Here is a 288,358-nt window from a genome sequence, read left to right as displayed (position 1 = left end):
GCAGCAGCTGGCTGCGCTGGGCATCAAAGAGCACTTGCAGAATGGCTCTGCCCTTCTCGCCCACAGGCAGGACACCTCAGACTAGCACGGCACTCCTAGAGGAAGGATTTAAAAGGCCACTTCATGACTGTGTCTGTGCTAGACTATACTGAAGTATGAATGCCTAAGCTGTACTCACAAAATATACACGGGTGATGGCATATCCAAAACAGGTCTGATCACCTTATTGGGCATAGTTGGCCCCAAATGATCTTTTCTCTTGAAATATTTGCCAGCATTTTGTCAGGCAAAACTGATCCTGTCTTGGAGCAGGAGGGTGGACCAGAAAGCATTGCAAGATCCCTTCAAGCTCTATTTTCTTGTGGTCCTTGTTCTGAATAAAATCAAATCCATAGCATCATGTTTGATCCCTGCTTTGAACTATTAGAGCTTATGAAGCAGAACAAACTGCTCTGATACTTCTTCAAAGCAGGGAATTGCCAGAGATCCAGCTGTGTGAGGTATTCCCCAAAAGCTGTGGAAGAACACCAAAACTGCTTTCCTGCAACAAACCAATGAGCCACACAATCTAGAAGATGGTGTCCGACAGCAGTCAGTTATGCCAAAGTCCAAGGGAGATGCGGAGTAGCACCTGGCATAAATTCATTCCCAGCATATCACACAGTGTTGACCATGAGTTAATATAATTTACTTTCAGAAAAAAAAAGGCAGCTGTAGGATAATTCACACCCACTTGCCCTATAGCTTTACACTGAACATAGCTTCCTCAGAACTGCCTGGTATGAGTAGCTGCCGAGCAAATTTTTCATGCACAAAGATCTTCTTGCTGTTTAAAATAAAAAACAGCTTGTCATAAAGAAATGAAAATCTGGGACCTTTTAGATATTCCCAAGGCAGTTTCCAAGACAGGATATGAAAAGCTAAGGCTTCACTAAAGAACCTGCATTAACTGAATGCTTGTGTTAGTGAAGGTTAGAGAGGGAATAGCCACCTTGCCCTCAGAAAAGGCAGAGAAAGTTTTGAGGTGGGAATTCTTTTCATCTGCTTGGACCAGCTCATGAGAAAACGGCCCCATGCTGGGGAGGGCTTAGCCCTGGCGCTTTCCCCGAGGCTGCTCCTTGGCACGATATCTGCGTTATTCTCTCTGTAGGGAAAAACAGTTCACCCACTGACTGATACAAACCTTCATGGTTACCAGGTGCACCAAGAAGTGAAGGTCAGTGCAATAAATCCTACATGTTTGCCACCATTTGGAAACAAAACATCTCTCAGTCTGCAGAGCACATTTTTCCACAGTCTTCGTTCTGCAGCTTGAAAACATTATGTATGCTTCTCATCTTGCTACCTCAATATCGTAACAGTGTCATCAGATGAAGCTACCTCCCTTGAATAACGTACTGAATACCAAGGAACACAAGCCATCCTACATGAGGAAATTTAGTTTGCTTTAAACAAGCTCAGCTACCAAATCCAAGTTCTTTTTGCTATAGATATGTTCAATAAAAAATATTTATATAATGTTATCCTTTGCAGGGATTGAACTGCAGGTTCGGCTTTCTCGCTGACTGTGCTTCAACACACAAATGAAAGCTTTTTGTTTTTCTACGTTCCTGCCTTTTAGCTTGGTCAAAGGTCACTGCACTTGCCTGACAGCAGAGCACATCTCCTGAAGCCCAAGTCAGAGCCCATGTGTGCTGGCTCTCTGTCAGAGCTTGCACTGAAGCCCCTGGTTTCAGAGATGTAAATACTGACTTGATATCAGCATAGCACCATTTCTAAAGCAGTTTCCAAACCCTCCGTGCCAAGGAGCTACTACTGTTTCATTAAAAGCTTTACCAAGCGGAGACAGGTCGGCTCATGGGTCAGTTCTCTCTTCTTGTTTTATTGCAGATATTTACCTGAAAATAAGATGCTTTGTTCATGAAAGATCACCTGTTCCTTGATGCATTCCCCTACTAAAATCCAGGTTGTCTCAGTATCAGATGCAGAATTAGTAGGCTACATTAAGGGGATCAGAAAAAATACCTCATTTTTTGGAAGTCTTCGGAACAACAAGCCAAGAGTGGGGAGAAGCATAAGTTTATACTGTCTCAGCAGGGCTATTTTCTACTGGAAAGCTTTTAGACTTGTCAGTAGTAGATTAAAAAATTCATTTCATTTCTTAGCATCCCTCTTCAAGGTTATACATCCACTGGGACTCTTAAAAATTACATTTTTTCCCTACCCCTGGCAGAAGGACTACCCGTGACCGAAACAAACTCCTGACCAGGCCCAGCCCTCTCCCAGATAGCAACCAGGCAGCATCAGAGAGAGAAACTAGGACAAAATCTGTGCAACATATGGTCCATGAGGCGACTTGCTTGACCCCGCAGCTGCTGAGGGGGAGTGGGAGCCGTACGGCCCCTCCAGAGGCCACAAGGAGCAGCCAAGTGGCCCATCAGGCTGCGGGGACCCAAAGTCAGGCTCTTGGCCAGTGACAACGTGCGTACCATTTGGCTGGCCAAGTGGTGCATATGTACTGCTGGCCAGCAGCCAAGCTGTCTCTGTTTCATTTTGCCCAGCCCAAGGGACAAGCAAGTGGGAAGCTGGATGTTTTCTTGGCTGGAGAGTGATGGAAGGTGGCTATTGCAGTCATGGGAGCCCCCCATGGAGGGCTCCAAGGATGCAAATTCGGGGTCAGGTAGGAGATGTGGGAGGTGTTGCATTGTAGAAGTCTTAAGGCATTACAGATGGCAGAGTTAAGGAATGAGGAGGGATCTGGGATCTCGTGGAGAAGGGGGAAGAGAAATTGAGGGGTAAATATCCTGGGTGCAGGGAGTTGTGGCCCAGTACTGATGTTTGGTGGTCTCTAAAAGCCAACATGCCCATGTGAGCTGGGTTGCTCTGGGCTGCCTCTCCAGGCTTCTGGAAACCAGCTTCACCTCAGGGAGCACCTTCGTTGTTTGCATTTGTAAACACCAGACCCACTAAACAGCAGGGTGTGGATCAGTGCAGCCTGCACAGTGTACTTGTATCCTGTTCATGTTGGGCAGCATTTATGCTTTCCATCTTTTTCTTTTTTAATGAGTGAGTTTTCTATTCCTTGTGGTTGCAGGCAGAATTTTCCAAATTGGGATTGGGTATCACAAGGCCCATCCGACCATGTAGCCTCAAGTTCTGATTTCACCACGGAATATAATTAAAAGTGAAACCCTTCTCTTTCTTATGTGCATGCACCTCTTCTGGGCCACACCGCTCAGAAGTTTATATTGTCAAACACATTTGAACAGGCCTATAGCAGGAACGTGATGGTGGTACTGATTTCTGTAGCACCTCCCTTAGCTTTGGCTGTGCTTGGGCTCCAGTTCTGCATTGGCAGATCAGCTCTGGAGCAGAAAGCTCCTGACTCCATCAAGACTTGGCACAGCCATACGTGTCCGCCAGATCAGGCTGCCGGAGCAGAGGCTTACCTGTTTGTTAGATTACAGCATCAGTGCAGCTAAGCAGTAACCCAATACTCACCACAGGAAGAGAAGTCCTACAGATTATCACCAAATGAAACAGTTGATATTCATTGCATTATTATATTCTTTAAAATATTATTATTACAGGAAAAATATCATGATCACTTTCTCTTAGCAATGATTGCTTTTTTTCTGTATTGGTGCTCATTAGCAAATTTCTTATATCAGAATGTGATGCTGGCTGGGACATAAAGTGTTGTATAGGCAAATAGCATTTCATAAGCAAGTATGATTCATTACCACCACCAGATAATGGAATTACCTATTCAAAGACCTCTGAACTGTTCACTATTCACTGAAGGTGAACTATTATGTTTATTAACAAGAGGTATTTGTATGAGACAGCTTCTCCACATTCTCAAGAGGGCATAAAGGCACATAAAGTGTGCGTCAGCCTGTATAAAGAAAATTAGACACATCAAGAGAAAATTGAAGGACTTTTAACCTCTCCAGTTTTGGCTCTGAAGAGCAACACAGTGAAAACTTGCTCTTCTCTGTACTGCAACTAGAAAGTCCAGAGGGGAACTTGCACCAACACACAGGCTCCTGGGATGGGAGTGGGCCTGGGCGGATGCATGCTCTTCACTCAGCCCCAAGCAGCCACGGAGAAAAAAGAAAAACAGGAGCCTTGGTGATAAGTGCTTCTGCAACTGTGCGTTAATGTTGCCTCACATCATGGCTGGCACATGCCAGCAAGGGCATGGGCACAGGTGGCACGGCCTGTTTCCTTGGCTCTTCTGGAAGCACCTTCAAGCTCCCCACAGCAGACCCATAACCCAGCACCATCTTCAGCCTCTCCTGATGAAATTTTCCCCTTCTCATTGCAAAAGCAGTGTGGTGTGCAGCACTGCCAGCACTGGGAACATCAGTGTCCAGGGATTTCCCAGGCATCTGGCCCACTATTGGTCAAATGCATACTCAGGAACCAGCCTGCAAGAGTTTAATGTACACTCACATCATCTTCTGCCAGGTGCCCTTAGATTAGGATAGGTCTTGAAGAACAGGGCCAGAAGATCTCCAACAAGCAGCCACAAACATCCCAGGGTTATCCCTTTCTTTTCAAACAGTTAAATGCCAAATCTCATGAGGTCTCTGGCTTCCTACACTTTGCCATTTCATCCCATGGTGACGTTCTGTTACAGGAAGCATGGCCTGTGTAATGCATGAGTAATATCCCATGTAACTGACCTATTTGTGCTCTCCTGTGGAGAGCAGACAAGGTGCATTTTGTCTCATGCTCACTAACAATCCTCACTCTCCCTGGGTAAGTCTGCAAGCGAGTCTCCTCATAGACTTCCTGAGAAGGAAGGGCCTTGCATGAGCAAATCACCATTAAAAGACAGAAAAAACAAGGTAAGAATAGGCAGGCAGTATTCTCAGACATAGATGATTACCAGTGAAGTCCCACAGGGATCTATTCCAGAGCTTAGATCATATGAATCATATGGATTGTATGACAACATCTTCATAAATGGTCTGGAAAAGTGAGGAACAGAGATTGTTAGTGATATTAACTGATTCAGAGTGATAATATCAAAAGCTGACTGCACAGAGTTACAGGACAATGTTGCAATAGTAAGTGGCTGGATGATAAACAGCCAGGTGAAATGTGATATTGATAAATGTGGAATAATGCATACTGGAAAGACAATTGTAACTCCATGTATGCAGTGATGGGCTCTGTCCTGGTTGTTACCACTCAGGAAAGAGATCTTAGCTAGGTCTGTTAAACTGTCTACTCCGAGTTCTGGAGCAGCTTTAAAAGGGTAATTTTAATATTAGCAAATGATAGAAAAGAAATCATAATGGTGGTGTGCCTTATCATAAGTGTCTACAGCGCAGAGCATTGGCATCTCCTCTTTCCAAAATTATATAGTAGTAGTAGAAAAAGCACAAAGACAGGAGGCAAGGGTGATCTTCCTACGTAGGGAACAACCTGACACATAAGGAAACTTCAGCGTAAGGAAGAGATGACCATGAGGAATATATATTAGGGTTTATAAAATCATGAGACACGTAGGGAAGCTTAACAGGAAATAATTATTCAATTTCTCATAATAAAAAAAGGTAAGGGACCTCACCTAAAACTTTCTAGTGGCGGGTTTGAAAACAAGAGGTGCACACAGCGCGTTGTTAAACTGGGGAGCTCACTGACACATGGTACTGGCGGATGTCACAACTCTATGCGTTCAGATAATGAATAGAAAAATTGATGGAAGAGAGACTGCGTCAAGGATTATTAATCACAAAGATATCATACGTGGCTCAGGAGTTCCTTGGCAAAGCCTCCTGGGGAAGTTCTCCTACACCTGTCGTACTTCTGTGCCCTTCCCTAAGCATTCGCTATCAGTCACCTTATTTTTTATGTGCTTTAACTGCTTCATATTTCTAAATATCATTCTGCAGTCCTGTCAGAGGTGTGAGGATGTGGCAATGAAACCTAGTAGAAATGTAGGTCAAGCTCACAGGGGACTAAATGACACCAGGGTGTGCTAACCCAGGTCACAGAAGGAACAGGTGCTTCTTAAAACAGAGGATTTCTATGGCAACAGTGAAAAATTATGATCTTCTTGCTTGTCTTGACATCTTTTGATGCGCAGCAGCCTATGACCTGCACAAGGTTTATCTCTGCTTCTGGACATGGGCAGAGACAACCTGCTGACCAGCCAGCCATCCAGTCTCAGGGGTGCAGAGTTGGTCCTAATGCTTTCTGGCTGGCAGGGATCTTAATAAAGAAGTTGGTAGTGTGTAGTGTCTGTAGTGTGCTTAATGCAGTGGAGGATTAAGTTAACAAAGTCATACAAAAAAGGACAGTATAGCTTATTAATTGTGAAGATAGTAAGACAAGATTTGTTTGTTTTATCTTGGAAAACAAATAAAATGGCCTTTTTTTTGGTACTTGAACTTGTACATGAACTTGTAAAGAACTTCGCAGCTTTCTCTTCTACATTCCTTCCCGCTCTCAGCCAAATTGCCACATGCCAGCCTCTATGCACTTGGGGATAACCAGCAAAATCCCTGCTGAGGACTGCTATGCAAGACTTTTTCATAGGCTTTCTTTATGTTGTGATGCCCAGATTGGTGCAAAAGTGAGCTACGATCCGAAGTTCCTGGGATGGGTCTCGGCCACCCCTTCCACTTGCCAGAGTTCGTCTGCGAGGTGAACAACACACATCTCTACAGAGGAAGGGCAGTTGCTCCCAGGGTCTGGCAAAAAAGACAGGTAGCCTTTACTTTCTGCAAGCACAAACACTTCATCCTCACCACGGGTGTGCTGAGCACCTGCTAGCAGTTGAAGGTAGTTGGCAGTATAGACACTTCATATAGAAATGAGAGACATTTCTTATTCTGAACTACTGCTGCTGCTGCCTCATTTGAGAATGGGTGAGCAGGTTTTAGGCATGATTTTGGAGAGTCTGCAGTGTGTGAATGCAAGCTATGCGTTAAGATTACTAACTTTAAATGGAAGTCATCAGCTAAGTATGGCTCTGAACAGAAACATGTTGCGTTTGGCTGTTCATCTGCGGGGGCTGTGCTCAGGGGAATCACGCCTAGATGAATGAGACAAAATAAGGCTGTACTTTCAACAAGTTTGAGAAATATTGGCTTGGATGGACCCCACTGATGGTAAAACCAGTGTGAGCAGGGTCTGGTCTGCTGTGCTGGTGTGGGACTGTGCAGTGTCCCCAAGGACACTCTCCTGTCCCATGGGTGCTAGTGCCAACGCTGTGTCACTACATAAGCACAGCTGAAATGCCCTTTAAATGTCAGTAAACAATGTAAGGAAGACATCAATTAGATGTTTACCCTGCCCTATTTTATGCCTTCTGTGGCATCAAAATCCAATAATATAAAATGTAGGAAATTTATAAAGAAAACTAAGTACCTAGAAGAAAAGGTCATAGCTGGCAGGACAGTTGACAATAAAAAGATGGGATGTCCACTTTGCTGGTGCTAACTGGTGGATAAGCCTCGGCTTCCTGAGCAGGTTGTGAAGTCTAGGAGAGGGCTGTTGTAGTAGCAAATTCAAAAATAGCAGGTTATCATCCCTCAACAACTGAAGGACAATGAGTTGTCGTATTAGACAAAAAAGTAAAAAAACTGATGAAGGACAAGAGTAGAAATATAATTATGGAAGATAAGACCTGCCAAAGAGAAAATTTAATTCTTTGAAGAGATTATGTGTTTGGTTCATAACTGCAAAGACATAATAGATTTTTGCAAGGTTTTTTTCTGAGCACCATATTGGCAGTCGTATTAGAAATTATCAATATACAATATTAATAAAGCACTAAGTGGATTAAGAAGTGACTAATAAACAGCTCAAAAAGTATTTTCTTCATCAAACAGATTTGTTATCTGTGGGATCTTAGGAAGATCAGCAGGAGCTTGGTACCTCTCCAAAATTTTTATCCATTATCCGTAAGACACAAAATCACTGTTGGTAAAATTTCAAATGCAGCAACTGTTGGGGAGGACAGAAAGATCTGGATCATGTAGCAAACTGAGACTTCAAAACCAAGGCATTTAAAGGCAGTCAAATTCAAAGTTGGTCTGATCCAAGCAAGGTAGACCAGCCCTAAGAAGAACTGCATCTTAGAAGTGACTCTGGAGCAACAGTGCAATGCACCATGAGCACTCAATGTGGTTAAAAAAGGCAAAAGAGTTGTCTAGTGGGCAGAGAGGCAGTAGAGGTAACGCACTATGTTAAGGAAAGCATAGAGAAGCTGAATATGTTTGTCTCAGCCCCTTCCAATGCCTCCAGACCCATAGAAACCATCAGCAGCCCTTGCACTGTGCTGGGAACTGAGGCTCTTCCTCATGCTCCCCCCGCCAAAGCCTGCATCCCTCTTACTCGGTGCTGCTGCTTTCCTTGGGTTTTAATCTCCTGTTATTTAAAACCAGAGTTTGCCCAATCACTTGAGAAGCAGCCACCTTGACAGGGATACAAGCAACTCTAGAGAATGTGGGTCTGAAAACAGAGATTTTCCTGGCAGCTGATAAGAACAGAGAGAGGATGGGACCAGCAATGGTCATGCCGCCACTAGGGAAGCGTCAGTGGTCAAGGGTTCTTCTGCTGGGGCATGCATAAGAGATTTCGCTGCTTTGTCAAAGGGCTTCCTTTCTCAATGGTTTTGAATTACTTATGCTGTACACATGTCACTTTCTAATTTATTTTTGGCTAATGAAATTTCTGAGAAGCAAATCAGATTGCTATTGACACTGAATCTAATACAGCCCCTTCTTTGTCACAGTCACTTTCTGAATTGAAGTTATAACAGTGCTGTAAAAAATACTTGATGTGACAGGCCTAGAAGATGAAATGGTTTGTTGATGTCAGTCTGTGGTAATAGAAGCTGAGCCGAATTACTCAAGAGCAACAAATTATATAGATTTAGGGCACAGAACAATTTCAGCTACATCACCTTAATGTCCTTTTTAATGGAAACAAATTGCTTTGTGCTATGTAAAGTGGTACCAGTGGGAGCTGGAAAGTTCAAAACAACACAAGGGCGTTGGTAGGATCCTCATCCAGTTCAGTGGAAGCATGACAGAGTGAAAAACGAGGAAGGAACCAAGAATTTGGTTCTCACACATACTCTGGAGCCTTTGTTTAGATCCTGTACTAAGCCAAATATGAACAAGTATTCTTGTTTTATTCATAATAGTAACCGTTTATCATTTGACTTCATGAAAGTATCCATCAAACTTCACTTAAATTTGCAACACCTCTGAAGCTTGGCCTAAGTTTCAAAAAGTGTTTAGTCATTTCAACTACGGTGATATAATTACAACAGATAAAAAACAACCCCTAAAATAAGTGACTGTACCAAGGAGCTGTTGTCTCAATACAGTGTATTTAAACCGTGTAAAGCAACATAAGCAGTACTCTTATGAGTGATCTTTATTTGTATTGTGTGGCACCTCGTGCTCCCAGCGACAGTCCCTCATCAGTCTGTACTAGGTGCTGGATGAATGTACAAATCCTAAGCCAGTATTTTTGTACCAGGCTTTTAATATCCCAATACATTTGCAAAAGATCAAGTCTTTAATTGATATAGTGCAACCATATCTTTGTTTTAAAGAAGAGAAAAACTGAAGTCAGTTGAGTTCTTCTTTTATCACAAAGGTGGAAATGGAGAGATTTACAGATTTCCACAGAGGAGACTTGACAGGACTCCTTTGCCCACAAAGATATTGGATTGCTTATTCCAGGTCATATAATGAAATGGGACTGAGTCCTTTCCTCCTTCCTTACCCTGACCATGGAGGAGCACTATCCTTTTTCCTTTGGAGATGACGACATTTTAGTGCCACTATTCTGTATTGTAACAGTGATATTTTTCAGGAATAAATGTTCTCCTTTGTACACATAAGTTCACAAATGCCTTGAGGCTAGTCTTTAAATCCAAATAGTCTTACTAGGTACAGATATTATTTACCTTCTGTACTGGAAAAAAATGTTGGAATAAATATTAAAGTAATTTTATCTGTGTTCTTATAAGGGGCCACCAAAAAGACTGACTTTGATCAGGTCAGCGAGCCTGATGAAAGAGCTGCGGTGTTGTTCAACAGACAAAACAGCTGTGCTGTGGCTCCGCTGTGCGAGAGCCCTGGTAGGGCTGAGCTTGGAGTAACCACAGAGTCACTGATGCTTTGTTTTGCAATAAAAGAGAGCTCATACAGCTTTGACAGGTATATAATGCTTAGATCATATCCCATTTCCACCTTTTGATGCTTAGATGACACACAAAACACTTTGTTCCCTTTCGATTAATGTTTCTACAAACTTTTTGCTAACGCATCCGTAGGAAAAGCATCATAAATACTTCTGGAGATAGACATTGATCATATGGCTTGCAGGAAATTGCTGCTTTGCCAAACTGAAGTGCATGAATGAATTGGCAGTCGGATGCTCAGAAAGCAAAAATCACATTAAATGGGCTGGGTGACTTTTCCTGCAGCGTGAACAGTGGATTATCTTGGGGAACATGAGCAAATTCTAGGAGGAATTGTATTTACTCAATCACTGGCCAAATAATTTGAATATCAAGTACATTTGTAAAAGATCAAAATCTATTCAAGGATAATTAAAATGGGCTAGCGTGATGAAGCACATGGCCAGAGAAAAAATATCCTCTGCTGTATGCTCCATCAAAATTATACAGGTTTCCAAATGGCCTCCATTCCCTTGCCCACTTTATTAGTGCTTTGGTTATTTGTGTACAGGTGTGCAGTCAACAAACCCATGAAGTCTCTGCGTGAACCTGCATATCCCAGTGCTGCCATTACCCAGACACCTTTCCACTCCCATGCAGAAGTTAAATTTAAGCTTAAAATGGCCTTGCCTGTGAAAGAATTTCTTTCAAAAACTACTGCCTTGAGCAATGGCTATTCTATAATTTGATAGCATGTAGAGGATTTGTGAGGCAAAAACCAGGCTGCTGTTACAGAACCTGGAAGCTGAGCGTCTCTCCAGTACAAGGGAGACATGGATCTACTGGAGCAAGTCCAGTGAGGACCACAAAGGTGATGAAGAGACTGGAGCACCTGCCATACGAGGAGAGGCTGAGAGAGGTCGGACTGTTCAGCCTGGAGAAGAGAAGGCTCAGTGGGATCTTATCAAATATCTTTACATACCTGACGGGGAGGGAGTAAAGAAGATGGAGCCAGATGCTTCTCTGTAGTGCCCAGTGACAGAGGCAATGGGCACAAACTGAAACACAGGAAATTCTGTTTAAACATAAGAAAAAGACTTTTTTTACTGTAAGGATGGTTAAACACTGGAACAGGTTGCCCAGAGGGCTTGTGGAGTCTCCCTTCTTGGACATACTCGGAACCCAACTGGACACAGTCCTGGGTGACCCTGCCCAAGCAGGGCTTGAACTTGTTGCTCTGCAGAGATCCCTCTCACTGGTACCACAGCATCCTTGCCCCACTTGAAGGCCTGGTAGACAGTAGAAATCATTCTTGCAGTTTGCATTTCATGACTTAGTTTCCTTCTCCAACCTCTTTCTTCTCATACCCTTAATTTATTTCTGATGAGTCTTTCTGACCTCTGAACTGCAGTTTTATGAGCCAGCTGGTTGAGCTTTGCTATAGCTGGACTGGATTATGGCTGGACTGTGTCTTCAGTGCCTAATGTTTTTAATTGGGTTAAAAGAATTGGAAACATTATAGTGGGACTGAGCTGGACAACGCTGACGTTGGAGTCACTCTGTCAGGCTGCTGCAGGGAATGCCACTGCCCTTGCGTCGAACACTTCATCAAGAACTAATATTTCAACTTTAAACTAGACTACAGTGACATGGCTTTATTTAGTCTTACTTTAGGGTAGCTGTTATAACTGCAATAACAGGAAAGACTCTGAGTAGAATTCTTTAGATGATTGATGCAATATCTTGTGGAATGGGAGAGGTAAGACCAGGGTTCATCTAGACAGTCAAGTTGGTATGCTCCTGACTTTGCTGTCCCTTCCATGTGCCCCACGATGCTTGAGGGCTACTGCCACAGACAGAGCAGGGGCAGTCTGCAGGGCTGTAAACACCCGTGGCATTGGTGAGCCTCGGTGTAAGGACTTGGGTCACTGTCCCATCTCCCAGCAGGGCCACCTTCCTGACCAGTCTCCTACTACCATGTGCCTGCAAACAGAGCATGTATGGGCCTCGAGTATTGCTAACCATTCATCTTCACAAATAATGACATTAAAAATAAACAAAACCCTCACACCCTCCTTTTTTAATCATTATTGTCTTGTCAACAGAGTTGTTCTAGCTCTCTTCCTGCCCCAGAGCACGTACAATGAGGAAGGTAATTCCTCCCTTTCCAGCAGGGACCACCTTGTTGTGGTTAGGGCTATCCCAGTGCCAAGGACATCTCCTTTATTAGAGCAACTCCTGGTCTTCTATCGTAAAAACTGAAGGAAGATTAATAATGTGCAAACCCGGCATGCTAAAATCAATCAATCATCAACTCAATAGAATGAATTTTGAGCCTCACCTCTTAAATTTCTGAGGAAGAAACCCTTTCTCTACCGGACTGGGGCAGTTCTGGAGAAGAAAAAAATCAGAAAACTAAAAAAAAAAAGAAATTTGAGGGTTGTGGTGTTTCTAGTTGTAAACATATATATACATAGGAGCAGTTTACAATTCAGTTGTGGTACTAATAGCTTGCCTCATTTTGTGTCACAAGAAGGATAGTATATTGAGGTAGGAAATAGAAATGAAGGGGGCGTTCATAAAGACGAGAGCAAGCACAGTAAATCCTCAGGATCCAGGCAGGACGGGACACTCACGAACGCACCACTGTCCCTGGCAGCCCTTCGCCAGGGGTCTGTCGCTGATGAGACAGCTCTTGGCCTGGGACACTATCGCGCCATGCCTGCACACACACGGGATGACAACTGGTTTGCTCGGATGGGAAAAGAGAGAATTTTCATTAACTCTGCTACCTGGGCAGGCAGCCCACTGCCTGCTGAAACCTGACATATGCGACTGGCTCAGCCTCACATGAGGCAGAGATGGAGGAAATCCAGGGTAAGGAATAGCTCATACTACAAGCAGACAAAAAAAAAAAAAAAAAAAAAAGGGAAAAGATTACTTAGGTGCAAACTCCTGCTAGGTATAAGACAGATGGTTTCCTAGGGCCAAGAGCCAAGATTTTTTTGAATATTGGCCAGCAATTACATGAAATCTTATTTATTTATTTATTTACTTAGTCTTCAATTAAAAATACCATAGAAATAAATCTGACAACGTTCAAATTCAGTTTGTTCCAGCCTTTTCATTTCATCTGCTGGTAGGTTCAAGTCCTTTTTGATCTTTGCTTTCAGGATGGTGAAGTTTAAAAAATGCTATATCAAATTTTTACGAAGGCTGCTGACATTTTCACTCTGCATCAGTGCTCCCAAGACTTGCCGGCAGCAAACCCACTTGGGTGGGCATGGCACAAGCAAGCCTCGCTCCTCTTTCCCCTCTGCGTCAGCGACTCTCCTGGAAGATGAGGTCATGGTGATTACAGTGACATCATCCGTACACAGGGAGGGAAAAAACAGTCCTGAATATCTCAAAGGGAAGAGAAAACTGCAGCCTCTGTGCAAGGCAGGGTAGGTGCCAGCTTCCCGTACAGCGCTGTCACAGACTGGGAGCCTACCTGCTGCTGTGCCCCCTCCTCAGCACAGCCACTTTACCCTGATGGAGGATGAAGCCCCCTGCGAGCACAAGCTACGTGGAGGTTGTGATTGCATTTCTGCAGCTGCATGGCACCAGGCTCTCAGAACGGTTGAGGTTGGAAGGGGCCTCTGGGGGCCGTCTGGTCCAAAAGTGGTTGTCTGCACTTGCGCAAATATTATTTGTGTTATTACATCCACTCCAAACTGTGCAAGGTATGCTGAGCCCTTCAAGTCTAGGTTTGCTTACTAGATACTTAGGATTTAAAAAATTCGGGTATGAAATCTATTCACCTCTTTCTGTCAAAATTTTTCAAAGTGCTGCCATATGCATTTTGAAGGGATGGTCTGGCACAGCATCATACCCCAGCCAAGTTTTGCTGAAGGTGAGGGGCGTCTGGGGGTAAGGTGATGAGGCAAGCATGCTGCCAGCAGAACTGTGCTTGGAGCAATAACACAGAGTATGAGAGAGACTGGCCTGCTCCACGTGATGGGGTCTCCTATGTACGAGGAGGACTGTCACAGCCAGTCTAACCTCACCTGAGATACTGAGGAAAAACCACGGAATATCAAGCAAACACAACACAGAGGGGAGAAACCTACAGGAATGACAAATTCCATGATGACAAGAAAAAGGGAGAAGACGTCGTGGCTGTTGGGCAAGGGGCCAGCAGCGAGCAAGGCACAACGCTGCCAGGCTTGGAGAGCTTCCACCTCTGCCCCCATCAGCTGACAACTACAACCAAACCAGGCAGGGAAGGGGATGGGAAGCACCTCACGGCACTGATGGGATGTGACAGATGTGGTCTGGGAAAAAACCCAATGCATTAGGTAAGCTTTTATCTCAGGGCTGCCATATCAGCAAACGAGAAGCGTTTGTATCACATAATTACTTTCAAAAACAAAAGTGTTGGGGGTTTTTGTGGTTTTTTTTTAAGTAAGAAAGGTCTGGTTATGTGATCCAGCTGGTTTTTATTTACAATGCTCTCCCCCAGTTTCATGTCATATCATTTTCTCAAAGTAAACTGCCCGAAGACTGAATTAGGGTAAGTCAGAGAGTTAAATCTGTTAGTTCACAATGCTTTCATTTTCTGTTTGTTTAATCTAGTGAAAGTTCCTTTATAACACCCCAGAAGTGTTGTTTAAGAGAAAAAGTTATTTTAGCAGTTAGAAACAGGAGACAAGGTGTCGGGGCTTATGAATCAGATTGTAAAGGGTAAAGCAATGAAACTCCACTGATTTCCATGAAGCTAAAGCCATTTTACACCACCTGAGCATCTGGTCTTTGAGCTTCAACTCACCTCCACTGCCAAATCACTGTTGTAATAACGTCCTTCAATGGAGGACATCTGTTAAAGAAAAAAACCCACAACAACATGATTTTTTTCCCTTTCTGCTGTTCCAAAGATAATTGCAACTGGAGAGTCTCAAGAAAGGTTGTCTTTGCTTTCAGTTTTGTACACGGACATTATTTTGCAGTGTCAGACACAAGATTTAATCACAGTTTGCGTCTCCTTAGATACCACTGCCAGCCACCTCGAAACACAAACGTGGAGGGAATTCAGCTGCTTGAGCATCACCGTGCAGACTCGCACGTGTCCTGCCTTCCTCGGCCATGCCGGGACGAGAGCCTGTCTCCTCCAGGGTAGGTATTGGAGGGCTCCCTGCTTACAGATGGGCTGTCTGGCGCTCTGAGTCCAGCTCTCCATACTTATGCACATTTCCTGATCTCTGATAAGGAGATAGAGGCAGACATCACTTGCTCATCAAGCAGATAAAATAACTGAAATGCTAGAAAAGCGAGTCACGAGACGGCCAGCCTGCAGCCGTAGCTGGAGCACAGGAACCGACGGGGGAAGCTGCAGAGAGAAGGGCTTTGCACCACAGTGGAGGAAACCATGGCCCTTCAGAAGAGCTGCACAGAGGATTTGTTAATGCTTTATGAGTCCTGTCCAGAGGTCAGATCACATATAAGAGTCTCTCACTCCATCATTTACTCACAAGAAACTCCCAGATTTGCAGCCTACAGATGACCCAAACAAGACCATCTTTGCCCTCAGACACATTTCACCAGAAGTCCCAGTGTCTGAGTAGAGGCAGGACCCAGCCATGCCCACACCTGGCATTCCTGTGCTGGTTCACAACTACCCATAAGCCTTTTTTAGGGTCTGCTCTTCGGAGTAGGGTGAAAGCTGTGGATCTAAGGCTTGCTTGTAAGTGAGCAGTCTGCAGGAGACAACCCATTCTGGACTGAATGTGCCATATGAGAGATCGTCACAATCTGGGCAGCGAAAGCCATTCTTCAGCCTAAACCATGATCAGCTTTAGATTAAATAAATTTATTTTCCTAGGTAACAAACTTCACTTTAGAAAGGGTAACACAGCGCATACCAAGGACCTGAACATCCCAGCGTGGTGCAAACAAGCCTCAGAGCCTGCAGATCAGCCGCACCGATCCCAGCACATTCAGTCGGCATTAACAATCTTTCCAGTCCACTGCCTGTGCAATAAACCTGGAGTGAGATGAGACTCTGAGGAGTCCCACACTCTTTCCAAGTAACTCAGTCTCATACTTCAAAGTCCGTTCTCCTGCTGGCCAGAGATGAGGCAGGCTGCCAGCAATGCGCGGGGAAGGTTTTCGCTGATCATTCCCTGAAGCAGGAGCAATAACTTCAGTCACCAGGGCTCCCTTTCAGCAGCACAAAATTCATATTTTTTTTTAAAGACTGTTTATGGTTGTTAGCAAGTCCGTTGCAAGTAAGCAAATTAGATTATTAAAAAATTTGCATAAAAGAGCATGCCTTGAAACCACATGAAACTGCACAACTGTCCATTTGTTTAGTTCTCAGACCTGCTGTGTGATGCCTGCCGAGGATGCCCGTGTCCGTGGGGTGGCATCCCTGGAGCGCCAGTGGGGCTCCGCTGCCTGCCCCAGCCCTCCGCACCACCGCACTGCGGGTACCGGTCCCTCCAGACAAAGAAGACCAATGTTATCACAGATCTCCCAACTCCACCCAGCAGTTCCCAACTACAGCCTGGAAATGCAAATGGCAACAGGATCATGACCCCCATCCACGGAGAGAGATTGTCAGCAGAACAGTTTGGGGTATCGATCCAGCAGGCAGCTCCAGCGCTGAACCAAGCTGTGAGGTCGGGACTGCCTTCACAAAATACTGCATTTTGTAGCGAATAGCCTGTCACTTGGTCCAAAGCTCACCTAACGTAGAGGAAAAAGCTCTGCATTTCATGGGGTTTGGATTAGATCCTCCACCTTTAATACAAAATAATGTTCTCTTGACTTACTTTTCTTTCCATTAATTAAAAAACAAAACAAAACAAAACACAAACACCCAGTAAAGGAACTGTTATTTGAACCTACAAGATAAGTCCCCCCGAATCCTTATCCTCTTGCATTCCAGGACGTCTGTGCATATTAAGCAAAAGGAACTATTATCTGCTACAAGGCAGGTGTTTTAGCTGTACTGGGAGTTAAAAATTAGAGTCTTGCTAAAAACTAATTCAATTCAATGGGAAGTTCTTCAATTTAACACACAAATTGATTTGTTTTGGTTGATCAGTAGTGATAAAAATAGAAAGACACACTTTGAAATAATTAAAGAAACATTTGACTGGAATAAAATGTGACTGCAAATGCGTTGTGAATGAGAATAATTTTGACTTCAGTTTTCTGAGAAGAGATTTGGAGCTGACAATGACCCGGACCAGCTTTTTAATGGTGGGGTCCTGGGCTGGTTGGTTGGTTGCTCTCCTGTTACAAACTACAGAATCCAGGTGCTACATTTGAGAGTAACCACCTGACTTCAGGATTTGGGCACTTAAACTGGTGCCATAATTTGTCAACTGTACCTACTTGCACATCTTGTTCAACTCCTTTTTCAGCAGGCAATTCAATGCTCTAAAAATTGAAAAATACACAGCAGGGAAAATGATGGCTCTTAGTTTCTGCAGTTCCTTCTCATTTATTCCCTCCCTGAACTGCTCAGAAGCTGTAAAGATCCAGATACATGCAGAAACAGCCTCCTCTAATTTTTGGAGTTGCATTGTGTTTTGCACTATAGTAAAGAAAATGTCACATTATGGAGTGGTCATTCATCTCTGCGAAAAGTAAAGCGTGGCTTCTTTGCTTAGTACTTCTTGCTCTAAACTGAGGACTAACTTGAGGCAATTAGTATGAGATGGAAAATAATTAATTTCATAAGAAAAAGTGGTTTAGGCAACATCCAGAAAGCTAGTATCTGGCCTATGAGGGTGAAAAGCTTGTAGTGGGAATCAAAGCAAAGATGCTGGATGCTTTTGTTTTTTAGAAAAGTTCATGAGCTCAGCAGACCTGGAGCACTCCTTGACAGGCGTTTGCATCATTTCCACTGGAGAAGTTATCAGAAAATATTAATTAAAATAATTCAATAATATTTGCCAAGAAAAGGCGCTAGTAAGTTGGGGTTTTTTTATTTTTGCACCCACAAAGACAAACCTGTAACAGATCCTTATGTTCAAATAATAGGGCGCAGTGGGCTTTGCTGATGGATATGGACGTCATTCATATAGGGTCACTCTTGTATCACAGTAGTTTGTGTGATTTTATATACATTCGGAATTACATCATGGACTTGTTTTTTAAATAGCTTGAAAAAGCTGTACAGAAGAAATAACTTGGACAACCCCCCTGTATTTTTCATGTGTTACAATTCTCAAGGGACATTGTTGTATGGAGTAAATGTCTAAGCAATCATTATTGCAGTGGGAGACCAAACGACGGAGTTGGTGCATGGGCTGAGCCTGGGACTGGGAAGCAGGACTGACCTCCAGGGCTGTCCTCCTGCTTGTGCCACTGACCTGCAGGGTCATAGTCTGCCAGGTATTCTGTTGTACTTGGCATCCTCGAGGTACTTAACATTTAAGATGCTTGACCATGTCTGAAATTTAGCTCCTCAGAGCCTGATGAGTTCAGAAGTAATGGGCACTCTCAGGTTTGGCTAAAGTCAATGAGTGTCAGGGTATCTTGCAGCATGTATGTCCAAAGAGCTATGTTAGAATGGAAAATCCCTTGCAGGCAAGATACAGGTCACATTTACTCCTGTGTAGTTGGAGAAGGCCATTCCCATCACCAGCTTCCAGCAGGGATTTCCTTCTGTTAACCATCTCAGGGTGGGTACAACCCTGCCTTATCGCCATTAGCATTTTACATGCGGGTAGACAGCTTGAGTTCGCTATGCAAGGTAAGAACATTTTCTATTTTTATTATCCAGTAAAGACAGTCTAAAATTCAGGGCATTACATTTCTACTTAACGTTTACAAGGTGCCCTACAACCCTGGGATTACAACCGTATGCCATGCAAGAGGAAAATATCGTCATAACCACAGAGATCGAAGGGTGATCGCTCTTTTTCACACCGCCTATATTTTTCTAATTGTGCTGTGTAATAAATTGTTCATAAATAGAACCATTGTGCAGTTAATGTAGTCTCTGAAAGAAATGTAAGCTCATGCTAGGCACCTATACTAAGAAGGGAATAGAAACAACATTGTTGAATCTTCTAATCAAAGAAGAAAAGCTGCAGAAAGATTGCAGACCGTGCCAAGAAAGTCTCTGCCTGTATGAATGCAAGAGCTTCAATCTGCATGACAAAGACTCCCCTCCCCTTCCAAACTGCTACTTCTTTCTGCTTTGTGAAACCAGGAGAAATAACATGGCATCCGCCATTCATTCCATGCAGTCTCCGTGCTGCAATGTGGAAAAAGAGGCTGAACCCGTGCAGGCAGAGCCATGAGTACGTTGTTTTGCAAGACACAGAACATTAAATTCTCATCAAAACATGTGCATTCACTACTTTGCCCCTATGCAGGGCAGGACTGCACTCTGTGTTTCCTTTGTACAGCAGTCAGTCCCTCCACTACACCAGAGATTTTGCAAGCCTGACTCTAAAATACATTGCAGAGGTTCGATTACTCATTCAGCATAAAATTCTGCATAGTAATAAGATGTCCCTTAGATGCAACTGCTGTGCTGCCGTTGACACAGCAGAAATAGCGCAGAAACAAAGGAAGGAGTGTGAATCACCAAAATCCACAGTAAAGTGAGTCTCCAGTCTGAAACACAGATTGCCTGTTGATACAGACTTTTTGGGGGAGAACTAGCGAGACCCCACTGAGACCCACAGGGTAGGCAATCCCACCGAGCGATCTGCTGCCTGGTGCCAGCCTCCAGGCACGAGACCCTGCCCGGGGATGGGGACGGGGATGGGGACGGGGCAGGGCAGCTCCCCGGCTGCCCGCTGGGTAAGCACACGAGCCCATCAGACCCGCTGCCTCCCCAAACGGTGCCGGCGCTGTGGCAGGGGCTTTCTTAACCAGGTGGCTTTCTTTAATCGAGTGGTATGTGTCAGTTTTGACTCATGCATGCTTCTGCTCCCCAGATGCACCAATTCAGCTACCTCATCTATTTATTGTAAACTCGAACCGGACTGGAAAACCTCAGGCACTTGAGCGCCAAGCTCTGCTCTGAGCTGCATGGTGAAAGCTAAAATAACTCCAGCGAAGACAAAGTTTTACACAGAGTAAGTAAGCAGACGTTGGCCTTTTTTCCTTTTACCACTGACTTCTTGCATTTCATTCTAGCCAAATCTCTCCCATATTTTTGGCAGGATCCTCACTCTCTGATCAGAGTGAGCTCCTGATAAAGACAAGATGGATTTTGCTCTCAGCAGGATCCTGCTAAAGACAAGGAGGGATTTGTTCAGAACAGGATGGGGGTTTTTTTGATCGAGTGGCAATTGGTAGGAGAAGAAAACAACAGGTCTAAGGACCAATTTTTTAAAAAGCTTCTACTTGCCCTGCAGATGTGTGGCCAAAAAATATTTGAGATGTTGAACTACAACAATTACCCATCTACTTGCTTGCTGATACTGATAATTCAGCAGGTTGGGACTGCAGAAACTTCTTATCACGGGGCACGGAGACACTGTGCCAGATTCTTATCTCAACTGCACGTGGTGTAATTTACCTTATGTTCATATTTCACTAGAATAACTGAGATGGACATGTGCTTCACCCTTCCCATCTTTTTGCCTTTGGAGATGAAGCAAAGGGAAGCTTTCCTTCAAAATGTAGGAACGGTGAAATGATTAACAAAAGCTAAATAGGGCAGTTTCAGGCTGAAAAATGTATGATTCATAGCAACTTGTTCAGACATATTCCTAAGTCATATACGTTATGGCAATTTAATTATGTAATAGAAGGGATCATGTACTGTTGTGTGCCCACAGTTCCCACTCATCCGACTAAATGCAGATGGAGCCCACAGCGCTATGCAGAAAGTAACACACAAAAGAGGGAGAGAGAGAGAAAAGTGGTGCTGGAATTTAAGAAAAAACCACATAGCAAAAATAATACCCAAATGGCAAGTTTTGCATACCACAAAGTGTTCATTTGTTCAACTGTAGCAAAAGGCTGGGCAGAAGAGCGTCCCAGCAACAAGCCAAGGCAATCCCAGCGTAGGATTAATACCATTAAATGGAAGGGAAATGTCACAGCATGCATAAGAAATCTGAAGACTTCAGAGAAGCAAGTACCACTGCTCTCAAGTGAAAGTGGGTGTTTCCATTATAAAGCTAGATGTGGAATTTCACAGCCTTTCCAGTACGTTTCTCCACTTAAATCAGAGGTTTAAAGGCTAGCAAAGTGTTGCTTCAGTTTCTTTAGTGTTCTGATAAAATCTAGCAGGTGATTTCTGAACAGGTTGGTGAGGGTGCAGGTATTTTGTAGACCACTGGCACCCCATGACTGCATCTTCTCTGAGCCCACGACACTACCTACTTCACTCAAAGAGGCGCCGTCTTCAAAAAACTCCTGCCCTGTTTATGTGCTGGAAGACTTATGTCTATGGGAACGTGCAGCCTCACAAATTTGTATCAAATCAAGCTCTTTTGAAAGTAGCAGTGGCAAACAGCAGCTGAACATGAGGGACGCAATGGTGGCGGTGCTCACAGAGATAAATTACTGTTCGCAGTGATGGGAAACTTCTGAAAAACTCATTCAGTCCCCTGAGGTGCCAAAAGTGACATCCTTCTTTTGATTGACCTTCACATCACAGAACAGCACCACCACCATCTCCTATAGCCATCAATCCCGGTGAAGACCATTTCTTCATGAGAACTTGTGGCTGCAGTTCTGCAATCATCAGCGTCAGATTTGTGCAATAAGAGATAAACCGCTGGTATGTATACAAGCGAGATCAGACATCAACGCATAATTACATTTATATAGAATTAGTAGGATCAGATAATGCTGAGTTTATGCTCACTTTATAGCTTTATGCCTGCTTTTGTCAGCTTTGGGAAAGCAGATAGGAACTGATCGGCCACAAGGTCCCAGGCATGCTCTCCGGTCCCTGGGACAGTGGCGTCCCTCCGCAGATCCTGCTGCTGGGGCTGCACCCTGCCAGAGAGGATTGATCCCAGCCAGGGGGGAGGAGGGCTGGGAGCAATATAAAACATAAATATATGTTATAAAATACATAGTATAATATAAAAAGTACATTTAAAAAATAAATAAAACAATGCTTTGGTGGTTTGTCTGAGCACCTGGGCATGCCCCCCAGATGCATGCTCTCTGTGCCAGCTCTAGCAGGGCTATAAGCACACTACTACACTGGAGGAAAACCTGCCTGTTCCAGGTGAACGGCACTTGAGCCAGAGGCAACATAACTAAAAAAAATATATAGGGCACACAGTGCAGATGGCCTCTGAGCAAACAGAGTGGGCACAGCCTCCAGCCAGCCTTGCTTCATCAGATTTGGCTGCTTCCCAACGGGGGAAGCAGGAGGAGCGGGAGGCTGCTCGCTGGCCCAACACCTGGCTCTGGCCACCCAGATGTGCAGGGGGACAGAGAGGGATGCAGAGAGATGCAGACATAGGCAGGAGGAGGCAGGTGCTTACAGCAAGCAGGGGCAGCATGGGCACACCCAAGGGAAAAGGGACACCCCGCTGGCACGGAGCAATGTGGCATGTGGAGCTGCCACTGCCCAAATCTTGCTCCTAGTACGTGGTGGGAGCTGACACCCTGCAGAGAGGGCAGGGAGGACCTACTGCACAGGTTGATGCTCACACGCAGTGTAAGGAGGAAACCTTGATTTACTAATCTGTGCCCCCGTTAACCAGCAGAGCCAGGCTGTGGCATTTGCCCACAGGATGTACAGGGAAGAAAGCATAAAGAAAGCCTGAAGAAATGGGGTTAATCAATTTAATGAGGAATAGGAAAGTGTAGTAGCCTCCTGCAGGAATGAGGTCTGGAACAGCCCCCCATGACCAGCTGCACTGCCTCTGGATCTGCACTCCTAGGGGGAGAGCAGCCGCTGCTGCCCCAGCGCGTAGGGAAGCCATCAGCAGCATTACCTCATCCCACAGGAGTGACTCAGATCAGCAGTATCACCTCTGCATGCCAAATGTATCAGGTCAATAAAATTATTTCAAAGTATTAGGGAAGCAGGTCTAGTATGTAAGAATCCCTCAAGAGAAAAGGAACAGCACAAACTGTAGGGAAAGGCCCATCATTGTACATTCCTGTACATCATCCATCCCTGCAGTAACAGGCAGAGGTGGTCAACACCCATCAGCTGTGATGCTCTTCCTTCTCTCCAGGAAGAGTGAGGCATATTCATGCTTCAGGTGTGTATCTTCCCCATCCCTGCTGTACACTGTTATCAGTGAAGACAGGGTCAAAGAAGTTCAGCTGAGTTCGGAGCAGAGAGGGACATACTTCTAAGGACTTGTAGAGCTGGTTGCACAATGTTGAGCTAGTCCCTGAAAAATCACAGCTAAAGAAAGAGCCCGTATTGCACCGTAAATGTTCATCATTGTGTTTACAGATCAGCTCTCGCGCAGCAAGACCTTTGGGGTCTATTTGCAGAGTTGTGGGGCTTTAAGCTTGCTGGAGGCTGAGAAAGAGGAGCAAGTCTGATCACAGAAACCGTTCTGGTCTAGATGCAAGCTGGGATGGTATCTTCTTGTACGGGAAACTGCTCTGCAGCTATCGCACTAAAATGTGGAACTGTGCTTTGGGAGTGATGCAAGGAATATGCTTCAGCTTGCCTCACCTTCTATGGCTTCAGGTGAGAAAAAGCTGTGTCAGGAAAGAGACAAAACCCAAGCCTGATCCCACCCTGACTTTATATGTCATCACCCCACTGAGCTGTGATCCACCTGTATGGCACCGTTTCTAAGCTGGGATCATCCCTGCGCAGGTACCATGTGTTGTCCTCCACCAAAGAAACCAGAAGGGAATTTTGGTGCACTTTCTTATGGAGAAAGCGGGATTCGGGTTTTAACATTTTTTATGTATAGTAAGGCACTGGTCAAAACTGGCTCAGTGACAGTAAAATTTAACACACTTTTCCTTAAAAAAAAAAAAAATACAGCTCTCCGGTTCAATGATGGGCATCAGCTTATCTCCCATTTAAACCTACCAGAACTCTAGGATGCAGGAGGCAGATTTCTGACGTCAGATTTCAGCTGTTGAACCTTCATATAACCAAGTTAGGAGGCAGAAGCTATTTCTTGGTTCATCTTTACTCACAGTGTTTTCAGCGGCTTTAAAAGACATTTTGCACTTCTTTCTAACCTAGGTTTTCAAAGGTTTGCATGCACTAAATCAAAACCACAGGATTTAATTTTCTTGATGGAATAAAACCAGGAACGTGTATATTTAAAAATCACATGAAGAGTACCCATTTTATTTCAGTTTTCCTTTAAACAGAATAAAACGGCATCAACTCACCCAAAATGCAAGCACTACCAACAGCCAACGGTGGGCTCTCCTCACTGCTCTGTCCCCGGGGCAGGTCACCGCCGATGGCACGGTGCGCGGCCTCCTGCCAGCCAAGGGGGATTTGCTGAAGAACAGCCCTTCTGGCACCCAGACTGCTGACTATAATATTTGACAATATGGCATCTTTTTTGCCAGTCAGATTGAGAAATGGAAGGAGGATCATTCTGGTTTCTAAGGTGTAGCAGGTCATGACAAACAACCAGGAGAAATGGCCCCGGGGCTAAAAATCAGTCCTTATTACCAGCCCGAGCTCAGCCTTCGTGCAGAGACTTGAGCAAGTTTCTGTGCACATGGTTACATCCTATTGGAGCTGATAAAACAAACCTGTCTTATGGGGGAAGATTTACTAAATTCACTAATTCTTTTAGAAGAAAACCATTGCTTGATGGAGTGAGCCCAGGGCTGGGAACCAAGACAAAGGTAACCCCTGCAGAACTGCTCTGCAATCTCTGGCGAAAAACCTGTCCCGCTCTGACCCTCTCCAATTTCTGCCATTGGCATCAGTGAGGCCAAGATTTCATTTTTTATACCAAACACAAATAAACAAGGATGTAAAACTGGGAACAGTAATGTTTACTGGACGCTGTCCACTGCTCTGAGGTCTCAGGGACGTGATTACACCGTCGACTTCTGGCTTTGCCCAGCCCCAGTGCAGCAGCAGAAAGAACCTTCCTGTTAAAATGTCAGAAATAATCATAGAATCATAGAATCATAGAATATCTCAGGCTGGAAGGGACCCATAAGGATCCTCGAGTCCGGCTCCCTGCTCCTCACAGGACTAGCCAAATAAGGTTCTCTGTTTGGACAGCTCGTCTGCAGCAGACTCTCAACAGAAGTTTAAAAAGACTGCGAGAAGGATTAACACTGCCTTGAACCTGACACTAACCACGGATAAGGGGAATTACACCAGTATAAATGAAGGTGTGAATTTAATTAATCATGCTGGCAACCTAATTCCCCATGTGAGCATTTCTCTTCCAATATGAACTGTGCCCATTTTCAACACAGCTGAGGTTTCTTAAGAGGTAGTTTAAACTAAGCTGAAAAAAAGTCACTCTTTATCCTGTAATAAGAGGATCCACATGGGAGATTATACGGCATAACTGCAGCAATATATCTGTAATTACAATGGTCTGACTTCCCATGCAGATGAGTCCTGACTCTACCAGAGTTACTGATTTGTGTCGCTGCATGTGAGAGGGGAACAAGCCCACTGTGTCTGAATTATCCTCTCTGTATGGCGAGGAAGGAGGACAACAATTTTTGGTAAAGAAGAAAGAACAGAAATTTCCTTTCTCCCCTTTTCATTTCACAACTTCCAACAAAATTGTTTGATGTCAAGCCACTTACTCTGTAGGACTGTAATTCTCCCCAAATACCATTTGATTTATGGAGGAAAAGGAATATAGAAACGGATTGCTTTTTATTTCTCATTTTTTCAGGCACTAATGCAGTCATTTTAGATACTAAACCCCGGGAGAAGAGCGAGCGTGTCCCCGCCTTTTCCCCCTGCAGCCAAAGGTTAGATGAGCTGGCACTGTAGGCTGAGCCTGGTTTCATGACATCTTCTCTGACAGCTCATTTTCAATCCCTGATTCAGCTGTCCCCGATCACAGGTACATTGCATCAGACCTACAAGCTCACTGGTAATTTATCACACTACAAAGAGCATACTGTATTGCTATATACTGTGCTCTGTATGTAAATAGCATAATGTTAAATCATATGTAAATGTCTAAACACAGCCCGAACCACCATGAACTTCCATATAGACGTATCAAATACAGGCACAATGAAGTCAATGTATCAAACGCAATTTACCCCAAATGAGGATCTAACCCCAAATGTTTGCCAAGTTCAGCACTGCCTTTGGTAGGACCAGGTTTCATTCCACTTGCAGGGAACAGTCCATATGGCAACTTTTAATTATTTAGTTTCACTGCTCTTCTGATCAGGGTCACGGCCAAGTAAATGTAATGACTTGGGCTGACAGACATTTTGTCGTGGCATAAGAATATCACGTTTACTCTCAAGCAACACTTTCCACCTAAGCTATCGTAAGTAAATAGCACATGAAACCAAAAGTGCCTGTTAAAACACTTTCCTTGATGAAATATTTAATACATCTGTTAATTAACAACATACATGCTCCTTATCTTCTTAAAATAAAAAAAATGTTCTTCTCTGCACAATGAATGAAAATGAGAAAAGGCAAATGGTGAAGAATTGCAGAAAATTTTATGAATGGAAAACACCTCCCTCTTAAGATATTTAAGAATACAGCTTCCACTTTCTGTGTGAGGTGGAAATGCCTGGCCAAGGACTGCACCATGGCAATGCAGGACGTTGTCTCTGGAGAAGACCTTTTCTCCCTGCCCAGCCTTACACAGCACATGGGTCACACAGAGCGTCCATGGTGGGCAAGGGGCAACGGGCAAAACCTGGGCCAGCTGAGAAGCCAATGAATCCCGTTTCCACAGGCAATGTACAGGTGCCCCACAACATGGACCGAGACCTGAACACTAGATGACCATGACGACGCCTTGCCCTGGAGCAGAAAACACTATTAAGGGGAGGCAAGATCCTAGGGCAAAAGCAAAGGAGGACTGAAACTAAACGGCAAAACACACAGAAGAAGAAGAGCCAGGACAACTGGCATGTTGTATGGATCACCTGGGCCGTGTTAGTACATGAGGACACTGGCAAACCCAGACAGAACCATGGGAGATGAATGTTGGCGTTGTGACTTACGGGGGGGCAAATTCCACTCCTGCCATGGCAGGGAGCACCCATGAAAAACTCCCACAAGGAGAATCTTGGGAGGTTTCTTTCTCCTTGTTCGATCCTCTCAGGTGTCTCCTGGAAAGGATATTCCTCCCTTTCTTGTTTGAGCAGGGTACATTTCTGAAAGGAAAGGGCTAGATGCAGCTGCAATGGCAGTGGGAAGGAGCATCAGCCCTGCAGGCTCTCCCTGTTGCATAGGCGAGCACACACTGGGCACAGAGATGCTTTGGGGTCAGGCCAGGGCACAGACCTTCGCTGTACTTGCTTTGCATGCGCAGTTGTGTCAGTGACATGAAGCAGGTCTGCAACTTGAGCCAGTCCACTGCCCTCCAAGGACCTCCCTCCAGGGCCTCCTCTGAACGGAGGATCCACAGCAGAGGCAGGGATGACTCTGATGTGTTTGTATGATTTTTGAACTGAAGACTAACAGCAGTATGCAATAAATGAGAATTTGGTCCTCTCATGACTGCTGGGCCACATACACTGTCCTCCCTTCTGGAGCCTCAGCAGGGATGCTCAGTGAGCAGAGGGGCTCGTGTCCCTCCTTTCCTGGGGGGAGCTGCCAAGGCTAACACTAAGCTGTGACCAACTACAGCTCCCAGAAAAAGGTTTGCTTTCTGCCAGTCGATTGCTATGAATCCGCAACTTCTCCCCAAGAAATCTTTTTAATTCATCCCCACCAAAAATCAAAGGGACACATGGCCAAGGTACAGCCTCCCAGGCATGCACATACTTCTCCCAGAATACTCCCTTACCTACGTGTATCCTCTCTGTTCCCAGCCCAGGCAAGTCCCGTTTGCTCATCCTCAAGAGTCGCAGGAGCAGCCAGCATCACTCGCGGCCAGCTCCCTCCATCTCCAGCTCCCCGCCGACACACCCCGGCAGCCCCCAGCTCCCTCCTGTGCTGCAGGGCTCCTACACCGTCACTTCAGCTTGCCCCTCTCTCCCCAGCCTTCCCAAAGCAGCCTCCCAGCCAGGGGCTGGAGCTCAGGGATCCCCCTTCGTCCCTCTCTGCCTGGTTATCCGTTTCTGTCCGGGGGAACGGTTTTTATCCAAGCCATTGTTTTCTCTTTCCTGCCTGGCTTCTTTAGTAACTCCAGTACTGCCTCCTTTAACTCTGCATTTCCAGTTAGCAATGCAGAACTGAGCTGGGAAAGCAAGTTGTAAGGATAATCATAAAAAAAAAACCAAACCAAAACCAGAAACATTTTGGGTGCTTTTCCCCGTTTGAAAAACTATGCAGAAATTGGTGTGCATAAAACCGCAGGGATCTCCTGCCAGGGTGCTGGAGCCCCGCGGGCAGAGCGGCAGAGGCTCCAGCACTGAGTCAGGCGGGCAGGCAGGGCGCTGGGGAAGGCAGCCTCCCCTGAGGTTTAGGCTTTCCTATGTTTTCTGAATAATCAGATATATTGAATCCCACAAAGGGGTTAAGTTCAAACCCAGTCAGTAGGCTCCGGTGGGGTGTCTCCCCATCCCTCTGCTCCTCCCTCACAGCAACTGGCAGACCGTTCAGGTTTTTCCCTGGAAACTGCCAAACCACTATTAAGCCTTAAACTCATGCCTCTGGAGAGAGGAAACTATTTATAGAATAAAAAATTGAATGAGTTTGCTGGACCTAGTTCATATTTGGTGACTTCAACAAGTTATATAAGGGCAGATTTCAAATCACCACCTTTGGAGAATCCTTCTCGGGCTTTTCCCAGTTTTTCCTGTTGTTTGCTCGCCTCTGCTGATTAGAACTGGGCACCATTCTGCAAGAGTATTTTAACTGGTATGTTTTTTATGTTTTCTTTAGGTGAGGGTTCTGCTGCTGTGGCCTGGCCTGAGCATCTCGCTCAGAGCCTCACTGCAGGCGGTGGGATCCAGCAGCCTCCAGAAGTCAAAGTGTAGGATTCCCCTGTAGTCTGCTCATAAGCCTGACAGCATAGCGATGATCTTGGAAGGGATGGAGAACGTCTCCTTCCTTCAAATTGTCTAGCATTTATCAAAAGCAAGTTCTGAATAAAATATTTGGTGTAAAAAGCCCTGCAACTTAACTGGACCTATTGTTAACAAAAGAGCTTTCTTAAAAAATATTTCATGGCTTGCATGAAAAATGCAGGATGAATATCATAGTTAAATACATAAATTGAAATGCAGAACTGAGCTGCCAGAAGCCCAGGAATCATGCATGCTCCACACTTCTGAAGTATTAGTTGTCCTCAAAATTGAGATGCAGATGACTACATTGATAAAATATTGACCTTTTCAGTAACACAACTCTGAATATGGAGACCAACCTAAGGACACAATTTGTAATCGAGAGGAGCAGAGAGTCCCATTGAAAACTGCTGCGGCAAACTTCTGAGGATGCCTCACAAGATGATATCAGCCCCAGCTGCCACCAAAGCCGAAGTGCTTTAAGGGCTCATGCAGCATCTCCACGAAGCAGAACTCCAGTTTGCAACTGGTGGGAAACGATCCACATTATAAATAGGGCAGCGTATCCGTATCAGTGTGCAGTGCCACTTTCAACTCGTCAGGAAGAAGGATTGCTTTTCTTATTTCAAGACACGTCATAGCAATATGTGACCTTTGGATCGGACAAAGGGCCTGGTGGGATCTTCAAAAGCATTGCATTGCTTTTTTACATCTCTGTGTCCAGGAGCTCACATGTGTTCAGAAATGCTGCAGGTTTTTACAAGACAGAGCAGCAGCCTAGGGATGGTTTTGGCACCTCTGCCTACCTCAGGTCTGTGTGGCCGTGGAAGGTGTGTCCTATTTCCCCCGGTTAGCAGAGACAGGGAAGTGCCCCCTGGGGACTGTGTTTTAGCTGTAATATTTCCTTTGTTGTAAACAACAAGTTGTGCCCTAGGAAAGGACCTGCTAAAAGGATCTGGAGGGTGAAATGTGCTTTTCTTGTGGCGTGGCTTAGCTTGGCTTTCCCTCCTGGCATCAAGAGCCCATCAGACAGTGTACCCGAGTAAGTGCCCAGCTCCCACAGCCTTTAATGATGCTTTTGAGGTATTTAACAAGGAATTAAGAGTCTAAACTGCATGACATCTGTTAACACAATCTCAATTTTTTTCATAAATCGAGGCAGTTGTAACATTTAGGAACTGTGGGTGAAAGCTGAACTTCTGAAACTTGAAAAGGAGCTGAGTCGTGTTTCAGGCCTAAGGCTCAACCAGTGCTTCAGGGTTCCTAATGATTTCAGCTAAAACGATGAGTTATAAACCAGTCCTTGGCTTGCGATTTAAATATTTTAAATATCTGTCACACAGCAATCGTCTCAATCGTTTAAATATTGTGTGGGCATACACCAAAAAATCAGGCGAGGAAGTGGACTTTAAACAAAAGCAAGATGCTGCATTAAGTGCGTGCAAAAGGAAAGAAATTAAATGAAGCGCTGGAATATAACTTAGATGTTTAACGTTCAGTTTTAACAAGCTCTCAAGCAGTGCTTGAAGCAGGGGTTAAACCTAATTCATGAATCAGACAAAGCTTGAAAAACTCCGTGAGAGAAACGTGATACTTCTTTGGGCTGGAGGTTATTAGCAGCACATAAGTGACATCTGGGCAGTGGGAGATGATGAGAGCGGGGGCTGTGTCCAACAGCCTCCTGTGTCTGCAGCTACTCAGGGTGAGCAAAGCTTTCCTGTGTGCACAAATGAAACGCTGTATTACGCTCCAAATGCTTCTTCATTAGAAAGGAAGGTCCTAATGTCCTCCCCAGCTTCTGTAACTCTGGAAAGGGCTGAGATGGAGGCATGGAAGGGACTAAAACAAATACAGCAGTAATCGCATACTACAGGGATACTCCCTCTGATGTGCCAAGTACAGTCAAGGTGACAAAGTGATAGGAGCTTCCCAAAGATACTATGGGCAGGGCACCACTGCCTGTTGCACAGCAATGCTTGAAAACACACATGACTCCACCTCCATTATTGCCTTTAAATTGTTCATAGTCTCCTAACAGCTAACTGACACCTCTGGGCGAGGCAGGCACACTTTCACTACCCGTCTGTGCGTTTTAACGTGGGCTCAGCCTCCCTCACGATGCAGAATGAGGACAGAAGGAAAATTGCCCGGGTACTTTGTCGCAAGGGCAGCGCAAATTAGCGTGCAAGTTCTGTTACCAGGATTATAATGCCTTTAACAGGCATGATGCACATCCTTGAAATGCTTTGACAGAGATTAGATTTCAGCTATAAAGTCCAGATTACTTGATGTCCTTCATTTTTCTATTCAATTAGGTTGATACAAAAGGCTGCGAGGCTTCTGTTTCACTTCGCTTTGTTTGAGGAGGAAAAAAGCAACATTCCCAGCTTTATTTCCCCTAACAGTGGGATGCAGTGTTTTGGCCATATTCCTCCTTTCAGCTCAGAAGCTGGCTTGGAGCAGGTTGCTGTGGTTTCTCAAGCTGTCCTTTGCCGGCCATTACAAAGGAAGTGTCTCCTTTGGACAAATGTTTCAAAGGACAAATGCTTGGAGAAAGCAAGCATCATTCAGAGCAGATCCATCCTGGCAGATGTATACCTGCATTACCATAGGAACTAAGCTACTCCCAAATATTTGGCAGTGAAAGCTTGCAACCAAAATGGGAGTGAGCCCATTACTGTACATACAAGGCATGCTGCCTGTAGTGTACCTTAAAATGTGTCACATCCTCCTGGAAGTGTGCTAGGATGTTTCTGCCCAGATTTGGGGGAAGATCACTGGTAAAATTCACATGGGAAGGTAGATAATATGATGTACTGAGTTCAGGGACCAAATCTACTGCTGATCCTGCCTTTTTTACCAGGGAGAAGGAACCTTTCCTCTCCCCATCATTGAAAGGGAATAGATTTGAACAGAAGATATTTGTTCCCAGTGCTCCCTCTCCTTTGCAGACACAGATCCCTAATTCCTCAGTGGAAAGAGCGAGATGATGCAGGTGAACATTTGCTAAGGTTCATCCCTGTGCCTCAGGCCCATGGCTTTGCAAGAGGCTCACGGTCTGGCTGGTTCTTGCTCCAGACCCGGCCCCGACTGCAAAAGAATGCAAAGAATGTGGGGAAATGGAACAAAAGTGATCTTCTACAGTAAGGGATGAGCCAGGAGAGGGCTTTTTGTCTTCCCCTTTCCATGCCTAACCCCAGCTGGATGGATGTAAGAGGGATAAGCGTTATGTATAGTGCTTTTCACAAACTTGCTCTGAGTTTAATAGCATTGAGATGAACACTCAATACACAATAAACAATAATAACCGTGTCCAGCTGGGAATGGCACTTCCTTCTCCAGTGCACTCAGAGAGCTGCTTAAGCCCGAGGACTAGTACAACAGTGGAACTACAGTTTAAACACTAATACAGGAATGAAAAAGGGCAATACTGCACATTCAGATGTGGCTCAAGCCAAGGAGGCACAAGTTTTTCCACCTCCTTCCTTTTGGCCTTCTGAACCAAGAGAGAGCTCATTGCCATTGAAGGAGGATGTCATCCTTACCTTCACCTAGGATCCTTGTAGGAGAGCTTGTAAACTAGTGTTAACTAGGCTTGCTCCTAGAACTAACGTTACTTATTGCAAACTGGCAAAGATTTAAACCCAGTTTGGAGGCAGATTCATTAAGCTGTTGGAGGAGTATAACACTTTCAGAATAACAGTAGGTACATCCTTCTTCTGAAAATATCCCACATTCTTCTGCTGACATCCCAAATTATTTTGCCTTCTTGTGCTCTGGCAAACAGCTCAGTGCTGGTCTTCAGTATTCTAGCTGGTGGCAAGCTGATTTACCACCACAATCCTGTACTGAAGTCTGGAGCTGATGACCTTTTGAGAAGACTGCCTCTTGGCACATCACTAGCAAGTGCTTAGTGCAGGAAAAAAGCAGATGAGGGATACAATACAAGTTAGGACCCCCACTGTGATAAAAATAAAGGAAATAGAGCTAGGCTGCAAGAATGGTACCAGGGCATCAAGAAAAGGTAACATGGCCTACTACTGCACATATGACTGCTCGCATTCTCTCTGAATCCCAGTTGGAGCATTGTTTTACCTTGTAGACTGGGGAAGGGACCATTCCAAAGGATATCAGATGATACCTTACACTGCACGTATTCAGAGACGATAAACATACCTCTCTTCAAAACAAGTAAGATTGCAGACAATAAGAAATCTGCTGCATCCCCCCAGAATGCCCTTCCACATCCATCATAGAATCATCAAATCATAGAATCATTTAGGTTGGAAAGGACCTTTAAAACCATCAAGTTCAACCATTAACCTAGCACTGCCAAGTCCACCACTAAATCAAGCACCACATCTACACGTCTTGTAAATACCTCCAGGGATGGGGACTCAACCCCTTCCCTGGGCAGCCTGTTCCAATGCTTGACAACCCTTTCAGTGAAGAAATTTTTCGTAATATCCAATCTAAACATCCCCCGGTGCAACTTGGCGCCGTTTCCTCTCATCCCATCACTTGCTACTTGGGAGAAGAGACCAACCCCCACCTCACTACAACCTCCTTTTAAGTAGCTGTAGAGAGCAATAAGGTCTGCCCTCAGCCTCCTCTTCTCCAGGCTAAACAACCCCAGTTCCCTCAGCCGCTCCTCATAAGCCTTGTGCTCCAGACCCTTCACCAACTTCATTGCCCTTCTTTGGACACACTCCAGCACCTCTATGTCCTTCTTGTAGTGAGGGGCCCAACGCTGAACGCAGTACTCGAGGTGCAGCCTCACCAGTGCCGAGTACAGGGGCACTATCACCTCCCTGGTCCTGCTGGCCACACTATTCCTGATACAGGCCAGGATGCCATTGGCCTTCTTGGCCACCTGGGCACACTGCTGGCTCATGTTCAGGCAGCTGTCAGCCAACACCCCCACGTCCTTTTCCGCCAGGCAGCTCTCCAGCCACTCCTCCCCAAGCCTGTAGCATTGCATGGGGTTGTTGTGACCCAAGTGCAGGACTCGGCACTGAGCCTTGTTGAATCTCATACAGTTGACCCCGGCCCAACGATCCAGCCTGTCCAGATCCCTCTGCAGGGCCTTCCTACCCTCCAGCAGATCAACACTTCCACCAAACTCGGTGCCATCTGCAAACTGACTGAGGGTGCACTCGATCCCCTCATCCAGATCGTTGATAAAGCTTGTTGCTTCCTCCTCCACTGAGCTGATTGCCCAGATGATAGGGCATGACATCAGTCAAAGAAATCCACAGCTAAAGGAAAACCACATCAGTTGGAAGGAAAAGTTCTTTTATTCTAACAGTGCTTACTGAACAAGGGGGAAAAAACTTCTAGAGACATGTTGCTGGCTTACAGTTTAATTGATGCCCTCAGCTTTGAGCCAGCATAAATTATTATTATGAGGGAAATTGCTGAGCTCAGGCTATGCAGACACTTGCCAAAGGAAAGCAATTCTGACAGTTGCTATAGGGAATTCTCTGCAGCTTTCCTGTCATTTTGCAGTGTACTTCATGCTGATCTGCTGGAATTAAATGAACTTATGCCAAAAGTAGTGCTCTCCCTTAGCACAGAGACTGAACATTGACATAGCTCTCTGGTGGTGCTCATACTGGGAGGGAGTGTGCTTGTGTCTAATCTGGGGCCAGTATTCTGGAGGAATAGGATGTATTTTTCCTCCTCTGTCCTTACCCTCATTAAAAAAAAAATCTGATTTTTTTCCTGCTGGCAACAAGCTTGACAGTGACATCCTTCAAAGTGAGGACAGCCCTAAAGGTGCCCATTTACTAATTTGCCTCTCATGCACTTTGTTACCCCATACTGAAAGCAGCCATTGACCCTCCCAACAGAGACATACAGATGCCCTGAAGCCTCTCTCCAGTTAATAGCCTTCTACCATCCTGCTCCTTCCCTGAGTATCTAAAAATCCATACCGTGTTTAATAAATTTCTCCTTGAGTTACCAGAAAAGCACTGTCTTTATACAACAGGCCCAGGGGACCAGCAAAAATTTGGGAAGATGAAATCCTTGTAACTTCAGATTTGTTTAGGTCTGGAGAGAGTCTGTGAGTATGAAGACCCAAACCTGAGGAAAAGGCAAAAGGACATCTGCACTGGGTTAATGCCTGTAAGCTGGAAAGTAACTTTTTGTTCTTCTCCTTTGTGTTTCCCCAGAGCTTCAGTATAATAAAGAGACAGAAGAGGGCAGGAAAAGGGCTGATAAGCTACAGCACAACAGCTCTTGGGGATCACAGAGGGGCAGATAACCCTCCCGGAGCCCATGGGTTTTAATACTCCTAACTGCTTTTCAAATGTTTAATAATGGTTTTTTGCTCAATGTTTAGCTCTATGTACTCCTTGCTATTTATTTAAAAAAAAATCACTGAAAATATCTTCCCATTCCACAGGAAGTGCAATTAATTCTGTGCATAAAATAAGGTAAAAGGTACACATGAATCATGGTAATAGTATTCCATACACAAGAAGACATGCAATAAGCTTGACTAATGCTTTATACAAAGACATATCTGTTTTTCACAAGTGGCTGTTTGAGTCACACCAGGAGCACAATGCATTTCTGACTCTATGCCCCCGAGAACGTACAGCATTTCTGTGAGGCTCCTTATCTGGCTATTCAGGGCATTCGGCTCGTGTATCCACTGCCTCTTCCCACATCTGCACAAGACCCTCCTGCTTTTTTTCCTTACCGAGTTGCTGCAAAATACACTCAGCAGTAAGACACTAGTATTTCTGTCCTGCCTCCACCTCAACATCAGTGCTATCCATCCAGCCATGCTTATTCCAAATCATATTTCCTTGTCCTTATAAAACTACTCAGGCCATAGGACAAGGGATTGTTTTGCTGTTGCTGTGCAGGACAAAAGACTGAAATGAAGCAGCATCCTCTGAATAACCAGAATAACTCTACAGAAGTCACTAGGATTAGGCTGATTTGCTCCCATGAGGACCTGTGCTGTGTCCTTTGTTTATCTACAACATGTACCCTGCAGAACCTATTAAGGCTTCTTCAAGCTTGGGGCCTTGGAACTGATCTTATTTAATACTTTCATTAACGACCTTGGCACAAGAAAATGAAAACATGCTAATGAAACTAGAGCATATCACAAGACTCAGTGGCTGTGTCAGTGCAGAGGAAGATCAGAGTATTGTACAGGTGGGCTAAGAGTAAAACAGGCAGGATAAAACTGAAGATCATGGAGTATAAAGTCATGTATTTAGGGATTAACACCAGAATTTCTGCTATAAACTTAGAAGCCTATAATTTAGCAGCCAAATAGGAGCACCCAATATTTCTAGCTAAGCACAATCTGACAACCCCTTGCTGATGTGATGCAGAGTCAAGAAAACAAAGTGTGATGCCGAGCAGTATAAGAAGAGTCATTTGCACCAGTAATAAAGTGAATGTGCTAGCACTGAAAGTCCTACTGGGATCTCACTCAGATGCTCTAAGACACTGGGCTTTTTGGTTCGAACAACAACAAATTCAGGCTCAAGAGATGCTGAGGCTGCTTTGGTGGATGGAGGGAAGGAGGGAGCTGCAAAGGGGCCAGCATACAGAAGGTTTAGGCCACACTTGTGCAGGCAGTATGAGTGAATCGTAAGGTAGGATTGCAGCATTTGAGGCAGACGCAGCCAACCAGGCATGCTCCTGCCTTGAAACGTGCACAGAATTTGCTCTCGTGCTTCAGTGAACAAGCACAGAGCCTTCCAGCATCCCTCGTACCGCCTTCCCAAAGGCACCCCCAGCATACTTCTACTGTTCATAATTAAAGACAAACCTGAGAGGGGAGACAGGCCTGCAGGAATGACTCCCGCAGAAGCCGCCTTAGCGAAATTGTTGAAAAGTAAGTGGATCTTCCTTGCCAAATTGGACTAGACACAACCATCTCCTTCCAACTAATGAAACACTTCTTTTTGTTCAGATTTCTCAGCTGGGACTCCTATCCTGGTGTTTTGATATCTGATCCCATTTTTCCCCATCTGCTCACACATTCTCTCCCCCCACACCCCAAGCCAGTCCCTCCGCAAGCCGCCTACGTGCATCTGAGGGCTGAGATGAACTACAGAAGGGAATGTCTCACATCAGGCTCTTGTTCTTAAACATGGGCATTAAGTAGTTCTTTTGCAATGAAGCGGCATCAATATTTCAGCAGCATGAGAAGAGTGGAAAGCCCATAGCTGACTAGGAGCCAGGGAATCATTTGGGAATGTAAAAGATGCCAGGACTTAGTCATCCCGTGTTGAAGCTCTGGGAATGTAACATAGCAAAGAGAACAGAGTTTCCAGGGATTGTGGACTTCCATACTTCCCCATGCTTGTTGAATGAGCCACAGTGATGACAAGCTATGTGCAGAAACACCCCTTTCTGGTAACGACTAGAAAGACTGATGGAAGAAAGAGAAAAAAAATGCAGAGAGCCTTACACTGATCCCAGTGCAATCGAGTCTGCTGTGTACAATCTCTAGGGCACCAGCCAGGCTTATGCATATTGTAGAGAGCAGCAAATGCACCCGTTACCTTAGCCCACACTTCACTTCCCATCCAAGCGGTCAGCTGCCAACCGGTGGCAGTCTGGGCCGGTTCTGTATGCTGTAGGGAACGCTCATCCATGAATGCTCATCCACGGGCTCCACTCCTGCAACTTCTACAGGTTCTTGGAACCACCCTGAGATTCTGATGCCACCACAGCTGCTCATGGCATAATTTTTTATACAAACTGGTTCAAACTTCAACCAATGCTAAAGTCCACAGGGACAAGAATTTTTTAGCTGCCTTCTCAGCTGCATCAAGTTCTGTCATTGTCACTGATAGAGGCGAAAAAGTGGGAACGCAGGTTTTACTTTTCACTCAGGCCATAGATTAACTGCAATGCCTAAAGATGCAGGCTACTGCTCAATGTCTTGACTAATGATCTGGAAAAGAGAGTGAGCAGGGAAAGTTTACAAGTGACACAATGTTATTTGACAGTCAAAACAGAAGCCTGAGATAAGGTTGTGAAAAAACTGCATACAGACCTAACAAATGCTGGCTCAATGGACAACACAAAACAGAGGAAACTCCATGTTATTGAGTACAGTCTTGGAAGAAATCATTTAAGTATTGATGTGGTCAGCAAAATAAGAACATTTGCACAATGTTCAGCATCACTCTAAAAAGCTGACAGAATATGGGGAAGCACTGGACTGAGGAAAGTCCTGAAAGCATTAAACCACTGTCTAAATCAATATAGTCTCACCTTGCAAGCAGTGTTCAGCTCCAAGTCTCCCATCACAAAGACATATGAGAAACAGAAAGTGTCCACAGAGGTATAATAGAAGAATTTCAGAAGCAAGGATGGACTAAATGAGATTGTACAAATCCCACAATGGGCTTACAAGAAAAATCTTCAAGCAATTAATTAGATACAAAAGACACACTTTCACAACAGGCAGCATTTTTCTCTGATTTACACCAGACAAAAATCTGGCCTTATCCTTTTAATGTGAATCAAAGGGAGTTTGTGCTCTGTGAAAGCAAAGCCCTAAATGACTCTTGATGACAATCATCCTACTTATCAGGCCCTGCAACTACTGTTCGTTCAAACCAATTAAACAGCTGTGTGCCAAGAATAACAATAAAACCGATTGCATCAGCAATACAGAATATTCCTCTCCACCTGAAAAAATGTATGACTTTGAATGAAAGTATATAAGTGTGATAAAAAAGGGCAAAATCTAGATAATTCATTCCCCTAACAAATAACACTTTAAACAGTATGAAATTTAGCCCTGCGTACAGACCTGATGACTGCTTATGTGCCTCCTGAGTGAACATAACCTGCACACAATTAGTATATAGTCTTTGTATTGCTCCATTAGGACTAAACTTCAGCCATTATGAATATTCATCAAATTGCTCTCATATTTGTAGACTTTGGCTTATGTTCAACGTATTTCATTTTATTTAGTTGCTTAAGGATCTGGAAAGAGACACCTCCAGAGGCTCAGTGGGATGGGCAGAATTGTCCCCTGTAAATGTTTTCCACAGGCTACAAAGAGATGCTAGGGCTACCATGCTCAAAAATTCAGCAACTTGGAATTATGCCTACAAGAGAGAAATCCATGTCTGTCTTTCTGTGGAGTGTCCTAACAAAGTCTTGCGAAACAGGCTTGACCCTTCTATAGAAGGATACACCCTTTCTATTAATCTATAAGGGAGACCTTGTTGCAGCCTTTCAATATATAAAGGGGGCTTATAAGAAGGATGGAGAAGGACTTTTTTACCAGGGCCTGTAGTGACAGGACAAGGGGCAATGGTTTTAAACTGAAAGAGGGTAGATTTGCATTGGACATATGGAAGAAATTTTTTATGATGAGGGTGGTGAGACACTGGACCAGGTTGCCCAGAGAAGCTGTGGATGCCCCATCATTGGAAGTGCTCAAGGTCAGGTTGGATGAAGCTCTGAGCAACCTGATCTAGTGGAATGTGTCCCTGTTCATGGCAGGGGGGGTTGGACTGGATGACCTTTAAAGGTCCCTTCCAATCCAAACCATTCTATGACTGTATGATTCTATAAGAATAAATACATATTCACTAAATACCCAATGAAGTAGTTTTAGTTATGCAATTAAATTGTTCCATAAGACTCTAAAAGGGTTTCTTGATTCCCCTGTAAACTTATCATAAAGTTGGAGAACTAATTATTTCTCAAATGATTGCTCGTTGTATAAAGTCTTTGTTATTTCACATCACTACTATATAGACTATGTTTGTCCCCACCATGCCTAAATCTTATCTGGGCAGCTACCTAGTCAAGAACGCATCAGTTACAATACTCTCCTATGGACACAACCTTGCTCATTTAAGGTTCTTCTGCCCTCAGTAATGACTGCCTGCCAATTCTGAAGAATCTCAAATCCAATCACCTTTACCAAAGGACAATTCTCTTACAAACATATTTGGAATCAAGACGAGCTATTTGAAATGATAGAAATGGTAGTTTGAAAACCTCAACACAACAGGGTGCTGGTCTAAAGAGAAAGTTGGCACATTATGGTACCAACTCTGAAGCACAGCGCTTTTTGTGATGTCCCACTGTCCCACTAACACCATTTCAAGCAGAAATTTCAGGCTTGAGAGGTATAGCTGATGGCCACTTTCTATATAAAAGAATCTAAAAAAAAAGAGAGAGAATATATGGAGAAGGGTGGCAGAAATTGACTTTCATGAAGAAAGATCTGATGCGTTTGGCACACTGGACAAGCCACAGATTTTGATGGTTCTTAAGAAGGAGGCATTGCCTGTTGCCTTGAGAAGGACGAATTTTATTAGTTTGTTCAAAGAAAGTTTGTTTCTAGGAAACAGTGTGTTCTAGGAAAATGTCTTTCCAGGTTCTCTTCTCATGTAGCATTTTTTACGATTCTGATACAAATTCTAGTATGGGATAGTACAACAGCCACAATAACAGCCACAATGTATTTTTTATACTACACATGCTAAGAAGGAAGACCTACTTACAATTAATATCAAAAGCTTAGCTTTCTGCATTAGGTTGTATATCCAGACGTTTCTCCAATATTATGCACATTGATTCCATAGTAAGGGAAGGATGGAGATTTTATGTACTTATTTTCAGGGAAAATTTTGGACTGAAGCCAGGAAGCAACAGCTGGTCCTGATCCAGAGTTATCTGCTGAAACATGAGGAGGGGCTGCTGGAAAATTAATGATCAATAAAACTTCTACTTTGAAAAGTTTCTTGTGTTGGAGATAAGGAAAAGACAGGAGAGAGCACTCTACATTTAAAATAACCCAATGAATTAAAAAATGGCAAAAAGGGAACTTGAAAAGAGATCTCACATACCAGGTGAGTGCTTTCATTCATGTTGTAGAAATATGGTTTCTCTTTTCAGGAGAAAAGTTTTGCAGTCTTCTTCTGCAGAGTAAGAAGTCCAAAATCCTGAAGAGTTTGACAGAGCAGGACATGCATTTCCTACCCCGCTCTGATGGCAGTGGTATGGGAACAATAAAGCCAACTGGCCAACCAGTACTCCTCCAGTATTGCACCCAGGAAAGTAAAGGCACCATCTCTCCAGGAAAACATTTGAATAAAATAGCTAAGAAAGGTGGTAATCTGTGACACCAGAAAAACAGAGATTTATTAAATATTTGATACGTTTAACATAACATTTTATACTAAAGCTTTTCCCTTAATCATCTTATGATTTTAATGATCCATGCATAGCTTTTAAGCACAGGCAAAAATGTATAGAAACATTGTATTTAAGCTTACATAAATTAGATCAATTCATAGAATTGCTTGTTCTTAAGAAGGGGAGCAATGCTAACTACATAACAATAACATCTAACCTTCCAAAAACACTTCACTGAAGGTTACACAAACAAGAATAGTTTGAGAAGAACAGGAACCATTTAGCTGCCCTGGGAGGAATCCCATAAAGAAGCGGAATGAAATAAATACTGGGATTTAATTATGGCTTTTCTGTGTGTTCTATTTGAAAGCCTCCAGTGTTCAAATACATGGAAATTAGATCTGAAAACTCCTCCCAGCATCACTATTTAACATTGTGAACATCTAACACCCTCAGACTAAACTCCTCATGTACCCATCCATGGATCAGGTCCACATTTGAATCTCTCTATTCAGAAGTATCTCCCACTGCAGAAATGGCATTACCTACCAGCACAGCAAACGGCAGTGTGTTATCTTGCTCTTTTTTGGGCTATATGTTGTAAGCATAGCTCTTTACCTCAACAGAAAGCTCTACTCTCTCATTAGCAGCAGAACATGTAAAGAGGGAAAGGGGAGATATCTCTCTCATTTAGGTTTCTCCAGAAGGCAAAAGCTCCCATTGGTAAACTCATCCCACTAACGTAGGAGGCAACCCATTGCCTAGATACCTCTGTCACTAGTCTGAAGCTTTTTTTTCTTGCTTGTAGCTCCATGGATGCTCATCCTGTGTATCTGAGGCTACCTACAACATTAATGCAAGTAATTAAGTGATACAATTTGCATTAGCACAGGCTGTCATTAAGCAGCTCGCTTATAATGATGGCAGATAAGTACAACAGTGATAAAATATTTCAGTAAAGCAAAGATGCAGTATGCTAACCACCAAAATGAATTCAGTTGCTAAAGATGCATGTATAGTGTCCTGTTCTTCACTTGTGAAAGAGCATTTCAGGCTACAATATGTATGTATGTATGTATGTATATATGTATATATGTGCATATGCCATCCCTTTCTTCCACTAGAAGGATTATTTCATTCTATATATAAATCATTATTAATGATGTACCAGGTACATAATCATAACTAGCTAGAGATCTAACATGCACTTTTGATAGTCCTCAGATTTCTGATCTTTGTACAAGGAAGACAGTATGGAGTCCTAGTTAAACTCATAACCAAGAACCTTGTCATTACAAATTGTAAGGAAAAATTCAATACATGTACATCCTACTGCCACATTGAGCAAAAACTCTTCAAAACTGAGTTTGAAAAAATATCTTACCTTTACACAAACTTCTGAGGCTTACTACAAGGTTTATTTTAGCCTATAAAGTTCACATAAGAAAGGATAGTTATATCACATCTTCCCACAGGTTTTTCTGGTTAACCTCTTGACTACCTTCTTTCCATCTCTGTCTTTTCTGTCCTCTCCCCTTACTTCCTTTATTCTTATGGTTTGCCTACACTGGGAATAATCTGATAATTATAGTTTGTTGTTATTGCCCCCTTAGCAGGTGTTGTATTTCAGAATAAAAGTGGCTTTCTTTCTAGAACAGAGTTTCCACGTGGGGAATTACCGCATCTTACCTACAGCGTACAGGTATAATTATTCAGGATTCCTTTACCAGTCATTTTCCCCATACAGACAAACACTTGACCTTCAAATATCCATCACCCTTTAATATGATATGGCATAGAACAAAAAAGTATGTTTAGCTTATATAGAGAAACTACATTGCGTGCTTTCAGATCAAATGCCTGTCTATTTTTCCAACTGTTAATTCATCTCGTAAAAGACATAGCCTCTCTGCACCAACTTTGCCTGCTCACATCCCTAGCCCATCACAGCTACACCAGTTTAGATAACCAAACTAATCAGAGTGGCCTGCAGCGACCTGCCTGCAGGACCTGAGGCTTTCTCACAACCTCACCATGCTCCTAACTACAACTCCAACGTCCCCTCTCCAGCCCCCGTTGTGTGATCTGGTTGACTGATCTCCCTTCTCCCGTTTGGATAACATGCTCATACGGCAGCTGCAGGGCAAGGAGAAGACAGAGACAAAAAGCAAAAGGTGCAGAGATCAAAGGCATAACAGACAGAGCTCTCCCTGAATTTACTAAACAACCAACTGATGAAGCCTTCCCAAGTGCCAGTGCACCTTTACTTTATTCCTGTCTTGTTCCCCAGTGCCCCCTTCCCCTCCAATACTTCTCACTCCCTTAAAGACATGCTAAATGTGTGCAGGGTTTATGCTCTCTGCCCTCTGCATTTCATTTTTGCCTTGCACATCCATTCTCGCTACCTGCGTTCTCATTTGTCATGACCATTGGCAAAACAGCAGAGGAGCCAAAAATCTATACATATCTGTTGCAATATAGACATTTTCTGAAACCAGCAATCTCATAGCACCACAATAAACTATTCATGGATGAGGGACTTTAATGGTCCACTCCCATAAATTGGGTAATTTTTCTTAGATAAAAGCAAGCCATATAATTAGAAAAGGGAACTAGTTACTTGTAATGAAAGAATAATCAAATCACCATTAAAGGGAAATTAGCTGCATTTATCTTAATTCTAGGGGCCCCACTGTTGCCTCCTGATAGGAGACACTTCAGGAGGATAAAATTTACGTGACAATCTGGTGAGTTTTGCCACTCCTCTTTGTTCATGCAAAAGGGGGGCCTTTATCATGTTTTGGCAGAGCAAGTTGCATTTACCTGAACAAAACCCATTAAAAGGCTATTTGTTTCATTTCCATAAAAAAGACACACCTCAACGTTCAGGGATGCCATTTAGCTCCAGCTGGCTCCTCTGTCCTCCCACTTGCAAGACAAAATTGCTGGGACAGAGCCAGGGAAAACAAGAGAGAGGCCCAAGGCAGATCTGCAAAAGCTTTGGGTCCAACAAGACCAGTGCATGGTACTCCTGGAGAGGAATCTCCCATGGGACTCCTCCACGAGCCTCCCTTGGCCGCTGCAGCACAGTGAGGCCCCAGGGTTTTGGAGCCACTTCACAAGAGGTTCACTGGACCTGCCTAGGACCAGTACTGACAAACTTGTATTTTTTATGCTACCAGCACGAAGAAGGGAAGGGTTCTGTTTAGCCAGCATCCTCCCTCCCTCACAGGCCAACAGGAGGAAAGGAAAGCCATCTGAGGTGGGGAGATAGCTCAATCCAGGTAACACAGGTTTGGCTCTGCTCCCCAGAGCCTCTTCCACTCTTCAGTACCACATGCCACAGAAGGAAAGGATCCAGAGAAACACTGTTCCCTGCAATCTGATGATGCATATTGCACCCCCCAGAAAGAGGAGTGGAATTTAACATTAACTACTGTAGCGGTAGGAGGGAAGAAAAAGTGTCAGGCAAAGGCTGAGATTTTACTACCAACCATGATCAATAGCTGCTTCAGTGTATCAGACTACAGCAGCATTTACCCCGCAGCAGATATCAATATTCATCAATATCATCCTTCACCAGCAAAGACCGAACTACTCCCAGCACGGAGATACACTTATCCTGCAGCAAGTTAAACCAGACAAATGGCACTCAGCAGCAAAACCGAGGTTTGGTACCACCCTCCCACGCTGACGGTCGCCTTCCTAACCCAAGTATTCCTCGATGCCTCTTCTCCCACCAGAAGAAAACAGTTTGCGTGAAACAGCACTCACCATTAGCTACACACTCCACGACTTCCTTCAGAGGCTTGTCCTTCCTGAAGCAATTAGTTTATCCCAGTAAGGAATGAGCCATGCAAGTATTTTCAAAAATTTAGGAAGTCCTGTGGCCGCCTTCACAGCACAACACAGATATAATACAGAACCAGGCTAAATAATGTTTAAAGAGCTTGATCCCACTAGTTCGCATTTATTTGTTACTTACTGGACTCTGATGATGCTTTAGCCTCTTACATGGGTGACTTTTTATTTTTAATATAAGTAGAAGAGCACTCATGCCAACCTCTAGCACCTTTACAATAGGAACGTAGAATACAATGGTGTAAAAAAAGATCGTCTCCTTATCCCTTCATTCCTAAGTCCCCAAACCGAGCGTGACATAAACAAATCTAAGCAATATCTAGAAAAGTTGTGACCATCACTTTAGTTCCTCTGCAAAGGCTTAAATACAGACCAGTCTGTATGAACACAATTAGAATATTTTTCATGTTTCAGCTAGAATGGTTTAGCTGTTTCTCACAGAGAAAATCAGAGGCAATTCCAGTTTTGCCCAGGCTAACAAACTTTTTCACCATTTTATTGAGATTTTCAACACCTACAACCACCAGAGTGGCACCTTTAAACTCATCAAGAAGTTGGCCAGTTGGAAGCTAGGTCTTTTGCTGGTTTCATGGAAAACTACCCAAATATGGAAAACCTAAGGAGAAAACTCAATTTTAATATGCTCAGTTGACATCTTAAAATTTGCTAGCAGAATTTCCTTAAGACTCCAGCTCTCACATAAGACTGCTAAATGTCCAGTGCTCCTAAACAAGTTCTCTTCTCTGCCCAGAAGCTTTACTAGAAGTTGGGAAAACAAAAGAAAGGCAGAGGGTACAACTACAGAAAGAATGAAAGCATGGAGAACAAGATGGGGAGCGTACGGGCGGCAGCTGAGCAGAGGGCAGGATGCAGAAAGGGATGAGATGGGACAGCAATGTAAATTAGGGGGGCAGGTAATGAGGCAAAGAGGAGGGCGGGAAGTAGCTTGGGAGCAAAAAAGTCCTGTAACCGCCAGAACACAGGGTCTTTAGAAACATGAAATACATTCCCTCACCATTAAGCAAACAGGCATGAGACTAGTTGTAAAGAATCTCCATCCCACTCAAGGCAGGACACAAAATGAGTAAGTTTTTCTACCGCTACCCACGACAGGGCTATTTCAGATAGTACAGGAGTATGCTGTGCATCCAATGAGCTCAGCCATACTGATGTTCAGTGGCAGCCTGTGTAAATCCCTGCTTTTGGGGGTTTTTGGCTTGTGTGTTTACCTTAACTCACTGTGCTATGTGTCTGCTTTGTGAGATGCTACCTTCACCTGCCACGTACCCGTTGTACAGGCTGTAGGGAAGGAAGCTGCTGGCTGTACCATCTCTACCTCATTTGCTACAGGGATGAAAAGCATGTGATGGAGGGGGCAGGTTCCCCCGGGAAAAAGAAAGGAGAGTCTTACAGTTACGGCAAATAACTGAGCCTCTAGAAAACTGGATTCTAACTCTGTCCTAAAGTTCACGTGCAAGTCTAAGGAATTTGCATTATTCCTCATTTTTTTCCCACACCCCAATTGAGTAATTTGTGGTGTGAGCTGCTAAGATGTTGAATGTGAGTAGGTGCATCTGAAGTCAGTGGGAGGTGGACTTTGAGTACATGCCGAGTAGCATGAAGCATTTACCTCCCTGGAAATGAAGGTCTTTCTTTGATTTAGTATTTACCACTCTGGAAATGAAGGTCTTATATTTCTGCACATAGGTATCCAGAAGTGTTGACATTTTTCACTTCCTGGACATAAGACAAGATAATGCCAACCATTTCATAATGGTGTGACAAGGGTGAAGTCATTAATGGTTAGTAAGATGATAGCAATCCTGAAATGCTCTAAACGAAATTAATTTTTTTATTCAATGAAGGATAATGCTATGCAGTAATCTGTACATTAAATTATACATGGAATAAGCAATAAAAGAAACATTAAATAGAAACACAGAATTGGAAAGCTTCTGGAGTTTAGTCTCCTGCTATCTCAGGCAACTACATCACATAAGCACTTTTATAAATTGATCAGGCTCCACTTTCAAAGCGGATGGGTTTCCTGCCGTCGGCACAGTGAAGTTGTTCCACAGCCTCATTGCTCTGAAAATTCCAAATCTTCTAATTCACAGTCTAAATTAATTAATGTCCATTTTACACACATTTGTCTTCCATTTAAATGACAATTCTACATCCATGTCGTTAACTCTCCTTTCAAGACAACATCAAATCTCCTCTGAACCTTTATTTTGCTAAACTAAACACAACAAATTCTTTGAGCCTCCTCTCATAAAAGCTCCCCCAAGAACATCATTCCTACTTAGCGACAAGGTTCCTCTGGGGAAACGAGCTTATGGTTGTGTGATTAAAAACCGTATCACAGTGCAGTCTTAAGTCGCATAAGCCCACAGGACCCAAACCTGAAAAGCAAGCAGCTGCAGCACACTGTAGGTCTGAAGCCAGACACACAGGCCACGCAGCTGCCTTGCACGTGTGTATCAGACTCTACATCACGCGTGCAGTGAAGTCTGGATCCATCTCACAGCTCTACGCACGCAGACTGGTTATGCCCAGCACTTCCCAACTTTTAAGATGGTTCTGCATTTCTTAATGCAACCTCTCAATAGGTGGGAGAGAGATGTGATCTAAATTGTATGAGGCTAATTCTAATACCCTCCCCATTTTTGAGGGGAATCAGTGAAGGAGGCGGCCTTGATGAGGTCAGCTGTCCTTCCTCAAATAAAACCCACTCATCCACGCTGTATAAGTGGAATGGTTAGTTTTATCTCTGGTGGAGACATGATGTTAATCAAAAAAGGTTTTATTGCACAATTGGTCAATTTTGGTCTTTACCTCATGTGTAAATGAAGATAATCATTAGGGACTTTGATGAAAATGAGAGAGTAACCTACTGACAAGGAAGATTAAAAAGGCAACCTAAAACTGTAGCAAGTTGCCAAGACAGTAGTTTCTGGGGTAGAGTAATACATTTCCATAATGCTTTCTGAAAGAGTTTCATTAACTTAGAAAAGGGTATTGTCCATAGGTCCTTTTTTGTAACGGAATAGATGTTTCCCAAACTCAAATCACAAAGAGAGTGGCTTGTTCACAGCATAGATCTAATTTCCACATACATAATCCCAGTCCCAGTCCAAACACAGATCAAGAGCTTTACGAGTTGAGACAATAACATCCTGGGGTTGATTCAGAGAATTCATCATCCCATCTGGATGCTGAAGTTCCTCAGCATGACTATATTTGGTGATGCTGAAACCAAAGGTGAGAAATCCCATCACTTCACGCAGAGACTGGGTACTGCACAAAGACCGGTGAACTCGACCTGGCCGGAGCCCTGACAGGCCAGATGCATTTGATCCGCATCTGAATTTTGTATGGTGAATGCTGGGACAAACAGCACAAAGCCACTGTGTCCTTACCACATCCTCCGAGACCCAGGCAGCGTGACTGCAGACAAACCCTGCGTCCGCTCGGCCAGCGTTCTGGACAGACATACGGCCATAGGGGCCTCACAGGTACCCACTCATGGGTGGATAACATTTTATTATTCCTATGTCATAGCATGGACCTAAAATTCCAGTCTCTGTCCATCACATCTCTGACCTCTTGAAAATCAAGGTGAAATCAAGAGGGGGAAAAAAAGTAAATACATTGATTGTGGCTTATGTGACATGCTTGCCTCCCCCCGTGCGGACGTGACCCCTCAGGCAGGCGTTCCTGTCACCCCCGCCCCAGGGGCAGAGCGCAGCCCCCTCACTGGAAAACGGCTTTTGAGGACCTGACATCAGGGAAAAAAACACGTGCCAGGAGTGAAATCCCTGCGCCTCCGTCCCGGGCCGGGGCCGGGGCCGGGGCCGGGGCCGGGCGGAGCAGCAGGCCGCGCCGACCCCTCTCCTCCCCGGCCGCGGGAAGGCGGACTTCGGCCCAGCACAGCCGCTCCGGAAGAGCCCGACGGCCGTTGCGGGCCATACCCGCCCCTCCCACCTCAGGGGCAGCCCGGCCGGGCCGGGCCGGCCTCGCCGCCCCGCTCCCGCAGGATCTCCCTCCCGCCGGCGGCCGAGGGGAGAGGCGGGCCGCGGCCGGGGCCGGGGCCGGGGCCGGGGGAGCGGGGGGCGGCGGGGGCGGGGAGGGGGGGGGGGGTGTAGCAGCATCACCATGGCGACAGTGACGTCATCTCACCCTGGATCTAATTGGAGGAAACCCCGTGGCCCCAGCCGCAGCCCACGGGCCAACCGAGCTTGTGCCCTGCCTGCGCTCGCCCCCGCGGCGGCGCGCTCCGCCCGGATTGGCTGCCGGGGCGCGGAGGGGCGGAGCCGGGCTCGCAGGCCAGGCTGCGATTGGCCGCGTGGGCGCGGGCCGAGCAGCGGGTAGGCTTGCCTGTGCCAACGCCCTTTAGCGCTGGCTCTCGCCGGAGACGGGAGCGGCTCTTTCTCTCCGCCACAGCCCCGAGCGAGGCAGCCGATCGGGTGGCGCCCGCGGCCCGGCCTAGCGCAGCGGACTCAGGTGAGCGCGGTGCCGCGTCCCGGCGGCGGGCGCGGGCCCCGCTCCGCCGATGCCTGCCTGCCGCCGCCGCCGCGTCCTCCATTTTGTGATCGCGGCGTGGAGCGCTCGGCGGCCCCGGGGAGCGGGAGGCGCAGCCAGCCAGCGCCGCCATTTCGCACCCGGCGGGGCCGCCGGCTTCCTCTTTCCGCCCTGCCGCCGCGGGGGCAGCGCCGGCCGCCCTCTGGCCCGCCCTCCCTCCCCGCCGCCCCCGCGCCCCCCGCCGTCCCTGGGGACGCGGCCGCCCCTGGCCCCCTCCCTCGCCGGGGCCGAGACCCCACCCACCGCCGTGCCACCGCGCTCCCCCGCCGGCGGTGCGGGCCCGCCGCCGCCCCCCCCCCCCCCACCCCGCGCCGCGCCGCGCCGAGGACCGACCGCGGTCCCGGGGCCGGAGCTGCGGCCACTCCCGCCGCGGCCGTCGGGGGGAGGCGGGGAGGCCCGGGCCCCGCCGCGCCCCGCCGCCAGGAGGCGAAGCGGCCTGGGCCGCCGGCATGGCCCCCGGGCCGCCCCGCCCCGCCCCGGCCCGGCCGCTCCGAGCTCCCCTGGCCGGGCTCGCCCCGCGGAGCGCGGGTGCCCGAGGGAGGCGGATCCCGGCCCGCTCTGCCAGCCCGTTGGGTTTTAACCCCTTCCTTGCCTCCCCAGGGACCAGCTCGCCTCGCTCCCTTTTATCATTTATTTTTTTCCGCCTTTCTTCGGCTCTCACCTGCGGGGCTGGTGGCACACGGGGGAAGGGCTTTGGGCAAGGCCCCCCAGGCTTGGTGGTAGCTAGGTATCCTTCTCCAGGTCCCTGTTAGACAGCACATTAATATGTTCACCTAAGGCAAGGAATAAAAGCAGGGTGAGTACAGAAAGTCCACTCTGATGGAAAAATAGCTATTTCCAGCACTTGGTCCTCAGGCTGCTGTCCCTTGGCTAGCGCTGAGCCTGCCTTCCCCAGTTGGGTTTCTAGGTCGTGGTTTCCCTAGGGGTGGACCCTTGAGACGAGAGCCTCTCCCCTTAGCCCTGTGTGGAAGGGCAGGATGCTGCAGTCCGTCTCCACGAGAAGCACCTGGAGATGGGGAAGGGGAGGTGAGGCTCACTGTGATCCTTGTTTTTTGGTGGGTTGCAAGGGGTGGCGTAAGACTGTGTTCTGTGGTTTATCCTAGCATCATGGTTGCTGTCTTCTTTCTGGCAGGTTTTGAGGTGCATTCTCGTGTTGATAGTGTGACGTCCCCGGCTTCTCCTGCTTTTGCTACTATACTGCTCTTGCCCCACTGCCAGCCACCATGGATAAGACCGAGTTGATCCAGAAAGCCAAGCTGGCTGAGCAAGCTGAGCGCTACGATGATATGGCCACCTGCATGAAGGCAGTAACTGAGCAAGGTGCCGAGCTGTCCAACGAGGAGCGCAACCTGCTCTCAGTGGCCTACAAGAACGTAGTGGGGGGGCGGCGCTCTGCCTGGAGGGTCATCTCTAGCATTGAGCAGAAGACAGACACCAGTGACAAGAAGATGCAGCTTATCAAGGACTATCGGGAGAAGGTGGAGTCTGAGCTCAGGTCCATCTGCACCACCGTGCTGGTGAGTGGGGACTTTCTTTTTTCTTCTGTTTTTTGTGTACTGCTGTACTGGGGAATAAGACTGGGAACTTGCCTGGGGAATATCATGCGCAGTATTATGCTGGGGTGGCGGAAGTCGGTGCAGTAACTTCTGCAACCGTTACGTGGGTTACTGTGAGGAGGAAGATCATCTGCACTGTGCTGTGGGCCCCATATGTATAGAAGTGTTTTAGATACCCTCAATTTGGAGTGTGTATTTGGAGCACGTTTTTGGATGGAGTGATCCATATGCGGTGTTGTGCTAGGTAATTGCAGAGATGTAGAGAATTTAGCCTTGTGCCTGTTTGTGCTGTGGTTAGTAAGCTTATCTATTTATAAGGTGAAAAGAAAATGAGAAAACGCCTTTATTTTTTCAGATCAGAGCTACTTGTTAGAAGCACTTAAAGTAACTGGGTGTGCATTTCATTTACTTCTTTTGAGGAAAAATACTCTTGAGGGGTCTTTAAGAGACATTTTGAGGATATTTTTAATATAAAATATGATTTTATAAAGTAAGACATCTGTATTGAAGATAGGAAATAAAGACATGTAGAAATTGGCTTTGTCAGATTCAAGCTGACTTCTCAGGGGAATCTTTAACATGAATTTGCAGTAATTTATGGAATAATGTAAAACTAAGGTGTGAAGACTGGCATGATACCCCAAGCATGCCTCAAAGCCCAGGAATACATTTCTGTACAAGCAGCAGAATTCCAGATGCTATCGATAGCAAAACTGTACTGCACTGTAGTGGGAGCTGAAGAGACGCGTGTCAGCAGCGTGGAGGCTGCTGGACCCTATTCTACATGACCAGGGAGTTGTGGCTGCAGGAAGCTGCATGTGTGTAATGCAACAGTAATTGTGTGGCAGATAATCTTCCGTGGTTTATTTGCTGCTCTTAGTTACATTTTTTGGTTTTTGGGTGTCTAGTATTGCTAATGTGAGAACAGGAAGAAGCAAGTCTATACGGAAATAAACAATTTTGAGGTAAATGTATCCTAGATTGGTTTAGGAGACCTGAATTTAAAGCTGGCTGTTTTGGAAGTAACTGAACTTGCTTCTTAGGTGTTCTGGCTCACGTACAAAGGTATGTTCTTTGGATTGTGCTGAAAATACCTATATGCTTCCTTGCATGTTGCCACCTAGGTGTTTGGTTTTTTTTTTTTTTTTCCCTGAATCAGTCAAAATGAGTTACCTTTGCTTGAAGATTATTTGGAAATTCATTAGCTTAATGAATCAGTTGAGTTAATTCCTTAACACATTTAAGAGTCCATGTCTTCCAGAGAAGCTGTTTCTACAGTTACAAGCGTAATTAAGTTGTAAAACTTTCACCTTTGTGAAAATGATGTGACAAGAGTTTCACTAGAACCTGTGTGACGGGATGCCAGCATTTGTGCTGTTGTCACTCCTCTCGATCTCCTCTACTCAGTGCCCCGCTTCAGAACTAACTTTGTGGGACCTCAACATAAAGCTCACTCTTCAGACTTCTTAATATCCCTCTGTCTTTCTACCAAATCTAGTTCCTAAGAGAAGGTTATGCATAAAATCTCGTACTGGTTGCTGTGCCATCTTGACAAGGAGCTCGTGATTCCGCAGGGAGACTGAACGTCTCTGATAAAGGTAGCGAGCCATTTCACGCAGCGTCTATACTGAAATTATTCCAGTCGCATCAAATGGTGGACAGCAGGTAGTCTGGTAGCCATGCTAACACAAACCTCTGATGTAGGGAAAGCAAGCTCTTCCTGTGCTAGCCGAATTTTTCCCTGCATTCTAGTCTTTCTCTGTTCTCAGCGATGGCCTGGCTGGCAACTCTCCACTTCTCGCCTGGAAGGCAGGAGGAAGTAGTGAAGACCGAAACCTACAGCTGTGCGTGCTTTTCCTGTTCTGCCCTGCCGGCAAAGACCTGCTTTCCTTTGGTAGGAGGAGATGTCAGCTATCTACTGCAAGCCTTCCGATCTTTACTCTTCCTTAGAGGGCCATGTGCGGTTACGTTCTGTTCTGCTTCTCTCCCTTTCCTCCTCCATCCACCTCTCCTATGATCCATGAGTCAGCATCCGAGAGGTTGGAACTCACAATGTGCAGGCGCTACAAAGGACGAGTTTCCTAAAGCTGAGCCACAAAGTGGTTTTGACTCCTCCTCCTTTGAAGGATAATTTCTTCTTTACTGATACTATAGTAACTGCTTGTAGCTTTTTTAGATCTCTTAAGCTGAATCTCAGAGATGCTTTTTTTTAATTCTAAGACGGCAGCTAAACTGAAACAACTGCTGGCAAGTAGTATGGAAAAGTTGCTTGTCATCTGGAGTATTTGGATTTAGCAAGGGTGGATGTGTTGGGTGGAGTGTGACTGCTGTTAGTCATACTACTAACAGTTTTTTCAAAAGGCTTTTTTTTTTTTTATTACTGGTATGGCACAGCTTTTCAAAATGAAGTATATCTGCTGTTATAGAAACCTTCCTTTAGAAATACTTGTGCTAGCATTACAAAATACTGCTAATTTTTGATTAAAAAGGCAGCAACACTGAATCTGCAATTACTTTTTTTTCCATTAAAGAATGCCTTGAGCCATTTAGGTAAAGCATTGTTTTAGGGCATGATCTGATAAGGAACTTAAATTTAATCACCACTAGAATACAAACATCCAGAATTATGTTATGATATCAGTATATAGAGAGAGATACATAAATAAAAATAAAACTTTTAATAATTATTTAATTAATGTACAATCACCATCAGTGGTCACAGCAAGATATTCCATCTCATGCCAAGCAGTGAAGACATTTCTTTTAACTGCCTATCTTTCCAGTAGGAGCAGATGTGATCTGAACCCTTTTTAACTGTTAATTTTATGACTGGTCATTCAGGTGAGAGTGGCTCTTTAGTGAAGAAATGGTATGACTTTGTCAAACAACTTGCACGAATGTTTATTTGAAAGGTACACTAGGAGGTTTTATTGAAGTCCCTGTATTGATTGACAAATTCTTTGGTAATGTGGAGAATTAATGTTGAATCATCCTTTATGAATCATAGGCGAAACTGTTCTTGAAACTTTTTTGTCTTTGAATAAAGAAGCAGGTTGGCAACTTAACTTTTTTTTCAAGGTGAAGTTGAACTATGTTGTTTCATATACTCTTTGAGCACAAAGTTCACGTTTCTTTATATTTTGAGTGATTTCAAGACAGGGATACCAGACAACGTAGAAGGGATGAGTGCAGCAGCAACTTTCATGTAATTAGCGAAATAACGTGTGAAACTTTGGAGATGGAATGTACAATGTAAGACTAATGCTTTGTTGTGTATACACCCTGCTGTTTAGTGACATCAGATTTTCAAAAATGGTAACTTTTGACTTGGAACTTCTCTGGAGGAGCAGATCAAACTGCTGGGTTTTCTGAGAGCCTCAGTTCCTTTGCGTAGTGATAACTCGTGTTGCATTCAAGCTCCTTCGTTCTTCAGAAAGAACTAGTGTAAAAGGAAAGGAGGACACCAGCCCTTGCCTGGAAGCAGTTCACTCTCCACCTGCAACTTGAGGGTTTTTCCGTGTGTGTGTGTGTGTGTGTGTTAGCGCTCTGCATATGTGCAGTTTCTAGGTCCTGATGTTGTTGGAGCTCTTGGTAGAGCAATAGAGATGAGATTTGGCAACTACTTGCCTACAGTTTAAAACTTGATGAAGATGCAATGGCGAAAATCATTGGGGCTTGGAAACAACTGTATCTTGATGGTGACTTACTGCTCATGTCTCTGGCTGAAACTCAAAAGTTTATTTTAATATGCTTTTAAGTTTTTGCATAGAAAGTCACATATATGAGGCTTTTCAGTTGTTTCCAAACATCTATTTTTATGTTGTCCTCCGCAAACAAGTTTACATTGCACGGTGTCAGGCCCATGTCAGCCAGTTTTTCTAGAAATGAGCAAGGGCATCATAACTTTTAAAAATGGACTAAGAGTAACATTACTTCTGCTGTTGATTCTTTTTTGTACCCTGTGGCGGTGCCTGCAATGAAACAGTCTTGAGCTGTAAGGTGTATCTTATTTCAATTTTTACTGTCATAAGGTTGAGAGGATGCTTGTAAATGTTTGATCTTCTGTGAGATTGCAGTGTTAATTGTTGAAAGCATGTATTACTGTGTTGCTCTTGCCAGCTCCCCTTTCCTTCCTTCCTTCCCCCCCCCAAGGTTGCAATGTTGTAGCTACTTCTGCTTTGCGTAATTAAGAAACAATAAATGCTAATAAAAACAAGGGTAAAAAAATTTATGTCCACTTCTGACTTTTATGCATTTTGTAGATCTAGTTCTAAAGTTAATCACTTAAAAATAAACAAAACAAAAATCCCCATACTAGAAGGTAATGTTCAAAGCAGCTTTTTTCAACAGCACAAGTTCATAGCTTCATTGAAAACGAAGGTGGTATTTTCTTGCAGCAGCAAATAGATTCCTCGTGTCAGCTAAAACATCTGATGTCAGATGATGAATAAGCTTTGACTGTAGCCCTGTTTTTTCCCTACTGTTACATTTGGCCTACAGAAAAGTGAAATCTTGATTTTTATTATACATGCAGAAGTTTTGCAGATTCAGTAAGTATCAGCTTGATGCTGCTATATGAACAATTTGCTAGAGTTTCATGTCTTGTGAATCCTTTTTCTCTGCTTTCCTATTTTCAGTGAAAGGTCAGAGCTTATACAGAAATACATAGTGTTGTAGAGGTGAAACTAGCGTCTGGGTATTACAGTCTTTTGACACAGGGAACTATGTACGATGCAGTTTTATTCTGAAGGTCAGGTATACTAATCACTTAAGTTAATACTACTTTTGGACTTGAATTAGTTGTCCTGATAGTGGTTGGGACGGTGTTTCAAGTATTACTTTTTTTACCTTTTGTAAATTAAAGCAAATACTATTGACTCATCCTTTTTAAGTAACTGACTAAGAGGATGAGCTACTTCATGACTCAAAGCCAGACCTTAAGTTGGGAACATTACTTCTTGCCAAATCCAAAATTGTGGAGTAAATGTTAAAGGAATGTTTTAATTTGGAGTAACAATCATCTTTGTGATGAAAGGTAATATTTGGGGAGAGAGTTGATTCTCCTTTGTGTTCTTAGCACAACTTCTAGCAAACATCAACACATTTGTGATAAGAATTGTGGAACTTAATGCATTAATCTTTTCTAGTTTAATATGCTTGGAACTTTAAATTTGAATTCATGATCTGAACTTGACTTATTCATAGTTGTACCTTCTCTTACATCAGTTTTTGCCCTTCATTAGAATCTGCTGCTGGAATACTACACTTTTGTGCAAGGAAAACTGAATCCGTTTCTAAGAAAGGACTGACACTGGCAGAAACAAAGCCTAGAATGCTGTTTAAGGTTCTTGAAGCGGCTGAAAGCTGTTAAAGACCAACTAAAAATAGTTCAAGGAATTCTGATGGTAGCTGAGGCCTCCATCCCATGCAGTCATTGCTTGCTGCCCCCTCCCCCTGCAACTGGACACTGAATTTCTAGAACAGACAAGCAAGCTAGTGAAGGATGCAAGATAAACGTCAGCAAGATATTCTGTCTGAGGTTCTGTAAACTTGCGCCGTTATGTTATTTGTGTGTGCAGTGTCGTTTCCTTTTTCAGAAGCTACTGGGGTGAGTTTAGATCACTGATTTGATTTGCATGGATATCTTCATTGTGAGGGAAAGCTGAGAAGAAGGTTAACTGTATATCTGTTGAAAGTAGAAAAACCTGAAGATCAAGGGCTTGTGTGTTCTTAAGAAATGACCACCAGAGAATTGCACTTCTGCAAAGTTATAGCTCCTTACAGCTCTGAAAGGTCTGTCCTGAATGTTAACATCCTGTGAGAAATTGGATGGGGAGTAATTTAAAATAGGAAATTGTAATACCGTGCAGGTGACCAGCTGTTAAGAATGGGGCAGCAAAAGCCTCATCTGCCTCCAGTGTCAAGTCCATTTTTTTTAATGAGGTTAAGCTATAGATTAACTAGCCTGGTTGTAGTCAAGGCTATTAAAGCTTTGCCTATACTATGCCTCAGTCCACTTGTACATCTAGAACAATTAAATTTCCTGGAGGACATTTACTGGTTTGGTGGCCTTGAGAAAGTAGGCTGTGCTCACTAGGTAGAACTGGACAACAAAGACACAAATTCTATTTTTCTGTAATGCAGTGAAGCTTTTAACAGATTTTGTAAATCACTGTCACGTTTACCTGCTAGACAGTTGTCTCGCAGGCATTTCTACTACCTTAGATACTAATATGATGGATGCCTTTTTGAAGTAAAATGTAGAAGGCTATATATCAGAGAGACAGAACTTGATGAGGAAAGAACACACTCGAGCTTGAAGATTATTAGTGGTTGATTTCTTTATGATGGCACAAATTGGGGTTGTTTAGCACATTATTAAAAGCAGTAGATTGTACCAGTTTTTGTATGGGCGCAGAAGCTTGGTATTCTGTTTTCAGTAATGGAGGATACCTGATTTTCAGAGGAAGGTAGTGAGGAAAATGGCAGGGGAGGTGCTGGTGAGAGCACGTGGATATACTTTCTTTGTAAGTTTGGTAGGTGAAGGTGTGTGCTTGATTAATAAATATTTTCTTATTTGTGTAGATCTTTTTACCCCTTTTTTAATTTTATGCTCTTGGTCTTTGAGAATGATGGGCCTAATGCCCCTAGATGTTACTTGCTGTTTGTATTTAAGTGCCTTTGTACTTGACCATAAACTTGAAGCTAATTTTATCACAAACTAACTAGGTAAGGTAAGTAAGACTGTTCTTGAGCACTGCGTTTGTGGCATTTACTCCATATCACTCTATAGAGTTCATTGGCCTGATGTTTACAGGTTCCTCCTCATCCTTCTGCTTCCCAGGATGCTGGAACCAACATTAGGATACTCTAGCTGAGAATACATCTGACTCATAAGCTTGTAATTTGCTAATTCACTCTGTACATCTGAATAACAGTTCATGTGAACTGGGCACTTAAACATAGGAGGCAGTTATTTAAGTGCCGAGTTTCACATCCTGTGGTTCTGTGCACCCACCAAAACATCAGATGTAAAGACCTATGAACTAGAAAGTCCTGAATTAGCTGTGATTTTGCTTGTGCCGTTCTCTTAATTTGTTAAAGGAATCAAGGGTTTGATTTACCGGTTTCTAACATTGATAAAGGTTTACTCCTTGCTCTCGCAAGCTTTATTCTGTCCTTTAATTTATACGATCCATCCACTGAAGTAGTTGGATATAGGAGTCATGTTAGGCTCTAGAAACGGAAAACTTTCCATTGGCTCTGATAATAAATTTTCTAAATACACTACATACACTCTTATCAGACTGACAGCCTCATATTTCCTCTTCTTCAGGAAGTTCTGTTCTGAAATTGAATACATTTTGCAAAATTCTTGTAGGCAGAAATTGTTTTAAATGGAAGTAGGTAGCAGGGCCTTAGCAAGAAAGTCAAGGTTCACTTGCGATGAGAAATTGTTACAACAAGGTTATCTGAAACGTTGGCTTCTAGTTTTTGTGACTTAAGGGTTAGACTTCATTGTTGTAGGTTGTCTCATTTGGGGAATAACAAATTACTGTCACACTCCTAGTAACACACCAAATGAAATAATACATTGCTGGGTTTCCTTCAAGGTGAAGTTGAACAATGTAGAAGGCTCTTTCCAGCTGCACTAAGTGATGGGAAGAAAGTGCATCTTTTTGTTATCTTTCTGGATTTCGGCGATCACAAGCCTCTGATCTGGGGCTCCCATACAGAGAGCAGAACGGAAGCAAGTAAAACTTCTAGGCCCTCCAGGGTTCATTTATTATCGTGAAAGGCTGGCTTTAAAAATCAGTTATTTGCACAAGGGCAATGTACCTTAAACCCACGTAACTCCTGCATGCTGTTGTTCATTTTGAGTATTGCTCGTCTAGAAATATCTCAGTCAATCATTTAATTGTACCTTCAGGGCTTCTGTAGCTGCAGAGCATAGAAATATTTTAAAATGCAAATTTAGACTTTTTTGTTTGATTCTGTCATGTTATGGAAGATCACAAATGGAGGATGCTGGAAGAAACTTTTAGGTAGTCAGGATTCTGAAGGGAAGAATTTGATGTCAGTAATGCATGTTTACTAAGAGGAAAATAACACTTGAAGTATTTTGAGGAATTAGAAATATGGAAAATGCAATCATGGAAGAATGTTAGAATCAAGTTGAGATAAATCTGTCTGATACTAAGAAATTTTTCCTGAAAGCTTTTGGCTGTGTTGTATGGCCATTACTTCAGCAAACATTGAAAATTATTGAAAAGGGGAATGACATTTTTTTAAAGACTCATTTCTACATTTGGCAGGGGGAAACTGGAAAACTTCAGGCTCTTCCATAAAAACTTGAATAATTCTTTGACCTTCACTGGATTGTTGGTTTTGTCTAATGAAAATCTATAGAAAGGAGAACTTGCATTTCCACACACTTCTAGTTCCTGGCTTACGTAGTTCTTTGGGGACCACAGGAGTTTCTAACTTCTTGTTTTAGGAGAAATGTAAGCAGTGAATGTAAATTCTAGATGAAATTAATCTCAACCCCAGGTGGGAATAGTGTGGGCAGACGTGCTGCAGCTCAGGCTTCCAATGCATCTGTTAAGTGGGATTCCAGATACTTCATTCAGGGCCAGTCCTAAATATTGACTGCCAGTTTTTAAAACTATGTAGACAAGGACTCAGAACCAAATGGAAAAGATGAATTAGGTCACCCTCTCCGTTTCCATGCCAGGTACGTTTGTCTCTGCTTTTGACAGTGCTTTGTCAGGTCATCTTAAGGCCATGTCATTACTGGAAAGGCATGCATGTATTTTCCTCAATATATAAACTGAAATACTAGTGGTCTTAAGAGGTCTGTATGAAAACTAATGTTCTCCCAAAAGGAGTTGATGCATAGAGCTTGAATCCAGAAGGTTGAAGAGCTTACTTCTGCTGAATTACACTTTTGAAAGTAAAGTGATCTTACTGTTGCAGCAGGGGACTCTCCCTTTCCTGTCAAGAAAACAACCGCTGAATGTTAAAACACACTTAGGTTGCAATGAGTCATACTGTGGACTTTGGAATGACTGATTATACTTGAAAGAGTCGAGAAGCCTTAATACCAGTTTACTAGACGATTAAAACAGGCAGTCATTTGTGAGTAGAAGCCTTATTGAAAGGTCTGAGCCTACACCGATCATCTGTGCTGTCAAACACTTTGGAACATTTAATGTGTTTAAATTCACATTTAACAGTTATATTAAGGGAATATATTGGTCTGAGCTGCCTCACCAACTTCTTAGCTGTACTTTTTGACTGCAGTTAGGGTGGAAACCATTTCCCTGTATGCTGCTTGTAGGTGGTTTTTCTCATATTGGAGCTGGGTGGACCTTCAGAAATACTTGAGACTGAAGAATTCTTCCAAGTATTTTGCATGCTGGAGCCCTGGCTGAATTTATTTAGTGTCACACACTTTGCATAGTGTGCTTGTTGGATGCAAGCTGCTCCATCTTCTAGATGGGACTGTGACGTTGAATTCATGTTCAGGGTGGTGAGTTAGCTTGCTAAAAACAGTGGTGTTGACATGCACTCTGTGCATGTGCATTGTTTTTAAGGAACCTTGTCTCAAAATAGGTTTACTTTGAAACAGTTTCTTCACTTGCATGTGACCGTTTGGTTCTGTGGAGTTTGGCCAGTAAGTGTATGCTGTTATGGGAAAGTACAGTGTTAGGTAATGAGAGTTACTTGCTGTCACCCATGTAACATCTGTTCTGGTGGCTAGCTTCAATACTCCTTAAAAAAACAACCAACCAACCAAACAAAAAACACCAAACCTAAAAGCACTTAAAAGCTCAGAACAGGGAACATTCAGTGTTGGCTCAGGAAGGGAAGGAATACCTAGGAAACAGCAATAAAACTCAATTTAGTCTCTTAAGACCTGTGAAAATCAGTATCCTGTGGAATGGTAGCACCTCCTCTGCTGGCAGGTCTGATGAGCACTTGGACAGCAGAGTGCTTCTGAAGTTCAAGCTGGTCTTCCCCCCCACCCCCCCCCCCCCCACCCCCAATATCATTGAACTTTTTCCATCAATGGGGTGAGGAGGAATATAACTTTTTTTTTTTAATATTATATGCATTGGTATTGATTAGTCTGCTCTCGTATCAAAAAAGAGTAATACTATTGAATTTTCCTTTCTCTAGATGCTTTTTGTGTCATATGAGTTACAGCCTAGCAGAGGACTTTGTCTTAAATTACTAAAACCTGCAAATACAGGTTACTTCCCACAAACGGTTATGATGTTTGCTTTTAAAGAATAGCATTTAAAATTATATGCCCAGAAGATGAAGATGGTGTTGGAATAAGGTGTTTTAAACAACTTGCAGTAAGATATGGGCCTTACGCGCAAGAATATTGCTGAAACAGTCTAACTTGAAAATCAAACTTTATACAGACTTTATTCACAACACTCTATGCCAGCAGTTTTGAACATTGTCACACTCCTTGCTAAAGATCATGCAGCAACTTAATCAGTTTATATTTATGGGGGCAAACTTTTGGAGAGCATTGCTGCTTTTGATGGTTGCTTTTACATTGACTTTTTTCCTTCTGATGGAGCAGAAGTAACGATATACTGTACTAAGTTGGTGAGAAATGAAAATGGCAATGTAGATCAGTCTTTTAATAGCATAACATTAAATAACTTGGGGCTGGTGATGTGACCCAAACATGTCGTAGGTGTTGACGTCTGAGTGATGGTGGCACTGTAAATATTTTGAGTTACTTCAGTTTACCACATTGAGAACTTCTGTTGGTACCTAGGCACACGATAACTTTAGCTTGCTTTGAAAATTGACGTTAAACTACTTGTGATCAGTAGATAATCTCTGGAGCTGACCTGGTTCGTGTTCGTCCTCTGGTATTGAATGGATAAGTGTGAAGAATATATCTGTTAGCTAATGGTATTGGCATATATGCAGAGACTTACACTCATGTATTTGTTTTTCCTATTGCAAGTCCATTTCTAAATGATGCAAATGCTGAAGGCAGCTCAAAGGTCAATTTGGTATTCAAGATTTTTATTTTAATTCATCTTTGCTGTCAAGATTCTTTATAGCTGAATGTGTGGGAAGAGAGAACAGCACAGATCAGATGGTGGTGGTATTTTTCTGCCACTTGAACCTACCACATAGTTAAGTTGTACAGAAAGTATTTAGTGCACACTGTGGTTGAACTTGGTGTCTCAATCAGGCTTTGCTTTTAAAATAGGCTTAGATGGGGCGAGGTTGGTGAGATTTTCTGTTTTGATGTCAGCTTTTAAAAGAAAGGGTTGTCCTGAAAACGGGTAACAGAAAGCACATGTGGAGGGGGACTGGTACGTGAATTGCAGGGGATGTGTGCGTGGTGTATGTAAGGAGAGGCTGGCTGGACGCACACACAACAAATAATTATGAAGGAGCTGTGTCTTCAGGGAGCTCCTTTGTCTGTATCAGGCACTTCAAGTAAAGATACGGCTGGCGTATTCCTTCAGGGCTTGCTTTTCATAAAGGTGAAATAACGGGGAAGTGATGAGAGTAGATGAATTAAACTTAGTGTTTCTGGCTCAGGTTAATTGCAATGGTCTGATACTACAACTGCGTGTTCAACCCTTGTTCCTGCTTAAGCAGAGGGGAAAAGAGACTAAGAAAGGACGGTTACTCAGCTGGGAAAGAACAAAAGTAGAACTGGAGAAGGATCCAAAAAGGCAATTGAAATGTAACTTTCTCTTGGCCTGTAAAGGAATGTCTGCCAATGGAGAGAAAAATTTTAAAAAAAAAAAAAAAAAAAAAAATCAGCTTTAAAGGGGGGAGATGTGGATTGCTGCCAGGCTCCTAGCCTGCTCCCCGTGGCTCCTTCACGCAGCTGCGGATCTGTTTGAGGGACCGGTAGCTCTTTGTTGCTGGCATCTCTTTAATAGATCAATAAATAAGCCTGCCTTCTGTAGGAGGGGAAAAGAATATCATATGTGAGAATATGATGCTATTAGGACAGCAAGAGTGTTAGCACACTGAAGGTAGAAATAAATTGAGATGGATGAACAACACTAATGAGAAGTGGGGTGGGAAATCCTGTCACGCTACCGGAGGAGCAGCACGCCACTTGAGAATAATGTATCTGTGTGGGGGAAGGAGTAGACACCAACCACAAACTGTCACAGTGCAAACCTATTCTAATGCAACCGCACCAGGAGACGAAGGGTCTGCCTTGAGGACAGGGTTTTGATTCCTGTGTCTTCCTACTGCTCGTGGTTCTGAGAGTCACCCACCAACAGGGCAGGCCAGCGGCCAGCAGCTTGAACATCATCTGGCTTTTCGTGGCAGCGTCTGAGGCATGTTTGACCGTGTCAAGCATGTAATTGCTGGTTGTTCAGGTCTTGGTTTAGAAGGTGGTAAGAACAGTCACAGTTCTTAATAATGGTGGCAACTGTATTTTGATGCGTAACTTTCTCTGACCAAAAAAAAAGTGAATGGGCGTGTTTGCTGTATGTGAACATGGATGGCAGTCTAGTGTATTGGCTGACTTCACAGAATCGTACCTGTGGCAGCGCCTGTCTCTCTTTAGGTAAAATTGATTGTAATAAATGTTTAGGTTGGCTGAGGTCTGCTTCATTGCTCAGGCTGCCTGTATTCATTTTACTTAGTATCAACTCGTGTTTCAAATGAGGAATCCTGGCTGATTGCTGTCTGATGGAAAGGTAGAAAAGCCCAAGTGGGGAAAGATAGAGAACAGATGTAGGAATTCTTGAGTTTTCCTGGCTATTACTGACTCACAACAGTGTAAAGTAAATCATTTAGCTTATTGTGCTGTCTGCTCTCACTGCCCCACCAATATTTTGTCTGTTAGCGGGAGGGTAAGATGCCTTCCAAGAAGTGATGGTGTCCTGAGAGGAATAGCTCGCTAAGTGTACCAAATACATTATTGATTCGAAAGATAATGTCTGGATAGATAAATAATGAGCTTTACTCAAAGTCTGTTTGTATTGTGTTCTATCCTACATGATTCATAAATGAGATTTTGTTCCATTTAAGGCTATTAAAAAACCAAAACTGGATACGTAAAGTCCAGAACGAGGATGTTCCACCCTAGCTGATAGAGGCACAGATCTCTTCCTTACCATGTGCGGTGGTGAGGATTAGGAGGCCCTCGAGATGAACTGGGAGTGAGAGCTGCTGACTGGGGAGCTCAGCTCCTCCAGCTGAGGAGTGCCTAGGAAATACAGCAGTGTACGTAACCCACTCTTTGCTGTCTGGAAAAACTACAGTTCCCTCTCAGCATCCACTTTTTTTCTCTAAGTTTCTCAGAAATCTGCACAGAACCACTGGTTTTCAAACCTGCATAATGGAGGCAGCACTTTCAGGATGCACTGACGCGCAGGCTGCAGCACTACACACTTGGAGCAAGGCTGGGGCTGTGGCAAAATCCTTTTGTGCTCCTGGAAGACGTGTGTGGCCTACACCATCTGAAAGGAAAAAAAAAAAAAAGGAAAAAAAAAAAAAAGGAAAAAAAAAAAAGGAAAAAAAAAAAGTGGGCATTAATGCTCTAGGAAATGTAGGTTTGAGGCTCAGCTTAAATTAGACATGCTAAAGCTCTCCTATAAACATTATTTAGCATACACTGGATTCCAGGGTGTTAGTATTTTTAAGTCATAACCAAGGCATGTCAGTTACGCACGGCACTCTGCTGCTAGAGCTGCCTCCAAAGAGAATTTTGTAGTAAAATCAGTATTTTTTATGTCCTAAGTTTACAATAAATCCTTAGGTTTTGGAAGGCATACAAGAAAAATGCCTGTTTGTTCCCTTGTTGATGTAGTTGTAACGTCTTGAAAAGTTTTATTTCAGCATTTAAAAGAAAAATCAAAGATACAGTTTTGTCAAATATCTGGTTTAAAATCCGATACAACATATCTTTCTTGGTTGTCTGGTCAGTGCTCCTTAGACTGTGGCATAGTTTTTTTCACATCTAATCTGAGCGCATGGATAAATCAAATCTCTGCTGCTTAATGCATTCCCAACCTTGGGATGGCCTTTAGAGGCTGGTAGTTACTCTTTGATCGTGGCTGATTTAAGGAACCTTTCTAAACGTAGGTGCATTACATGTCAGCTTTCATCATTCTGGGCAGTTCCTTGTGAAATCAAACTTCTGTGTTAAACTTGAGGTTACTGCATTGTCATGTCTGAGACTTTGAAACTGGTTTGTGTAGTTTTGTGCTTTTATGGCTGGCGTTGACATCCGTCATAGGAGAAAAGCATCAGGAAAACATCGAGCCAGAATGTGAAGTTTTTCTCATTGCAGGAACCTGTAGCGTGGGAATAACTCATCCTGATATGGGAATGACTCATGCAAGATAATGGTGTTAATATGGGGTTGTATTACCCATCTGCCTACTGTGTCTTAACTCTTTGTTTTGAAACACAGCTAAGGTTTTGCTGCTTTTTCCATAACACAAGTGAGGTGTCCCATTCGATGTGCGTGCTCAAGCCCTCGCATACGTCACTGTGTTAAACTGTTATACAAATTCCCCGCTTAGCCCTGTGCCATGCTAGCCAGTGCCTAGTCTTTGGCAGTGGTTCTCTAGCCTTACAAAAAGTCCTAAAAATGTCTGTTTCTGATTTGGTAAGTGGAAGGGTATGTCAGGCTCGGTATCATCTTACCCTCCTGCTGTTTTCTCTAGGGTGGTAATAAGAGTGCTTGTAACTCCTTACTGTTTCTTAATGCCCTGGTAGGGGGATCTCTGAAGGGAGCTTCCCTGTGGAGCTATATGCAATATTACATCCCTGGTAAGCATGCTGTGTAGACGCAAAAATGCTTTTTTCACCCACTTGGAAGTACCCTACTACAAGTGTCGGTTTAAAATAATTGCCAACACCTCAAATGGACTTGGAATGAGTAAAGGCTTTCAGCTGGATTGCTCTGCTACTGTTGATTATTAAAGGAAGTAATAATGGTATGGTGGTATGCAGAGGGAGTAGGTTTGTGTCTAAAATTAGCTTATTTTGATTATAGTGTAACAGTTGCTAATTAAAATGCTAAGGGTTTTTGCCCTGAAAGCTTACAGTTCCTTAAACGTTTTCTTTGTAGCTGCTTCATGAATTTGGATACATGTTCCTGTAACAAAAATCTGACTTAACTAGCCACAGTTTGCAAGCTTTGTGGAAACTTTCTGCTGCTTTTATGACCTGTTTATTTTCCAGGTAACTGAATGCAGATCTCTATCGCTTTAATTCTCAGTGTAAAGTTGCTCTGAGTATTGCGGGGTTTCCTTGAGTCTATTGGAACTTATTCGCATCTTTTGTCAACTCCAGAGAACGTGGGTCGATTGTGGTAATGAGTTGTGTAAAATCGCTGGGGCTCGGAGGCAAGGAGGGCAGCCAGAAACTGCTCTCCTCCTTGTCAGTTCTCTGAGGTACCCCCTTCACTGGGGGAAAATCCCGTACCTCCTCTCTCCTTCGCCTTCACCCCTATCCTGGAAGGGCTAGGAGGCCTTGCAGCCTTGGAGAGAGACTTATCTCCTCTTGCTGGAGGCTTGTAAACCTTTCCCTGTCCCTCTGGTTATCAGGTAGGAGAGCTGTGAGCAAGGGGAGCAACATTAGCAGCAGCTCAGGCTGTGCTGGAGAGCACGGCATAGCTCTCCCCGTCCCCCGGGGCGGACGTGAGGGATGCCTCCCCGCTGGGCTGGAGCGGCTGTTACCTTACAGCCTTGCAAAGAGCTGGTAGGGTTTGGTGAGGCTGGCTGCCGACTACGTGGGTTTGAGTCCTTGGCTCTCTCTAGTAGATGGGCTGGAGATGCCTTATCACAAGTCTAACAAACACAATTTATACAAAAAATAGCAGAGTTGTTTTTCTTACTTTTTTCCTGTGAAGTGGGAATAAGTTAATATTTATAAATAGCTTTGAAACTTTCTGCATAGTGTTTCATTTTTCCAGTAAAAGCTTACTCGTTTGCAGCATTTTTTGAAATGAGAAGTGCATATCCTGAAACTATAGGCCAGTAAACCTTTTCTTGTTGCTTTTTCTGCAGTCTGATCAGATGGCTGACTGATCACCTTAACGTAGTCTCTAGCTTTGTGCCTTTACACAGTTTGCTTAAATAAGTGTGCATCTATCTAAAATGCCCTTAAAACTCCTTTTTTCCTTGTAGCAAACGTTTGAGTCTGTCCAAACTTTGTGGAGAGAAGAAAAATAGATTGAACTTAGTTGCAATGGTGTATGCAATATGTCAATGTCTTTTTTTTTGTTGTTGTTTCAGGAGCTGTTGGACAAATATTTAATAGCTAATGCAACTAATCCAGAGAGCAAGGTATTCTACCTGAAGATGAAGGGAGACTACTTCCGATACCTTGCTGAAGTTGCCTGTGGTGATGACAGAAAACGTAAGTACCTTGTGGTCTTCGGGTCTTTAATAGCTAATGAACGTCAGTTTTGGGCCACGGCAAGGGAACAGTAAAATGAAGTGCACGTGCCAGTATCTTACTCTGAATTCATGTGAGTTAGCTGAGTGGGAACAACTGCGTTTCAGTTGGAAGTCTCCAGTGGCCATACAGATGGAGAGTAAAATTCTGAGTAGACCTTAAGCATAATATGCCAGGGAATTTTAGCTGGTGTTCCTGTCATCTACCCTAAACTTCTGGATAGTTGTTCCATAATGCTTATTCAGAGCTTCTGGAAAACAATTTAGGTGAAGGTCTGCCAACATATTTGATGTTGTTTGGTTGTATTTCTTTACTAAAATAAAGTTGGTGAGGAAGAGTAAACAGATCTCTGCAACACGTTTTACTCTGTGATGGAGTCCTGTTGATCTATAAGTTTTAACCATTTCAGTGTGAAGCAGACTTCGTTGTAGTCACCTAAGTTTATAAAGAAGCAACAAAACTACTAGGACAGTATGCTATCCAAAGTGTGAGCTGCACTCTGAAATGGTTGATGTTCACAGGGATAATACTGTCCCTGTAATTTTAGTTTGCCCTTTTGGATCCAGCAGAAAAGGCCTGGAAAACTTCACAGCTGGTACTGTCACTTGATTCTGGGTATCCTGAGAATGTAGAACTTTCCTAAAAGTTAGAACATGTGCATAGGTGGTTGTAAGTACCTCAGGAAGCTCTTCTGGGGAGGATTTTAACTCTAGTCAGAGGACGTATTGAATTAAGTATTAGAACTGTCTTGCAAGGTGCCCAGATACTGTTGTGATGCTAAAAACTCTTAGTATGGCATAAGCTAGTGATACATTTCTACATAACAAACTAAAATTAGTCCTGGAGTGATGCCGTGACACAGAAGGGAGATGGACTGTTGGAGCGGGCAGAGCGCTGAAGTGACTGTCCCGTTGGGTTGGGCATGGCAGGCATCCGACAGTGTTGGCCAGTTTGAACCGATTGAATTGCAAAGTGGGAGGACAGAGCCGATTGTCACTTAAATAAAGGCTTTGTTAGTCTCCTTGTATTGTAAGAGCATTTAAGTTGAAAGATGAAAATATACAAAATGGAGTAAAAGTCTTTGCATTGATGATTTGCATTCAGAAACTCTTAACCCTTCGCCTGATTCGAATGACAACAGCAGGCCCAAGTGTAGCAGAGACAACTTGCCTTTGGCTTTCACAAAGATTACCTGATCTATATTTTTTGTCGAGGAACAGTTACAAACCTGTAGCTTTGTCTGAGCAGAGAAATACCAGCTTATCTTGGCTAAAAAGGCTGCATTTAAAGTGATACGCATGCTGATATGGGTGCTTACTGTAGAAGAGGGACTGATTGCCAACCTTACTAGCAGGTCTTGGTGTTTTGCTGGGAAGTTACAGCTTATGTGTATCACCGTGCATACGTTTTGTGCTTGATTTCTCACAAACTTCTAGGAGTTTTACTTGAAGATTTTCTGATGTTCCACCTCTAAGCATCTGTTTATTTTCTCAGCTTCAAATATATTTTATGTACCTATAAGCTAACTTACTTCCTGCATTTGCTAGGTTTTTTGCCTTTTTTCACCTGTTCTCAACAAATTAATAGTCTGTTAGCACTCATTACAGTGTGAATACTGAAAAACTCAAGTCTGTATTGTTGACTCTTTTGAATACTTAACAGATTCTACTTACCAAACTTTTTTCCCAGCACTTTCTAGAGCAATTATGGTATTGGCTCCCTCAGAGAGCTGTATTCTGAGCTCTGACAATGGCCTTTCTTTTCCTGCGGTCTCCTTCCCTTCTGCAGGCATGTTTAGGGTGGCCTGGTAACCCCTTTTCTCTGTGGTATTTCTCCCAGTTATTTTGGGCACGACCTTGGTTTTTTATCTTGACCTGTCTACACCCAGTTTTTGGAGGCAGACTTTCAGTTTTTCGGGAACATGCAGTGCATGTCTTCCAAGTTTCCTCAAGAAGAAGTAGGGCCGTACAGACAGCAGACACCTTTAGTCTGCACACCCAGCTCACACGAGCATGTCCTTCCTGTGCAAGGAATGAAGCAGAAGTTCTGTAGAAAAAGTAATGCACAAATTTTTTTTTGTACCTAAAGTATCAAAGGCCATGGAGGTAATATAGTAATCTTGGATGTTTGTATTTACTAACTTCTGTGTGTTTATCTGTCCCTTGAATACCTTTGCTCTGTAATAAGTGCAGTGTTTTGCTAAGAGGGGGCTTAGAGGACTGTTCAGTCTCCTACTAATGGAGTACATGAAATAGTCATATCTTAACAAAACAAAGCAAAAAAAACCAAAACAAAACCTTAATGTTTCTCATTCTTTTAACAGAAACAATAGAAAACTCACAGGGAGCTTATCAGGAGGCATTTGATATCAGCAAGAAGGAGATGCAGCCAACACATCCAATTCGCTTGGGTCTAGCTCTTAACTTCTCTGTATTTTATTATGAGATTCTCAACAATCCTGAGCTTGCCTGCACGCTGGCAAAGACAGTAAGTAACTTTTTTCTTCTGTATGCCTGCAGGGAGAGTAGAAGAGGGTTTATGCTTAAAATAGTATGAATGATTGTTTCCTAGAGTTTATGCAGGAAATGATCCTATTTAATATATCTGGTTTCCAAACTCATATTGTTAGTGGGATTAAAGGGATACAAGCAGGCTGTATTTACAATGTGACTTAAATTTTCAGCAACACAGCAAGCTTTTATTATGCCTTTATTATGCTTATTATGCTTCTGTTTCAAATAGAGCAATTCAGGTCATTAACCTAATGTTGCTTTTTTTTTTTTTTTAAAGCTACCTTTACTGATAGGTTTAGCTTCTGGTTGCTTAATGATCAGTTAATAGAAAGACTAAAGATGGTTTAATTATTTTAGGCGTTTGATGAGGCTATTGCAGAACTTGATACACTGAACGAAGACTCATACAAAGACAGTACTCTCATCATGCAGTTGCTTAGAGACAACCTAACAGTAAGTTGCCTTTTTCTGTGCTATCTGGTTCTGTAACCATGTATTTGCTTAGTTAGACTGAATTTCTGATGAAACAAATCCCTTATTTCGCTCTAGCACAAAACATAGCACTGATTCAGGCTATTTACACTGCTATACCTTTTCATAGCTTAGTTTGAATGTAGCGTAAGTTGATGTCAGCAACTTCATGCTGTGTAATCTAGAATAACAGCTTGGGTAGCTCACATTCTTCATTGTTTGCTGGCCTTTTCAGTGGAGGCGGAGAAGGTGCATTCAGCTAACAATGTAAAAGATAGGACAAGGAGTCAAAAAATAGTACTCCGTGATCTGCCAGGGATTCTTACTGGAACTTTTTGAGGACTACCTCAGAAACAAAACATCTCTCCTGTTGTACATCCAGTGCAGCTTGCTTTATTCATTTTCCTGGTTGTCATTTAAAAGAAAAGATCCGGAAATTCAATCTATTAAGAATGAAATCAGTTGATGTTTGAGTATGCATTATAATGATTAACCATTTAAGAAAAGTGCCTAATGGAACCACTAGGTGCTATTAAAATACGTAACTAAGGCAATTTTTTAGGGAATATCCTCTCTGGATATTCACTGCACTTAAAATTACAGCAACATTTATTATTTTGCAATAGTCCTTCAGTAGAAATGTCTTTTATTAGCACTATAAGATGCTTAGTTTCAATAACCAAAACGGTAATCTTCACTTTCAGGATTCAGACCGCTGCTTTTGAAATTGATGTTACTCATGAAGCTACCATTCAGAAGCCAGGGTTGTACAGCTCCAGTGCACTGGTGCTTTGTAGACATCCTTAAGTCTAATTCATCATCATTTCTATGCAGTCAATAGTTGTCCCTTTTTGGAAGTAAAGCTGCGCTTCTGAAAGCTGACGCTGTTTTTCTTTTCTTTCTAGTTATGGACATCAGACAGTGCAGGAGAAGAATGTGATGCTGCAGAAGGTGCAGAAAACTAAACTGCACGTGGGGCATCATTCTCCCTTTCCTTCTCAAGAAACCTTTTTACACGTCTCCATTCCTTATAGCTCCACTTGGATTTCCTATAGCAAAGAAAACCCATCCATGTGTATGGAAATCAATTTATAGTCTTTTCACACTGCAGCTTTGGGAAAACTCCATTCCTTGATTTGTGTTTGTCCTGGCCTTCCTGGTGTGCGGTTACTGCTGTAGAAAAGTATTAATAGCTTCATTTCATATAAACATAAGTAACTTCCAAACACTTATGTAGCGGACTAAAGTGTACCTGGTATTTAAAAACAAATCTGAACCAGTTCCTGCCAGTTGACTGTGTTTTGTATGCAGTAAGATATGAAAATGTAGTTAATTGCAACTAAAGAGTGTTCCACAAAGCTTTTAATTCTCCACATTCCCTTCTTATTCTGCAGGGTTTCCTTTCCATAATTGACTTTCACATGCTACTGTGTATTCTTTCCAGTAGGAATATGGAAGTATTGGGCCAGATCAAGTTTTGAGCATTTCTAGTTTGGAAAATGACAAATTGAGTTGCTTCCTGTATCATGTAATACAGAAGCTTGTGTGTTCAAAAAGAGGGGCTTCTCTCAATCTTCAGTTGCTGCTGTTTAAGTTGACATCCCTTCCCAATAAAAGTTCACTTACACTCCTGCCTTTGTAGTTCTGGTATTCACTTTACTATGTATTAGAAGCAGCATGTTACTGCCGGAGTACAGGCAGTGCTTTTTGGCAGACTAAAGTGCATGTCATTTCTTAATACACTGGAATGGGAAAACCAATTGAAGTTCACATGTCCAAGTATAAAATTTAGTACTTTTCCATGCAGGTTTGTGCACATGTGAGAAGGTGTCAAGTTTGTCCAGTGATTGTTATTTAGAGAGTTTGGACCACTATTGTGTGTTGCTAATCATTGATTGTAGTCCCAAAAAAGCCTTGTGAAAATGTTATGCCCTCTGTAACAGCAAAGTAACATTAAATAAAATTACATTTTATAAACCACTTACTGTTGACTTGTAACAATTCCATGTAATCGCTTAAGGGCTAAACTTAAATCTAAGTGTCTTGTGCTAGAAGTGTCTTTCTCAAATCTAGTGCATACTTTTAAAAAGTCTGCTCTTAAATGAACTCACTTCATATTTGAACGATGTGCATTTTAAGAAAAGATCCTGGATAACTTTTCGTAGTTAACCTGACATGTGGACTTCTTAATAACTAAATCTACTTGAGCTAATGGCTTCACCTTAATAGTGACCTAAGAAAAAATAGCCAATTTCATAATATTCTTCCATGGCTTGCAAATCTCCTCATCTAAATTATACTTTTTTTTAATCTCTTGAAATTCTCCAGTCTGTCCTCCCGTTGTGTTTTTTCACTGATGGTCATCATTATTATTACAGTATTCCAGCTACACTTTTAGAGATTTAGAGGAATTTGTCCTGCTCTAGAACATTAGTTTGTATGCTGCCACATGATAATCTGCTTTCTGTTGTTCATAGACTGCTTTTAGTATTACTGTGTCCCCCAGTTTTTGGACCCTTTTGTAGTAATACATTGCTCTGCTTTCTCTCTCTTTTTTTTTTTTTTTTTTTTGCTTCCCCACCCCACCCTGATCACGTAAGAGTTTTTTCCTAAACCTCTACCTCTTAGTTTCCCATGTTGGTGGGTTTTTGAAAATATTTAACTCCTGTTAGTGTCCTGGCTAGACAGGATATGACATCATGAAAAAGGACGTATGGCGAGTCCTTGCAGGCTTCCGATGGTACATCTTCCACCTCCCATGTTTTTGTTCGTTCTTTGAGTGTGCACGATGAGTGTTCCTACAATAAAACTGTTCAGATTATGTGCTTCAACTGACATGCGTTGCTTTTTAAAAAAAAAAATAATTGTATCGATTCCTTTTTCTTCATGCAGTCACTTTGAATTGCTGTCAAAGTATTGTGTGGCAGGATTCTACATAAACTCATGTGCTTCTTAATCGGTGTTTTGGTTTCATAATTTCTTCCCCTCCCCCATGCATTTCCTACTGGTCCTTTGTTTCATAAAGGTTTTTAACTCCTAAGTGCTCTCATTCTCCAGGAAGAACGCTTCAGTGCTGCCGCGTTAGCCGTCAGCTCTATCCGCTCATTTAGGAGTCTGCTTGCTTTGCTGTCTTCTGGAGCACTGTCTTGGCTTGCACTGCGTTGTCAGCTAACGCCGTTCTCTCGTTTCCTTCCTTCGGCGACTTCCCGAGGGAGTTGTCGGTTTTCCTTACGGTATCTGGGCCTTGTATCTAGATGATCGCTTAATTTATTAAAGGCTCTTTCTAATGTCTACCAAGCTGGGCCAGTTCTAGCTGTCTGTTGTTCATTGCATCTACATTTTGTGCAAAAAATGAGTCTTGAAACTGCAACGTGAGCTCTTGAATTTCAGTAATACTGAACGCAGCAGCATCTTTTCTCATACTGCTACTTCCAGAATTTGGCCACTTATCTGTATTGTTTTGGAGGGGGGAGGGAACGAAAGGCGTATGGGAATAGGATGATGGTACACAAAAGGAACAGACCATAATCCCCAAAATGACTTTGCCTAGTCCCCCCCTCCCAGGTAAATTCCATTAGTAGTGCAACACCCAGAGTAATTAGGTGCGTTCATGTGGTATTATGGTTTCCAGCTCCAGGAGATAATTTGCACTTACTCACGTAAGAGGACATGCCCCACAGCTTAGGAAACGCTGGACAGACCAACATCTCAAATCCCAAGCCACGCTTACTCTGCAAGCCAGGCATACAACTGAGGCTACAATCCGAGACACCTTAGTAAAACAATAGTGTCTTGTTAATAGATAATGGGATTTTCGTATGCTGAATGTGGTTGTATACAGTAAATCCTGTGGGGCAGAGTTATTGTCTTAACCTCTACAACAAATTTCACAGTAATGCATTAATCATTTCAACTTCCCTCTTGGTATTCTCATAATATTAATTAAAAAAAGAGTTCTCACTTTTCTGTGCCAGATGGGTGATGATAGTAGAGATGGTACTTCACGCTAAGCCACTTTCTTCTGAGTTCTAGCACGAATGCCTCAATTCAGCAAAACAAGGAGTTTTGTACTTAATTTCTCAGGATCTTTGTTGAAATGAGTAATGTCAACAAACACTGTTTTCTTTTCCTCCTCACTAAGTCTAGTTGCAGTATTCTTGGTGTGATAGGCTATGTTTCATACCAGGAGACAAATTATTTTATGATTCTCTAAAACAAATAGAGCGCTTGCTACTTTCCACCTGACTTTTTGTGCAGTACAAAGTAGTGTAGGGAGACCAGAGTGAGGTGGGGGGGGGGGGTTGCTTTTGGGTTTTGGGGTCTACACACACACACACACACACACGCCGGCAGAATATTTATTTGGGTAACCAGATTTTACATGAGCATACAAAATATACTAATGTTTTAAATGTTAGTGGGCTTTTCAAAGTAATAGTAACATCCTAAATATGTCTGAGAAATGGTCTGATGCCACCTAAAATCATCTTCCATATCAAACCAAGAGGGTAAATTGGGCAATAAACCACCATAGAAAGGAAAAGGACGAACTTTGAAATTTATTCCCAACATTGCTGGAAGACTACAAACTTGAAATCCCAATGCTACAGCTGAAATCCCAGAGCTCTGTAACGAGAACTAACTGCCCTCTTTCGTGTGAGTGTAGCTAGATGACACGACTGCTGAAAGCTCCAGCAATTACAGCTTGGCCAGCTTTCAGATGAATAAAATGCCAGTGTGGGAAGGGTGAAACGTTAGTACCAGTTTTGGATTACTGCCATGATATTTTCCACTATGCCGTGAAGACTCTAACTTGATAGAGGAATGCCTTTGTCGTCTTCCGCCAGGATCCTTACGTCAATAAACAGACACGAGTACATCTCCGATAATAAAGTGTAGCCTCAAACTACGCGATCAAGTATTTTAAAACTTAAATTTCTCTATGTGCAAACTTGCTTAAGGCAAATTTGCCTGTAGTGTAGGCTCTGTGAGTTGACAGCAGTGTGAGAATCCCTGAGGTGAGATTCTGTAAATGCCATTAGAAGTGGCTCATAAGCTCTTTTATTGCAAATGATACTCTCAGTTGTCCAATCTCTTCGCTTAGTTAAAGATCCCCATTCCTGCTGTTGTGGTCATCATCACTGTAAAATCCCTCTACTTCTGGAAACAAAAGGATGGTTTGTAGAACCTGTTGGCGGGGGGAAGGGTAGGGGTTTTTTTAGGCCTTGGCTTCAAATCAAGGTATGGCTGCTGATCTTGTTATTGCTGAGCAGATGCTGGGTATTTCAGATTTGTTGTAAATCTGTTGGAAACAATAAAAGGGGCTCGTTACGGCCCTGTCAGAGGGAGGAAAAGGAGAGGCAGAAGAGATGTTTGTGTCTATGCTCTGAATTTCTTAAATTGCACTCTCCAAGGAAACCTGATGTGTTACAGCCAGGGAGTGATAAAGTTTGGTCTTAGCAGTGACAGCAATAACAAAGCTGTACATTATAACATTCTTCACATAACTCAGTCTTCCAGAGAGATTTTGTGTCTGTTTTAGAGATACTATAGCCTCTGTAGTGCAGGATGCATGAATCCGCCCAGTTAAGTTTAGATTAGAAAATACTTGAGTTTCTACTCACAGAACAAATTATGCCAATGTGAACTGGGAGGCAACTGAATGCTTCGGGGTTATTTTATAAACTGGCAGAATCAAGGTTTTGCTTCTCTCTCATCCCTTTGAAAAATCCAGACTGCCATAAAAAGCTGCTTTTGCTCTGTTACCATAATTTCCATTGTTTTCAATGTATAGGTCATTTAAATTCCATTTATATGGCTAATTTAATAAGTCATATTTGGAATAAATGGCCTGAACAAGATCTTGCTATCTGATTTAAAAGGTTTCAGTAGCTGGTGAAATTTATTCATCGCTTAATTCACCTTTAATGTTAGAATTAATCAGTTTAAATACAGGACCTTGAGAATATAACTCAAGTTTTATAGATCACATCTTCAGCAGCATTTTATGAAAACGCTATTAGCATTAGTTTTAGAGATACCCATGCCAAATATATTTTTATTCTGAGGCTTCAATGTATACATATTTGTTAATATGTAGCCATGCCAAAATGCATTAAATAAATGTTAGTGCCCAGTAAATATTGCGTCAAGTGGAACCTCTGTTACTCTTGTGCCAGTTTGTTGCTGTTAAGCTTTGTGCTTGAGAGATGGTTGACATTTTTATCAGTGGGCAGAACAGGAGGAACGTCTCAAGCAGTACCTAAGCATCGCTAGGGAAGTTTGTGTGCAGTAGTACTACAGCTAGAGGCAGTTTAATTAACTCCATGTTTTTGTTCTTCCGTCTTGTCCCTTCCCTCAATTTTCATCCCATCTGTGACAGTTTCAATAATACTCAGTGGGAGACAAAATGACGGCTTTTGCTAGGCCCACTCTTTAATTACTTACCAACTGAGTTCAAAACTACTCTGCTGTAAAACCTCTGTTCCCACAGATGTGTTTGTCATGTTCTGGTTGCTCTCCTGCTCTGCTCCGCTCCAGCTGTCCTTGGCCTTGCCCTTCCCTTCTACCCTGTCCTTCCAAGGGCCTGGAGCGAGGGCTGGGCACGCTGTACGGTCGGTGAAGAGGTGCTGTTCTTGAAGCCACGAGTGGTTCTAATCTCTTCCACCTTGACAATACTTACAGGAGGGGATGGTCTCTGCACCCAGGTGCAAGGTGTGTAGGACTCTGGAGGAGAGAAGACAGCTAGATGATTGCTACTGAAAGTACACTGGAAGGCAAGAGAAGCAAAAGGAAGAGAGCAGTACTGAATGCAAACACTACTGTCTCTTATTATTACCTCAAAAGTGGAAAGGACTTAAAATATCGTGTTCACTTAAAACAGTGATGCATGGACATGCAGACGCATGAAGGTCTCTTCCGCGGTCAAGGCTGAAAAGATGTTTATAGCTCTATCTATGTGGCGCTCCATTCTTCTACGAGCAGCGAGACAATACATTTATGTGCTGTTCTGTATCAAGAGTGCACAGCCACTCTGGTGGAGCTGCGGAATGTGGTTCAAAACCAGCAGCTTTGATAATTAACAAAAAAATATTAATTTCTAGAAATAATAATATAAATGGTTCCTATGGAGAAGAAAGCCTTAAGTGTGCCAACCTAACCAATTAGAGACTTTTGCTTCAAAGTGGGACAGCGTATGCCGTGGTTTATGTACTTAAAATCAGACTGGAGGAGACCCCCTAGATCATCACATCCCACTCGGTCCCATCACAGGCACTATACACCATGTTTATCAAGCCTTATATTTAGATTCTTTTCCTCCTTCGCTACTGGAAGCCTGTTCCAGGTCCTCACCCTGCTGATAGCTAGAAATCCAAATAAAAAGCTTACTCTTAGCCAGTTTATACCCACTTGTTTTTGTGTCAGTGCTGCTTGTTGGCTAAAACCCAGCAAGCATTGTGCTGTCAGGAGTGCTGCACAGAGAGAAGCCTTGGGTTAATAGATTGGAGTGCTCCAGGAACCTTTTGCGGTGCACAGGGATGATGATAGGAATTGCAGGGCTTCGATATATCTCTAACAGTAATTGGTTTTCAGAGGCAAGTCCTAATGCTGCACATCCTTTTGATCAAGGTTTTGCTGATTTTAGTGGGGATTCTGTTTGTAGATCATCTGCAATAGCTGGATTTGTATTTTATCAATGATTACTTGGTAGAAAGGAGAGCATTTTGTTTTGGTGTGCGTGTGCACAGAATCTGTATCGCAAAGGGAAAAAACAGCTGAGGAAGGAGGAATCTCTAAATTCTTATTTTGGTTGCCTAATAGAATGATCTTTAACAGCATGGGCATTGACATTTGAAAGAAATAAACATTTTATCTTTCCAAATCGCTGCTCTTTATAAAGGCAGCTTACTTGTTACTTCACTGTCTTAAAAGATAAAAGTTGTTAGTCATTGGCAGGAAATGTTACTTATCTGTCTGTCTTGACTGATGGTTCAACTGCAAATACTATTTTTGTCCAATCAGAACCAGAAGAGAAAGGGTGGATCATTCTTGTCAAAGGCACTTCAATTTTTAAAAGACGCTCAAGCCTTCCAAATATAACATAGCATTTTTTTTTCCAGGCAGATACAAATATGAGATTGATATCAGCATTCTGGAACTTCATACTTTATTCCTTGACTTTCTAAATTTCACTTGTTGAGACAACTAGGCAGGCCTCATTACTGATTAATAGATCACTAGAATTAAACAGTGCAGCAGGAAAAATAATGGGAAAGAAAACAAGTTGACTGTTCACTGGATTTGTAATACTGGAATGTTTTTTGGTTTTCTCTAACAGTATGAAATTGCTACACCCACAAAAGCACTATAGTTTAGTGTGTTCTTCTGTTAGTAGTTGCATCTTTCCTCATCAAGTGGAATCTAGAAACCTGTTACTTCAAGAAAACCAATGAAAATTGTCATGTCAGAGTGGATCTAATCATTATTCTTATTACAATAAAGCTTCACAACCATGCTGTGGAGAGCATTACATACACAAGCATCCAGAAAAGTCATGTCCCTAGGAACCCACACCTGACATGCTAGCCCTGCTTTCACGACTGATGACTTTGTGACAACCTTTGGTAACTAGCTGAGTGCTTCAATGACTACCTAAAGCCATGGCGTAAAGCCCTGAAGCCCATTTAAATTAACACAAGGTCAAGCATTATTTATGTAAAAGAATGAAACGCAGAGTGCTCTCATGGACTTTAAAAGATAAGTAGCATGATAAGAGCTTGACAACGACTTCTGGGTTTATAGTAGAGATGGAATAATCCTGTCATATGTTTGTAGTCTTGAGTCTAATTTGCTGGAGACAAAAGAAAAAGCTATGTGGATTAATTTGCAGATTTAATAAGGCAACTGTAGAGAGTAACCTGTTTAATTCCTGAACTCAGAAGCACCTGAGAGCACTCTTCTTCCTGTGTTGGAGAAGGGAAAAAGGCACCTTTCACCAAGAAAAATTTATGGTTCCTCTGGTGGGACAGGAAAAGCAGCCACATGCACTTGTACTTGAGGTTGCAGTGGTTGTGATCTTTACAGAGAAGTTCTAGAGAAGAAATTACTCATTTTGTCATGATGAGCTTGTTTTTGAACTGCTGGGTTTCTGCTGAAGTTCCTTAAATGCTCTTGGGTCCTTTCCAGTGAAAATGTTGCTGCAAGGTGCAGTGCAAACAAAATTCTCCAGTGAAGGATGATGGTCTGAAGACTACAAGAACTGACGTGGATAAGCATGTGAAGGCAGAGAAGGCTGAGAATCTGGTGGCAAAAGGGAATGCTATAGCAAAGCTGAGCGGAGTTTGGAGAATCCCTGCCTAACTTACTTGAGAAAGTGAATCCTTAAACCAAACTACGTGGTGGCACCTCCTGATTAAAACCAAGCAAACAGGTCCTTTGGGAAAGGAGATCAACCCATAGGGAAATATTTGGACTGCCACTTACTAATTCAAACCGTTGGACTTAATCGATGAGTGTGGTGAGGTGGTTAAGAGACTAAAAGATGGGGGTTATTCTCATTTGCAGGCAGCATGGAAGTTAGTAATGCTAAAGCTGCTGAAAGGGTAGTAGTTTGCCATTTCCTTACCTCTAAGTTCTATCACTGTTTTTCCATTTGTGTTCATTCATTTTTTCCCTTAATAAACCAGTCCTGCCCTGTACAGTCTGAGTGCTTGCACACTGCGATGTTCTGCTGAAGGATGGGGCTCCAAGCACTTGGAGTAATTTATCAAGGCAACCTGGAATACCTACCGTCAGCTAGCACTAGTGCCGAGTCTCCTGAGGAGAGTCTGCTCAGAGCATCACGAGTACTGGCTGCTTCCTAAACTACTTACTGAACTAGTTGTTTGATTTTTTTAGCAGGAAACCTATTGTTTAATTTGTAGAATTGAGTCATAGAAACTATTTCCTGTCTGAATGAAAACAGTGTCCCCGATTACCCCAAATATTGCACAATTTTTCTATTAAAAAGTTTCTACTGAGAATCAAATTCTGAGATTTGCTTTTTTTTCTTTGAAATGTATTTAAAATCATTAGCTCTGAGTCTCTTATTAAGCATTTTTGTCCAAATAAAAAGTCCTCAAAAGCTCTGGTAGTCATAGCCAAATGGGCCTCTGAATTGCATTTCCATCTTACAAAAGACAGTTGGAAAGATAACTGTGTGTGGGAAGTGATACACTGCAGGGAACAGTCATGCCCTGGCAGCGAGGATGGACCAGATGACCTAATTTCTCTTTTCCATTAGAGCTGTCTCTGATTCCCCAGCTAGTCATGCAAGCACATGACTGACAATAAGGATAAAGAAATATGGAAAACATATCTCCCAGCGTAACAAATAAATCCTGCTATTCTTGATTCCATCACCTTGCAAGCGCTGATTAATTGAATGCCATATAGTCTTCTATCTTTACGCTGATCTTTTAGATGAAACCTTCAGAACTGACTTGCCATCTGCTCTGCCTGGAATTCAGAACTGCTTTCTTAGCTGTATGAGACATCTGCTTGATGCAGCTGATGGGTGAATACAAGCAAGATTTGAGAAGAACAGCTCAAAGAAGTTGCAGGGGTAATATACTCTATGCCCTGTTTTAATAGTATCCCACACAACTCATCCACAACAAGATTTTGGAAGTGCAGCACTCCACTGACTGCTTCTACATTATCATGCCTTGTACACAAATGACATGGGCTTGCTGTGCCAACTCACACCAAGGTGCGAAATCCCTGCCTGCGTAGTTGGTTAAACTGGTGTTAAGATGGCTTTTTGCTGCTGTTCACAAATTGGCCATGAGCTGGCTGTTGTGATCCAAAGGATTTTTTTTTTTTTTTTTGCAAGTAAAATCTTCCCTGACCATTTGCCAAATTTTCCTTTCCCATCACTTCTTCAGTCAGCTTCTTGCTGGTCGTGCAGTGGTCTTGCATTGTCAGATCTTATCTAGGATATTAAGAATTTTGTAATCAGCATTTAGATAATGCCTCACATTATCATTGGACATGTCTTTGAAAGATATGTTATTAAAATATCCTCATGCTGCAGAGTTTGTACATGAAATTTTATTCCCACCTCATGTATCCCATCTGTATCATTCTCCATTAACGTGATTCATGTCATACCTACAAACAGAATCACCTATCAAAGGCCAGAGAATCCTGAATGTAGCATTAAGATGAGAATGGATTACAAGAATGCACTTAGAAAGACTTGCATCCAGGTGAAGAGAGGTGAGGGTGTAGAAGATAAAGAACTTTAAAAAGCAGAATACACTGACCAATGAAACACCGTTGTTGTTTTGATGGAAAACTATACTGAACCACCCTATCATCTGAAAGTGGATGTTTACCCTTGAGATTCCTCACAATCTGCAAATACGAGATGGATGCTGATTGGGCCAACCGAGACCCAGGAGGAATCTGCCTCTCAGATCCATTTTGGAAGAACTGTTGTAAGTTTTATTTTCTTCTCTGTAAGAGAGAGTGGAGCACAGTGCTTTTTATCTCTCCTGACCTCTTCTTGTGGCTTTTTTTTTCAATAGTTGTGGCTTTCAGTCTTTTTCTGTAGATATTTTGTGTTACAGGATGTGGAAAACCTGTTTTGTAGCCCAGATTTAGGGACTAAATGTTTTGTGGAGCCTTCTGAAGTAGAAGTCTAGTACACGCTTACTTGGATGTAAAAGGTTGGACCAGTCCTGTGTTCCTTTGGCACTGGTAATCACCTCTTTTCTCCTCGCGTGGGCCAAAGGAAGAGCTCTCTCCACCCTGCCACCTGTGGAGCCAGAGACAAGGACAAGATACAGGGATGTCGATTGTTTTCCATGCCATGCACTCCTCTTCCTGAAGTATTTTCCTGTGCAGAACGATCCCAATTTCTAAAACAGACAATGAGAAAAAAAATCTTCAAGCTCTTAAGAGATATAAATAAATACATGTGGATTATAAAAATCTTACTGGTTAATAAGAAAAGTACGCTGATAATGAACAAAGTTTAACATTTAGAAATGAGGAATGTCTGACTACGGAGGGCCCTTTGTGGAAGAAATGACCAAAAATTTAAAATCCTACATTTAACAGAGTATTTCCTGTCTGTTGCTACTTGTTTTTTCCCTTGACTTGTGAAGTTTTTCCATGTTTTCCTTTTCCAAATGGAATAGAGAGATTGTTGCTGTTCAGGGAAACTGCCTCAGAGACCTACCTCATTGAGACGAAAGTAACTGCTAGATGTAGTTTGATGTGTTTTTCTTTGTTTTTCTTTCTTGTCACTCAGTCTTCATATTCACTTTCATCCACCCACTCCCAAAACTCTTATTTGCTATTAGTAATTTGTTTACTGGTTTTCTTATTTCAAAGATCCTTGGCTTAAAAACACTACATGTTGCTTTTAAACAATGTTGCGGGATGAAATGTATCAGTCGGAGCCTTATAAATTAGGCCAAAACACAAAGGCTATGCTGATTTAGACTTGCTGCCAGTGGTGTCTGAGGGCTGTTTCATTAAATGGGAATTGCTGGGGTACAAAGCCCCAGCAGCAGCCTGTGCTCCTGGGCTACGCCTCCTATGCTGACAACCAGTTCCTGCACTGGATACACGCTCTGGAGGATCCCTCTGAGGCCATAGTTACGTGGTCAATTTAGTCCGACAAATCCATACCGCCTCCAAACCCTGCTGTCTCATCTGCGCTTGTCCCTAGTGCCTCCCTTAGGCTGGCATCAGGCAGCCTGAATGCAAAACCAAATGCGAAGATGGACACATCACTTCCCCAACCACGTGCTGACCCACGCACAGCCTGGTTCTGCAACAACAGAAATGGGTGGGAAGAGAGACCAGGAGGACTACCCCTCCCTATGGCAACGCAGATTATGTTGGACTAATGCGGCTACAGAACAAAAACCTGAGTACAAGGACTTTTTGGACACCCCTATTTGTCAGACTCAAGGCAGGTTTATTTGTCGGGTTTCCGCCGGATTCTGGGTCTGGTCTTGTAATATTTATGTTGGCTTAAAGTAAGCGATACTAGATTCACACTCATAAAGGCTGCACGATAAAAGTCTCTTTAGGAGTAATACTTTCCAGTAGTGAAAGCTCCCAAGACTCATAAGTAAATTGCACAAAAAGAAGAGTTGTATCAAAAGGCAAAAATTATGATCTTCACCAAGGAAAGAACCTTGGTATCCTTGGCAGAACCGTCAGTCCAAATGGCACCCTAGAAGAACACCAGCACGGTAAGCAAATGTGTCTTACGACAATTTTCATGTATTCTGTATGATCCAAATGTCTTCCTACCTTTGCAAGTGGGTTTAGGGGTAAAAACAATTTTAAGTATCAAAAGACAAACCTTGTTTCCAGGCTTCCCATGCTTTACTGTGTGGGAGGCTGCTTCTGTAGTGTCCAGAATGAAATGTCCTGGTACCGGTGCCTGTAATGGAGGAAATGGGAGGCTATGGGATTAATACAACAAACAAGCTGATCTGCTAATTATCCCCTGAAAATCAGCTCACTAAAAAACTTTTAACTGACTAAAATGAAATAATCCAGGGCAAGACTCCTATGAATTTCAGTTGGGAAGCCAAGAGTATTTGGAATCCCCACCTTAAATTTATGACCTAAAAGATGTACCATGGTTGTGGGAAGTAAAAGGGTGGGAAAATAATAAATAGTGTGCCAACTAGTTTCAGTTGTGCTAGTGTGCATATACCGAAATATATATTTTATTTATAAATATTACATGATATTATTATTATGTTATATTATATTGTGTATATTTTCATATGTATTTGTATATATGTATTTATTTATTTATGACATGTCACCATGTCTGCTTGCAGAAGACTGACTCATTTCATTTTGGAAATTACTTATAATCAGATGGTAACAACTTTTGGTTACTAAGGACTTAGGCTGAACCCACGCCAGTAACTACACATCATCAGCTGTAAGTTTGCAGTCCTCTGAGCAACTCATGCCTTTGCATAACTCAGACTTCTGGTCTCAAATGGGGAGAAAAGAGTGTTGTTAAAGTTAAAATTTTGCACCAAATACATTGCTTCGATTATGGCGTCTTAGGTCAAGACTATTTAAAACACATTTGATACAGTTATTACTGGTCATGTTGTCTGGAAAAACAGAAATAAAAGTCAAAATCCTTAAAGACAGAGATAAACTATTTTCTGTATGTTCTTGTAGACTTAGATAAGAATAGCAAGTCAAATACCTGTTTTTTAATTAAATTTATCTGTTTAAGTTGTTACAGGAAATACTAAAGGCTTACACAGTAAAAACAACAATGTAAAAGTCTAATAAAGCCATACAATATAAAAACCTGCTAAGGTTTACTTACTATCATACATGCAATATCTTTGCATTAATAGGAGCAAGACAAGAACCACACAATTAGAGATCTTACAAAACCGTCTCGTATTTAAACTGTTTCTCTACATTGCACAAATTGCACACGCGTTTCTAAACTACAGCTACTGGTTTAAGTTTTTATGCATTACTGATTATAACTTTTTATAGATTAACATCACACCTGCATTGTTCTTATCATCAGATAGACAACATTGTCAGCCACTAACGCGGCAAATAGTTTAACAAAAGCAGCCTAGCTTCACTAATGCTTTAGAATCATAAGACCGTTAAGGCTGGAAGGGACCTCTGGAAATCACCCGGTTCAACTCTCCTCTTAGAGCAGGTCCAACTTCAAAGTTACAGGTTGCTCAGGGCCTTGTCTTTGAAACACACTTAATGCTAAATAGTCCTAATACTCTACATAGCATTAAAAACATTAACATGGTTGTTCTCACTAATCCACTAACAAACAGATACATTAGACTTTTCCTGTGTTAAAACTCAGCCACTATACTTATTTCATCTTACCTAAACAGCACTTTTGCTGTCTCTCTCTCAAGATCTTAACTGCTTTTATTTTTAGACTATCTTATTTTTATTTTATTTTAGACCACTTATTGCAAAAAGCCAATAAGTACAAATATGTTTCTACAGTCAGTGGTGGTGTTCTTATTCTTGCTGAACTATCACTGCATTCTGAAGAGTGGGGCTTGGTGAATTACACTCCAAACTGCTATTACTCAGATACTAATAAAACCCAGTAATCTGTATTCTTAAGGGAAAAAGACCTGGATTTGTATCAGCTGTGATAAATGAGAAAACATGTTCCACAGCAACACACTAGAATTCAACTGGTTTAATTTTGTTCTAATCACTTTAGTGTTCGTAAAAGGTCCTGAAAAGTGATGTTTTCTTTAATCTCAGTATAATTGCATCAAAAAAAGTAGCAAGGCATCCTTGCTAACACTGGCTCCAGCAATATTTCTCATCAAAAGACATAGAAGAACTGGCTTTTGGACCAAAAGGATGGTTTAATTTGCAGGGGACAGTCTGCTGATCTTACTAATTCCTACTGGGAAATGAATACTACAGCAAGGCCTCTGTAAGTACAGCTGGAAGATGCTGGTACGTACATCCGATCAGTCTGTAATCCTGCTGAAGATACCCAACCAGGATGACTAGCATTATAAGAGCCCAGGGGCCTCGTGACGCAGGCACCGCTGCCCAAGAAGTATGGAGAACACCAACTCCTATGTAAAAAGTAAGTGGAGCCCATGGTATTCCAACACAAGTGTTACCACCTGTGTCTGATTTTTCTCAATCAGCTGTCTTTGGGGAGTCTTCCAGACAACCCAGGAATCTTGATTCTGCATAACGACTTAACACCTTTCACTCCTTTTTGTTACCCATATTTGTGAAGAACACAAATAAGTGAAAAAAACAACCAGCCAATGAAATAAACTATGGATTTACCTAAGAGTTCAGTGCAGTTTAATTACAAATACATACAATGACAAACCATATTCAGCACCGTTTAACTGGTGAAACTGGAACAGTTTTTTGTGAAGCTCAAAGGGAAAAGGAAAGGCAGAGGAGAATGAGGTATCAAGGGGACAAGCGCAAGAGCAAAAGCTCTGATGGCGCTACAGAGTTTGATTTTTCATTTCTTAAACTTTTTCTTGGTCACCTTGTTGACTCCTCATCTTTCATGGCCCTCTTTATGGCCTGTTTCAGAGTCCTTCTTTGTCCTGGTCCCACGGGGTCAGCTTTTCTCAACGTCCCAGAGAAAGCAGGAACAGTTACCCACTGCTGGTTTCTGACAGCAGAGTAAGTTTGATTCACTGAAGCCAGGTATACAAGATCAGATAAGATTCTGATAAGATCAGAATCAGACCTTCTCTGTGTGTCTTAGAGATAGGAACTGTACCCTTCGAACTGCATTCTTGATGATATTTGTCACACATTTCCTCAGCAACTTCAAAAGAGTTTGAGTCCTTTGATTACAGTGCTGTTTACCTACTATCTTAACTAACAGGCATTTGCTCAGAACAGACATTCACTCAAACACTCCCTTTATTATCTTTTCCCTCAAGTGCAAAAATACTTTCATTTACAAACAGCCATATTAACATCCCTGGTTAAATATAAAGCAGTATTCTTTTGAGATCAAAAACATTAAAAGAGTGATAACCGAGTACGAGTTTCTGTCCTAGATTTGCAGTAAACTCTGTGCCCGTGCTTTCTGCTTTAGGGACCTTAGAAACTTCCTGCCTACCAGTTCTTCACCATTAACAGTGTGCAGTCACACGTGAGAAACAGGAGCTCTAAATATCAATCGCACCTTTCTTAAAGAAAATTGTCTCTTGTCTCTAAGATATTCACTTAAAAATGGGTCTAGCACTGTACTTATTTTCAGGTTATTTCCCAGTTCTTTTAAATTGGTGCTTTAGGTCAGCAGGTGTATAATAACTATGAGTACTTGGCACTTACATTGCATACTTAATGTATATCAATATCCACGCTCTGCCATTGGAAAACTAATTCACACACAGAAAGGTGAAGAGACTTAGCCAAAGGTCTCCCCACTTCCATAGAGGTACCTTGAGTTACCTACAGCTGAAGAAGCATTTTGGCCAGTGGTTTCCTTATTGTGCCCCACGAGCCACTGGTATGGGCTCTGCAGAACCATATGAAAACACGTTTTGAAGTAGAATTTTAATAACAGGGTCCAATAAGTTTTGTGAGTTGACTACACTCCAGTGGTCCAAACCGTTTGGAGACTACTGACCTACTTTGACATTCGTGATTACAGAATCACCAAAGTGCTCCCAGGTGCCTTATGATGGCACAGCTGTGTTATCAGTGCAATCCAAGTCACAGCTCACTGAATAAGCTAGCTCAGTGGCATATTTGCTGACCCAAAGGGCAGATCTCGCAAGGATTTTTACTACCATTATGTAAAGTATACTTCAACCAAACCTCTTCAGGTAGGCCAGAAGGATAAGAGCCTGCACAGGTGTAGCAAGGGAACATGCCTTCTAGCAGCACTCTCCCGAGGCAGAAGTGTCCCTTGGAAGTACACTTCTCTTTGCCTTCCTGTTGTGTGTCCCATATCAGTTCTAGCTGGCGAGCAAATCACGGAGAAGTGTAATGAGGTAGGCCTGGGGAGTGACAACTGTATGAGTCACATTTTGAGCATACGGAACTGAAGGCCTGCTGTGGGGGTAGAAATGAGGCACCATGAAAATGAGAGATCAAAGGCATATAAATACAAAGACATATAAAAATAATGGTTGAAATCTCAGCTGATGGGCAGGTGACTCTTGAATCACATGTAGGCCTCATGCAGTTCAAGTGCGGCTCCTGCACTAAAGCTCCGTCATGAGGATGGCCAGTGTGGGTAATCTGAACCCCAGCTGTCAGATGAAGTGAGCCAGCTGGTGCTCCCCAACCTGACATCGGTAGGTTGTCTGCAAGTCAAAGACACGTGCAGACCCATTTTGCAGTGGTGAACTGGTGTCCCTGATGCAGCCTGCTCACAGAGGTTTCCGTTTCTCTTTGGCAATAGAAGGCATGTGCGGATCCTCGTCACGTGAAGATTTTGGTATAGTGTTCATAGACCCAAGGCATTTGGTGAACTTCTTTTCTTTGCAAAGAAGTGCCTCAAAAATAAATCCTCTTTGTCTTGCTCACATAGTCAGCAGGACTGTTTGTCTGAGAAAGAACTGTGAGGAGTTGGATCCAGATTTCCTGCTCAGTGCAGTCACTTACACCTACCTATTCAGAGTGTGAAGTACTTGCTAGCCTGGAGCAGTAATCCTTCACACTTTGGTTGCTCAGATACCAATGAGTTGACAGGGTCAAAAATAAAGGAGAATGAAACCTCTGAACAGGTTGATAGCTTGCTGACACTGAGGGCTGCACCAGCTCAGTAAAAGGCTGCCTGCATTCCTCCAGTTCTGGGGCAAATGGGTTCATTCAGCCAGTGGTGCGCCCTGTCCTTCTGCTGCAAAGTCACCAGGTCATTACAGGAGATCAGAATTTCTTCTTCCTCTTGTCCTGGTCTTGTTCTTCCATCGAGGCTTTAGGATGGTACCCAGAGGAGCATTAAGACAGACACACAACTTCTCATCGTAAAGGAGGAGAATCACTGCAACATCCAAACACAACAGATTTTTGTCGAGAGCACCTGATTCTGTGAGAGGCTCTGGGCTCCTGTTTTCATCATGGAACCCAAGGAAGATGCATGGTCTTATTTGCTTGGCTGAGGCATTTGTCTCTTTTCAATCAACTCTCAGCGATGCCACATTCACAAGTGTGGTCTACTACAGCTCTAATGAGAAATACCAAGCAAAGTCTAATGCTGCGTTCCATGTATTCCATGAATTGCTCCCTATTTGAGATCTTGCCAAAAAAACTAGATGGCATTAATCCATTCCAGCACAGCCTCTTTCTAGCCCACTCTTTTTCTGTTTCTTTGTAATGCAGATTGCACAGCATTCAATACATTAATTTTTCATAGCATGTTTAAGTCTCCATTTACACTTAAATCCCATATTGCCAACATAGCTTGTAAGAAAAAAAAACAAAACAGGAGTTCCACCTTGCAACTCTCACTCCCGAGAATAAACCTCACTTGTGAAGCCACTGAATACTGATTTCAGAGTTTGCCCAAAAGAATTTCATTTGTCTCTTATAAAGCTTCCTGTACAGTTCTAAGCCTATACAGGGACTGTTCATATATATATATATATATATAGACATAGATATATACACACAAATATATGCCCAAAGCAGTCAGCATAAGGTAGACTCCTAGCAGATCTTTCCAAATCCAAATGTGTGCAAATTTAATCAGTTAAAATTTCTACTAATTTTTTTTTTTGCAGTTCAGTAGATGTTCAGTTGTCCAGCTGCCAGGTTTTGCTTGGGTTGCTGGAGTATACTGGCAATCAGTTCCCTCTGTGTCTCATACATCAAAACAGTACAGCTGGAGACCAGCCCACATTTCATTACTTTCCAAAAGCTCCCCATTAGCTGCCTTTACATTAACAATACTCCCTGGAGATATATTAGCTTGATCAAAAATATTGCCCAGAAGTACATTTTATCTTATCTAATACTTAGATTCTCTTTTCTCCTGTTATATTTCAAATCACAGAAGCTTTTTCTTAGGAGAGAAGAGAGAACCAATAAAAATATCTGACATCCTCTGAAAAGCAGATTTGTGCCACAAATGTTAACTTTTACCAGTATCTGTGACATCTGTTCTGTGGTTAAGAGAAATCACTAGGATATATTTCAAACTACCAGGATGTATTTTAGAACCAGAATATAACAAAACCTAGCAATTTGAAATTCGGTCCAGTTCTTGTTTTTTGTTTTTTTTTTTTTTTTTTTTTTTTACTGTAGCCATGAGTGTTGCCAAACAATTGCACTGGTGAGATGAAAATCTGGTTAACAAAGCTAAAAAATGGATCCTTTGAACTTAAGTTGCTCTGCAACATTTATACATTATTTATAAATGTAACCCCAGTGTTGACATTAGATTAAAAATTACAAATAAGCTATCACAGTGACAAAACTGAATGGAATGTGTCCCTCCATTACACATTGCTGGGTCTTTTTAGGCCAGCCTTTGTGAGGTGTGCACAGTGGAACCCGGGACCACAGGACTTGTTCACATCAGCATTGATGCTAACAGAATTTTCTAAATTGCCTAAAGTGATTTAGGATGAGATTTAAAACCCCATCCTGCTTCCATTTAAAGCAGTGTCAAAGTTCTCATTCTCTGAACAGGACTGGGATGCCTGTGAAAGCATGAACCACCGTGCCAGGGTGCATCCAGAGATGTCTGTAAAGGTGAGAAAGGCAGGTGTGAAACTATCCAGCAAATCATAAAGATGAGTGTTTTATATTCATCATCCTGTCACAGAGCACTAGAAAACTCTGGAAAACTCCTGAATGGCTTTGTCATTGATATATGATGGATCTTAAATATGTATGTCCAGTTCTAAGACAGTAGCAAGCTCTAAATATGGAAAGGTGTTTTCTTTTTCCCTTAAGATCCCTATTAGGACAAAAGTGCACCAGTCAGATGGCAGAAGTATTTTTGTTATTTATATATGTAATTCTACATAAATATGTGCCACCTTTCCTAAGAACTGGAAAGGAATAGACGGAAGACTGGCAGCACCATCTCCTGGCAGATACAAGAAATAGGGACCACTTTGTGTCAGAAAGTAGGGACAAGTAATTTCTTTGTGGATTTCAAAAAGACTGTAACAGGAAGCAACTTCACAAGAGCATATTCCCTCCCTCAGAAGATTAAATTTTACATGCTTCAGGGAAGAAAAGCATTATGTGTTATTATAATTATGGAGAACACATACTCACAATTATGAAGAACAAATTCAAGTTGCTTCTGCCTTCAAAAAGCTCTCTCATGTTGGCCTCTCTGTTTTCCTTTATATTGTAGTAATAGCAGATTTCAAAATCAGCACAGCACGTGAGTTAGTCCAGTTGCAGTGTATTAGTGTAGTCTTGGAAGACCACAGAAGACCATAGAAGTTCCCTGTAGTCAGAAAATAATGGAATATGTAGATTTCAAGAGTTGTAGCCAACTTTCTGCCTTGCTGAGTAGGTAGGGGAAATAGCGGGAAAAGACTATTAATATTGTAAACTGTTGGATCACTAATGTAAAATGCTATTATATATACTTAGAAAGTGACAATGGGCCAAAGAGCACTAAGTGAGGGTGAGGTCTTCGGAATAATGCAAGGCTGTATGGGAAGAAGAACATCTATGAAGATAAGAGAGGAGACTAAGTCAGACGACTTGGTGAAAGACAGCCATAGAAGAGAACAGAGGAGAAAACAAAAAGAAAAAGGTGAGGAAGAGAGGAATTCTAGAAACTTCTACAGTTTTTTCTTGAACAGTACAGAACTGGTATGCCATAGGATTCCAGATCTCATTTTTCAGAACAGCCTCGATCAGCAAGAGGAAGAAGATGTAACCTCAGCAATCAAGATCTGAGTACACCAGTCGTCTTGGTGTTAACTCTTGCAGATATGTTCTTGCTATTAGGTCCTATGTTCCCTGGTATTAAACAAACACAAAGCCCTCCTTGTGTTACACAAACATGAATGACGGTTTGCTGTGGGGTTTTTCCCATGTTTTAGAGGTTATTTTACTTTGAGAAACTCCCAAGTGCTTTTACGGAAATTTTTTTGCAGGTGATCATGAAAGTGGAAGACTTATGAACTCATTCATTCCATCCTCCTCCCAAAGGAAGAACACTCCTTGTAAGGCACCGCACTTCCCAGGGCTTCGCCCAACCTAGGTTCAAAAGCCACAAGTAAGAGGGGTTCCAATAATTCCCATGGGAAAATATGCAGCTTTATGCAGCCTACTGTCTCCCACATGGGTGGGGCTCTGCTTATCTCTAGCTCAGAACCAAGATCAGGCCTTTTTCCTCAGGGCATCATTTACTATTCAAACATTCACAAAACAAAGGTAATCCTCAATCCTCCTCCAGGGCCTGCCACAAAATCTAGCTTCCTTTCTAAGTGAATTATTACACTGTATATTTTAAGAATCACTCTGGTTAGTGGGATAACCTCTTTTATCAAAAACTTGTTCTTAAAGGAACTCTTTTTCTGAACAGAGTTAGCTGTCCAGTTAGCTGTCTCTGCACTTCTCTAGCTTTTATTATTAACACAGGAAAACCCAATTTACTGGCTATATATATTCAATTCATTTGTTTCTTTTTTATTTAATGTGCTGTACTTGTGGTATTCCTCGCCAAAACACACTACATGCTGTTTCCCATTACTTTCTAATCATATCCTATGTATTTATCATATCCTTGTTTAGGCCCTAATCACATTAATAAAATGGCTCACATTCCTTAATGGGGGAAGAGAAGAATGCATTCCTGTCAATACTGGGTATCAACACACTCCCGAAGTGCTCTTGTACTGGACAGAAGACAATAAGTTTGTATAAATAAATTAAAAAAAAAAAAATCACACCCAGACATGCCATCAAACTAACCTACTGATACAAAATAAATTATTGTTATTTATGTGGAATAAACAATACTGCTAAATCAATTACACTTTTCCTAATTACTATTTTACTGTTTTTCTATTATATTGTCTAAACACCTTAATCTAACAACTCCAATGTGATGGGCTCTGTCAAAACACAAATCACCAACAGTCAATAACCCTAAAAATATTTACAAGCAATCAACTTTTATTGTTAAGGTGTCCTTGTGAGATAAGATGTCAATAGAAGAAACAAACATATTCAGTGGGAAAATTCAAGTGATAACACAAAAAGAAACCTTTTACCTGGCTTTCTGTATCTTGTTTTGACAAGTTACAAAACAGCAAGAAAGAAGAAAGTCCACCCATCGATAAAAAAGTGGATCTGTACTGGGACCTCTGCTGTTTGGTATACGATCTGAAAATAGTGATAAATAGTTTGCAGATAAAACAAGACTATTCAAAAAAGTTCCATCTAAAGTTGATTCTAGAGTTGCAGAAAGATCCTGCCAGATTAAATGACATCTGATAAAATGGCAAATGAAAATTGATGTTTATAAATGCCAAGTATAACCTTCACCACATACCCACAATGATGAGCACTTGTTTAGTTGTTACGACTTTGGAAAGAGATCTTGGAAAGCTGGTGGAGCATCAGCTACCTGAAATCTCAACTCTGTACTCAGCGGAGGTAAAAAAATAGGAAAGTCACTAGAACTAAGACATGAGCAGAGGAAAAGGATATATTATATACTTCAGAATGGGTATACTATATCTAAAAAAAATACAGAAAGAGGTAACTAGAACAAGCACAAATATGAAATAATTACACACAAGAGAAGACTAAACAAAATCAGCCTTTTCATTTGGGGGAAAAAAAGCCTCAGAGGCTTACAACAGAACTCATGAATGACATCAAAGGAAAGAGTTATAAAAGGTATAAAACTCAACAATAAATCCTTTTCAAGAGGATTTGAGAGGATTTCAGTAATCTTACTGTACCAAGTACCAGAAGCTTGCTAGGTTCTGAAACCCACCAACTGAACTGGGTATAAAAGCAGCACTCAGAGATGATAAGACCGTAGTGGAAACCCTAAGAGAACTTCCTGTGTCTGCGTTCCTCTGCTGGGACGCTTCAGCGGCCTTCTCTTTGATCTGTTTCAAACTGAAATGTTGACTTAAAAAAAGGTTATGAATTAAGAGTAGACAAAATGAACAGTAACAGATTCTCAAGACTAGCTGGTGTTCATCCAAGAAACTCGAGGATGCAATAACTGAAATTCTGACTGTGGTATAAATTCTTTCTTAAAACTTTCTTAGCATCTAAGGAGTGGATTGTATCAGATGTTAAATTATCCTTAAAAACTCTTTCTAGGGGAAAGTTGGAGAACTACTGCCCATTAAAAGTGACACCTGTTCTGCACAGATTGGTAGCAACTAGAAGTTGTGCATACATGGACAGATATGATTTACTCACGAAAGGTCAACATGGGTTTTGTCAACATTGTTTTTGCAAAGAGAAGCCTTGCCTTATAAACTTGGTATAAAATTTTCTGAAGGTGTCAGCAAGCACTTGGATAAGGGGGATTGGAGAGATGCAGTTTGCTGAAACTTCTGAAAGACTTTCAACACTTTTTTGCCAAAGGCTCTTAAGGAGACCAAGCAACTGTGGGATAAGAGCGAAGATCCCTGCATGGATTAAAATGTCATTAAAAGACTAAGAGTAAATGGTCAGTTTTCACAGTGAAAGGAAGTCACTAATGCACCTTCACATTTCTGTGCTTATTCATAAATAATTTGAATAAGGAGGTGAGGAGTAATGAGACAAGCTTGCTGATGATATCACATTATTCATGGAAGGAGAGAAAAGGTGTGGCTGAGAAGAACTGCAGAAAGACCTTTCAATACCCGGGGCTCAATTATCCACACTCATGCTCTACGATATGGGAGACATCTTAATGGTTCTGGCACAGGACCTAACGGAGACCCATGCTCTTCTGAAGCCTCGGTAAGGCACCCTATGTCACCTGAAACAGCACTAGACACCTACATATGGGCAACTGAATCGAGCCTTCAGTGACTGGCAGTAAAATGATAGATGATGGTGAATACAGACAGATGCAAAGTGATGCACATGGGGAAAACACAGTTCTACATTACGTGTAGAATAACGGTGTCTGAACCGACCACTACACTTCAGGAGTGAGATCTTGGAAATGTAATGTTATTTGTAGGACAATGGCAGCTCAGTGGAGATCAACAGCACATCGAATGTTAGAAATATTTAGGAACAATATTGAGAACAAGATAGGGAATATTGTTGTGCCACTTTATAATCCCACTGTATGCCCCCCTATCTTGAACACCGTACGCGGTCCCAGTCCCACCACCACAAACAGGAATAGTAGAACTGGAAAAGTTCACAGAGTAGCAACAAACACCTTCCATCGAAAGAACAATTTCACTCGGACTTGTCAGTCTAGAAGAGAAGCCTTGTCACACTGAAAGGAGATCTTGTGGAGGCTATAAAGTGATGACCAGCATAGACAACGCAAAATTGTTCACTGTCTTTTCCAAAGGAAGAAGCAGGGGTCATCAAACAGTGTCAGGAAATGTCATGTTGAAAGCAGAGAAAGTGATTCTTCATATATGTGATTACCCTGTGGAACTCCCTGCTGCAAGATGTTATGGATGCTACAAGTTTACAAGCAGTAGAGGGTCAACTGACAAACACCTGGAGGAGACAGATACACTGAGAGCTGCTAAGGAAGAAGACACTACCTCTGATTTAGGGAGTCAGTAGACACAAATTGTTGGAAATTCGAAAGAGACCCACTGGAAGCTTCACCAGCGGTTTGGCCTCTTATAATCTTCCCATCTTTGGCGAGAAGAAACTGGGAGACATAGACTCTTGGTTTAAGCAATGTATCTTATGAAAAATTTAATAAGGAATAATTACTCATGCTACGGCTATTTAAGTGTTTCAGGTTAGCTAATGAACAGTGTGGCAAAAAGCAGGACGGGTGATGGTGGGGGTTCTCCTCCATTTTCGCTGAGTACATCATTTGCAACCATCTTTGCTAGAGGCATCTGCAAATAGATACGAGATCGAGCTGATTTCAGAAAACATTAACCGGCACACAGCACAGCTGTAACCCAAGTAACACTTCATATGTTTTTATCGCAATAAGGTTTGCTGTTTGGAAACAGCTGACTCATGGACTCATCACTCATTATTTGTACCGGGTGCCACAAACAATCCTCAGTCGTGCTAAGAAAACTACACAAAACCTAGTAAAGTTGCTGGAGTGTCCAGAGAAGGTCAACGAAGCTGGTGAAGTGTCTAGAGCACAAGTCTTATGAGGAGAGGCTGAGGGAGCTGGGGTTGTTTAGCCTGGAGGAGGCTGAGGGGAGACCTTATTGCTCTCTACAACTACCTGAAAGGAGGCTGTAGCGAGGTGGGGGTCAGTCTCTTCTCCCTAGTGACAGGAGGAGAGGAAACAGCCTCAAGCTGCGCCAGGGGAGGTTTAGGTTGGATATTAGGAAAAACTTCTTCACCGAAAGGGTGGTCAGGCACTGGAACAGGCTGCCCAGGGAAGTGGTTGAGTCTCCATCCCTGGAGGTATTTAAAAGACGGGGAGACGTGGTGCTTGAGGACATGGTTTAGTGGTGGACTTGGCAGTGATAGGTTAACGGTTGGACTCGATGATCTTAAGGGTCTTTTCCAACCTTTATGATTCTATGAAAGTTATATACTAAAGCCACTTCCGTGTACCAAGAGTAAACTACCTTCTGCGAGTTGCAATCCCCACCGTCTAAGACATCGCTGTGCGTGAGAAGACGCGAGAGCGCTGGAGCCCCCCCAGGGCGGGCCTGCATCCCGAGCTCACCCCAAGAGGGGCTGCAGAACGACGGAGCCCCCTCCCTTTGCCAGGGGCAGGCGGGAGGCCCGTTCCCCCTCCGGGAGACCGGTACGGGCGCCGTGCTGAGGATGTCCCGAGAGAGCGGGCGCCCGTGAGGGGCGGAATGCTGCACCCAGCGCCTCACGCCCTCACACCGCAGCCCTCGCTGGAGAAAGGAGCCGCGGCAACACGGCCCGCCTCGCACCGAGGGCGGGCTGCCCCCACGGCCGCCCTGGAGGCGCCGGGCCCCCGGCCGGGCCTCGCCTCCCCTCAGCGCCCGCCCCCGCCGCCCAAGATGGCGGCCCCGCCCGTTCCCACAATGCTCCGCGGGCAGCGGCCGCGCTTCCGGGTGCGGGCCCAGGAGGGCGGCGGGCCCGGTACAGGGAGAGGGGCCGCGGGGCGGGCGAAGTGTCCCCGACCGGATGCGAACGAGCGGGCGGACGGTGCAGGAGGGAGCCGCGCCCGGACCATGAGGCTCCGACTGTGGCTGGTCCCCGCCCTGGTGTTGCTGTGGGGGCCGGGCGGGCTGGAGGCGCTGGGGCGCCCGCCGCGCCGGCAGCGCTACGGTGAGGGGCAGGGCGGGACCACGGCCGCCGGGAGGGGGCGAGGGAGAGGCCACCGCTGCGGGGCGGGGGGAGAGCGGCGCGCTGGCCTCTGCCGGGGGGCAGCGGTGGGGGGCGCGGGGAGAGCGGTGCGGCGCCGGCCGGTGCTGCGGGGCGCGGGAGGGAGCCGGCGGCCCTGTGGCCTGGCTGGGCGCCCGCCCGAAGCGCGGCCGTGGCGGTGGGCAAGGCCGCGGCCTGCTCCCCTGCCTGCTCCGGCGGGGCGGGGGTGCGCCGGGGAGCCCCGGGTCCCTGGAGGCCGCGTAGGCCCCGTCCCCCCCGCGGCGTGGCGGTGGTCCCCCTTTCGCTGAAGGCAGCACTGACGGGCAGTGTTCGGGGGTCGTTGCTGTCTGCAGGGGGGTGATGGGACTGCTTTCCCTTCACGCTCGAGGTCTGCTAAAGAGTTTTCCTCACAAGAGTTTGCGTTATATTGAGGCAGGATAATCATATAAATGGCTTCCCTTCATAGTTCTGGTTGGAGAGTCACCGTTGCAGAGAGAGCCTGAAGCTATTGGAGCTGAATGTGACTTCTAGAAAGCTTAACACAGAGGAGAACCGTTGCTTTATTTAACTTCTGTAAACTTAGTTCTGCATCGAAACTTTTACTTTGGAGTGAAGAAGTTGCAAACTTCTATTTGGTAGGCAAAATCTTATCCCTGAAATGGCAGATGAGCTCTTGTGAGAGGCAGTGGTCATGTCTTACCCAGTCAGATGTCCTGTCTCCAGTTGGTGTGGCCAATGGTGGCCGCTTCAAGTCCCCTTTCTTTGCTTAGATCTCTCGGCAGGTTTCCCAGCAGGCGTCCAGGCCGTGCCTCAGTCCTCCTCTCCCACACCTGAGGTGGACTTGTGGTTCTGGGCAGACCTCAGCAGCTGGTGACCGCAGGAAGCTGGGAAGGTTAGGGTTCGGTGGTGGATGCTGCAGGAAGTGTAACAGCAACAGAGCAAACACAGCGTCTCCTCTCAGTGTCAGAGAGCTCCTCGAACAGAGGTTGCGTCTTGGGCTGTCAGATTTTTGTGCCTTCTAAAGGACCTATCTGCTGTGAATTTGTGTAATCTTTATCTGATAGCTTTTTGTATTCTTGGCCTCCGTACCACCATGCCTGGACTATGAGCGCTTCAATTTTATAAAATACTGCATGGAGGAAAAACTCCTTTCTTCTGTTTCTAAGCTTTGACTATTTCTGTTGTCAGAAATGGTGAATATGGAAGAATTATTCTTTTCTTCACCTCTTCAGTGACTTACAGACCTATGTAATATGTCTCCTTTGTAATCTCTCTTTTTTTTTTTTTTTTTTGAGTGGGAAAATCTTTGTCTACATAATAATTCTTAGTATGGGAAAAAATCATTACTCTATTGGTCTTTGTTACTTTTGTCTATATACTTTCTGTTTGTATTGGATTTTTTTTAGTTTGTTTGAGATGTATGACCAGGACTGCAAGGCAGTATTTGTGATACAAAGGTACCATGGATTTATAGTGATAAATGCTTTTGGTTTTGTTTTCTTTCTGAGTAGTTTTTTGCTCTTTTTTGTTGCTTAATAGTCACTCCAAGACCTCTTCTCTTTTTCTTTTTTAGTTTGTTTGTTTGTTTGTTTTTGAGTGGTGATAACTATGCTGAAATACTTTGCTGTACAGATATGTGAGGATTTATCTTCCTCATGTTATTTCACACATACACACACTGAATTTCAGCAAACATTTTGTTCTGTCATTCAGTAAACTAAATATATAAAAGCATTTTGTGAGGGAGCTTGAAAAATCCAGGTATGTTCCATTAACTGTGTTACATTTATGCACACACTTCATTCTTTCAGAATGCTACTGTATATGAGGCACTGCTTCCCTAGTATCTTATTTAGCCACAGGTCGAGTAATTCACACTTTGTTGTTATTATTATCTGTTTGTCAGGGAGGGACATTGAGCATATTTGTTGATTAGGCCCCTAGATGATACCTGGAGTGCAAATTGGTCCTGCACTTACCACCTTTCAGGCCACTTGCAGCAAGACCAGTGGCACCGTACTTGCATACCACAATTAGTAGTTGACCAGTTTAATTTTTTCAGTGCTCTGTATCTCTTGGGTTAATACATTCATGTCCTGTTGATTTATTGCTTATTTTCTTGGCTTGTTCTAAAGCCCCTTTTCTTGAGTCTTGGACGCAGGTCTTTAAGTTCATCCTATTAAGACAAGCTTTTAGGGAACTTTTTAGTCTCCTCTGCAGTAAATGCTAAGGTCAGTTATTCTCTTACTGTTTGGTACTGGCCTTTAGCATCCATTCTTGGGGTCGTCTTTGCAGCTTACTTGTTTCACAAGCCCCTTTGGTTATTTAGATGGATGGTTTCTTTTGATACAGTAAAAGCTATTTCAAGTATGAGTTTTATGCCTTTTACAAGCTGCTCTTCAAAATATCTTTGCCTACTTTACTGTGGTTTTATGTTCATCTTTTGCTGGAGTTCTGTTGTCCTCACCTTATACACAGCTTCGTTTTCTGAAATACCATCTTTTCCTTCTAATAACTTCAAGCTATTTTGAGAGCTCTGTTTAACCACAGAGCTTGAGTTTTGTGAACCGAAATCAGATTTCTCTCGAGCAGCATCTTTAGGGAAGTTCAAGGATTACCATTTTGTGATTTCTATTAAGAACTTTCTTGCTTGTTTCCCTAAAAGTTCAGCTTTTCAGGAAGGAAAAAAATGATTGTACAGTAAAAAATAGAATTTGACAAAGAACGGAATAAATAGATAAAAAGATGTGGGTCATTTCCCAGCATTTCTCAGCTGAAGTAATCTTAGGGTGTGGTGCTCCAGCAGTCTAAACTGATCTAAATTGGGACTGCCACAGTCCTGGCCTCAGCTTTCTGATCGCTTCCCCATTCCTGTGAGCACATTCATGGAGCTAAGCTGCCTGGAAGCTAATTGTGTTTCGTTTTTTTTATTTTTATTTTTTGTAGGGGTAGGGTGTCTGTGTTCAGGGTGTTTTCTCTTTGTGAGTCCGCTCCCCGGACTAGGTCACAGCGTGACTGTCCAAGTACCTGCCCTGCCTGTTGATGGGTGTTAGTGGTTGTGCTCAAGGTGAGGGATGAAATCAGCCTCAGTTTGCCTTTAAATGATCTGGAACCGGTGCCCTTTTTAATAATGTTGACAGCAGGGATTAATTACTGGGAGAAGTGTGACTCTACTAGTCAATACAACGACTGTTAGTATAGTTTTTCCTCTGAAAAATTAATTTCAACTTTAAATTTTTTTTTCTCTGTTGTTTATCTCTGAAGATAACCTTTTATAACTGTTAAATACTAATGCTGTTTGTCTTTGAGCTCAGACATATCTGAATGGTAACGGGGCTTAATGTACTTGAAAAGAACAGCGGTGCAAATACCCAGCTTCAGTGTTGTTGAATATATCTTAAAGAACTGCTTGAATCTGTTTTACAACACAGTGGTAGTGCTGCCACTAAGCAGCATGTATCCAGGATTGCCTAGAATAGAGTCTATATGTAAAATGTGTCTTACTCTACTGTTACCTGTTTTGGATGAGATCTTTTTATCACAAGCCAGGCAGGGAACTAAAAGAAATAAGATAGCTGTTCCTGTCCTGGGCAGATGATATTCTTTGAGTCACTCACTGGTGGTCTTTTTCTACCTGCTACATTGCACTAATAAAATCTGAGGCAGGTAACCTGGGCTTGAATTGTTTTTTCTTCACACTGCTCAAATACCACGCAGAACTCAAAACAAACTGCATGAGCTGAAGAAATGACCCATTATAAATGGTTTGGTACAAACCTATGTAATGCAGATCAAAAGACTAGAATTTACAAGTTGTTGAGTGAAAAAAAACAAATGATAGTGGTGTTGATGAATAAACCAGGGGAGCTGAGTGATACAGAGGGCAGCATAAAATCATTCGCAGTCGGTTTTGGATTCTACTTCACACTTGGTGTGACAAAGCGCAGGAAGTCCGTAAGGCCAGGAGTGTAACTGGCTGCTGAAGAGTTAAGGGGTTGGAAGTTTAGCTCAGTGTCAAGAGCGTGCAGTGAGATAATTAGTGACAAAATCCTTATGCAAGATTAAACTTCGTCCTTCTGGACTGAAGCATCTGTTGGAGACTAAGGCAAGACCTAGGTAGGGGCCAAATGACGAATTTTCCTACCGTAGTCTGCCATTTTTCTTACTGTTTCTTATCCAATTTTAATATCCTTTGAAGCAAGATGACTATTTTGGATTGGGCTTGTTTTTGCAGTTTGACTCGGCAAGCTGAAGGTTGAGTGTGTATCTCAACATGCACCGCGTGGAGGAGAAGCCAAGAATACACAGCCTAATAGCAGTATGTGATACCTGCCTGGGATGCTGCGGGATTATTTCAAAGTTATAGCAGGAATTTGTAGATGCAGTGTTTCCATAGGTGGTATTACAGGCTAAGTAATAAACGTATGGTCTTCTGTATGCTTTGTCTCCATATAAGCAGCAAATGCTTCATGTAAACATGGCCTTATTGAGTGCAAATTATCAGTGTGATTTTTTTTGTGTGTTGTGGATTGGCAGTCTGTTCTATGGAGGTACTTAATATCAAGATTTTTAAGTACTTTTCTCAGGTTTGTTTTCTTTTGTTCATGTGAATCGATCAACGTTTCTGTTTCCAACCAAAAAAAAGAAAAAGATGTGATAAAAGTGTAATTTGTGAGAGAAGTACTCAAAGTCAACAAAATGAAGAATGTCAACACTAGATTAAATTCTAATTATTAAGGTATTACCCTTAACTATTGCAAGATTTTTGTAATGAGAACGTAATCAAGTGCTCAGTGTCAGTTTGGTTTTCAGTGGTGCCAATTTGGTCTGACCTCTAAGCAGCCAAAAAGTAAAACTCTTATTTGCACTCAAGATTTGGTGTGGTTTTATTTTCCTTTCCCCCAGCCAAAAAACCTGACCACTTTACCGCTGCTGTTCATTGCCGATAGCAGCAGCGACTCATCTCAGTGTCATATTTCTGCTACTCGGGAATTTTTCTGTGTGTGTGCAAAAGCCCTGGTGTGGCTTTTCGCTCTGCGGCTGGAAGGGCCAAGCGAGGAAGCGCAGCCAGCCAGCTCTTCAGCGCAGGGTTCTCCTGATTGCACTCTAACACTACACCAGGATTTAATTATGCGTTTAGTAGTCAGTAGAGATTTATCTTTGATATAGAAGTTTATATTTAACTTCTGTTATAAACGGATAGCGTGTTCCCTCCCCCAGCTTTTTTTATAAACTGCAGGTGTCCGAGTTCGCCTGTTTCCCAGACTGATCAGGGGAATTCCTTTGCTGTGTGTAATAAAAGGTTAACCAAGAGCCAGATTTCTTTAGCAAAGAGCAGTACATCCTGCTGTCCTGTTCTACAGATTTCATATGCCACACTCCAGTGTGCTTGTTTTGGGGATACCCTGCAACCCCATGGTTCTGATGGTCTTCCTAATGTCTTTTATTCTTGCAGATGTATGCAACTGTACTGCTTGCCAGCCAGCCTGCAGCTTGGATGCTTTTTAGCCCATATTTCTCACTTGTGCCCTGCATTTCTTCACAATATCCATCCTTGTCTTCCTGTGCTGTTCTTAATATGCATTATTTGTACTTCTTTTTTTTTCTCCTTGATACTTGCATTTTTAACCTATGTAGGTACATGGACTAGGGGGTGGGGAGGGAAGGGGCCTCTGTTACGCAGGGAGGCACCTATAGCTGCCACTCACTCGATGCTGATCTGTAATTACTGAGGTGTTGAACGAGAACAGGGTACCCCTTGCATTCCCTGGTTTCCTTTCTCACCTTCTCAGATTGTTACTGAAATTGTAAAGTTCTGCCCCTCAGTACCTGTGATGTGCCTTGAATTTTGGGAGGTCATGTCTGAGTGAGTCCAAAGTCGTATCCACAAGGAGAAGAGATGCAGTCAGATGAGGAGAAGGGGTTGGTCTCAGAAGTGTAGCCCAGACAGTAATTAGTCTCTACCTAGAATCAGCTCCACTCAAACTTATTTTGTGACACAGCAGGATTTTGTGGTGTGTTATCTAAGCACAATAGTGAGGCTGACAGTTTTTAGAGAGCCAGACAAATGATCTGTTTCCAGAGAAGACTACATCCTGAGACTTGGCTGTTCTTGTCTGCAGGATGTACGACAGCATGTGATTTTGGGTGGGTTTTTTTTTTGAGCATCAAGTCATATGATGCTCTCCTGGTTTAAGATGAGGCAACTGTATTGCCCTTGTTTCACTTTGACTATGAGGATGTTAGTTTAGGGAGCTTCCTTATTTTTTATAATGTCAATATTCGAGCAGGATATTGCATTCTTTTTTTCAAAAAGTGCTTTCTGCTTTTGCTGATAGAACAGACTGAGTTATTAAATAACGTAGGTCCAACAGAGTAAATGTTTTTCCTCACTGGTCCCTATTTAAGTTGTGTTTAGTGAAGGAGAAAATCTGCAAGGTTGAAAGTGTGTGAAGTAACATGTAGGAGCCATCAGGGGTATTCAGCTATATTAAAAACCACCAGAAATAGCAGTTTAATTATCTCTATGGCTTCTACTAAACAGAATTTGCACCCTTAAGGAAATATTTGCACTGTCCAGGAACAGATGTCTATTTTACTGTAGGGAAAAAACTTTGAAGTAGTATAAGGGTGCAGCTATATGAACAAGTTTTTCCTGAGATGAGCTAAAGGGTGTTTTGTAGGTTGTAAACTTTTCACAGTATCTATCACTGGGCACACTTCTCAACGTGTGGTAAGTACAGAGTAGTTTACCCTGTGTAACTGCAGAAAAAGTATACCATGGAGTAGCTGGCAGACAGTAAATCGGCAGCCTACCTTACCTCCCAGCGTGAGGTCTATGTAACCGTACCCCGAGGCTTTGTCTGTGCTGCGCTGGTGACTAACTGAATTTGGGCACCTTGTTTTCTCACGTGGTTTAGCAAGCTTGGTGCAGTTGGGATCGAGTCAAAAACATGCCCTTTAAAACATTTAGCAATGCTGATGTGGCTGGCCATTCTTACTAACAGGTTTGTCTAGAAATGTGTTAAACAGAGTGTAAACCTTTATCCTGTTACAGTTTATAAGCAGGCTGACACGCATTTGGTTCTTGCTTTGAACCCGTTTCTCGCACAAGTTCTTCTGTTCACGTATACTCGATGAGCAAAACAGCAGCCACTCTTTGGTGGAAACAAGTAAGCATGATTTATCTAAACTGTTAAAAGCATGGGCTGTTTCGCCTGGGATAAGTGTTTCAGTTCACTTTGTTTTCTGTCTTTGGCAATGGCTCTGTACCAGCTGTACTGGAGTAAGGTGTAACAGCACGTGTAATGAGCTGTCATGGAACAGCTTTCTCGCTGATGGATCTTCTCAGTGCGTCCTCTTCATCAACAGTCTCCTAAAAGTAGTGTAAACTGTTAAGAGAAGGTACCCATAAACATTTAGGCGTTACTGTATCACCTCCTGTGTGGTGAAGACCATTTGCGTGCCCAGTTGAGGTATGAATATATTGGCCTTATCCATTAGCACTCCCTGGAATGGTGCTCCAGTCAAACGATCCCGCTATATTGCAGCCGGTAACCGGCTGCTACCACAAACATGAGGGCAGCTGTTTTATGTAGGGTGATGGAGACTTGCTCATATGGTTAAGGCTGGAAAGACTCCAGTCTGTGTTTCCTGGTCCAAATTCTCACTTGGGCTGTGAATTATATTTGAAGTGACTATATTTGGTTACTTTAATTAAAATATTTTTATGTGTGAAGAGGAGCATCATTTGAAGAATAAAAAAAAAAAAAATAACAATAAAGAATATGGAGCCCTTCAACCCTTCAGTCACTCCCCAGCTGCATCAGAAAAATTGTTATTAGCTACTCCTCACAAGCTTTTGTTAAGCATTTGATATCCATTGGAAATCAACCCAGGTACTGATCTTGAGCGGTAACCAATGAGTGCCACACAAAATACAGGCTGGAGCTCTTTTTTCAGACTTGGAGATGCTGGTGGTTTAACAGTCACGCAGCAAACGCCTCCCCAGGCGTGTTTGCTGTGCTTGTTCTAGGACTACTCTCTGTAGGCTTGTTATCCCATCCCAGTGCCTTTTGACACTTTTATTTCTGCTTTTATTTGCTTTGGGATGGTTGGAGAAATAACTGCAATCATTCCTGCAAGCCCCTCTGGTGCTCTTGTGGTCATTTTTAAATCCTGAAAGTAATATTTTTAAATGTTGTTGGACCTTATGTTTCTATCTTCTGGGTTAAAACTTCATGCTTCTAGGTAAGCTTAACCTTTCTATAAATAATGCAGTTGAAAAGAATGCTTATGAAATGGCTGACTTGCCACATCTACTTGTTGCTTTCCGGGCAATAGACTGGGCATGAGATCATGGGAATTTACTGTTCTGCTTGTGAAAGCTGAGCTGGTTGGAGAAGGATGCCATTGGTATTTGAATTGGTAGCTGAGCGCTTGAAGAGAAACCTCCTCTTTTAAAAAATATGCAGTGGCCTCCAACTCAGTGAGCTAAGCTGTTGCCCAGCACATTCTTGAGCTCTTTGCTGCTGGAGTAGCCTGCTGCAATGAGTACTGGCACATCATTTACTTAAAAAATACTTTTCTGTGTCTTATAAGTTACGAAGTCTGGTGGCAGTAGGCTTTTAAAACAAGGTGGAAGAAAAGGAGGAAACGGTGAGTTCAAAGCTGGCGGCAGAGGTAAAGTCACTGCTGTGGATTTCTTCTTGAGGACTTTGGGGTATCATCTTTGTCACCAATCATAGAATCACAGAATTATTCAGGTTGGAAAGGACCTTTAAGATCATCAAGTCCAACTGTTAAATGCTCCTTCCCTGTTTCTCTTACAAATCTGAGATGTGTATGTTCTGGTGAGATCCCCCCCTCAGGTGAGAAGGTGCAATGAGTTGAAGGCTGAGATCAGAAATAAATAAATATTTGGGATATTGGGATGAAATTAAGGTGTCCTCCTCCAAAACCAGAGGAATGCAGAAATCTAGGAGGGGCCGGAAGGGAAGGAACTGCAGGAAAGTGGTTTGGGAAAACCTGAGTCAGCTTGGTGCTGTTGAAGCCCATGGGAAATGGCTCTTGGACCATGGTGAAGATAATGAGGAAGGAATGCCAGAAAGGTTATTAAACTTGAGTAAAAACTAGTCAAGTATATGCTTGCTGTGGCTCCCATCCACAGACTGCTGTACAGTTGGACTCTGTACAGTTCTCTATTTTGTTTAAAATAATGACACTTCATCTTTCATTTTCAATAAGCCATGACCATGCGGTCATTTTTCACAGTACGAAAATTTTACAGAAAAATTTTGGTTTAAGTGTGTTACCAATATATTTTTTCCGCATTTTTCTGATACCTGAATTAGTTTGCAGATTTATGTCTAGCAGCAGCATGTCTTAAGTCTTTACTTATGTCACAAGTAAAATTAAAAGCAAACAAATTTAGGAAGGGTAAGAGGAAATAGGAACAAGTGCATTCTTGTTTTGGGGTTACAGGAACTAGGAGTGTCCTGTGTTTCATTTGTTACTTTAACAGGATCATCTTACTCATCTTCATCAGCTCTGCAGGTCTTGTTCGTACTACCCTTCCCGTGTCTCTGTGAGGCATTTCCAGAAGGGTGTTTGTGTGTGTTGAGGTGGAGCAGGACTTCTGAAGTTCTCCATGCCTACCAAATAACACAAACTAATTTCTTTAGCAGACTTCTCAATTCTCTTGCCATGAAACTGAGACATTTTGCTGGCCGTAGTGGCAGCTGCATCCTGCTCTTTGGCATGACCTTCCCCTGGTTCTGGGCTGTACTTTGCAGGCAGAGGTGGAAGGGGGCAGAAGCAGTAGTGTTTTGCAGCTGGGGTTGTGCCTCTCGGGCAGACCTTGTGCTTGGCAAGTCCCCGTGTCAGTAAGTCCCTGAGCAGCGCCGCAGTGGTACCACACCTCTCTTGCTTCATGGCCCACATACCACACGCTTGCTCTGTATCACGAACCAACGTTTGTTATCCCATATGTCAGCATTCACTTTAATTCACAGAGGGGTCTGCTCTAGCTGAGTGTGTTGAAAGAATCTCAGGTTTAATTAAAAGAATTTAGGACTAGACACTTTAATGAGTTTTTTTCTTCAGAATTGATTTTCCCTGCCTGTTCCCTCGCAGGGGGTTCTGGATGAGGGCAGGTGCCAGACCATAAGCAATGAATTATAATGGACTTTTTAAAGAAAATGGATGTTTTGGGGTTTTTTTAGGTATTTGCTCACTGGCTCTAGCGAACCAGCCCTGCAGCATGCGGCAAGCTAACGACGGTGCTGCCTGACATGCAGCAACTGGGCACATAAGTTGGGGAGAAAAAAACCACAACGCAAAGGGAGGTGGTGGAAACTTGTTTTTGCATATAACCCTAAATGCCTGGTAATCAATTGCAGGTGCTCTCGACCTGTGGGTTGTAAACAGAAATCAGGAAATTGCAACTGCACTGCCCTTCCTGTGTTGCTCAATGACAAGGGAGGGAGAAGCCCCGCTCGGTGGCTTCTGCTGCACGAGAAGGCAGCTGCGTTGCCTACCCATCACTTCGCTAGTAGGTCTGGTGCAGGGGCAAGAGGGTTGTGAGGGTCATCTTTGTTTCTGCAGCTCCTTCACTTCCAGTGTACACAAGCACATGCGTGCACGTACACTGGTGGTTAATGCTCCCCTCCCACCCCCTCGCAAAAGAAGCAGCGAGGTGCTTGCCTTGGCCCAAACAGTGCGTCTGTTCTTAAAGGCTTTCTTGGGCTTTAGAGGCATGTATTTGGGGATAAATGATGGTACTGAGTGCCGGGTTGAAAAAAAAAAAACAACACAACAATTATGTCAGGAGCTGTTTCAAGTTTGCAATCTTGGCTTGTTGCATAAGAGCCCGTAAAACTCAGCTTAAGTGGTGGTGCTGCTTACTTAAAAGCCCAATAAAACACATGAGGTTACTTGGCTGGGTAGTGTAAGCTAGTGATCAGGGGCTCTGAAGAAGTAGAAGCTGTCTTTGTTAATGAAAGCCCACTTTGGTAGCTGTCGTGTCTGTTTTAGAAGCACAACTGGAAATGGAGGGGTAAAAATGGGGAATTTTTTTAATAAAGAATGGCTGGATCAGCACTTATGCCTCTTGTAAAACACAGCTGACTCCTCATTTGGTGCAGTGAGAAGAGTGAATGCCTCTGGCAGAGGAGGAAGATGGTCATGTGGGAATAAGGGCTTCTATTTAAGGCTGTAAATAGCAAATGAAGTGATCAGCGCTGGTGGAAGCGAAGGTGGTTGTCAGGTGTCTCGCTGAGTGGTGGGTGCTCCGGAGAGGAGGAGTGCGGGTGGGTGCTCCTGGCGAAGGGATGCCTTACAAAGCAGCAGGAGGCTTTATCAGCCAGCGTCAAACACTGTCGGCAGCCGGCATTGTGCACTTGTTAATGGTGGAAGCATCTGCAGAATATTGACCTCAATTTGTAATTTGTGTGCGGCTCCCCGTGGGGGTTCGGGCCCTTGGTCTCCCTCCTCTGAACAAGTTTTCATGTTCTGAGTAGGGAAATCAGAAGAGTTTTGCATGGTGGTAAGGTATTGGGAAACCGGGGTACCTGGAGATGCCTCATATGAGGTGCCTCGTTAGTTATTGCTGATTGATTATGCTACGCAGACATCTGTTTTCTGGCTACTGTTGGACAGAAAGGTAATAAATGCAGTCCTGATTTGCAGTGAATTTGGTAGAAGTTTCCTGGGTTAAATTATTTTCTTCCTCAGACTTGGATGGGGACCAGCAGGTGAGGAGGAGAGTGCCCCACTCCAGAGAAGTGGGGATGTTCTCCCCCATTTAGTTTCCAGGGGGCAGCCAGGGAGGGCATTAGCTCTGCACAGCCGTGGTAGTAAAAATGATGAGTTGGTTGCTCAAAAATTGCTATAAGAAGTGAACTAAATTCTCTGTTTGCCTCTCTCAGATCATGTCTTGTCTCACACTATTTTTACTTGCCTACACAAAATGCACCTTTACAGAAATGTACAATAGTTATCCTGAAATTAGAGCAAACTGTGGTCTTGCTGTTGAAATGGGGCTCTGTTCTTTTGTTTTGTGTGCGTTTGTGGAAGAGAGAGTCTCTTGAAACTAAAACTTTCCTTGTTCTTCCAGACACAGTTGAGTCCATGCTTTCAGACTATGACATCCTTTCTCAGTCTAGCATCCAGCAGCACTCACTGAAGAAGAGGGACCTCCAGCCTGAGACACACGTAGAGAGGCTCTTAAGTTTTTCAGCCCTGCAAAGGTAATTAAATCATCAGTAATGAAATAGCATAATATTTTCTTTCAGTTTGAGATGAATAATGTACAGTTCCAAACATAGAAATAGTTATCTTGTTTTCTGTCATGACTGGCCAGTTCTTCTAAGTTAGTGATCTGCATGGTTGTATGACTTCAGAGAGGCTGAGGAAACAGAAGAATAAGTGGCATTGTATTACCCTGTTTGCTGAAGTGGCAATGATTTAAGATTTCTTTTGCTTTGTTCTTAGCTTTAGTTTCATGTAGATTACTTGCACTGATTGGGTTGGGTCCCATTTATACCTCATCTGGCAACACTGTTGTACTTCTTGACTGTCCTTCAGTTTGGGGAGTGCATGCGATGTGTTGCCCATTGTATTTTTTTTTTCATGGAGGTTTAATCTGCTTCCTACTGAGTGTAAATTTCCCATTCAATAGAACACTTTTTTAATGATTTTTTTTTTATAAGATGGGAAATAGAAGCACAGGTGAAAGGGGAAGGAGAGGTAGAAGACAGCAGGCATGAATGTTGTAGGGCTTTTATTCCGAGTGTCAGAAAAGTGCCTTACAGGTATTTGAGTGCTGAAATTGTGAATCTGAAATGGGGGAGCAGGGTGAGAATAATGCTTTGTATTAACAAGCGTAGGCTGATTTTGTTCATCTGATGTCTTTGTCTACTGTGTTCTCATATGCCTTCCCCATCTGTCATCTACAGCTGCAACTGTCATGCAAGTTGTTGTGCATATTTTTTAAATCTCTAAATGTTTGGAGGGATTAGCTTTTACATAGTAAGTATAAAAGGTTAATGGGATCAATGTCTGGCTGTCCCTGTTTTGCACTGCCGCAGCCTGACTTTATGGTGAGGTTGCAATACTGCCAATGATAATTACAGAATAATTGCAGAGGGGCATACCAAAAATCTTTGACCCAAAGCCCACATAAACCAGGAGCCCATAAGGCTCCTTCCAGAGAAGGTTCTCTACTTACTTCTTGGGACAGCCTTTAGTTTTTGTGACAATATATCATAACAATGTACAGAGTTCAGATTTCTGTTTATGGTCTTCTGACTGTATTATTTTAGAAAATAAGAACTTTAAGATAATCTAATTTAAAATAGATGAACAAATACCTTGGTCTGATTTCCTTTAAATAGTTACCAGTAACTGGTTTTGCTTGACTGCAAATGGAGAAGGCACATCATGAGCAAACTGCGACTGTTTTGGATTTTGGGCTTTTTTTTTTTTTTTTTTTAATTAAACTTCTTTGACTCTTTAAAAATATTTACAGTTGTGAATTACACGGTATATGCTTTTGTAGCCTGCTTATCAGAATTAATGCTTTCTAACTTCCTTTGGACCCTCAGTGAACGGAGACTGAATGTATCTGTTATGTGTATACTTTGCTTAAAAATAAATGGAAGTAAATTCTTTTACAGGCACTTTAAATTATACTTAACTGCAACTGCTGAACACTTTTCAGAAAAATTCCAAGCATTTATTGTGGATGGTGAAGGCAAGGAAAAGGAGTATCGTGTTCAATGGCAAGACTTTTTCACCGGACATGTCGTTGGTTAGTATGGACTAGACTGTGTGTCAGTGCTGGGAAAAAACAGCTTTGCACGAGTCTCTGGGCCAAAGTAGATAATGTATTGCCCCTATTTTCATCAGATATGGTTAGGATGAACAAGTAAACTTAATTCTCATACCCCTCGGATCTTCTGGTTTTGTTTTTTTTGTGGTGGGTTTGGGGTTTTTTTAGGTTTGGTGGGTGGTGGGGTTTTTTTGAGCTATTGCACCACGGTTCTAAGATAGGACTGTTCTGTTTAGTTTGGCAGAACACAAAGGCATAATTTACTCAAGCAGCAGCTTGTCTTTTTTTTTTTTTTTTTTTCTTTTCTTTTCTGAAAATGATGATGGTGGCTTTAATTCCAGCTGCACTGTAGGACTTGAATGTTCCTTGTCCCAGAACACAAAGCCCAGGTAGTGGTGGTAGTGGACGAGGTGGTGATGCAGTGTTGCCCAGATTGTTATATTAAAAGACTTCAAGATGGTTCTTTGCAGACTACTTTTCTGTAGAGAAAGCTCCACTTTAGTCCAACACTAATGCTTCCACTAAGTTGTTTTGACTTTTGTTGCCTTTGTGATGTGGTGAAAGTCTTTTCCACTGGAATGCAGGCTGATGCCATGAAACTGCTGTCTGATAGTAGTAAGATGCAAGCTGCTTTCGTTGGCAGAAATATTCTGTGCCCCATTACTAATCCCCACAGCCATCTCAACACCTTCTGCAAAATTGTCAGTTAAATCTGCGTCTTGATGACCATGACCATTGAGAATTTAAGGTTGGGGGGAGTGCTGGTTCATTTCTTTTTTTTTCTTTAAACTGGACAGTATAGTGTTCTTCAGGGACTGAGGAAGGTAATTTGGCTTGAAGTTTAAAAACAGTCTAAAAAACTCCAACAGTGTATGTGCAGGAGTGCATGCAAATAGAGCTGAATTAATTTCATTTTTCCTTGCTTATGTTAAAGGAGAGCATAATTCCAAGGTTGTGGCACATATTGGGGATGAAGACTTTACAGTAAGAATCAATACTGACGGTGAAGAATACAATATAGAGGTACGCTTTACTGTTGAAAGCAATATTCAAACAATCAGCTCTTTTCCCTGTGGGTGTTTCTCTTTCTAGTTAGTCACATAGACACCTCTGTAGCTCAAAATAGACTTGGTGGTGGTGGTTGTTTCAGTGAGTAGGGAGGAGGGAGAGAAATATGAAACCAATTGGACTTTCGCAAGTGCTGAGTTTTATTAGTGAGTGACATTCTCTGACATTTGCATGTTTTAGATAGATCAGGGAGAAGGGATGTTTTAAACAGCAAAGGGTTTCAGAAACAGAAATGGTATAATGGTAGTAATTAGTGGTGATCATGTCTTCTAGAATAACAAACTGTGCAGCCTTCTGAGCAGTGTTGAGATCTGTTGAGCTTTCTAAAATTTTGGCTTTGTTACATCTTGGAATTTTTCCCATTCTTAGAGCTTTATTTGAAAATCTGCTATTTTTCCCTGCTCCCTTGTTTCTGTTTTTCACCATTTTCATTGCTTGTGTTACTTTAAACTATTGGTTTAAAAAAAAATAATCAACAAATATATAATTAGAGACTATCCTAATGAGTTGTTGAGTGCAGTATATTCCCAGACACAAGCTGTATTAGAATGGCTGAATAACAGTAATTATGGCTGACTGTTACGTGGATATTGTAATTGTCTTCAAACCCAAGGATATGCAGAATTATGGGTAAACCTGCGAAATCCAGTCATGTTAAAGTATGAAAATGTGATTGGAATACCCAAACCACTGTGCTTGTGTTTTGCATTAAGAGCACATAGTAGCCATTTGATTGGTTTAAAGCATTTTTGTGTTTGTGGTCCAGGGTAACATAAGCACGCCCCACGCAGCCAGCCCCCTTGCTCCTCACTGGCTGTGTCTGTACAGCTAAATAAAGGCAGGCAATGGCTTGGAGGCTCCGGCTTGCCCACACTGCCTAGCTGTTAGCATCCCAGGGTCAGCTTCGGCCCCTAAGCAGCCCTGGATGAGATGATGCCCGCGTGCAGTCAGAGATGGCGTGTGCCAGAGATCATTCCCAAAAGGCAGCGTGGACAAAGCCACTCCGCCGTTGCCTTCCTTTGTTTTCATGGTCCTCCTGTGCCGTTTGGAAAGGTTGCAGACCTTCGTAAAAACCCCTGGTGCCCTCGTGCCTTGCTCTAGGATGCAAAACGTGTGCCCTCAGTTTCACGCTGTAGACACATGGCTGCAGGGCCAGCACAGCCTTAGCATTTCAGGACCTTTTTGCTGTGAACTGAAAGCACAGTATGCTAAATAATAGTTGTCTGAAGTTGAAAAACCACCGCCTGAGGGCCAGAGGAGACCCAGACCCAAGTGCTTTGCAGTGTAGACATCGGCGGTCTGTACTACTTGGCTTTGCCCAAAAAACAGACTCTGGCCATGTTGTATTTGCTGATGTTGCTGTAGCTGTTTTGTACAGATAATAATAGGGATGTGTTGATTAAAAAAAAAAAAAAAGATGGTCAGTATGCATCTGCTGTCGGAATTAGGAAAACCGTGAGACTTCATGGTTTTCTTTGCTTTTGGAGAAATTTTTATACTTATAAGTGACTTGGGTAGCTATTGAACATTGAAGAGCCTGCCTTCTGCTGTGCAGACTGTGTTCTGCTGTGCACTTAGATGATCTCCGTTATCTGCCAGCTCCTGTGCTTCTGGTCAGTGCATTTGTTAGCATCGTCTAAGCATCTGCCCCCTGGCAGTACCAGTCTCCGTACTGTTACGGAGGGAGCGGAGGAGCCTGAGATGCCTCCTCAGCTTGCTCATGTTCTGGAGTGGAAGAAAAATTCTGTCTCTTCTACAGCCTTATCAGGTGGCTGCGGCTGCTCTGTTGAGATGGTCTTAGATTTTTGCATGCCTGTGTAGCATAAAGGAGTTAAATTCTGTTGGCTTTCTTGGAGACGTCACTTTATTGTTAGACTTATTGCTCTGGGTGAAATTTTTGTAGTCCAATGTATTTGTGCACCTGTACATATAAAGCTGTGGAGATTTGATGGTACATAGATATAATTTTTTACTTACGTAGACTTAATCTTTGCGTTCACTGTGTTCCTAACTAATGGCATTTCTGTTCTTCTTGCGCTGTCAGCCACTGTGGAGATTTGTAGATAACGTGCAGGATGAAAGACTGCTGGTCTACAGATCTGAAGATATTAAAGATTTCTCACGATTGCAGTCCCCCAAAGTGTGTGGTTATTTAAAGCTGAACGAAGAAGAACTGTTGCCAAAAGGACTGGAAGACAGGAAGCAAAACGAAGGTGAGTGTCCGTACCTTGGGAGATCAGCGTGTACATTCTGGCTGTGTAGGCAAGTAAGATCAGAACCTGGGCGATAATCTGTGTTGCCACTTCTAGTTTAACTATTAAAGCAGCATTCCTCTTTGTGCCTGCTCCCCATCTAAAAGAGCCCCAACAACCAATGAAGGGAAGAAACTGTCACTAGGGGCATGTTTCTTCCTGGCTTGTTGAAAGGGTGTTTGGCCCTACCAAAGTGTAGGCTAAGGAGAGGAAGCTATTTCATCTGGCCGAAGTAGCGTTTGTTGTGATACCTGACAGCAATGTAGGCGAACATTAAAACAACTTTATACTTCTGTGTACTGTGCAGCAGGACCTGTTTGGCCTCGGTGGTCATTGTAAGAATCCATCTTGAGCGATGATGGGTTTTTGAGAGCTTTGGGTCCCTCTGTCCTCAGCTGTGGCAGCAGAGATGGGGATGATGACTAGGAACAGGAGACGTGTAAAGGCTGAGATTATGACCATAAAAGCTCTGTAGGTAAATCTGTTGAATAGCTCAATTTCACTACTGTATGTTCCTTTCCTTACAACAAGTTTAAGGACTGTTATGAAGACAAAATTTAAGAATAATTATTAAAAAAGAAAAAACAAACAACAAAAAACAAACCCAAAACCAAACACTCCCCCACTCCTCCCAAAAGCCCACCCAAACTCACATTCATGTCTTAAATAAGGGTAATAGACACAGCAGTGGCAGTTTTATTGAGTGTTTATTTAATTGTATTTAAAATGTTCACATTAGCAAGCGTCCATCGGAAGAAAAGAGCTGTTCCGGAGAACTCCAAAAACACATGTAAGATGTTGGTAGTGGCAGATCATCGTTTTTTCAAGTATATGGGCCGTGGGGAAGAGAGTACTACTATAAACTATTTGGTAAGTAAATACACTATGTTAAAATTTGCTGGAGTAACTGGAGGAATAAAATACTGATTCAGTAGTTAAAACAACATACAGCTTATACAACTTCTCTGCAACATATGTATTTACATCATGACTGTGTGTGCTTTTTACCTGGAAAAGTGCTAAATCATGCTTTCAAAATATTTTCTAATGGTGATACTGTAGTTAAATAGTCATCAGGTTTCATTTATAAACAAATCCCTTCCCTTCACATCCTTCTTGTGGCTATGCTGTTTTCTGCCCAAGAAATGTTCTTTTTCCAGTCAGAGCTTTAGAATCTCCTGGACTTTGAATTCCACTGCAAATGATCCAAGCATCTTTAAAGTTTAAGCATGTTTAAAGCTCATATGAGAGGCAAAAGCAACTTGTATAGTTTGGGTTTTTTTTTTTTTTTCAAATTCTTCCAGGATTCTCTGTCCAGAACAATAAAATTGAGGCAGGTGCGGTAAACAATTTGATTGTACGTGGGTGTTGTTGGTTAACCCCAGCAGGCAGCTCAGCCCCACCCAGCCGCTCTCTCACTCCTCCCCAGTGGGACGGGAGAGAATCAGAAGGGTAAAGATGAGACAACTCATGGGTTAAGATAAAAACAGTTTAATAGGTAAAGCAAAAGCTGTGCATGCAAAGCAAAAGAAGGAATTAATTCACTGCTTCCCATCAGGCAAGCGTTTAGCCATCCTCAGGAAAGCAGGGCTCCATCATGCGTACTGGTTACCAAGTAACCCAGCCAAAACTAGTCCAGTGGCGTTGTCTGCCTGACAAGTTTTTATGAAATAGAACGCCTGCCCACAGCCTTTTAGCAGAAGTGGAGAGTATGGGTTTGGGCACTCAAGATAAAAACAAATAAAACCGCTTTTGAGGCCTGTTGTTTGTCAAGAGTCTCTTTCTGAGCCTGAATCTTTGAAATGCTAATCACTCTGTTCCATCTGTGCTGGCTTTTTGACCTTTCTGTCCCCAGAAATGTTTACATTCCCCAGGTTACGGAGCCTCAATTCGTGTATTTGCAAAGATGCTGTTATCTCAGCATCTGACACATGACTCTTCCAGGCTAACCTACTGTCGTGTTTCCCGAGTAGATGTGTACTGCAAACAACATAGTGATTGGAAAACTAAAGCATAAGCTATTCTGGAGTGTCTCTGGATGTCACTTTCCATTCTGAGCAACTTTGATGGTTTATGTTTAGTAGAAAGTGGTTTTTAAGGAGACGAGAACAGCATGAAAAGGGAGGTATTGATAGTGAGCACTGACGAGAGACTTTCTGGAACCTTGTGCTTGAACCATAATGAGGAAAATAACAGGTTTTTGGCTGGGAGAGGGAAGCAGGCCTCAAGTCAGTTAAACTAGTTAAGCATCGTGCTAAAACAAAGCAGTAAAAACAACTCCCTCCTCTGCCCCTCCCTTCAAGGAAACCTGGAAAACTAGTACACGAACAAAGTGTTTCCCAAGATGTGTTGTTCTTAATATTATCACTCTTCCACTACACAAGTGAAAGTGATAAATGGGAAAGTTTGTACTGCTTTTTTATGATGGAAAATTTTCAGGGATATCTGGTAATACTCTCCAGACCAAAGTGCTGTTGTTTTTGGATCTGTGAGTATGGCTGTTATGTTATACAAGGTTCAGTTTTAATTTGAAGTGAGTGTTTCTAGATAAGTATGTTGCAGCTTCTCTGAGTATCTTGAACTTTATTACATGAAAGCTTGGAACTAAGTAAATTGTTTTTCTTTTCTACATAGATTGAATTGATAGACAGAGTAGATGACATCTACCGAAATACTTCCTGGGACAATGGAGCCTTCAATGGGTACGGCATACAGATAGAGCAGGTATTCACTGAGCTATGCAAAGGGTTTCTAATTTAAAAGATAAGAACATGTTTTGGATATCAAGGTTTCTGATTATTTTATCTGGATTAGAGCTAAAATAATCAAATCCTACATTATTAACTCCAGCCAGGGGCACGCTGAAATAGCATCTTGCTAGAGGTGGTGTTAATGATTTGACGCAGCATGCCCATTTTCAGTTCCTTGCAGCTTTTGAGACTGGAGTTTTCAGGGAGAATCTTTCTATATTTAACCTCAATTCAAAGGTGCTTTTTTCCAGAATATGAGCAATTCTTGTTTCTGTCAGACATACTCCCATGCATGTATTCAATGTTTGTGTCTATGGCTAGTGCTTAGCTTACAAAGCCTGAGTGGGTCCCAGACACAGATGAAAGAGACATGAATCCTGCCTGGAGAGCTTTAATAACTCCCCTGAGACATCATAGCATGGTAGTGTAGAGATTGATACAGGGTGGACACACAGGATGTAGTGACTACAATTTAGGATGGCTCCTGAAAGTTAGTGCACAGAAATTGGGAAAAGGGCATTAAAAAGAAAAGGAATCCCTCGGCTCGGAGTACTGCAAGAGCTGTGATGTGAAACACGGGGACTCAAGGTACAAGGTTGCTGCCCCTTTGCTGGGAAAAGGTCTGCAGGAACGAGGAAGGAGAGTTAATTGGGCAGGGAGGGGAAAGAACATGATGCACTAATTCTAGGTTACTGGGAAGGTAGCAATCCTTTAAAATATGTTTTAGTTAGCTACAACTCTGAAATGGTTTGGGGTTGTTTATACCAGATGTAAATCCTGGTTGTGTTTGAGTGGTCTTTTTTGATAGAGTAACATGCATCTCAAAGCAGAATGTTACAGTGACAACTGTTGATGTTGCTCTATAAAATGGCTCGTGTAGTTGCTTATGATGTAGTCAGTGTATCTTAACTAGCAGAGGCTGAAAAGTTAACATTAGAAGCATGCTGAGTCTGAATTTTTCTTCTTGCAGATCTATTGAGACATTTAAGATTACATTGAAAGCTTTTCTGTAGCTGTAAAATTGATCAAAATTCCTCTACATTGTTGTTACCCTTTTTGAAATGTAGATTATCATCCACAATGAACCAAATCCTGTAAAACCTGGAGAAAAGCATTACAATATGGCAAAAAGTTTCCCGGATGATAAGAAAGATGCCTGGGATGTGAAAATGCTGCTAGAGGTAGGTTGTAACCCTTGAAAAATTGTGCCCCTTACAGGGAATTACTCGCTCATACAGCTGCTCCGTAGTAACAGATGAAACTCCTCTACTTCCTTCGCGTGATGTGTAGATGGTACGCAAAGTGAAACTAGCTGTTGTGTTGATTCAAATTATTAAGTGGCCTGAGTCAGAAAGGCAGTTGTGACCTTCATCAAAGTATTGTACTTGGTTTTCCCCTCTGTGAAAAGGGGAAATGAACAGTCAAGCTATGTAAATGAATGTGTACAATGTACTTGGGTATTCATTTAATTTTCTGCAGCTCTGTAGGACAGATAACAGCTGCTTTTTTCTGACTTAACCAGATCTAGAAGGTGCCTGTCTGGCTCATTAGATAAATGTTCTTATCTGTGCACTTTTAATATGCACCATAAAGTGTCTTATAAAGATTTGACTTTTTTTTTTTCTTTAAAGCAATTTAGCTTTGATATTGCTGAGAAAGCAGCTCATGTGTGCCTTGCTCATCTCTTCACGTATCAAGATTTTGACATGGGAACGCTTGGATTGGCTTATGTTGGCTCTCCCAGACCTAACAGCCATGGTGGCATTTGTCCTAAAGGCAAGGCTTCCTTTTCTTCCCTCTCAACTGTGGGTTGAAAGCTAGTTTTTGTTACTTGTGTTTAATCCTCTTCTCCAACTTTCACGAAGCATGATGTGTTATTTGCATAGACTCTAGTGGTTGTTTTTTGGATAGAATAGATGGCTGTTTTCTTGGCTGGAGCTGGAAAAAGAAGGGAGGGAAGGATAGGAGTCATTAAGCTATCTGGTGTGAACAAGCTGGCTAGACTAAGCCCTAGGCCAAGGGCTGCTTTGTGTGGGTGCATCTTGCAGCAGTTCTGGAATGGCAGTACTGTTGTCTTGGAAATTTCTTATATTTTCCCCTTTACTGCAATACGTGAGCTGTTTGTGCTGTGCTTGAAAGATTACCCGCTCCAAAAACTGGCAAGAGGCAGAGTCTCACTGGTGAGCCTGTGAGAACAATAAAGCTGTTCATATCCCCAAACAAGTATCCCTCTCTCCCCTAATGAACCCTGAAACCCAAGGAAAATGTTTGACAATTTTGATTTGTTTCTTTCTCACTTCTATAGCTTATTATAGTCAAATTGCAAAGAAGGACATCTATCTGAACAGTGGCTTAACCAGCACCAAGAACTATGGGAAGACCATCCTCACAAAGGTAGGAGAGTATTCTCCTCTGCAGAGCGTGAACGTTCGGTGTATGTACGCGTGTGTTGATGTGTGCCATGGGATTGTGACAAGCTTCCGTGCTCTCTCAGAAACGAGCTGCTGGCTTTCTGATTGAGTCAGATCCCTGGAGACAAGGATGTAGGTCTACAAAACCAAAATCGTAGTTTTTGTCCTTGCTGACAAGGGGAGTCAGGACTGAATGGAATTGAAGATTGAATTCCCTGGGGAACAGTAATGAGGAAACATAGCCAGTGTCTGATAGGAGCTCTAGTTTTTCAGATATAAGCAGGATTTTGATATCCAAAGATGAATTTCAATGTATTTTGCTTTAAAAAAAAAAAAAAACAAAAAAACAAAAAAAAAAACCCAAAAAAAACCCCACAAAAACCAAACCCTCAACAGAACAAGCAAATATTATATAACAAGTAGACTTAAAATAAGAATAAAATCAGTCTGCTGACTCAAATAAGAGAAAACTGATGTGTTTGCTATTACGTACATCTACAACATGCAGATGGATGATTGTGTACACTTGGTCTGTTCCATTTGCAAGGTCAAGCTGTGAAAGTGGTGCAGGCAAAGTAGGCGGTTTAGTTTAAACCTTCTAATGAAATTTCTCTACCTGATTTGTGTGTGTGTGTGTGTGTATCCTGAATAAGTAGGGCAGACAACAGTATAATAGGCAGGGCTTATTAGTGCTAATACTAAGCCTAATGTAAATTGGTGGTGTGTGGATTTTTTTTTTTTTTTCATATTTGATGAGATAGTAAATACATAAAGGCCTGAATATGAGCATTGTCTCACTAGTAAAGATACCAGAGCAGTCCCTGTGTTTGCATCTACCAAATCTTTGCAGTTGGGCATATTTCTCTTTTGCTGACTTCTGCTGACTTCTCAGCTGTGCTTTTCTGTAGCCTGATTATAAATGGAATTCATAATTGATGTGTGGGCTAAAACTTGGCACAGAAGCTGTCAAGAAGCTAGAAAAAAAAGACAGTGAAGCTTTGTGTGAGAGGGATGTTGACAAAGAGCTCTAGCCGTTGCCATGCTATTTGCATTTGTTGTTCAATCTCCAAGCTGGAGTTCTGCCTCGGATTACAAAGGAAATTGAGTTTGCTGTCTTCCCGGTGGCAGTCACAAAGCTTGGGATGAGGCAGCGGGAGCATTATGGATTGGTTTCACAGGGAGAGCGTTGCATGGTGTCCACTTGAGTTTTGAAAGACAAAAAAATAGCTGCTTAAACCCCTTTCCCAAACTAAACACGATGAAGCACAGGAGCGATCTCTGGGCAGCTCTCCTGTCTCTGGCTCTTGCATTAGCTATGCCTACACTGGATACCGGCGCCGCTCATTGCAGTGCTTGCTCCTTCCTGTGCCTGCACAGCAGCTGAAATGACCGTTAGCTCGTCAGACTTGCTCCTCTCTCGTGAACTGCTCGGTCTCCTTGTGGTTAACTTTTATTTCTGTGCTAGTTTTATTTGTGGTTGCCACCTCGTGAGCTTGACACCATCTGCTGGTCAGGGCACTGCAGGGAGGTGCCCGGCGAGGCAGAGCCAGGTGGGGATCCTCAGCAGAGGGAGTCCCGTCTTGCATAAATGATGTTGGAAAACCATCCCTGTTGGGCCACGTTTGTAGGTGTCTTTCCTAGTAATCGTGCAATAGTAGAGCTTATTCAGCACTCCTAATGTCATCATCCATTTAGAAGAAATAATTCTAATGGCAAGATATGTTAAACAAGATTGACTAATCATAGTAGCTGGTGTTTGTTTGGATTGGTTTTTGTTTCAACTTTTTATGCCTTCCAGCCATTTAAAAGCCAATTTTGGTATTTTAAGTATCTGCATTGCATTGAAAACAAGATTGAATCAGTATTCTAGGACAGTGCTTTGCCTTTAACAGTGGTTCAGTATTCAAACCTAGTCGTGGAACTTGCCTTTGGAAATGCGGCATTATTTTACTTGACTTTAGTTGTCCACTTCTAATAAAAAAAATGTTCAGAGGGAAATCACTTTCCATCTCAGTGTATTTTAGAATTGCTGGTGGCCTGGAAGCAGGTGGGATCTTCTGTTCTGTCCTGCTCGGACTAATTTTTTTCAGCATTGTTTTTTTCATGTTCAAAAAAGGAGGCTGACCTGGTTACGACGCATGAACTCGGACATAACTTTGGAGCAGAGCATGATCCCGATAGTCTGCCAGAATGTGCCCCCACTGAAGACCAGGGAGGAAAATACGTTATGTATCCCATTGCTGTCAGTGGAGATCACGAAAACAATAAGGTATAGTTGTGTAGTTTTGCTTCCACGTACACGTTTCTGCTATGATCAGTGACCCTCTGCATGGGAAGTCTATTTAGTTAATGATTCCTGTAGCTTGGAACTGTCAGGAATGTAATGGATTAGCCATAAGAAGAAAACATACTTGCATGCCGTTGGGTGGTCTGCAAGATAAGCGTGACTTTGGATTCTGAGTTTCACTGGAGTTTGTAGCATGTCCAGGTGCTTTTGTAATTAGTTGTTTCTAGTTAGCTGTGGCTGCGTGCTCCTAAAAGCAAGGGTCAAATACAGGACCTCCAGTACCAAATAGTGTTTGGGTGGTCCATAGGTGGTATTGTTGGAGGGAGACTGCCAGACACCACAGCCATGGCGCTCGCCAGTCTCGGAAGCTTGCACTGGCAGCGTGGACCTGGCGTTGCGCCTGTTCTGCAGATGAGAAACCAAGATTATCAAGGAAATGATTAGTCTGCAGTCTAGTCTGCCTTGTGGTTCATGTCTAGCCCTGCTGCTGAGAGGCAGCGCAGTCTCTCCCCGTTGCTACAACTTCACAGCCCTTCCTGGGGGTGGTTGCTAGTGGTTCTGAAGCTGTGGGAGAGCTGGAGTTGGCTCTGTGACCCTGAGCCAGACTGCGCGCGGGCGTCCCTGCATTGTAACGTAGCAATGTCCTTTATGGACCCAACCGTTATTTTCCCATCTTAAAATTTTTCCAAGGTATCAAACTGGCAGTATAGAGGGAATAACTGCTTTCTGAGACACCAGAATTTGGAGGCATAAGGAGGCTGAGGCTGTCTTAGGTGCCACTTGTTGACAGAAAGGTACGCTCCTCAGTGCTGCTCTTTCCCCTCGTGACTCTCTAGATGTTCTCAAGCTGCAGCAAAAAATCCATCCATAGGACCATAGAGATCAAGGCCCAGGAGTGCTTCAAAGAGCGCAACAACAAAGTGTGTGGGAACTCCAGGGTGGATGAAGGGGAGGAATGCGATCCTGGCCTCTTGTACCAACAAGCTGATCCCTGCTGCTCTGCAGACTGTAAACTGAAAGACGGTGCCAAATGCAGGTAAGGGGAAATGAGCTGCAACTTCTCTTATACGGGAGAGAACGACGGGCTGGGCTGAAAGCTCCTAAAACTACCTGCAGTGTCACAGACCTGGTTCCTGGCTTTAAGCCTAAACGTGTGAGCCGAAGACAATAAAGGATTCCAGGAAAGGCTGCTGTGTGCATGCACTGTTGCATACATTAATTTTTATAGCATTCTGTTACTTTTTCTGAGAATTGCCATGAGCTACAGACGTGAAGATGATGATGATGTTATTATTATTATTATTAATTTATTATTTATTATTATGCAAACTCAGGCATTAAAAAATTAATATTAAAAATTTCCTATGCAAACTTCCTGTGCAAATACAATTTTTGCTTGTATTGCAAGGTGGCTTTAAACTGGGATCACATACTGGTATTTTCAAAACGTGTTTGAGCAGACAACACAGTGACTGCCCTCAATGAGTGTTGTTGCTCTTTGGGGTGTTTGTGGCCCTGTTGCAATGCGGTGTCCAGTCTGTTTTTTCAGAGTTCAGCTCTGCAGTGTGTAACAGTAGAGAGCTCATGCAACTCCTGTTGTTTAGCAAGAAATTCCCTCAGCGTTAATGACGGTGTTTGTGCTAAGGGCCGCCTTGCATTAGATGCAGAACAAAGAGAATAAAGAGAGCGCAGAATAAAGAGTAGTAAACCTTTCAGGACAAATGGGGAAGAATGCGCAGGGAAGAAAACAGTGGAAGATCTTGTCCAAAGTTGCACAGCAAGTAGCAAGGGGAGCCAGGTGCCTTGAATAAATATAAGGATCCCTGTGTTGCCTCTCGATATGTTGTGCTTTCTACCTGCTTTTACCTTTGGTAAATGAAGAGTGAGTGGCTGTGTAGAAAGATGGTCATGGGAGGGGTAGAGAGGGCAAGGGTTTTGAATCAGTGAGTCAATCTCCAAGAAGTAGCTTTTATTTTTTTTCCTAAACATCGTTTTTTTCCCTGGGTTTGTCATGCTTGTACTTATTTTTTTAAAAAAAAAAATTGCTTCCTTTCATTTTGATCTTTCCACAGTGATCGGAACAGCCCCTGCTGTAAAGGCTGCCAGTTTGAAAGTGCACAGAAGAAATGCCAAGAAGCCATAAATGCCACTTGTAAAGGAGAGTCTTTTTGCACGGGTAGGACGTGTTTCTGTCCCCTTTACGTCAGCTAGCCAAGCGCTCCAGGCTGTGTCCTGTTCGATCCGCTTTCAAACTAGTGCCCTTTATTCATCCGGTACATGTAATTTTAGAGAACAGTTAAGCATCACGAAATTGCCCTATAATGAGTTTCATTGTAGTTCAGGAGTCACTTGGTGATTTACTGCCCAGAAGAACATGAAAAATGTTGATTTTTCTTTTTTTTTTTTCTCTTTTGCCGCCTTCCTTTCTTTCCCTTAAAAAAAGAAAAAGCAAAACAGGGTGTGTCACTGGGAGGAGAGACAAGAATGAGCTGAGTCTTGCCATAGAGAGGGTGGAATTACTGCAACTTCGCTTCACTTCCCCACTTGTTTACTTCCTCCTCGTAATCTTTCCTGGAGGCCAGGAGTCAAGTCAGAGCTCCTGCTTTGCTGATGGCACCTCCAGGCTCTGCTGCCCACTCCCTGGTCGCTGGAGTGCCACGATGCCGGAGTTGTTGAAAGCCTCCAAAGCTGTTGCTGCCTCTCGGAGGAGCGGGCAGGCAGCCTGCAGGTCAAAGTCAGGAACAAGCTCTTGGGGTCCCCCCTGGGAGGCGTCTGGGTTTCCTGTATTGTCCTTTTCCTTCTGCACGCGCAGGCGCTCTGCCCTTTGCTCTAACACAGTCCTCCCATCCTGTTGACCTCCGTCTGTAGGGAACAGCAGCGAGTGCCCCCCTCCCGGGAATGCTCCAGATGACACGGTCTGCGTGGACATGGGGAAGTGCAAGGATGGGGAGTGCGTCCCTTTCTGCGAGAGGGAGAAGAACCTACGGTCATGTGCGTGCAACGGTGGGTGACGTGGGACTGGACTGAAATGCATGCGTCAGCTCTGCTCCTCGGAGAGCGCTGGCTTCGCTGTGGGCTTGCCTGTTGGAGGGCCGAGTTTATGGTTTCTGAAAAAGTTCAAAGCCTTGGTTTTTCAGGGCTAGTGTTTTCTGTTTGGAAAACAAATGTAAATGTTCTCTTGTCCTCTAGCGGTCTGGGTTTGAAGACATTAAGATGAGACTTATGGTCTGGCACCCTGGTTAAAGGATCTCCCACCCCCTGCCTCCTCCACCACAGGCAGATGGGAGGGAAAGCCTGACTGTTCCCCGATTGTAGAGAGATCCCAACCAGCCTCTGGACCAGGCACCTGGCAGCGGAGTGGTAGCCTCCAACAAGTGGTTAAAGAGAGATTTCAGAGAGGTTAAAGTCCCGTGAGAACATAGGATCCCCGAGTCCCATCCCGTGCTACTGCAAACCTGCCTGTCATATAATTCTGTCAGTAAGCTTCGCTGCTTGCGTGCTCTCTGTCTCAGCTCTTAAATCAGGTAAAGCAGCTGGGAGCAGGAGGAAGGCTTCACAGGGGCAGTGCAGGGAAGTGCCCTGAGCCCCGCTGTTTGAGATGGAGGGCAGAGCCAAGGAGAAGAGCGCCTAGAGGACCCAAAGTCCAAGAAATATTTAAATCTGTGTCTTGGACATGTTTGGAACTTCTTCACCTGCCTGTAGATTCCTGCAGTGTTGGAGTATCAACTTGGAAAGCTTGGTCCCACTGTGTCCCCTCCCTAATATTTTTCCCAGGGCATCTGGTTGAGTTTCAGGCTTGGTCATCAGAGTAACCGAGATCGGACAACTTGCACAGTCCTGCCTTCCCCACGGGGAAGCCGGGCAGGAACAGGGTCAGCAGGGGACACGTGGGGTTACGCATCTGCGTGGTTACGGGTTGCAGGTGACTCTTGGTGCTGCCCAGGAATGAGTTTGTTGCTTTATTACAGAAACGGATAATTCCTGCAAGGTGTGCTGCCGGGACGAGCAGGATAGGTGCATACCGTACGTCGACGCTAACGACCAGTTCCTGTTCCTGCGCAAGGGGAAGCCTTGCACTGTGGGCTTCTGCGATACAAATGTAAGTTTTCCCAGATGTGCGCTGCATGCTCTGCTTCTGTGGCTGGGTGTGCGAGTCCTCTGTGACGAGGACTGTGCTGGTAAAGAGAAGCCAAAGCTTGACGTGCTGCTGGGCAGGGCGGTACTGTGGAAGTACCTCTCCACGGGGTAAATATTAAAGGGTGTCTGAGGCTGTAGATGGAAGTTAGTTGCTGCTCCCCACAGCTCAGCCAGCCGGCAGTTTGTGTGAAGGAGGAGAATGAGCGCTGCCGTAAGCTCAGCAAGGTTTGCAGTGCTTGCTATTTCAGCTGTTCACGTTAGCCCAATTAATTTTGACTAAAATAACAGAGGTCAGGGAACAATCGCGTGCAAATCTAGCTGGCAGTGTATGAAGGGGGCAGCGAGGCTGCGGCAGGGCGGCTGGTGGGCCGCTGGCACGCAGCGACCGTTTCTGTGGTACAGCTGCATGGACAGTCGTGTCACTGCAGACCCCAGCGGTGGAAGCTAAACTGGGTGTTGGCAGCAGTGAGTTCGGGAGGGCACGCCCCAGCCCTTCTGCCGGCAGAACTCAAAGAGCGGTGGTCTGCTGTGTTAAACCAGCACAGCCAGATCTGGGAGTCTGTCTGTCTGTAACCTTGGGCTCCCGAGAGCTGCAGCCTTGTCGGTGGATAATGGGAACTGGGCCTTCTGGTGCTTAAACCTCTCCAGAAGCTTCAGTTTTGTGTCCCCTGACATAGGGTGAGGGTGGGGCGGGTTTTGCAGATTTCAGACATTAAAATTTCATCTGTTTCAGACAGCAATAGAATTTAAACTGTTTTGCCAAAAATAAAGGCAGTAAAAATGGACCGCTGCTACTGGGCATGAGCATAAACCCGTATTCAGAATGTGAGTCAAGTGCTGCTGTGGCTGTAGTTTTTATTTCATTATAATCTTTGTATCTTCTTCCCTCTCCATCTTACGCTTAAATAGCACAGGATTGTTGTGTAAGTAAGTGTTTACTTTTGCAGGGTAAATGCGAGAAGCAAGTACAGGATGTGATTGAACGATTTTGGGATTTCATAGACCAACTCAGCATCAATACTTTTGGTAAGATACGTAACCATATCCTTTGGGGTTTTTTTCGTTCATGACATGAACCTCTAAAGCCTCGGAGGGAGTTAGCTGGCTGGGTTTTATTCACCTGTATGCAAGGGCAGCTAGTAGCTGTGTTTCTGATATAGATAAATATATTTTTGCCTAAAGCTTGACAATACTGCTCTTGCCTTTTAAAGTTGAAAGGATGGGGGATCACTTTGCATTTTTCCACTCCGTTATTTTCTAGGCATCTTCCAAGCTTGTAAAGGAGACGATAGCTTCTTGTCTGAATACCAAGAAAAGTAGATCAATTAGAGAAAAGTAAATAACGGGCAGTCTTTTTAGAGCTCAGATAGATTCGCTGTAGTATGGAGTGGGCCTCTTGGTGGGATTTAACTGTCAACAGACTGGGAGAGGAGAACTTTGTTTCTCTCTTATTTAAGAAACCCACTGAGGTCACGCACCTCAAGCTGTGTGCCTGCTCCGAGTCCCTGCCCGGCAGCTGTGAGTGGGCCTCCTCGGTCTCGATCCCCGCTGCGCAGTCCAAGCAGGGTGCCCCCCAGCGTAGCCCCCCAGCGCCTCGCTCTGTGTTACTGGAACCGTACAAAACCTGTTAATAAGCCGGTGCTGCGTAATGGCTGGGTAGCTCCGTATGCTCACGGTAACGCTGTGCCTACACAGCGTAATTATCTGGGTTTGGGGCTTGCCATCTTGAGTTCTAGGGTCAAAAAATTGTTTCTTAAGTAATTGTTAAAGCTCTTTAGCTTGCCTAGGTAGAGGAAGTTTGTATATCTTTGACGTTCATATATTTTGTTTGTGGAGGCAGGTAGTCATCACTCGACTGTAAAATCAGAATTTTGTACCAGACTCGCAGTGTGTCTTGTATAATTGAGGGGGGCAGCTTGGCTAACGCAGTATAGCCTGTTCCCAGTCAGCTCGTATTAAATGTTACGGCCTGACAGCATTTCTCATCAGAGAAGAACAGAGGGGAAAAAACTGTTAACATACTGGATACACTTCTCTAAAATTGTATAGTTTCTTTTATCTTTGCCTCGTCCTGCAGCCTGTGCTTCTCTGAGCAATTCTGTGGCTTGGCTTGCACGAGCAGTGGCTGCAGCACGGGGCAGGTGGGTGTGTTCGTGACACAGTGTTTGGCAGGTAGCTAACAGATCTGAACTGCTTTCACAGGGAAGTTCCTAGCGGACAATATCGTGGGCTCTGTGCTTGTCTTCTCCTTACTTTTTTGGATTCCTCTCAGCATCCTTGTGCACTGCGTGGTGAGTAAGCTCTCTTTGAGATGACTGCTCTGTTGGATTGAGCTGTAAGAGGACCCCTTTCAGACGTGAAATGGCAGACGTCTGTGGGAGAAGGTGATGGGAAGCTCTTAGCAAAGCCCGGGGGGGGAATCCAGCATGTGTAAGACTTACTGCGCCTTCGGTAGGCAAAACTCCTGCTGAACTCTGCCGGGCTCTGGCAGGCCCAGTGCTCCCATGACTGTTCCCTGGAGCCCTTCCTATTCTTCCCTAGGCAGATTTTCTACCTCTGCCTCCCCAGTTCTACTCAAGTATAATTTTGGTAACTTTAATTAGAGTCAAAGTTTTCTAAAGCCCTGCTAAGGAATAAGACACCCACTTTTTGTGGGGAGACGCAGAGTGGGAAGTGGTCTTGGTCGAGCTTGGTTGGATGGGTAAAGGGCGAGAGCTCACGGCAACGGAGAGCGCAGGCACGTGGTGCGATGCTGGCAGCAGCGTGGGGTTCGAGCAGAGGGCTGCCGCGGCCAGGAGCGCTCCTGGGACGGGTGGGAAGGCACGGGAGGTAGGGGAAGGGGCAAGAGCCCCACGCCCTGCCGTGTTCCTGCAGGGAAATGGGGACAGGGACTTTGCAACTGGGAAACTAACTTTCTTATTTTGTGTGTGCATGTTTTGGTTTGCTTTTGTTTGTTTGTTTTCCAATAGGACAAGAAATTGGACAAGCAGTACGAGGAGAACACCAAGTCCCTGTTTTGCCCCAGTGTAAGTTGCTGTCTGAATATGAATTGGCAGAAAGCCATCCAATGTGTATTAGAAAATCTGAACCTCTGGGGTGTGCAGAGTATTTATCAAAGCAGTGATAACAGACAGACCTGGAGCCCCGTGCCTCTCGCTGCAGATGGATGAATCAATTTGAGGGAAACTACGTTTTCTTGAGCATGCCTGTGTTCGATATATCAAGCGCTGCAGCTTGGCGGGGTCTGATTCTTCCTTCCTGTAAGAGCTGTGCCTTGACCTTGCTGACAAAGCAGCTCTCTTGCAGCAGCCGCAGCTCCCGGGGCAGGAAGCCGCTCCGCTCTGCGGGGCACCGCTTCGCGCAGCGGGCGCCTGTGTACGGGGTCCCCTTGGCACGGGTCATTCGGCAGCGTCAACCACAGACCGCTCGTTCCCAGCCAAGTGGTGTCAACCAAGCACAAGGCTCGGCGGGGCGACGCTGCAGAAAAATCTCTGCAAAATGTGGCGTCTTTGCAGAATGGTTGTTTGCAGGAGTCAGCTTCTAGTGGCCAGATGGGCTAAAGCTTTCCAGTTGCTTGTGGGAGAGCTGGCCTCAGGGTGAGGGATCTGTCAGTGACATTTCTCGCCTTGTAGATTCCGAGTTGAGAGAGATGAAGAGCTAAAAAGTGCCTAGATAAATTTTAAGTACAGTCCAGCACAGGGCACCTTCTGATGTAGATTTTCTGGGTGTCCTGCCCAGTGCTTTGACAACCCAATTCTTATTAATAACTGAAACATTCAATTAAGGAAATGTCATTTTGTAACGAGAGCGGGGGAAAAAACCTTGCAGAGCTCCTGTACAAGCACTGGGGGAAGCATACTGAAGTCAAGAACCGCTGAGGCAGATTGCCTCTGTCGTCTACTCTGATGTAACTGGAGGTGATCTTAGTTCAAGTCCCCCGTAGCTGGTCTTGAACACTGTAAGAAGAGTCACCTTAGGGCTTTATACCTGAATTCAATCAAGAAAATCCCAGAAGCGGGTGTAGCAACAGAGCACGGGTATAGTTGACGAGCTCCTTGCACCAGCAACAGTTTAACAAACAAATGTGGTGTCATTTGGCTCCGCTGAGGATTGAGCGGTTGGGAAATGCGGTACTGGTAGCAGGTAAACGTTTCATCCTGCCCAGCATTAGCATCTACTAAGGTTCGTGGCGATTTTTGTACCCCCAGAAATCTCTGGATATCTTCCAAACTGTGCTTGAATAGAAGCAGAAATCAACGGGCTTTAATTTAATCTGGGTTGCAGAATTTGGGTGTGATCAGTGGTCCCCCTCTGGTCTTTGACCCTGCGTTCAGTGCAACTTCTTGCACGTGGAACGGGGAACTCTCCAGGTTGGAAGGGTGGGATGAGCTGTACTTCTGACCGGTTCCCTGCACTGAGCTCTCCGTGCCGTCTGCCTGGACCCTGCATCTCCAGCCCCAGGTTTTGCCAAAGCAGCGTTGGGCCCCAGGGGAGGTGGGGCTGAGTCGTCAGCTCTGTCCCAGTGCGGCTGTCACCCGTGGTGCCTTGTGTGGGGAAGGAAAGAGCAGAGAGAAAAAGGCCTCTCTGCCTTTAGTGCTTAGCGTAGCTGGGTTTCTTGAGAACAAGAGAAGACAATCATTTCTGTTGGATGTTCCCTTGCTCGTAAGTAAGCATAAATCTACCGTGAAAGCCAAAATCTTAACTCCTTTTCCAGCGCGGTGCAGTGGGTTCAGCCTGGCTGGCGCAGGGTAGCCTGTGGCGGCGTGAGGGCAGGCAGCACAGCTCTGCTGGGAGCGGAGGGGAGGACGCAGTAGCCTTGAAACGGCTCTTAACAAGCGTGGGTGCTCCTCGGAAGGTGCCTGTTGCCTGTTTCTCTTGAAAACAGCGCAAAAACTGAACCCTGCACTAGATCCTGGTTGCTTCTCCCACTGACCTGGCTGCTGGTGTCTTGCAGAACGTGGAGATGCTCAGCAGCCTGGACTCGGCCTCCGTTCGAATCATCAAGCCCTTCCCCGCGGCGCAGTCGACAAGCCGGCACCAGCCGCTGCAGCCCATCACGGCCGTGCCCGCTGTCGCCGCGGCGCCGAAACAGGACCACCAAAGAATGGACACCATTCAAGAGGACCCGAGCACTGACTCTCACATTGACGAGGACGGGTTTGAGAAGGACCCTTTCCCAAATAGCAGCTCGGCCGCCAAATCTTTTGAGGACTTGACGGACCATCCTGTCATTCGGAGCGAGAAAGCTTCGTCCTTTAAACTACAGCGCCAGAACCGGGTGGACAGCAAAGAAACAGAATGCTAGTGTCTTGCTGCCTTCTAAATGTATGACGTGTGTCTGCAAAACGAGGATCTAAAACCATTTCATTTATATAAATATAAATATATGTATATATATTTTTGTGAGGGAGTGGGAGAAATAAGGAAGTGACCTACTGCAGATGCTGGTCATGTGTATGACCTTCCTTAAATTACATTTATCAGAGCATTATATCTTTTAAAAAGGAAAATCCAAACTAAAACTGGCTTGTTTTTGAAGCTTTTTGGATTTGTTTTTCTATTTCCTTGACCTTTAACAATTCCTTCAACCTGTGGTGCAAAACTGAATATCCTGCTGGATATTGGATGGTGTATATCTGCCTTTTTTATAATTCAATATTTTGTAGTCTGACAGCACTGACAGACAAAAGGGGCTTTTAAAAACAAAATGAAAACACTGCAGTATGTTCCATATAGGGTAAATAATTTAGCAATTTAAGGTACGTGTAAGCAACAGCCTAAAAAGGTGCCTCGAGAACAGAATGAGAGTCATGAAACAGATAGATAAAAATAACAGTCTGAAAAATGAAGATGCATAATTGGAATCCAGAAGCTTAAGATGTACAGCTTCAAAATAAATAGAAATAAAGGGGTCACGCAGGGGCTGTTAAGCCTTATACGATGCATGGAAATGCTCCTCTAGCATGAAACTGTTTTGCCTCTAGCGGTGCGGTTGTCTCGCCGTCGTGTCTCCGCTGCAGAGAAGGGCTTTCGTTGGGAGTTTCCCGCTCTGCTCTGAGGCGTGTGTGTCGCAGGTGTCTGGTAGGAGAAAGGAGTGCAAGTGGAGAAATCATTTATGCGATGAGGACTGTTTTAAGTAGCTGTTCGCAGCGGTTGTTTCGGTGCAGAGATGTTTCTCCGAATGTTATTTTGAAATGGGTAACAGTATTGTTCAGGTGGTCAAAGAGCTGAGCCTCAGTTTGCTGTGGTCTGTGTGGCCTTTCAAAGCTCCTACTGCGTAAATAAATGGGGGGAAAAAATTCCTCCATTGCAGGGGGGGCATTTGTTTAAAAACAAGTGTGAATTTAATCAAAAAAGAAAGAAACCTTTGTTAAACTTACAGGGCAAGTATAAGGAGGAGACTTCACAAATTCGAATTCCCACACCGGTAGTACAATGGGATGTTAAAAGTTGGTCATTTAATGGTGTCCTCTAATTTGATACACCTGGAGATCCGTGAGGTGAGCTGGGACTGGGACTGTACGTGAGCATTGGGACTGACACAGTGCAGTCGCAGAGCAACTGTCGTGACAGCAACGCAGCACCTTAATTCTGCATCTGTTTTCTCCTGTACCAATCCGTTGATAAAACTGACATAAAACGCGACCAACGGTAGAGCCATTGGAACTGTTACAGGGCTGCGCTCGGCCACAGGGGAACCGCAGCTGCGGAAAGCCTTTGTGATTTTAAATGTGAGGGAAAGGAAACCCCCGTGCCGAAAGGACGGTGGGAGTACCCGCCTCTCCTCCCCACCCCAGGATACTTGTTACACTAATACTTGAACGTGTGCCTTATGGTATTCCTATCTGACTAGCTCTTGTGTTTTATATACTGGTTTTGAACTTTGTTTTTTTTCCTTTGTTTGGGTTTTCTTTTTTTGATTCCGTGCAAAGTACATGTGTGAGGAGTTAATTTAATTCCCAATACAATAAAAGCTTTTTATATTAAAAAAAAAAACACAAAACAGTTAAATAAGAGCTGTTTCTGTGCAGTCCTTCATTAATTGTCAAATCCTGAGTTAAAAGTGTGGCATGTGGCCAGACCTGAGCCAGCTATTTCTCACTGCTCCCCTCTGAAACCTGCTGCTGTGGAGGCCAGACCCTGAGCATCCGCAGGGCAGCTCTGCACCCGTGGGGGCACGCCGCTCCCTACCGGGGAGGGAGCTGGTCTTGCCATGTGTCCTGTGGATTAGCATACAAGCGTTTGGATTGGAAAAGACCTTTAAGATCATCAGGCCCAACTGTTAACCGAGCACTGCCAAGGCCACCACTAAACCCTGTACCCTAAGGGCCATGTCTACACATTCTTTTAAATACCCCCAGGGATGGGGACTCAACCACTTCCCTGGGCAGCCTGTTCCAGTGCCTGACTACCCTCTCAGTGAAGAAATTTTTCCTATTATCCAACCTAAACTTCCCCTGGCGCAGCTTGAGGCCGTTTCCTCTCATCCTATCACTTGTTACTAGGGAGAAGAGACTGACCCCCACCTGGCTACAGCCTCCTTTCAGCTAGCTGTAGAGAGCAATAAGGTCTCCCCTCAGCCTCCTCTTCTCCAGACTAAACCACCCCAGCTCCCTCAGCTGCTCCTCATAAGCCTTGTGCTCCAGACCCTTCACCAGCTTTGTATGGTCAGTTCTGACAGTGAAATTCTTATCTAGGGCATGGCTGCGTGCTCAAATGCCTTTTTAGGTAGCAAATGCGCGTGTTCTCAGCACCAAGGGCATTACGTCCCAGATGAAAACCAGGCAGTGGCAGGTGCTTGGGAGCATGAAAATAGAGGCTTGGAGCAGGCCTTGGAAATCACAGAATCCATCCCCCAACCTGAGCCGTATTCCAGAAACTGTGAAATCTGTACTTGCCGTTTGTTCACAACATCTAACGCAGGGAGATCCGCAGGGAGCCCCTTCCGCTGTTCAGCCAGTCTTTACTGTAAGCATTTATTACAGAAAGGACAGTCCAGTTTAATATTCATAAATATTTATAAATCAAACCAGCTTCTCGTCTAGCTCCAGTCACATGAAAAAATAACTACTTACGCCCCAGTTTATACCACTATTGCATCGCCGATGACAGGTCTTGGCCAACTTGTCTTAGTTATTTAGTGAAGCAAAGGCAGCCTCGTGGCGCTAACAAAGCAGGACAGCGTGGTGCTCTCTCATCAGCCTCTGTCTCACCCCATGCGTAATCAATACATCACCTGTTGGCCTCGCCTGCTTTGGGCCAACGTAACTGTTCATACAGCCCAGAATTATGTGGGGGTCTTGAGTTGCGGTGATACGCTATTTATTTCTCTTTAATCCATGGTGCAGTAGTATTCTCATTTCTTCTGTTAGCTGGCTAGCCCATTATTTCCCAAACCACTTTTTTTCCATGCTTGTTGAATTTCATCTAGGTTTCAGGCATTTTTTTTTTTTCAATTTGTAAAGGTAGTTTTGTACTTTAATTGTGTTCTCTTGGCCAAAAACTATACATAGCATGCAGTATGCATCTATTACATCAGTTAGTTGTTAAATTATGGGTGAAGGCCAAAGCTCGCTTGAAATGTCTCCTGAACTTCACGGCAAATTACACGACGCAGCTTTGTCAGCAGAGATGCACACCTGTCCAGTAGTTTCTTCAAGATCCAAACTTCTCACAATGAGCACGTGCATTGCCAGTTTTATGCTGCCCAGAATCATGCACTGCTTTGAAATCTGTGTCTACATGCAAGAAGCTGCTGCTGGTGCCAAAGCAAGTTGTTAAACTTTAAAACCCCGCTCTGAACTACAACACATCACTATCAAAATCCTTGCTAAAGCTCAGATAGATAACTGCATTTACTGCTCTATTACAGCCAAATAAATTAATCTGGACTGACATTAATGGCTCTTAACAAACTCCACCCTGCTGCCTCCTAGGTGTTTCAAGCCAGTAGATGGTATTAACCAAGGCCTAGTCCCCAAAGCTCAGCTAGGCCAGGAACTCCTCAGGGCAGCCTCTGTCCCTTGGGCACAGGGCAGCTGAGACTCCCATCTTCCTCCAAGTCTTGCAAGGAAAGAGGAGCTCGTCCCCACAGACGTTCAAACCACCGGCACAAGCAGCATGCAGACAAACCACCCCACGACACACCCGGAGCGGTCTCATCTTTATTCTCCCAGAGACCGAGGGAAGGGGACACGGAAGAGTATCGGCAGGGGACCCCTCGCTCCCCTGTTCCCAAAGCACGCAGCGTTTGCAGCGCGCTGCTGTTTGTCACCAGCCTGGCGTGGTCAGGCTCGGCCGCTTCGGCTCGCGGCTGCAGGGGATCTCACCGAAGACTGGCCTCGGGGTTCGTATGGTCCACGTCACGCCAATAAGGAAGCAGAGAAGGAAGAGCAGACAGTTTGTTTTCCAGGTGTGACCAAAGTTGTGCTGCTAGAAAGCTGTTGCCTTTTGTTGATAAATGGAGCCCATCAGACAAATAGGAGGAGAAATCCTACGGGGAGGTTAAAACCTTGTATCAATGTATTTGCTGGTTGCAAATAGAAGGTCTGGAGTAATTTTTACGTACGTTCTTCAAAGCCAGCTGGTATCTATACTGGTTTTATTTTTCACTGTTTGTATTAAAATATTAAGAGAATGTTCTGATGGCCAAAGGCACTGCTATTCATCAGGAAAAGATTAAGTGATGCAATCAAAATATTGAGTCTACTGCACTACTGAACAGTCTACTGCACCAGGGAGTGCTGGAAAGAGAAAGATTCAGGGTCCGAACTGGAGCTACCTGCTTACGGACGGTCTGCAATCTCTGTCACGTGGACGAGTTTGGGTATTTGGTCAGAAGCGTCACCAAGGTGCCCAGGCAACCTGATCGAAGTTTGAAGTGAGCCCAACGCTGTGCAGGAGGCAGGACTAGGTGCCTCCAGGGGCCCCTTCCAACCTAAACCATTCCATGATTCAAAGTCCAAGGAAAAGGTGATTTACATGCAATGCACCCAGGGGACATCTGCTAACCAAATGTAACGGTCAGGTTGTATTAAGCTTTATTTCTCACAGCCCAGCATGAAGCATTCTGGGTTACTTTTTTCCTTCCCCAAAACATGATTTGGATACATTTTGTATCATTTCAGTGATAAGGCACCACTACAGGTTCCTCTATGCTAAACTATGCATTCCACAATTCATGGCAGTTTCAAAGTCTTTCTCATGACATCATACCTGATTTTTTTGCATCAGCGTCCAGAGGTCGAGTACATCCGTTCCACAGTCCCTAGCTACCTGAACACAGGCCTGGGCGTATTCCCCAGTGGTGGCATTGCGGCGATTTAATTTGTCACCTATCAATCAGACACGAAGAAAACATTTAGCAATCATGACTGCAACAGCTTGATTTCTGTCTTCTGTGGCACACATGATGCGTATCAGTTTGTTACACCAGCAGACAGAACAGATTACAAACCAAATCCAAAGCACCTCAATTTAAGTGGATGGCAGCTATAGCTCGTTTAGTCTCTTTCAGGGCACCTTCTGAGGCATTTGAAAATATGTTTCTTGTTAACAGATGTGTAACAGGCGAGAGAGGCAATGGCAAAAAGCACACGGCACAATGCTTATTTCTGTGCTGCTCACAGCTTTCGCCTTCTGTCAAGCTTCAGGTGAAATCAGTGCATAGACTTAAAACTCTTCATGTGCCTGCTACTAGAATAGAGTGAAGTAACTGTAAATCTGTTTACAAGCTTGCTTTCCGCTTCCTGGATGACATCAGACATTTACCATCTGCATTGTAACGTGCTGCTGAAACTGGGGTACATTGAGGCGCAAAGCTTTATTAGCGCTCGCGACTGCTACGCCTGTGCGCGCAGTTACACTGGGAGCTGGACGTTCAGTATGTGCTCAGTGCCAGCTACTGTAAGCCAGCAGTTTTGTACAGACCACAGTGAAACTTTGGGGCAGGATATTATTAAGTTATGATGTTGTTTGTTTGTTTTTTTTTAATGGAACCTATAACGCAATTCATCATCTCCTCCTCTACTCCCTCCTTGCATCTGATGATTCCCACTTCCTCACGCTGCCACACAAACACATGCCTGCTCTCAACGTGCTGGGTCTGTGAGTGACGAGCAGCTGCCAAAGGAAGCTCAGGGAATATGGGGGTCCTCTGAAGGACTGAGGAGGCAACCTAGTGATTTACCCCGACCTCTGCATGTACCCACTCAGCTTGGGAAGGAGGACAGCCAACAGTGGGGAGCAATGGGTTCGGGGATACTCAGAGATGGCAGATGTATCTGGGTGGGCGGGACTTGGCTGAAGGAGCTGCCTGTTGCATTGGTGAGGCCAACACCTACCACCTACAGAAATTCATGGCTAACGGGAGACCCACGGTGACTGGGAGAAGGTTAACATTACACCCATTTTTAAGAAAGGCAAGAAAAAGGACCTGGGGAACTGTCAATCACTCAGCCTCACCACAGTGCTGGAAAAGACAGTGGAGCTACCTCCTCTTGGGATTCATTTCCAAACACAGGAAGGACAAGGAACGAACTATCATCACAAATTTAGCAAAGCCAGATAGTGCTTGACCAACCCAATTGCCTTCTGCAATGAAATGACGGCTATACAGACGATGAAGAGCAGCTCTGTCAAGGGCTCTGTAAGGGCTTTGACTCTATCTCCCACTCTCATTTGGAAGCCGAGTTTCTTTTCGTGCCTCTTTTCATGCCTGGATGAATGTTCTGTGAACATCATCACCCTCATGTTTCACATCTCTCTCTTGCTCTGATATCTATCTGACAAAACTAGAAATAAGCAGAACATTTCTCCTGGATACTGGCTGAGGGCAGATGATCTGATATTGCTGCTTACTGGGCCCACAATACTTTATCTGTGGTCCACCATCTGAGATGACCCTGTCTTTTGTTCCATCCCTAGACAGCAATCTCTTAGACAGATGCTAGGATATTCAACGCTGTAAAAGCAAGTTTCCTCCCTCCCTCCCCCATAAAAAGGATAGCTTTAAGACAAAAAATGAACTAACAAACATCATTTTAAAAGTGTTACTTGATAGCCAGGAGCCAGATAAGCAGCATTCCTGGTGTGCTCGAATAACAAATCTTCAAAAGGACAACACGAGCGTATGTTTTGCAAACGGTGGCTGTAGCAGCTTTAGCAAGAGCTGGGCACACACAGCAGGAAAGGCTGCTCTGTGCCTGACCTATCCCTTACGCCCTCCCCAAGGACCACAGGCACTGCCACATACACAGTACTGGCCGTGTCTGGTGTTTGGTCTGACCTGCTACTGTCTTACACAATTTGTGAGTATTTCTCTAGGACTTTCTCCCCTTTTCCAACTGAAATATAAAAACTACCCTGCTGGATGAGACCGAAAGCCCATATAGTCCAAAATCTGTTTTGCACAGCGACCACTGCCACACACCAAAGATCCTGAATGGAAAGTCATCCAATAACAGCCTAATTTAATGCAGTTTAAACATGAGGTCATCTTCAAAATGTTACTGCTCTGATTGAGTACACAACTCAGGATATGCAATACCACCTAAATTTGAGAAAACCTTGCAAATACTAAGGTGACAGCTCTGTGTTCACCTGAATCTAACTCAAAAGTCTCTTATAAATGCGCAAGAACTGGACAAGCTGTCCAAATGGAAAAGAGGACATGCTCTCAGGAGGTACAAACTGTCCCTGCTGCAGTCCGTGGGATTATGGCAATTTCCACCAGCTGAGTAACACGAAGTAAGCGCTGCTGTTATGTCTCTATTTTTAGAGTTAGCCTGAACAATGTAATGAGAAATCATTTAATCACCTTTTGCTTCTTTTTTGGGCACGTTTATTAGCATCCTTAGAATATGATATTCTCTGGGGATTTTTTAAATTTAAAATAAACCTGGCTAGGATATTACCGCTTATCCAAATAGATGTGAAATATGCTGGGACTATTATAAAATTTTCTAAAGCACACAATGCCAAAATATCTTTCATTATTCATGTTATTTTGGAAGCTGCTAGGACATCTCGGCAAAACCCACGTTCTCAAAGAGCAGCCACTCCTGTCAGTTTTACGCACGAATAGATCAATCAGCACTTTCAAAAGGATGTTACTAATTAGTTGGTAGTTACTCCACAAGCTTATCCAAAAGCTGTTTAGCAAAACAGCTAACAGTCCTTTTCCATCAACTCACGGAAGACAACTGCAATCTGGTACAAGCATGAAGCTAATCCTCTCTGAACCTGGGATCAGCAACTTACTTACACTCTGCCGGTAAAATGCAGAAATCCTGCCCATCCATATCGTTCTTTTACCTTTGGCGAGACACTCCTTTTCCCAAGCTGATTCCTGAAGAGGTGGCGGCGTTATCAAAATGATCCTGTCTTCAGTGATGTCTACTGACTTCAGATACTGTATCATGCTCTTTAAGTTTGCAGCATATTCTTCCAAAGGAACGTGTTGCTTAGGGTTCAGATCTGTTAGGGGATGAAGCACACGCATCAGCGACGTTAAACTGCTTACAGATTCATTACACAACATAACACGCTTTTTACACAGTGTATGAATGTGGGCACTCATTTTCAGTACGCAGTTCGCCTCAACCATTGATTCAGAAGGTGTCATGGGAAAATGCTGTTCCTCAATATCCAAAGCAGACAAATTGAGAGTTTAAACACAGCGCTTCCAACTAATACAAATGAGGGACAGGGGAAAAGAAATCACCTTCTTTTTTTTTTTTTCAAAGATGCTTTGTCTTGCAACTCTGTATCTTAGTATTAGATCACATAATCACCTCAAACTTCACTTGAAACAAAAGCTAAGATTTTTCACTCTCTTGAATGCAGAGAAAAATTTCAAAATTCCCATGGACATACAGACAGTCCTTTGAGGTTATCATTTTGATTAGACTAGCTCTGCGTGCTGCTATGCTTATCTTACCAAGAATCCAAATGCTACCTTCCCTCATTTCCTCAACCCCATCAGACTGCTTTGAAAGCAGAAAAATCAGCTAAATGCCCAACTCCAATTTTAGGTGATGGATATACGACTAATTCTTGAGCACCTTGAAATTTAATATTAAAAGTTGGTGAGAGGGAGAGAAATAGAAGGCATTGTATGGTTTAAATACAAATAAAATGATTGAAAACAATCCACTGTAAAAATGAAAAAAGGGCAACTGCTTCATAGAGAAGTGGCAGGAAAAGTCTATGTAACATTCTGCCTTTTCTGCTAAACTGTAAAACTGTCTTAAGAGAACAGGTCACAGAAAAAAAAAGAAAGCTACCGTACCTTTCAAAGCACTGTCATTGGCTCCAAAGAAAATAGTAACCGCAACAGTATTCTCAGCACCAGTACTTTTACTGATCAGTCTTGGAAGGATCAATTTAGCCCACCTGGTGTTGTACCCTGAGAGCCCACGGTTCACAACATCACATTTTCTGAAACAAAGACACATATCAAAAAGAACATCGCGCCTCTGCCCAGCAGAACAAAACCTGGGGAGTTTTGCACCATTCTGCCAGGATACCTGTCTCCGTCCCTCTCAGAAACAACGAGAAGTCACAGGAGTTTTCAGTGGGATTATAACTTTATGTTTTGAAGGTGCACCCACAGATTGCATGCGTAGTATTTACCTGTCACTTAAACTATGAAACCAGAACAACAATTTTGACAATCACTATGGATTTTTTCTTTCCACTCAAGCTCTGAAACACTCAATACGTTTTTCCACCAGTACTGGGCAGGTCACCACTAAGGCAGTTCCACTTCAATAAAGATATAAATGTTAATAAATAAATATACATTAAATATTAGCTTGTGTTGGCTTTCTTTTAGAAAAGCTGCACGACTTCTTACATGCCAGAAATTGCTTTTGAAATTTAAGCTCTTACCTGACCAGTCTCTCAGCAAGGGATGCCCCCCAGCCATTTTCCTGGAAGGAGAACTGAAAGCAAGGAACACGGTTAGACCCTCACTGGAAGCACTTGCTCCCCAGCAGGTCGCTCCCACCACCAGCACCTTCCCTCCTCAGAAGCTCTTCGTGCGCGGCCTCTGGCACTGCTGTGGCAGCGATTCCTCCCTCCCAGCCTGCCCTGTCCCCGCAGAGGCTAACCTCGACAGACAACCGGCATCAGAGGTTGTCTAGAGGGATGGACACTGTGCTCCCTTCGTAATTGAGACTGACTGCTGTCAAGCTCTAGTTTCATTTTGGCGAGCACCTCTCAAAAACCCTCTCTGCACACGCTGCTTCAGAGTCCAGTTCGACACCCACCTCTACTAGAAAGTAGTGGAAAAATTAATCCCTTTTCCTTACTCCCACTGCTGCGCCATCCTCCCTGTTACAATGCTCTGCCTGTTTACAGAATCATGGAATCATTAAGGTTGGCAAAGACCCTTAAGATCAAGTCCAACCATTAACCTAGCACTACCAAGTCCACCACTAAACCATGTCCTCAAGCACCATGTCTACCCGTCTTTTAAATACCTCCAGGGATGGAGACTCAACCACTTCCCTGGGCAGCCTGTTCCAGTGCCTGGCAACTCTTTTGGTGAAGAATTTTTTCCTAATATCCAATCTAAACATCCCCTGGCTCAACTTGAGGCCATTTCCTCTCATCCTATTGCTTGTTACTAGGGAGAAGAGACCGACCCCCACCTCGCTACAGCCTCCTTTCAGGTAGTTGTAGAGACCGATAAGGTCTCCCCTCAGCCTCCTCTTCTCCAAACTAAACAACCCCAGCTCCCTCAGCCGCTCCTCATAAGCCTTGTGCTCCAGACCCTTCACCAACTTTGTTGCCCTTCTCTGGACACGCTCCAGCACCTCAATGTCCTTCTTGTAGTGAGGGGCCCAAAACTGAACACAGTACTCGAGGTGCAGCCTCACCAGTGCCGAGTACAGGGGCACTATCACCTCCCTGGTCCTGCTGGCCACACTATTCCTGATACAAGCCAGGATGCCATTGGCCCTCTTGGCCACCTGAGCACACTGCTGGCTCATGTTCAGGCGGCTGTCAACCAACACCCCCAGGTCCTTTTCCACCAGACAGCTCTCCAGCCAGAGCTGCACAGCGAGTTGGTTTAGACACCCCATCTCCCACTAAAGATAACCTCTGTCTTCAGCCAAATCTTTTTTCATCAGAGCAGCTCTGTGACCCACTCCGCTGTGCAACCCACCCAACAGAAGGCCGGCACCCAGAACGACCACTAAAACGCTGGTACCGCCTCAGAGGAGAGGTTCACGGGTCACGCCAGCGGCGGGGCACTCGACACTGGGAGCCAGGGCAGGCAGGAGCGCGGGGGTCAGGACAGACAACGGGCTGTCCTCCCTGCCTGGAAAATGCCACTGCCGCCGAAATACCAGAAGTCACACTTTTACCAGACCCCATTTCTACCACAGGAACTTCATGAATTTCTGCAAAAAGGCTCTAAATCTCATAGGAGACCATCGGGTGCGGAAGCTCCCGGAACACTCTCGTGGGAGATCCAGCAGGGACACAACCATGCCGGCCCGCACCCCCGGTTCGCCGGTCTCCCTCCCGCCTCACGGTGCCAGGCCGCTCCCCGCCACCCGCCGGGCTCCCGGCAGGAGGAACGGGGATGTTTATGGGGCTCCGGGCGGGAACTGAGGGGGCCCACGGCGGCGTGGAGACCCCCCGGGCCCGCAGGCGGGGCTGCCGCAGGCCCGCTACCTCAGTGATGGAGTCTCCGAAGAGGACGACGCGGGGCCAGAGCAGCAGCCGCCCGCGGGCGCCCGCCTCCGCCAGCGCCATGGCGGCCGCCGGACGTCCGCCAGGAGCGGGGGCGGAGCCGCTTCCTCTGCGGCGGGAGGCGGCGCGGCCGCGGCTCGGGGGAGGCGCCGGTTTCGGTCCGCGTTAAAAACCGGCTTCGGGCTCCCGCACCGCCAATGTTTTATTGCTCCCCCGCGGTGTAAAAGGCACATTACTGGTCTGGAGGCACCCCCTCCTGCGGGGCCGGGGGCGGCCGGGCGCTGGCGAGCCGACCCACGGCCGTGTAACCCCGCCCCTCGCGCCGGCTGGCAGCACATTTACAAAGCATGCGTCATTTTAAAAGTAAGATTTTTATCTGTTCCAAAGAGAGGCTTCCTTTTTAAGAAAAGGCAATTATCTCCTTTAGCCGACTTCATACTCTTATTTAGTTCGCTAACAACATACAATCTGGGGAGGAAAGCCGTCCCTAATCCTGCTAATACTAATAATAGAGTAATACTGCTATAAAGATTATCAGGTGCCAATTTAATCAGCTGAGAAAAAGGGGGGGAAAAAAGTTGTGCGTACAAGGGAAAGATAATGTTCTTTTGTAGAAAACTCACTTTCTGTGGACGTTTTTCAGCATGACTTACTGTTTGGCAATAACCCCAGCTCACCGGTTTCCGATGCCCCGTTTCGCTTGGCCCAGGCCAGGCAGGGACGGGCCGCCTGCCGCTGGAATAGCCACAGGAATAGCCACAGGAATAGCCACAGGAGCAGCCACAGGAGCCACCCGCGCTCCAAGCTGCTACAGGTCACGAGCACCGACTTCGCTTGAAGCTGATTTTGTTCATCAAGTCCGGTTAACAGCAATGCCTGCATACATAGTTTTAAAGCTCCAGTTAACCCCGCTATGCAAACATGGACTCCATTTTAAATGTGTTCAAGCCCCCTTTGACTTCAAGCAGATACAAGCACGCAGGTAATTGCTTCCTTGATAGGAACAAAATTATATGCAAGCTTGATTCTGACCGTATGCAAACCCAAAATGTCCAACTTATCCTCCAACTGTTCGTTAATCTTCAAAAATATAAAACTCTCTCAATTTTTGTAATTCTACATTTAGATAAGTTAAGAATTTTTTCTCATTTCTTGTATGTGCACATAAGAAAAAAGAACATATGCACACTTTGCCTTTTTATTATGATCTATATGCACAAATATAATTGCTATATGAGGTTGCTCATCCATTATTTGAAATAACTCGGCAGTTTCACAGTCACAGAATTGATACGTTTGACTTACTGAAGAAAAAAAATTTATTTACTCTTAAAAAATAGTCCAAATAAATCGAACATTTAAAAGATTTTTTTGATGTGTCCTAGGTATCTACAGAGATCAGTATACTGGGCTGAGGGCATCATAAAGCCTCTGTGCAGCCAGCTCCACCATTTCACGAAGGGATTCGTCATCTTCGCTTCCCGGCTCACAGTCAACTGTCTGGGAACAAAAGAAGAAGTATGTTAGAACAACTAGCACTTCATATTCCTTTTCAGCAGGTGAAAAATGCTCATAAGGGGAAAGGCAAAAGTAGTCATACAAACTGAAAAGAAAGTTATCAAGGGCAGCAGGGTATGATTTTAAATGGTCTGCTGACATGTGAAAGAGTTCAGAGAAGGCTTATGCAAGTGCTGCTGAGGAACAAGCAGCTTAATCTCGAGTTTTATGTTTGATTAATAACTTGTTTCAGAACTACTATGCAAAATGCATTAAGTTCTGTAGATTACATTTAATTCAAAATCAAATAACACCACACAAGGTTCAGTCCTTGGAGATTTCATTTTATCTGTGAATTCACCCATGTTGTATTAGGTTAATACCGTAAAACACGTGCATTCATCACAGAGGTAGAGGCACCTGTACTCAGGGAGTCTCCACATCAATGTTCCCACACCCATAAGATAACATTTACATCCAAATAAAACCTTGAAGAGATTAATTTATCACTAAAACAAGTCTTCCTAGAGAAAGATGCCCACCCCAAACATGCAAGTTCATCAGCATTCAACCCAATCCCCCTGACCGCTCGAACTCAAACACAAAGGGCAGCATCTACATAGTAATACTGTTCTTGATCCTATGGACTTCCTAGGTTCTAAGACTGTGCCTTCTCTAATTCAGTATTAACCTGTTACTCTTCTGAACAAGTAACTCCTTCCAGCCATAAAGGTTTGGGGGGAAAAAAAAATTTGAAACAGCAAACATGCACTTAATGTTATCTAGCAATGCTGTTAAAAGCATGTTAACTGTAAGAGCACTGTGTTAAGAGTTAACGTGGAAAAAATAAATCCACATGTTCCACCATGTAGTCAGATCTATACTGAACATTTTTTTTATTTTAAAGCTATTACAGTTTTATAAGATACACATGCAAATAAAGAGGGACAGATCTTTCTTGTAAAAGTTGGTTCACAATGGCACAAGCTTGCCGTTGCCAACACAGTATGTAAAATAAATATTGCAAAGATACACACTGTTGCAGTTGAGTTGCCATTAGGGTTTCTGTCAGTACACAAGTCTTTTAACAGTAATGATGTATATCAGTATAATATTATATGAAAATGAAACCTGACTTCTTGGTTAAGCAGTATGCATTTTTTTTCCAGTCTTGTTACTTTTTTCTCTATTGCAAGAGCTCTTTTCATCAGTCCTGTATTTTTCTGCACTGTGTATCCATTGAAATGTAGCATATTTATTAAAAAAATGAAAAAAGATGACACGGCAAGCATTGTGTGTTAACCACAAAACTGGCACTCACTATCCTCTTGTGATAATTAACATTCACTTGTTTTGTTCCAATAGATAATAGATTTTGGGCAGGGACCAACCTTTTCTTCTGGGTTTGTAGAACACTTAAAACATTTGTTGTGGTCTCTAAGGACAGCATCTGAGAGCTAATCCAGTGGAATATATTACTACTGCGGATAGTGGTAATACATTATATAGTTTTAATATGTTATTAATGATGATAGAAAGTCAACACATTAAAATGCTTAAGGACACGAAGGACACGGTTTTAACCATTCTTTACAGTTCCACATTGTTCGAATAACTAGGGGTGATAGGTTCTTAAAGCAGCCTTCTGACATGCATGACATCCAATTCTGAATCTAGCTAGTGAATTAATACAAGTATTTCTTTTTGTCAGTATTTCATGCTTTCAATTTAGCTACAAAAGGATCAAGATGACCAAGAAAAAAAATTTATTAGCATCATTCCTACTCTGTGATTGTTCAATTATTCAGACCAGAGCCTACGTTTTAAGAGCAATAAAAAAAACCTGTGGGTTAAATCAGTTTCTCCTCTACAATCTTTCTTTATTAATTTTCATACAAGTAGAGAGCTGCTGAAAAATACTGGGTTTTCTTCCAAATGTACTGCATTTGTTACATAAACATTGCTAGCATTTTTGTAATGAAGAAAGCTCTCTAGCAAATGCTTCTGTAACAAACTCAGTAAACTCAGCCTGCAGGCTGGATCAGTATTTCTCTCAGAAAGCCTGGGTACTGATCAGCTGATGAGAATGTCAATAAAATTAATGGAAAGTGAACAGGCTGGAGCTGTTTTGGTACCAAATACAAAAACATTTCCTTAGCAATGGGTACACGATATTCTAGGCAGCACTGCATACTAGACTGGAGGCTCACCCCTGCTGAACACAGTGCACAAAAGCAAGTGCTCTGCTGTACCTACCCGAGTGTCCAGTGAAATGTTTGCAGTCTTTCCATCAACCGTGACGCACAGGACAGAGCCATCTTTTGAACTCACACAGTCTTCTCCAAACATATCCCTAAAACAAAGATCTATGCATGTAAGGCATGGCCAAACAGCAAACTTATGTTTTGTTTTCTATTAATCTTAGGCTTCCAAAGGCATTTTGTCAGCAGAGCATCTCCTTTCAGCAACTGTTATTTAGCCCACTCAGATATAATTAACAAATAGCAATCTAAATTCTTATGAGAGTAGGTGTCACATAACAGGAAGTATTTTACAAAAAAAAAATCTCATCCTAAATGAAGGGAAGGATTCCTTTGATTTCAAAAGAGGTGAGTTCTACCTAAATAACAGAACATACCTCAGAGTAAGTTTTAAAAGAGAAGTGATCCAAAATGGTATTTTCATAAGCATTCATAGCATAATTTTGGGAGACAACTTAAAAAATCACTTCTGGAAGAAACAACTGGGCCTTATATTCAAAATTTTAATGACGCTGAGCACCTTTTTTACTGCACCTCTTTCTGTACTTAATTCCTGGCCTTCACAGAAACTAGACTGAAGTAAATTTGCACAAAGTATTTTTAAGTAACTGTATCTTTAAACTGTATTAGACTAAAATTATCGTATTTACATGATTAACAGTGATTATTTTCTTTTAGAAAAATATATGTCAACTTACTGAAGCATGATCTCCATTCGCTTCCTATACACATCCATATCTACTTTTTTGGAAATCTTATGTACTGCAGCTGAAAAGAAAAAGTCATTTTACTTTCACAGACATTTGCTGGGAGGGAAAATTGGCTAGTTGATACAATCTGGTTCCTAATTCACTTTCATGATAATCTAAAAGCTATATATGTGTTTAAAATTGTTATAAAGAAAATGTATCAAAAAAAGACGGAAGAGTCAAGGAAGTACATAATTTAAAATTTATATTCCCTGTACTTATCACATTTTAAAATATACAACTTTGCAAGTCTAATTCTCACTTCTCAATTCTCCTTTTTATTATTAATGCTCATTACTTCTCACATTTCCTTTACTTAAAAGTGAAAATAATCCACTTTCATAATTTTTTTATAATCCCTCAATTTTCTATTGCTACAGGAAAATACGGCATCATGGAGGCTAGGAGCATGCCGAGTATACATAAAGTAAAACCGGATAGCAAGTGTGAGTAGTAGTAATAGGCAGAGACATTCCTGGAATGTGTTTCAGGATATGGAGTTTGAAATAAAAATGATGCTACTAGTTTTATACTTGGTGTCAAAATCAAGAGATAGTTTAAAACAAGCAATTTGCTTTTGAAAATGTAAGTATTTGATCATTAAAGGAGTAAGAAGTCTATAGGAAGAGCTAGTTGTGAGAATCACTACCTGTTTCACTGATGAATAAATAAAACAGACCTACAACTAGAGTTTATTTGAAAGGCAGCTTTTCAAAAACTAGTTTTTAAGATTTCTAAATCATCTGAAGAGTTCAGAGAATCGAACACAATGGTAGTTAGAAATTCTTTGAAGAGCTTCATAATTGCAAGAGACCAAGCAAGTGCATGTTAAAAATTTACCATCCCTTAGATAAGATGCAGTAGCTGAATGTACTAAGCAAAACAATTTTATATTAGAAATGAGGTAAGAGTAGGCACATGCTCAACTGAGCAACAATAACTTAAGATATTTAGATTCAATCACTTGTGATCCTGTGAACATACTCTAAAATACACAAGTGCAAGAAGTATTTGGAATGTGTTAAAAACTCCAAATAAAGGAAAAAATCCTGCAAGTAGCCACACCTGAGATTAGCTGAGAGAATCACCACCATGAAACAACATGAGAAATAATGCAAAAAAGCATATAAAAATAGAAAGAGGGATTAATTATGGGGGAAAAAAGCTGGATATTGTCACTAGCAGACTGTACAGATAAAGTGGGGACTACCAAAAGTCAAGCCAAGTCAGATATTACAATAAGAATTAAAAAAAATTAGTGAAACAGTAGAAGATTTTTTTCCAGCCATATAAAGAAAGATGGGGGGAGGTCAAAGTACCATCCAAAACCAAAATTTCTATTTTTGGTTAGTTTCAGTAGAACAGAACGTGAGGGTGTGGCTAGAAGGGCTGATATATACTGAAAATGATCACAACCAAGATAAGAAAATTACACTCTGAACTTACTTAGATCAGGGAGACTGGAAAAGCTTTATCCCAAAGCAAAGGAAGAACTGCTATGTGAATTTATAAACTCAGAAGAAAGAATTTTTAACAGATTTCTTGACTCAGGTGTGGGACTAAACACCTAAGGAACAGTGATTGCTATTTCATATATAATTCCAGGATAAATAATAAAAATACAAGAGGAGTAACCCAGGGAAAATAAACACCTATTTGTTCATATAGCTCTAGCGCTTTCCGTCCTGGTTTGGAAAGAAAAATCTACTGGAAGTGTTACGAATAAAATGTCATGTGGGGTTCATAAGAGACAGATCAAGCCAGACTCCTCACTATCAGTCTCTGATAATTTAAAAACATCAGTTATTTTAAGGATAGACCTAGACCATCAGACTTCAGTAGAGGATCCGATACAGAATGACATGAAAAACCCTTAGGTAAGATCAGAAGATGTGGAACAGTACAGTATTTTTAACATTGGATCTGGTTGATCACAACCAGATGTGATCTTGATGAAGATGATCACCGAGCGAGTTCACAGAGGCCCAAGGGGCAATATGCATAGCACAGGATCCCAGACTGCTTTGAAGGCTTCTGGGTTCAAGCGCACACCTCAGATGTGTCCTGGGTTCACGTCAGAAGGACCTCCTTGCCTCCTCCCCAGTACTCTATTTTCCACACAAAGAAAAAACAGGCACTAAGGTCACATGTGCCACTGGTCCCCTATTTAAGGGCACAGAACTTACCTGCTGGGCATTACAGACACAGCTTATGAGTTTTTAAGGTGTGACCTTGGGATTAATTTAATATGATCACTACTCATTTTGTCCTTTTGCTGAATAAGAAAACCAAAACCCAAATGATACGACTTTTATACCAGGGAATAGAATTTTGGGTTCTGCTTGCCTGACCACGTCCAAACTGGAGATGAATGATGCTCTAAGATGGATACACAACTGTCACTGATGTCACTAGGTGAGCAAGGCTACACAAAAGGCAGAATTTAAGATGATCTTTGTAAGTAAAATAATAATGTATATTCCAAGTAATGATGCAGGTAGTGGCAAAAAAAGTTATTTCAAACCCTAGAAAACAGAAAAAAACTGCCTTATTTGATTTTGATACGTGGATTATCATTAAATTATCTGTGTTACTGTGTTGCCAAGCTGCCAACATTTATCCTCAGTGGCCAACCCAATATTCAATATGTGCTCCAGATTGTTAGCACAGTGACATACATGTTCAAAAGCAAAACGGTGGAACAACAAATATAAACTATCATCATTACTAATCCCAACATAATTGCTGTGATTCTTGAACAGCAACATCAAACCCCGTATCTGATGATGCTATCACTACCCATAATATTACTTGGTTACAGGGTCTGCATAAGTGTAATTGTGAAATCAGTCTGATGTTTTTTCAGCATTGCCTACCTAACTCTTTCTGATGTACAGTCATAGGAATACCACTCATGAATGGTAATCATAACTTTCAAATGAGAAACTGGAATATTTAAATGAGATATCATAAATTGTTTACAGACAAAAATCTAAAGTGAGTAATATTTAACTGATTTTAAATAAGGTCACGTTTTCCACAGCCAGCCAGCAGCTGCCATATAGAGAAAGTTTCAACAAATGAACGTGTTACAAATAATAAAGACCAAGTTGTAATTTTGTTTTTAAGTAGCAAATCTTACTCCTTAAGAAGTTGCATAAGGAGAGGAAGTACAATAGTGGGATTGCAATCTATTGCAAGGCGTTATATCCCTCTAAGCTTGATATAAAAAAATTAATAAGAAATGCCTCAGTTAAATAAGCATACACTAAACTTACTACCTTTCTGTATTTTGGGATTTGACTGAACTTCCAGTATCACTGTTGTCACGGTGTCTGCATACATATCATTAGCAGGATTTGCCACCCACTAGAAGATAAAAAAAAAAAAATTCATAATTTGAGCCCATTATTTGGGCTGAATGAATAATGCAACATAAAAACAATGCAACATTCATTGCTTCTCCTATTTGCTTTTCTCTGAATTCTAACTTCAAATGACTGTCACACATTTTACACCAAACTAGTAACTATTTTTATCTTGGTATATTCCAGTAACTTCCCATGAAAAATTCAAGCTGTTGAATATTTCTGAACACATTTATTAAATAGTTATTAATTACCACAACTATTTGGGGAGGGGGGGGAAGGGAACACCATTTGACATTACTTCCAATTACTATTTGCCAAATAAAAGAAGGGCGCTGAATCTGCCATAATACTCCTGAGTCACGGCAAAAAAGAAACTAGCAGTGGCTAAATGAAACAACATGCATCAACACAGGACCATAGCTCAAGTTCTAGCTTTCATTCTACCTGTCATCCAACAGAAAACTACTTAAAACATGTAATTCTGCACGGCATCTATATGATACTATTTTGCAGAAACTGGAGAACAAAATACTTCTTTCTCCCTCACCAATGCCCACCTCAAGGACCACCATGCCTGGTTCCTGGATCACAGTAATATTTTTGAAAACCTTCAAGGCTGGTTTTTGTTGGATTTCTATTTCTTCTACATCACCTAAGAAGTGATAACAAATGGTTAGCAAGGATAAAATTATACTGAAAACAAGACTAACTTTATCTACGTAAGAAAACAGGTCATTTTAAGAATGCTGTGATTATCATCACAACTGCTCACAGCGGCTCACAATTAATTTCTAAGCCTGAAGTGCATGCTCTCTTCCCTTGCCTGACAGAACTCTTTCCTTTGGTCTGGATTGTTTGGGGTTTTTAGTATTTAATATTGGCCATTTTACTTGTTTTGAATTCTCATAGTTGACTGGCTTAGTATACTGACACAGATACACCAATGACAAAGAAAACAAATGAGAAATTCAGTGCTCCATTTGCAGAATTAACCAGCTCCTCTTACACCCTTAAAGGATAACCCATTGTTTACATAAGCATTGAGAGGATAAAACAAAAGCATTTGTGTGCCAGGTAGCGCTCAGGCTACGAGACCTGAACACCAATTGAATACAGGTTCTCTCTTCTCTAGTGATATGAATTAGATTCTGACACTAGAGAAGAAAAAAAAAAATCCTCAGCTTTAAATCGGGATGGGATCCTGCAAAGTGTGTGTGCCTTTAATGAACTAACACAGGAGTTGCCCCTGTCCTTTAAGAAAGCTAGACAGAGGCACTGGGGATCACACTAGTGGCAGATTTAAATGGCTTCTGACTCAGAAAAAGCCAACAAGGTTAGATTCTTGCCTCTCGGGGAGGGACAAAAGAGGCTGTCTGTCACAAAGGTGGACAGAGCTTTTGTTTTCATTAATTGGATGGCATTACCCATTCTGTTTTGGGGCTGGAGATAAAAGATCAATTAATAAATTTTGCATCAGAGTGGCTATGGCACTCACTTTGGGGGCTGACAGGAGAAAAACAATCAGCCTAGGCTCTGTATTACTATATACTCATGATTTTGTAGTACAACTACAGTAGAATCCCCCAAAAAGGATGTGTCATACTCATGAACTGGATCTGGCAGAAGGTGCATAATCTAATGAAAGTTGTAAAATATGAAACAAACTGCGGCACTTCAGTTACTGGCAAAGAAGTTTCCACTCAGAAGACCTCTGAAGACTGTAAGTTGTTTTAAAAGTTGACCATTACAAATCACGAACATGTCTTTCCAAATACGCACCAGTAAGTTTTTGTAGCTGATAATAAAGCAGATTAAAAGGGCCGGTATATGGAATGGCTTGTGTCTGTGTGACAGTGCTCATTGCCAAGTCTGTATAATCTGAAAGAATTTTTAAAAGTATATATTAAAAATTATGCCTTTGAATTTGCTTCCTAAAAAATAAAATTGTCACTATAGATAAATAATGGCATCAATACATTCAAGACAGAGGGCTGAAAAGGACAGTTTGTAAAGAGGAGGGTAGAGGGTCTGTTGTAAGATACACAACTTATTTGTGGTTAAGAAACCAGCAAGAGCTTGTTACTTTATCGTACCCATTAAAGGCAAACAATGAACTAGGACAGTAGAATTGCTTTCCCCCACGCTCTTCTGACATTACTACTCTATTTAATTATTCTTCTATTTTGAGAATAGATCAATTTCTTTAATAATAAATGCCACAGGAGCAATCACTGTACTGTAGCTTTTTACACTAAAAACTGACATTTTAGAAATTGGCAGGACAATTGATCAAGGTGCTCTTCTGTTATCACTGGCATGTTTTATGCATATTCATACAGAGGAAGAAGTTTTAAGTAACCATAAGGGGAATGGAATTTTGCTTCTTTTCTTTTACAAGAAAGAATAGAAATTTCTTTAAACTTCAGTGGACAAAGAATCGAATGCCTTGCTTCTCACTCCAACAGTTCAGAACTTTTGGCAAAACCAAGCCAAACTAAACCAAAAAACTCCACTAATTGCTCATCAAACACAAAATTATAGGAAAAAAACCCCAGTATTGTATGTGTTTTAATGACAGAAGAAGGATACAGTAAGTTTCCGTTACCTACTGAGCATATTACTGTCTTTACTTACTGGAGAGGTCACATGGAGAAAGGATGTGATAGTTAAAATTTCTTTTGACTAGGATTCCAGAAATTCTCTGTCCTTGTTCTGGTTTCTTATCTGCTAAAGATCCCATCACCTGGAAAGAAAAAACACACAGAGTGCAACAAGGCAATCTGAAGTATGCATAGCTTACAAGTTACCTATGGAGGTAAAATATAGTTTCCTTAGAAAAATCAAACATTATATAAAATTAACTCTGAAAATAAAGGAGAGTCAGAGTAACCAACAAACATTCTGAGATGTAACACAAGAAAAGGCTGGAAGAATGAAGAGCCAAAAAAAAAAAAAAAGAAGCCACCAAAAAAAAAAAAAAACCAAACCCAAACCCCAGATATAACACTAAACCCAAAACGTTCACATATTTTGAGTCCCTGGAAACCATACACAATCCGAAACCAATTAAAAACAGAGGCTTGGAGGAAAATGTGTAGTTTTTATCCCATAGGAAAATACTGTTATACAGATAAGAAAACATTAATTTTATACCTTGGCAAGTTTTTCTCCTCTGAAGTTTAATGTCACAGCTTCAGTATTCCTAGGATTATGAACTTCTATATGAACTTCATCATTATCCTCATATTCCCGTATCAATGCTGCTTTCAGTCTGGCCATTTCATTCTGCTCACCGTGAACTAAAATCTATGGAAAGACAGTTTTCCTTTTAGCAGAAGTTACTTATCCAACCAGACATGTTTAGTAAGCAAATTATCCAAGAAAACTGCCATCTTGTAACTCATCTTTATAAAAATGTAATTTCATGAGGTCACAATATATGAAACATTAGCTCAATTATACTATATACAGTTCTATGTGTGTCTTTGAATTCTGTGCATTATTCAAGATTTCATGAGTATTAGTAGAAAAATACATGCAAGTAAGCTGAATGCATTACAGATTCCATTTAACTTTTCATACACGAACACATTGTTATATTATGAAAGGGAAGTATTAACTTAAGTTCAATGATAAAAGTTACAGTTAGCTTTACATTTTTGTGTCTGCATGTAGATAAACATATACATAATAAACATACAATTCAGAGAGTATGCTTATTACATTCACAATTTGCTTTGCCAAGTTAAATCCTCTTTTCTTCTGCTATGATTTGTTTTATTTCTTATCTGTGCTTGCACACTGATTCTCCTGCAGTCTCAGCAAATTTCAGATCCCAGTCCCCATTTTCATATTCTGGTCCTTCAAACCTCCTGTGATTTGCTCATGCTTTTCCCCCCAAGCACTGCCTTTGTCTTTCGCTGCCTGCTACATACCTTCTTTCAGATTGGCCTACTCTTTTTCAACCAAAGTTTTCTTGCTTATTTTGGGGCAAATTCCAGTGAATTATTCCAATAGCTGTGTCCCCAACTTAAATGTTGTCCTACCCTGTATCTTACTTGTGCAAAACCCTGCTGAAACAGGTTATGGACCATACCACTTTCTTGAAAGTCATCCCCAGATATCCCACCTGCAGACAACCGAGAGCAAGTTCATCTTTACTTTGCTAAGGTAACATGATGAAAAATGGTTAAAATCTCCACTTTTTATTATTCAAAGCGTAGGGATGCTGGCTACTGCTAGACACCAGTACCTGCCTTGATGACTCAAGGCTATGAACTGGTTTGATGAATCCCACTCTGGAGAAATGGGCAGCATGTATACTAACCACATGTGGAGGTTTCAGGGCCCGGATAAATTCACTAGTTTGTTGATAATCTGTGTGAGCAGAGAAAGAAATGTAATCCACAGACATCTTCAGTGGGAGTTTTTGCCCTGACATAGTTGTGATCTCTTCAGGTTCAGACATGATATGCTAGAAAAAAAAGAGCACTTTAAATAAAAAATTGAAAGCCTCCTACAGAAGCCATATAACTAATGCTTTACATTTCAAAAATCAATGAAATAATATTGGCAGCCATGTTAAATGTGAAGAACTGAAAAAAATCTCGGAAATTTCACAAAAACACACTCACAAATGAAAAAAGCATGCACAACACACACCATTTAATCTTTTGCATCCCTAGCAGATCTGGGAGTTCATTCTTCTTCCAGATACATCTCTCTCAAATTTGCATTGAAAGTATAACAAGTGTGTGACTTCTATCTCTAAAGGCAAAACTAGATGCTCTGGCTGCCCTTAGCTGCTGGAATTTGTAAGGAAGGATTTAATTCTCTACAACCGGACAGTGGCACAACAGGTGCAAGGCAGTATGACCTCTGACACGTAAGCAGTGTTAGATTTAATATCGACTCCTCTAGAATTAGGGTTAGGGATCCCCTCTCAAAAAGTTAAATGGTGGAGGGGTCTAAACATGGAGAAAAACATCAATCATTCTTTCTCATGACAAGCTCCTAGAAAAGATTATTTTGTGTAACATCACTGGAAATGGCCACACACAAATTTTCTGTACTTTTCATTAGTATTACCCAAAAGCAATTAGTTTTGACTACATAATTATGTGTACCTGAGAACAATCTTCTCAGTAAATCCAAATAAAGACACTTGCTACTAGCCAATTCTTTTCCAACATAACACGCATACTTTGTATTAAGAACTTGTGGTGTATTAACAACTCACCTTAGCAAGCGTTCCTTCAACACAGTACCCTGCTATAATTACTCCATTTCTCTTATCTGTGCACCAGCTCTCAAACAACTCTCTGGATAAGCCACTCTGCATCATACCCGGCGAAGCCATCACAACGCTTGGGCCAATATCATCAAAATGATCCATACTCTAAATGGACAAACAGCAAGAATATCAGTTACCCTAACTCACTTAAATGAAGGACAGCCTAGCTGCACCCTTGAACAATGTACAAGTAGAGCCCTATGTTCACAGATTATAACCCATCCTCATAAAAAGTGCCCTTTGCAGGAAAGTTCCTCCTACTGATGCCCATAAGGAGCAAACTATAAGCACAGGGATCTATAGTGGAAGAAAAGTTGGGGCATAAGCTCCCCTCAACCAGCCCTCTCAACACTGGGGTAGCAAATAACTCAGATATAAAACTGTACCTAATCAATCTACTAGGATAGTAAACATGCAAACTACTCAGCAAATACTAATTCTTCTGTCACCCTTCCTCTTTTATAAGACAACCTTTTCTTAAGCTTACCTTCAGATTACTAATATGCTTGAAAACAAATGGATTGTTGATGTTAATTTGCTTGCGGATTTTATCATTCATGGCATTGACATACGTCTGATAAACTGCCATACATTTCTTTGCCAAAGAGGAGGCATAGTATATAGGGATATCATGGAGTTCAGGATGATTCTGCCAGTATTCATCTAAAAAAACCAAAAACAATGACAAAGAAAAGAAAACCCAACCACCAATCAAAAAAACACACAACCCCACCCACAGCATTGTCTCCAAAATACATGCTTCTCAGAAACATTAATACTTCTTGTAAAACGGATTTAGCAGTGGTTTTTTTTTTTTCATTTTTATTACAGAAAATCACGATCACAGACTTTTTTTTCACCTGCTCTACTAAAGAAGAAAAAGCAACCACCAACTAAAAATGTATACAACTAGTACAAATAAACAAGACAAAGATGAACTTCAGATATTTTTGGCAGGTCAAATTCCCATGAATCACCAGCTTCAGCTGCAAGGTATAGAGTATACATGATATTACACAGCAATAAATCTACATTTACAACAATGCAAGTTTTACCACACCACTGCAATAAAGCTGAAATGTCTCTGTCAAATATTAATTATACATCTAACGGCTAGGGACATCTGCACGGAGATATGTTGGTGAGAATTCACTATATAAAAGTTCTGTAAAACAACTCCACGGAGTTCAAGGCGTGAAGGTATCACCCAGTTATCAAGCCTGGCTTCCTGTATATCACCAACAGTTATATTTTACAAGATTAACTGAAACAAAACCAGGAAAAAAGCCTCCACTAACCACAACTTATTTTATCACTGATGACAGTAGCCATGACCTTTACTGAACATAAAGAAGAGATGTGAATGCAGCTATACAAACATAACTCATTTGTTTTCCCACTTAGATACAGTTCTGCTAGTCTAAACCATATTTATATTGCATAAGTGAGGAACAATCATCCAAAAATAGAAGTACACTCTTTTGGCTGTATTGGTACATTTAAAATGATATGGCTTTAGGCTAACATTTTTAATTTGCAGACAAAGCTTTTCAGAACACATCAGAGAGGCTCACTGCCATGACTATCTTAATAAGCTCAAGTGTAAGGTGGGAACAGCCAATGAAAGATAACCAATAGCAGGACTTAGAGTGGCATTAAAAGACTGCACCCATCATCGCAATTTTCTATACCATAACGCACTATTTTATTTTTTGTCAGACACTTATGGAAAGAAGAAAAACAAACACGGAAGCCTGCAGGCTCAGTTGTGTAGGCATGTGAGATGCAATTGCATTTTCTACCTAATTAAGCATCCAATTGCATGTCTAGCTTTACTAGATGTATTTTCAAGCTTGTCTTTAGGAACTCACTTTAATATCTACACACAACAAGGAGAGGCCAACAAATTACAAACTAATGGCTACATGAGATTTAAAATGTTCAGGTTTTATCTCCTCTATAAAATAAAAAATACTCAGTCACTAGTAAGTAGTAATTAATCTGACAACATCAAATACTACGCCATGTCTAGACCCAAATTTCTTACTAACATTTGAATAGACCAGTAACACATTTTGAAAACATACTAGTTGCTAATGTTGAGCTAAACTGAAATGAAAAGTGAAAAGAATTTCAAGTATTTTAGGTAACATTTTAGATTCAACACCCCTAAAAGCAAGTATTTCAATTTTGAGATAGTTATCTTTTGATCTTGCCAGCATTTGCATGAGACTAGTGAAAAATCATGTAACATAGTACAAATTAAATGTGCTAAAAGGAAGCAAAGAAGCCTAGAAATTATTTATTTATTTAAAAACTGTTTTCTCTGAAGTACCTTGCAACAACTACTTATATATTTTACGTGAAGTGGCTTCTTATGATCATGTGTAATTCCCCTCATTGTTGCTCTTCTTAACTGCCCTGGTTTCGGCTTGGATGGAGTTAATTTTCTTCCTAGCAGCTGGTATAGTGCTGTGTTTTGGATTTAGGATGAGAATCCTGTTGATAACACACCGATGTTTTAGTTGTTGCTAAGTAGTGCTTACACCAGTCAAGGACTTTTCAGCTTCCCATGCTCTGCCAGGTGCAGAAGCAGCTGGGAGGGGGCACAGCCAGGGGGGCTGACCGCGACTGGCCAAAGGGCTATGCCATACCATATGACGTCATGCTCAGCATATAAACTGGGGGGAGCTGGCCGGGGGGCAGCGATTGCTGCTTGGGGACGGGCTGGGCATCAGTCAGTGGGTGGTGAGCAAATGCATTGTGCATCACTTGTTTTGTATATTCTTTTATCATTATTATTATTTTCTCTTCCTCTGCTGTCCTATTAAAACTGTCTTTATCTCAACCCACAGGTTTTACTTTTTTTTCCCCAATTCTCTCCCCCATCCCACTGTGGGGGAGAGGGTGAGCGAGTGGCTGTCTGGTGCTTAGCTGCCGACTGGGGTTAAACCACATTACCAAAGCCTAATTTGCTTTCCCATTATCATTAGGGCTTTAGAAATGCTAGAAGCATCTGTTAGGGTCTTCTCAGCTTTTCCTATAAAGTCTTCTTCATATATGTTTGTGAATTAAAGGGCAAAAATAGTGAAACTTTGGAACAAAATATATCTTTTTTTAGCACTATTGTTTAAATAGCACAGTCATGTTTTGATTGCTTCCTTTTCAATCTGTAGTAATAGTTCCTATTTGCTGAAATCCCAGTTCAACAAGATTCAAAAGTCAAGCAGATATTACCATGCCATTACCTTTTCCTCTCCAGGTGTCCTTTCTGCCTCACAAAGCAGAACTGCTTTGGTTGATTGAGCTTTTGCTTTTGAACAAACGGTATTACATATTCTAAGGTAATTAACACACTGAAAACTGGCTGAAGAGTTGTTTAAAAAAATCATTATACCTGCACATGAACACATTCTCATTTAACTGTATATCCCCTTTAATAAGGGGAGCTGGGAAGGTACGTACCTAGAATTAAAAGTAGTTCTTGAGCTCGACCCAGGGCAAACACGGGAATTAGACCTCTACCTCCTCTATTTACAATGTCGTGAACAGTATTACAGAATCTTGCCTCTCGCTCTTCCCTTTTTTCATGAATATGAGTACCATACGTGGATTCCTACGTACAAAGAAACCTAGTATTAAAAGTACTGACACAGAGACTAATTCCTGATCTTCTCCACTGAATCCAACAAGAAAATGCACAAAACTGTAACATGTTGTTACCATGCAGGGGGTGGAGGGGTAAAGGGGAAAATAAAAACCACTCCAAATTCCCATAACCACCCCCACCAAGATAATCAAGATTTCCCCTCCCACAAATCCCTCCCAGCAATTTGGGAAGACAGATCGGGTCGGGGGTGGGGGGAAAAGCAGAACTATTAATTTTCAGAGGTTTCAAATTTAACATACTTATTTTCCTAACTGGAAATGCTGCCACTGCTTTGATGAATGGGTTATCATGGTAACATGGCTCACTAGTGGTACGTGTGCCACAGTTTTTCTAAACACCTAGAAAACAGTTTTTCTAGAGACCTAGTCTAAAATATAGGAATTACACAAAATACAAGTTTTTGATGTAATTTAAGATGAAATAATTATCAGTTACAGAAAGCAGTTAGAAGGGACACAAAGAATGAAATAATTTTAAGCATTACTCTGAAACATCTCACTGTTCATTTCCAAATGAAAGAGTTGCTTTTAATGTTTCCCCTGAGCTTCTGATTTTCCAAACATGGATTCAGAATAAAACCATTTTGCTCAGAAAACAAAACCAAAAAAATCTGGAATAGCACTCAAGCCACCTCCACCCAGGACAAATTCTCAACAAACATAGTTGGAAGTAGGTTAGGATCTACTGAAGAAAGGTATCTGGCTAAATTGAGGTTTGTACAATACATCTAGCAAACACAAACTGAAACCTAGTAAATCTCCCATCTTGTAAAGGTTTGACTACAGGCTTAAGGAACTTCATCAGGACTGTAAAGCAAAAATTAGACTTTTTAATACACCGAAACGTTCGAGTGTTCTGAACACGTAAGCGTTTGGATATTTACCACAAATTACATACTACCATTAAACTCTCCAGTCTTTCTCATTCCATTTTAGCTCTAATTAAGTAATACCCCTATACTTATTGCGCTGGTTTTGGCTGGGATAGAGTTAATTTTCTTCATAGCAGCTGGTATGGGGCTATGTTTTGGATTTGTACTGGAAACAGTGTTGATAATACAGGGATGTTTTTGTTATTGCTGAGCAGTGCTTACACAGAGTCAAGGCCTTTTCTGCTTCTCACCCCACCCACCAGCGAGTAGGCTGGGGCTGCACAAGAAGCTGGGAGGGGACACAGCTGGGACAGCTGACCCCAACTGACCAAAGGGATATCCCACACCATATGACGTCATGCTCAGCATATAAAGCTGGGGGAAGAAGAAGAAAGAGGGGACGTTCGGAGTGATGGCATTTGTCTTCTGAAGTAACTGTTACGTGTGAGGGTGCCCTGCTTTCCTGGAGATGGCTGAACACCTGCCTGCCGATGGGAAGCAGTGAATGAATGCCTTCTTTTGCTTTGCTTGCATGCGCGGCTTTTGCTTTACCTGTTAAATTGTCTTTATCTCAACCCATGAGTTTTCTCACTTCTACCCTTCCGATTCTCTCCCTCTTCCCACCAGGGAGGAGTGAGCGAGTGGCTGTGTGGTGCTTAGTTGCTGGCTGGAGTTAAACCATGACATTATTTAATTACTAGTTTAAATAAATCATTTTGTAAAACTTACAATTATAAGAATATCAGGTTTAATATTGGGAATCTCAGCTGCCATCAGATGTCTGTCTTCCTGTCTTGAGAAATCACCTGTATATAAAAGCTATGAGACACAAAGAGAAGCAGTTCTGATTAGAGGTTCCACCAGGTCAGCAGTCTTTAAAAAGCTGCTTAAAAAGATATAATTCCTATACAACAAAGATAGTTTTAAGGAATTTATGATAAAAAGGTCACTTGTACTTTAACTAAAGACTCTTCTGATGTGGACAATGCTTAGAATATTAGGTCAATAATACTACAACACAAATATTTTAACCGCAATAAGTAAAGGTATTTCAAGCAGTACCTTAATTGCAACAGAATTAGGTAAACAATTATTAAGATTTTTTTTCTCGTTTGGGATATGAAGGTGACATTTTCAGTATTTTGTATACATGCACTGACCATTAAGAAGTAAAAATTGACGTAACAGAAAATACAGCAGGTCCTAAGTGGAAGTACAAAGTAGATAAATCAGCATTTACATATCAGAATGTAAATATAATGAATAATCCAATAAAATTACTTTAAAAAAAATCCTTCTAAGATTTTCTGACACTTAAAAAAAAAGCCTGTAATCTAGCAGATTTTCCAAATGGAATGATCATGTTCCCCGTTACACCAAGAAGTAGTTTGTAACTGTTAGTAATTTTTAATGGATTCTTAACTGCAGGGTGGAATGCAGCTGTGCCCAAAATGATGGTTTCAAAACTGAACATTTTTTACTTAACAATCATTCCACTGATGAAAATATGAATAATAACAAACCATATAATCATCACCAGCAGATAACTGGTCTACAGGTAACCTACTATCACATTCCTCATTTGCTTCACAGGGAATTAAATAAAATAACGGATGTTAAACCCCAATCCATTTGGGTCATGCATAGTAAGAAGGAAATCTTTCTCCATCATGCCTTAATCAGCAAAAAAGAAAAAAGACAGTAAGGTATCTAAATTTTATTGTAATTGTTGTAAATTCAGTTTTATTTCTATACTTTTTTTAAACTTTAAAATTTTAAAATTCTTGATCATGATAAACCATGAACAAAGTCCGACTAGACAGCAAGCCTCAAGACCACCATCTCTCTTCCCTCTTCAAGGCTGTATGAAACTTTTCTTGGGCGGTGATTATCCTACTGAACTCCAATTTATGAGATTAGTTTCAAGTATCTGGTTTTGACACAGCACTGCCTGTGATTATATGATGACTTATTTAATCTCTCTGTGCCTAAAATTAATAATAATCCTCTTTCTTTAGGTACTTTAGCATAAGAGTGTTATGAGAAAAATGTAACTCGCATACTTTGACAAATGCCATTTAAGTACTCAGACAGGCAGACAAGGTAAGTCAGAATTACAAAAACAAACATCTGTTTATAGATTTTACTAAAATGCAGCTTCCATAAGACTGCCTCAGCTATCAGCTACCTCTGAGCGGACCAGCAAGGAAGACTACATGTTTACTGGTTCCAAGTCTGAGTCATAACTTGCTCTCATAAAATCCAAACATTCCACCTGGTTCAATACATGCATCACTTGCTAGTTCTAATCAATGAGAAAATATATGATCTAAGTCAAGGCCTCTCACCTTGACGTGAGTCCAAGTCTATTTGACAGCTCCAGCCACAGCAGTGGGGCTTAACAGACAATAATAAATAATTAATGACTAAGAATACAGGCTTGATTTCAACTTTATAATAAAAAGAAAATACCTTCACACCAGCTATTTCAATCATAAACATGGCTGCTCCCAGAACATGGCCTGCGTGGTAACACCAGAATTTGATTCCTGCCACCTCTTTCACTTCATGGAAGTTGATGGTCTCAATCTTGTCCATGCTTTCTTCAAGGTCTGTTTCTGTATATAGCATGTCATCCGCTGATATATTACTGGATATAAGTGAAATGGCTAAATATCAGCTCATCTTACCAGCTTAGATTATATAACAGTTGGAAAAAAACATTCCTGGATTTTTCCCCACTGACAGTAAGAATCCCACTCAGCAACGCTATGTCTCCTACATTAGAAATCAAGTCCAGGTACACCTAAGTAGAGTTAAAGTGTCTTCCTTTTGAAAGGCCACACTGGAATAGTCTTTTCAGTTCATGATCTGCATTTGTTCATGATCTGCATTTGTCTAAAAGTACCAACACATTCCCAGCCCTGGACAGAGGTCTGACACTCAGCTTGTAACAGTCCTCAAAAAACAAACCAAACCGCGCTTTTCCCATTCTCCCAGAACAAACAAGTTAAAAGAGGACTGTTTATCAGGTTTCTGACCCAAACTAGAATCTGCTGCATTGAGATATGCTCAGGACCATTGCGCTCACACACAGAAGATGTGTCAAGGCATATAACAGAAGGAAAAAAGAGAAAGAAAGAAAAGAGGGGAAAAAAAAACCCAACACGTAAGTAACAGGGCATTCTTTGTACATTTGCTTACATTTAATATTTAATTTGACCTTGTCCTGAAGAGTGGGTTGTATCTTTAGGGGCTTAAAATTCACTACTTCCGTGAAGCTTATGAAAAAATATAGACATTCAAAAGCTTAAGAACGAAAGAGTGTCTTAAGAGAGACGCATGGGGGGAAAAAGAGGATACTATTAAAGGTCCAAATAAGGCAAATGAAAAGAATGAGAGGAAAGAAGGAAAGATTTTTTTTTTTATTGATAGGAAATTATTTGAGAGACACATCACCCATGAGGCACTAAGATGATTCATTACTTCTAATATGGTTATAGTGTTGTTACTTGTGGCAACATCCAGGTTCGTCCAGCCACCTTTGGTGGCTTCACCTTAAGTTTCCTATTGGATATATAGTTGAAATAATTAAGGAGTTGAAGAGATAACCCATGGGTCAACTTACCTGACTTTGACATAGTCTGAAAGAAGCCATCTGTAAATAGCTTTTGTGGCATGAGTCATAAACGTCCTTCCTTTGAAACTTGTTTTCTGCAAAAACCATGGTAAAGCCCCACAGTGATCTAAATGGAAACTTAAAATAGACACACAAATCCAATTAATACATTAACATTACACAACACTAACATATAATATATGTCATATAATTCACTACTTCACTGGATTAACATAGTGTCACAAAAATCCAGAAACAGAATTTTCAACCTTGTTGTTAACTATGCTGGTCTATATTCTGTACACTAGAGACTAGTGAAAACATAAGAGTAATACAGGAAAATCTCCATTAATTGCAAAAGTTTTACCCATATACTCTCAGAATTAACTTTTTTGTAATTTACATATCTATTTAGAGGAAGAAAAATAACAGGAACCAGGAACGCAATAAATGTCTAAGATACAAGAAAGCTAACAAATGTGATCCTAAGTTTGCATGTAGGACACTACAGATTAAAACATGTACTAAAATAATTTTATTTGGCCCCACTTCTAATTTGACCTATCTTAAGGAAGTACTTCTGAAATACAGGTAGAACAAGCATATATCACGAACACTCAGTATTTTATAGAGACCTGGTTATGACTGGTTAAGACATTTAGAAATGGCTCTCCTTGTCTCTCAGCCACTAAGCAATATTTAAACCACATTCAAAGCTTGCATAAGTCTCTGAGAACCTTTTTCATTCAAAGCCAATAGAGCAAAAACCACAACCAATACTTTTCGGCAGTCTTTATGTAGAAAACTCATTCTAGAAGCTGTCACAATGGAATTAAAGCACGCCAGGTTATAAAAAAGTCAGACATCACAGAGAGCTCCAAGGAGAGCTGTGATGTCAAAAGTGACTGAACATCCTTAATTTAAAAAAAGTTGGAAACTAAAATTTTGCCACGCCATTACCATCTATGTAACACCTATTTTCAGCCTCTCTTAATAACCTGCAAGTCAACACAGCTCAGACCACGACTTCAGTATATTTGTTCTTTTAGGTGCAACTTACTGACTAATTAGGAGGAGATCAATTTCAGCAGGATCTATCAAATCAATGTAAGGAAGAGCATCCATTCCTTCCAGTCCAGGATGGATTCCACAGTCAAGCTGGAAAAGGAAACAAAGTTAAAGCTTCTAACAAAACCCTATTCTATAAAAAACCCTCTTTCATTTTGGTCTAAAATATAGTTACTAGCGACTAGTAACTTTTGGCATCATGCAAAAAAAGTATTTTTTCCATAAGCACTGCTTTTAGCATTGGATTACACATCTTGGGCTTCTGTCTAGATGACTTATCTCCACTGGGCAACTCAACACCTTTGAAAAGATCCCAGTCTTTGTTTATAATTTTGTACCTATGCAAGCCTTCATTCACACTTCAACAATACCTGAATATACAGAACCAGTGTATGCAAGTTATTTCAGCCACCATCTGAGAAGACAGCTGGAAAAGGGAAAGAGAACATGTATGTGTTTACAAGTGACTGCTTACACATAACTGTATGTAAACATTAGCCTTAGGTTCCACTGAAACCTAGTACGTGTAAATTTTAGAATTTACACTTAAGACACATACATTCTGTTCGGGGATATGGATTTATTTTACAGGACAGCTTCTGTAACGCCTCCTATCATATATGCTGTATTGCTCCAGAAAGCTACAAAATGCACCTCTTCTAGCACAGTGGCCAGCTTCAGTGAGGAGGCTGAATTCTACCCCTAACATCTTTTTGTGATCTCAAGTACCATAACAAGAGGGCATACAAATACATTCATGCAATAGTTACCATTATTTTTCTTCCTTTAAACTCCAGAATAATGCATGATCTTCCTACTTCTTGGCCAGCACCTCTGCAAAAGGATATCAAAGTAATCAAAATTAAAACAACCCAGAACATACAGATGTAACTGTATATTGGATGCCTTTAGTGAGATTATTTTTCTGTGTAGAAATAATGACTGGGCACTCCTTTTAAGTGCAGGTATTTAAAGTAACTGAACAGTTATATTTAACTCAATGGAAATTAGACCCTATATAATGCTGCAGGGATAAAAAGAATCTGTTTTGGGAAAGGATTTTGGTCTCTTCTTGGTTTTACGGCATGCCTGCACACTCAGCTCCCAAAATGATAGAATGAATGAAAAGTTTAATTAATAACAAACTCCTTTGGACACAATAAGCTTCAAGTAGCATCTTCAAGTTGTCCAGAAGGCAACTCTCGTGATGCTACCAGAAACACCTTCAAATTGCATCGGCATCTTTACCAGGAAAAAAAAATCAACTTAAAATACTATAAAAACCACAATGTGAGTGAAGTACAAAAGGCAAAAAAGAAGTTTTTTGCTCAGACTACACTTCAGTATTGCATAAAGGAAGGACGCAATCCTGCTAACCGAGTATGACAGCTATCCCGGAGACGGCAGGCCGCCTGCTCACGGGAAAAGCAAGCAACGAAAACGCAGGAGGGAGGGAAAAAAAGCAGCCCCGGGATTTCAACGCCTGGCACAACGCTTCCCTCAGGCCGCCCGGGGCACGCTCCCGCCTCCCCTGTCGCGACAGCGCAACCGGTGCCGGGGGGAGGCGCCGGGCCGCAACCCCGCAGGACGGGGCTTCCACCCGCGCCCCCCGCCCCGCCGGCCCCCGCCCCGCCGCCTCAGCCCGGCGGCCCCCGCCCCGCCTGCCGGAGATCCCCCCTCAGGCCCGACGCGCGGGTCGCGCCCGCCCTGGGCGCTCACAGGGGCCGGATGAGCAGCTGATCGCTCTCCTCCGCCGGGATCAGGGCCTCGGCTTTCCGCTTCGCCGACATGCTGCCGTGGGCCCCGGCGGCGCCCGGCACCGACCCCCGCCCGCCTTCCGCTTCCTCCCGCCGAGCCTGCGCCTGCGCCTGCGCCTGCGGGGCGGAGCGACCCGGAAGGGGAAGGACGCGTGCGGGCGGCGGGCCGAGGCGAGGGGCCGGCCGGCGGCGGCCAGCGGCGGCCAGCGGGGTCCGGGCGCTGCGGGTGAGGCCCTCGCTCGGGTGTTGAGGTCGGCGAGGTCCCGGCGGCGCTGGGGGGAAGGGGCTGAGGCGAAGCGTCCCCGGGAAGCGGGGGGGGAGCTGCGGAGAGGCGCTGGGCCCTCGGCTGGGGGAGCCAAGCCGCCGCTTGCTGCCGCCGGCTGCGACAGGGGCCGCGCTCCTGCCTCCCCCCGGCGGCGGCCACCGGGGACTCGGCCTCTCGGCTTTCTGGAGGAAGCGGGTTTACCCTTTCCTCGTTTATCGGGGGATCATCTGGGGCTAGAGGTAACGCGGGAAGGAGAAAAGCGGGGTGCGGTGCTGCCCTGCCTGGCTGCTCCGTGCCTCGCCCCCCGCGCAGCCCGCAGTCAGGCGAGGCCCCGCGCTTCCTGCAGCCGTGGGGGAAGGGCGCACCGCAGAAAATGCCTGTGCTAGGTAACGGGCTGCTAACAGCTCCTTCATCAGCTCGTGTATTAAAAAAGCTTGCGAAGTAGTGTGTATTAAGTTGTGCCTTCCTCAGAGGCTGCCGGCAGAAGCAGCAGGTTGGCGTGTGCTCTAGCAGCTGCTGCTCCGAGGGGCTGCGAGATGCATGCTGGTGGCTGGAGGGAGCCCGGAGGGACGTGGGTGCGCTGCTACCGCTGTTCCTTGCTCCGCCACTTGTCGCTGAGGGTGGCTTTTGGTCTGCCGGGGACCGAGTGATTGCTTAATGGCAAACACAGCACCAGCCTGGGGACTGTAACCCAGCGCTGCATCACAGATCTAAGCTCCTCCTTGTGCATCTTCCATTATTTTCTGCAGTGTGAGCCGTCTTCAGTAGGCTGTCTTCCTCCTTTGCCTTGTTTCTTTCACTTGCTCAAAATTTCTGAAGCTTTGTAGTTAAAATATTCTTCTCTGCAGCTGGGAAATAGGGTTTCAGCGCTCCCTGACTGGGAGCCAGCATCCTGCTCCTTGACACTGGCCAGCCAAACGTTAAGTGAAGCAATTGAAGTAGTAGGGCAGATAAAGGAAGAATGCTTCTGGAATACTCTCAGAACTCCCAGTAACTCAGTTTTAAGGCAGTAAATATAACATGCTTCTTGCTTTAATTTTCAGGAACATGTTAAGTAGTAATGGCTGCTCCTAAAAGTATTACAATCAGTAGTTCTTCAGAAGTAGGGTGGGTTGTTTGTTGTTTGTTTTTTTTTTTAATGGGAGCATAATCTTTGGAGCAGGGATTGCATTGGATGCACTTTGTAGGGCACTTAGATTGTAGTTAGAAGTAAAAATCATCTAGTGCTTTTAAGTGGGAATATAAATTTTAAATTTTGTCTTGTTTCTAAATCTATATCTTTATATGTATTAGAAACGGACCTTTGCAACAGTCTGTAAAGTAGGTAGCAGCATTTTTTTGATGAATCAGAAGGATAGGGGAGTTTTAGCAGAGAGCTCGAGGGACTTTCGCCGGTCACACTTGAAGAGCACCAGGGGAACGTTCCTGCTTCTGTTCTCAGAGTCCTTTACAAGTTTCCAGTTTTTGTCCACTTTGAACACAGTCACCCTGGTGTTTGCCAGAAACTCCTTCCCTTGATGATATGACAGCTTTAATTTTTATTTTTCCTACCTAGAAGATCTTCCTTGATCCAATTATGAAAAAATGTTTAGAAAAGGAAAAAAACGACACAGCAGCAGCAGCTCACAAAGCAGTGAAATCAGTACTAAAAGCAAGGTAAGCTGAATTTGGTATATACTCTGTTTATGGAAGCACTTTCGTTTGTTACAAGTTGACAGTTCAGTGGTTCACTTGCACTGGTGGTAGAATGTGATTTCCATAAAATGCCATGTTCCGCGAGAACTTTCTACTTCTACTGTTCCTCAGATTGTGTTACAAGAGTTAAAAAACCCTATCCATTATAAAGCCCTTGTATTCTGAGATGAATGCTCGATTGCTTCCATAGTTTCTGGCAGCACAGAGTAGGGTTTGGAGGAAAAAGTAGTACGTTTGTTCTGTAGTGATAAATATTGTCTTTAAGAAGGTGCCTGATGCTAAGTACCAAGAATGAGTTTATTTTTCAGTACTAGTTGGCTACTCAGTATCTCTAAAAAGTATTCTTCGTTTTGAATAATGTGTCCATTTTGTCTGATAGGTTTTGGAATGATCAGTTGAATATTCTGGATTTTCCAAGCTGCCGTTTCACTTCCCTTGCACTGCTATGTTATTTCAAGCATTGGTGACAAGCATGTAGTTGTCAATTCCTTCAAGTTAAGATGCAGTACCAGAAAAGTCTGGACATAACCTTAAGGTTCATTTTCTCTTTTTCTTTTATTGCCTCCTTCTTTCAAAATATTTGTGGCCTTCTCAAGGGTTCCTGCTGAATTTATATCAGTCTAATCTACATTGAGGCAGAAAGATAACTTCAGGAAAGAAATAGGTGGTGGTGTTTTTTTTTCTTCCCGTTTTGCAGTGCTGCTTAAGTAATTAGAACATAAACACTAGTTTATTTAAAAAAAAAAAAAAAAAAAAAAAAGAGAGAGTTGAGGCAGGGCATCTAAAAGTGAATTGTTAATATGTTCTCAGTAACTTTCTGATGATACTAATTTTTTTCTTAGTCTGTAGATTCCAGTCTTGGGGGACTTTCCAGGTCTAGTACTGTGGCTAGTCTAGATACAGACTCCACAAAAAGTTCAGGTATGTAATCAGAGTTTGAGCAGATACGTATGGAACAGGATTAACTTTATGTGTGTTTGTATAAAAGAGCAGAAAATGGAAAAGGTTAAAATACATATTTTTAATAATTGTGCATGGATCTGTTAGATAGCCTGTTGACTAATGCATGCATAGCTCTAGGCTTCTAAAATATTATTAATGATTCATCTAGGATTAAGTCACTGTTTTCAAAGTAAAGTGTCTGAGTAAGAAAAACTTAGTAGTGTTACACAGTCTGTTACACAGCGTAAATCTGGTATAACTTTTTGAAAGCTATGTTTCCTGTTTTTATAAGTTTACATTTGCAGTGAAATAACGGAAATATGATTTGATTTTACTTCTTCTGGCTCACCAGATCACAGCGCATCACTGTTGGACCAAACAGTTCATTTAAAAAAATTATACATAGAAAAGTAGAACCAGCTTTTCTATGTTTTCTGAGTTAAGGTTGTTAACTCCAAATTTGAATTAGTATAAACAATGCTGGATCATGGATTCATATGAAACTGTTGCCTTTACCAAGGGCTGTTCTGAATCAACCCAGGACAGTTCATTAAAGAGAGGAGTTAATACACTGTGGTAAGGTTAAGTGATGAAAGTCTGCAAAAATTACAGAATTTAGTAAGTTAGCCCCATTAACACCAATTAGAATAGCATTATTGTTCTGGAGTTCTTCAGAATTGCTTTGTTTTATTCTGTTGCAGGACAAAGCAATAGTAATTCTGATACATGTGCAGAATTCAGAGTTAAATATGTTGGTGCCATTGAAAAATTGAAGTATAATGAGAGCAAAAATCTCGAAGGGCCATTGGACTTGATAAATTACATAGATGTTGCACAGGTAAGTGGGTTACAGAAGACAATACCAGCAACATCAGAACATCTTAAGCTTAGGTGTATTTCTTTCATATTATCGTGTGATGCGACATCTTTCTTTGTAAATTTTAGACTTACTAAAATAAAGCAGCTTACTTGAAAAAACATTAAGCCATGAATCTCAAAAGCTGTCACACTCAGTTCCATCCTATTGAGTAACTGGAGCAGATGCACCCAAAAAGCTGTTCTTGAAGAAGCAGACTGGGAGCGAAGGCCCTTTTCATGAGTCATTACTGAACAAGTATCCCAACTGGAAAGTTGTTCCATTGTCTTCAGCACTGTTAGGATTAGTATCTGGGAAATAATATCTCCTCCAGATTTGCTCAGTAATGTAGAAGTTTTCCTGTAGAAGAAAATGTCAGGTTTCTGCTTACAATCACTTATGAACCTGTGACCAAAGAACCCAACTAATATTTGGGTCATCCTTGCCAAACTGTGGTTGCTTGTACTTATTTTTGTACTAAAAGCTGTAACTGGTTGTTCTCATTAGGTAGCTGATTGTTTGCATCATTAAAAGCACAGAATGTCTGTTTCTCTTACAGCAGCTTGGCATTTCAAGTATCTGAATATATGCTAAAACTATTTTTACAGCCAAACAACAAAATTGCTGCCAGTGTGGAACATGGATCACCCAGGGTCAGTGCAGCATGACAGGGCACGCATTATTTTTCAGCCCATCTGATCTGACCACAGGGCCAAACTCCCCGGAGATGATAAATTCCTTTCTGGAATCATGTAAGATTTAGAATAGAACAGAATAGAATAGAATATTTCAGTTCGAAGGGACCTACAACGATCATCTGGTCCAACTGCCTGACCACTCCAGGGCTGACCAAAAGTTAAAGCCTGTTGTTAAGGGCCTTGTCCAAATGCCTCTTAAACGCTGACAGGCTTGGGGCATCGACCGCCTCTCTGGGAAGCCTGTTATGGTGTTTGACCGCCCTCTCGGTAAAGAAATGCTTCGTAACGTCCAGTCTAAACCTCCCCTGAGTGTATTTCACATAAAGTTAAGGGATTGGATGAGTGCAGGAGTGGCAGGCAAACCCCACACGGCAAGATATGAGCAGGGCTAGTGATGTTGCTGATCCAGTGGACTGCAGTACACATAAACACATTTTCTATTATGTATCTTCGTTGTTCATGTTCTTCTGTCTGCACTAAAGGCTTTTGTTTGTTTCCCTCCAAAGCAAGATGGAAAGTTACCTTTTGTTCCAGGTGAAGAGGAGTTTATTATGGGAGTTTCCAAATACGGCATTAAAGTTTCAACATCTGATCAGTATGTAAGTGATTCACAACAAACTGTCTTTTTGGTGAGAGTTGGAAAGTGCTTTCATTTATTTCTCTGATAGATGATCTGTGTGACCAAAATGTCACTTCTGGCTTTAAGCAAAAGTGAAACAAACGAACAAACAAAAAAGCTCTCTGAGCAGCACTGCTGCACGTTGTATCTCCTCAGGGCTCTCGGTATTTTCCTGGTTGCATTGGTTGGATTTATGACAAGAATCCCTTCCTTTTGAGATAGAGCACCAGCCAAAAGGCAAGCAAGCCTTTATGCTCTTTGGGCACATCTTCCTTTCTCTGTGGCTGTCCTGCCACCCTCTCACGTGCCAAAGCAGCATGACTGTGGTGGCCAAGACCGTAGGTTCCTCAGCCCGAGTTAGGGATGCAATTCCTGTTGATGTTATTGTGGAGAGGAAAAAACAAAGGATGTTTTTTTCAAGAATACCTGAGCTGTCTTCCTCTTTAAAGTTCCAGCCTTGCACTCCTAATCTGAGAGTGGGAGTTCACTCCAGCATTAAAGCCTCATAATTCCACTTTATTGATCAAGCCTATTTTTTGTTTGCATCATTTCCTACATGTAGTTTATTTTCCTTTAGCGCACTTCAAGTAGCTTTTTTGCTAAAAATAAAAATCCGGTCTCTTCCCCAGGGCCCTCCAGTTGCCTTTGTGTAGCTTTGTATTGCAGTCACGTGGTTTCCTTCTGGTTGCCCTCAGAGCCCCAGATACCATAAATACTTGGCCTTATGAAGTCGTGACCCATCAACAACCCAGCAATGCCTGTTCATAAAAGCCTCAAGTATGAGGACGGTGAATAGCATTGCTCAATAGCCAAATACTCTGAAGAGAACCAAAAAGTTTCCTTTGGTCCCTTCAGAAAATAAACCACTTGTTTCTAATGCCTGGGAAGAAGTGTAGTAGTTGTTGCTCAAACTTTGAATTCTTTTGGGTTCTGTTTTTGCTGTCCTCCTAAATTCTTAATTCTCATTCAGAACATAGGTTACACTGTTATTTAAATGCCTTTGTACTTTATGATAGAGATCAAATAGGTAATTTTAAGACTTTTATCCATCATTCTTCTGGCTTCAAGCTGAAAGCATGCATGAGCTGATAAAGCCTTCTGTGATTAAGCTAGCTTGCACTGGCATTTGATTGCATTGCATTCTATTTCCCAAATTCTGGCTTTTTGCAGCAGTGTCACTGTTGACATTTAATTTGTCCTTTAGTGTGTTAGTTCACCTAACTCCTTCATAGAGTTCCAAGACAGAAAGGTTTTCTCTGCATTCATACAGAGAATTCAGTCTTTTATGACTTTGGGGGAAAGGTGAGAGTTCTGTGATTTGTAGATAGCCTTGCAGGTGAATAGGCAGCTATTTATTTCAGAAGCCAAAAAGGGAATTGACTGAAGGATACAAAATTTCTCCTCATGGATTTCAGCCAATGTTTGAGAAATTCTTTCATTAGTGACTGAAATACGTACAGATGTGTAATTCATTGATACATTTCCATTGTTTGTGGATGCAACCACTAGAAACCGAAGTATTTATAGAAGTCACGCTGAGGCTTTGGCCTTCTTCACATTGTATCCTCTCTCTCTTAGTGATAATCCACGTGCGCATTAACACTGTAGCAAGTTCCAAGCAAGTAACTCTAAAAAGTTACAAGTAGTTTGGAGGCAAATCTTGGCATCTTTCATAGAGAGACTGGAAGGTTGATCCAGTAAGTTTTGCATCGGCTCCAGCTGCCTTCAGCATGGTATGATAGCTGGTGATGGTATGAATAATTGTGAGCGATTGCTGAGTGGATGTCAGGGATGGAGATGCTTTTCAGCAAGGGGCTCTTAGGAGCTCTGGTAGAGGGCTCTCCCTCGAGGCTTTCCTAGCAGGCATCCAGCTCACTGTCCATTTTTACAGCTTCTGTATTGAAGTGGACTTTTTTTAGAGCCTTCAGCTACTAATAGGGACAAGGTGTTTGATGCCATGAACATAGAAAAAGCGCTGTCTTGAAGTCGTAAGACCCTAGAGGTGGTATGACTGGAATAAAGCAGATGAGTATTATTGGTTGGGTAGGATGGCTTGAGAAGAAAGGCTTTGCGTAGGGCAGGTCTGCAGAGACCTTGTACTGGACAACATCACCCAATCCCTTTTTGGAATGGCCGAGGTCAGAGCTGTTGGGACTGTGGTGAAGACTATGGGTCAAGACCCATGCTGTGGCTCAGGCCACAAGCGGGCTGACTGTACCCACGTGGCTACCCCTCCTCCACCCCAAAGCAACGAACCTTGTCCGTACCCTCTTCTGGGAACACTTTCTCATGTGTACCCTTCCCAGAACTGAGATGGGATTGTCTGGAAAAATACTGGAAAAGTAAAAAGTTGGTTTAAGTTACCTGTGTGCCAGAGGTAGGTACAGAGTGTACCACCTATCCTACTCGCAGCGGGTGAGCGAGGACAGGTGGGAAACAAACGTGTGCTTTCCTACAGTCCACAGATAAATGCAATTCTAAAATAGAAGCAAAAATTAATGCTAAAATTGTGTTAAACCACCACTTATTTTTTTAAATCTTGACTAAACTCTCCATTAAAAAAATTATAATTTTACCAAGGAATACTTTTCTCCTGTAAATAAATCAGGTGGAAAATAAATAAATTTCCACCTGTAAATAAAACAGGTGGAAAACTGAAATAGCTGTTGCACTGTTCCAGAGTAACTTTTATTTGCCACCTGGTTTCAGGATGTGTTACATAGGCATGCTCTCTATTTAATTGTACGGATGGTCTGCTATGATGACGGTCTGGGAGCAGGAAAAAGTTTACTGGCTTTGAAGACAACAGATGCAGCCTCAGAAGAATGCAGCCTCTGGGTATATCAGTGCAATAGTTTGGTAAGAGTTTATGTTTACAGTATTTAATTTAGGTATCGGTATTTTGATTGTAAAGGGAGATTCTAAAACCCAAGGCCCTTGTGAAGGCTTTTTGGCAGAAGGGGGATTGCTCGATTAAAAAGAGTATAAATGTGCCCTGGCTGAGGAGGGGAGAAAAGCCCCGCTGACTGCATTTGGTCAGCTTTCAGGAAAAACACCTACATTCCCTAAAATTGCCAATGAAAATTGGCCTGAGAAAGCTCTTTGCAATCTAAAGAGTGCTCCAATAGTAGCTGCTAAGGACAATCCTCTGTGTGTGTTTTCACAGACAAAACCAAACCTCTTCAGATCAGACAGAGCGGGGAGGGATTCAGTAACAATTCTGGTAATAGAGCGTGCATTCATATTTGTAAGCAAGGGAAGTGATCTCCTCTTAGGAGCAGGGGAACTCCTTGTCAAGATGCTATGATTTGACACACACCCTCAGTGGCACTGGGGGAACACACGAACGGACTTTCTGATTGCTAGTGTCATGCTATGATGAAAGCTAACGACTCTGACTGGTTTCAAAAGAGCTCATTTAAAACAGCTTCCCACATGTCATTGCAGACCACAGAAATCAAATTAAATCTCACTTGTGCTACTCCATTTTGCCTGTCTCTGCCAAAAGAATGATAAAGGTCACATTCTGCTTTAAATGAGTTTTGAGACGTTTAGAAGTTTTTCAGAAAGTGTTAATGTGCATGTTTGGATTTTTTTAGGAACAAGCACAAGCTATTTGCAAAGTGTTATCTACAGCCTTTGATTCAGTTTTAATGTCGGAGAAGTCCTGATTTTCTTCAGCAGCACGGGACTGCGTAGTACAAGAGGCCTTTGTGTGAGGAGGAAACGGGGCTCCTTTGTGAGGGCACAGACTGGCTGCAGCTACACACAAACTTAGAAAAGACTTGCTGTGCAAAGAAGAGCCGTGCAGCCTTGCACATGGTACTTTGTCATTCCCCACACATGACTTGAAGACGTTATTCCATCTTCAGTTTCCAGGACAATACAGGATTTTATATTTAACATTAATTTTTTTCCTAAATCGTGTTTTGTATATTAATGTCAATATTGTAGAAATGTAAAATAAAACTGACACTTGCTTCTATCTCTTTGTCTGAAAAACGATTTGTTAATATAGACTTCACTCCTGCTTAACATAGATATTAGAACAAAACAAGAAGAGCAAAGTGATAGTAGGTAGTCGTTTGGTGCTTTACACCTCTGATTTAATCTCAGGTGTGCCGTCTACACGGTTTCTATGTTCCACTAGAAATCCACAAGATGTACATTTTTTTTGCCCAAGTGCTACTTGTTTGTATTTCTCATTTTACATGTTGAAAAGAAGAATATTGCCTAAGCAATGCAGAGTAACAGAAGAGAAGTAGCCAAAGTGATTTTAAAAGTAGTTTTATTTTTCCAGACATTCGACTGGTTAACAAGAGTAAAATTTATTAATCATGCTCTAATTATAAATCACTGCATCCAGGACATTGAAAATAAGAGTTGATTTTAGGTTATACAATATATACAGTTGCTCTGCAACTAAACAAAATAAAAACAACTGAATTGAATATTATACATCTCATAGCATTCTAAGCTGCATTTTAAGTGTCACTTGCTCCTTTTTAAACAGTTAACACAGCAACCTAATAGTCTGTCTATTAACAGGGTTGTTTTTAATCATTATTTTAATCAGATTTGAAAAGTTGTATGAAATATGCCAAAATTTTGGACTTAAAATTCTTAATTTTATATTATAAATAGATATCTACAGGCTCTAGAATTTCTTTTTCCTCTGCCAGAGGAGCAAACTTTGAGAAACATTGAAAATCTAGCAATAAATTTTGCTTAGCTGCTCTTTATTGGTCCTCAGGATTTTGTCTGTCCGCACTGTTCGTGCTATTGAGTTGTATTCTACAAGTTTCCTAGTTTCTACGCGACCGGCGAACAAGGTTGTGACATTCTGAAGTGTATTCCTCTTCTAGCAGAACCAAGGAAAATTTGCATCTTTGTTTAACTTTACGAGTTGTTACATACACTATAAGATTCTGTGTTAAAAATACTGTACATTAGGAGATCTGTGCAAAATAATATGCCCATTTACTCTCTACACTCTATCAGGGATAGAAACATACAAAATAGTGTTGCAAACTGAACATATCAGTAAGTGAATAAAACTGTAGCGCTAACTATTACTCTGTCATTTTACTGGGAACTTTGAAAATACGGACTAATTTGCTTCAACTTGCAACAAAAATATCTCGAAACGTTCCAGTTTGTTCCCCGTTTATACTGCAGCAACAGCATCTAGAAAACGAAAGTTATACTTGGCTGTACCCACGCATCTGAGAGGCTATCAATCAACCAACTGTACCATTTAGGAAAGGCGATACAAGGTAAGATGAGTGTTGCTCTTCCAGCAGTAACGCAACGTGATTTTTCTCCAAATCGGCGTATGTGGTGGTGGCCTGTTTTCCATTCCGTTCAATATAAAATGGCCAATTTAAACACCATTTGTCAGAAATTCAAAGTTCTCTTGATAAATCTAGAGATACAATATTCACGAAACGTGATCAAAGCCAATGTGACCTAGACATTGATTTTTCTTATCCTATGCCATCAGTTGTTTCCTGTAGCATAAGCAAAAACTGGTACAACTTCACAATATACAAACATCAAAATGACGTCAGATTGGTGTTTTGTATTCCATCAACCAACTGGGAACCATCCATGGCCTAGCCTTTGTTCACAAATTAGTAAAACAAATTTAACAACAGTGTAGCTACCATATATGTGGGTATATTCTATAAATACAAAGTGAGTTAGCAAACTATCATTGTTTGCAAGGTAGTGGCACACAAATTTTATAAAACGGAACATAACATAGTGTACTTGTGAGGTGATACCTTATTGACCAAGGATAATTACCTAAATGTTCCACCAAATATGTTCTCTGCGTGAACACATTGCTGGATGATTTAAGAAAATTCAAAAATTTAAAAACAAAGTCTAAACACTATAATGAGACAAGCGTAAGAAATGCTCTGCAATCCATCATCAGAGTTAAGTACATTTCAGGAAGTGCAGTTTTCATATCCTTGAGTTCACGTAGTAACTCGTTAATATTGCCATAGTTTAGTTAACCAGCAGTAGTCACATTAAATGACCAAAATGGATGTAACGTACAGAAAGGACATTCAAAAAACAGGTTCTACACACGTGCAGCATAGAAAAATGAAACAGTCTCAAGCTCACAAAATTAGAACTAGGAAGTTCAACGACTAACACAGATTTCAGATAACTTTAAGCAAATATCTACATCCATTCTGAAAGAAAGAAGTTTCTCCTGTGGTAAACTGAAATACTTTTTCACTTTTACCTGGCCAAAGACACCTGATTAAAATAGTTTCTTCCGTAATAGTTGACATCCTGGATGACAGCCAGTACGGCAAGATGCTGAATGAGTCCAATTTAGAACTACGCAGCAGCTTGCATGTTTTGGTTCCAACACTTCAAATGGTATCGAGAACTGGATAAATTCACTGCCCTGGTAGATGCACACAATTTCTTTGACTGGGGAAGCAACACTGAACTGTGGTATTGTCATGTTACAAAAGGCAGAATAAAATTACAGTGAATTGATTGAAAAGAACATTCATGATGTGATGTTCACACACTTACATGGATTTTGATTGTTAAAGCTTTTCAGTTCACCTTGAAAAATACAGGAAGAGGGTTTTTTTTTAAAGTGTAAACTGCTCATTGGAAGTTTTCACATAGAAAAAAGTTTTAAAAGTCCCAAAATCAGAACAGTGGCAATAAAAAAGTAAACTACAGTACCTAGGACTTGGGCAGTGCTCTGGCAAGGTGTCTGCAGATAGGTAGATGAAATGAAATAGAGCAAAACTTATTTCTGTGACCGCTGGAAATGAGAAATGTCTCCACTTATCAGTAGCAATTTAGTCAACAATAAAGTGCACAAATGATACAGGGAAAGCTCCTTTCCGACCGGGATCTCCATCAATATGACCAATCTGAAAGAGTCCAGATATTTTTCAAGTTAATCTCAAAAAGGCATTTCAGTAGCACCAAAATGAGTACCAACCAGTGCCCTTCCTGCCTGTAGCACGACAGGCCTCTCCCCACATCTTTTCTGCAGTGGTGTTCTTTTTCTTTTGCCAACAGGAAACTTTATCAGAAAATTCAGTCCGACAAGGTGCATTTGTTATTTAGCTATAGACTTTCTTTTTCAAATTCTGTTTTATCCAGTTTTTTGAACGTAACACCTCTTAATGCAGCACCACTGCTACATCATTTCAGCGCATTCTGCAATGCCTGGCAGCCCATATTCGGCCTCTGTTAACTTGCTTCTGCTTCCCCCTCTTAACAATCACTGAAAGGTAAAAGGATGGCTCAAGCTTCAACAGTTCTGGGTTTTACATGCATCTGTTTGTGTTTATACAGCATGATTGTCAATTTAGATGCAATCTGAAGTTCTGTTCTTCACTAGCTAACAGAGTAAGGCAAGTGTATTCATGCATAACAATTTTCCAAGACTTCACTTTAGCTGATGAGCTCTGGAATGTAAATAGTTGAGATGGTTTCCCAGCTCAAATAGACCATTTGTCAATCTCAGTCAACTGAAGAATTAGGACAACACAAAGCTGTCTTCCGAGGCCCACCACATGCATCTTCAGGGAAGATGAAATAGTAGCAGATTCTTAAACTGGTGACATCCCCCAAGAATTTCCTGAATGAAACAGACCATGTCCCCTGTATATTGTGAACCCTATTAATGAGACGACTTTTTTTTTTTTTTTTTTTAAATGAGAAAAGCCAAAAACTTATCTGAAGTTTGCTTTTTGAACAAAAGAAATTTCTGGAATCAGGTTTCCATGAGATTAAACTTTTCTTGTTATTTGGAAACCCAACAGGGGATTTTCTGAAGTCAGTGTCAACCTCTAGATTTCATTTATTTCTTTTAAAATATGTTGATGGAAAATGCAAAATACTCACCCACCACTCCTGATCTTCTTCACCATCAACTACAATAATATCTCCCTCTGAAAAAGTCAGCTCATCCGGGTTATCTGCTACACAGTTGTAAATTGCTTTTACTCTCTTGGGTTTAGTTTTTGACTGAAATATAAGATAAGTAAATGTTAATAATACAGCATGGAAGAGACAGAATAGACTTGGAGTTGATCTAAAGAAAGCTTCAGAACTGCTTCCAACCACTATTCTTCATAAGTTAGAGTTCAGCTACATCTTTTATCCTGGCTGCTCATGCTTCAGGCTGAATTTGGCAGCATCCAAAGCCTTTCAGAACCACTGCACCACCAACGTGGGCCAGGTTTCCCTTAGCAATCCTCCATTTTGGCTCATCCAAACCTGTCTTCAGAGCTCTGCATCACTGCAGCAAGTATGATTTTATTCAGAAGATGGGGTGATCAAGATCAAGTGCTACAGAGCGAGTGTACCAGCAGCAACATTATCAGAAAGAGGCCTGAGCCATCTGCTGATATGCCCCTTCTGAATTTGCTAAGCCCATTTCAGCAGTGTACAAACCCTCTGAAACATCCTCTGCCTCTCTGTAGTGCTTTGAGGACTACAGGAGTGGTTTGTCGACTCTTCCAATAGCAAAGTTTAGTAAGGAGTTGCAATATTCCAATGTTGAGTGGGACTCCAATCCGAGTTGTGTTCTATCTGAAGTGATACTGAAATTGTTTTGCTTTGGTATCACTGTATCCACCATCCTAATCTCACACCTCTCTCAGTGCAACCTGGCCTGCATTTGTTTTCGGCCTCCTCATGCTCTGTCGCAGACCAACAATAATGCTCGCTACACAGTGTTTCCATGCAAGGGGTGGAGAGGCACAGGACCTGGAGGCAGAGCATAAGCTTTCTGCCAGGAGTCCACCCTTTTCCCCAGTTTGCCCAGCCATAGCCAGCAAAAATCTCTCCTTTCTACCCTAAGACGCCAGAGCAGAGCTGTAAGTGCCATTTAGGTCAAGAAACGTCTGTTAATGCAGTGGGTGTTTGGGACAGAGGCTCCAGGTGGGATAAGGAAAAGCAGGTCTCATCACCATCCTGGAGTCCCCCAGGGACTGGTCCCAGTCTCTAGTTAGGTCAGCTATGGAGCAGGAAGCTTGTACGGGAAGAAGAGACTCCATCCACAAGTCTACTTCTCTCCACCAGCAAAATACTCTGCTGTGGACAGTACTGCCCAACAACCTCTTAATGTGCCGTTTTGTTAGAGCTGAGCGCCATGCAGAAAAAGGGGGATGTGGACTGGGAAGGAGGGAGGTAGCGTGATTGTTGTGCTCCTCTGTAAGCATTCATCTGCATTTTAGTATAAAAAAACCTGACCTGCCCAGACCAGGCATACCCTTAGGCTCTACCTGTGGGGCACACCCCTGTGAGCTGGCAGCCTTGCACTGCATCATAGCAACTTTGCCAGATGCTCCATCACAGTCAAGTTAGTTTGAACCACAACTGCCTTTCAGGTCAAGAGGGAAAAGCTTCCATCAGTACAACAGTGATATAATTACTAACTTCAAAGTGCAGTAATTACAGGTATTTCTTGTCCTTTAGAAGGCAAGGAAATTAAAATAGATCCCATTCCCAGAAGACTAAAATCTTCCAGGAAAGTTTCCCATGTATCTACAATATGGTTTCAAAAATCTAAAACACACATTGGGGAAAAAAAAAAAAAAAAGATGCATCAGGAATTTCCATCTGGAAAACACGCTACTGGGCAAATGCACCACATAGGAGATAAGCCACTGGCTACATGTGCATGTACAACTAGACCTCTTTTTTTTTACTCAAGAAGCACTTTGCAATCATTTCCTAAATCTGGGCTGGCATCTGGATTCTCTGGCAGGGTAAAGACTCAGCAAAAAAGGCTGGAGTATAAGCCTAAATGGAGCGATTTAGCCAAAGTACTTTAGCTAGACTGATCTAGCTAAAGCTCTTTAGCTGAGGGGCCCTTGACTAAATCTCAGCTAAGATGCTTTAGCTAGATTGATTTAGCTAAAGCACCTTAACTAGCACACACTTCCTGAGCCAGGTTTCCCTTACTTCTCTGTCCTATGACAGAAGAAAATCATCCAGCTGATTTTCTCAGTCTCACAAAATTCACCCTACTGAAGCCCTAGAGACATCTGGAGAGTCAGATTTGTTTTTCATATTATGTGCCATTAACATTAAATTGTGGAGACACTGTGACTGTTCCTAAAAACCAGCCAGGATACCCCACTCACTCATAAGTAAAGCAATTTGTCCCATAAAACAAAGAAGGCGAGAACAACATAGAGAACTACTACAACCTTACTTTCTACAGAAAGCCAGCTACGGAGCTGTTTCAGAACTGACAGATGTGTTGAAAGGATGTAGCCAGAACATCAGAACAGTTCTGAATTCCAGAACACACAACAGAAACTGCGATCAGGGTCCAACAGCTTCACAGAGTAAATATATCAATTCCCTTGGTGCATGTAAGCAAAGGGGATAGATATTCCATTTTACGCTAATCAGACCATTTAATCTTATTGTGGCCTAAAACATGAAAGTTATTTTGATGCAAGACAGACAGTAACTTGGTTGAACAAGAGTGGGGAAGGCAAGAAAACAGAAGATTTTATACTCCCAACTAATGCAAGATGAACTCCAGATGTCTCTGTGGCTTTTCAGCATTGTCAGATGAGAAACAGCTAACAAGAGTTCTAAGAGCTCAAGACAAAAGTGCAAGGCTATGCGCGCAAACGCACTGAAGTCTGTCCTGGAGAGCTACTATTTCAGTAGACATGGTTAAGGAAAAATGGCTGAAGGGAGAGAGACAGAGGACTGAAGAAGGCAGGTCTTTTCGCTACAGCCCATTAATAAGACACTCGCAGATGCAGGAACAGCATGTCTCCCACCCCTCAGTTTATTATTTACCTACTGAACCACACTCCTACACAGAATGTAAAGCATGAAACAGCCCAGACCTAGTCACATACAGCATCTCAAAAAGTAGGGACTCTCTATATTGTGATTTGCTTACTGCAGAGAAACAGTCATGATCAAGCATATGGATGTTTTATGTCTATCACATGAGAGAGCAATATAAAATCTGAGCAAGGACCAAAGACCCAGCTGAACTACACATAACGTAACAGCTCAGCTGACATCTGGAAATACATCCCTTTACCTGCACCAGTATAAGAACACAAGTATTGACACTAATATGTGTGTTACCAATAAGAATACGTAAGAGTATAAAAAGGCCACACAATCGGATCAAGAGTCCATGTAAATCCAGTATCTCTTTTCTAACAGTCACTGTAAGGCTGGGGGAGGGCGCAGAAGAATAATATACAATACTTCCAGCCTTCCCCTTCACCCTTCAACCACCTTCTGGTTGGGGATGTCTCAAGTCAGATGCAGTTTCTGTGTATTTACCAAGAGATTTCTCTCCTGTCATCCAGTGAATGCATGACAAAGAGATGCAAAGAGAACCAACTGCACAAAGAACCAATTTCTTCTGTTTTGAACTTGACTCTTACTAGTCTTATCTGAAGCCATTTGATCTACCTATGTGAACAACTATGAGTGTATCTACTTCCATTATAAAAGTAAGCACAAAAGCACCCTTATCACTTACTTCACTGAAGTTTAAGAATGAAGTTACATATGATCTACAAGTGACTCACTTATCAAGCTTACCTACCTTCAATAAGCCAAACCATACATTCTGTGGATTGTGTTGGTCCCATTTGGACACAAGCAAAGAATCCATGCTTCTTTTCTTTGGTTTCTCTTTGGGTTTTGTTTGTGTTTTGTTTGTTTGGTTTTTGTTTTTTGTTTTGTTTTGTTTTGTTTTTGTAATTTAAAATCACATACTGTCATACAGGAAATGCAAGAAAAGTCAATTTTTCATAAATATTTAGTACAAGTCACGCACATATTTAAAACAGGATACAGGCTTTGTCTTTTTCATGATTCTTGCACTTTCCCCGTAACAGGATACACTATTATGTCAACAGCATGTTTGATAGAGTGAGGAAGATTTAATAAAATCAAAACCCAGATCATCTACTTACTATTTGTGATTTCCTTGGCATTGGTGCTGGTGGCTGGATTTGTGCCAAAGTATTTGTTGTAGAACCAGTCTGTGTTACTGGAATTTCACATACAGACTCTCCTGCTGCTAAGGTAAGTAAAACAAGTAAATTTTAGGCATGCTTTAAAAAAAAGCAAGAGTGATGATACAAATTGAAACTAAATTAATTACTCTTTAAAGGGTACAAATAATTTTATATCCCATGAGTATTTCATTTTTCAATGGTTCTTTCTGAGTAACTGAACAGATTTTTTCTATCCTTTTCCTTACCAAAAAGGCCTCTTTTCCCAAAGACAATTACCTAAGACCTTTAATACTGCAGATATGCTGAAAGAGAAAAAAGCTTATAAAATAGATGAGAGCAGAACCAAATATCCTATTTCCCCATTCATTCACTGCAGACTGTGTGCTTTTAGAACCCTTCTTTCTTAGTAAAGGCCATCATTATCAAGATGCTCTATCCTTCACTGGAGACTCCTGACACAGATGGCAGATAGTCATTAGCAAATTCCCCTTGGGTATGTCAAGGGGAAATAAAAAAAAACCAAAAAAACCCCACAGTAAGGACCAATGAACATAATATATACAGTGGAAGGGGAAACTAGGTAGGAGAAATTCCGCTACAACCACCACAAAATCCACACAAACTTTGGACATTTTATTGAGATGACATTATTGTAATGTCCCGAAGTAGCAGTTACTTTGAACAATGAAAAGAGCAGAGTGAATAATGAACTCTGTTCATTATCATGAAAAGAACAATATCAATTTGCAATTTAATTAAAAGTATCACTATATGAGCTTTAGCTTTCAAACTAGAAACACATTTTTCTGTTCTAAAATGTGTATCTGCTACCTTGTTTATGCCACATGCAAACAAGAGAGTAAACTAACTAAAGTTTACATAATGCATCCTTTGTTTGAGTGGGGTTTAGGTGAGGTTAGTTAAGCTAAAGCCCAACTGGAATTGAATCCGGCAAGGGATGTCGAAGACAAGAAGAAGGGCTTCTGTAAATATATAGGTAACAAAAGCAAAATCTGGGAAACGTGGGCCCATTGCTCAATGAGATGGGGGACCTGGTTACACAGGACATGGAAAAGGCTGAGGTACTGAATGCCTTCTTTGCCTCAGTCTTTACTAGCAAGACCGGTCTTCAGGAATCCCAGGTCCCAGAGACCAGGGGAAAATCTGGAGCAAGGAAGTACAAAGTCCTGCACCTGGGGATGAAGAAGCCCATGCACCAATGGCCACCCAGCTGGAAAGCAGGACCGGAGGCAATGGGCACAAACTGAAAGACAGGAGGTGCCTTCTGAACAGCAGGAAACACTTGTTACTGTGAGAGTGACCGACCTCTGGGACAGGTTGTCCAGGGAGGCTGTGGAGTCTCCATCCTTGGGAGATATTCAAAAGCCACCTGGACATGGCCTTGGGCAACTGGCTCTGGGTGGCCCTGCCTGAGCAGAGGGGTTGGGCCAGATGACGTCCAGAGGTCCCTTCCAACCTCAATCATTCTGTGGTTCTGTTTCTTATTACTTGGCCCCATTATTTACATTAACTGGCCCATAAGTCTGTTCATGCAGAAGAGCTTGAGGCACCAGGGCCTACACAATCAAGAAGAGAAACAAGAAGAATGCTGGTACTGACTGTATTTAAATGTGTAAGGTAAATAAAAAACGCCACTCTCCCTTAGGCTGTTATACTGATAGCTTAATTACAATAAAATAAATCTCTAAACCACAATTACCAGTTTGTTGTAGAGACCCAAGTCCTCTGGACTGCGCTTTGTTAGTTAAGCCAGATGACTTCTCAGTCCTGTGCAGAAAGTTAGAAATTCATCCATTTAAGAAACAAACAAGAACTTGAACTGCAACAATACAGAGTATTTTCCAAATCATAAAATTCTTGTCATGTCTTCAGTATATTCTGGTGACAGCTATTTTGTTTTTAAAAATACTACTTTGCTTCCATATTTTTGATTATACCAATCATAGGTTGCACTTAATTTAAAAATGTAAGGCAGAAGAATAATATAGGTTCAATTACTGCAATTAGCGTAGAGCAGATTTTCTTTTCCTAAGTTCTGAAGTTCCTTTCACTGCTGCTTTAAAATTCTTTGTTAAAATTATGTATCCATATTAATCTGTACATTATAGCAAGCTTCAGCAAGTTGCTTCTCCCTTTTACTTAGTATGGTATATGCAATTAGAGGACTAGAAAGGGAGCTCAAAGGTCAAAGGTTGTTTACCTCTTTCGTTCACAAAGGACCAACTATGTATATTATTTATCTCCCATATACACATACATGTCCCTGTATCTTATAACTATCTAAGTTTGCATAGGCTGTACTCTGCCAAACTTTCAGTGTCAGAGAATCCAGAAACTTCCCAGACAAGTTACTACGATATTTCCCTATGCTTACTTTTGGAAAGCTTTCCCTGGTGTCTAACTAAATTATTCTTGCCACAACTTAAACAAAAGTCTTCCTTTTTAGAGCCATCATGAGATGTAAAAAGGAATGGCATAATCCAACACTTCGTACATATTTGAAGACGCATATCTATGCTACAATTTCTTTTTTAAAAAATATAAGAGAATCTTATTTCTTCCAAACTTTTCTCACAGGTCATATTTTCTAGACTTCTCATTACCTTATTGATCTCCCCTGGTTTCTGCCTCACTATTTTGTATCTTTATTTTACTGCCATACCCAAAACTCAACATAGAAGTACAGCTGAGGCATCACTGATGTTGAGTCAATTGGAAGGATTAAGTCATATAGTTTGCAGACTATAATCAAACAATACCATTTCTCTTTGACTCTTCCACAACAGAATGAGTTGGCTGACTTACTTTTATTTCTGATTCACTATGTCCTTGCAGATTCTTCTCTTAGGACTTTTGCTTAACCATACTCTGCTGTTCTCCATACTTCGTTTTTGTAGTTGATTGTTATTAAGTACTAAGTGTTGCTTACTGAATGACACCCCTCTTCTCCCTTGACTACTACTCCAGTTTCTCAAGGCTGCTTTGGATATAACCCTGTTTTCCAGTACACTTGTCCCTCCTAACTTTGTTTCCTGCAAATTTAAAACCAATGTTTTCTGTTCCGGGTCTCTCTGCTCCTGCCATGAATGAAAATATTGAATGGAACTCAACCTACGCAAAGCACGTGAACAATAAATGGCACAATCAGACATAAGATTCCATTATCTCTTCTTTGTTAATAGATGAGAATTAGAAATGGATTCTTCTTTGTGGCTTCTTATTTCCATCACAGCTAAGCATGCTGTAGATATTCTGCAAGTTATACAATCTTAAATCATTAGGCTGTCTTGTTTTTACTGTGGGAATCCTTGTAATCTTCTCCCTTAGTGTCTGCTTTCTGTTCATTCCCATACTCTAGAACACATCAGTGGCAAAAGTATGCATGCTTTATAGATGACTTGCATGTTAAATACCATAAAATTGAAAAGTTACTAATAATTATGAAGTATATTAAATACTAAAATGACATCAGTTACCCAGGAATAGGCTTTCTTTGAGAGATTCTACTAGGAGGTTGTGGGGGCAGTGGTGGTGGGGTTGGCTTAGTTTGTGGAGGAGCTGGTTGCTGTTTAGATTGCTGGTTCAAAGCTTCTATAATGCTGGCTGTCTTTGCCACTGGAGGCGGTGGTGCTGGAGAAAGCACATCTATAGAAGAAAGAAAGATAGTGAAATGGAATTAAATGTCTATTTACCATTTTGTTTCTTGGGTTCTCATCCACAGGTTTTCCTGTTACGGGATTTACCCCCATCCAAGAAAAATGCTTTACTACATGTAATCAATAACTTAAAACAGAAAGCAATCCTTCCATTGGAAGGAGGACCTCTTTGGAAAGAGGTTTACCTTTTGTTTCACCTAGTCAAAGTCAGAGACCTCACAAGTACTTCAATTCATTCAAGCATTAAAGTACAAGCAAAGAAAATTCTTACCAAAGTCACTCATATTCTTGAAAATAGTAGAGCAGAATATATTTAATAAAGTGCTAATATTGTTTGCTCAATCAAGGCCTTCCGTTTGTATTATATGGAAAAGCAACAGAGTGAATAATATCTGAGAAATTTTATTTAGAGGAATGACTTTTCTTAAAATCCTGTTACGATTAACATCTAACTAACTTCACATTAGGTTTAGCAATTAATTCAAATTTCTATTGAATTCTTGAAACCACCACAACAGCAGCTGGCAATGCATTAAGATATCTTTTTGCATTCCTACGGTCTGCAAGAATCAAGCACAATGTGGAGACGTAGCCCCAGGCCTATATGTTACACTCATCTTTACAACTAGTGAGAAATGCAGCATTGAAACTCTATATAAAAGTGAAGAGCTCTTTAGCTCTAGCAATAGATAGTATTTCCTGTTGACCCTGCGCTACACCATACAGTCCTCACTGCAACATCAGAGAAGACAGTTCATACAAAGTTACTGGATGGGAACGATAGGCCAAAGCTACAGTCACCCAAAGAGGAAGTATGAGTTGTGGAAATGGAAAAATAAGCCAACCGTGATTAGATACAGCAGAAGGGAAAACAGGGGAAAGTGGAAACATACTTGTAGATGTTACACGCAATGGCGGCACAGGGGGATGAATAGCTGGTGGATCTGATGAAGACCTCTGCCTGCTTATACTTTCCACTCCTAAAGAATTTGTCTTCCACATTGCATTAGATGAAGAAATTGTCTGAATACCACTGCCAAGAACTGAAGGCTGAACTAAAAAGAGAGGAAAATACTGTATTATTATTATTGCTTACCCTAAGCACAAAGTGTTAATATTCACACCCGTGCTTTTAAAAATGGTGCCGCTATACCGCTATATTCAGCAATAGGAACCACTGCCATCCTGCTGGAATGCCAGAGCAGAAATGAGAGTCTGGTGTAAAAATTACAGAGACGTTTCTGGGTGAAGTCTTACTAACACTTTACCTAAGTAAAATTTGTTTCCAGTCAGTACTTTAAAATATGTCAACACTTGAAAAAGCAGAAATATCTCAACAAGACGACAGAAGGCGAGTCTTGCTACCTTCTTTAATCCCTGACTGATAGCTGTAATCTTCTCAGGTACTGCACGAAAAGGACCTCACTCTCGCATGAGCATTAGTGGACATTGCTGACTCAAAAGTGAAACATCAGTTTTGACCTGGAATTGACTTAAAACTGTAATTCTGAATTTCACCCAAACGAGAAGGTATAATAACTAGTCATGAAACTGTTACAAAGTACCACTTCTTCCGGGCCTCCTAAATGCCTCCATTCTTAGGCTGAAGAGCTGCCTCCCCATTTCATAAAAACACACTACAGGTTTTCTTCATAAAGCCAATATTTTACACACATCATGCCACTTCTCCCTACTCAGCACATAAGCATCATACTAAGAAAAGATGAAACAGAGTAAGGTATGAATAAAAATTAGGTTGCAGGGAAAAGCATAAAAGGCTCAGAAGACTTGGAGAACAGCCTAAAGCTAAGAGGATAAAGGAGTAATAATACACCATAAGCGTAACATCAACAACACCAGCAATCAATGAGAAGCTAAGATCAATGATACTATTATAGCTTTTAACTAAGAATATAAAATAATAGGCTAATACATTGCTAGAGTAAAGAAAATGAGCTAATAATCTAAGTCAGGCAGCATGCTTTCTTGGCGTGAGTTGCGCTATGCTGGTGCCAAGAAGTCTGGGGTTGGGAATGAAATTAAAATGACACTCCTTGAAAAGTGTCATTTCATCAAGGGCAAACAGTGGGTAAAATAGTATGGTTGGCCATGATTGAAATAATATCAAAGGGTAAAACAGTCTTTTTAACTATCCAATTTTATTTAGAGATAGAATCTAACAGTTAAACAGACTATGCAAGCTCCTTGGGAGAACTTTCCTGTTTGATGGTGGAAACATTCCTTTCCATCAAGTAAAAAAAGTGTCTAGATATTAAGCTTAGACTTCATGCGAAAATGTTAGATGAAAGGAATCCCACCTTGGTTAAGTTTTATATGCTGCTAAACTTCCCCCAGTCTCATGCTACCCTTTTAAAGTAATCCAATACCATGCTGTTCTATTGTTCTCAGTTTTTCTGCTGCCAAAATAACACATTTTAATCCAACTTTTATGCTGCAGCCATTCCTGGGAGACCAATAACTGACTTTTCATATTACACAGATGTTCAATTTGCCATCTCAGACACAATCACTGGTGTATGGAGCCTTGCATTCTGACCTCTGCACAGCGCTCCCAAAGGCAGAAGCCACTCACGTATGCCTAGAACATTGCCCGCTTGTATCTCCTCTTACGGAGTCTGAATTACAGCACCATAGAAAATCATGGGTTTACACAGTCATTTTTCTTGAATTGAACTTTTCATAAATTTAGGATCCATGAAAGCTGCTGGATTAATAAAGGTATTAAAATAATGAAATGCACCGAATATGTACTGTACACAGATTTCTCTACACTTCTTTAATATGATCCAAACAGATTACGTATGAAGAGAACAACGAAGTTCACAGCATCAGCTTTAATGGCAGATTTTGCAAGCACACAACCCCTTCTGAACCAGGATGAGACGTGCATTTTACATTGATCGGCTGATCAGGGTATAACCAGTAACTGGCAGTTACATTTTCAGTCAGCTAGCAGTTCTCTAAAATCATCCAGTTCTCCACATCATGACACTTACACTTTTATTTCAACAACCCTGAAGCATAGATTTATTAAGAGAAGACTGTGCAAGGTTAAAATCTCTCATGTTCTGCATACACTCTCCATTCTCCCAGGTCTTAAACAATTTTCCACAGCAGTCAAATGCTATTGAAATTGTACGTTTAAATGGAACTCTGACGATGAGATCTTCAAGAAACAGAAGTATGAGAAGACGGAATATAACCAAAAAAAAAATAAATGCTGAACTAAATTGACTGCAGCCCTCCTTTTAATAAATTGTTTAACTCTACTGAGGTTACCTGGGCATTGTTTTCCCAAACACTATGGTGTACTTTCTGCAGGTATACTGAAAATCGAACTCAGAAGAGGTTGTGCAGATTCACTTCAAATATATAAAAAGAAGTCATCAATAAACTGTTCCAATACTTACCCCTGTAAAATAACTGTAAAAGAAAACCTAAAAATGTAATAATAAAAAAAATGTTATGATCCAATTCTTCTAACATACAATGATGTTTTCCAGTTTTAGTACCTTTGCCAATATTCCTCGGAGGTAGAGGAGGTGCACTACTTGTAACAGGTACTGCAGGCTGAATGGTAGGTGGACTGCCACTGAGTATTGCTCCATATGTTTCATTCTGTAATATACTTGGCATAAATCCTCTTTGCTTATCCTTAGCAATGTTCGCTGCATCTCTTGCCAAAGATGCTACATTAGGCTGAAGCTGGTTTGATCCAAGTTGATAGAAGCTGACAGGCCTGTCCTCTCTCCGATTGGGACTGGGTTGCTTAAACACAATAACAAAAGTACTCACTGATACCACATTAGTTGTACTCATTTTATTTATTGGTTGATAGAAAGTTATTAGTTTCTAGAATGAAAATATGGCTTCTAAAATGCATTTTTGTTGTTTTTAATACATAATGTAAAACCTACATTCCACCCTCTTCAAGACAAGGCAACTGTGCACATTAACAAAAAAAAAAAAGATTAAATGTGAATTGCATTTCAAAACAATTATAATTTTCTCATTTTCTCCTGTAGTATACTCCTGTAGAATAATACTGTATCCTTATATACACAGGACTATACTCCTATAGATAGTCGATATAGATATTCAGACTGGATCAAGTAAAGTTTCCCTGCATCAAAATACCAGGCAATATTTTCAAAAGTAAATAAACAACTGAAGATCCTAAGCCTCATCTGAAGTTCAGCAGCATTAGATCCCGAATAGATGATCACAATCTCAAAAACTAGGCACAACTGCATCTAAGCATTCTACCTGTAGCTCAGCCTACGACAAATTAGGAGCCAAAACTTCTCATGAACTCGTTTTAGCTCATCAATATTGCCGGACAAGTTCAGGAGATTATTTCAATTGGCAGTTGGGATGGAACATTGTTCATCCCATGCACATTATCAAGTGAGATCTAATTAATTGCCTTTGAGATTTACAGCAAGTCATCTGCTTGCTATGCACACTTAGCATTACTTTTCCTGTTTCAACAGCAAGCATAGTAATTATTGTTACCAATGATAATTAAAATAGCTGGAGTTATAAATTCATGTGGCTGGTACAGGAATGGGTTATAACAATCCAGAGCTCAGAGAGCATAAATATGCATTTAGAAATAGTGTTAGATGAACATGTTGCTGATGTACTGTCTGTATGAAATTAAAATAACCATTTATAATAATATCTTTTAGGCAGAATAAAGATTTACACCAACAGTATCACAAACAAGCAATCGATTTTCCTCTGAATACATTCAGTGCTTACTTTGGATTGATCATGTAGGGCCTTTAAACATGTTATAGCACAGCATTATAGTTCAAAGATCTATCAGAATGATGTACGTGACAGCCATACGCATTAATCCCTACCTTTACTTTGGCTTAGCAGCCTCACTCCTCACTGGCTGACACTCTCCATTCCCTGACCTCTCCACTGTCCTGGTTCTGGTATTTGTTTCAGCCCACACTTGCTTCTGCTTTCTAAACCAGCAGAAAATTCTTTTTTGTTTTGTTGATTTCCTTCGGCTGGGGCTGCACGGCTAGAAGGCGCGTCCCCTGGGTGGTGGATAGGGGATCCCTCTCTGGAGGGTGCACCGGATAAAATTGAAGAAGGTGCCGCGAACCAACGCAGCCTAAGGGAAGGCCACCCTGACAGAAAAACCACTGGCCCTCCAAGTCATGGGGGTTGGGCAGGAGGCCAACTACCTCCTCCCGGAAAAAAAAATAAAAAGTTGCAGAAACGACGAGCATCAGAAATGGCGGGGATGGAGAAAATCGGTAACGAAGTGAGGAGGAGGAGATGGAACTGGATCGGTCGTGTCCTGAGGGGGAAACCGACGGAAGACTGCGCTGTGGCCCTTGACTTCAGAGCACGCAGCCGCGGACCGATCGAAGTGGAAGAACGATGTTCGCGCCTTGTGTGCCTCCTGGCACTGAGAGAATTCAGATTCAGATTTGTTGATTTAGCTTTTCACTGGTTCACCAAACTGAAACAGCTCAATACAGGGACAAATGTGTGCCAGTATGGAGGCACAGTATGGAGGTAGGACCAGGCAGCTGGGGTGTGGAACAGCAGCAGAAACTAGTTGGATTGTCTTAGCCTTCTTTCAGGTTAGACTCTCTCTTATACGAAAAATTCTGGACTAAAAGAACTTCAATATCAGACATGACCTTTTCTGACAAAGATTAGAAAATCTATTCAATTGCTTTACCAGAGAGAGAGACAAGCCCAATAGCGTGACATCTATAAACAGAATGCTGATGTGATCCTAAGCAACAGCAGTATTCACCAGTGCGTTCAATGTAGTCATAGACACTAGCCTGTGATTAATAGTCCTTAATCTCCTTTCAAAAGTCCCTGTCGTATAAGCCTATTAATAGTGGGCAGTGAAGTAGCAGTTTCATTACTTTAGCCTCATTGCTGAGTAGCAGATGATAACTTCCTATATGAGACGGAGCTCAGGGACTAGCCAAAAAGAGAACGCTCAACTGCAGAAGGCAACTGGCAACGATGAAGGAAGCGAGGGAAAAAACAGATGAAAAATACAAATTTAGAGTGTCCCAGAAAGGGATTTGCTAGATATCTAGCTGTAAAGTACCCAAGAGGTTTTACAGCTTGTAAAAAATTAAATTTCTAAAACATAACAGAAAGTTTCAAGCTGCTTTATCACAAAGGTCATAATTACTGCTGTTACTATCTGGATGGTGATAAAATATATAGGAATACATAAATTAGTCTCCAAAACATTAAACCAATTCAATGGTCTGATGGTCTAGCATTTTTAAAGACATTCTGTGAAGGCAAAGAAAATGAACCTATGACAGTCACGTTTTAATATTTCTGAAAACAAAGAAAAACCCAACACACAAGATTTGGTTTTACATTACTAATGAAGTATTAGCAATTCATGCCCTAGCTGAGATGGGGGACTTTGCAGGAGAAACATTAAAATGCTAGAACTTGTAGAAAGAAAAAAGTCAAATTTCATTATCCAGAGGAGAAAGGGTTTTTTGTTAGCTACTTTCAAGAGAAAAAAAAGGTTGTGCTAACATCTGAAGATTAACTAATATAAAGCCTATTGCGTATTTCTTTTATTTTATAAAGGAAGCAGAAAAGGCATAAGCAGTTATAACACCACACACACAAAAAGAACAAAAACGTGTTCAATACTTATATGGAATACTTCAGATTATGAAAGTTTCAATGTCATTAGTATTTAGGAGCCTATACATCATTTCAAATTACTTCGCCCCTAGAAATCCAAGCCATTTTCAAGTGTTGTTCAGGTATCAAAACATGGTAATTTGCTTCCTGTCTGTATGTTCAGGTGCTTAAATACTTTTTGAAGTTCGTCCCCAAATTGGGAAATTAAATTTTGAAAATGCAATGAAGTTCCTATGCTACTGGAATACTTTGTAATACTTGTAATATGACCATCCTTGGAGATATTCAAAAGCCATCTGGACATGGTCCTGGGCAACTGGCTCTAGGTGACCCTGCTTTAGCAGGGGATTAGACCAGATGACCTGCGGAGGTCCCTTCCAACCCCAACTATTCTGTGATTCTGGACCCGATAGCACCACAATACCACCAGAAATTTCAGGTATGAAAAGGGAGAAAACCAAAAATATTTTTACATGAAGATTCAGAATTAAGACCCTACTCTGCTATTAATGGACATAGCTTATTTAATGGACAAGTTTAGTTCCACTGAAGACACGCCAAGGCACAAACTGTTCCAAAATTAAAGCCATCAACTGGAGCTGTTTCACAAATGTGAGGAGATACTATAAGGTGCCTCTCTTTGTAAAGGCAATTTTCCTAGCTCATGTTAGTTCTGCTTCACCATCAACAGATCTAAATATTCTTGATGTATTGAAACAAATTATTGACTCCATTAAGAGAAAGATACCACATCTGGCTAATCGTAATTTGATCATCACCACACAGTCATATGTTTTATACCTTATATTAAAGAGAAAAAGAAAACCAACTATAATTTAAGGAACTAAAGTTTAAGGTACTACATTTTAATATAGCACTTTATTTCACAATGTCTTCATACTTATAGTAAAAAGTAGTATTATTGAAATCATTATGAACATTGTGCTTACACAGATATGTGTACAGAAATATAATAATGTACTGATACAAACCTGCAGCTTTTCATCCACATCATCATCACTTTCATCCAGATCTTCATGGAGTAACCGCCATTCATATTCTACATGAACGTGAGAATTAAATCTTCCGGACAGTGCTTGAGTAAGCTAAGGAAAAAAAAGATGACTGTTGACACCTATGTTAAGTGCAGTACTTACTTTAAAACAACATATTTAAAACCAAACAAAAACCACATACAGAAGAAACCTTGGCTTCCAAGTACAGATATTACTTTTATTTTAAAAACAGATTTCAGTAATCTGGAAAGTTACTGCACTGGGGTAAGTTTAAAGAATTAAGCCCTGTGACCAAACACAACACAAATAAATCAAAAGCAACTAGGCTTTTCATTAACCATTGTAGGTCCGTTCTCCATTTTCTGACAATAAGCACCACATCCTATTTGCTTTGATTTAGAAACAGCAAGTCAAAGAAGCCTCGACCCCACTAATCCATTTTTCTTGCTTACTAAAAGTAGTGATGGTAGCCAACTTCTCTTCACAGAATCACAGAATGGTTTGGATTGCAATGGACATTTAAAGACCATCTAGTCCACCCCCCCGCCATGGGCAGGGACATCCTTCACTAGATCAGGTTGCTCAAAGTCCCATCCAACCTGACACTGAGCACTTCCAATGATGGGGCATCCACAGCTTCCCTGGGCAACAAGAGCATGGCCTTTATCCATGGCCTTCACCCATAAAAAGTACTTCAGTGATTAGATTTCAACGGGGTGTCAGACACTTGTGGATCTGGGACTAATAGATCAAACAGAATCATGCCCTGTCCCCAAGAAGTTTAGCATTTCCAAGTAATCTAAAAAGAAATATAATTTTCTTCCTAAAAGCATATAACTTGATATAAGCATATAGCTATTTCTAAGCATACAACTATTCCGTCTGGAATTTATTTGTTGTATATTCAACTGTAAACTGTTAAATATTCAGACATGATTCTGCTTACAAATGCACAAACACATAGAAAGATGCAGCACTTACCAGCTCTTCACAGTGAGTATGTTTTAAGCGTTTAGCTATATCAAGCGGCGTCTCTCCTGATTCATTAGCTATATTACAGCAAGAAAAGAAAGTTATGATGATAGGCGTCACTATTAACATGTCCATTACTAAAGATAAAGACAAACCTGCAGGAACATAGCGAAGTACTAGACCAACACACTCTAAAATTAATCTCTTTCCTTCATATGTAGCTCCACCTCTGAACACGACAAGCAGTAGCAACTCAACACACCATATATATCGAATGAAAGCCATGAAATGGCAGTATAAAACTCAGCAATAAGGTATCAGTTGAAAATCTTGGTACTTATCTAAATTTGTTTAAAAAGCAAGTGTAATGTATAAGTCAATTTTAAACTTGAAATAAACAGTGAATTTTGTTTTTTTAATAATGAAGATTATATTCACAGAATTATGATAAACAATTGGGGGGAAAATGCACTTATTCCACCTTCACTGTTTCTTATCTGAAGCAGTGACAAATATGAAATTGAAGTACACATTACCCTTTTACCTATTTCAATAGAAGCCTTCCCTCTCAGCAGCAGTTTGAGGCACTCAACGTTGTCCGTCAGACAGCAGTAATGCAGGGCTGTGCTACCTTTACATGTTTGCTTATCTAGATTGCCACTATTGGAGCACAAGAAAGAAGAAGAAAGCTGATTAAACTTAGTTTCCTACCCTATATTAACAAACCTCTCTCATGACAAGATTTTCAAAGAATAAAATTAAATTTCCAAATACTAGAATTAGTTTTAGTATTTGTATTCATTACGTATTTATATTACTTGACATAAAAGCAGTACCAATAACATTTTAATAGCTTTCCATACACTTACCTGTTCTGCACTAAAAAGTCAACTATGTGAAGGGATGTTCGATCAACTGACCTAACAGCAAGGTGAAGCGCTGTTTCATCTTGCTCCTAAGAATAAAATAAAAGAACAGATTTATTTCTTCTGATCTACAGAGAAGCAGAAATTTTATCAAGACATGAATTAGATCAATTAAAACATTTAATTTCAAAATATTCAGACATGCTACCATCAAAACTTCTCTTGTGAAGACTTTTATTGCTTCCCTTTTTTTCCTTTAAAGTAAACAAATAAATTGGTTGAAAACAAATAGATTCTTGAATGATTTAATGTTTAATGTGTTAATACATTTAAAATGTGATAATATTTTGGAAACAATTTTAGATTAAACTATTTAATAACCTCTTTTGTTATTGTTAAATTACACCATCAAAAGGACAAGTGTTCAGAACAGTGTTTCAAATCTTATTTTCAAATAAGAAAATAGTCCTTTTTAATTAATGAAAGCATATTGCATTCAACAATTTGTCTAATAAAATTTACAACACTTACATGACCATTGGCCAGTGGAATTTTTTCTGTGAGATCCACACCGTCAGCATAGACTTGGACTAGTCCAAGAATGTCTCTTGATTTCACTGCTTCACAAAGAGCATGTAATTTAGCTGCATTGTCAGCATGCTTTTTCCTTGCATATTTTCTCTCAATATACTTGGCAGTAATATAATCTTTTCTTGCATTCCTGAAATTGAATATAATTTACTTCTATAGCTTTTAGCAGAAGATACACATTAGAATTTCCATAAATACATGCAAGTAATTTGAAATAAAATCTGGGAAAGACTATTTCTCATTCATTATGATAATTTTTCTTTTTAAATATGCATGCGAGACATGCAGTCTTGTATTTCCAGTATGAAATGTAGCTGCAGAAGATGAATCAAATATCCAATATGAAGACAAACCATGAATTTTCCTCTCTGAACTCTGGTGTGAAGTTGAGATCAAGATTACCCAGCTCAATGTACTGAAGATACATCAAAGCTTCATAATGCTGGTTTGCCAGCAGCAGCCTGGCAGGTTTATGTTTACCTGACTTGTACTCCTACACATGCTGAAAAGGGATGGAAGTCATGGGACAGAAAAATCTGTCTTACACCTCTGCACAGACTATCCAGGCCTTGGATTTGCATTCACAGCAGTGAGTATGTTCTGTAAAGCAACTCTTCACCACAACCGTAACAGTGAGTTTTTAGTTTCGCCTCTAAACTGAGGTGAAAACTTAGTACACTTGAATAAGCACATCAGTTATCACTTTTGCTGTTGATACCCGACTAACAAATCACTACTCCTCTTCCCATCACAATAAGACAGGTGCTTGCGTGTCTCCCAAAGGCATAACTCCTTACCAGCTCTTGGGATGTACACAACGTTTCACTGAAGACGTTTAGCAAAGCCGTACTTTATCACCTAGATACTATATAATGGGCAAAAAGAAAAAAATCCAAATAATAATAAATTGAATCAATGGGTAGCTCTTGTTCCTAAAGCATATGACAGTATTCCTTCATAGTTTTTAAAAAAAGTGTTTGTCTTCAGGTTCTCATTTCATTAAAAAAACCCAAATTTGATATGTAGATGTATCAAATGAAATGATTTTTTTAAAATATCATTTTTAGAAGTCTTCTTATGCTATTGATTTAGCATTCAGTAAAATTATTAGTAATTTAAATTAGTAATATTAATATTCTGTATTATTACTGAAAGTGGAGGTCAAAAATAATTTAAACTGCATGGTTTAACATTGATTCTGTCAGAATGGTGAAAGTCCAGATAATGTAAAATCAGCTTCATTCAAAGCCAATTCTTCTGGGTTTGTTTCTGTATCATTTACTAGCTCTTTTACGATGGAGTAGTATCCAGCCAAGTAGGCAGCTGTCCTTGTTGTGTCTCTGCCATCGCAGTTCAGTGCTTTCGAGGAATTCAATTGAATGTTCTGTCTTTATTCCACAGTTACGGACTTAAGTCCTAGGTATAGTTTCTAAACACTAGGTGTTCAGTATCTTTCAGGTAAAATGCGTACCTTATTCCAAATTCTATTTTGTGTTTAAATAGCACAAAATTAACAGCTTTGTTTTTAACCTCTACCCTTGTGTGTCTTTAAAATTCCCAACAAGTCATGTTTAATTTGTTTCTGTCCCACACAATCATGATTCAGAGAGTTGGCAAAATAATGCTTATTATTAGGGAAGGTACAATCAGATAAAGTTCAATAAAACAGACAGGCAAAGCATCAGAAAAAACATTTACTCCTTGGCTATAAGGCTATATATAAGACATCATATATCTTCCATGGCCTGCTGGTGCAAGCCATAATGGCACAACCCATTAGCAATATTAAATGCTTGCCTTTTTCAGAAGTAGTGCCTCTTTACTTACATATCGCTGCTTGGATTAGGTTTGACCATCTCATCAACTGGCAGACAGAATTCCATAATCTCATTAAACCCAGCATTCCCAATATTCTTTGCAAGCTGTCAAAAAAAAAAATCCACAGGTCACTTAAACATGTTCAGGCCACGCACATACTAGTGGGAGGACAAGGGAAAAAGGGAGTTGGGACTTCTTGCTTCTGATTCCTAGTTCTGCTACTATGTCAGTGATCATGAACAGATCAGGCAGATTTTGGATGTCAGTCTTCAGCTGCAATTTAATACACAAACAAGTAACTGCAGAATAATCCATCAAGACACCAGTTCATACAATAAATGCAAAATACTTCATGCTGGGTATGAACACACAGATGAACTGTCACAGAGGAGCTGATATGTGGTAACGTCTTTGTGTAGCAAAGCTGAATAAGTTTTCTTCCTTTGAGGATTAAAGTTCTCTTCTAAAATAATGCTAAATAATTAATGGGATAAGCATTTGTGAAGTCCTTCAATTTTTAATCTGAGGCACATTTATATGTCAAACAGCTGTGTTCTTTCAAAAAGCAACCAAGAGTAAAAAGACTTGGAAACACCAAAAATACGAAGCCTCTACTAATTTGAATTCTAAGATCAGGCAAAGTTTACAGTAAGACACTATGTTCCAGGAAGTTCCCTTAAACTTGAAGAATTAAGCTTTCTTAAATTATGTTTATCCAGAGGCAACTTTCAAGATTGGCAAAACACATTGTTGAAGTGAAAAAAATATACTTCTGTTGGAAGTATTTTACAGTACTATTTTTAAGTTAATAAAAGCAATTTGATTACCAAAAGTTCCGATGTTCCCAGCACATCTAATGTAAGTGATTGCATTCTGGAATAGTGAACACCAAGTTCTCTATGGATTCCTGAGCATTCAATGCAAGTTAGAATTCCCAAATTTGTTGAAAGCCAGGTAGGATCTGAAACAGAAAGCACCCACAGAATTAAAATTTATTCAGGTAATTATTTTATTCTAGAAAACACAGTATACAGAAATGACACTCTGTAAAATAAGACTCCTGTATGTGAATTATCAGGTTTTTTAATTTATGTCTTTACATTTACTCTACTGGGAAACACAAACCAGGATTTTTTTAATGGCGAAAGAAGTGAAGATGCAATTTTTTTTTTTTTTTATAAAGGACATCGCCCTCCGAGGGAGCTGCTCAAACAGTCCAGTTTGTCATTCTCCACATGGCTTTCAGGAACTGCATTTTTCCACCACCAATATAATGGTGTCACGTTCTTGACTAGGGGGTATAGGTGCAGTTCAAATTGAAATAACAATGCCTACAGTTTGTTTTTTTTTTTATTATTTCAAGTATAGACTTCAGGCTAAGTGAAGCAGCAGTGATTCTGAAGTATACATACAGCACTACACTACAATGGATTCTCACTCAACTTTTTCAAAGATACTAAGGCTCATCCCTCTCCTTCGTTACCCTTGCTTGTCTTTTCTCCTGGTATTTTGCATTCTTGCTATAATATTCCCGCATCTTCCAGACAAATAATTAAATTTCTGAAGATTTAGACAGCTTAGAAATTAATTTATTTGATAGAGGTTTGGTAGCAGCTATTTAGAATCTTCTTCCTTAAAGACAGCAAGATTGACTCTTCCCATAATTTTACACAGTATCTATTGCTGGAAGTTACTATTGATTTATAAAGTGCATACAGCTTCAGATCTGATGTTTTCAGCTACAGTTTCAGATTAAAAAAACCTAAGTCCTGCAGTGCCTCTGTAACATGAAAGAACACAAGAAACAGCAGGATTTAAAAAATAATTTGAAGAGGATTAAAGTAGAAAATCATTGATCAACAAAACCAATGCTGCAAACCATAGTCAGCAGGTGCATTCTTTTCCAAATGAGCACAGTCTTAAGACATAATCCCTGGCTCACTCTCAAAGTAAAACATAAAAAGTTTGTTTGTTTGTTTGTTTGTTTGTTTAAAAAAAAAAAAAAAAAAAAAAAAAAGCTGTATTAGAAAAGTGCTTGAAGTATCTTACTGCTGTCCAGTTTTACCTAAACCTTATGTAAAATACAGGCTAATAAAATAAGTTCAAATGATTTACATAAGCAAAAGTTACAATTAGCAAAATACATGGGAGAAAAATAAGCTTCTTTGGAACTTTTCTCCCCACTGACAATATGCATATAGCAAATCAATCTTTCTAAAGTAGTGCAATTAAATTGTTAGCATATTCTACTATGTGTATAACCTTTGTGAGATAAGGAGTAAAAGTGAAAGCATAAAACATCAGCTTAAATACTCTCATGAGACACAGAATTTTTACCAATTAGAAATATGCTTAATTGAGTCACCTTGTGCTCCACAGTCACAACACACATCATTTCCAGTCATCCTCTGGACTTCAGATATAATTTCTTTTGTCAGTTCCTGGACAATATTATTTTCTCCTGTGTTATCATCTCCTTTGAATGCATTATTTAAAGCTTCCTCTTTGCTGTTTTGTAGAACAGATGTCCATCTAAAATGGCAGCAATATTTTGCTATTAAATGTTTCGGCACTTCTAAAGTTCAAGGTAATGTCTCTGTATAACACCAGTATCAGAAATAAAATTAGCAAAGTAACTCACATTTGACATTCCTGTTCATCCTCTGCTTGAAAGTGGTACGTCCTGTCGTCTGCATAATAAATAATTCACATACTGATTTAAAAAAATGATTGAAAAACTGATTTTGCAGAAATCTCTCATAAAAATCTAAAATTAATTGATGTATGACTCCTGAGGTCTCTAGTGTCATCACTGGAGTGTTGAGGGCAAAAAGTCTATTTAGCAAGTTTCACTCATGCAAACTACAGTTCATCTATGTTTATACCTATGTTTACACAAGGTGGTTTGTTGCTCTTCAAACAGAAACTGTTTTCTTCAGTGCTGTGCTTCTATCACAGAAGCAGCAGGAGAGCACAATAATTTTTCCATGTTCTAGACATAACCTCAGTAATCACAAGTCTAAAGTTCTGCTGAGGGTGGTGGTGTGTGTCACTAAAATATGGACCCATATTTGAGTTTATCTGTGTATATAAGAAAGATTTAAAGTTTCCAAATGAGCCCTTAAAACCACAGTAATCAAAACTGACAAAACAAATTTGACAGACACAAAGGCCAAACTACAATCAGGATAAGCCCCAAGCTGTTTCAATTAAATCAAGCTAAAAATTTTCAGTTTATTACTACTTTTGTAATTCTAAGCATTGTTATCATAGTGTACTACCAAAGAAAAAAACATAATACATCTTAAGTCTATGAAACAAATGAGATATGATAGAGTTTGGTGATTGAGCTGGAGTTAAAATTAGTATAGTTGAGGAGAAGAACAGAGGTAAAGCTACTGGCAAAAAGATATTCTAGGTTGAAAATTCCTAAAGTTTGAAAAATATTGAGGCAAAAGGTAGTAAAAGATAGTTTCAAACATGGACAATGTTAAGAGAGTGAGGATACATCAAAGGACAGAAAGGAAAGTGCTAGATAAAGAATAACTGATTTTATCTTGCCATGATACAGCAATTTGGAGTTTTTGAAAAACAAGGAATGTTTTTAAACTCTATAGTAAAACAAAATGAAAAAGTGATCTGGAGAAGGCTAAGAAGCCAGTTACGCCTTGTCATATGTATGATGGGACAAATGATAATGCTGTGATAAGTTGATACTGGACAAAATGTGACATGGTAATCAACAAAGAAAGAAAGTGCAAAAGTAAACAGGGAAGACCACTTGCTTCTGCAGAAATGGAAAAGCTGTATATTGCATACATGAGTACTAGTCTATTAATGTAAGTAACATATCTTACATTTACAAATAGAAAAGAACTTTATACTCCGACAAAGGAACAAATGAGGAATAGATTTACATTCTTCTCCCCAAATAATTTGAGATATATATTTTAGTATTTTAGTAATGTATTTTTACTGAGCCCATAAATAGAATACTAAAATGTCCCAGTGATAAAACAAAGGAAACATTCTACTATACAATCTTGTATCATTCCATTCAGTTCCCAAAATTATTCCGTTTTGGTATTTTTAATATGTAGACTCTTTATCTCACCTTTATGTCTATTATGAGATAACAAAACTAAAAAAAGTTTTCAGTATTTTATTCACAGTTACATAGCAACCACTTAAATTTTATGAAGTTTTGTCATGTTTCAAAAGCTGCATCTGATCTTGTACAAAAGCCATAACTTTCCAAGATGATCACCTATGACATTTTCAATATAAAGAGTGATATCACAGTAAAAATATTGTTACTCTATTGTAAGGCAGCACAAAATTATATAGAATGAAGGAGTAAAGATAGCTTTAAAAACAAGTGGCTTTCCAAAGAAACAGCTATAGTTAGTTGCATTATGCTAAAATAAGTTAAATGGTAAATTGTCCTGGGAAGGGCATTTTATAAAGGGACGCATTCTACAATTGCAAAAATGTTTAAGTGAATTATTGACACATCTACAGAAATAATGCAAAACCCTTTGATATTAGCTGCAAGTAAAAAGACCTAAACAACAAACCTACGTGATATGAGGTCAAAACATTTTTTCTCCTCTGGGTTTGTTTTCACTTGGCAGGTTAATAGATTGAGCTTTGCTGGAGGTCGGTTAGCCTATTTGAAGATAAAGCATACACATTTTAGTATATTGATACTGACTGAGCCCGGCAGTCCAAAAACATAGGATAACATCCCACTGGCAAAAAAGACTTGACAAACAGCTGTTACTTTAATTTTTAATAGACCCAGATTTTGATTTATGTTTTCTTCTCCATAATGGTTTGTAAATTTGTACATTTTCTTATATTTCGCTATTTTGTTCACTGATAACTGCATAGACCCTAGAATTTTGAAAGGGGAGAGGGGTAAAATCACTTTAATTATCAGTACTCTGACCACCTTACCATTAACACTTATCTGAAGGAATCAGGTATGACAGAGACAGATTAATTTTACCTAAGTTTAATCCTCTAACATTTAGAAATTTAGTTTAAAAAAGTTAGTTATCTAGGTTTTCAATAATCGAATACTTTGAAGAATAATAATGATTAAGAAGTTTGCACAGAGAAGTATTGCAACAAACATGCAAAACTAAACTGAGATAGTTCATTACCAAAAAATGTAGTGAAATAAAATATATTGTATAATGAATATTCTCTAATATAAAGTGGCAATGTTTTACAAAAAGCAAAATGCACACACAAACTTCATTTTGAAAAAGTCTCATAAAGGCTACAAAGACTTTTCAAATAGCACCTCTGCGCTAATCTCTTCATTCCCTTAACCCACCTGTCCTACAGACCTGGGGTAGGAGGTAGTAAGATGTTATGTTCGCAACCTTGACTTAAGGAATGGTTTGCACTTGCTACAATGGATAACTAGTTTCACTCTTCTTCTAGAATAATTAAATCAGAATGCAGATTTAACTAGAGAGGCTCTGCTCTAGACAATATAATCCGAAAAATAATAATTTAGATCATTAGGAAAGTGCTATTATAAAGATAGCAATATACATAAACACATTACCATACTTATTGTTGCATTCTAACAATTTTAATCTATCAAGTTGCTAAAACAAGATTTCATCATCTAAGCAAGAACTATTATGAAATGAAGCTGAACTACCACATAATGTAATTAACTTGCAATGAATCATAAGAAATGTACATCTTCTCAATCTCTTCTAAATTTATTGATGAAAACATTTCATTCAAAAAAGAAGGGAGAACAAGTCTGAAGAGTACAGATTTCCTTGAAACAATCTGATAAAATGATGCAGCTGGCCAAAAAAGAACAACATCATTATGTCTGAAGACCAGTAAAAAATTAAAACCATGGAGAAACATAAGAAGGGAAACAATTACGTATTTTTTTCCTGTTAAAAAAAAAAAAAAAGAAAAAAAAAAGAAAAAATAATCACAGTGTCCTTGAAAAACAGCATGCTCATGCTTTGCCCAACATAAGCAACAGCCATAACAAAGCCATGCATGCTTTGAAACAACAAACCTGCAGGTCACTTGTTGGGCAATGTAAAACAAATTGTACCCAAGAGAGGTTTTAGAGGCAGCAAGATGACAATTAATTGACAACCACATTGTATTCTCTGCCTAGTAAATAGCTTTTCAAATTCCAGACATACCTTTTAGTAGTAAAAGTGCATACAGTTTTCATTATTTTAGCCTATCAACAACAAGAGTTCTTTGTAACTAGAAGCATATGAGAAAACATGTTGAAAATGCCAGCTTGGGCCCATTTTCTTGGTTATATTTAAATATATTTAATATCCGTAGCACTAAAGTTTCCAGTGTTTACATTTTTAATGTAACTGTTTGTCCAAGAAGCGTGCAGAAGCTGCCTATAATGAAAATACAAAATAAAGCAAAAAAAAAAAAAAAATCAAAATATAAGTATTTGGTAAACAAGCCACTGGGCAACTCATAGATACCTTTCTCACAGGGTCTACGAGAATGTAAAAATGCAAGTAAATTCAGGTTAAGAAAGAATCCACTTGCCTCGGGACTTTGGATCTGAAGTGCATTCAAGGATCTAACTAGTTTTCTATAACTTATGAAATATGAAGTTGTAAATGGATCTAAAATCACTAAAATGCTTCAGAGAGGTCTGAAGGACCAATATACACAGAACTCATCTCTCTGGATAGGAGAATGAAGCATAAGAACTCCGTATCAGGATCTGAGAACCCAAAGACATGGCTGCAACAACCTAAAACACATCCTGGGCCCATGTGCTGATCTTGGAATCCAAACGTATTCCAAAGCTTTTGACTGAGGATCTCCTAACCAGAAGTCAGGATTGACAAGGGTATTAAAAAACCCTGACATCTTCGCATGCGGCTGATACCACCACATTCATGCTTTTATCCTGTGGCCGAATATCAGCCCCTCCCCACCTGCCTCCCCGACCGGTGCCCGTTACCTGGTGGACAACACGCTTCCTTCACCCAGCAGATGCTGCCTGGGGAGAACTTAGAGCCTCAAGACAAAGGGAGGCAAGGCTATATAAATTCCTTAGCCACACTAGGCTGTAGGTTGAACCAGACCTTTGGCAAGATTAGGAGACACTAGAAGTAGAAAATGGTAACAAACGCGTAACTGCTATTACACTATTTGTTTGAAACCCCTGGGTTTCATTTTCCTGCTTGAGTCTCCGATTAGACAATTAAATTTCAGACTACTAGGGAATTTTTGGACAACCATCCAACACCCTGAAAAGATGTGCTGCCACCTCTCATGCCGTACATGCAGACTTCATCATCAACTTGTGTTCCTTCCTGGAGAAATTTTAACCCTCCATCTGCCAAAACTGACTTCTTGTACGTTCTGGCAACAAACAGTAAGCATAGGAATCAAAAGGTTAGGCCTCTAAGACAATACCGAGGAGTGCCAAGATACAGAGCTGATTTTTACAAAAGGCACGAGCAAATGTGTCCACTTACTTAACAGACTGGCTGGTTGATTTCATCGTGCATTTTTTTTTTATATCACAGTGATTTATTTAAGAATCAAAAGATTAAATCTGAATCTTTTGCCTTCAGATTGCCCTGTCAATCATAACAGTAGATTTAAGTTTCCAGCAGTAAAAAGAACAACCAAAGAAGATTCCCTGAGAATGAGTCTCTCTCATATTCCTTTTTTGCAGACAACCAGCAAATTCCGTTGAAGTTCTTTAAACACAAATCAACTTTGAGGAATCTCAGGTTCCTCAAATGTGAGTTTTTCCCTTGGGACTTCTTGATCTGGAAACCACTTAGGAATTCTTATTTACATGGTTCAATCTGCTTCTATTGTTTTTTCATCCACGTACATTAAATTGCAGTCAGGTAGATGTCAGAAAATTTCCAACTGCTAATAATTACACAAAGGAGCGGTGTCTGTTTTTCCATCAACCGTTACCTTGCACGTTGCTCTACGAATGCTAATTTCTTCGAAGCCGTTCATTGTCTAAAAGTGTAACTTCTGCACATATGCCAATGCAGACACATGTATTCAGCATTACAGCTGGGTGACTGACAGAGAACCAACCATATTCTCCCCATCCATATCAGGAGAGCACTTGGCAGGCGAGTTTAAGTCAGAATACAGCACCTGCAACTGCCTGAAGGTAGCTGTTCTAGAAACTAACTAAAAAGATAGTCCCTCATAAAGAGAGGCTACATGACCAAAGAACAGAAATCCATGAGGAATACTTAGCCTTTAAAGGAAAAGCATTTACAAATTTGTATTTGATAAAGCAAACAAAACTGACAACTGAATTTCTGAGAGATGGTTCATTTTGATGAACAGCTGGGAAGAGAGAATGACACATCATATTTTAGAGACCAGGAGATATCAACCCTGAGAAAGCCTGGAAATCAATGCTGTTGCTTCAGAAGTCTCAGAAGACATTCAGAGCAGCCCAGAAAATTCTTAACAAACAGAAATCGCTTCTACCCATTTCAATGTCTATGAAACAAGCATTAATTTCTTACACAAAACTGACATCAATACATAAGGGGAAAGCGAGCAAAAAAGTAAAAATACTTTTTACGAGGGTATTTTAAAACAAGAAGGTACTCTTTTAATTTTGTGATGCAAAAAGATCCAAGCCAAACCTGTGAAACCAACTCCACTGATTTCAGTGGGAACTTACTGCTTCTAAAAATGTTAGACCATCTGGTAGACAGCTTATAAAAAGAGAACAACAACAGTATCTTCAAAGACTCAGTAACTGTACTTGCATGTGAAAGTTTTAAAATTCTGCTCCACAAGTGGATTTTGTAGCCTCTGCCAGCTCTGAGCTGCCCTAGCTACACTCCTACTGGTACCACTACAGCATGTCCATCCAACAAAGATGCACTCATATGCACTCAAATGAGAACAGGGATAAACTGGCGGACAATTCCAAAGCCATAGTAACGACTCTACTTTGCAGGCCTGGTTTTGCACTCCTCCTTAACTCCTGGTTGTCAATTCAGAAGGCAACAGCTTGTGGTTAGATGCACAAATGAGAGATTGATTCATTTTGCTGCCAGGGTCAACCTGTAGTCATAGCAACAGGCATAACAGGATGAAGAACAGAATGGTTCATAACGGGATCAAGAAACAGGACTGCCTATTAGACCAAGAATGGGAAATAGTGTCACTGAGTTGATTTTTGCCTTAAGAAAGTTTCTTAAAAGTTTTCAGAAAGCAATATAAAAAGAGAAAAGTTATGGGAAAGCAAAACCAGCTGAATTCAAAGCCAAGTGTAAAAGGTCCAAAACATGAAGGTATAAAGTTTTAAATCTTTAAGTATTAATATTTAAAGTTTGTTAATGTGTTTCAAATATTGGTAGCAAAGAAAGAGGGACTTCTAACTCTCTATCTCTTGTCATTCTTGTAGAAGTTGCCTTCAGAGTTGATTTTCCCCAACAACTACTCCCCAGGAAAGCTACCTTCATAACAGATTACCACACAGCAGCAAATCTGGGGGAGAGAATAGATTCAGCATTCTCTCAGTTTGTCTCATAAATATAAAAAGTTTTTAAACCCATATCTAAAAGATGGCTTAACGCTCAACCATATCTTTCAAAAAAAATGAAGTTGTAATTTGTATTTTTAGTCTGGTAAAATATGAACAGTTTACATGAACTAAATGAGCCATTAAAAAAGTCATTTTTTTCCATTAACAGTCACGAGCATTAAAACAGTTGTATTTTTAGATACTGTGTATATCTTGATATATTTCTGAAAGACTGCCTTAAAAAAAAAATGTATCCATCATATTCCAAACACTGCATCAGGAATCTAGCTAATTCCAAATTATAAATATAGACCAGCATAGCTTGCCTTTTTGTATTAGCAACCATGTACATAAAATACTGTAAACAAATACTTACTGTACCATGGGAAATTGTAAGAAAACCATTTTTAACTGAGCACTTCCTTTTCTGCCACACTTTTCTGATTCTGGTTTAAAGAGGAAGGAAAAAAAAAAAAAGTGACTCAGTTTTTAAAATATTTAATATTACATTGCCTCAGCTCTTAGGACCCAATTTTTCTTCAGTAGAATCCGGCAGTACTTACCCATCACTTTTCTTGTACAGACTACCATTTCGTTCAGTGCCATGTTCCTTGTTTCCCTGAGGCTGATGTAAACTGTAAGCTGTACTCTGACGAATCTGAGAATCCTGAAATATACAGAAGAGCAATTCGTAATGCATTTCACACTTTCAACCAAAATATCCCCCCTATTAATGAGTCTCAGAGCCTTTCCTTCCTGCTCTAACCCTACAGGCCAAATGAAGCACATTTTTCCTCCTCAGTGAGAGAGAACAAGATCCATTTCTTTTTTCAGAAGGCATAAAAAACACTTGAGGAGTAGCCATTATCAGCACCTGACAAAATCTTCTTACTTGCTTTTATTTAGCTTTACTATTAGCCTTAATATATGGGGTTTTTTAACCCAAAAATTAATTGAGCAGCAGGATTTCCAAGTCATGCAAGCACTGCAGTGTACAAACACTAAAGATTATTATTACCCTGTCCTGGTTTCAGCTGGGATAGAGTTAATTTTCGTCTTGGTAGCCGGTATGGGGCTGTGTTTTGGGTTTAGGATGAGAACAATGTCGATGATACACTGATGCTTTGGTTCTTGCTAAGTAGTGCTAAGCTCTCTCTAAATAGGTGCTAAGTGGCGCTCACACTGGTCAAGGACTTTTCAGCTTCCCCTGCTCTGCCGGGGGCACAAGAAGCTGGGAGGGGGCACAGCCAAGGGGAGGGCTGGCCCAGACTGGCCAAAGGGCTATCCCATACCATATGACGTCATGCTCAGTATATAAGCTGGGGGAAGAAGGAGGAAGGGGAGGGGACATTGGGCGTGATGGCGTTTGTCTTCCCAAGTAACCGTTACGCGTGATGGAGCCCTGCATTCCTGGGGATGGCTGAACACCTGCCTGCCCATGGGAAGTAGTGAATGAATTCCTTGTTTTGTTTTGTTTGCGTGCACGGTTTTTGCTTTGCCTATTTAACTGTTCTAATTTATTTTACTTCAATTATTAAACTGTTCTTATCTCAACCCACGAGTTTCCTCCCTTTTACCCTTCTGATTCTCTCCCCCATCCCACTGGTGGGGAGTGAGCGAGCGGCTGCGTGGTGCTTAGTTGCTGGCTGGGGTTAAACCACGACAGTCCTTTTCCCGCAATTCCTAGTGCACCCTTCCATTGTAGAAAAATTACATACATAAATGTGAAGAAGTGGTTTTCCTTGTGGAAACTGAGTCAAGTTATTCTCTGAAAAGCAGAAGAGACCTCCTGGAAACATAGTTCAGGAGACATACAGGAAAATTGAAAAGCTATTTCCACAAAAATAACTTAACCCAAAATATCTTGAACAAAGTAGAATTCTGGGACAGGAAGTGACAAGGATTAACTAAACCCTTCTCACTGCTCTCAGAACTACTCAGAGGCAGGACCCACTGCTGCAAGAGTCCAGCTTCTTAAAAAATAAGAACCTGATAATGAAGAATCTGATGTATTAGTGCATTGTATATTAGCAGCAGTAACATGATGGGATGGACTTTTCAATGCATACAGTAAAAACGACTTGTACTTATAATATTTATTGTTTTCTTTTCTACTATCTTTGCTCTATGGACATAACACACCTCTGTTATATATGGCAGATAATACAAGTATAGCGAGGAAAAAAAAACACAAAGAAAGCAGCTCACTTAAATGACTATCTATCTGAGCTATTCTAAGCAAAAACTTAAGAGCTATTAAGAAATAAACTTACTAATTTGATTAAAAAATCTCTTTTGCTAAAAAGATGAGATAGTGCGTCAGATATACTAGGAGTACAACTGCAAGATACATCATTTTGGGTTTTCAGAGTGTCCACATGATAAAATAAAATATACAGTGATCTAAAAAATGTGAATTAAGAAGATGATAATTTCTCTCTAATTACAGTTAGCTTCATACACTTTATTAGCCTAAGTATAAGACATCTCTGGATATAAGCAGGGGAAAAAGACCAACTAAAACCAAGAACACACTCGGACTGTGCTTTTCCCCAGAGAACGCCAGCTCAGATGGAATGCTGCTCCTTTACAAGCTCCAGCAGCACATTCTGCTACCAAAGCTACTAATGCAGACAAAGCTGTTCAGGATCCTCCTCAACAGTAGCGGCAACACATGACAGCTCCGAAAGATGATGGTAGGGACAGAGCTACCACCTACACCCCTGCTCAGCGCACTTAGGACTCCACATCTCCAGGCTGCAGGATTTCAGGCTCATCCTGAATACGGTGCTGGAGCTCGGTGGTCCTGAGAACCACGAGCCGAGCTCAAGGCAGGCTGCAGCACTCCTTGGTGCTCCTTTTCAACAGAAGCAACCTGTGCCCACTTCCCTGTCTCTCAGCTAGTGATCTAGGAAGCCATGTCAGGTAGCTACAACATTCATCCGAGGCCTTTAAAGGTGCTACAAAACCACCACTTAAATGTCCGTGCCTGACAAAGCATCCCTTCAGATATAAACCGGTCTGTTTATTGTTCCTCTCCAGCCTGTTTACACAGAATTATTTGAGTTTGCACTCTGGCTGCCCAACATAGTAACAGAACAACATTTAAAATGAATTCTTGTCACTGATTAAGAACCGCTGCACGCATACACTTACTGACTTCTGAAGAAAATCTGATCGCACGCTGCCTATTGTGTCCTACCAATGCCTTGATCTCTGCCTCCCATTAGTCAGTAAGGGAACTCCATTCCCAAGAAGATTAGAGGCCTTACAGGAAATTAATTTCAGTTCTCTACATCCTCAATCATGTAAAGATTTCAGATGACCTCCAACACCTGCCCACAGCATTATTGCCATTACTTAAGACTGTGCTGCTACTTTTTGTGGAATATTTTCTGCTGCATTTTGGCTACCTCCCTTCAGCTGTTGTTTACACTCAGCTGCTGTGTTTGCCCAAACTGGCAAGCCAATAATACAAGCTTCCTGCCTTATTTCAACCAGAGAGGAAGCTGCTGTAGCTGACGTGTATTTCCACGCATTCATTATTATGAACAGTATCTTTAAAAAATGTAATACTATTTCATGAAAGGGAGTTAAGGACAAGACAAGAAGATTTTCAGTTTTAAACCCCCATTTCAGACCGTGTCCAACGAGATTGCCAGATGATGGTTTTCCACAGCTTTCTGACAAGCAAGTTCATGATTTTGATCTAGCTCCTAACAGACGGGATGCCATACCACGTATCACCATCACAATTAACGTCCTTCAATCAAAGGCAATTTCAGCATGCCTTTTCCATATGCAGGCTCTCCAAAGGATCTTCCCTTATTTCTGATTTGTATATTGCACATAACAGGAGTACAAATCACAGATAACAAGGTCAGACCCAATGGCCTCATCGGAGGAGCAGGAACAGTGTACATTACCTATGGGAGGAAATGGATCACCACAGGATATAGGACATACCTAGTGCAGAGTACTGTCATTTTAAATGCCTCTTGAACATAACAAGATCAGAACAGACTGAAGTACACAAGCCTAAGAAACTGAACTTTGTCCACTTTATCAGCTTTGAAATGCAGACAGGCATACAAAAAAAAGGTGAGTCATTTCATTGCAGCGTGTTCACAGTGAATCACTTCACTGACCATAAAGAGGTTTGAAATGATTTCTTCCAAAGACCAACTGACTTCTAAATCAAGCTGAATAGCATAGATAAAAATGAAAGAAATGTGAAAACAGTATTCTGCAAAGATGGTCTGTGACTACTGATAAGAGAGATTCTAAAAAGCTATTTATCAGCCCCACTATTTGAACACAACAGAACTTTCCACCCAAGGTGCTTTAACTCATACATGGCGAATTTTGGCTAGCCATTCCACAGCTCCCATGGACAGGATTTTAGACTGTCTGGGTCACTCCTGTGCGTAAAGCTGCCAAAAAGCCCTTACCTCTCCAAGAGCCTGAGCTTCTCTTGCAGGATCATTGCCAAGAAGATGTTTCAGAGATCCATCCCTTATCTATTACAGCCCCACAGAGCCTGCAACAGATGTATCTGCCAGAACCCCCTGTAGGCAGCCTCTCCTATAGCACAGCTACCGTGATTTTTGTCAAGAAACACAAAATATATCCTATTTTGCAGTGGCCTAAATAGATTATAGGTTCTACCAAACATGTAGAAGCAGAAGCAAACCTAAACACTACAGTAAGACTACCTTCAGAGAGGACACAGGAAAGAGAGAAATGAAGGCAATACGACTCTAAGGTTGACCCCGAAACTTGTAGGAGCTCTACAGTTCGAGAAATAAAAGGTTAAAAATTAAAAATTAAGGGGGTGTACACACAATGATGTTTCAAAAAAGTTTCAATACAAACCAGGTTTGAGGGAGTTCTGTGCAGGAGGAAACTATGTATACAGGCACAACAAAAAAGGTTCATTATGAGTGTTTGTGTCTCTTTTTTTTTTTTTTTTTTTTTAAACACAACAGGAACAATATTTTCAATGTTCTGTTAGTTCATACATGAAGTCCATTTTAATTAAAAATACATATATCTTCAAAATCTTGCAAGAACATAAAATCAAGCAACTGGATTTAATTCCCCAAAGAGAGTGAAAAGGAAATCACCAATTTGTCTTACAATCTTACATCAATTTTCTTTCCCAAGAACAATATGATAATTTTTTTTTTTTTGGTAATACAGCAAACAGACAAGGAGAAAAAAAGAACCAGCCTTTTCATACCAACAGAAAAAAGCTCAGAGGAAAAATCCAGTTTCTTGAAATCTGAATGGAAATCATGCCAACTATTTTCATTAAAACATAGTAACACTTACTCTCCTAGACTTCGGTCACAAAATGTAAATGCATTTCAGGAAGGAAAAAGAAATCAGTTATAGTAAAGGAAATTACAGTGCAACAAGAATAATATTACTGGGTAAATTATACCAGGATTGTTTGGCATCCCACTGATTAATTGATGTTTTCAAAAAACTTTACAAATAATTATAGTACTTCTCATGCTCTGCAGGTAAGCATCTATATCTGTATTTTCAGAATTAATAAATAATGAATATAGCATAAAGCACTTTTTACACTTGTATTTTTAAACACAACAAAACCAGTACAAGTAATAAATGTATGTGTATTATTATGTTTTTCAGTCTGTGAAAGGATGTGTGCTCACCAGATCTTCCATATATATTTAATACCAGTATCACTGATAAACAGGTAAACACAGAGAAGCAACATTCCCAGCAACCATGAAACCCAACTGCTTCTATTATCTCTCTTGAACAAAGACTCGAATAAAATGGGAAGCCTGGTAACACACCCTCAACAGCAAGACTTCTTATTGAAAGTAGGCAATCAATGGTGCTTCCAAAGTAGTTGCCATTTCCACCAGGATCACTAGTCCTTCATTCCACAGAGCTCAAATTTGGAAGTTTTTAGCAAATGCACCCCTCAGTGAGGCCTAAATGCCAGGCAGAACCTAAAAAAGTGCCTGCAAACTGTATGGAACTTTGCACACAATGGTCATTATCACAAACTTCACATGGTAACAAACAGCACCTCAAAGCGAAGTGTGTTTAAGACTGTTCACATGCCTGTCAGCAACACATAGAATAACAGAATGGTCTGGGTTTGAAGGGACCTTTAGAGGTCATCTATTTAGTCCAACCCCTGGGCCATGGGGAGGGACATCTGTCACTAGATTAGGTTGCTCAACAACCATCATCTGGCCACCGGTAAGAGCTAGGAGTCACCATAACCTTTATGGGAAGATGAAAGCAAGATTGGAAAAGATCAAGGAAGTCTGAGCTCTACAGACTAAACTATTTCATTGTGATGCCTCTCAGAAAGAGAATCTGAAAAGGGGGGAGAGGGTTCATTCATCACTTACTCATGGCCCAGCAGCCACACAAAGGAAGCTGGCTGGCATTTATTTATATGAAGAGGAAGCACTAGCAATCTGAAACAAAAGTAGATGCAATATTTAGGATTAGGTTATACAAAAGATGCTTCCTTCCAGATCAGAGTTTGCCAAATAAAACTACTCCAGAATCCTTTAAATCTAACAGCAATCGTAATCGAAACTCAAAAAATACTTATTTGCTGAACTGACCCAGCTCTTGCATGTTTGAAAACTGGCATCTTGCAGGAGAGTAGCAAACCTAATTGTCACTTTTGCAGATGATGACAAGAGGTGTTTTGGGATTTGAAGTTCAGTTTTACATAATCTTTATACAGTGTGGAATATTATTGTAAGATAAGATTGTACTAACAGGGTCTCCTTGATACTGCCAAAGTTCTTCCATTCTCAGTTTGAGCAACATAGACACCATTGCCTGCTAGTTCACAGACAGCGCATCATATGAAGTATTTTGCAATATTGTAACAAAAAGAAATTATTTTGCAATAAGTCTCATATATTTTTAGTGGGAATTCATTTAAAAAAAATGCCTTTGTCAGAAACATTCAATATCAGCATCAAAACAAAGATGAATAAACAAAAGAAATTAGATGGCTGAGAAAAGTTAAAATAACCCTGTTTCAAATGCTAACATTACACTAGAATAATTAAAATGGGTATCCCAAAGTTAAACCACCTTATATGCTCACCTCTTTCTGATCAACCTGGAGTGCTGATTTTAAAATATCTCTAAGCTGTGTTAATTGTCTTCTTTCCTCATCTTGTGCTTGTTTAATCTTGAATGAAGAAAAACACAGGTTAAAAATAACATTATTGATTCTTTTAATGCAGTTCTTCCAAACTTGCTACTTAATTGGTTCATTTTTCTGAGAAATGTTGAGCAAGAATGAAAACATAAAGAGAAAAGATAACGTGATGAGTTTATTTTCCTTTATATCTTCAGAAAACTTGATAATGGTGAGGATGTTGCTGGGTTAAGACTTTGGTATTGCCTCACGCTCTCCTTGCTTCCTTGTCTTCAATTTAAAACCATATGTTATTTTCCACTTAGTAAAATTTTAGAGCAAAGGCTGTTTTCCTAACATTTTACACAGTGGGGTCCTGAACTGAAACTAAGGCTTCTGGATATGACATGAAAACAAAATTTTACTCAAAAATCTACTCAAAACCTGAAAATGCTGACTATTAAAACAGTCAGTCAACCTGAACCAAAGTGATCACAGTTCTACTATAAAAAACTAAGTTTACAACACAAATGTGAAAGGTTGCTACTCACTGTATAAAGATCTGTCGAGAGTGTCTCGATTGAGGGCTTGAGACTTTCAACTGCTTTTAACCCATCCTGAAAAAAACTTAAAAACCAAAAGCAAACTGTTATTAAACTTTACTTTGTATTCTCTGTTTTAAAAGTTGCCAAAGGAAGATGTGCATATTATTATGCCATGCCATACACTTCAAAACATTAAACATTTATTTTTTATGCATCTTTGATCCACCTCTGGTGGTGGAACATGCAAAATCCCCAGTTAGATTCAGAACTGCCACAATCCACTGCCACATAAGTTTTCCTCATTCTCACCTCAAATACAGGTTCTCATCCCACTTTTTGAAGGCCCAGAACAAACAAGATTCATTTGTAGAACAGCAAAAGCTCTAGTAGGTATAAAATAATTGTGACTTCCTGGAGCCAAATAATTTCACATCTGATGCAATCTTCTTACTAAAGGAAAACCCCTTTGTTTCCCAAGAGTTAATTATGGACTATATGCAAACTGAATATGCTACATCTTACTGTATCATTTGTATTTTTGTATTGTCACAGTAATGTTATCTATGCCAAGTATTCCAGCTCTTAAAAAAAAAAAAGTGAGATTTAAAAAATTAATTTAAAGAAACCACAACTACACACAGATTTGATTAAAAATTGCTGCATACCATTTGCAACAGAAAATATTTTCACTCTGGGAAGCAGACATGAAAGTGACAACACAACACAGCATTTAGGTTGTTGAAACTTTATTAAATGGACAGAGCAGATGAATGACATACTACAAGTGAAACTCATTTTAAAAGCAACATAGCTATATAGGGAGTACACACAGGTGCAGACTGGTCTTCTAAGATGAAAACTTAACTGATTTGACCAGGTTAACAGCGGCTCTTTCAAGTTTATAGCTATGACTTTATTGCTATATTATTGATCTGTAAGACTATCATAAAAAAGTACATCATTCTAATGAGAGCTTTGTGTTTTATTACTGAGTCCTCTAATTAGTTAGAAAAAGAGTGATTTTTCAATATAGTTTTGTCCCACTGCTTATGCAATTTATTTTTCTTGAGCACGGAATTAATTTACATCATTGCTAGATACACTCAAAAAAGCCTGTCAAAACCAACGGACCACTAATTAATAGACCAAACTAATAGCTCTGTTTCAAGAGTAGTTTATGAAATATGCCAAATTATTTTGTGGCACTCCTTTGGAACAGACAATTATATTCTATGGGACTAGCTCAACCTCATTACATGTTTCGGAATACAGCAACAAAAGCAATGACTAATCTATGACAAAAGCAATTTGTCAAAAGACATCAGCGAGAACAGTTGAATCTTAGACTTATTTTGAAAAATCTAGAAAAGTGTTATGATGATGTCAAAAGTTTAAAACAAAACATTGCTCCAGTTATTGTGTAGATATAAAGAAAACTAAAACATACTTGCACTGAGCATGAAAATACTTGATCAAGTTCTGAAGCAAGTCCACTCCTTTTTTAATCTTGATTTCATTGACTTTCAGCAGGTACTGTTAAAACAGTAATTCACAAAAGAAATTAATCATTACTGCCACAGTATTTTTTTAACATTTTATTTTCAGTTATATTTCCACAAGCTTGCAGGTTTAGAAGACCTAAAAGAGAATGCATCAAACAGTGGCTGCAAGGTTTAATCACACGAAAGCAATTGTTGTCACCGCTGATTTTTGATATGCTGTGGGGATGCTTCCCTATGATTAGTTCAAATTGTTAAAACATCTTTCATGGCTCCTAGTGGAAGCCTGTGTTAAAGGAAACATAAAAGGATTTGTGCAGTAAATTTAGGAACCCATTCTTAAACCTAGCAGCCCATCTAGGTATCTGTCTCACTAGTTGTTAAATTCATTGCTAAATAGATGTCATTAAGCAAGAAAGCAGTTTACTCAAAAAAAAAAAAAAAAAAAAAAGTGAGGGCTTATTTTAACCATTTTTTAAATCTGCCTTCTGATTTTATCGTTTTCTCTATTAATTCCTTATTCATAGTAATTACAGCAAATTACAGTTTAGCAAGAGATTTTAAAAATCTACTGTCAAGCTAAAAAAAAAGTGTAATTAGCGTCCTTTTGCATTAAGCACAATCAAGGTCCATGTTAAGTGACAGCTCCTCCCCTGAATGCCGTAGCACAAAAGATGTCAGCCATGCAAGCAGAAGTAAGATTGACCAAATATTTACAGGAGTCCTTAACTGTCCATTAAATGACAATTTTTAGCCCCTGCTTAGACAGCGACCTCCAAGCAAAGGAGTGAATGTCGTCTTAGCAATGCTCTAATGCACCTGGTTTTCCCCTACCCACAGTACACCTAAATGTTTTAAACCCACTAAAATAAAGCAGTATCCAAGTGCCAGCTTTCAATGTTGCAGCTTTTTATGCTGGTTCAGGTGAATAGATCATTAGCCTAAATGTAGACATATGCACTGGATAGTATTTAGTTAGAAGAATCACCTCTCTAGCTCCTGTTAATTTAAAATGAGGTGACATTGAGGTGCTGGAGTGTGTCCAAAGAAGGGCAACGAAGCTGGTGAAGGGTCTGGAGCACAAGGCTTATGAGGAGCGGCTGAGGGAGCTGGGGTTCTTTCGCCTGGAGAAGAGGAGGCTCAGGGGAGACCTTATTGCTCTCTACAACTACCTGAAAGGAGGTTGTAGCAAGGTGAGGGTCGGTCTCTTCTCCCTAGTAACAAGCAATAGGACGAGAGGAAACGGCCTCAAGCTGCGCCAGGGGAAGTTTAGGTTGGTTATTGTGAAAAACTTCTTCACCAAAAGGGTGGTCAAGCATTGGAACAGGCTGCCCAGAGAAGTGGTTGAGTCTCCATCCCTGGAGGTATTTAAAAGATGGGTAGATGTGGTGCTTGAGAACATGGTTTAGTGGTGGACTTGGCAGTGCTAGGTTAACAGTTGGACTCGATGATCTTAAGGGTCTTTTCCAACCTTAATGATTCTATGATTCTATGATTGTATTACACATTTAAGGTAACTTGATTCAATTTCACAGACTTCACCCTGCATTTTATTATCACTACAACTGACTAAAGCGAACTCCTCCTTTACTGTGACACAGGAAGAGAGAAGCATCTGTTCCTGGTTGTTTCTTCAGACGGATACAGATGGGCAATTAGCTGGCAACATCCATGTGTTTATTGGGTACTCAAATCCCTTCATCAGTTTTGAATACTTTAGTCTGACTCCCTATAGGAATGTGAAGCTTTTCTACTCGGTATCAGTGCATGCAGTTACTAAAAGTGATATTCAGGAAAACGGCTGTTAAGCTATGTTGGTGTATGAGTCAAATTAGCTCTAATCATCATAGTAAAAACAGAAGAAACACCCATGGTATATTTTTGAGTTAATGCATAGAAAGAAGAAACACAGCAACTTGAATTCCCAACCATGGAACCTGACATGCCCTTAAATGAATCAAACCAAAAAACATCTACATCAGTTTTAACATACTGCAAAATCACTAAGATTTCAAAGTAGAAACAGCCTGAAACATCTTGAAAGACAACTGGATTCCATCCTTAGCATTTTTTTTTCAGCACTAGCCCAACAGTGTGCTAGACTGGAGTCTCTCCTCATAATAACGCAACAGCTGTCAGCGTAGGGAACAATTCAGAGAATGATCTAGGGCTTAAAATAACTTTTAGTGAAGTAGTGGTGTAAAGGCTTATTTATTATCATCTCTTAGTGTTTAATTGAGCTTTGCATTATTTATTTATTCTACGATTTACTTGTTAAGTGAAATTAGAAAAGATCTAAATTCCCTGCAAAGTTAGCGCATCAGGATAAAAAAAAAAAAGTGTTTTAGCAAATGCAGTCCACTAATAACTTGGCATTTCCCTTTAACATATTAAACAACTGTGTTTTTCAAAATTTTCTTAAGAATATTAGCAGAACAATATGAATTTCATGTTGAATCTTACCTCACACATCTGTAACTGGAAGAACCTTCTTTCTTTCTCCATCTCTTCTGCAATTTCAGCTCCACTTATTTCTGTACGGATCATCCCATGCAGCTTAGCATGCTCTTTTTTCTCCTTCTCTATTTTTGTACTATAAGGCAAAGAATCAGTCAATGAAGTGAGAAATCCACAGCCTCTCAGGAAATCTGATTATTCACAAAGTCTACTGACAGATGCAGAGCCAAACTCTTGTGGCTTTGCATATGACTTACTTCCAGATGACATTTCATTTGAAATTTGACAATGACTAAAGATCAGCAATGACATACAGTAGCTAAAATCTAATTCAATCATCTGTTAAAATAATGTCCTGACAGATATTCCAAAAGAAGATACTAAGTGAGAGGAAGATACTAAATTCTTGCACTGAAGAAAAAAAATCCAGAAACAAAATAATGAATTTTAACTGAAAATGTAAGGGGATGTTTAATCCCAACTGACCAAACACTGGTTAACAGAGTTCAATTATGTCACCAGATTTATTGAGTCTTGCCTGTCATCAAGTCATCTTCTATATATACAGGGTTTCCTAAGCCAAAATCACAGTTGCCATCTCTACTTGCTACGGAGCCAGTTGGCACTGGGAATGCCGGCCAGCCGGCTGTGTTGCAGACTTCAAAGTCTGCTAGACCAGCTGTCCTAATTCCCTAAAAGTTTCCATGAACATTTTCCAAGAGCTCTGAATAAAACAGGTCCTCCTGCAGAATATAAATGAATAACCAATGCCTGCCATACAGTATAACTCCCCTAAACACACTTGTGCATTTGTTACAGCTATTCTCCATATTATTCCTAAAGGCAGTAGCATAATTATACTACCCAGTTAGACAAGCCTGATATGAAAAAAAGATATTAATAAAAGAAAATATATGAGGGTGTTTACTCCTTGGAGAAAGACTTTTAGTTTGCCACTTGCACAGTTTAGAAGCTGAAAATTCTGGAAAGAGCTTCCTGAGGAAATGTTGTACTGCTTTTGAACAAGAGGAAGCATTACACAGGAATACAGGAAGCAGACGAGAGGAACAAATAACACACGCACTGTCTTACCTCCTCTTGGGCAGTCAAGTGTCTCTCAGCTCTCCCTCTGAGAAGATGATATGTCTCAAGTGCTCTCTTAACCTGATGTTAACATTACCCTAAAAGCTACTGGGAAAATGCCCTAGATGGTCTAAGGACTTCCAGTCAACAATACATTCTGTCCTTATACTTCTCAAGAATGAGGAATTGCCTCCTCTTACACCTCAAGCAGCAACGGAAAACTAGAATTAATCCCATTAATCCCATCCCATAACATTCCCACAGGGAAACATTTTGAACAGCAATTCAAAACGCCCCACTGCGCTCTCAGTACTGGTAGGCAGGGCAGAGCCAGCCCCGTGCAGTATTGCAGCAGCCAGCACATCCAGCCAGCACCGCGCTCCTTCTCAGCCCATCGCGTCCCGCCAGAAGCAGACGTTTGGAGGGAAGCTCCTCTCCTTTGAAATAAATATTCTGAAAACCTTCACTCGCCTGAACAGAAACTTGATTCCAGAACATTCTGGTTTTATCAAAATTAAGTCTCTACTCTTACCTACTTACTGCCAGTAATGCCATTTTGTAGCCACAGAATACAGAGTCCAAACACAAGAATTAACTGGACATCAACCGTGAACAAGGAAGATAAATTGTTACAAAAAGATTCACAGAAAATGACAAATATGCAGCTCCTTTCTAGCACACACTCTAGGAGAGTTTACATTGTATCATACTTCACAGTTCTAAAAAAGTTAAACCTCGTTTTAGTTCTCTCAATTTCCACCTTAGTCTAACAATTCGCAAGGCCAAAGAATCCACTGAAATGTAAGTCTAATAACCATCAATTGCTGTAGTATTGTATTTTCATCGTTTACAGAGAACAGTACTCGAACATAGAATGACATAACCACCTCTAAAATTTCAAGAGCTTATTAACATGTCATAAGGTGTCTCTAAATGCTAGTTAAACCAAAAGACACCTAATATTGCCAGTCAAACATTATGAACAATATTACAGCATTGTTTTAAGAAACTGAATTTTAATTGTTCTAAGAAATTGTATTCCTTTAAAAGAAAGAGCTAGATTTCAGTGAAAGAGTCCTTTCTACTCTTTAAAGGATAAATCATACTCCACAGGCAAAAGGTAGTTAAGCCAAGACTAAAGCATACTGACATCTACCAAGTAATTCAGAGAAATAAGACATCCTTGAAGCCATCTGCTGGAGCTTCAGGCTCCATGGCTTCAAAAACTTCAGAGATGCTTCACAAAAAAACCAAACCACCTCTCGGTGACAAGTACCAGAGATACATGATGGTGCATTTCACATTTGCATTTCCTTATTATTTATGCTTTTAGTCTCTAACTACATTTTCAGCTTTGTAATCCAGAATTCAAGCTGTTGTTTTGCGACAGTAACATACTACCTCCTATCTGAGTGATACTACAGGGCACTTTGTTTCTAGGGAAACAAAGAAAACAGGTACAGCAGTGTTGGATGAAATCTTCTGAGTGCTAAAGGTTGGCTGTGTTTCCTGTCCAAATGCAAGAGTCAACTCAGCTTCAAGTGTCACTCTACTGGGACATTAACCAAATCCTGCTGGCAAAGACACTTCTACAATGTACCACTGTGGGATTTCCAAATACTGCAGGGTATTCAGGTTTTCCAGGCAGATCAGTTAAGCAAAATTAATGAGAAAACTGGGAAAACTCTAGAAAAATCCTCTAGAAGCAATAAGAAGGAAGCAAATGTTTTGTAAAGCTGCTGTTATCAAAGCCCATTGCAATACATATCACATATATAGACTTTGCTGACTAAGATTAAAATCTGAGCACACTTCAGTCCATTTACAACGCAGCTGCACATGACTAATATACAGTGAGCTCAGATTTGTGTAACACACAAGTAAAGCTGAAATACAGGATGAAGAATTTCAACAGAAAAGTCGATCAGATACAAAATAAACGGTCTCGTCCCTTCGGTTTCCACTATATGACTATTTTTACAGCTCCAATTTTAAAAGCAACTCTTTTTCAATATAAGTTTTAATTTGTATTTCAAAGAAATCAATTTTGTTGTACAGATCACGGTATAAATAAACATCAAAGTAAGCATTTTTATTTTTTTAAACTTTAAAAAGGACAGGACCTGTTTTACTGTTTAACACAAATACTGGTATTTATTTTCAGCCAGTGAACAAGGGTAAACAAGTACAACACCCTGTGGACATGCAGCAGCAGTGAACTGGCTGGCTGGGCAACAACTCTGTCTTTCTTCCTCTCCTTCCCTATATAGCAGTAAGCCAGGCTGAGTCTGCGTATGTACACGAGAAGGTACAGAGACTGGGAATAGCACCTGGAAGGCACAGACTTGAATGGGGAGCACTCTGGAAAATGGAGTGCTTCCAAGAGCTATTTTGTTTGACAAAATAATATTATACATTTTCATTTCAAATATCCTTCTTTGTCTAGTCTTCCTTTTCAGCCTGACTCTCCAACTTCAGCTCTGGCATCCTAGCCTTTCAGTGAAAGAGCCTCCATTTTATTTTATCCTACAGTCTGTCAAGGCTGACAGTAAAGCATCACTCTCTCTTATCACCCAAGTCCTGAATGAAGAAGTCATCTTTTCCCTTTGGAAATGCTGGAAAGCTTTTCCCTTTCACTCATCCTGCACCGCAGGATGGGAGAGAAGAGGGCAGAAAGAGCAAAACGTGTCCAGATTTTCCAGTACTTCATCCCTAATATATGCTGATACATTCAAAGCTTTTTCCATTTAATTTGCAGGTAATCTCCTTCAAAATAAAAACACTTAATATGAAATCTCAGGCTCAAAGCAGTATATTGTAGATGTGGTTTACCTGGACTTTAGTAAAGCCTTTGACACCCTTTCCCACAGCATTCTCCTGGAGAAACCGGCTGCTCAGGGCTTGGATAGGTGCACTCTTCACTGGGTGAAAAACTGGCTGGATGGCTGGGCCCAAAGAGTTGTGGTGAATGGAGTTAAATCCAGTTGGTGGCTGGTCACGAGCGGTGTTCCCCAGGGCTCAGTGTTGGAGCCAGTTCTGTTTAATATCTTTATCAATGATCTGGATGAGGGGATCGAGTGCACCCTCAGTCAGTTTGCAGACGGCACCAAGTTGGGCGGGAGTGTCGATCTGCTGAAGGGTAGGAAGGCCCTACAGAGGGATCTGGACAGGCTGGATCGATGGGCCGAGGCCAGTTGTATGAGGTTCAACAAGGCCAAGGGCTGGGTCCTGCACTCGGGTCACAACAACCCCATGCAACGCTACAGGCTTGGGGAAGAGTGGCTGGAGAGCCGTCTGGTGGAAAAAGACCTGGGGATGTTGACTGACAGCCAGCTGAATATGAGCCAGCAGTGTGCTCAGGTGGCCACGAAGACCAATGGCATCCTGGCCTGTATCAGGAATAGTGTGGCCAGCAGGACTAGGGAGGTGATAGTGCCCCTGTACTCGGCACTGGTGAGGCTGCACCTCGAATACTGTGTTCAGTTTTGGGCCCCTCACTACAAGAAGGACATTGAGGTGCTGGAGCATGTCCAAAGAAGGGCAACGAAGCTGGTGAAGGCTCTGGAGCACAAGGCTTATGAGGAGCGGCTGAGGGAGCTGGGGTTGTTTAGCCTGGAGAAGAGGAGGCTGAGGGGAGACCTTATTGCTCTCTACAGCTACCTGAAAAGAGGCTGTAGCGAGGTGGGGGTCAGCCTCTTCTCCAAAGTAACAAGCCATAGGACAAGAGGAAATGGCCTCAAGTTGTGCCAGGGGAGGTTTAGGTAGGATAGTAGGAAAAATTTCTTCCCCCAAAGGGTAGTCAGGCATTGGAACAGGCTCCCCAGGGAAGGGGTTGAGTCTCCATCCCTGAAGGTATTTAAAAGATGTGTAGATGTGGTGCTTAGGGACATGGTTTAGTGGTGGACTTGGCAGTGCTAGGTTAATGGTTGGACTCAATAATCTTTAAGGTCTTTTCCAACCTAAATGATTCTATTATTCTATTCTATGATTCTACATTAAAGCTACCTTGTTTAGCACTTTCATTCTATGCCACTATTTTCAAGATGTGACCTCCACTTTGTCTTATGTATATTCTTTAAAAGGAAACATGGCAGAAATATCTACAATCTATGAATATCAACGATCTACTGAGTCAAGTTAGATCTCTGAAGAAGTAATTTGAGAAAAGCTTGCAGAATTTTCAGATAAATTTTTTAGATATTGTTTATAAAACTAGTTTACCAAACTGGAAACATCATCGCTTAACCAAATAGCTATGCAGACATCTTTACAGAAGACTGTAATAAGAATTTGTTCATTCTTCCATTGACTTCAAATGGTTCAGAAACAAATCATTAATGATAGGGTTATATCTAGATATGAGTGCTTGCGTTTCTGCACAGTAACGTAATGCACCTCAGCCTACTGCCTTGATCTTATAATCCCACAAGCACACTGAAACAACTTGTTCTCTTCACTTGGTTGTGCATAACAGACCTCATGCCCAGCTTTTAAAAAGAGAGTGGCAAAGGAGGAGAGGGAGCCAGCCTTCCCAGGAAAAGCTTGTTAGTTTTCAGTAAGCATTTATGCTTCATAGCATTGGCACAACACTTATTAGCAGAGGACTTCTGAAGATAATATGTATTTACAGGCCTAAAACCAAGACACCTTATTTAAAAAAATTAACATTTCTTTCTTTTCAGGAAAGACAGGGTTATGTCTGGAATACAGACGGAACTATTCAGCTAAAAAACGAGTAAATAATATGCTTCAGTAAGTTTATGCTTCTGTTTCCTGTGCAAAATTGATACAACGTCTTTACCTCAAAATCTACCACAACAGGACCGATTAAACTGAAGAATGTGGGTGAAATCTGGCTTGCTGCCTTGTTGAATAAGGTCTGCCTGCTGGGAGAATGAGCAGTTTTTATGACATGTGTACTCCTTCCCCATATGCTCCCCCGGTGCGTCTGCCATTAGTGTTTAAGTACATGGGGGGGAAGCAACTGCTTCATAACAAAAAGAGCCCAGTCTGCACCAGTTCCACCCAAAGGACACAGACAGACTAGTCCCGCTGCGGTGCTGTAGTAGCAGGCAGCATCACGCAGCTCTTATATGGGAAAAAAAGACTGTAACTGAGGTCCTAAGGGAAAGACACTGCTTTTAACTACTTTAAAGCTTTAAAAACTTTTTAAAATCTTTGTGGCTTCAACTGAAGCACGTTAATGACTGACTGTGAGAAAAGATGAATTATTCAGGAATGTCACCTCAGGATGTTCCCAATTTTTCATTGAGGTAGGCTGTCATAAAGCTATGGGTTACTTGCTCCTCTTACTCCTTTATTCAAGAACAGTCCCAAGGTATAAAGAAAAATGGATCCAGCCTCTCTCAGTTACTTCAGCTAAGGCGATCTTCAGGAAAATACTCCAAGAAGTTAGGTAGCTACAGGGTGAAGAAGTTGCATAATAATCAGCATTGATGGATAGTGATCCAAGAGCATAAGAATGGATCTTAACATCACTCTCCCAAACAAGACTAGATACATACTAATTTTTAAACACACTTAATTACACACAGAGCTTGAAGTACCAGCTCAGAAATTGTTATGGGGAAAAAGCAAAACAAATGCCATTTTCTAATTAACTGAATTTCTTTTCAAATAGGTCACACTTGGGTATATTAGCACCTGATATGTCATCACAAAAACGCAAGTAAGAGAGATGAGATATCGAGGCAAATAAGCTCCAGTTCTTCCTTATAAAGACAGCCTGTTGAGACAGAAATCAGGATGAAGACACTGTCACTTCTCCCCAGACTACAAAAATACCACTTTGATATCTGGCACTTAGCTTCACAGGTCTGTACTTGTGACTAGGAAATGCAGATGAACAGTATGATCTTAAGCATATGATACAGAGGGATATGCAGACAAAGAGCAGCCTAGCAGCCTTGAACGGTGTGTTAACCCAAAGGGAAAAGAAAGGGGAAAAAAAAAGAATAAAAAGACATATTCACATATTTGAAGAAGTATCACTGGAAAAGATAGCTGACTAAGCATAAACCTTGGACTCGTTTTAGGCACAGTCCAAACAAGGAGTCATCTAAGGTAACAGATTGAAGAAGGCTGAGCAAACCTCTGGCTATCAACACCTACATGCACCATCCCACTCTGGCAACACAAACGGTAGGCGAGACTGAGGCTAGCTCTCCCAGTCCCTTTGGCCTTTCTGTTAAGACAGAGTCTGCGAAGATATTGTAACAAAGAAATTCAATTTGCAATTAAGAATTCTTGAGATGACTCTGCATCCACCCACTGCTACAGATGACCAAAATGCACAGCTATAAGTAAGTACAGATCCATTTAGGACAGCCACAGAATCAAAACAGCTATTATCTCAAGAAACCTCAGTGGCATATATAATAGCAAACCAGAAAAACCTCACTGTTTTCCTGTGTCCAAAATTCAGTAGATAATAAAGCTGACCTGAACAGATTCAGGCTTAAACTAATATTCTCACCCTACCTTCAAAATCACATCATTAAACTTCCCATCTCTAATTTGTAAAGACCAACACTCAATAATGACAGCTGGCAACATCTCAACTTATCTGGGAACTGATCTTAGGCACAAAAGGGTCTGAGAAATCCTGCGGTTCCACTGCAGGGGTGGGGGTCTTGGGGAAGTTCCAGTCTGAATTTAACTCAACAGGACTATGGAAAATCAGTCTTCTCCTTGGTAGAAGTGAGGCAGCTTGCACTGAAAAACAATATTCCCTGACTGCCAAACTTAAGTCACAATAAATCATTTCTGCTGTTGTAAAACAACCATACACGCACACACAAAGTGCCTTTGTTTTAAAGAATTTTCCTGTACATAGAATTCCCAGGCTCCCTATCCCAAGCCTCAAGCAGATGATCCTTTGGTCTTGATCAAAGTGAAGGAGTCCAACAGGCTAGACTAAGAGCTTTAAACTCTAGAATATTGATGTGGAGCTTTCATCTAACCACTTAAAAAAACTAGAGCACACAGCAATTGTACCAGCCCACCACCTGGAAATATCACAGAAAATGGTAATGGATCTGAAAGAATTTCCTGATGAACATGTGCTACCTTCCGTTTTTGCATGTTGAATAACCTGGGACATAAATGGCTTAGAAATAAGCATTGTCAAGGAGGTGTGCTTCATTTGTTAAAAAATCTTGCAGAAACTACAGAGGTAACTTGGAAAGAGGTATCTCCTTACAGTGGAAAAATGAACCTGTTTCGGATCAAAACCCAAGTGTCTTAAATTTGAAAGAAAAGTCATAAAGCAGGCTTTCTAAAGGACTGTTGGCTACAAGGAAAAAAAAATCTCATATCATACAAGCAGTATTGGATTCAATCCCACAGACAGAAAATAAACACAATGTCAACATCACATTTTCAGGTCCTGAATGAAATAACATACACAACGATGTTTCCAGGTACCTACTGTCCTTAAACTCAAAGGAGAATCCCCAAATAAACAGATTCAAATACATTTTCTACGGGCATTTTTACTTCTCAAGTACTTAACTAAGGTAAAAAACTGAAACAGACCACTTGCTCTGACCAAACTGAGGATCAAAGTACAAATCTTTACATCACTGCAACATACTCATCCTGGTGAATATTCTATCAGAAATTCTAAAAGCATCAGAAATCTTGGTCCAGTAGTAACAGTGTTCTTGGTATACATCCCAGCAGCGTGCAAATGTATTTTAAATTCTGCACATAAACTTTGTGGGATGTCACTATGAATAAGTTATACGTAAGTAAACAAGCTTTCAGATGCAGCAATCAAGCACTGGTAGACAACAGCAGACTAAATTACAGGACTGTTCTTTATGGCCCGTCCTCAGAGATCAACTACAGCCATGGGCAATGATTAGAAATCTTAATTACTTCAACAGCCAATAACTAGCACAGCACTAAATGAGATTGTTCACTGGTATTAAGAACATGAAACAGTGGAGCCATCACAATCTTCCAACGATTCGGACTGTCAGACTGGAGGTTTATCTCAGTATTTCAGAACGTCTTGTTATGAAAATCCAGCTATAGCTAGGCAGTTTCAAAAACCAAAAGGCACTCAGGTCCTCCTCACAAAGTCAGTCTAGAAAGCAGTAACTAAACTGTTCTCATTGTTATTCACAAAAGGAATAATGAAATTTAGCTAACTTGCTACACTTGTTGCTTTTGCGAGTAAACCACCTACAGGAATAATTTCTGAAGACTGTTTCCACACGACTTCAGATGGGCCAACTCAGTGGGCACCAGAAAATCATTATAACTTTGTGCAATTAAAAAAAAAATAACAAAATGGTGCTAGATTCTCAGCCAATCTAGGTGGCTGGGAATCTGCAAGCTATTTGTGTTAAATAGTGTCATCATATGTGATTCTTCTGGACATGTATCATCAGAAATGGGCTGATACATGCAGCACTATCTCAGAAGATCAAAAATGCGGGATGTGTGACATGAAACTCAACCGACAGTCACAACCCAGGTAATACTGCAAACAAGGAATAAAACCCACTACGAAATTCTACTTCAGAGACTATCAGCTGTGCTGATACAATTGACTTGGCCAACCTAGGAAACAACTGTTCCTGATGTAGGGCACTCAACCACCTGAAGATTTACAAGGTACCAAAATTAATTATGTTTGATCTTAGGTGCTGAGCTTTGTTGACTCATTTGATTCATTTAGCTGGACATACAATTCTGTTATTAAAACTGATTTTATAGCTGTTTATACTGTGCATCAGGTACCTTCAAAGAAGTGGCTTATGGTAAGCTGGGCTAGACACAACATGAGACACAGTTTACAGGCCTCGGATAGGTGTTCATCCACTTCTAGTACATGATACCCCTGCTGACAGCACCCAACCTTGGCATTAAATTCAGGAAACATTAATCTCTTTAAACAAACTGCACTAATTAAATGTGGTTTACTAAGGGTTCCTGCTACTGGATCAATCTGGAATCGTGTGCAGTTTTGGAATGGTAGCAGCAAACACCCCCACCAGCCTTACCACTTCGTTGGTATGTGCCAAAGGCTCAGCATCACATAAGGTCTTCCTAGAGACCTCAGCATTGGGCACAGTCTCCTAAGATGTGCTAGAGCCAGAGACATTACAGAGTCATTACAAGGGTTTTAGGCTAACAAATCCAGAACTAAATCTTGACTTGCATACTCTTGATATTTTTTGTTAAGACATTTCAAAACACTCAGGCATAAAGTATATAATTTCTTCTGTGCTCTTCAACTAAAGAAACTTGCTAATTATAGTGAATTAGTCACTGATAAGGAGAAGAAAAAAAAATCAACAACAACAAATGCTTAAAAGGACATCAAGTACAATTATGTTGCTGCACTTTTGGTAGTTAAGGATGAAAACATAGGATGGCTAACTTTTCATTTTATATAGTAGTGTCCTCCAAAATAGAGGAAGGCAGAAAAGGAAGTGAACTTTCATATGTAGTAGATTACAGGGAAGTAATATGGATATTCACAAAAATTTTAAAAATTTCTTTTCCAATTAAAGCAAAACTTCCTCAATTGAAATGGAAGAATATGCAGTGGAACAACATACACTGGGAGATTATGCTCGTTACTTGGAACTTCATTAAGCAAAGAGGTCTACCACAGATGCCATCATGGCACACAAACACACACACACACAAAAGACAATTTACTCATGAAATAAGTTGTATACTACAGAATTTGAAATGATTGTGTCTATGCACTTGTATTTTCACACAGCTCCAAGTTTGAAGAAAAAAAAAGAAAAAAAAAGTGCAACTTCTCAGCCAGGACTTCTGGCAGGGACCTTAACATGAAATAATGACCTTTATAGATTTCAGTTGTACCTCCCTTTTAAATAAAAGTTTAAAAGATACATACACTTTTGTTTCATAGTCCTTCCAAGCTTTATCAAAGGGTTTTTTCAGGTCCTATCAAGAAAAAAGAAAAAAATACAGTTAGTTATTTACATTGAGAAATAGTGTGGATCTAACAATGAAGACACACCTTGGCCATTTGCAGCGCCTACTAGAATAAGGGACTCCACTCTTTCTTGAATAGCTCACCTAAGGATTGTGTAAAAGCAATCTTGCACATAGGAAAAACAATCTCATACGCAGAATTAATACACTCATATTTTCAAAAGCATCTCTAGGATGCTTTTTACAGCTCCATTTTACTCCTTAAAAGGTATAACCACATGTGATCCCAAGAGCACACTATGCAATTAATCAAATCAGCTATTTTCTCATCATTCCATCTCTGGCTCCACTGGAAAGAAGCGCCTGTCCTGATGCTGTGGTATAGCCTTGGTTAAGGACTTGATTCATCCCACTAAAGTTAAAGAAATCAATTTCCCACTGACTTAATGGGAACAGTATAAGCCATACGGCTTGACATAACTAATTCTGTGAGAATTTTGAATTACTTATGTTCCAAATTCCTTTATTTTTTCCCTCTGAAGAAGCCAATTTGGATAAAATGATCTTAACAAGTTGTAAAATTATTTCACTGATGTCTAAAAATGCAGCAGTTGAAATTCTGCTGTAGTTCGAGATCAGCCAACTCTGAAAAAAAATACTGTTAACTGTCAGATGCTGTAAAAACTTTGCAACTACAGATCAGGAACTAATTCTTACATGTCAGCTAGTTATTTCAACAATTATGAAATTAATTAAAGCAGTATTTGATTATTTTCTCAAGTCAGGAAGGTGGGGCAACACTGTATTGTAAATGTATTTATTCTGACATAGAAAAAGAGAAGAACAAGAGTTCACTTCTACAAGTGAAATGTGGTAAACAAGCAACAAAGATAAAAAGCCTATCTTACTAAGAAATCTCTTTATCCTCCAGCAATTTACAGAGACCATTTTTAGTCTATGTACATTTTTCTTCTTCCTTCGATGTCCTAGAACAATAGCTGCCAGTCACTTCCTGTTTGCTCAGTAGTAAACGAAGTGTAAGCCAAATAAGTTTGCTGGCTATAGGCTTTGAAATTTATTATATACATATCATCATTTGAGTCCTAAGTTGTTATTATTTCAAATAGGAAATGTCCTCAGGGCACAAATAGATTTCAGCTTTGTTAAGAAAAATCCTATGCTCATGCAGTCTAATGTGTCTTTCTTAATAATCTGTATAATTCCAGGTATGTTTAGAATGCTAAATAAATATATTAATAATAATCCTTTTAAATAAATTACTACCTCCTCCTCAACTAAGTAAATATCTAAATTCTTACACCTCTTTCTCTGCTTATCTTCTATATCTCAGGGCTGCTTTTAAAGCTTCTCAAATGTTGTTTTGTATACATAGTCACCAGCATGCTGTATGTGAAACCACAAACAGAAGGGATGACTGAATTCACAAAACAAAATAAAACACAACAAAAAAACCGAAACCCTCTTGTTTATTAAGATAATACGTTACTTTAATATCCTGTGCCTTCCATCACATAGGATTAATACACTAGCTAAATGTATTTATTGTACCAACAATAATTTTATATATAAATAAGAAGATAAACATACCCCTTTTACTCCTTTCAGATCTCCCTTCAGCAAACTGTCCAATGGAAAAGTGATTATATTATTCATATTCTGAATCTGTAACGAGAAAATTACATCAAAACATTTAATGTATTTTAATACAGAACATACACTGTCTCAATTCACACATTTTGGAAAGTTTCACAGGGAAATCTTACATATTATTTTCCTAACCCTGCTTTATGACGATGTTTATCAGTACAGCCAGTAATCAAAAATGGAGGCAACATCAGTTAATTAAACTTACTCTGGAAACACTATAACCCAAGCCAGCAGGAAACCTGCAGAATTACTGCTGATGATAAATATCTCATCCAACAGTGACCGCAAAGTAAGATCACTAATTTTTACATTGCCTGATTTCACTGTTTAAATTATAAGAAAACAATCATAAAATATATGTGCTGAAAAATTTTAAGTTCCTCAGTAGATTTTAAATTAATCTTGTTTATTTTCCAGTCTCTTCAGACCTATTCCATAAAACGTATCTGCTAGTCTCACAATACATGGCATCTTATTCTGACGTAAGTTATAAAGACAAAGAATGCTGGCCTGTAAAGAAGCCACTATTCAAATTTTTTCCATGTATTTTTAAAAAGTAATACACCTGCCTTATTTATCTCATACAAGCTTTGAAATAAGGATTTTATGAGGTCTTGAGGTATTATGCAAGTAATTCAAGAGTAAACAAGTAATTCAAGAAGAAAAAAATAATTTCAAATGAAGACAACAGTAAAATAATCATGGTTTTAGATAAGTATCTGTATGATAACATTTTCATAAGGAAAAAGAATGAAGAAAGACAGTAGGAATAAGACAGTAAGTAGTATACACCAGGAAAAGAAAGACTTCATGTCCAGTCCTTTATGATTCACGGAAGATGTTCAAGATATGGGCCATGATGTCTAGGCACAGAGTTTAAACTGTAATAATTCAAATGGATTGCACTGAAAGGTAAAAACGAGGGTACTTTAGAACCACACAATGGGAAAAAAACAGAATAACTTTTGTAGCAGTTTGGTAAATGTTGCCTTTCAATCGGTTTCTTTTTTTGATGTAATTGTTAGCTGTTCTTTTAAAATATGATTTTTTCAAGAAGCACTGAAATGCATATATGAAGATGGATTCCAAATGTTCAAAGTACAGAAAGAACTTTGCCTCATGTAGCAACAAATGCTTCTGTTTCTTCAGGAACAATGTCAGGAACATCAAAGTCCCTTTTAGCGTAACCCATCCAGAGAAGAAAGGACACTAACAGGAACTTCAATATTTCCAATTGTGATGCTTCAGCCTCCCCAGAATGGAAAAATACAAAACATTATCACCCTATAGTTACTTGGTGGCCTCACTAGAACAGACTCATGGGTCCCATCCCCAGTGGTACTAAACAGCTGCTATTAAAACAAAGCCCCCAAATCCCCAGCCTTCCTCTTCAAAGATACTACCTTACTGTATTTCCTTGAAATTTCAGCCAGCAATCAAAAAGAATGTGAACATACATCAATTTTAAAGGTTAAACAGATTGTCTCTGCATGGGAAGGTTGAAGAAATATAGAAAATCTGGTCTTTTAAACTCTTACCACAAATCACATTTCCCCTCCTCCACCCACCCTACTTCTCCTCCTCCCTAAAAAGCTGCAGGACTCAGCCACGGCCCTTTAGAATCAAGAAGTTAAATTTCAACTCTCTGTGGTTTTTTTTTTACAGTAATTCCTATAAAAACTGAATGATCAACATCTACACATGCTTAGCTGGCAGTGCTGGAAACCATCCACCTCATAAGTTCTCAGCAGTACTACAACATCTGCATATCAACATAATCATGCTCAAAGTTAATAAAATTATATGTTGTAGATATAGGAGATAAATGAAAAGGTTTAAATCACACAAAACTTAGGTAAAAAAATACAAACTTCTAGAAGACGACAGATGGAACACGTACACCTATGGACATGCACATCCAGAATGGCTATCCAGGTGGAGAAGCAGGAGAGGTCTCATCTAAGGTATCATCCTATGCAGTTTTCTACCTTGCTGTTCTATTTTATTAGCATGATGCAGTCAAATGTCTAACCTAAAGACCAATACTTTCACAGCCTCCATTTAACTGTTCTTCAAATCCAGATAAATAGGCACAAAGCAAGAATAAAGCATTTCTCAACAGCAGACTCAAGACAACTGCTTTTTCCTTAAGTCAGAAAAGAAAAAAATGTCAGACCCTGAAGTATTATCCCAGACATATTCATGTAAACATCAATCAGCCTCCAAAACACTTCTGGATGTTTCCTAGAATTTCAAGTCATGGGCCCTGAAGTCCAAAGCAACTTTAAAAAAAGAATAGGAGAAAAAAATCAACATTCTTTTTAAAACTTTGGAGAATGTTTGCCTATTCAAATTAATTCCTTCTGTGTGCTATCACCTGTGTATTACTATCAGTCTACTGTATTCCCTATACTCCTATTTTATTTGCAATAAATATAAACATACATAATGCATTAACTTGTCATTATTAACCTAGTTAGATGACTCATACTTGATCATATTTATAAATCAGCAAGCAATATACAGAAAAAGAATCTTACATGGTTTTCCCCTTTCTTGAGAAGCTTAAGCTGAACTATCTAAAAATACAGACCCATTTTTGGCACGCAGAGAAGCATTAATATGCTGCAGCTCCAGCTCTGTGTGTATACAGGGAGCTAAAATGTATACAACTGCCTCTACATTTTGACTATTTTATGTTTTAAAATATTCTTTAAGAAGAAACATGCACAAAGGTGCAGGAAAGCTTCACAGAAATTAAAGTCATCCTGTGTCAGAGGAACATTAGCAAGTTCCACGTGTTTTAAAAAAAAGAAAGAAAAAAAAAAATAGTTGACCTGGTTTCCACTTCCAACACTGCTGCTTTGGCAGACTCGCAGTTTTGCTCTGACAGCTTCCAACAAGATAAGATGACAGAGACAGGGTAATAAATTAAAACTTCCTAAGTGGAGAAGGCTCAGAGGAGGAGAAGAAGAAATGGCAAGAGGAAGAACGTAAAAATAAACAAACATGTAGCTGCCAGAAATGACGGTAGAGGCAACAGGCAAGCCAACATTTGCGAAGGGGAAAGAAGATTTCCAAGTAGTTTAAGAGCCTATGGCTAAACACTGAAGTTCTTCATTTGCCAGCCCTCCTGGTTACTTTAATGAGTCTTTTCCAGAACAGCTCTGGATACTGGTGCCTGCAGTACTTCAATAGGTTTTGTTTTCTAAATCCAAGCCAAAAAAAAGAAAAGTCTTTTCACTACTTCAGAAGTTAAATACTATTCTTAACATGCAGATGAACAGAGCAGACCTTAAAACATCTTCAATTTAAACTAAAATTCAGGCAGTCAAACAGTGTATGATATGACTCCTACCACCATTACTAAATTCTAGATGCAGTCCACGTACTCGGCTGTGGGCTTCCAGTTGGCTGGATGGTCGCATCCAGAGGGCTCGATGCCCAGATGGAGATCAGTGACAAGTGGTGTCCCTCAGGGGTCTGTACTGGGGCCTGTGCTGTTCAATATCTTCATCACTGACACAGACAGTGGGATCGAGTGCACCCTCAGCAAGTTTGCAGACAACACCAAGCTGAGTGGTGCAGTTGACACGCCTGAGGGATGGGATGCCATCCACAGGGACCTGGACAGGCTGGAGAAGTGGGCCTGTGTGAACCTCACGAGGTTCAACAAGGCCAAGTGCAGGGTCCTGCACTTGGGTCGGGGCAATCCCCGGTATCAATACAGGCTGGGGGATGAAGGGATTGAGAGCAGCCCTGAGGAGAAGGACTTGGGGGTACTGGTGGATGAAAAGCTGGACATGAGCTGGCAATGTGCACTTGCAGCCCAGAAAGCCAACCGTATCCTGGGCTGCATCAAAAGAAGCGTGGCCAGCAGGTCAAGGGAGGTGATTCTGCCCCTCTGTCCTGGTGAGACCCCGCCTGCAGTACTGCATCCAGCTCCGGTGCCCTCAGCACAGGAAGGACATGGACCTGCTGGAGTGGGTCTGGAGGAGGGCCACAAAAATGGTCAGAGGGATGGAACACCTCTGCTATGAGGAAAGGCTGAAAGAGCTGGGGCTGTTCAGCCTGGAGAAGAGAAGGCTGCGGGGAGACCTTATTTCAGCCTTTCAATACTTTAAGGGGGTTTATAAGAAAGACGGGAACAGACTTTTTAGCAGGGCCAGTAGCGACAGGACAAGGGGTAATGGTTTTAGACTAAAAGAGGGTAGATTCAGACTAGATATGAGGAAGAAATTTTTTACAATTAGGGAGGTGAAATACTGGACCAGGTTGCCCAGAGAGGTGGTAGATGCCCCACCCTTGGAAACATTCAAGGCCAGGCTGGATGGGGGTCTGAGCAACCTGATCTGGTTGTAGATGTCCTTGCTCATTGCAGGGGGGATGGACTAGATGACCTTTAAAGGTCCCTTCCGTCCCAAAGCATTCTATGATTCTCAACCACCAATGAACTCAGGTGTGCACGAGTGATGGTAGTACTGCCTGCTGACAAATCATTGTTTAAGTTATTTTCTTTTTTTTTATGGCAAGTTCTACTGGATTTAATACTTTCCAAGAGTTTTCCCAGTGATATGAGCTTTAGTAGGACAAGTCCAATCAACACAGCAGGGAGCAAGTGGAAATCAGAACATCTACTATAGATGAGATGGTTTAAGCTTTTAGCATCTAACCCCAAGACTTCAGAAAATCATGTAACGTCAAGACTTGTAGCACAAGCTTTCATCTTTGCACCATGCCTCCCCCTTGCACACATGGACACAACGCTGCCTTTCTGCTGTCCTCACCCCCTGCCCCACCTGCAGCACAGTGGTGTGTCCCATAGCACAAACTGCACCCCACCAGGCTGGTGGCTGAGGTGGGACATCAGCCACCACCCATGTATGCCGTAGGAAAAGTGACCCCAGTGAAGCAGGAGCTGAACACCACTACGTGCCCACATGGAGCTGCTGGCTCAGCTGCCTAGAAAAATGCCTTTCCACAAGATATCGAGTGTTGCCACCATGTACTACTTGGAAACAGCCCCTGTACCACCACCGATACACAAACTACAGGCTGGGAACCTCTATTAGGAAGCGCAAGCGCAAAATGATAGGAAACACATTTTTAAAGGTATTCTTAAAAGCATAAAGTGAAGAATTTTAAAAGCAAAGGAAGAAAGAAACTTGAGGTTATTCCAGCCCATCTTCCTTGCCAGTGGAGGAGAATTCCTAATTGCACATTTTCTAACCTTGGTTAAAACACCTAAGTGGTAAGCTTCTATTGATTTCTCTGAGATGCTTCATCTAACAGTTTCACAGTGAGATCCCATTTATATGCAATTTATTATTTTCCTCTTCCACAATCACAGTTATCTGTGAGGCAAACCATACGTTTCTAATTCTTCTAAGCTTTCTTCATTAATCAACCTATTCAAGCCCTGATCATTTTTTGTTACTGTCCTCTGAATCTCTTCCAGTTGGTTCAATATCTTTTTGGCAAAGAAATAAAGATAAGAGTCCAGGTGGAGCTGAACCCATGCCACTAAGGAGGAATTATTACATCTTGGTTTATATCTTTACAAGCGTAAATCAAACACTACTCTTATTTTTTTCCTCTCACCATTAAGCCAATCTTTCCTTAAGTGTACCAGTGAAAAACAGAAACAACACAACTTAAATTGTTAAGTTTTACATGTAATACTCCAACCTCAAATACGTATATCTGTAGCTTTTTTAATGCACTTAACTAAGATGAGTCCTTTTAAACAAGATATGCTTGTGAAGGTTCAGGCACCAAACATTTTTTTAAGACCTCAGTCTGAACTATTACCCTGGAAAGAAAATTCTGGACATAAAGTTCTTAAGTTCATTATATAATACAGCAAAGATACTTCCTTCAGTTTTGTTATTTGTTACCTTTTACATATAAGGAAATCTCCTTTCTTCTTACATTTAAAAAGTTAAATGAAACAGGAGCATATGGTCAGAAAAATATTATCACTGTTCTTCCATTTCTCCTGGCTAAAAATTCAAGGATTATTAATAGAAAAACTTCTCACATGGAATCTCTTCCTCCCATCTACTTTCCACAGACTGGAAATACCAGATTCCAGTCCTCTCAATCCAGCATGTTTCATTAGCTTTAAATTAAAATAAATGAAAAAGAAAGGACAAGAGTATGTAGAAGAACAACAAATACAGAAAATGGAATTTGTTAAATAACTACTTCATCTTCACAGATCAAGTCCCTTTTCAAGGAGTGCTGACAAAGACGACAGGCAACTACAGATTTTATTTCTTCTTGGTGTATCAATCTAAGAACGGGATTTAAAGGAAAAAATATTTATTTAAAGTGCAAACATGTTGCAATGAGCCTTTCCTTGTCCTAACATTTTTCATATTAAGACTCACACCTTTATCACTTGGCACTAAATTTATTAGGAAGACAGAGTAATTAACACTATAAGCAAGTGCCATGCAGACCTAACCTACCTGGGAACTGTGGGTGCTACCATTCCGTCAGGAATTAGCACCGAGGTTACCATCAGGAAGCAACACTGTACACAAAAGGTACCATGTTACGTCTGAAAATGCCTCTAGTATTTTCTGATAGTTCACTACCAAAAAAGACATACTGATTGCTCAATCTTCTTAAAAACATTTCTAATCCAGAAGTTGTTGAAGAAAAATTTGTAGCTTGATATTGGAGCTAAGGCAAGAGAAAAAAAAATGCACAGTATATCATAAACTGATCCAAACAATGCAAACAATGTGTTAGAAAGGCTAAAGTGAGTAGTTACAAGGACCTGATATACAGTAAATGTCAATTTATTTCCTCTCTTAAAGATGTGTTTATAAATCACTTCAAATGTGAAGAACCAAAATTCTTCAAAGTTTTTTTTTTTTGAGTTTTAAACACTATTTAAAAGTGCACACATAAAAGAGGCGTAGCAAAACACATATAAAAAAAACAGGACCTGAACTTTAACTTGAATAGTTTACAGTTGAATAATTGGATTCCAAAAAAAGAAAACTTCAGCTGCTAATGAAATATTTTAAAACATTCATGCCTTGATAAGTCCATGAAAACATCACAGTCTTTTGGGAAACCTTTAAAAATATTAGAGAAAACAAGAACCTAAACCCCCTGTTAAAGAAGTAGAACAACTTTATAATGGCTTTCCTTTACCTACTAAAGACAAGTTTAAGGAAGATCTTTTTGCAGAAGCACTTTAGAGCTACAGCTCTAAATACCACCCAGGCCAAGAGCTGACAGAACATATCAGCTTCTAGAAACAAAAGGAAAATATATGACAAAGCAAAACTTGACAGTAGCCCTAAAGCTTTGCCAGTGTTAATAGCTTTGGCATCTGTTCCAGTCTGAACACGTCCTCTCACTTCCTTGCACATTCCCCTCTCATTTCAGCTAAAATCTTCTGTGGAAATTCAGCGCCCTACGAAACTCCAGGGATAGGTCTATTTAAAAAGAGTACCTTTTAGAATGTTTTTTTAACAGCAGCAGGTTGTGTGGCCCTGGCTACATTTTTGATGAAACTGTTTACAACCAAAATATGTTGGGTGCTACAAGGAACACCGGAGAAGAGAGATGTTTTTACTGCCAACATGCTTAAAGCATTCAGAGTTGGATACTTCACCACCCTGTAAGAATGCATGGGGCTTGTTTCACATATGGCTACGACTACAAAAAAATAGCACCCCAAATTAATGCCAACTACTGTATACGACTTTTTACACTAGTCAATACCCTTGTAACCTCTTAGAAAACTAGACCTCCATCACAGAACTTATGAACAGATTTTCAAAGTGACAAGTTACCAACAATTTATTCTAGTGGTATTAACTTCTAATAGGCAAAGTTACATAAAACTATAATTTTGTTTTATAATTCTAGAATTCTTCCTTATAAATATGGTATTTTCAAGCAATAATGAAGTTTACATCTTTTTTTCATATGTATTTCTTTCTGGAGGAAACTATTTTCCTAGAGAGACACCAAATTCAAGGACCATTGGGTTTTCCTTTGCTAGTCAGGAGAAAACAAAAAACTTCAAACCTCAACAATATGAAGCATATTAAGAAAGAGCAGAATGTTACAGAGACCTGTCCTTCACCAGACAGTATTAAAGAAGAGAGAAGGTGCCTGTCCTATTGCAATGTACAAAAAAAAAAAAAAAACAACAACAACAACAAAAAAAACAAACCAAACATTCATGGCCTTGCAAAACTATTATTCACTTCAAAAATAGAGAAAATCAGAATCACAAACAGAAAAACTAAAGACTTAGCTACTATCTCATGACATATCCTCTTCTTATACATAAAAACTGAAGCAAAAACACATAGTTGCTAGTGAAAAAGCAGTACACAGCAAAAAGATTTAGAAATACTCCTTGGAGAAGACACACAAAATGCTTACGTGGATAAGAAAAGGTAATAAAAACATGCACCCCACTTCCTATAGATATTCCTTTTGGTTTTATTTTCCTTTTCAGTTTGTGGAAGAAAAGTTATTCTTGTCAGAAACATTTTGCAAAGATAGTAATAACTGTTTTTAAGAGAACGAATAGCTAAGATTTTTGGTAAAATGGCAACATTTTTTAGCTTTTAAAAGTCTTCTCAAAACATAATACATTAAAAGGTTTTTCTGGGGAGGGGGTGCAGCTTTTAGTAGATTGCTTTTTAAAACTACCTGAACATCACATTTCCAAGATCCATTTGCCTAATGAAGTCACCATGTTGCAATTAATATATGATAGAGAGGGTATTTTAGTCAACAGAAGGTATCAATTAGAAGACCCATTCTATTTCCCCTTCCATATGAGCAGTCTACATCTGTATGGGAGACTCAGGATAACTGACTGACTCACGCTCGATAAGGATGCTTCTTCTGATACGTAATCTCAGATAATATTTGTACATCCAGAGATATTCAAATCAATATGACCAATATGAAATACATTTCACTGTTGAGAAATACATTTGGGGCTAGATTCTCTCTCATCAAAATCACGATTGGGTAAAAAGAGAAGACAGCATCAGTCCTCTGAATGAATGGGAGTGCCCTAAATCCCATCAGCTGGAAACATTCCCCAAAGAACTGATTATGACCAGCTGGCTGCAAACTACAGACATTTGGTCTAGACTCACAAAAGCATTTGATGTGTCTCCATCCCATTGATTTCAGCAGACACAGACTTTTAAATGCTTGTAGGAATCTGGGTCATCTCCCCTTCCTAGCCCCTGGTTTGAGTTCTGTGGTTTCAAGTAAATTTGGGACTTACTCAGACATGGGAAAGCTCTAGCTAATAGGATGTAGTCAGAATCTGCTCTTTTTGTGCCCACTGATTAATGTGAAATTGAGGCTGAAAATTCTCCATTCATAATTAAAACTCCCGTTCTTCCATTTGGCTCCATCCCATTTGGCTCACTGAAGAGAGCTTTTAAGCCCTACTGGCTTCAGTTGCAGGATTGGTCCCCAGTGGACGCTATTCTCATTATAGCATTATATTTGATTTTGTTTTCCTTTCTTCCCTGAGAAGCAAGACTCTCTCTCTTCCAGGGACACTAAAATCTCCCTTTATAAATACAAATGGAAAGTGCGAAGAAGTAAAAGCAAAAGCAACATGAACACAGAATAAACCAAGTTAGGTTTTGCTGGTTCCACAATTTTAAAGCAAATTGATAAGTGCATTTTATAATGCATGCTATAACTACTTTATTGTGGGAAGCTTTTAGACATGAGAATTGTTGGAAAAGGGTTTTTTGTTGGATTTGTTTGGGTTTTGTGGTGGTTTGGTTTTTTTGGTTTGGTTTTGGGGGTTTGGTTTTTTTTGAGTTTTGCAAGGGGAAAGGCTAGGGCATGAGACATTTTCCTAAGTTGAGAATTTTTTAAGAACAGTGGTTGCTAAAACACAAATTGTTTTCAACATGAAGAGCTGTTATAATTCAGAAATACAGCTTTTGTAATGGCCTTAAAATTTCAACATGTTTTTCTTAAGTAATTCTTACCAAATTTTTGAAGAGTGCAGTTAATTCCTTTGTAAACACAGAAAATTTTAAAAACGCTGTTCCCAAATCTGGGTCATCCCTGCAAACACAGTTGCCTCCGAATTTCTCCAGTGCTTGTGTATACTGTTCTTCATTTTCCACGTGAGCTTCAAAAAGAGCAAAACATGAAAATATCATCAGTAGATAAAAGGTTATTGCAATTACAACTGATGTTTTTTTAAAAAAAAACTTTTCAGAAGATTTATTGCTAAAAAATATTTACTCGATACAATAAACATTTATCATTTCTATTTTAACACTGATATGCCAGAAGTATGACGTATCTCACTAATTCTGGTTTATGTGTATCTACCCACATGCTGTACAAAAGACAATGTGTCATCAAGACAAGACAATCATCTGACAGGTATCCAACTCTAGAAAGACCCACGATATTTCTGCACCATACCTGAGACCACATAACAACTCCCAACTCATATAATGAACTTTTAGAGTCTTTTATTAATGCTAATTTTAACTGTGTTCTGTTATGTTTAACTGTGTGCTGAACAAAGAAACAGAGAAGATCAAGTGTGTTGGCAGAGTCCTGGATCTCTGCAATAGAAGGCAATAGATCAAATAAGACTCTCGGGTCATCTCAGGAAATGGGACTACAAACTACACTACGGATGAGAACAAAACCCATATCTATGTTAGCTCTCTGATACAGAGCAGCAGTGGGGATCTGAAGCAAATCCTAGCAGTCTGCATTTACCACAGGCCAGTTCAGTTCTCAAAGCACTTTTGGTTCAGAACAACTAGCTTCCTTTCTGAGACAACAAAACCAGCAGCTCTGCCCCAGAAGTGGTCCATGCTTAACGGAGACAGCAGGTTCTGAATCACTGTGTGGGCTGCACCAGTGCAAGTCATTCAGCACACACCTAACACTTCTGCCCCTCAGAAAGCTTTGAGCTGCGTGTGTTGGGGGGTTATTCAGCTCAGGGAATGAGATGAAATCTAGGCCTAAAGCAAGTTTCCCTGATTCAAATATAAAGGAAATCTGAAGGGCCTCAGTCTCAACTACTTCGACCTACTGATTCACTCCTAGGACACCAGATTACTTGCTTGTGTAGACAAGCATAAAAAGTCCCTGTCAATTTGATCTGTGCAATAAAGCAAAAAGTCTTTCTGAACCCAAGCTTAGTGACCACGTCAAGCTTGAGCACATGGACAAAGCACACCAAGTTGGCACCTGAGAAAGTTCATGTTACCTATTTCTTATTCCAGCTGTGGCCAATTTCTAACACTTCAAAGGAAGTCAGGAAAGAAGCCCCACACCCTAGAAAACAAATTATGCATTAATAAGAACAAAGACCCTTTTTTGGTCATTGCATGAGACCAGCACAAACCCTGAAGATTATTTAGAGAGGATTAATCTGTTCAAACAAGCAATGAGCCAGTTTCATTTCAAGCCCATTTGTATACATCAACACATTTAATATCCACAGGATTCTTGATGCAATGTCCTTTCTCCAAATTTCTATGAATTAATTATACAACCTGTTCAATAAATGTAGCACGCTCCAACTTAAAAACAAGCCTGTCTGCTCACATTCCTATTTGGACAGCCATTCAAGAACTTTATTTCTCAAGTAGCTACAAATTTTCTTTATTTTCCAATATATGAAACTAAAATCCTGTGGAGTAGTGGTATAATATCGTGTGATTACTGTCATAATGTACATGCAGAACTGAAGTTACACAAATAGCATTAATTCTACAAGTTTCTACCATGAGCGCTTGGATTTGCAGCCTGTAAAAGATAGTTTGCATATAGCCATTCAATTTAAAAACTACATCCTAGCACTGAACTGTACTTATTTTTCCTCAGCATCAACAGCAGGGGCTGAGCACTTACCAAATGTTTTGCTACTTGAGCTGCAGGATGAAGTAAGGATATGCAACTAATACTATTGTGTGACGTACACACACCTGAACAAGCTTTAAACGAACTGGCACAGACAGCAAAAAAACAGGATGTGGCAGGTCACAACTCCTCTAGTTCACACAGCTACCCAGTAAGGTGAATTATTTCCATATTGCTTTCTGCATTCTTACTGCTTCCTGCATCCAGCTTAGCTTATTTGAACACAGGTGAGGGTGGAGGTCAGGGCACAATTCATACAGCAAAAAGAGAAGGCTGCCACTGCATGAAAACAAGAGGAAAAGGCTGCCACCATTAATTGTTGTAGCTAGATGTGCAATCAGCAGCTGAACCATGCTGCCTTTTCACCTTAGGAAACAAGAGCTTTCTATTCCATGCAGCATCCCCAAGCGTTTTCTATTCCCCAGCATCCCAGGGACCGTTCTTCTGGATCTATGTATCAGATTAAACAAAGCCAACAAACCAGCAGCACAGCAGCAGTTCTGAGACATTCCCCAGAAACCTGATGGTAGTTATTGCAGCAATACTATTAGCTGAGCTAGTACTCCACAAGTGCTTCTGAAGAACGCAAAATCATATTTTTTCATGGAACCCTCTGAAATACTCTCCCTGCCTTATAGTTTCTTCCTGACAGATTTTAAAAGCTTCTCTACAAACAAAAGGTTTGGAATCTATCAAAAAAAGAAATCTGAGCCAGGTTTGTTTGAGGGTTTAGAGGCTTTTTTTAAGTAACACACTAAATTATGTACAAATTGGAGTCACTATCCAATTCTCCATAACAGTTTCTAAGTTCACCCATTAAAAAAGAAAGCCAAAACATGTATACTTAATACCCAGGGAACTTATATTAAAAATTCAGTAACTGTGTTCTTATGAATGCAGAGCCACAAGTTTTTGTTTTGTTAAAAAAAAACCCAAGGGCTGGCAAGTGGCTAGGTTAGTGATATTTCTGCTGGTGGAAGAGAAATGCCTCCAAACCTTTGTTGTTGTCATGGTTTAACCCAGCAGGCAGCTAAACACCACACAGCCGTTCAGTCACTCCCGCCAGTGGGATGGGGGAGAGAATCGGAAAAAAGGTAAAACTCGTGGGCTGAGATAAAGACAATTTAATAGGACAGAAAAGGAAGGGAAAATAATAACAACGATAAAAGAATATACAAAACAAGTGATGCACAATGCAATTGCTTGCTACCCACTGACCGATGCCCAGCCAGTTCCTAAGCAGTGGCTGCACCCCACCGGCCAGCTCTCCCCAGTTTTTTGTTCAGCATGTTGTCATATGGTACGGAATATCCCTTTGGCCAGTTTGGGTCAGCTGTCCTGGCCGTGTCCCCTCCCAGCTTCTCGTGCACCTCCAGCCTACTCGCTAGCAGGGCAGTATGAGAAGCTGAAAAGTCCTTGACTTAGTGTAAGCACTGCTCAGCAACAGCTAAAACGTCAGTGTGTTATCAACATTATTCTCATACTAAATCCAAAACACAGCATTATACCAGCTACTAGGAAGAAAATTTATTCTATCCCAGACGAAACCAGGACGATTGTCAAGATTGGGCAGCATGAATTTAAAAACTAGGCAAGGTACTGATTTTATGTAAAAACTATAGTGATTTGCTACAGTGCTCTAACAAGTACACTGATTATGAGGCATCGTCAAGCACTCAAAAGTTAAAAAACCCCACCAAAACAAAAAGAAAAAACAGAAGAAAGGGTGCCAAATAAATATGTAAGAGATGACACAACTCCAGATGAATCTTAAACTGGACCCTCCACAATCCAAAGATAACAGCTTCATTATGTTAGGCAAGAAGGAACTTCCTTTCAATTAGCTGATAAGAATTATACCACAACAGCAGTTTTTGTTACAACCTTATATCAGAACACCAACATGCCCACAAGTTCTGTCAGATATTGGTGGTTCTCCAAGGTCGCCAGGCCTATCTATTTTGCATATAATACAGGTTTTGTTAGCTCTAATTGCTATGAACTGCAAAGTGAGAACAAAAGCCAACAAAATGCTGTTTCTTATCCACAAAAACAAATGCTGTGTCTTATTCACAAAATGCTGCTGATCCACAAAAGCTTCAGTTATTTTTTCAAAGAAGATAAACACACAAAACTCCATGAGATTGGCGCACACATAAAAATGCACACAGCAATAGTTTGTATTTTTATATCTTTTATTTTTCTTTTTATTTATATGTATTTTTATATCTTTGTATTTTTATCAGTGTTGTAAGAGAAATATCTGACTTTATGCATCATGACCATAAAAAATTGCAGCTCATCAGCTCTCTCTTGTCATGAAGTTCTCAACATACATAACTGGAAGCCACCAGGAAGAGTGAGGTTTCACAAAGCAGTAGAGCCAATGTAACTTCTTATTGCTGCCAAAGACAGTAATCTCACCCCTCCCATGCCCTCAGCGCTCAATGATACATAGGCCATACCATTTCAGGTGCTCATCTGATCCCAGTTAAGTTGATTTCACTGCATATGCAGCTTTATATGAGCTAAAAATCTCCTCTAGAGATCTGTCAAGCGCCAGGGGTGGCAGAAGGAGCAGGTAGCCCAGACCTAGTGGAAAGAGGAGAGCACGGCTTCTCCACTTGGTAGCAGTATGCCAGCTAGACAGGTTCAGCTACCTCACAAAATTGCATCCTTACTGAGCTCATGATCAAGCAGTTAGTTCAAGACTGCTATTTAAAAATGTACATTTTTCTCTTCTCAGAGTTACCCATGTAACTTTCTGATTCAGTAAGACAACTGACTGTTGAAATCCTCCAATTTCACCAATATAAACTACCAGGAATTATTATGTACTTACCCAGACCAGATATGTTTATGGCTTTGACAGATTTCTTCATTTTATAGAGAACAGTTCGGTCAACATCCAGAGCCTAAAACAAGAGAAAAATTATATGTGAAATACTGGATTGTCCTCTGGTAAACCTGTGCCCTGAAAACCTTCTGTAATTATAACATTATTACGTTAGTTAACTTTATTTCTGTAATTAATAACTTACTTGCCAGTTGCTCCCACCCCCATCCATACAACCTATTCTGTCCTGTTGTCCACAAAAATACATCTTCCCTCTTCTGCTGGTGACCAGCATCATGTATACCCATCACGATCTAAAATGAAACTATTTCTTCTTCTTATGTTAAATTATTAAAGCAGCTTAAAACAGTTTCAACCCATCGTATGTTCTGACACTGCTGAAGAAACAAGCAATATCACTTCCCCAGGCAGAATATTAAAAATGGAATTTAATTTCAGTTTTCCTGGATAATTCAGTTAATTAATTGCACTCCCAAACAGATGAACTTTCTCACTGCTATGCTGAACAAAATAAATTGCACATCTCTCAAATATCTTTCACACATTTTATCACTAGGCAAAGCTCTCACCAACACAACATAAAATTCAAGTTTAAATCCTGTCCAGAATACTCAAGCGCTTATAACCAATTTGTTTCAAAGAAAGAAGTGGAAGCAGGCAACCATTTTGCTTCCTGAAGTGAAATATGGGCAGATCCAAAAATGTACAATTGTTCCAGAACAGAGAAGCAGAATTATGGTTACACAAATTATTAAAAAAAAAAAAAAAAAAAAAACAAACACAAAAAACAAAAAACAAAAAAACAAAAAAAACCCAAAACCACCAAAACAAAACCCTTTGTGAAACGGCAAGAAAATTTAAGTATGGGTTCCAGAGATGGTGATGTCTTTAAACCTCACTGAAGAACAATACCAAACACTACAAATTATATTATGCCAAGAGCTGTTTACATGCTAAAAAAGCAAACAAAAAGCACCAAATTCATTCCAGTTTTCATTCAAAAGATTTCAGTGAATCGCAGCAGCTACACATCTGACCTACCACTGTTTCATTATTAATAATTTGTCTAAGAGAAATGATGCGGAAAAGTCAGTCCCTAGGACCTTATCCAATTATTTTAACATACTGAATGCAAAAAGAAATATTATCCCTCATATTTATGGGAGTATTCCTAAACTGAATCCATTCAGACCACAAATAGCCAGGCAAAATCTTTGCAGCATTCCATGGAAACCAACAGATTTAGATGGTGTCTTAACGTTAATGTTATAGTGTCATGGTACTGCTATATCTGTTTGAAGCTTTACCTCCAGCATCTTTATAGTTCACATCTGAAACATATTAGCAGGAGAAGTGCAGAGGCCTTTTCACCTGGAATTCTGAAGTACAGAGGAAGGGAAAAAAAAAAACCTAAGAAAGCCCATAAAAGTCACACACAGCTCTATTCATCCGCTTCAGCAATCTGAATTGCATCCACTATAACAAACCTGTGTACAGTGTGATCTCAAAGGTTAGATTAGTCACCTGCCTGGATGGGAGTACGCGAAGTAAGCTCCCTCATTGTGTATTCGGTGATTTCTAAAAATAACCTCAGAAAAGCACCATCCGATCAGCTGACTACAGAGGAATGATAATTTCATCGACGACTGCATCAAAGGGCAATTAGCCTCTTGGAGACAAAGTGAAAGGAATGTCTCCAACTACAAGCATTACAAATTACAGTCCAAAGAGAAGGCTGACAGCCAGAGACTTAAAAGTTATAGATTCAGTTCCCAGCTGAGTCTCAGATTTGTGTGTGCAGTTGATAAACTATTTAATCTCTGCACCTTAGTTTGGAGGAGGGGGAGAAGAAAAAAAAAGACCATCGCACTTCTTAAAAAAAAGAAGTGTTGGAAGGATAAATGCACTGGATGAATTATGAACCACTAGTACTACTGCAGTCAGGGATCCAGACCGACCTATGGATTCATAAAATCTTCTGGCCCTTGACTGCCTCAGTCAGAAAGCACAGACTTTCAGTAGGAGAAAAACTTCAAGTCCTCCTCTTCAACCAAAGTCATCATTTTGGTTTGCAGCTTCTCTCAACCAACTCCTGCTTTCGCTGGGATTAGGCAGCAGAAGAGCAAATCCGTAAGGCACAGCACAGCCAGGGTCCAACAGAAATGATAGCTAATGCCCCTAACACACCACTGACGACAAGTCAAGCTTCTAGCTATCTCAGCCAGCAGGTCCACATAAAAATTCAAAACAAGGATGACAGGAAAAAAAAAAAAACACAACACAGACTGTAGAGGGGGCGGGGGGGGCGGCGAGTTATTTTTCAGTTGGGTCAACTTTCCAACTCTTGCTATGAGGCAGTCCCTTGATACAACACAACCCAACGGAAAAGACAATGGGAAAAACAGGAATGAGTAGGAGGACCAACATGTCCAGGTGCTCCTGCTGAAGAATCCTCCAGGGACATTTCTGAACAAGAATTCAGTAGCTGCATGAGTGCAGCAAGCACTTTTACTATGCTGTTATCTCTACCAGCTACGTTTTTTTAATCCCTAGCATTACGTTAGTCTCAACATTTCTTCACATATTCATTCACCACAATAGACCAGGCTTTGTAAGTTCAAGTTTGTTTGGAAACTGCTACCACATTTTTATGGTGATAGCGGACACTGAGTCTGTAGAATAATGCTGACACATTCAGGGAACCAATGTGACTGAAGCAGGCTAAATACCATGACCAACACTGACTTAACATTGACTTCGCTAGCTGAGGACTCGGCTCAGCTTCTGTTCAGGCAGATGATCCACTCTGAAGCCATGAAAAACAGAGAAAAATTATCCCAGGAGCAAAGTATTCTACCTTTGTATGAAGGCAACATGGACTCAACTTGTTATTTCTTCCCTCTCCCACTTAAAAATGAAAAAAACAAAAAAAAGTGAAGGAATTGAAGTAATTTGTGACAGTCAGTACTCTATGCAACTGTATTTGCCTATAAAACCTAAAAGAATATTGTAATTAGCAAAATGAACAAACTGTCACAAAAATAAACTATGTTTCATTATTTAAAAATATGAGTGTTTTATTGTTGATTCAATTCATTTATGTGATTAATGAGAATGGGAAGAAATTCAACACTGAAGACTGCAAAGTTGTGTATCCAAGGGAAAAATACATATATGAACTGGGAGATCAGTCAGAAAAAACTAAGGAGAATAAAGAGGTTTGGCCTACCAGATGGCTGCAGAATCACGACAGGGTGCCAGAGTGATATAGCCATGAAAAACAAAACCATGAAGATACAGATCTCCTTCCACCAAAGACAAGGAAACAAACAAATAAAAAAAAAGTCACTGAATACTACATACTCTTTGAAATGCAAAAAAGATGTAGGTCCAAAAAGTTGGTCTTGACAGATTACATGTCTCTCTGAACCACTGGATTTTTTAACTCTGATAAACACTTGTGGAAAAATTACACACACAAAATGGGAGGCAATGTAAGTGTTGCTTTCACCCACCAGTATGTGAAGTATGGAATGCAATAAAAAGTCTTTCTTGAACTGCTCTGGTTTTGTAATTAGATTACTGGGAATAAGCTGTAGCAAACTTAAAATTGGCTAGCTCAAGCAGATAGCTAGAGAGAATTGGAATGTGCCCGGTACACAAATATAAATAAATAAGAGGCACAAAAATGCTTAAATAAATAAATAATTTTAAAAAATTAAAAAGCACAAAATGCAGGAAGAACAGGCTGCCTTGCTGAAATGATCCCCAGTCACCCAAGGGTGCTTGGGCTATTATCTAGGCAACTTATGATCAATACGATTTTGTTTGGATAATATGGCACTGATTGCTCATACCTTGTGCTTGTTCAGTTACCCTGACAGACAGGCTGTAGGTATGGAAGGGTCCTACCTAAACTCCTTACTGGTGGTAACAAAGAGGAAAAAGGGACAAACACCAAGAAATAGTTAAGCTAAAAAATAAACTTAGCATGAGAAGAGCTGAGTAAAAGCTGTACCTGAACAAACTGCCGCTAGGAATTGGGAAAAACAAATGCAGTTCTGGAAGGCTTTCCAAACAGGAGATAAAGGGTAACAGATATCTAGCCATTTTAAGAGGGACCTGAATAAATTTATGAAAGATTATTATGTTGCTTCCTATTGTGGTAAGAAACCAGACTTGCTCCTGTAGAAGGTTTCTTCTAGTCCTCCATTCCTTTGTGAAATCTTTTGATAATACTGGATTTAAGAGTGGCTATGTATGCCTGTAGACTAATGGACAAAATACTGAAAAACTCTGCATCTTTCATACTGTATTTTAGTCTTGCTTATAGACCAAAAAATGGGGAGGGGGACTTTGCCTTTGTTTAATTGAAAGATATTGGCGCTTATTCACAACTAGTGTTTCAAAGGAGTCATTTCAGCATAAAACTTGAAAATGTCAGCTCTTTGTCTTTAGTATTGTTCTTCATATTTTCTCGTCCTTTTCTTTGTCCAAATCTGAGCACTTAAAAATCAGTTTAAATACAGCTGTAGTTTTATTATACTTTGAATTTCTAATCCTGTATTTGTTTCACAAGTATACACACACTACACCAATGCACACACACATGCCAAACACTATCCTCCCCTAATTCAACTGCTTTGTGCACCTTCAGTACAGTGTCAGAAGCAGTGAAATTTAAAATGGCTTCTGATGTTGCATATTCTAGCATTTTTTTTACCCACTTAAAATGCCCAGTAAACTTCTGAACCAGAAGAAAAGTGACCATGTAATTCATATGGTGGGATCATTTTGTCCTCTCATGTAATGCTTCTAGTTTTGACTCAAAAAAACTATTGCAAGACTGTTTATTTTGGCATCTGTTTATTTCAGCACAATGTAGTCAAAGAGGCCATATAAATAATTTTCATAGTCCCACTCAGTTTCTACTGATGAGCGCTCAGACTTCCCTCCTGTTAAAAGCAGTAAATATAACTTTGATTTAGGGAAAAAGCCCCAAATTCTATACAGTACATTAGAAAATAAGCTACATTATTGTAGAAGTGGTGCTATGCAGTGTGAACTGAAACATAAACTCAAAAGTGACCTTCCTGAGTGTGCCCTTGTCAGTGCAATATTTTTCCAAACACAGTATTTATGTCTTCTGTTCATTTACTTTTATGTGACTTCTAATGTTAATCTTGTGAAACCATTTTTAAGGTAAATTACTTTTTACATCAGAATCTATGTGGTGTTGCTGTAGCATATCTAGAGATCATAGAGATCACTTGTTTGACAAGTCTAAAACAAGTATGCTATTATCAGCCTCATACTGATCTTGTCATTAATTTCAAGGCTTCTAAATAAATGGCAATATTGGATTAAAATACATGAATGTTAGGAAATTTATTATCAAATTTGGTGCTCATATCAGTATTCTTCAAAATGCATAGCTAATCTCTCTTAAAATGGCATAGAAACATGATTTAGTTTGAAAACTGTTTTACCTTACAACCTAAGGCTACACAGTGAAAACTATTACAAAAGATGTCTAAGTTTATTTGCTATGCTTGAAAAGTCTGTAATTTTTCATTTTTCTTGCTGTATCTTCAATTAGTTTATCTCTGTGCAGTTACCACAGATGATCATATACATCACAAAAAAACCAACCCTAAAATTACCTGCAACATGCGAATTTTTTAAAAATCGTAATTCATGTTTTTTTCCTAGCAAGTTAAGGCTAATATTTTGGCACCCACCACAAATACACTTTGGACACATTGTTAATGTATTTTTCACAAGGTATGCAGTAATAAATAGAAACATTAAATATTTGGGGTACCACAGGCTGAAAATTTCAAAATTACAACAATGAAGTAAACGCATTTCTGAGGCCCATACAGAGTGTAGAAGAAGCAATTCAAACCATTACACAAAATATTTTAAAGTTCTATATGCCTGACGAGAATTTAACAACAAACATGTCTGTAATAAGTATACTAGGGATGGGGACAAGGATACCAAAATAAACAGAAGAAAACACGGCTTTTAAAATGAGCACTAGAGAGTGGACTCAACTACCAGTGATCAGCAGCAAGGCTTTTTTCCTCATGTAGGAACAAGGTCCAGTTTCACTTGCCAAAGGCCAATTTCCATTTTAACTGCTTCAAAGCTTTCTACTCTGAACAATAAAATGTGCCAACTAATTAGAACCAAACCCATCTTACCAGGAAGAAATCAGTCCGAGATTACTGAAACTTCCTGAAATGTTATTCTACATCCTGCTTCGTATGCCACAATCTGCCCTGACAGTTTAAAATAATAATAAAGCTGTTCAAGTCTGTTTCACACTGCCTAGAAAGATTTAAGCCCATTGGGAAATACAATGTTCAAACATTTCATTGCTGCTTCTCCCCCCACCCACCCAAAAAAGAACCTCTAAACTAGCATCAATCCAAAAATCTATATTGTCTAAACAGATCTGTGCAATATACAGGCTTCTTTCTTCTGGAAGGGGTATTGGCTCAAATTAATAAATATATTTAATACATTTCAGGCTGGCACAAAAAATTAATGTATTATTTGCTCTTTTCAGTGGAGTAGGGGGAAAACAAACGGTTCTATTTTTATAATATTTAATTGGGGGAGGAAAAAAAGCAGGAAGGCAGAAACTGAGTAATTGAACATCCCAAAGATGACTCTGGCATCTTTTACAGAACCAAAGGGTATAGGAAAAAACAGGGCAGTAGCAGTATAAAAGGAGATTCCCCAGGCTCTAGTGGTTAGACGTTCATTAAACACCTTTCGTACCAAACTTACAGCAGAAGTCTGGGTCTTTATCTTATGCAAGTGTCCTTACACCAGTGTCTTATTTGTTTGTGGCCCAGAAAATAATTATTTATCTGTAGGGGAAGAGAAAAATAGCCATACTGGGTCAGATCAACACTCCATTTAACTTGATATCCTCTACTGGTAGTGGCCAACAGCAGATGTTTAGGGCAGCAAGAAAAGAAAAGCACGTACACATCCTTCCCCAGGATAATCTCCCTGTTTCCAGCAATCAGTTTAAAAAGAAAAGACTGAGAGACTCTCAACCAGAAACACTACCTAGCCCAATGGGCTATTCTCAAGAGAAACAAGAAGCCCAAGTTTTCTAACTCCAGACAAAGGAAAGAAATAAAACTGAACTTGACTTCTCGCAGCTCAGTGTGAGTGCCTTCATGACTGCACGACAGCCTACTGTGGGAAGTAGTGAGGGAGGAAGGGGAAGGAGGAGGCCATCATCTTTGCTCTATTTTTTATTTAAAACAGTTGAAAGTCTAATACATTCCTTTCTTCTTACCCACAGCAGCTTCATTTTAGAAAGGCTAAAATTAACTATTTCACATTTTTGGCTATTTGGATGGGGTTTTTGCTGAAAGTATTCACAGAACTGGATCTGAATTTGTGAAAAGTCTCAAGGTAACCAATGGTTTTTTGTTTTTTTAAGAAATAAAGAGTCCATTGGAACAACAACAAAAACAATACTTGGAAGTACTGCTAAAGCAGTAACAAAATTTTGGGAAATAATCCTCCAGTCATTTGAAAAATAATCCTGGAGACAGGAACCTATGTGTTCTTCCCCATACTGCACATCTAACTGACAAAGATACAAATAAAATATTAACATACTGACTTCAGATCCAATATAAACAATTATCTTAACCATTAGATCTTTAAAACAAAATCTAATCTCACTCTCAATTTTAGCAATTTGCATTAAAATATCAGGCAACTCAATAGCCATAAATCCTTCTGTACTTCACCCATTCCAGTATTTCAGAATAAGTAATAATGCTGCAGATGCTGAACACAAGGAATGTCCTTCCCAAAAACAAAAGGACACAGGAAGAAACTTGGTCAGTTAGTAAGGAAAAGAGAAGTGCTCAAACAATTACTGCAGAGACAGCAGAGCAAGAATGAGCTCTTGTGCCTTACTGGACTGGTCGTGTTTAAAAAGTAACAATAGCACACTTTGAATACTTGTACCCAGCAAGCACAAGCGTTTGGCTTTTCTGGTGTATCTTTACAGGCAATCTGATACTCGCTGTAATTAATCCTCTCTGACTCAAAAGATCAGAGATACCCACAGACATTCTATCTCAGTTTGTTATTTTTCTATTAGAAATGAACTGTCTACATTGCTGGCCTCAATCCACTTTCCTGTTACAGAAGGTGGTAAAAAAACTTCCTAAATTATGTTATCCCTCTCCAAAATCCTCTTTCCATTCTCCTACTGTTATGTCATTTCCTCCCTCCATGTATTAGTTTCTTTTCTAAAGCCTCTCCAGTGATCACCTGGCACATTCAGGGAGGGACTGATACAAAGGATGGAAAACAACCTCATAGGCATAGTCTGGGGCAAGGCATTCTAGCCTCTGAACGTATTCTAGAAGAATAATAATTTTAAAAACTTCAATTTTGGGTAATTATTTGGAGTGTGCATGTGAAGAAATGTTCCAGAACATTATATTCTACAGTAGCTATGACAGTTAATTTGTATAAATAAGCTCTTAGGCATGAGACCTGTCTACTTAAGAGACTGTGAAGGTACAGAGACAGATATGCAATAAAAAGACAGGGTTTATGGCAGAATTGTCTCTGCAAAGTCCTTTTCCACAAAAGCATTATTTCTCCAGCATCTGGGTTTGTGGTTCTTGTGGGCCCAATGCCAAGGCAATCTGTTTGAACAAGCACTGGTCTATCTGGCAGAAAAATGTAGTAAACATTTCAAGCTCTAAACTACTGTCCACACAGCTAAGGGTATGCATGGTGGAAAGAGGTAATACCACTGCTTTGGGAAGTTAATAATTGTAAGTAAAAGGTAATTCTGTTGCAAAGGTAAAAGATGGGAAAATTTGACACTGCTGTATATTGTATACAAAAGCATACGTGAGCACGATGACTTCGTACAATGATTTTATTTTTTATTAAAACAAAGAAGTGATGCCTAAAAATCAGAATTCTCTAACCACTTCTGTCAGTAAAGAGATCCCCCAAATCAGAGGTTCAGAGCCTACAAAATGTTACATCATTAATACAAGTCACTACATGATACTGGTGCACACTGAACAAAAAAGGTGCTGTATCTGTGTATTAATCATTCAGTTTCCACATGCTTCCCTCACTACATAAAATTGGAAATGCAACAGACACTTAACCGGAGGGCAGACACCAAGCATTTTTGTATAATAAAACCTCTTGCCTAAGAGAAAAGAATGGAAGATGCTTATGCCAACTGTTTCTCCAGAATACCTCCACCTCCTGCATTGACCAATTTTTATACCGAGAAATATATTTTCCTTCTCTTTTCATAATTTCACCATCAACATTGCAGCTATCTGCTTTCAAAGACAAGATTACTGGACTTTAAATAAAGATCTCATAAGCAACGTAATAGACTTGATGCACTTACTCTTTACAGTGGCTCATTTTTAAACAAAGGGCATGTAAATAAAAGTCCCTTACTTATTACTTAATTGTTGTTTAATTTTCCAGTTGCACTAGCCAATTCCTGATATCCATATCCATGTGTTTAGTATTACATGCTTCAACATCCTAAGATATATCATTATATAGACCAAAGTAACATAGGTAAGAAGATAAAGTTCCAGTGACGACTGTCTTGAACAGCCAAGTAAACTTTACCATCCCTTTACCCATGTCAAAATTCGCTGGTCCTCAGCCTGCAAGATATTTTCTCTAGCTTCATGTTTTTGCCTTTCTGTCTGCTGTCAGCATCCATCAAAGCCCTTCATGGTTCGGAGCCCAGCTGTTGGAAGAGGCTGATCCTCACCCTGTGTGGCTCAAGAGCATTTACGATGAGCTAAGCTGATGGGGTTTTCCTTTTGCAGATTTCTCAATTCAGTACTCTTTTCCCTAGTATTAAATCCTTTTATACACCATCAGACCCAACAAGAATTAATCTCTGCAGAACATAATGCCCTTTTATTCTGCATATGACAAGCTCTTTGAATAGAGAATTTTTAGTTATTTATGGGAGTAATCAACAAATGAAACACTTTCCAGATACTCAAAAGTTCCCATATCAATGGTCTGATTTGGTTTTAGTAGTCTTCAAACCCTCTACTTAAACCAGGCAGACATCCCAGTTGCAATCTCTATAACTAAATAGTAAGTTTTCCCTATATATAATGCACTTACTCTACCCTAAAAATGAAAACCTTTGTGGCATGTGCACAGATCAACTGGATGCCATCAAATGACCTATCCCTCCCCATCCAGCACTCTTTGACTTTTTCTTTATCTTCTTTATTTATCCAACAATTCTAGGGACCAGAAATTAACCAAGAAAAGAAAACAGTCTACAGCAACGTAGCACAATCAAACCTCAGTCTTAACAGGCCTCTGAGAACTTCTTAACAGAAATAAATAACAACATCTGTATTATAAACATCTTTGGCAGACATATATACAAGGTGGCCATTCTGAAACGGAATAAAAGGCGCACAAAGTTTTTCTAGTTCATGATACACCTGGAACTTTTAGGACACCATACTCCCACAACAAAGAATGGCAGGTAACTAGAGGGGACTTGGAAGAGACAAAGACAAATCACCTCAAATATACCAAGTATTCCTAGCAAAATACTGAACAAGCTGTCAAAACTAGGATAAGCAGAGGTAAAGCAATACACCAGACCACCTCTCTATTATTAGGGTAGAAATTTATGGAAGGCATCTACCGATAATACTGGTGGCATATTAATTACTACAGCTTAGTTTTCTCCAGTAGAGAGTTGTTTCCTTTTACAATTTAATACATTTTATATAGTGAACCTTTCAGTTTCATTCACCACTTCTCACATGAAAGCCCAGTGTCAAATGATAAAATTAATTTTCTCTTGAAACATTGCAAAATTATTTCTATTCTATACTGCCTTCCAGACTTCAGCCTGTGATTTTCACTCAAACCTCTTTATAATTTAGTATACCACCTTTGAAAATCTCTGCATGGTCTCTCAGTATTAATACATTTTTCCCCCATTAAAAAGTAACTGCATGATCGCATAATTAACAGCAGCTAATGCAAATATAAGATTAGCCAATTTATGGCAATCAAACATAACATAACATCAGTATCTTACTCTTTTGGTTAAATGGAAAAAAGAAATTGCACTAATTTCATTTTGTTGATGCTTTGTCATGCCATAGCTATTGGTAAAAAGCTTGAGTTCTTGTTGCATAAATGCATAAACATAATGTTCTATGAATTTCCACTTTGGAATTTGTTTTTAAATGAAAGAATGCATCCAAACTGTTATATATTGTCATTCATTTTCAGTGCCCAACTAGAGAAATCTCAAGACACTATTACAGTCTTGAAAACAATGATCTTAAATTCTGCTGCAATTTCAACAGCTTTAAGTATAACTAAAATTAACAGTTCAGGCACTCCTGTCACTAAGGACAGCTTCCTAGAAGTGTAAGTGAATCTTAAGTCACACAATTATTAGTGTACCAAACAGAAGATATAAAACACCCATTTACATCATATTTGACGTAAAAATAAAAAGCTTTCCCAACAGAGTGACATTTGCCAAAATAATTAGGGAGTTCACATACATAGAAGATATCTATAAAATGGAGTAAACAGTACTTCCCTGTACCACTGAGCATTAAGAAGGTAAATTCATATACAGCTGCTACCTAAGATAAAATACTCAACAACTTCTGCATTTAAAATTGAAGCAGTTTAGAACAGAGAAGCAGGTCCAGGCCTATCAGCACTTTTGTTGTGTTCTTAAAAGAAACAGGAAACAGATACTCAGTCAACTGACCGAAACTGAAGAGGCAAATGCATGAATCTATATGTAACCAAGCACCATGTGCCCTTGCACCATGACCACATCCATATGGCTTGGGGGACAGGGAAGGCAGTGGCAAACACTGCCACTCCATCCCTAGCACAGAAAATACTTACACGAAAAGCTTGTCATCCACAACCAGAGCAGTTAAGCAACAGAAGAGAATGAACTAAGCAAAAGAATGAATGAAACCAAACAAAAAGCAGCTTACAAAAGATCTACTACTTCATTGCCTCTTCAATGCTACTCTCTTCAGCACAGCTAGCATCTAGTCTACATGGAGCTCAAAGCGTAGGAGGACTCTGATGGTATTTTTTCTGCTGTCGTGTAATACACACCTACAGTTCTGGAAAACAAACGAATTATTAAAAACATGTGCTTTGCAAGACTCTATACTGCATGTTTTACATGCGACAACAGAGCACGGGCTCTGTGTTTGCATGTGCTAAGGAAATTTCCACTCCTATTGCTATAGCCAAACAGTAATCCTGTTTGATTGAAGGGGCTTAAAATGATTAGTAAATGCATTTGTTTCTAAGTTGACTTCCCTAGAATACAGGCTAAGTTTCCCTGAAATTACATATCCTAGAAAGAAATCTTCCACTAACAAAGAACAGAAACCATAAAACATGAGAAAATAATCCGTATGAATGTTCACATCGCTTCACTATTTTCTTCCCTTCCTATATGCCTTCTAAATGTAGAACAAAGCTTTCAGGAACGTAAAAGTAATTTGTTCAGCTCTAATCACTTCAGCTGTTTTGATGTATCTACACACATACTTAGCATAATGCCTAGACAGAATTATAGATTTCAGACTAGAACTACATTGATAATCTGATCTTTAATCAGGGATAGCTGAAGGGTCCACAAACAGCAGATGGTTCTATACACCATACTGCTCCAAGACAACAAGGAGCAGAATTCCAGCCTTCCCTCTCAATTCTCTATTTCTTCTTGGTTTAACAAGTCAGATGCTAGAATTTATACAATAGATTCTTTCATGTTAACTTTTACAGCCGCCTCTTAAAGAATATAGTCCAAAGAAATACACTTCAATATGTCACTTCCATAGTAAATATTTTTGTGAAAGAGTTCACATACACAATGAAGCAAATTTTTCAAATTCTGTCCAACACCTACTCACTTGAAAACAAAGCCTACTACTCTACATGAAAAGTACTGATTCACACTACCCAAGCTTATTTCCTGCAAAGGAGCATTGCTCATAAGAAAAAAGCTATTCAGTTACAGTGCTGTATCTCAGTCCCTCCATCAATAAATTCTCCCCCATAAGGTAAATTATTTTCTCTTTCCAGATTGGAAAGTGATCATTCCCCTGTACTCGGCACTGGTGAGGCCGCACCTCGAGTACTGTGTTCAGTTTTGAGCCCCTCACTACAAGAAGCACATTGTGGTACTGGAGCGTGTCCAAAGAAGGGCAACAAAGCTGGTGAAGGGTCTAGAGCACAAGTCTTAGGAGGGGCGGCTGAGGGAGCTGGGGTTTTTTAGTCTGGAGAAAAGGAGGCTCAGGGAGACCTTATCAGTCTCTACAACTACCTGAAAAGAGTAGTAGTCAGGTGGGCGTTGGTCTCTTCTCCCAAGTAGCAAGTGACGGGACAAGAGGAAACAGCCTCAAGTTGCACCAGGGCAGGTTTACATTGGATATTAGGAAAAACTTCTTCACCAAAAGGGTTATCAAGCATTGGAACAGGCTGCACAGGGAAGGGGTTGAGTCTCCATCCCTGAAGGTATTCAAAAGATGGGTAGACGTGGTGCTTGAGGACATGGTTTAGTGGTGGACTTGGCAGTGCTAGGTTAACGGTTGGACCTGATGATCTTAAAGGTCTTTTCCAACCTAAACAATTCTATGATTCTAAAATTGAGATATATACAACAGCTAATAAAGTCTGCGTAATACCTAGTACTATGTCCCATTTTCTAGATACATAATATGCAGAACTCTTCTTCCACTCTCCTAAACTATAGGGTAGGATGTAGCTATGATATCACCCTTAGCCACTTGCCTCCATCACTACCCCTTTCTTATATCCCTGCCTGCCTCCTTACTATACTGATCATTTTCACATTAGCCCTCCCTCCACATTCTCTGCCTGGTGTTTTCATCCTACTTCCTGCATAAACACTGCCACACTCCCCCTTCCTTTGCAGTTCCTGTCAATTCTGATTCCTCTGAACTTCCTTAGGCTTCTGATACATTTCCTTATCCCCTCCTTAATGCTACCATCTCTATGCCAATTCCTGACCCTCCGCTCCTCATATGCCATCACAGTACTTCTGCCTCTGGATGACTCTCGACTCCCTGTTTGTCTTTAATTCAGATTCCATTTTCTTGCTCTTCACTTTTGACTCAGCCTCATATTACCTCCTAGGCACTTCAGCTGCCTGTTACTTTCTGAGTCTTACTTTTTCTTGTGTTCCCATTTTTTTGTTGTTTCCTAGCCAAATTTACTCCTCCACTTAATCCCTACATTGATGTAAATGTCTGGATTGAGTGCAAATAAAAGAAGCTGGTGGTCATCTTAATCACAGAAAATCTCATATGTAATACAAAGACTCTTCCGGCTTACGTCTCTGTCCCCACTGAGAGCAACTACATACAGTAAGCATTTTGCATATGGAAGCTTGAGCTTGGTGCTAACAAACCTGAGACTGTGGGGAAAAGGCTAGGGAAAAAAAGAGAAACAATCCTACCATCCGCTTGCAATAAAATCAATAGTTACGAACACCAAACTTCTGTTTGCCCCATAACTTGATCTACATTTTCCAGCTGGGTTTATGGGGGGGGGGGGGGGGGGGGAAATCTGTCACAGTCAAAATGGACCAAAGCTGAGATTTTAACTTTACGTGAAACCTGGGTGTAATCACTCTCTACAGCTTTATGAGTATGACTCTCAGTAATTCTGTTTCCATAAGAAATTGCCAGCACCAATGCAAGAGTAAACAAGGAGCCACATAATTTCTCCTGATGTGAAGTTCTTGCACATCTGACTATGCTACAACTTAAAAATGAAAGCAAATGTAAAAGTACTGTCTTCTTGCATAGCAGTGGCACTTGCTGTAAATACTTGTTTACAGTATTTTTCAAGCATTTCTGGAAGCAGGAAGGGGAACTGGTTACTTCGCTAGCCTGCCACTCATCCAGGGATACTTGCAATCTTTGAGTAAGAACATCTCTTCTCCTCAATTTAACAGTCATGGTCTGCATGTCTGTATCCATTGCAATCATTTTTACTAGCTGTAAATGCTTCTCCTCTTCTCTCCATCTCTGCTTTTTTATCCTCTGTGCTTATATCAGTTATCATCCTAGTCTTCAGAGGATTTATTAGGAGCATTTGCTAGTTACCATCCTAGTTGTTCCAGAATCCTGGAAAATAAGCTAACCAGCCCCAACAAACTGAGTGCTTTAAGCTCACTGCTTTGTTTATTGCTTTGCTTACTTGCATCTCTATTCCTGCTATCCATTCTACGTTCTCTCACACTTTGAGCTCAAAAACTGCAGCAGAGCGCTCATTTAGATTTGGCAATACCTATATTATCTTTAATACTACTACATTCTAACTGCGTATTATCCTTTCTTTTTCTCCTCCCAACTCTATGTGCTTAAAGACTGTTTCTGTTTTCTTTACTGCCTGCTGTCATTCCTAAAGAAACTTGACTTTTCCAAATTTGTCTTTTATCTTTACACATACCCTTTAATGAAAAAACTTTCCTCTGACTACCTGGCTTCTTCTTCCCATTTCTGCTCATTTACGACATTCTTCTTGGGGTGTTTCAAGTCTGTAGTTTTTCCTATAATTTTCCCCTTTCCTAGGATACTTCATGAACATTCTTCATGCTTTAGTACATAAACTCTTCAGTTCTGCTGACCTCAGCAGCTCCCAAAAAATGAAAAATTACTTTTTCCTTAAATATAATTGTTTTGCCTTGTTTTTGCTTTTAATTTCTTTGTTTTGCTTTTAGTACACAATGAATTGAGCCCCAACCATTCAAACAGCACTTGTTTCCAGTCTCATCCACAACATCCACTTGATTCCTGCCTTTAAATCAGCAATTCTCATGTTAGCTTCTCCTGCTTCTATCTGTTTCCTTCTGTAAAAGTCAGCATCTTGGCTTGTCGTCACAGATGCCTGACCATAATGTAGCTGAAATAGATCTCTTATTTATTCCTCTTGCACTCTTCCTCCATGCTTGCAATGTTAGCAGACAGCTTGCTTTACCAGACCATAACCAACAGGTTCTCTTAAACTGAAACCTGTCTATCATCAATGATGCAGATCCCTTCTGCATATTTCTAAAATACAGCCTTTCACTCTAAGCTAAGGTTTTTATCCATGATCTCATAATTTAATTTGGATTATTTCAACATTCCGGCCTTGACAAATACAGTCTTCCTCAGTCACATCCACTCATGATACTAAACTTTTCAGTTTGTCTTCTATGCAATGAATCCCTCTCCATACTTGTAACAGCACTCTCCTTTGTATTAAATGTAAGATGGTGGTCTTTGATTCTAATACTTATTAGTAGGCAACACCAATCATCTCTTGTTCACTCACCACTCCCCCTCCCTCTGATCAGACTAACTCCAGCCATGAACACCCATTAGTTTTTTTAGAATCATGCCTTTGTGTTTTCCTACCAATGTTTAGTTGGTACTTATCTTACCAACACTTATGTTTTATAGCATCCACAAACTCTTCTGAGCTATACAGATCACTAAACATAGAATGGGAAGGGGAGCAAGGAGGGAAGATATCCCAACAGCTGGAGAAGCTGCAGAAAGATTTGACCCAGAGAACATCTCCTCTTCCCTCTCTAGTAACTTCATGAAGAATATGACATTCTTTTAGAGCCAATGAGGACGGAGGGCAAGTGAAGACTCTTGCTGCTAACCCACCCATGAGAGACACCCCAGCTTAGCGTGAAGCCCATCTGAGCTGCAGCCATGGCTCTGGTACCATGGACAGGGCTGGGCCAAGGCTGCTGCAGCGGGGGCAAGGCTAGGGAGCTCCACGGAGGCAGGGCAAAGCACCAACAACCACTGTAGCAAAGGAGCTTCAAGAAATTGACAGATAAGGAGACTGTAAACATCAAGAAAGCGTAGAGAAGCCTGATACCCAAGACAACAGAGGGAAGAGCTAACCTCAATAGGGCTAGGCCCAACTTTTCTGGAGCTTCAGGTGCAAAGGTTGTTTCTGGGGAAATGGGGCAGATGGATCTCATGCAAGCAAGGCTCAGAAGCTGGGGTGCAGGAGTTCAGATAGGGAATGGTTGTATGTAATTATATATACGTATACACACACACATGTGGAAGGTGCAAATTATAAAAAAAAAATAAAATATTTAAGAGTTGAACTAAAATGTTTAAGAACCACTACTCTAATGCATATGAATAAAAAGAAAACACTTCACAGCGGTTCAGCTACAAAGACCGTACGTTAGTCAGGTGCACCAAGTTTTCTTGGATTCCTCCACCTGTATTCACCAGCCATGTCCACTTGACATGTGGACTGTAAGTGCTTTGGAGCACGGATTAGGTTTTTGTCCAGTGACTTTGCAATGCCTTTCCGAAAGAAGGCCTCACCTTTACCTAGCATTGCTGTATATTATGGTACACAGAGAACAACATGAAGATGAAAAGGGCAAGTGAAAGGTGGGTTAGCAGAATTAGCCCCTTTCCACCTCTACCCTCTTTTAGTATCAGCATGAAGTACACTAAATCCAGATAAGATAGTTCTGAGAAATGCAGCGGCACTAGGGAAAAATCAAAAGACAAAAGCCACAGTTAGTAAAATACTTCAGAAATGTACATATTTTCCGTCGACCCTCCTATGGGGAATGGGGGCATTTGGTAACAGGAACCAGATGAATCATCGGATGCACTAAGGTAAGGTGCACAGCAATCTACTTATATGGCTTGAAATTGTTTTAACTGACTGCATATTGTCTGTCCTTTAAAGGTTTAAGTTCTGTATTTTAAAACATGCACAAAGCTCCAGCTGAAGACCTATAGTTCAGGTCTTGTATTTCTGCAACTTCCATCCTCCGTATTCCTCTCAAAAAGAAAAAAAATTCCCACACAACTTTTGAGATCATCATGCCATTTGTGTCATAATGACTTTTCCAGAAACCTCTTTGGATGCTGATGACAGAGAATCACAATTCCAGAAAGGAAGCAGAAGTGGAACACAAAAAAAGTTTTAAACAACATGTATTTATGGAACTGTATTTAGTAATGAGGTAAGAAAAGTGTGCAAATGTGTTGTACCAAAAAGCACATTATAGTAGGCACAAAGATATATTTTATTAAAAGGAAATATACAAATAACAGTAGCAAGTTTCCCAAAACACACTACAATATATGACATTTCCTACTGCTTCTCAAAGTATACAAAACCACCTTTTGCACATAGCTTTCAAAAGCAAGTCACAATCGTGTAGTATAGTAAGACAGAACTCCAGTCCTAAAGACCTAACAAGCAAAAAATACGTGATGGGGAAAGTATAAATTTTAAAAACACAGATGTGTATGCATGTATCCAGTGTCACATTCACCCACCCTACCAAGATGTTATTTATTACCTCTTGCCCTTGGTAGCTTTGCAGAACCAAAACGGAGCAGAGAGAATTACAGAATTTTAATGTAGAAGAGGGAATGAAATTCAACAAGCATTGATCCCTTACACCTCTCCAAGCCAGCTAAAAACTGTGGGATTGCCTTAGGTGGCAAGAAGTTGTTACCATTTCTGATACAAAAACTTGTGTTCTAAGTGACAGTGAGAAACAAAAGGATTTGATACTGAAATGACATGCTGCATTTCTAGGAGTGGAAATTACCAGGAAAAAAAAAAAAAAATCTTTTAAACTGTAAAAATAACAGAATCATTGAGGTGCAATAATTATGGAATAGGACCTAAGGCAATAGGTCCTATTCCATGGAATAGAACATCCTATGGAATAGAACATCCTATGGAACAGAACAAACGCAAGCAGAGACCTGAAATTACAAGTTATGGCTTTAACATTAATTTCACAGATTTTACAGAAATTCCTGAAGAGTGCTTTTAAATAGACCCCAAACAATCTATTGAAATCTATTTCTATCTGGAGAACTAAGACCATCTTTGGTACCACTATACTGTTTCTTTTGGTTGTATGCTTTACATCTTTCCACCACACGTTTGTCCTGTCTACTTCTTACAAGACATTCATCCCAGTAGCAAGTGCTACTATGCTGGGGAGGGTGTTCCAGTAACCTATTAAACTTCTCTCAATGTTTCCATTCTCCTCTCTTTATAGGGAAATCTGTGCATGCAGTGAAGCTTAAGTAGGCAGGGCAAACTTTGCACCTCAGATCCTGACTTAGATGGAAATGTCTTCAGCACATGAACTGTCTGCTACTCTCCGTTTACATAGTAGCCTGCACAACAGCCCCCTGCCCTTCTTCCTTGGTCCACAAGCACTGGACCATGATAAGCAGATAGAAAAGAAATAAATAGGTAAGATTTTTATGGGCTTCAGTTCCAGTCTTTATTGTAAAACTTAACCCATGCTTTGAAAAAAGTGGCACACTTGGATTCTAGGCATTAAATCACTGTAAAATAATTTCTAAAAATCTTTAATGATCACAGCTATTAGGACCACTTTGCAGGCTCCATTACAGTTTAGGGACTATTTTATGTAACTTATAGTACATAAAAGAAAGAAGTGTATGTTCTAAGCAATAGCAGTACTAAAATCAGATTTTTAAGCGTTCATAGCTTAACAACAGTCACCACGCATTTTAAGATCCTGGGATCTTTAATAGAAACAGTCAACTAAAAAGACTGCATTTGTCAGACTAGATTACTGATTTCAAGCAACCCCTCCCCCAGTCATGTGACTACGCTCTGCGCTCAATCAATTAAACCTTGTTTAATCTTAGTCACTATCATACATGCAAAGATTAAACAGTAACCCGTAAGGGCCTGTGACATATACTGCTCACTTGTAATTTTGTTTTAGCAGAAGCTAAAGATTCCCAACATTTTGCTAAGCAACATCCTAATCTGAGAACAATGCAGAAATTATGATTCCTTTTCCTTTGAAATCACGTTGTGTTCCACAAGCATGCCTTTCCTAATCCCTTTGCCACTACCGAGAGCAAAGGATCAGATTCTCTTTCTCCAAGTGTTTGAATAGGCACCAGTTTCCTAACTGCAATGCAGGTGCTTCTGGTGATCTCAAAGGCCATGACTGGGGTCTGTAATCGGTGTATATAATCACATAAAACAGTAAAACCCGAAGTACTTTCAACTAATACTGAAAATCAATAATATTCTACAACTGACAGAGGTCAGTTAATCCAAGTTCAGAAAGCACTGATTTAAGGCAATACCATTGCCCACAGAGACATAATCGGTAAGTTATACACATATAATCGTCCAACATCTTATTGATTTCCTCACTTAACAAGCCTCTTCCACTCCATCACTGAAAGCAAGGCCTCATTAACTAAACTTTTAAGACACTTTTAGACACCTGCTAATTAACTAAGACAGAATTACAAAACTGGTAGCCAGCAGTGTTAATGATAAGTGCAAAAGAGTTCCCATCGGGATCTGGAAACAGATACCTGTGTTTGTACAGAGCTGAGCTCAGGCTAACAAGTCACGCTAGCCCCCACCCCCTGTGCTCTTGCACTGCCTCCCCCTGCGCCTCTGCTTCCAAGGGAGTGCCAGGCTTGGGAGAGTCGGCTGGCTCCATGCAGGCAGTTGCATAGTCCATTCCAGAACCAGATTTCCTGGGAAAAGGAGTTGAGACATCCTCAAAGTATCAGTATTAACCAGTTAATTTGTTGATTCAATACATGTATACAATATCCTGGAAAATGAAAACTTAACTGTCTTCAGTTAATAAACTAGCTCTTATAGTCACTTGTTAAAATCAATGCATACACAAAGCCAGCAGTGAGCATGGTTTCAACTTACCTATTAACTGTTTTGAGTAACACATTCCCTAAATCACACACAGCCAGGCCGCCCAGTTTTCAGAACCGTACTGTCTACTGCAACAGAGCAGCGCGCACGGGAAACTGATGCTTCACAGTACTTGTGGCACCGAAAACTCAAACAGGTTCTTTGTATTACCTGTACATTTTTAGATTTTACAAAGTCTTAGTTCATAACAAGCTGATGAACTAATTCTTGCCTAGCCTTTTAGAAAAAAGATGCTGAGCACTGACTTCTCTATTACACAATTGATAGGCAGCTTTTTATCAAAGGATCACATTTAACCTGAAAAACCAGGCACGTCATGCTAAAGGACCTGAGTATTTCCAAAACAAATAAGTCTAAGTCTGAAAAAAGATTTCACAGTTTTGAAACCATGAAAATGTGTTTGTTGCTCTTGATAAATCACAAGAAAAAAAATCAGTAGTCATTTCAACACATGCTTTAGGACAGCAGCACAAGCAGGTAGCAACTGCTGGTATTTTGCCAAAAGTGCCAGATAGATCAATACTATTAACAGCAGCTATGGCCAGTGCCATCTCTCATCTCCTGCCTTGCAAACTTTACTTAGATCTGTAAGACACTGGGCACATTCTTCATCGTCATTATCATAAAAGATAATTTTTGTACCTAAGCTAGCAGACAGTGTCTAATATCCAAAATATGCAGAGATACAAAGATTTAACATACTGATTGAGTTTCTTTAAAAATCAAACAGCAGTGTATCAGAGATCTGACACAAAACCAAATGCCAAGCAGACAGATTAAGTAAGAATCTACCATATTCAAATTTTTAAAGGCGTATCATTCTCCTAATCTAAAAAAAGGTTTTCAAGATGCAACTTATTTGAGTTGAATCTTTAACAGACCTTAAGATACATGTTATAAATTTCATGCCATCATATATAAATTTTGTATCATCAGACATGAAAATGAAAAAAAACTTTTTTGCATGTTTTTTCTGAGAAATGATATGACACTTTTGCAACCATACAGCTTTAGAAATTGAGGCTTAGAGAAAGACCAATTTTTGTGAGACTTGTAATAAAAATCTCTAAATCTAGCAAAACTGCTTTTGACCCAAATGCTTACACCAACTTCTATTTTGTGTTAATCAATTATTAGACAGTTCTACCTTACAACCAAAATAATTCACTATTATAAATATTCTTTAAGAAAAAGTTGCCTTTGATACAGAATTGTTGATCTTAAGACTATCAGGTTAATAAGGTGTAATTAAATCCAGGCATTTAAGTGCAAGCTTGCAGGGAAGAAAATTACCTCAGGAACAAAACAGTAATTCCTTCTGTGCAGATTATTTTGAATTCAACTCCCTGCTGTAGTGGTTTTGGGAACTGGCAAAACAGGAAAATCCTGAAAAGGGTGTTTAAACACCTAACCTGGGTTTTGTTCACTTAAGACACGTTAATAATCCATTGCTCGTGGCAGTTCTTTTGTAAGATGGGACATCAACTACTGACAAGATTCTTTTTGCTGAAGAGGCTCTTTTTAAAATATATGCTTACTGCAAAACAAATCAACTAAACACACACTGTAGGAACTGATGTAACAGGTAGATGGAGCAAATTAATCTGCATCACAAGTAAGATTCCCCCCCCCCCCCTCCCACAAGTTACTTCAGAGAAGCTGCTAGAGGAATCAAGATACACAGACGCTTCTCATTTCATTGTGCGTATATGACCGGGATGTGGAATGTGCTCTCACTGTGTTCAGACCTGTCCCAGATTTCCCTCTGATTTGAAACAGAAGGGAAAAGAGTCTCTCTCTCTCCCTCCCCAGTGCTGGCAGCCACCCTCCGTGCTGGGGAGGGCTCCTACCATCAGGTTCAACGGCACGTTTCGATTATCTTTAAAGAAAGAAAAACAAACAGCTCTCTTGGCGAGACAAAAGCGGCTCACACGAAGTATCCGCAGCCCGGGCCGTCCGAGAGGAGGCAAAAAGGAGGGGGCTGGGGCTCCGGCGCACCGAGGGGAGGCTGAGCCGGCGCCGCGGTCTCGCCTCCCGGGCAGGGCAGGCATCGCCTCCCGACCCCGGAGAAGCGGTTCCTGAGGGAAGGCTACCTTAAAGCATACGCCCGAGGTGGGGGAGGGTGTTTAAATTTCTATGTGCGGGGAGTGGAAAGAAGATTAAATCCCACCTGTGCCAGGAGGCAGTCAGACAGACACGCACACGGGGGAAGGACACGCCAACCCCGGCGCTGCCAGGGCCCAAGCCCCACACGGCGGCTGGCCGGGCGGGAAGGAGGGGCGACGGGCCGAGGCGGTTCAGGTGTTACCGCGAAGGAAGGGGCAGAGGGGGAAGGCCGGAGAGTTCAAGTCCCCCCCGCAGGTAGGAGAGAGGGCGGGCGGAACCGACCGGCTCGGGGCTCCTCGGGCGCCAGGAGGAGAGAGAAAGGAGGGCGCGGGCTCCCCGGACCGCAGGCTGAGAGAGCGGCGGTGAGGGGCGGCCGGAGCCCCTGCCCCGCCGTGCGCTGAGGGGCGAGCTCAGAGCGGGGAGGCGGGCGAAGCCCCAGCCCCGCGGCCGGGGGCAGCGGCGCCTCGGCCCTTCCCCCCTCTCCTTTTCTTTCCCCTCTCCAGCCGGGCGAGCCCCGTTTCCTCTCAGCGGCAGCCGAGGGCGCTCCGCGGGGCCGGGCGGGGAGAGGGAGCGGCAGGAGCCAGCGCCGGTAGCGCCTTGTTCTCTGCTGCTGCCGCCGCGGCGGCGGCGGGCGGCCAGGCCGGAGGGGGCTGCGCAGCCCGCTCCCCGCCCCGCCGCGCCTCCCCTCCCGGGGCTCACCTCCTCGATGGCCGCCACCGTGTTCCTGCACTGGGCCATCCGGGTGGTGAAGTTGGAGGCGGTAGGTGACTTGTAATCCTCATTGGTCTCGGACACGAATTCCGACACGGAGATCTGGTCCGGCATGGCGGGGCGGGGATGAGTGGGGCGAGGGGAGGGGGGGAAAGCAGGCGGCTCCGGGGGGAGGGGAGGGCCCGGGGGGGCTCCCCCCTCACATCGCTCGGCAACCGGCGGCGGCAGCGCCCTCCTCGCAGCCCCGCCGTCTGGAGCGGTGTTGTTCCTCCGTCGCCACACAAGGAAATTCCCCGCACCCACACTCCTCCTCCTCCTCCTCCTCCCCGCGCGGTCACGCAGCACCGGGGGCCGGGCACACGCCCAGCGGCGAGCGGGGGGGAGGCGGCGGCGGCGGGAGCTGCTTCCACACCCCGCCCTCCCTCTCGCTTTCTCCTTCACACACAAACACAAGGCGGAGGCGGGCCGAGGCGCGGCCGCATGTCCCCCCCTTCCGTCCCCGCACGCCCGGAGGAGACCCGCAGCCACGCACTCGCCCCCCGGCGCCCGCCCTGAGAAGATGGCGGCCCCCTCCCTCCCGCCTTCCCTCCCGAGTCCCGCGGGTCTGGCGGCAGGCAGCGGCTGGGTAGTCCCAGGGACAGGCAGGGCAGATCCAGCCGTGTAACTAAGATCGTGTGTAGCAACAAGAAGAAGCCAAGGGCAGGGGAAGGTGAGGTGCGATGCCTACCTGATGCAAGGAGGGAGGGGTGGCAGCCCACGGGACAGGTCTCCGCACTGTCCCCTCCGTCGCTGCCCGGAGGCGACGGGGACAGCCTCTTCCCTCACGGTTCACAATCTGTATTTCAACAGTTTAATCTTTTTTACGAGTTCACTGACTAGTTTTGAGGGAGCTAAAGCTGAGAAATGCTGTCGTTCCCAAGAGGTCTATGCAAAAATACTTCTAGGCTAAGTAATGTCTATATCTAAATTTGTAGAAAGCTTTTTCTGTAGTCGAAGAGGAAACGTTGTTATCAGAGGAGGAGACGCTTTGTTCGTTAATATAAAGCCACAAGGATTAATTGAGGCAGAAAGTGCAAAACTCGGCCCCAGCCGCGGCGTTCGTGACTGATGAAGCAGCAGGGAGACTGGCAAGGTGTCACCGAGCGGGCACGGTGCTTCCCTGCGTTGGGAATACAGGGGTGTGAGCCACGGCGGTGGTTTCTCTTGGCCTCAAAGCCCGTAGGACTTCCAGCATGTTAGTGCAGAAAGCTTTGGAAGTCTGCGTTTTGGCCCAGAAACTCTCCCGTGGCTCTTTCACTCCCCTCTGGTGATACAGTTACTAGCTTTCTATAAGTGATTCTTTATTACTGTGATTTAAAACTCTCTGGGGAATTCAGATGCGTAAGCAGGTACTCTGTTGCTGCAGTTTGTAAAATGTCCAGATAAATAACTGCAGGCCTACACAGATGTTACTGCCCTTTGCAATCCTTGTTACTGTTATACTCTTCTGTTACTGTTATACTATTACTGTTATAAAGTTCTCCTTTAACATAAAGGATGAAGCTTGTGAACCATATTTATTTTACTTGTAGCAAAGCAGATGAATGAGCAATGACTATCTGCATGTTCTTTCCTTATTCTAATTCTTACTAGCTTTTCTATTCTAATTGTTTTTATTTTCTTTCATAAAAATCGCCACCATTATTTTTCTTTTAACTTCTGTCTCCATATAATTTTGTATTATAAACCCTCTCCTCCTTAAGACTTGTGCATGTTTCAGTTAATGGGGCATATACAGGTATAAATTGTTCCAGTGCTAATGCATTAAACTTCTTGTCTGTATTTGAATGTCACATAATAATGAGTATATTTGTGACCAGGTTGAGTATAAATATTCATTCTTGCTAAAAACATGTGTGATATTACATTTCATTTTTGTGTCAGCTGATGGTGATAGCTTTAGAGCAGCACTTATCACACCAGTACCCAAACCAGCATTCTTAAGCTATCATATCTTCCAATGTGGCATATTTATTTAGAAATTTTGAAGGGGATGAAAAACTTGGGGTCTGGAAGGCAAATAATACTAGATTTTTACTTTTTGCAACAGCTCTTCTATCAGGTGTAGTCTGAACCTGTAGCATATCAATGTAGTATCTAGTGGTTGCATCTTCAGTTTGATATTGAAGTATATACAACTAAGATAGTATCATCATTCAATGAATCTTTACATTCTATAGACCATATTTACACATTAGGTTAGGTTAGATGATTGCAGTGATATCTTCTGATCTTTAACTTAATAGATTAAAAAATTTGCCATCCCAATGAAACTGCTAGGCCTTTTTGCTTGACAGACTGAGCATTTCCCTCAGCTCTCTTTTTTTCTGAAGCTAAAGATTTGTGCTTGGGTGAACCTTTTAGAAGACATCTAGCCTTGATATAAAGACTCAGTTTTGCGAATTCACTGCTTCTGTTAGTGTTTTATGACAATGGCTAGTCACTATTACTGTGTCTCCCAGCAATCGCTTATTATTATAATTTTTTCAGTAGGTTAAGGAGCTATTCAGTACTCAGTCTTTTCTCCCTATGAGCATTCTTGTACACTGTAAAGAAATAATTTCTCAGTTTTGTTTCTTGACAAACCAAGCTGATCAACGCCCCTCTTTCAAAGAGGGCAAAGCTAATTTGAATTGCTTTGCATTGGCCACAAACCAAGACTGAGTACACAGATGGTGAGTGTGGGTCAACTGACATGTGGCAACTCGTTACTCTGCAGTAACACTTTTATTAGTGTGTGCGAGTCCTGCGTCTCTCACTGAAAGGATATTTTCTCAGCCCTTCCATCATTTTTATAGTTCTAACCTCAATGTATTATTATCCTGGTTCTCTAGTCCCTCACTGTTATATTCAAGAGTGTCATTAGACTTTCTGGTCCCAGTATCATACTGGCTCATCTACCTGTCCACTCTGGCCTCTAGGTGTTTATGAGCAACACTTTAAGTATCCAGCCCTGTTCTTTGAATCTGTGAGTAAGTAAATGTTGCAGTGGAATGTCTCGATAATGAGACAGCTGTGAATGAGGCTTGCTTATGCAGGATCTGGTACTACTATTTTGTCTCTACTTTTTTCCTGCTTGCTTGCTCATCATTGCTCTTTTCCTCTGGTTTTGGACACTGCTTGCTTGCTTGCTTTCTTATCTGCAATTAATACTAGATAAAATGTCACTGTCTCCTTTGACCAAGTCATGCAGTTAAAGGTCTTCTACTAAAGAGAAAGAAATAATAAAAACACTTTCCAAAGGTCCAAGCTTTGCACGTTGCTGTGTTGAAGAGCTTCTAGTCCTGTGGATGTGCATAGTCTACAACTCCATAAAGCGGTGTGAAATATCAGGATTTAGGTCTCTCCCTTGCAGAAGATATGAAAATCAGAATACTTGATTTGTACAAACATTTCTTCCTACACTGACTTTAAACCAGCATTAACAGTTTCATCAGTCAGTGTTGTTAAAAACATCAGACCTTCAAAATCATAAGATAGATTTAAAAATAACGAATTTTCTTCTCTTATTGTTTTTTGAACCTTTAGATATCTTATCTGTATGTCAAAATATTTATTTGCATCACTGCCAGTAAGAACCCAAACCAAGGACCAGGTGCTATACAAATGCAGAACAATAAGGCAGCCTCTGGAGATCTGAACATCTAACATTAGCTAATGGAAAGGCAATTGAGTGAATATAGGGAAATACTAGACTGTTATTGGTCTGTATGACAATCTGTGATCTTCGCACACTGTTGCCCAAATGTTTCTTAAGACTTTTTAAGTAGGGTTTTCAAGAAGGATTATGAGAGAGATTGGGATGTTTAAGGGGGAATTATTACAAGAATGAGGGTCAGTGTGAGAGAAAGTGCACAAGACCTTGTGTCCTTGAAATTTAACAGTTCAGAGTTGGAGGTTAACGTCATGGATCAGAGGCAAAAGTTAATGTCTGTTTAATGAAAGGACATGCTAAAGGAGTTGTGAGAATAGCAGGGAAAGAACACAATGAGCTGGTTAGCATATTCGATGATCCCTCAAGCAGCTGCCTAGGACTTAAAATGTGTAAGGAATTTTTTTTTTCCCACAGCAGTCATGTCATTATTGCCCTTCACTGACTAGCTCAATAACACATTGTTTCATAGTGTTTGCTCTGTCTATCCTTCTTTGATATCAATGTTTTTTTCACAGAATTTCTTTCTTTGATAGCTTCAGATAGTTTGAGGAAATATTTTTTTCTTGGCCTTCTTTGTATGTACTTGGTATTTACAAGGATTCTGAGATGTATTTGTTAATTCTATTAAAGGTGATTTGAGGGAACACAACAAGAAGGTGGTTCATAGGAAATCTCATTACCCTCATTGCTTATCTTTGAACTTAAAAAATTAGCATGCAAATAAATGTAGTCTGTCAGCTGCTAATTACTGGATGACAATATTCAGGCAGGTAGATGTTAAACTGAGAAATTTATGTAGTATGTATAAGTCACAGCAGATAAGTATAACACTGTGTGATAAGCCTTGTTACTGGATCCTGTTGTTTTATCCCAAGTCTTAAGATATTTTTCTTAAATTATCAATCCCTGGTGTTCAGTGTTCAGGTAAACTCTTTCAAAACAGAGTCCACTTTTGAAAATTAGTTCCCACAGTTTTGGAGAAGGGCTTCTTGTAATTTCTAAAGGTATAAACCCCCAAAGGAGCAGATATTTGGTTATTTTTAAGTCTTTCCTATGATTTTGGAGGTATAACTCATGTTTTAATGATACTGATTACAGCATATACCAGCTTTAGAATAGCAAGTGTGTCTGCTGTTTAAGAATGAACTCGTGGCATTATTCTGTTGAAACTAATTCCTATTTAAAAATGTACTTGCTGTTATATGTACATTTCTAGAGATTTATTTCTACAAATAAGTGCAAATTCTGCAAATTAAAAAAGTTAGTTCAGAAAATTGTATTTCTAAGGTCCTTTTGCATTTAGAAGTGCTTACTTGGGAACCTCTGTTACAAGCACATGCTTTTCCCACTCTTACCATGTAATTGTGTTCCCTTGCATTGCTCTCACAGACTTTTGTGGAGAATTTACGAAGATCTATTTTCTCTAGTATTAATAGTAACACCACCACCTGCAACTGAAGTGGTAGCATGTAGACAAAGGCAAGAAAGAAAACACGGAGAAGAGTGTTGGTATTTTGTGCTGTTTCCCTCAAAACCTGCAAAAGATATTATTTTAACCAGTAGTGGGGGAATATGCTACTTCAAGGGCGAAACTGGACAGGACTGAGTCTGTACACCTTTCAGTGTAATGGGAATTTTGCTTACTGAGGTTTGGCAGAACTGCACCATTTTTTAAATTTGAATTTGGTAATAATATCTTACGGTCACGGTATTTGTAAGGTATGCACTGGATGAATGTGTGTGCTCCCATATACTATATAAGAATGTTTCAGGTTTTTGGAATCCAGTGTTCGCTTCACTGGGTCAGACTGAATATGTCTGCACAGCTCTTTCAAGACGCCCTCAAGTGCTGCCCCTCTCATGGTGCCTCAGGCTGGATTGTGTTGCGTGGATCAAGCTGCAGGCCCCTGGGCCTTCTCTAGAATGCACATCAGATGGGAAGCCCTCAGGGATACCGACTACTGAAGAGTTATCTCGCTACAGTCCCAGAAAGGTTCTTCTAATATTCATGCTGTACAGATTGTGTTTCCCCTGGATGGCCTGCTACTTCACCCTTTGTCATTATCCCTAACTGCCACAACCTTTCAGGTAACATCAGGAGAGGGAAACTCAGTCTTCCTAGTACCTAGGCAATCATAAACACCACTGCGATCAGAATATTCACAAGAACAAGCACATCAGGGAGGGTCACTTCTCAAGCCTCATGTCACCCTGGACCACATCCTTCCTATTGGCGGCTGAGGTGTGCCCAAAGGAGATAACACGATGGAGGCAGACTGCCTCTCCATAGACATGCCTTTTTGATCTTACTCTGATCCTACAGCTCCAGGTCACCGATGAAAATAGTCAAGAACAGCAGTCTGTGGGCCACTTTTGCACTCACCAGGTCATATTCAGTACACTGTGCTCTGTTGCATCAGCTCCCTGATGTATAACTTGGGATGAAGGGATTTCTTTTCTGAGAAACTACAGAATTACAATTCGGTCCCAGAATCAGCGAAGTTTCAGGTGACAGGACTTACATGGAATACAACTGAATTGTGTTTAGGAATGAAAAGACATTAGTTCCCATAGGCACAAAGTGAAGAGACAAGAAGAATGTTCTCGGATTCAAGAATTTTTAGAAAGAGAAAAAAAAAAGCCTGTACTGTTGTCAAACACAAAGCACCTTTATTTCTCTCATAAATTTGCTGTCAAGGAGAGACTCCTGAAAGTCAGTTCGGAAAACAACAGTGCTGCATTGCCCCACTGGAATTTGGAAACTAGAAAGTGGTCTCTCTTCAAAAAGACAACTTAGAATACTATGAAACCCTAAGAAATAAAATGCAATTTCATCTGGCTAGGGCCTGAGCAGGACAGAGAAAGAAAGACTGTCAAAAAAGGAAACTAAGACTGAAGTTCACCCATCTTTAACATGGAAAATAAGCGTAGAAATTTGAAGTATCCCCATTGCAATGAAGAACGGCTGAAAAAAAGGTAGAATTTAACAAAAGAGCATAATTCTATTTCGTCTCTCAGAATCAGGCTTCCAATCAAGAGGGAAGCATATGTGATCATGTACTTCATTACTGCAGGTGCTCCTGACACTTGTACTCGGCTAGTTTGGCATTTCAGACCTACAAAGGGCCTGCATCCTCCTGGGGGAAGTGCTTATAGCAGCTCTGGGTAGTAGGGAAAGAGCTTACAGAATCTGTACAACTTGGGCCAACCCGTGCCTCGGGAGGCTCTCAGGCAGGAAGGATTCTGTGGAGAAGGTCATTCCCTCAAGTTATACTGAGAAGACATAGCTTGTATAGCACAGCACTATGACTATATGAATAGAACAGAATAGAATATTTTGGTTGGAAGGGACCTACAATGATCATCTTCAGGGCTGACCGAAAGTTAAAGCATGTTATTAAGGGCCTTGTTCAAATGCCTCTTAAACACTGACAGGCTTGGGGCATTGACCACCTCTCTAGGAAGCCTGTTCCAGTGTTTGACCGCCCTCTCAGTAAAAAAATGCTTCATAATGTCCAGTCTAAACCTCCCCTGGTGCAGCTTTGAACCATTCCCATGAGTCCTGTCACTGAATACCAGGGAGAAGAGATCAGCACCTCCTTCTCCCTTTCCCCTTCTCAGGAAGCTGTAGAGAGCAATGAGGTCGCCCCTCAGCCTCCTTCTCTCCAAACTAGACAAACCCAGGGTCCTCAGCTGCTCTTCACAGGACATTCCTTCCAGCCTGTTCACCAGCTTTGTTGGCCTCCTCTGGACACAGTCAAGGACTTTCACATCTTTCTTAAATTGTGGGGCCCAGAACTGCACACAGTACTCAAGGTGAGGCCGCACCAACACTGAATACAGTGGGATAATCACCTCTTTTGACCTCTGGTTGTACCGTGTTTGATGCACCCCAGGATGCGGTTTGCCCTCTTGGCTGCCAGGGCACACTGCTGTCAACAGCAGGCCCAATGGATATGGATAATGACAGAGAAAAAAGTCTATAGTCAAAAACTGAGTCTTTCTTGGGGATTGCTAAGATGCACCCAGACTATTAGGAAGGACATCTTACATAGTTTTCACAAATTTGTAAAAAATACTAGGACAGTTGTGGGTGAAAACTTTTGTAGGGTATGAGTCCAGTGCAAGAAGAACCCTGTCTCAGAGCAGAGCTCTTCCTTTTATAGTCGGTGAGGAAACACTGTCTTATCTAGGCAAGTTATCTTAGGAAAGCAACATAACACAAATATCTGCTGGTTATGCACCGTCAAATTGACTGCTGACCTTTGTCAGTGAAAGGCCTGATTCTCACTTCTGAATCTAATTGCCACCAACCTTTTCTGGTTATCTTTTGAGGTTACTCATACTTTTAATAAATTTCCATCCATATTTGTTTTTTCTTAACGTTATCTTCTAGTACACGACATACTGAAATGTGGAATAAGTTAGTATGAGGTGTCTTAATAGCCTACAAGCTTCAGCCCAAGAGTTAACTGCTGGAGAAAGGTGAACTGAGAGTGAAGGCTGGGAGTGGACAAAAATTAGGATTAGATTGTCTTTATGGATTAGTGCTGTCTGCACTGTTGCCAATATGGCCTACTCTCTGTGCTTCTAATGCGCCCCAGCAAGGAGATGCTTTACCTGGCATCACAGTGTCAGAATGGCGATGACATCTGATTTATTACACCATGATACCATGAGATTGTGGAGTGCGAGACATCGACCTGAGGCAAATACCAAGCCTGCCTCCTCTGCCTTGGCCAATTTCCCAAGGGTCGCGTGGCAGCCCAAGCCTCAGGCTCCCACATGGAGTTCCAACCTGACTGCCCAGCTCCTTCTTGGAAATGGACTTGTGTGATCTGAAGGACCTCACAGAACTTGTAGAGAGCTTGAGGGGTAATAGCCAGTAGCATTGAATTGTGTGATAGCAAGGAAGTTGTCTTTCAGAAAGGTCAGGAGGTGAAAAAGAAGAGGAAGTGGTGAGGACAGGAAGAGAGTGAAGGTGAAGGAGTAGTGTATCCTGTCTTGTCCATCCTACAGGTGAGTCATGCTAATGCAGGACCGCCTGATGAACTGTATTTGTGACATCTGCTTAAAACTTAGAGCTGAGCTGTCCATAGAGTTTGGCAGCTCTCAGGAGGACAAAGGAAAACTTCATCTCATCTCTACAGTATATTAAGTGAGTATAAGAGTGTTATCATTGCCTATCTCAGCTGCTCCTGCTTGGGGAAAGGGAATTGAGGCAGCCCATCACAACAGACAGGCTTCTCTAAAGCACGCAGTATAGAAGGCAGGTTTTGAGTGGCTAGCCACCTTGGGCTGAGATGAGCATGGGACTAAGTGTCTGGCATTTGATGTAGGGGTATTTTCTCACTGGATTAATCAAATTTGGTTGATTTGACCTTGATGCTGTCTCTGAGGATGATTTTACAGGGTAGTATTGGTGCAGCCATTTCATCTTCCATTTCAGACTGTGCTTTGTGTATCGGGATCTTAGTTACAATACTTCAGTTCAATTGTGGGTCTGATTTTATGGAATTATCAAATAGGAAGTGCTTCCAGACTGTTGGGCAGTGGATTTAGGATTGCGAATATATCTGTCTTAAGTTTCCATTAATAGCCAGTCAACATCTGGAGAGTTTGGAAATTTTTCTTTTATATCAGAGAGTTTGTCTTGAGATACAGAAGTCAACAATTCAAATCTATGGCTTAGGTGAGTTCTCTGCCTTCTAGAGTTGAGACATTGTCCCTCTTTTTCAGAAAATATTTAAGTAATTGATGCAACTGAACATAATCAGCAGGCAAGACTGAGAACAGCCCCACTGAAAAACAGAGCATGGTGCATCTCCGTTGAGAGGGACAGCTTTTCACATCTGTAGTGGTAAGTTAAAGGTACAAAAATATAGCGTGGGTCCTGGAGTGCAATCAGCCACGCTGCTAAGTTGTTAGAACAGTCCCTGGCATGGGTTTTGAAATCTTGAAGTCTTCCAGAAAATGTGTAAGCACATTTTGGGAGATAGAACAATATACACTAGTATACACTGCTAAATGTACCCTGTGTTTTAAAATCCCTTAAGACAGACAATGAGTTTGAGAATGACTGTAAGAATGTTGTAATCATTGGACATTAAAAACAGCTGTGTCTTCTGCACCAATTCTATGAGTCTAACCTCCCTTTCTTGGTATTTAGCTTCTGAAAGTGAAACATTCTGATTCCAATTTAAAAACAAAATTAATCTAAGAAGACATTTTTAATTTCCTTTGAGAAAAATGAAACAAAAATTACTTTGGTCAATACAATCCCTGTTCTCATGTAGTTCAGTTTAACTGCTGATATGCTTTCCCATCTCTTTATGTCTGATACCCACGAAGGGGCGAGACTGGTATACAGAGAGTGGTTCTTCATCCTTTCCCTCTTGGCATCATGTTTAGGAGCCTGTTTTTGATGTGGATCTCTCCAAAACTGTCGGGCTCATCCTAAATATGTTAACTAATGCTACGGCTGGCATCTCACTTTGCTAAATCTAGCTGCTTCAGTCACAGTGGCCGTGCACTCTGTAGGTTTGAATTTAACATTTTGTGGGTTTTAAGCACACCATTGTATTTCCTGTGCTGTTATGTAAATAATTATTCAGTCTGCTCTCATTGCACTTATCATAACACTACAGTCTTAACTTTGCTTGCATATTTCCTATTTATGCACGACCTATTACTAAGTCATTACCCTCCAACACTAGTAGCTATCCATTTTAAAATGCAGTCCTAAGTATGGAATTGCTGCTAGGCACTTTTAGAATTCATGGGAGGGTCTGGCAGTGTTCCTGCAGTTGCAGGACAATGGATGCAGGGACTGTACTTGGATAATGCTGCTCAATGTTCAGTTAGACTTGATATGATAATGGAGTTTCTTAGAGTACAATTATAATGTTTTGAAGTACATAATAAAATTATGTGGGAAATGGTAAACAGCTGAAAAAGCGAAGCATAAGGATTTAAATCATCTCTGAGGCTGTTTCAAGAACAGCAGAGGCACTTAGGCAGTAGAAAGATGTGCATGTCAGAAATGAATAGATTAGATAGGACCTGAAGGCTTGTAGACTTCAGAGAGAAAACAGAATGAACTAAAACTAAATCAATACAGCAAGATGTATATTAATTTTCCAGTCTCCCTTATTACTTATTAAACACAGTTTAAGGAAACAAAATAATTTCATTAAACAGGGAGGACTGGGATAACTAACTTTAACTCTTTGAAGATAACATTTATAATGGTAATAAGAAATCCACTACAGGCAAAACATTCTAGCTTTGAACTTTATCAGTTCAATCATTATTTTGCCACTGAAGAGAAGGCCAAAAAAATCAAATGTTTATTTATGAGGCATTTATTGTGGATAGAGATTTAAACCATAAGCATGAATTGTAAATAAAAACATTTGTGATTAATGGAAATAACAGGAAAAAACAAAGAGAAAAATACAGATTTGTCTGAAGCACTGAATTATATACACTGTTAATGTTTGGTAAGTAACAGACAATCTGAATAAGGCTTACAAGGTCTTCAATATGTACAAAAAACCAAGAGCGTTACAACAAAGACCCTCTTTCACTGGTGTTATCAGCAGCTGATCCCTACCAAGCTTTGTAGGATTAGTGGCAGACAGTGACGAACTTCAGTAGAAATGTACAGACTTGTGGATGCCACAAAGTTCAGTCCTTTTACATCAGCTTTATTTGTGTTTGAGCAGAGTTGCACTAACTCTCTTAAGGTACCTGCCAGTCTTTCTTTTGGCGTCACTATCTAATGACGGAAAGGTAGTGAAATGTGGTAATGAGCACACAGTTCTCAGTGGCTAAAAGAATGTGTCATCAGTACTCGGAGGAAAAAGAGAAAACAATCCATTGTTAAAAGCTAGATAGGAAGAAAAAGGGACACAATCATGATGTGCCTTAAAATAACAGAAAAAGAGATTGCTGCCTCAAAAAATGGTTCAAATACTCCATCAAGAAAATGCTGACACTTAGAATCCAAGGAGATGTAATACCCTGTGCTGTAAGTAATGAACTTTCCATGCCTTGGCACAAAAAGCTATGAGCAGATTATTAATGACAAGAAACAAACCACATGCCAGCATGTTGCTTGGTGTGTAGTAGCTAGTAAGTTTATCTGATAAAACCCAATAATTTCAAAAATCCTTAATTTATGTTAACATTAACATTTACAGTATTGTTTGAAGGAAATAAAAAAATAAATAATGACAATTGACTTGCCATTAAGAATTCAAATGCAGTTGTGCTTGTATGCAGTGCAGTTGCTTATTGTGATGCATGTAAGGAGCCTAAGGCAGCCCCTTAATTCCTCTGCATTAGCATCCCAAGTAGCGGTACATGAAGAAAATCTGGCTCCACACATCTAGACTGTCCATATGGGTCAGAGTAAGCTGAGCATGAGAATTTGCCCCATATGTGCCATGTGCATGAATGGCGTGTCATCAAGAGTATCTTCACCAGATTGAGAGCTGATGCAATCCACTCCCTCCTGGGACCAACAGGGGGGCTGCCCAGGAGATTCAGGCTCTCTGAGCTCAGCTTATTAATTGACTGTTAATACCTGAACAGTATTTTTATTAAACGTACAGATCCAAATCTAAACCTTTTTTGCTTTGTTATCTACATGACCAGTCTCACTCATCTGAATTAGATTATCTTCATGGATTAAAAAAGCAAGATTTGATCATTATTTCTGTGTGATTCATTTAGGTGTAGGTTAACAGTATCTATAAATAATGTAACACAATCTGAAATTAATTTCAGAAGAACAGAGCCACCGCAGTTTCCACAGTTGTGAATGAAGCATGTGGTTTCTGAACACCTCTGAAGCGTGGCTACTCTGGTGCAAACTGCAAGCAACCTAATTTGACATTTATGGCTTTACAATCTAATTTTGTCCTGTAAGAGAATAACAGATTCTGCAAAAACTTATAATGAATTCCAGCGTATGCTTCAAAGCACATATGCCATTTTGAAAACAGCTGAGACTTTTTCTGAAGCATTTTTTAAATATTGGAAAACTTGTTGAGTAACCCTCTAACCAAGGGAAAAGAATCAGTGCAGTAATTTGAAAACAATTTATGAGAGGTAATCAAGAGATTTAATATAACATTCCAAGGAAATCACATGGTTTCCATTCACATACTTTCATTATCTTTACACTGACAGACAACACAGCACTTTATTCCCAAAGCTGTTGTCTTATGATAACTCTCACAAGAGAGCCATTACAGTGCACAGTTGTTTTTGGCCGAAGGCAGAGATGATTTGCTTTATGATACCTATCGTTTTGGAAAAAAAAATATAAATTTGGAGGAAGTTCTTTAATGCAGGATGTCTGATTGTTTGATCACAGTGGTCTGTGGTCCTTCTGGCTTGAGTAGCTGTGTATTTACATTTCCACATGTACAACTGCAAAATCAGAACAGGGTAGGTACACTGTACCAATGAAAATTCTTCATTTCCCACATGTAATCAAAAAAACAGTCTAGATATTGGCAGCTCTTTTTAAAAAAATTGAGAGATACCACTTTCCCCACATAGGAAAAGGATAAACATAGCTGCAAACAGTTTTTCAGCTTCTATAAATGTACTCAGAAAAAAGGAAAATGAAAATAAAAATACTTAGCCCATATTTATAAACCAGTTATACACGACAATTTATGGAAACCCAGAAAGTGGAGTTAATGTTCACATACATATATAATGAAATTTAAAGTGCGTGTATGTTAAATATGTATCATACTGATGGATTCTTTATAAATGCGTAAGAGAGAGATTCATTATTGATATTGCTCCAGGACTGTACTAGGTTCTTTTCAGTAAAAAGCAGGATGATGTGTTTCCTTCCTCAAAGAATATAAAACTCCACTTAAGCAAATAGATTGGATTCTGTACCTTTAAATTTGAAACAAGCTATTTTATGGGGATGGGATGGTGTGCAAAATGAAATGTAGCCGTAATCGTTAAGGTTTGTGACATACTGTGTATGGCTCAAGCTGTTATATCTATTCCTATATGCATTCAATTAAAGAACCCATCTTCAATGATGTATTCTAGCACACTCCTGGGAACTAATCCAATGTCTTTAGCTATCTGTTTTACATGAAACCAATTATTGTAGTATCTCTAAATGTCTAAGTGGTATTGTCATGAGTGCCATTTTAGCATGGTCCAAAGTATTTATTTCTATGAGATTATCTATCTACTCTTCAGATTTATTATGCTTTCAAGAATATCCACAGAGTCACATTAGCATTTTTGTATCCCACAGCCAAATGTTCAAGCAAAATTTAATACGAGATAAATAATCAGCTGACTAAACTCAGTGCTCTCCACTGTTTACATAAAATGACCTCTTGCTGGTGCTTAACCTCTCTCTATCCTCATTCTATGTTCCCTGTGACAGCCCATGTGCATTATTTGTTATAATCCTCTGTTTTTCCCTGGTGCTGTGTGATGCTAGCTCAGCTCTGCTATAGACTACAATCACTGTCTGGAAAACTCTGGGAATGAGAATGGAAGCAATGTTACAAGAGTTTGCAGAAGAAAGGTTCTGTCTCATGTTACCACAAATTGTCCTTGTTTTACAGCAATAATGAAATGTATCCCCAAGCACTGCGGTCTCAGTTGTGCCACTGTTTGACCGTGTGTCCGAGCTAGTGCAGTTCTCCTTTGTACAGTTCTGCCTTTCCAGAAGTGCAGTGGGGATAATTATCTAGTCCAAAGGAACATTTAGACTTTGTGCATTAACATAATGTTTTTTTGTTGCAAAACAGTATGTCATTTTCATAAATCATTATTAGCAAGTTCTGACTTCCTCTTTGCATGAAAAGTGCTGTTTTTGTGGAAAACTCCAAACAACTGTGAGGTAGCTAAGCATTGTTATCATTACTGTTGTTATTGTCATGGTTTGTTACAGGTAGCTCACTTTTACTAGTTGACATTGTATAACAGGTGCGGTATGAGCTCTTCAGTGACCTAATATAGCAGTCCCTTAATGACCTCATTTTATAACAAAACTTTAATTTATGCCAAGAATTTATAAAACCTACCATCAACACAAGTGGAGAACTTTGGTCATGCTTTGGACTCACTTTATAGAAGGAAAATAGCTAAAATGTAATGGAGTGGCAAAGCACAGTACTTGCATCTGAAGCACAGGAATGGAAGGTATGCAATGATTCAGCGGCAAGGTACAGTGGTATCACCTGTTTTTTCATTTGAGTGAAATTACTGTATGTCTCACGAGGAACTTGCCAACGTAGGTTTAAAGAAAGACTATGTGTTAGGGTCTGTCTTGTTAAAGAGGTCCCAGGATGATTTAAAGCTTTTCAGATGAGACAAGTACATACAGCAAAGTGTGTTCTTTCAAAAGAAGAAAATGTACTTACTGGTATGACTGTGGGGAGGCAGCAGTAAAACTGCATTGATGGATGGGTGCCTGCATGGGTAGCATATTAAAGGCAGACTATAGCAAGACTGAATATCTGACTGGAAGCTCATCTTCTAAGCTGCTTTTGTCACCTGCTAGCCAAGACATTGCATGCCACAGTCATTCTAGTATAAAATCTCTTAATGCACTTTTATTTTCAGTCTGAGAAAACAAAAGAACAATTCTGGGCAATGAATACTGAGAAATCTTCTGTCTTTTGTATGGGCAGGACACATTAATTTTTTAAAGATCTCAAAAATCGTGAGATCTTGTCTGTTGAGTTTTCTGAGGAGTCTTCTGTTGGAAAAACATGCAGTTAGCCTTTCTTCCACGAGGAATGGAAGTCTATTGAGTCTGCAAAGTGGAAATCAGCCTCAAGCTGAATCAGACTTACTGACTCAGTATCAACAGGAAATACACTTCTGTTGGCTCCTTCTGTCATATGCTTATCAAAAATGCTATTGCATTAACAGTATTTTGGTTCTGTATGCAATGTGTAATATAAACAAGAAATTTTTTGACTTTCACTTCATGCAGGATTGTGTATAGTTCATAGCTGAACTGCAGCCGCATTTGGTTTCATTTTCCTAATTTCTGTGAGTTAAATTCTTAATCGCTACCCTGCAGTAACAACTTCGTGAATTAAGCTTCCTCAGGCTGGTGGTGATGGTGATTTTCAGCTAAAACAGTAGTAAACGTGCATTGGAATAAACATTATACAATGGTAGATTTTAACAGAAAGGAAATGATTATTTATTGAGTGTTGCTGGAGGGGCTAAAATAGTATAAATAAACAGAAGAGAAAACAAAGACCAAGGGAA

At 41.1% G+C, this 288,358-nt stretch overlaps 6 protein-coding genes across 21 annotated transcripts; 3 read left to right on the top strand and 3 right to left on the bottom strand.

Annotated features, from left to right (window-relative positions):
* Positions 1–49,601: 49,601 nt before the first annotated feature.
* YWHAQ (tyrosine 3-monooxygenase/tryptophan 5-monooxygenase activation protein theta) lies at positions 49,602–73,740 on the top strand. 2 transcript variants are annotated; one of them, XM_082306649.1, is made up of 6 exons: positions 49,602–49,738; positions 50,949–51,333; positions 67,638–67,761; positions 70,124–70,287; positions 70,671–70,766; positions 71,690–73,740. In XM_082306649.1, exons 2-6 carry the CDS (start codon positions 51,040–51,042, stop codon positions 71,747–71,749), a joined length of 738 nt encoding a protein of 245 aa, XP_082162775.1. In that variant the 5' UTR covers positions 49,602–49,738; positions 50,949–51,039; the 3' UTR covers positions 71,750–73,740. The 2 variants fall into 2 exon arrangements, with proteins under 2 accessions (XP_082162775.1, XP_082162776.1); XM_082306650.1 differs by lacking the exon at positions 49,602–49,738 and adding an exon at positions 50,471–50,842.
* A 23,738-nt stretch (positions 73,741–97,478) lies between these two features.
* Positions 97,479–133,435, top strand: ADAM17 (ADAM metallopeptidase domain 17). Of its 2 annotated transcripts, XM_082307560.1 has the most exons (19): positions 97,479–97,682; positions 109,834–109,966; positions 111,395–111,528; positions 112,484–112,572; positions 114,662–114,830; positions 115,609–115,739; positions 117,504–117,593; positions 118,687–118,800; positions 119,251–119,395; positions 119,925–120,013; positions 122,147–122,299; positions 123,154–123,353; positions 124,390–124,493; positions 125,186–125,320; positions 126,286–126,416; positions 127,402–127,480; positions 128,657–128,745; positions 129,424–129,480; positions 131,409–133,435. In XM_082307560.1, exons 1-19 carry the CDS (start codon positions 97,586–97,588, stop codon positions 131,757–131,759), a joined length of 2,490 nt encoding a protein of 829 aa, XP_082163686.1. In that variant the 5' UTR covers positions 97,479–97,585; the 3' UTR covers positions 131,760–133,435. The 2 variants fall into 2 exon arrangements, 1 of the variants encoding a protein (XP_082163686.1); XR_014227744.1 differs by lacking the exons at positions 129,424–129,480; positions 131,409–133,435 and adding an exon at positions 127,912–128,110 and having other exon boundaries at positions 128,657–128,741.
* Positions 133,436–134,327: 892 nt separating this feature from the next.
* On the bottom strand, positions 134,328–143,505 carry IAH1 (isoamyl acetate hydrolyzing esterase 1 (putative)). Of its 2 annotated transcripts, none has more exons than XM_082307486.1 (6): positions 143,144–143,505; positions 141,347–141,399; positions 140,745–140,893; positions 139,769–139,930; positions 136,670–136,788; positions 134,328–135,947 (listed from the first exon to the last, which is right to left on the bottom strand). In XM_082307486.1, exons 1-6 carry the CDS (start codon positions 143,222–143,224, stop codon positions 135,780–135,782), a joined length of 732 nt encoding a protein of 243 aa, XP_082163612.1. In that variant the 5' UTR covers positions 143,225–143,505; the 3' UTR covers positions 134,328–135,779. The 2 variants fall into 2 exon arrangements, with proteins under 2 accessions (XP_082163612.1, XP_082163611.1); XM_082307485.1 differs by lacking the exon at positions 143,144–143,505 and adding an exon at positions 141,940–142,163.
* A 965-nt stretch (positions 143,506–144,470) lies between these two features.
* Positions 144,471–167,409, bottom strand: CPSF3 (cleavage and polyadenylation specific factor 3). Of its 6 annotated transcripts, none has more exons than XM_082307480.1 (19): positions 167,280–167,347; positions 166,331–166,394; positions 165,932–165,987; positions 165,553–165,650; positions 164,502–164,630; positions 163,346–163,523; positions 161,603–161,692; positions 159,798–159,948; positions 156,820–156,995; positions 156,279–156,437; positions 155,367–155,513; positions 154,193–154,345; positions 153,674–153,782; positions 152,819–152,917; positions 151,597–151,691; positions 150,950–151,037; positions 147,618–147,687; positions 146,915–147,011; positions 144,471–144,661 (listed from the first exon to the last, which is right to left on the bottom strand). In XM_082307480.1, exons 4-19 carry the CDS (start codon positions 165,615–165,617, stop codon positions 144,560–144,562), a joined length of 1,908 nt encoding a protein of 635 aa, XP_082163606.1. In that variant the 5' UTR covers positions 165,618–165,650; positions 165,932–165,987; positions 166,331–166,394; positions 167,280–167,347; the 3' UTR covers positions 144,471–144,559. The 6 variants fall into 6 exon arrangements, with proteins under 6 accessions (XP_082163606.1, XP_082163609.1, XP_082163608.1 ...); XM_082307483.1 differs by having other exon boundaries at positions 163,346–163,491; XM_082307482.1 differs by having other exon boundaries at positions 164,502–164,587.
* A 65-nt stretch (positions 167,410–167,474) lies between these two features.
* ITGB1BP1 (integrin subunit beta 1 binding protein 1) lies at positions 167,475–176,360 on the top strand. Of its 8 annotated transcripts, none has more exons than XM_082306849.1 (7): positions 167,475–167,543; positions 169,138–169,238; positions 170,120–170,198; positions 170,921–171,057; positions 172,280–172,372; positions 175,102–175,251; positions 175,992–176,360. In XM_082306849.1, exons 2-7 carry the CDS (start codon positions 169,167–169,169, stop codon positions 176,061–176,063), a joined length of 603 nt encoding a protein of 200 aa, XP_082162975.1. In that variant the 5' UTR covers positions 167,475–167,543; positions 169,138–169,166; the 3' UTR covers positions 176,064–176,360. The 8 variants fall into 8 exon arrangements, with proteins under 8 accessions (XP_082162975.1, XP_082162979.1, XP_082162980.1 ...); XM_082306852.1 differs by having other exon boundaries at positions 167,494–167,543; positions 169,141–169,238; XM_082306851.1 differs by having other exon boundaries at positions 167,503–167,568.
* A 2,633-nt stretch (positions 176,361–178,993) lies between these two features.
* ASAP2 (ArfGAP with SH3 domain, ankyrin repeat and PH domain 2) lies at positions 178,994–272,493 on the bottom strand (the record flags this gene model as incomplete). Its single annotated transcript, XM_082306242.1, has 28 exons — positions 178,994–179,306; positions 180,289–180,411; positions 184,359–184,465; positions 186,124–186,191; positions 187,901–188,069; positions 188,974–189,123; positions 191,614–191,869; positions 195,760–195,870; positions 196,762–196,829; positions 197,297–197,412; positions 197,622–197,707; positions 198,150–198,339; positions 200,037–200,131; positions 200,855–200,988; positions 202,393–202,559; positions 202,669–202,717; positions 204,609–204,696; positions 209,960–210,029; positions 210,147–210,250; positions 216,704–216,790; positions 217,291–217,366; positions 218,732–218,817; positions 221,247–221,376; positions 232,231–232,280; positions 233,880–233,954; positions 243,950–244,095; positions 248,698–248,770; positions 272,368–272,493. 28 exons carry the CDS (start codon positions 272,491–272,493, stop codon positions 179,232–179,234), a joined length of 3,075 nt encoding a protein of 1,024 aa, XP_082162368.1. The 3' UTR covers positions 178,994–179,231.
* Between the last annotated feature and the right edge of the window lie 15,865 nt (positions 272,494–288,358).

Source organism: Platalea leucorodia (genome assembly GCF_965183815.1).
Source record: "Platalea leucorodia genome assembly, chromosome: 3".
NCBI lineage: Eukaryota > Metazoa > Chordata > Aves > Pelecaniformes > Threskiornithidae > Platalea > Platalea leucorodia.
The sequence above is the reverse complement of the archived record's forward strand: the minus strand, read 5'-3'. Positions and strand labels throughout refer to the sequence as shown.

Coding starts and splice junctions, on each gene's coding strand:
- CPSF3 (XM_082307479.1), bottom strand. CDS start 167,350: ATGTCGGCGAAGCGGAAAGCCGAGGCCCTGATCCCGGCGGAGGAGAGC. Junction 159,949..161,602: donor AACCTGATATTCTTATAATT/GTAAGTTTTACA, acceptor CTTTGTACGTAG/GAATCCACGTATGGTACTCA. Junction 144,662..146,914: donor ACATTTCACTGGACACTCGG/GTAGGTACAGCA, acceptor TTTTGTTCCCAG/ACAGTTGACTGTGAGCCGGG.
- IAH1 (XM_082307485.1), bottom strand. CDS start 142,071: ATGAGAGGAAATGGCCTCAAGTTGAGCCAGGGGATGTTTAGATTGGAT. Junction 140,894..141,346: donor CTTGCTGAGAGACTGGTCAG/GTAAGAGCTTAA, acceptor TCTTTGTTTCAG/AAAATGTGATGTTGTGAACC. Junction 136,789..139,768: donor AAAGGAGTGTCTCGCCAAAG/GTAAAAGAACGA, acceptor TCTGATTGATAG/GTGACAAATTAAATCGCCGC.
- ITGB1BP1 (XM_082306849.1), top strand. CDS start 169,167: ATGTTTAGAAAAGGAAAAAAACGACACAGCAGCAGCAGCTCACAAAGC. Junction 169,239..170,119: donor AAATCAGTACTAAAAGCAAG/GTAAGCTGAATT, acceptor TTTTTTTCTTAG/TCTGTAGATTCCAGTCTTGG. Junction 170,199..170,920: donor AGACTCCACAAAAAGTTCAG/GTATGTAATCAG, acceptor ATTCTGTTGCAG/GACAAAGCAATAGTAATTCT.
- YWHAQ (XM_082306649.1), top strand. CDS start 51,040: ATGGATAAGACCGAGTTGATCCAGAAAGCCAAGCTGGCTGAGCAAGCT. Junction 67,762..70,123: donor CTGTGGTGATGACAGAAAAC/GTAAGTACCTTG, acceptor TTCTTTTAACAG/AAACAATAGAAAACTCACAG. Junction 70,767..71,689: donor TGCTTAGAGACAACCTAACA/GTAAGTTGCCTT, acceptor TTTTCTTTCTAG/TTATGGACATCAGACAGTGC.
- ADAM17 (XM_082307560.1), top strand. CDS start 97,586: ATGAGGCTCCGACTGTGGCTGGTCCCCGCCCTGGTGTTGCTGTGGGGG. Junction 112,573..114,661: donor GTGAAGAATACAATATAGAG/GTACGCTTTACT, acceptor TTGCGCTGTCAG/CCACTGTGGAGATTTGTAGA. Junction 128,746..129,423: donor GCATCCTTGTGCACTGCGTG/GTGAGTAAGCTC, acceptor GTTTTCCAATAG/GACAAGAAATTGGACAAGCA.